This window comes from Oncorhynchus nerka, linkage group LG9a (assembly GCF_034236695.1).
Source record: "Oncorhynchus nerka isolate Pitt River linkage group LG9a, Oner_Uvic_2.0, whole genome shotgun sequence".
Classification (NCBI taxonomy): domain Eukaryota; kingdom Metazoa; phylum Chordata; class Actinopteri; order Salmoniformes; family Salmonidae; genus Oncorhynchus; species Oncorhynchus nerka.
In genome coordinates, this window is record NC_088404.1 from 18493024 (window position 1) to 18738304 (window position 245281).

At 44.0% G+C, this 245281-nt stretch overlaps 8 protein-coding genes across 9 annotated transcripts; 6 read left to right on the forward strand and 2 right to left on the reverse strand.

Moving 5' to 3' along the window:
* The first annotated feature begins 61609 nt into the window (after positions 1–61609).
* Positions 61610–64279, forward strand: irx5b (iroquois homeobox 5b). The gene is made up of 3 exons (XM_029667488.2): positions 61610–62156; positions 62642–63047; positions 63279–64279. The coding sequence occupies exons 1-3, from the start codon at positions 61917–61919 to the stop codon at positions 63974–63976; spliced, it is 1344 nt and encodes a 447-aa protein (XP_029523348.1). The 5' UTR covers positions 61610–61916; the 3' UTR covers positions 63977–64279.
* A 3047-nt stretch (positions 64280–67326) lies between these two features.
* On the reverse strand, positions 67327–90897 carry LOC115133995 (ankyrin repeat domain-containing protein 27-like). Its single transcript, XM_029667491.2, is given in 29 exon segments — positions 67327–68855; positions 68858–68947; positions 68949–69318; positions 69591–69672; positions 69871–69964; positions 70041–70214; positions 73018–73137; positions 73239–73436; positions 73680–73844; positions 74106–74222; positions 74624–74680; positions 76171–76368; positions 76659–76751; positions 76953–77068; positions 77228–77310; positions 77490–77608; positions 77820–77912; positions 78192–78330; positions 78495–78573; positions 79300–79421; positions 79737–79813; positions 79922–79987; positions 80121–80174; positions 80293–80352; positions 80652–80806; positions 80949–81105; positions 81442–81552; positions 82413–82528; positions 90753–90897. Coding segments are annotated over 28 exon segments (3471 nt in total). The 5' UTR covers positions 82515–82528; positions 90753–90897; the 3' UTR covers positions 67327–68675.
* Positions 90898–94950: 4053 nt separating this feature from the next.
* On the reverse strand, positions 94951–137916 carry tdrd12 (tudor domain containing 12). Its single transcript, XM_065022385.1, has 34 exons — positions 137866–137916; positions 137557–137724; positions 137158–137294; positions 136866–136988; positions 136671–136726; positions 136454–136539; positions 136134–136356; positions 135907–135980; positions 135686–135798; positions 135494–135565; positions 135345–135399; positions 135021–135145; positions 133764–133908; positions 133482–133589; positions 132894–133079; positions 132367–132520; positions 132143–132270; positions 131448–131639; positions 130669–130797; positions 130308–130425; positions 129969–130108; positions 129505–129725; positions 129149–129230; positions 128782–128963; positions 128347–128554; positions 118249–118341; positions 117816–117991; positions 116986–117507; positions 116553–116620; positions 113656–113749; positions 113358–113471; positions 112949–113102; positions 112632–112692; positions 94951–98809 (listed from the first exon to the last, which is right to left on the reverse strand). Exons 1-34 carry the CDS (start codon positions 137887–137889, stop codon positions 98742–98744), a joined length of 4599 nt encoding a protein of 1532 aa, XP_064878457.1. The 5' UTR covers positions 137890–137916; the 3' UTR covers positions 94951–98741.
* A 9795-nt stretch (positions 137917–147711) lies between these two features.
* Positions 147712–149871, forward strand: faap24 (FA core complex associated protein 24). The gene is made up of 4 exons (XM_029668889.2): positions 147712–147931; positions 148371–148516; positions 148682–148837; positions 149133–149871. Exons 1-4 carry the CDS (start codon positions 147829–147831, stop codon positions 149373–149375), a joined length of 648 nt encoding a protein of 215 aa, XP_029524749.1. The 5' UTR covers positions 147712–147828; the 3' UTR covers positions 149376–149871.
* An 89-nt stretch (positions 149872–149960) lies between these two features.
* Positions 149961–179437, forward strand: slc7a10b (solute carrier family 7 member 10b). The gene is made up of 11 exons (XM_029667495.2): positions 149961–152314; positions 156768–156972; positions 157215–157366; positions 173524–173649; positions 173935–174088; positions 174564–174687; positions 174898–175001; positions 175204–175300; positions 175471–175620; positions 177336–177513; positions 177777–179437. The coding sequence occupies exons 1-11, from the start codon at positions 152143–152145 to the stop codon at positions 177899–177901; spliced, it is 1587 nt and encodes a 528-aa protein (XP_029523355.1). The 5' UTR covers positions 149961–152142; the 3' UTR covers positions 177902–179437.
* A 319-nt stretch (positions 179438–179756) lies between these two features.
* dus2 (dihydrouridine synthase 2) lies at positions 179757–186231 on the forward strand. The gene is made up of 16 exons (XM_029667496.2): positions 179757–179864; positions 180190–180333; positions 180461–180506; positions 180660–180751; positions 180917–180960; positions 181175–181235; positions 181364–181411; positions 181506–181571; positions 181739–181809; positions 183041–183127; positions 183231–183399; positions 183690–183811; positions 184004–184147; positions 184699–184786; positions 184893–184966; positions 185197–186231. Exons 1-16 carry the CDS (start codon positions 179859–179861, stop codon positions 185429–185431), a joined length of 1497 nt encoding a protein of 498 aa, XP_029523356.1. The 5' UTR covers positions 179757–179858; the 3' UTR covers positions 185432–186231.
* Positions 186232–186317: 86 nt separating this feature from the next.
* LOC115133996 (nuclear factor of activated T-cells, cytoplasmic 3-like) lies at positions 186318–208890 on the forward strand. Its single transcript, XM_029667494.2, has 9 exons — positions 186318–186836; positions 191680–192865; positions 193289–193451; positions 196055–196254; positions 198190–198362; positions 199167–199307; positions 199385–199440; positions 199550–200612; positions 207328–208890. Exons 1-9 carry the CDS (start codon positions 186749–186751, stop codon positions 207435–207437), a joined length of 3180 nt encoding a protein of 1059 aa, XP_029523354.2. The 5' UTR covers positions 186318–186748; the 3' UTR covers positions 207438–208890.
* Positions 208891–220160: 11270 nt separating this feature from the next.
* amfra (autocrine motility factor receptor a) lies at positions 220161–240022 on the forward strand. Of its 2 annotated transcripts, XM_065022386.1 has the most exons (14): positions 221082–221169; positions 230009–230161; positions 231950–232042; positions 232454–232618; positions 232842–232994; positions 233278–233318; positions 233985–234117; positions 234332–234465; positions 234666–234776; positions 234954–235153; positions 237969–238075; positions 238258–238392; positions 238629–238819; positions 239620–240022. In XM_065022386.1, exons 3-14 carry the CDS (start codon positions 231953–231955, stop codon positions 239798–239800), a joined length of 1641 nt encoding a protein of 546 aa, XP_064878458.1. In that variant the 5' UTR covers positions 221082–221169; positions 230009–230161; positions 231950–231952; the 3' UTR covers positions 239801–240022. The 2 variants fall into 2 exon arrangements, with proteins under 2 accessions (XP_029523357.2, XP_064878458.1); XM_029667497.2 differs by lacking the exon at positions 230009–230161 and having other exon boundaries at positions 220161–221169.
* The last annotated feature ends 5259 nt before the right edge of the window (positions 240023–245281 follow it).

Consider the following 245281-nt stretch of genomic DNA (forward strand, 5'->3'; position numbering starts at 1 on the left):
CATAGAAGAAGCCCATTTTTATTCTTAGCTTCTTAACTAACTCCTCAGTATGCCTTTTAAAAGACAGCTTTTCACGATCAGTATGGACACCATCCAAAGTACATACAATGCATTCGGAAAGTATTCAGACCCTTTGACTTTTTTAACATTTTGTTACGTTACAGCCTTATTGTAAAAAAAAAAAAAAAAAAAAAATTCCTCATCAATCTACACACAATACACCATAATAACAAAGCAAAAACTGTTTTATTTTTTATTTTAGCAAATGTATTACAAATAACAAACAGAAATACCTTATTTACATAAGTATTCAGACCCTTCACTATGAGACTCAATATTGAGCTCAGGTGCATCCTGTTTCCATTAATCATCATAAAGCTGTTTCTACAACTTGATTGGAGAATCAGGCTTTTATGGTAGAGTGGCAAGACAGAAGCCACTCCTCAGTAAAATGCACATGACAGCCTGCTTGGAGTTTGCCAAAAGACTCTCAGACCATGAGAAACAAGATTCTCTTGTCTGATAAAACCAAGACTGAACTCTTTGGCCTGAATGCCAAATGTCAAGTCTGGAGGAAACCTGGCACCATCCCTACGGTGAAACATGGTGGTGACAGCATCATGCTGTGGGGATGTTTTTCAGTGGCGGGGACTGGAAGACTAGTCAGGCTCGAGGGGAAGACTAATGGAGCAAAGTACAGAGTGATCCTTGATGAAAACCTGCCCAAGAGCGCTCAGGACCTCAGACTGGGGTGAAGGTTCACCTTCCAACAGGACAACAACCCTAAGCACACATTCAAGACAACACAGGAATGTCCTTGAATGGCCCAGCCAGAGCCTGGACTTGAACCCGATCAAACATCTCTGGAGAGACTTAAAAATAGCTGTGCAGCAACCCTCCACATCCAACCTGACAGAGCTTGAGAGGATCTACAGAGAAGAATGAGAGAAACTCCCCAAATACAGGTGCTAAGCTTGTAGCGTCATACCCAAGAAGACTTGAGGCTGTAATCACTGCCAAAGGTGCTTCAACAAAGTACAGCGTAAAGGGTCTGAATACTTATGTAAATGTGATATTTCAGTTTTGGGGGAAAATTATGAGAAACAAATGTTTAATCCATTTTAGAATAAGGCTGTAATGTAGCAAAATGTGGGAAAAGTCAAGGGGTCTGAATAAATTCCGAATGCACTGTATGTTTAAATCATCAGAAATATTTTTATGCGCTCTAGAGAACAACATATACTTAGTTTTACCTGCATTTAGTACTAATTCCAGGTCAATACAATGTTTCTTTTATACAATGAAAGCAGACGGTAGTTCTTATATAGCCTGGTCAGTAGCATACACAACAGTATCATCGGCATACTAGTGCATCTTCCATTTTTTTTACAGACAAGTCAATATTTTTAATATAACCAGTAAAAAGAACAGAAACCAGAACTGACCCCTGCGGGACACCTTTCGTTATGTCCAGAAAACCTGACGTAATACAATCAGTAGATACATATTGAGTTGTATCTGTCAAGTAATTTTTAAACCACTTACATGCAGCCTGGTCTAGGCCAATTGAGGAAAGCCTCTGAATTAGCAATACGTGATCAACAGTATTGAAGGCCTTTGACAGGTCAATGAAGAGGGCAGCACAATATTGCATTTGGTCTAAATTCAGAATGATGTACATTTAGAATACATTTCAAAGATAAGCTCAGAATTAATCAAGGATTCTAATATTTTACCTATACAAGACAGTTTAGAAATAATGATTTAGGTCACAAGGGTCAACACCTTTGTGAAGGGGGAGTACATGGTCCGTTTTCCAAACTTTGGAGATAGTACCAGATATAATTGTCAGATTAAAAATATGGGTTAATGTTTCAGCAATCAGGGGGGCAGAGAGCTGCAGCAAAAATACATTAAGCATATCAGCCCCAGCAGATTTGTTTTTACATCAATCTTAAGCAAAGCATATAGCACATCAGAGGTAGTAAATTGTTGAAATGAAAACAAAGATTCACTAGCTTGATTTAGCTTTCTTAATCAAGATAGTACATCTGTTTCTCAGTTGTCTGAAAGATTGCCAGTCCACTACAGAGCCACTTCAGACTTCCTTACTTTGGCCCAGGCTTGATTTCTCATCTGAATGAGCTCCGATAGTTCCAAAGAAAACCAAAGGTTAGATCTATCGTTGACTCTGAATTATTTAAAAGGGGCATGTTTTTCTGCCAGAGGAATAAATATGGAGGAGACATTTTCAAAAACCAATTCTGGGTCAGGAATACAGGAGACAGTGGCTAAATCAGAGTAGAATATGTCATGTAAAAACCTTTGAGGAGAGAACTTTTAAAAATGTATTTTCTTAATTAAATGAGGATAAGTATTTTTCTGTTTTGTATCGCTAATACATACTGCGGGACAATAATAATTGAGATCATATGCAAATACTCCACTAGACAATTATTTATGGGAGTTATTAGTAAGAATGAAATCAATCAATGAAGTGTTAACAGGGTTTTTCACATTTAGCCATGTGGGTTTTGAGATAAATTGAGTCAGATTCAAATAACTGCATATACTCTTAAATTGATCCGAGGCCAGGGATAGCCAATTCAGATTCAAATAACTGCATATACTCTTAAATTGATCCGAGGCCAGGGATAGCCAATTCAGATTCAAATAACTGCATATACTCTTAAATTGATCTGAGGCCAGGGATAGCCAATCCAGATTAAAATAACTGCATATACTCTTAAATTGATCCGAGGCCAGGGATAGCCAATTCAGATTCAAATCAATGCATATACTCTTAAATTGATCCGAGGCCAGGGATAGCCAATTCAGATTCAAATCAATGCATATACTCTTAAATTGATCCGAGGCCAGGGATAGCCAATTCAGATTCAAATAACTGCATATACTCTTAAATTGATCCGAGGCCAGGGATAGCCAATTCAGATTCAAATCAATGCATATACTCTTAAATTGATCCGAGGCCAGGGATAGCCAATTCAGATTCAAATAACTGCATATACTCTTAAATTGATCCGAGGCCAGGGATAGCCAATTCAGATTCAAATCAATGCATATACTCTTAAATTGATCCGAGGCCAGGGATAGCCAATTCAGATTCAAATCAATGCATATACTCTTAAATTGATCCGAGGCCAGGGATAGCCAATTCAGATTCAAATCAATGCATATACTCTTAAATTGATCCGAGGCCAGGGATAGCCAATTCAGATTCAAATCAATGCATATACTCTTAAATTGATCCGAGGCCAGGGATAGCCAATTCAGATTCAAATCAATGCATATACTCTTAAATTGATCCGAGGCCAGGGATAGCCAATTCAGATTCAAATAACTGCATATACTCTTAAATTGATCCGAGGCCAGGGATAGCCAATTCAGTATTTTGTATTTTGGTTTATGTACACATCTATAACCAGGAGCTCAAATTTCTTGGGAACAGAAATATTTAAAGATTGTGATGACATAAAATTAGATTTGTCATATATGGTCACTCCTCCCTCTTCATGTAATCTGTCACATTATAATCATTTAATTCAATGTCTTTATCAGAGACAGAACCATTTAACCATGTTTCTGAGAGGACCAGAATGTCAGGACACGAGTCCTGTACTCAAATGTCAATTGTGTCCATTTTTTAAAATCAAAAGCCCCCTACAAGATTTAAAGTCAGAGGGGGTATTCAGCTCATGCATATGGTCATCTGAACTGAGACTTTGCCAAGGTCCCTGGCCAACCACGTGAGAGCAGAGCAGATTGAGCATTCGACAGACTCCCTCAAGTTGTTGGATGCAGGGTCTGGGGTGGGAAATGGGTGATTCCTGGGGATGGGAGTAGGGAGGGCAACCAAAACTAGCCTGGGAGGTAGGATGTGGGAGGAATTGGGGAGGGTGGTGCAGAGGCAGTGTGGTGTGGAGGCAGTGTAGCTGGCAGAGCTCCAAACTCTCAGCATATAAGGGTTGATGATGTGAATGATACATGGCGTGGACTGCATCATGTGGTGCACTGTCCTCAACAGTGTTTTGCCAGACCCTAGGGAAGTGGTCGGTACTGTGTGTACCGAATGATGGGCTGAGTTGGGGTGGTCCTGGTCTAGTAGAGCTGTGCTGTGATGGGCCGGGTCTGGTTGTGCTGTGCTGAGGTGGGCCTGGTCTGGTAACATGGGATGGAGATTGTGAGGAGAATTGACTGTAGCGCATATAAAGCACACAACAGCTACCGGTGGTTACATGATGACTGAAAACACACTGTGGGATGAACGAGTGATGACTTTCTGGGCAAGGGCGGTCCATTTAAAATGAATTCATTATTATCATGCCTCTTGCCCTGCAAGTGTCAACTGATCATACGTCATGATGCTTAATCAGAAGTGTCCACTTAATTTGAGGGCTGAGGGGAGAGGGTGTGTTTTTTTCGTGTTTGGAATGCACCTATGGGCTTTGAAACAATGCTTAGAGAATGCATCCATCTTCTCCATGGTGGTCTCTTTGAACAATGCACTCTGCTCTAGAATGATGTGCATGTGCCTCTTGATGACAGCACTTATTTAAATAATTAATCTGTAGATAAATGCACTTTTTAAACAATACACTTTTATGATACAAATAAAGATATTAAATATGTTTTTTAATTAAACACAGTACATTTTCAGAATGCTCCTGTAATAGATCTGGATGTAGCTGGTGCAGAGGAGTCAGGCGCAGGACAACAGAGTAATTTTACTCAAGACTTACAAATACAAGTCGATAACACCTAGCCCACATTACGGACCGTAAATACAACAAACAAACACGCACAAGAACCATGGGAAAACAGAGGGTTAAATAATGAACAGGTGTGTAAAATAAAGACAAAACAAATGGAAAATGAAAAGTGGATCGGCGATGGCTAGAAGGCTGGCGACATTGATTGCCGAATGCCGCCCGAACAAGGAGAGGGACCGACTTCGGCGGAAGTCGTGACAGTAATCCCCTCCCCCCTCAACGAGCCGCGCGTCGACACCGACCTCGGGGACGACCCGGAGGATGAGGTGCAGGGCGATCCGGATGGAGACGGTGGAAATCCTGCAGCAACGAAGGGTCCAAAACGTCCTCCACCGGCACCCAACATCTCTCCTCCAGACCGTACCCCTCCCACTCCACGAGGTACTGAAGGCCCCTCGCCCGACACCTCGAGTCCATACGCCGGGGTCCCCTCAATGTCCAGAAGGGCGGAGGAACCTCCTTCACCTCAGACTCCTGGAGTGGACCAGCCACCACCGGCCTGAGGAGAGACACATGGAACGAGGGGTTAATACGGTAATCTGGGGGAAGCTGTAACCTATAACATACCTCGATCAGTTTCCTAAGGACTTTGAATGGCACCACAAACGGCAGGGCAGGAGGAGGGGCAGGTTTCGGGTTGAGAACCAGACCCGGTCTCCCGGTGCGAACACCGGGGCCTCACTGCGGTGGCGATCGGCGCTCGCCTTCTGACGCCTCACGGCCCATTGCAGGTGCACATGAGTGGCGTCCCAGGACTCCTCAGAGTGCTTAAACCATTCGTCCACCACAGGAGCCTCGATCTGGCTCTGATGCCAAGGTGCCAGAACCGGCTGATACCCTAGTTCGCACTGGAAGAGGGAGAGGTTAGTGGAGGAGTGGCGGAGCGAGTTTTGGGCCATCTCTCCCAAGGAGATGAACGCCGCACAATCCTCCAGCCTGTCCTGGCAATAAGGCCGCAGAAACCTACCCACATCCTGGTTCACTCTCTCCACCTGCCCGTTACTCTCGGGGTGAAAACCTGAGGTAAGGCTGACCGAGACCACCAGACATTCCATGAACGCCCTCCAGACCCTTGATGTGAACTGGGGACCTCGATCAGACACTATATCCTCAGGCACCCCATAGTGCCGGAAGATGTGTGTAAACAGGGCCTCCACAGTCTGTAGGGCCGTAGGGAGACCGGGCAAAGGAAGGAGACGGCAGGACTTGGAGAACCGATCCACAACGACCAGGATCGTGGTGTTTCCCTGCGAGGGAGGAAGATCCGTGAGGAAATCCACTGATAGGTGCGACCACGGCTGTTGTGGAACAGGTAAGGGCTGTAATTTCCCTCTGGGCAGGTGCCTAGGGGCCTTGTACTGGGCGCACACCAAGCAGGAGGAAACATACACCCTCACGTCCTTGGCCAAGGTGGACCACCAGTACTTCCCACTAAGATAATGCACCGTCCGACCGATGCCAGGATGACCAGAGGAGGGTGACGTGTGGGCCCAATAGATCAAACGGTCACGGACAGCAGACGGAACGTACAGACCCCCAACTGGACACTGGGCTCGGTACGTAACGCCCGGTCAATGTCCGCGTCCAGCTCCCACACCACTGGTGCCACCAGGCAAGAGGCCGGAAGTATGGGAGTGTGATCCATGGACCACTCCTCTGTGTCATACATCCGGGACAGTGCGTCTGCCTTAGCGTTCTGGGAACCTGGTCTGTGGGACAGGGTGAAAACAAAATGGGTAAAGAACATGGCCCACCTAGCCTGGCGAGGGTTCGGTCTCCTCGCCGCCCGGATGTACTCCAGATTGCGGTGGTCAGTCCAGATGAGAAAAGGGTGTTTAGCCCCCTCTGTTGTAACTTTAATGTGTTTGAGTTCATGTTTAAGTTTATTCTTTGAGCTGTATCTGTAAAGATATTTCTTTAGATTTATTTGCATATGTAATTGTATTGGGTTGTGTTGAATTACGCTTTTTGACTGCAAGTCCCAGAATGCCTTGCGAGAGGAATGAGTGATAACGCGCCAATTATGTGCAGGTGTTGGGTGATTGTGGCTGACTTTCCGACAGCATCTTACCTGCATTGCTCTGTACCAAAACCATTGTTGTTAAATGTAACGTAAACAAGTATTCTTACTAAAAGAAGCTTTCTTTTCAAAACCGACGTCCCGAGTCATTACTAAGAAGTTAGCAAATCTAAAACCCTCAAGCCAATGTCTTCACGCCTTCAGAGCCTTGACCACAGCCAACAGCTCCAGGTCCCCCACATCATAGTTTCGCTCCGCCGGGCTGAGCTTCTTCGAAAAGAAAGTACAGGGGCGGAGCTTTGGTGGTGTACCCGAGCGCTGAGAGAGCACGGCTCCTATTCCAGCCTCGGACGCGTCCACCTCCACTATGAACGCCAAAGAGGGATCCGGATGAGCCAGCACAGGAGCCGAGGTAAACAGAACCTTCAGATGACCAAAAGCCCTGTCCGCCTCAGCCAACCACTGCAGTCGCACCGGTCTCCCCTTCAGCAGTGAGGTAATGGGAGCCGCTACCTGACCAAAACCCCGGATAAACCTCCGGTAGTAGTTGACAAACCCTAGAAACCGCTGCACTTCCTTTACCGTGGTGGGAGTCGGCCAATTACACACGGTTGAAATGGGGTCACTCTCCATCTCCACCCCTGAAGTGGAAATGCGGTACCCTAGGAAGGAGATGGACTGTTGGAAGAACAGACATTTCTCAGCCTTGACGTACAGGTCATGCTCCAACAGTCGACCAAGCACCCTGCGCACCAGGGACACATGCTCGGTGCGTGTAGCGGAGTATATCAGAATGTCATGCATGACGAGGTACTCATAGTGCCCTGAGGTGGTACTAAATGCTGTTTTTCACTCGTCCCCCTCCCGGATACGCACCAGGTTGAAAGCGCTCCTGAGATCCAATTTTGTGAAGGAGCGCGCCCGTGCATTGACTCTATCGCACTGGCTATGAGAGGCAGCGGGTAGCTGTACCTCACAGTGATTCGGTTGATACCTCGATAGTCAACGCAAGGGCACAGACACCCATCCTTCTTCTTCACAAAAAAATAAACTTGAGGAGGCAGGTGAAGTGGAGAGCCGAATGTACCCCTGCCCCAGGGATTCGGAGACATATGTTTCCATAGCCGCCGTCTCTTCCTGTGACAGGGGGTACACGTGACTTCTGGGAAGTGCTGCGTCTACCAGGAGATTTATCGCACAATCCCCCGATGGGGTGGTAATTGAGTCGCCTTCTTCTTGCAGAAGGCGAGAGCCAAATCGGCATATTCAGAGGGGATGCGCACGGCGGAGACCTGGTGTGGACATTCCGCCGTAGTAGTACCGGAAACCCCTAAACACCTCCCCGAGCACTTTCGTGACCACCCCTTGAGAGCCCTTTGTTGCCACGAAATAGTGGGATCATGACAGGCCAACCAGGGTAGGCCTAGCACCACGGGAAAGGCAGAAGAATCAATAAGGAAAAAACAAATTCTCTCCTTGTGACCCTCCTGCGTAACCATGCCCAGTGGAGCGGTGGCCTCCCTAATTAGCCCTGACCCTAATGGTCGACTATCTAGGGCGTGCACAGGGAAGGGCATATACACAGGAACAATGGGGATCCCTAAACTATGGGCAAATGCTCTGTCAATAAAATTCCCAGCTGCGCCTGAATCTACGAGTGCCTTATGCTGGGAACGCGGGGAAAACTCAGGAAAATGTATAAACAAAAACATGTGAGCAACAGGGGGCTCTGAGTGAGTCTGGTGCAGACTCACCTGGGGTGACACGAGAGTGCCCTGCTTGCCGTCTCGCCCCCCAGAGGAACCTCCCCAGCACCTACCAGCAGTGTGCCCTCTGCGGCCACAGATGGTACAGGGAACGGCCCCTCCTCCGGTCGCCCTAAGTGCAGCACATCCCAGCTCCATGGGCGTTGGAGCGGTGGTGCTTGGGGATGGAATGGACAGGTCCCGATCCAGACATCCATGGGTAGTCAGCAGGTTATCGAGCCGGATGGACAGGTCCACCAGCTGGTCAAACGTCAGAGCGGAATCCCTGCAGGCCAACTCCCGATGGACATCCTCGCGCAGACTGTACCGGTAGTGATCGATCAGCCAGGGGCCGGAAGTCCAAAGCGAACTCCTGTGCGCTCCTTGTCCCCTGCCTCAAGGGGAACCCTCAGGCGGGTGGTCGAAAACTGCCCGAAAGCGAGGTGAACTCTGCTTAATGGTCCAACACCGCTTCTCCTTCCCCCCATACGGCGTTGGCCCACTCCAGGGCTTTTCCTCAGAGACAGGAGACTAGATCAAACTATTTCCACGAAAGAAAAGTATACTGCGATTCCTCTAGATGAGTAGAAAACAGCAATGCACAAAAATAACTAAACTGTTTCCATAATAAAATAATTTAACAAAAGAAATGTGAGGAGCTCATCTTAACGCTGCTTATATGTAACTTTTCGTTTGACCCAACCAAATTCACAAAGACATGTAAGTTATATATCTGTCATTCTCATTGAAAGCAAGTCTGCAGATCAGTTCTATTTGAGCCATTTCTACGCTTCCTGTTCCTAAATGTAGTTTTTGCATCTTTTACTTTCGGTTTTGTACACCAGCTTCAAACAGCTGAAAAATACAATATTTTTGGTTATAAAAAATGTGTCACAGCGGTTTAGATGGTACAATGATTCTCTACACAATAGATTGCTTTTTTTGTCACATAAACTGAAATTAGGCAAACTATTAGAATTTTTGCAATCAGGAAATGGTGGTGCTATTTCTGCATATTGCACCTTTAACTGATGCTGCTCATGGTATTAGTTGCTTGGATATATAGGTTGAAAGCTGCAGAACCATAGTTGCAGATATACAGTATTGCACATGAAATTTTGGGTACTGATACATCACATTACAGAGCTTAAACCAAACAACAGAAGTTACTGTATCTGAAAGGCTTTTCTATGTGCATTACCAACATAAGAGATAGCAGGCCAAGTAATAGAGGAAGGGAGGATGTTGGGAGAGAAAGAAGGGGTATCAACAAACTGTAGGCTACTTACAATGATGAAGTCCTGGTGAAAGCATCAAACATCTGAAAAAAAATAAATGGGTCTAATTTATTACCATACTATTTATGATATATATCATTACTTTTACATGTACTCTACATTAATTGTATTATATGCGGTTCCTTGAATATAAGTAGGCCTACCAGATTGCTTTCAGAGGGTTCTTATCTGAAGTTCTCATCTTAAAACAAGGTCAATGACATCAACCTTGCGATCTGACAGCTTTTGTGGAGGAGAAATGGTCCATGAAAGCTTTGTCTCAAGAGGGGGTGAGTCGGGGAACAAGACAGCAACTATGTGCCAGTTCAATTCATAACACTGTCTGACAAAGCTTGATGTGATTGACTGATAAGGGCTCAAGCTAACCTTTCCTGGTGTTGTTTTTTTGTCTTTCAATCTCAGTAGCCTCAGTAGATAGATGCCCATCAACCCCATCAACAGAATCCTCTTATCTGATCCGAGATGAGCAAAAGCAGCTCCCCAGTGTCATCATGTTGAATCCTACAGAAGGCCAGTGTGTGTGTGTGTGTGTGTGTGTGTGTGTGTGTGTGTGTGTGTGTGTGTGTGTGTGTGTGTGTGTGTGTGTGTGTGTGTGTGTGTGTGTGTGTGTGTGTGTGTGTGTGTGTCAATCCCAGTGGGAGATGGGTTTGAATAATGTGCCAGTCAAAATGATGGCTTTGGACAGACCAGATCAAGCAAGTTTACCCTAGTCCACAGCCTTGTATTTGGTATCTGAGGATGACGTAAAGGGGGGTGGTGAGGGTAAGGGTGAGGTAGTACCTTCTTGGAGACCAGGATGGAACTGAGGCTGAGGTAGAGGGTGAGAGGGAGGTAGCACCTTGTAGATGGCCAGGTTGGGGGTCCTGTGTGAGGACACAATCGTGTCAACTATTTCATGTCATTTTCCCTCAAATCTTCAGCTGTCTTCTTCCAGAGCACACATCCAGTCTGAAGTCTGCCCTGGGTTGTGTTCCAAAGGGTGCCGTATTTCCTATACAGTCCACTAGTTCACTAATTCAACTTACCAACATTATGACCAGGAATACGACTTTACCGAAGTGGATCCTCTATTTGGTCCACCACCCAGGACAATGGATCTGATCCCAGCAGGCGACCCAAAACAACGGCACTGCAGAAGGGGCAGACGGAGCGGTCTGCTGGTCAGGCTCCGTAGACGGGCACATCGCCCACCGCTCCCGAGTATACTACTCGCCAATGTCCAGTCTCTTGACAACAAGTAAGACGAAATCCGAGCAAGGGTTTCCTTCCAGAGAGACATCAGAGATTGTAACATTCTCTGTTTCACGGAAACATGGCTCACTCGAGATACGTTATCAGAGTCGAACAGCCACCTGGTTTCTTCACGCATCGCACCGACAGAAACAAACATATCTCTGGTAAGAAGAAAGGCGGGGGTGTATGCCTTATGATTAACGAGTTGTGGTGTGATAATAACAACATACAGGAACTCAAGTCCATTTGTTCACCTGACCAAGAATTCCTTACAATCAAATGCCGACCGCATTATCTACCAAGAGAATTCTCTTTGATTATAATTACAGTCGTGTATATCCCCCCCAAGCAGACACCTTGATGGCCCTGAAATAACTTCATTGGACTATGTAAACTGGAAACCACACATCCTGAGGCCGCATTTATTGTAGCAGGGGATTTTAACAAGACTATTCTGAAAACAAGACTCCCTAAATTTGATCAGCACATCGAATGCGCGACCTGGGCTAGAAAAATTCTGGACCGCAACGCATACAAAGCCCTCCATCGCACTCCTTTCGGCAAATCTGACGACGACTCCATTTTGTTACTCCCAACCTATAGACAGAAACTGAAACAGGAAACGCCTGTGCTCAGGTCTGTTCAAAGCTGGTCCAACCAATCTGATTACACACGTCAAGATTACTTCGATCACGTGGACTGGGATATGTTCCGGATAGCGTCGAACAACAATATTGATGTATACGCTGATTTGGTGAGCAAGTTTATTAGCAAGTGCATCGGTGATGTTGTACCCATGGCGACCATTAAAACTGACAATGCAGTTCCAACCAGAAACCATGGATTGATGGCAGCGCAAGGCAATCAAACAAGCTAAGCGTCAGTATAGAGACAAAGTGGAGTCGTAATTCAACAACTGAGACACGAGAGGTATGTGGCATGTTCTGCAGACAATCACGGACTACAAAAAGAAAACCAGCCCTGTCGCTGACCCCAATGTCGTGCTCACAGACAAACTAAACAACTTCTTTGCTCGCTTTGAGGACAATACAGTGCCACCAACACGGCCCGCTAACAGAACATGTAGGCTCTCCTTCACCTCAGCCAACGTGAGTAAAACATTTAAACGTGTTAACCCTCGCAAGGCTGCAGGCCCAGATGCCCTAGCTGCGGCTGGTGTGTTTACGGACATATTCAGTCGATCCTTATCCCAGTGTGCTGTTCCCACATGCTTCAAGAGGGCCACCATTGTTCCTATTCCCAAGAAAGCTAAGGTAACTGAGCTTAACGACTACCGCCCCGTAGCACTCACTTCCATCATCATGAAGTGCTTTGAGAGACTAGTCAATGACCATATCACCTCCACCCTACCTGACACCCTAGACACACTCCAATTTGCTTACTTCCCCAATAGGTCCACAGACGACGCAATCGCAATCACACTGCATACTGCCCTATCCCATCTGGACAAGAGGAATACCTATGTAAGTATGCAGTTCATCGACTACAGCTCAGCATTTAACACCATAGTACCCTCCAAACTGGTCATTAAGATCGAGACCCTGGGTCTCGAACCCCGCCCTGTGCAACTGGGTCATGGACTTTCTGACGGGACGCCCTCAGTTGGTGAGGGTAGGAAACAACATCTACACCCCTCTGATCCTAAACACTGGGGCCCCTCAAGGGTGCGTTCTCAGCCCTCTCATGTACTCCCTGTTCAGCCATGACTGCGTGGCCATGCACGCCTCCAACTCAATCATCAAGTTTGCAGACGACACTACAATGGTAGGCTTGATTACCAACAACGATGAGACGACCTACAGGGAGGAGGTGAGGGCCCTCAGAGTGTGGCTTCAGGAAAATAACTTCACACTCAACGTCAACAAAGCAAAAGAGATGACCGTGGACTTCAGGAAACAGCAGAGGGAGCACCCCCTATCCACATTGACGTTACAGTAGTGGAGAAGGTGGAATGTTTCAAGTTCTTTGGCGTACACATCACGGACAAACTGAAATGGTCCACCCACCTCAGGAGGCTGAAGAAATTTGGCTTGTCATCAAAAACACTCACAAACATTTACAGATGCACAATCGAGAGCATCCTGTCGGGCTGTATCACCGACTTCTACAGAATCTGCTCCGCCCCAAAACGTAAGGCTCTCCAGAGGGTAGTGAGGTCCGCACAAATCACCACCAGGGGCAAACTACCTGCCCTCCAGGACACCTACACCACCCAGTGTCACAGGAAGGCCAAAAAGATCATCAAGGACAACCACCCGAGCCACTGCCTGTTCACCCCGCTGACATCCAGAAGGCGAGGTCAGTACAGGTGCATCAAAGCTGGGACCGAGAGACTGAAAAACAGCTTCTATCTCAAGGCCAACAGACTGTTAAACAGCCACCACTAACATTGAGTGGCTGCTGCCAACATACTGACTCAAATCTCTAGCCACTTTAAAAAAAATAAACATAGGATGTATTAAATGTATCACAAGTCACTTTAAACAATGGCACATTATATAATGTTTACATACCCTACATTACTCATCTCATATGTATATACTCCATCGCTCATCGATATATTTATATGTACATATTCTTATTCATTCCTTTACACTTGTGTGTGAAAGGTAGTTGTTGTGAAATTGTTAGATATTACTGCATGGTCAGAACTAGAAGCACAAACATTTCGCTACACATTAACACATTAACATCTGCTAACCATGTGTATGTGACCAATACAATTTGATTTGATTTGGCCAAAAGGGGAATAGGGTGCCACTTGAGATTTTTATTTTTATTTTTTTTATTTCACCTTTATTTAACCAGGTAGGCTAGTTGAGAACAAGTTCTCATTTGCAACTGCGACCTGGCCAAGATAAAGCATAGCAGTGTGAACAGACAACACAGAGTTACACATGGAGTAAACAATTAACAAGTCAAAAACACAGTAGAAAAAATGGGCAGTCTATATACAATGTGTGCAAAAGGCATGAGGAGGTAGGCGAATAATACAATTTAGCAGATTAACACTGGAGTGATAAATGATCAGATGGCCATGTACAGGTAGAGATATTGGTGTGCAAAAGAGCAGAAAAGTAAATAAATAAAAAACAGTATAAAAACAGTATGGGAATGAGGTAGGTGAAAATGGGTGGGCTATTTACCAATAGACTATGTACAGCTGCAGCGATCGGTTAGCTGCTCGGATAGCTGATGTTTGAAGTTGGTGAGCTAGATAAAAGTCTCCAACTTCAGCGATTTTTGCAGTTCGTTCCAGTCACAGGCAGCAGAGTACTGGAACGAAAGGCGGCCAAATGAGGTGTTGGCTTTAGGGATGATCAGTGAGATACACCTGCTGGAGCGCGTGCTACGGATGGGTGTTGCCATCATGACCAGTGAACTGAGATAAGGCAGAGCTTTACCTAGCATGGACTTGTAGATGACCTGGAGCCAGTGGGTCTGGCGACGAATATGTAGTGGTGGGTGGTATAAGGTGCTTTAGTGACAAGCGGATGGCACTGTGATAGACTGCATCCAGTTTGCTGAGTAGAGTGTTGGAAGCCATTTTGTAGATGACATCGCCGAAGTCGAGGATCGGTAGGATAGTCAGTTTTACTAGGGTAAGCTTGGCGGCGTGAGTGAAGGAGGCTTTGTTGCGGAAAAGGCAGGCAGGGAATCTATGGTAGATGCAGCACGTCTTCCCTCCAGGGAAAAAGTGAAGCAACTCAAAGCTAGCAAATGAAGGATATTGATTCATTTGAGGGGAAATTGTGATTTTCAGCATTTAGGGCTGAGGCAAATACAAATTGTCAAACACTGCTACGCTGAATAGTAGTGCAAAAATCTAACAAACAGTGCCACACGCATCTTTGAGTGCAATCGCATGTGCAAACCATCTAAAAACATTTGTGTTTTCTTTAGGCTGTCGAATAATATTTAAACTTCTCTGAACATCGGTGTACTATAACTACTATATGACACCAGCCCACAGCCTCCCATCCCAGCAACCCTGTTAGGTCTGTCCTGTGGGCATGGCGGGGGGTCTGATGCCATTAGTGGGGGTTACTGACGAGTTGGACAGCTTGAATGAGACAGAACCACAGAGCAGCAGAGCCAAGCTTTAATCAGTGGCCTGCCAGGAAGGGTCTCTTCCTCACAGCTCACCTGTTTACACCGACCATGCAGGTGTCAGCTCCACGTTAATTATAAAACCCTCTCGACCTCTCACTCAGGGAGGCTGTCCCTCAGCCCTCAGTCTGACAACAACACCACCATGAGGGGAGTATTGGGAGCGGAGAGAAAAGTGAAAGGAGGGAGAAAGTGAGAGAACATACAGTCAGTGTAGAAAAGTATGTGAACCCCCTGCACAGTTTTAAAGTGCTGTTGTGTTAGAATCTTAAATACTCCACACTTACAAAGTGAAGAAATACTAGAAAATGATGGCTTCCATAATGATTGTGTAACTGGAGAGATCTCCACTACGTTTTTCCAAAGCCAATATACAGAAAAGACAATCATATGTAGTATAACGAAAGTTTAATTAGGAAGGATGGTCTGAATGCTTGTTTAACTTCATCCAGTAAGCATAACATAATTCACTTTTGTTTCCTATTCTACAGGCATAGCGTGAATGAACTCAAAGGTGTCATCATCAGCATAGCGTCTTGTTTCTCCTCCTGTTCTAGTCTACTGAGCCATTTACTTTACATTCGTATTCTCTACTTTATTATTTCTTATTGTTGTAGCATTGTCGAGAAGAAACCTGAAAGTAAGCATTGTATACACAGTTGAAGTCGGAAGTTTACATACACTTAGGTTGGAGTCATTAAAACTTGTTTTTCAACCACTCCACAAATTTCTTGCAATCAATCTGTCATATTCCAAACTCTCCACCATGGCCAAGACCAAAGAGCTCTCCAAGGATGTCAGGGACAAGATTGTAGACCTACACAAGAATGGAATGGGCTTCAAGACCATCGCCAAGCAGCTTGGTGCGATTATTCGCAAATGGAAGAAACACAAAATAACTGTCAATCTCCCTCGGCCTGGGGCTCCATGCAAGATCTCACCTTGTGAAGTTGCAATGATCATGAGAACGGTGAGGAATCATCCCAGAACTACACGGGAGGATCTTGTCAATGATCTCAAGGCAGCTGGGACCATAGTCACCAAGAAAACAATTGGTAACACACTACGCCATGATGGAGTGAAATCCTGTAGCGAAATGACCCTGGGTCTCGACCCCGCCCTGTGCAACTGGGTCCTGGACTTCCTGACGGGCCACCCCAGGTGGTGAGGGTAGGTAATAACATCTCCACCCCGCTGATCTTCAACACTAGGGCCCCACAAGGGCGCGTTCTAAGCCCTCTCCTGTTCTCCCTGTTCACCCACGACTGCGTGGCCATGCACGCCACCAACTCAATCATCAAGTTTGCAGACGACACTACAGTGGTAGGCTTGATTACCAACAACGACGAGACGGCCTACAGGGAGGAGGTGAGGGCCCTCGGAGTGTGGTGTCAACAAAACAAAGGAGATGATATTGGACTTCAGGAAACAGCAGATGGGACAGTATTTAAAAATATATATATAATATTTCACCTTTATTTAACCAGGTAGGCTAGTTGAGAACAAGTTCTCATTTGCAACTGCGACCTGGCCAAGATAAAGCATAGCAGTGTGAACAGACAACAATACAGAGTTACACATGGAGTAAACAATAAACAATAAACAAGTCAATAACATAGTAGAAAAAAATATCTATATGCAGTACATTGTGTGCAAAGGGCAATAAATAGGCCATAGGAATGAATAATTACAATTTAGCAGATTAACACTGGAGTGATAAATGATCAGATGAACATGTGCAGGTAGAGATACTGGTGTGCAAAGAGCAGAAAAGTAAATAAAATAAAAACAATATGGGGATGAGGTAGGTCAATTGGGTGGGCTATATACCGATGGACTATGTACAGCTGCAGCGATCGGTTAGCTGCTCAGATAGCAAATGTTTAAAGTTGGTGAGGGAGATAAAAGTCTCAAACTTCAGAGATTTTTGCAATTCGTTCCAGTCGCAGGCAGCAGAGAACTGGAAGGAAAGGAGGCCAAATGAGGTTTTGGCTTTAGGGATGACCAGTGAGATACACCTGCTGGAGCGCGTGCTACGGGTGGGTGTTGCCATCGTGACCAGTGAACTGAGATAAGGCGGAGCTGTTCATAGCATAGACTTGTAGATGACCTGGAGCCAGTGGGTCTGGCGACGAACATGTAGCGAGGGCCAGCCGACTAGAGCATACAGGTCGCAGTGGTGGGTGGTATAAGGTGCTTTAGTAACTAAACGGATGGCACTGTGATAAACTTCATCCAGTTTGCTGAGTAGAGTATTGGAAGCTATTTTGTAGATGGCATCGCAGAAGTCGAGGATCGGTAGGATAGTCAGTTTTACTAGGGTAAGTTTTGCGGCGTGAGTGAAGGAGGCTTTGTTGCGAAATAGAATGCCGACTCTAGATTTGATTTTAGATTGGAGATGTTTGATAGGAGTCTGGAAGGAGAGTTTGCAGTCTAGCCAGACACCTAGGTACTTATAGATGTCCACATATTCTAGGTCGGAACCATCCAGGGTGGTGATGCTAGTCGGGCGTGCGGGTGCAGGCAGCGAACGGTTGAAAAGCATGCATTTGGTTTTACTAGCGTTTAAGAGCAGTTGGAGGCCACGGAAGGAGTGTTGTATAGCATTGAAGCTCGTTTGGAGGTTAGATAGCACAGTGTCCAAGGAATGGCCAGAAGTATACAGAATGGTGTCGTCTGCTTAGAGGTGGATCAGGGAATCGCCCGCAACAAGAGCGACATCATATATATATCATGAGAAAAGAGTCGGCCCGAGAATTTAACCCTGTGGTACCCCCATAGAGACTGCCAGAGGAGAGGACATCATGCCCTCCGATTTGACACACTGAACTCTGTCTGCAAAGTAGTTGGTGAACCAGGCAAGGCAGTCATTAGAAAAACCGAGGCTACTGAGTCTGCCGATAAGAATATGGTGATTGACAGAGTCGAAAGCCTTGGCCAGGTCGATGAAGACGGCTGCTGTCACGGTTTTCTTGAGTTGAAGGAGAGGAGGACCAAAATGCAGCGTGGTTACTATTAATGTTTTTTAATAAGACAACTAAACATGAACATAATACAAAACAACAAACGTGGCAAACAGAAACAGCCTATTCTGGTGCAAACTAACACAGAGACAGGAACAATTACCCACAAACACACAGTGAAACCCAGGCTACCTAAGTATGATTCTCAATCAGAGACAACACCTGCCTTGAGAACCATACTAGGCCGAAACATAGAAATACCCAAATCATAGAAAAACAAACATAGACTGCCCACCCCAACTCACGCCCTGACCATACTAAATAATGACAAAACAAAGACCCCCCCCCCAAAAAAGTGCGGACTCCGGCCGCAATACCTTAACCTATAGGGGAGGGTCTGGGTGGGCGTCTGGCGCGGGACGCGGACCCCACTTCACCATCGTCTTAGTCCGCCTTGTCCGCCTCCGTGGCCTCCTAACCACGGCAACCCTTCTAAATGACTCCACTGGACTGAGGGGCAGCTCGGGACAGAGGGGCAGCTCGGGACAGAGGGGCGGAAGCTCTGGACAGAGAGGGGCAGGGGCTCATGGCTCTGGCGCCTCTGGGCTGAGGGGCACTGGCACCTCTGGGCTGAGGGGCACTGGCGGCCCCTGGCTGACTGGCGGCGCTGGGCAGACTGGTGGTTCAGGCGGCGCTGGGCAGACGGGCAGCTCAGATGGCGCTGGGCAGACAGTCGACTCTGATGGCGCTGGGCAGACTGGCGACTCTGATGGTGCAGGACAGGCGGGAGACTCCGGCGGCGCCGGACAGGCGGGAGACTCCGGCAGCGCCGGACAGGCGGGAGCAGCTGTAGGGATGAGACGGAGAGACAGCCTCGTGCGGGTGGCTGCCACCGGAGGGCTGGTGCGTGGAGGTGGTACCGGATAGACCGGACCGTGCAGGCGCACTGGAGCTCTTGAGCACCGAGCCTGGCCAACCTTACCTGGTTGAATGCTCCCGGTCGCCCTGCCAGTGCGGCGAGGTGGAATATCCCGCACTGGGCTATGCAGGCGAACCGGGGACACCATGCGCAAGGCTGGTGCCATGTAAGCCGGCCCAAGGAGACGCACTGGAGACCAGATGCGTAGAGCCGGCTTCATGGCACTTGGCTCGATGCCCACTCTAGCCCGGCCGATACGCGGAGCTGGTATGTACCGCACCGGGCTATGCACCCGCACTGGGGACACCGTGCGCTTCACAGCATAACACGGTGCCTGACCGGTCTCTCTCACCCCCCGGTAAGCACAGGAAGTTGGCGCAGGTCTCCTACCTGGCTTCACCACACTTCCTGTGTGCCACCCCCCAAGAAATTTTTGGGGCTTCCATCCACGCCGCCGTGCTGCCTCCTCATACCAGCGCCTCTCCGCCTTCGCCGCCTCCAGCTCTTCCTTGGGGCGGCGATATTCTCCTGGCTGTGCCCAGGGTCCTTTACCGTCCAACTCATCCTCCCATGTCCAGTCCTCCTTGCACTGCTCCTGCTGCCGCTGCCTGTCACCACGCCGCTTGGTCCTGTTGTGGTGGGTGATTCTGTCACGGTCGTCCTCCTCTTCATCTGAAGAGGAGAGGCGAGAAGGATCGGAGGACCAAAATGCGGCGTAGTATGTGTTCATCATGAATTTAAATAAAGTAAACACTGAACACTGAAACACTATACAAAAACAATAAACGAAATAACAACCGTGAAGCTAATGAGAACTGTGCTGAATCAAGCAATCAACATAGACAGAATCACCCACCAACCAAGGACCAAGCGGCGTGGTAAAGGACAGCGACGACAGCAGCGGCAGCAGCAACAACAGCAGCCAACATCACAGGACTCCTGGACATGGGAGGAGATATTGAACGGAGAGGGACCCTGGGCACAGGCTGGGGAATATCGCCGCCCCAAAGCAGAGCTGGAGGCAGCGAAAGCTGAGCGGCGGCGATATGAGGCAGCACGGCAGCGCGACAGGTACGAGAGGCAGCCCCCAACATTTTGTTTTGGGGGGGGGGCAGACGAGGTGTGGGCCTAAGCCAGGTAGCAGACCTGAGCTCACTCCTCGTGCTTATTATAAGCAGTGCGTTACTGGTCAGGCGCCGTGTTATGCGGTTAAGCGCACGGTGTCGCCAGTACGTGCCCATAGCCCGGTGCGCTATAGGGCAGCCCCCCGAAAGTGCCATGCGAGTGTGGGCATCGAGCCAGGGCGTATGGTGCCTGCTCAGCGTGTCTGGTCGCCGGTGCGCAGTTTTGGTGCAGGGTATCCTGCGCCGGCTCTGCGTACTGTGCCTCCGGGGCGCTGGGAGGGTGCAGTGCTTCCTATGCCTGCGCTCCGCTCGTGCCGGACAAATATGGGAGTGGAGCCTAAGGGAGAGGTGCACGTAGTAGGCACTAGATCTCCAGTGCCTACCCACAGCCCGGTTCAACCTGTGCCTGCACTCTGGAGGGTCCGGGCTAGAGTAGTGATCCAGCCTGGGGGAGTGGTGCCAAGGCTGTGCACCAGAGCTCCAGTGCTCCCCCACAGCCGGGTCCTTCAGGTGCCTCCTCCTAACACCAAGCCTCCTGGAGGTCTCCTCAGCCTGGTGGGTCCTGTGGCAGCCCCACGCACCAGGCTGTCTCTCTGTCTCCTCACTACAGGTGCTCCCGCCTGTCCGGCGCTGCCGGAGTCTCCCGCCTGTCTGGCGCTGCCGGAGTCTGCCCCGAGCTGCCCCTCTGCCCGAGCTGCCCCTCTGTCCAGTAGGGTCATTTAGAAGGGTTGCCATGGTTAGGAAGCCGGCGGACAATGAGGCGGACTAAGACGATGGTGAAGTGGGGTCCGCGTCCCGCGCCAGAGCCGCCACCGCGGACAGACGCCCACCCAGACCCTCCCCTATACGTTAAGGTTTTGCGGCCGGAGTCCGCACCTTTGGGGTGGGGTACTATCACGTTCTGACCTTTATTTCCTTTGTTTTGTATTCATTATTTAGTATGGTCAGGGCGTGAGTTGGGGTGGGCAGTCTGTTGATTTTCTATGATTTGGGGATTTCAGCCTAGTATGGTTCTCAATCAGAGGCAGGTGTCATTAGTTGTCTCTGATTGAGAATCATACTTAGGTAGCCTGGGTTGCACTATTTGTTTGTGGGTGATTGTCTATGTTGATTGCTTGATTCAGCACAGTTCTCATTAGCTTCACAGTAAGCATTTCACTGTAAGGTGCATTTCACTGTAAGGTGCATTTCACTGTAAGGTGTTGTATTCGGCGCAGGTGACAAATAAACTTAGATTAATTGACATCATTTGAGTCAATTGGAGGTGTACCTGTGGATGTATTTCAAGGCCTACCTTCAAACTCAGTGCCTCTTTACTTGACATCATGGGAAAATCAAAAGAAATCAGCCAAGACCTCAGAAAAAAAATTGTAGACCTCCACAAGTCTGGTTCATCCTTGGGAGCAATTTTCAAACGCCTGAAGATACCACATTCATCTGTACAAACAATAGTACGCAAGTATTAACACCATGGGACCATGCAGCCGTCATACCGCTCAGGAAGGTGACGCGTTCTGTCTCCTAGACATGAACGTACTTTGGTGCGAAAAGTGCAAATCAATCCCAGAACAACAGCAAAGGACCTTGTGAAGATGCTGGAGGAAACAGGTACAAAAGTATCTATATCCACAGTAAAATGAGTCCTATATAGACATAACCTGAAAGGCCACTCAGCAAGGAAGAAGCCACTGCTCCAAAACCGCCATAAAATGCGCCAGAGTACAGTTTGCTCGGCCTCTGACCAGGCACTACAGAGGGTAGTGTGTACGGCCCAGTACATCACATGGGGACAAAGGTCCTACTTTTTGGAGAAATGTCCTCTGGTCTGATGAAACAAAAATAGAACTGTTTGGCCATAATGACCATCGTAAAACATTACGGAGGAAAAAGGGGGAGGGCTTGCAAACCGAAGAACACCATCCCAACCGTGAAGCAAGGGGGTACTACCAAATACTAATTGCGTGTATGTAAACTTCTTGTCACACCCTGGCCGTAGAGAGGTTTTTATTCTCTATTTTGGTGAGGCCAGGTTGTGACTCGGGTGGGCATTCTAGTTTCTTTATTTCTATGTTTTCTGTTTCTATGTTTTGGCCGGGTATGGTTCTCAATCAGGGACAGCTGTCTATCGTTGTCTGATTGGGAATCATACTTAGGCAGCCTGTTTTGCCACCTTAGTTGTGGGTAGTTGTCTTTGTTAGTGACCTGTATAGCCCTAGTAAGCGTCATGGTCGTTTTTTGGGGTGTGGGGGTTGTGTCGTGTCTTGTTTTTGTTGGTGATGTTTTTAACAAAAAGAAATGTACACTCACAAAGCTGAAATAAATCATTCTCTCTACAATTATTCTGACGTGTCACATTCTTAAAATAAAGTGGTGATCTTAACTGACCTTAGACAGGAAATTTTTACTTGGATTAAATGTCAGGAATTGTGAAAAACGGAGTTTAAATGTATTTGGCTAAGGTGTACGTAAACTTCTGACTTCAACTGTACCATGTGTATCCCGTACATATGACTAATGAAACTTGAAACTTTCCTATTAGCCATGTGTGGAATGTCATTCGCCTCTTTCTTATCTAGCCGATAAGCACTGCATAATATTGCACGTTCCTCACGCTTGCTGTCCAACCCATGGGCTCACTTTTGCAATTATCACCTTCCCCTCGACCAACCAATGGGTGTAAATCTTGGGATGTATTTATTTGTCAACTTAATCTCGTTCTCTCACTTGCTGTTTTTCAGCAACAGTTTTTGACAACCATCCATCTCCCCAATACCACCAGCTACAGTATAATAACCTTAAGGCACAGCATTGGAACTCCTTGATGCTGGCTGACCCTCATAGGGCTACCTGCCATCACATCATCTGGCGCAGAGGATCTTCCCTCGGAGACCAGGCCATTCCCCAAAGTATTTCATCAAATGTCATGTTGATTTCCGTCTTTGTTGTTCAATTCAGTTAAGCCTGTACTCAGTTGAAATAAGCTGCACTACTGCTAGAACACATACTGGTGGTAAATAAGCTCTAATTATAGACACAGACCCCTAGTGTTATGATGGACATCACTGTGGGGTCCCAACTCTGTCCTACCCCCTCCTCGTGACTACCTTTCTCTAATTACCCCACTGTGGGGACATCTATCACTCATCCCCTCCTCTAAACCTCCACTCCTAATAATAGTGTGGGCATCTCTCTCCTTCCCCCTCTCTCTCCCACGCTCTCCACTCTCGCTATCTCCCTCTCCCCCCACGCTCTCCTCTCTCCCTTCTCTCTCCCTCTCTCCTTCCCTCTCTCTCCCCCTCTCCCTCTCTCTCTCCCCTGTTGTTCAGTTATAAGAGCTCCACTGCTATTTCTACCAATAGCTTCACTCAGGCCCCTGCTGGTTTCAGCCAGTGAGAGGTAGGAGGCTGTCACAGCCAATGAGCAAATGAGTCTGTGTCCCGCCAAGGAAGAGGACGGGAGTGATTATGGGATATCGCCATGGGAACGGTGTGGGGGAAAATAGTCTCCATTTCTTCCTGCTGGCAGCTCTGACACCCCCCATGCCTTACTAACACACTCTGACTGTTGGAATGCCGTCTTATCAACACACACACAGAAACACGCACGCAAGTACTAACACACACTTTTATATATACACACACAAACTTATGCACATACAAAAACACACACTTTCTCGCTCTCAAGCGCCTCTTTCTAATTTGTAAACACAAATACCGTTTTTGGGTAATGCATAGACAGTAGTTCCTCTCTTAGAATGCTGAGCACACCGTGACAGAGGAGGCAGCCACACTTCTGGTATCTTCTTCCTGGCCGTCTCCATCCCTCTACAACAGACAAATAATCAAAACATATCATTAGCATCAGATGCCGTCTCCATCACTCAACAACTGAAAAATAATCAAAACATATCATTAGCATCAGATGCCGTCTCCATCACTCAACAACTGAAAAATAATCCAAACGTAGCATTAGCATCAGATGTTTTCTGTGTTTGTTTTTGCAACATTTGTAGCAAATATCTGTACTATTTCCATATAGTTAATTATAGGATATTTGGATTTAAAGATAAAAAATAAAAATAAAATTCTAACCAAGAATTACAGAATACTGGGTATGAACCTCCCTTAGGGAAAAAGAAAAGGTGGAATATATAATGAATCAATTAAAATCCTAAAATGATTGTCTAAATTCTCAAAGGCTTCCCAAAACACACTTCAGAGATGAAACTGCTTTCATCTTCAAACTGACATCCTTATTTACAGTCTACAGTCAGAAGAGCAAAGACTAAGGTCAGCTCGCTACTGATTAATGAGGAAGCTTGATTTATGGTTTAATTCTTTCATTTTCTCTACCAGCTACAGTAGACGAGTAAAATCCTTTCATTGTTTAATTTCCACTAAACATCTCCCAATCTCTGCTTTCAAATTCTCTCTCTCTCTCTCTCTCTGTCTCTCTCACTCTTTCTCTCTCTTGATCTCTCTCTTGATCTGTCTCTATCTCTCTCTCTCTCTCTCTCTCTCTCTCTCTGCAATTACCAGGTTGTGTGATTTCCTTCAACCATCCAGAACACACCTTGCGTTGTTGGGGTAAGCTGTCAATGACGATTTTAATCATTGTATTTCAAGATGGAGGACTGTATTAATACACTTTTCTTCTTCTGGCTTAAGTGGGCACACAGGGAAGGATGAAAAATCATAAGGAGTTGTTTTCTCTGTTGGGTTGATATCAACATTAAAGGAATACTACACTAAAAGGAATATTACTAAATGTATAATCAAGGCAAGTTTTTTGCTCTTTACTGAAAGTGCTCTATCTTGAAAACTTGACTCCTGACATGCACATTTTTAGGAGGGTTGAATTAACAGACGACTAATGAACAAAATGCAAAAATATCGTTTTTGAGTGTATTATTCCTTTAACATGCCCACTCCTGCTCTATCCTATTGGATGTTAACTTATTCAGCATCCTGTCAATTCTAACCACTCTTTCCCAACTATATCTATATTCTTTCAGATGTGAAATGTACCACCTCAATTTGTTTATGTCACTTTTTGTAAACAGCAAAGGAAAAAAAACGTGGAAAAACCCCAAAGGGGACAGGGAAAAACCCCAAAGGGGATAGGGAAAAACCCCAAAGGGGATAGGGAAAAACCCCAAAGGGGACAGGGAAAACCCCCAAAGGGGATAGGGAAAAACCCCAAAGGGGATAGGGAAAAACCCCAAAGGGATAGGGAAAAACCCCAAAGGGGATAGGGAAAAACCCCAAAGGGGATAGGGAAAAACCCCAAAGGGGACAGGGAAAAACCCCAAAGGGGACAGGGAAAAACCCCAAAGGGGATAGGGAAAAACCCCAAAGGGGATAGGGAAAAACCCCAAAGGGGATAGGGAAAAACCCCAAAGGGGATAGGGAAAAACCCCAAAGGGGATAGGAAAAAACCCCAAAGGGGATAGGGAAAAACCCCAAAGGGGATAGGGAAAAACCCCAAAGGGGATAGGAAAAAACCCCAAAGGGGATAGGGAAAAACCCCAAAGGGGACAGGGAAAAACCCCAAAGGGGATAGGGAAAAACCCCAAAGGGGATAGGGAAAAACCCCAAAGGGGATAGGGAAAAACCCCAAAGGGGATAGGGAAAAACCCAAAAGGGGATAGGGAAAAACCCCAAAGGGGACAGGGAAAAACCCCAAAGGGGATAGGGAAAAACCCCAAAGGGGATAGGGAAAAAAACCCAAAGGGGATAGGGAAAAACCCCAAAGGGGATAGGGAAAAACCACAAAGGGGACAGGGAAAAAACCCCAAAGGGGATAGGGAAAAACCCCAAAGGGGATAGTGAAAAACCCCAAAGGGGACAGGGAAAAACCCCAAAGGGGATAGGGAAAAACCCCAAAGGGGACAGGGAAAAACCCCAAAGGGGACAGGGAAAAACCCCAAAGGGGATAGGGAAAAACCCCAAAGGGGACAGGGAAAAACTTCTGTAACCGTAATAGCCTTGGTTTCATGCATGTTAACATTAGAAGCCTCCTCCCTAAGTTTGTTCTTTTCACTGCTTTAGCACACTCTGCCAACCCGGATGTTCTAGCTGTGTCTGAATCCTGGCTTAGGAAGACCACCAAAAATTCAGAAATTTTAATTCCAAACTACAACATTTTCAGACAAGATAGAACTGCTAAAGGGGGCGGTGTTGCAATCTACTGCAAAGATAGCCTGCAGAGTTCTGTCCTACTATCCAGGTCTGTACCCAAACAATTTGAACTTCTACTTTTAAAAATCCACCTCTCTAAAAACAAGTCTCTCACCGTTGCCGCCTGCTATAGACCACCCTCTGCTCCCAGCTGTGCTCTGGACACCATATGTGAACTGATTGCCCCCATCTATCTTCAGAGCTCGTGCTGCTAGGCGACCTAAACTGGAACATGCTTAACACCCCAGCCATCCTACAATCTAAACTTGATGCCCTCAATCTCACACAAATTATCAATGAACCTACCAGGTACCCCCAAAGCCTTAAACACGGGCACCCTCATAGATATCATCCTAACCAACTTCCCCTCTAAATACACCTCTGCTGTCTTCAACCAAGATCTCAGCGATCACTGCCTCATTGCCTGCATCCGTAATGGGTCAGCGGTCAAAACCTCCACTCATCACTGTAAAACGCTCCCTGAAACACTTCAGCGAGCAGGCCTTTCTAATCGACCTGGCCGGGGTGTCCTGGAAGGATATTGATCTCATCCCGTCAGTAGAGGATGCCTGGATATTTTTAAAAATGCCTTCCTAACAATGTTAAATAAACATGCCCCATTCAAGAAAATTAGAACCAGGAACAGATATAGCCCTTGGTTCTCCCCAGACCTGACTGCCCTTAACCAACACAAAAACATCCTATGGCGTTCTGCATTAGCATCGAACAGCCCCCGTGATATGCAGCTGTTCAGGGAAGCTAGAAACCGTTATACACAGGCAGTTAGAAAAGCCAAGGCTAGCTTTTTCAAGCAGAAATTTGCTTCCTGCAACACTAACTCTAAAAAGTTCTGGGACACTGTAAAGTCCATGGAGAATAAGAACACCTCCTCCCAGCTGCCCACTGCACTGAAGATAGGAAACACTGTCACCACTGATAAATCCACCATAATTGAGAATTTCAATAAGCATTTTTCTACGGCTGGCCATGCTTTCCACCTGGCAACTCCTACCCCGGTCAACAGCACTGCACCCCCAACAGCAACTCGCCCAAGCCTTCCCCATTTCTCCTTCTCCCAAATCCATTCAGCTGAAGTTCTGAAAGAGCTGAAAAATCTGGACCCCTACAAATCAGCCGGGCTAGACAATCTGGACCCTTTCTTTCTAAAATTATCTGCCGAAATTGTTGCCACCCCTATTACTAGCCTGTTCAACCTCTCTTTCGTGTCATCTGAGATTCCCAAAGATTGGAAAGCAGCTGCGGTCATCCCCCTCTTCAAAGGGGGGACACTCTTGACCCAAACTGCTACAGACCTATATCTATCCTACCATGCCTTTCTAAGGTCTTCGAAAGCCAAGTCAACAAACAGATTACCGACCATTTCGAATCTCACCATACCTTCTCTGCTATGCAATCTGGTTTCAGAGCTGGTCATGGGTGCACCTCAGCCACGCTCAAGGTCCTAAACGATATCTTAACCGCCATCGATAAGAAACATTACTGTGCAGCCGTATTCATTGATCTGGCCAAGGCTTTCGACTCTGTCAACCACCACATCCTTATCGGCAGACTCGACAGCCTTGGTTTCTCAAATGATTGCCTCGCCTGGTTCACCAACTACTTCTCTGATAGAGTTCAGTGTGTCAAATCGGAGGGTCTGCTGTCCGGACCTCTGGCAGTCTCTATGGGGGTGCCACAGGGTTCAATTCTTGGACCGACTCTCTTCTCTGTATACATCAATGAGGTCGCTCTTGCTGCTGGTGAGTCTCTGATCCACCTCTACGCAGACGACACCATTCTGTATACTTCCGGCCCTTCTTTGGACACTGTGTTAACAACCCTCCAGGCAAGCTTCAATGCCATACAACTCTCCTTCCGTGGCCTCCAATTGCTCTTAAATACAAGTAAAACTAAATGCATGCTCTTCAACCGATCGCTACCTGCACCTACCCGCCTGTCCAACATCACTACTCTGGACGGCTCTGACTTAGAATACGTGGACAACTACAAATACTTAGGTGTCTGGTTAGACTGTAAACTCTCCTTCCAGACCCATATCAAACATCTCCAATCCAAAGTTAAATCTAGAATTGGCTTCCTATTTCGCAACAAAGCATCCTTCACTCATGCTGCCAAACATACCCTTGTAAAATTGACCATCCTACCAATCCTCGACTTTGGCGATGTCATTTACAAAATAGCCTCCAATACCCTACTCAACAAATTGGATGCAGTCTATCACAGTGCTATCCGTTTTGTCACCAAAGCCCCATATACTACCCACCATTGCGACCTGTACGCTCTCGTTGGCTGGCCCTCGCTTCATACTCGTCGCCAAACCCACTGGCTCCATGTCATCTACAAGACCCTGCTAGGTAAAGTCCCCCTTATCTCAGCTCGCTGGTCACCATAGCATCTCCCACCTGTAGCACACGCTCCAGCAGGTATATCTCTCTAGTCACCCCCAAAACCAATTCTTTCTTTGGCCGCCTCTCCTTCCAGTTCTCTGCTGCCAATGACTGGAACGAACTACAAAAATCTCTTAAATTGGAAACACTTATCTCCCTCACTAGCTTTAAGCACCAACTGTCAGAGCATCTTACAGATTACTGCACCTGTACATAGCCCACCTATAATTTAGCCCAAACAACTACCTCTTTCCCAACTGTATTTAATTTATTTATTTATTTTGCTCCTTTGCACCCCATTATTTTTATTTCTACTTTGCACATTCTTCCATTGCAATACTACCATTCCAGTGTTTTACTTGCTATATTGTATTTACTTTGCCACCATGGCCTTTTTTGCCTTTACCTCCCTTCTCACCTAATTTGCTCACATTGTATATAGACTTGTTTTTTTTTTTTTTTTTGTTTTTTTTTACTGTATTATTGACTGTATGTTTGTTTTACTCCATGTGTAACTCTGTGTCGTTGTATGTGTCGAACTGCTTTGCTTTATCTTGGCCAGGTCGCAATTGTAAATGAGAACTTGTTCTCAACTTGCTTACCTGGTTAAATAAAGGTGAAATAAAAATAAATAAATAAATAAAATAAAAACCCCAAAGGGGATAGGGAAAAACCCCAAAGGGGATAGGGAAAAACCCCAAAGGGGACAGGGAAAAACCCCAAAGGGGATAGGGAAAAACCCCAAAGGGGATAGGGAAAAACCCCAAAGGGGATAGGGAAAAACCCCAAAGGGGATAGGGAAAAACCCCAAAGGGGACAGGGAAAACCCCAAAGGGGACAGGGAAAAACCCCAAAGGGGATAGGGAAAAACCCCAAAGGGGATAGGGAAAAACCCCAAAGGGGACAGGGAAAAACCCCAAAGGGGACAGGAAAAACCCCAAAGGGGATAGGGAAAACCCCAAAGGGAAAAACCCCAAAGGGGATAGGGAAAAACCCCAAAGGGGATAGGGAAAAACCCCAAAGGGGACAGGGAAAAACCCCCAAAGGGGACAGGGAAAAACCCCAAAGGGGATAGGGAAAAACCCCAAAGGGGACAGGGAAAAACCCCAAAGGGGACAGGGAAAAACCCCAAAGGGGATAGGGAAAAACCCAAAGGGGATAGGGAAAAACCCCAAAGGGGATAGGGAAAAACCCCAAAGGGGACAGGGAAAAACCCCAAAGGGGACCCCCAAAGGGGATAGGGAAAAACCCCAAAGGGGATAGGGAAAAAACCCCAAAGGGGATAGGGGGAAAAAACCCCAAAGGGGATAGGGAAAAACCCCAAAGGGGACAGGGAAAAAAACCCCAAAGGGGATAGGGAAAAACCCCAAAGGGGATAGGGAAAAACCCCAAAGGGGATAGGGAAAAACCCCAAAGGGGATAGGGAAAAACCCCAAAGGGGATAGGGAAAAAAACCCCAAAGGGGAGGGGAAAAACCCCAAAGGGACAGGGAAAAACCCCAAAGGGGATAGGGAAAAACCCCAAAGGGGACAGGGAAAAACCCCAAAGGGGACAGGGAAAAACCCCAAAGGGGACAGGGAAAAACCCCAAAGGGGATAGGGAAAAACCCCAAAGGGGATAGGGAAAAACCCCAAAGGGGATAGGGAAAAACCCCAAAGGGGATAGGGAAAAACCCCAAAGGGGATAGGGAAAAACCCCAAAGGGGATAGGGAAAAACCCCAAAGGGGATAGGGAAAAACCCCAAAGGGGAAAACCCCAAAGGGGATAGGGAAAAACCCCAAAGGGGACAGGAAAAACCCCAAAGGGGATAGGGAAAAACCCCAAAGGGGATAGGGAAAAACCCCAAAGGGGATAGGGAAAAACCCCAAAGGGGATAGGGAAAAACCCCAAAGGGGATAGGGAAAAACCCCAAAGGGGATAGGGAAAAACCCCAAAGGGGACAAAAAACCCCAAAGGGGAAAAAAACCCCAAAGGGGATAGGGAAAACCCCAAAAGGGGGATAGGGAAAAACCCCAAAGGGGATAGGGAAAAGCCCCAAAGGGGATAGGGAAAAACCCCAAAGGGGATAGGGAAAAACCCCAAAGGGGATAGGAAAACCCCAAAGGGGATAGGGAAAAGCAAGAGTTCTTGAGTAGCTCTCCATAACATATGTGATAGTGGAGTGAGCGAACACACTAAATGTATTGTGTAAAGTGTTATGAAATGTAATGTCATGTAATATTTTAAACTGTATATAACTGTGTGTGGGGGGGGGTATACAGTATCCCAGGAGAGAGAGGGAAGGAGGATGCCTCCACTTTCCTCATTAGTCACCTAAGAACATATATAACTATGTACAGTGTGAACATTACTGGCGCAACGTGATATAATTTGCATTCATTAATTTTATAAAGTCTCAACGCAGACACACACACAGCAGAAAATATTTTATATATATATATAATGCTCTATGAATTTAAACTCTTTAGTGTGAATTTGGCTTTAATTTATGTTGATGGAGATGACCAGGAAATCATTAGTCAACCACAAACAAAAGGGAAATATTCACCAAACCAAGGAACGTGGAAATAGAAATACTTGAAATGACCTCTACTCCATTTCTCCATACAACATCACAATTCCTTCCTTTCACATTCACAGCCCTTAAATAAGGACCAATAACATAATAAAATAAACTTTCGTTTGACTGTGTTGAAGAGGAGTGATGAATGAATGGGGCTCCTGTACCTCGGCTGAACAATGTGGCCAGCTCTTAGCATAACAAAGCCATTTCCCAGCCTGCCCTGCACTTCCACTCCTCTATCTGTTCACACTGTCAAAACACTGGCGGCTCACTTTCCCTTCTTTTTCTCCTCTTTCTCCGCCCTCAAACACAATGAGAGCCTCATTCTGATGCACTGACAGCACGAGAGGCAGAGGGGGGCATTCGACCTCTCTTCCACTCAGGAGTAGAGGAGTAGCTAGTCCCCTTTTTTGTGTATCAATCGGCTGGCTAATTAGCCGTGTGTTTACGGGCCACTCGATTCCGTCAAGGACGGCAAGCAATGAAATTACATTCTGCTTGAGCAATTATGAGAAATGCGTCAGGACTTTGTAGAATACAAAAGAAAGAAGGATAGTTAAAGGACATACAGCTAAAAAACGAGAGAGATAGCAAGAAAAAGAGAGTCAGGGTGAGTACCATGCACATATTATACAACCGCAATCTAAACAGAAGAAGAGCCTGGTCCCCTTATGTGTAAAAGAGGTGTGTTATATATCAGTGCTCTGTGTCCCCTCACCAACCTAGACAACAACAAAAAACATTCACCCCAACCAATATTGATCCAAAGGAACCTGAGAGATCAACATCACTTTTCAATCATTAAAGCATCCAACAATGAAGACTTTCCTTGTTTATGTAGTAAATTATTTTGCAGTAACAAGAACGATAAAAGCAAGCCTTTGATCATTCAATTAAATGTGATAAGCTGTCTTATCCATCATAGGGTTTTCATCTGGTTTGATTAAGGTTATTAGCAACAGCATTAATTACAAATAATTCAGGGATAAAATAAAATAATAGATTGTTATACTAGAGAGAGAATTCCTTTCTAATCTATGAGCCTTTGTAGCCAATTTCCATTTATAAGGGATTTACATAAGGGACACCTGAGGCACTAAATGATTTACTATGGCTACGTGCCAAATGGCACCATATTCCCTACATAGTGCACTCCTTTTGACCAGAGCCCTATTGGAGAACAGGGTGCCATTTGGAACGCAACCCTATAACAACAGAAACCCATGAGGACACTACTTCCCTTTAATAACTCTTATTAAAATCTACTGTTGGCCCTGCAGTCATGATTCAATAATTCTGTCTGAAAATTAAATGTTCCTAAACAGTCTAGTGAGATGGAAAGGAACATGTGGGGGCTTATAGCCTCTTCTCTAATCACACGGTAGTTAGTGAAGTCAGTTTTTGCTGAGGCATGTCTAAGCTACAGTATGTCAATGGTACTAACGAGGATATCAATGATAGGCCTCTAACATTCATTTACATACAGTTTCTTTGGTATTATGTTCAATGTGATGGAACTGGCTTACAGTATTCACACCCCTTGACTTTTTACACATTTTGTTGTGTTACAGCCTGAAATTAAAATGGATTAAATTTATATTTTGTGTCACTGATCTACACACAATACCCCATAATGTCAAAGTCAAGTTTTGTTTGTAGAAATGTTTTTCATTAATCTTGAGTCAACCCCCTTGGCAAGCCTAAATAGGTTCAGGAGTACAAAATGTGCTTAACAAATCGCATAATAATTTGCATGGATTCCGTGTTCAATAATAGTGGTTAACATTGTTTTTTTTATGACTACCCCATCGTTGTACCCCACGAATACACTTATCTGTAAGGTCCCTCAATTGAGTAATGAATTTCAAACACAGATTCAACCACAAAGACCAGGGAGTTTTTTCAATGCCTCGCAAAGAAGGGCACCGGTTGGTAGATGTGTGTAAAAACATTTTTTTTTAAAGCAGTCGCTGAATATCCCTTTGAGCATGGTGAAGTTATTAGGCTTTGGATGGTGTATCAATACACCCAGTCACTACAAAGATACAGACGTCCTTCCTAACTCAATTGCCGGAGAGGAAGAAAACATTTACATTACATTACATTTACATTTAAGTCATTTAGCAGACGCTCTTATCCAGAGCGACTTACAAATTGGTGCTTTCACCTTATGACATCCAGTGGAACAGCCACTTTACAATAGTGCATCTAGGTCTTTTAAGGGGGGTGAGAAGGATTACTTTATCCTATCCTAGGTATTCCTTAAAGAGGTGGGGTTTCAGGTGTCTCCGGAAGGTGGTGATTGACTCCGCTGTCCTGGCGTCGTGAGGGAGTTTGTTCCACCATTGGGGGGCCAGAGCAGCGAACAGTTTTGACTGGGCTGAGCAGGAACTGTACTTCCTCAGTGGTAGGGAGGCGAGCAGGCCAGAGGTGGATGAACGCAGTGCCCTTGTTTGGGTGTAGGGCCTGATCAGAGCCTGGAGGTACTGAGGTGCCGTTCCCCTCACAGCTCCGTAGGCAAGCACCATGGTCTTGTAGCGGATGCGAGCTTCAACTGGAAGCCAGTGGAGAGAGCGGAGGAGCGGGGTGACGTGAGAGAACTTGGGAAGGTTGAACACCAGACGGGCTGCGGCGTTCTGGATGAGTTGTAGGGGTTTAATGGCACAGGCAGGGAGCCCAGCCAACAGCGAGTTGCAGTAATCCAGACGGGAGATGACAAGTGCCTGGATTAGGACCTGCGCCGCTTCCTGTGTGAGGCAGGGTCGTACTCTGCGGATGTTGTAGAGCATGAACCTACAGGAACGGGCCACCGCCTTGATGTTAGTTGAGAACGACAGGGTGTTGTCCAGGATCACGCCAAGGTTCTTAGCGCTCTGGGAGGAGGACACGATGGAGTTGTCAACCGTGATGGCGAGATCATGGAACGGGCAGTCCTTCCCGGGAGGAAGAGCAGCTCCGTCTTGCCGAGGTTCAGCTTGAGGTGGTGATCCGTCATCCACACTGATATGTCTGCCAGACATGCAGAGATGCGATTCGCCACCTGGTCATCAGAGGGGGAAAGGAGAAGATTAATTGTGTGTCGTCTGCATAGCAATGATAGGAGAGACCATGTGAGGTTATGACAGAGCCAAGTGACTTGGTGTATAGCGAGAATAGGAGAGGGCCTAGAACAGAGCCCTGGGGGACACCAGTGGTGAGAGCGCGTGGTGAGGAGACAGATTCTCGCCACGCCACCTGGTAGGAGCGACCTGTCAGGTAGGACGCAATCCAAGCATGGGCCGCGCCGGAGATGCCCAACTCGGAGAGGGTGGAGAGGAGGATCTGATGGTTCACAGTATCGAAGGCAGCCGATAGGTCTAGAAGGATGAGAGCAGGGAGAGAGAGTTAGCTTTAGCAGTGCGGAGTGCCTCCGTGATACAGAGAAGAGCAGTCTCAGTTGAATGACTAGTCTTGAAACCTGACTGATTTGGAAAACCACTCAGGGATTTCGCCATAAGGCCAATGGTGACTTTAAAAGAGTTACATAGGTTAATGGTTGTGATAGGAGAAAACTGTGGATGGATCAACAACATTGTAGTTACTCCACAATACTAACCTTAATGACAAAGTGAAAAGAAGGAAGCTTGTACAGAATACAAATATTCCAAAACATGCAAATCCAACACAACATACAGTGCCTTGCGAAAGTATTCGGCCCCCTTGAACTTTGCGACCTTTTGCCACATTTCAGGATTCAAACATAATGATATAAAACTGTATTTTTTTGTGAAGAAAGAATCAACAACAAGTGGGACACAATCATGAAGTGGAACGACATAAAAAGTGTCGTTTAAAGTTTGCCACAAGCCACCTGGGAGACACACCAAACATGTGGAAGAAGGTGCTCTGGTCAGATGAAACCAAAATTGAACTTTTTGGCAACAATGCAAAACGTTATGTTTGGCGTAAAAGCAACACAGCTCATCACCCTGAACACACCATCCCCACTGTCAAACATGGTGGTGGCAGCATCATGGTTTGGGCCTGCTTTTCTTCAGCAGGGACAGGGAAGATGGTTAAAATTGATGGGAAGATGGATGGAGCCAAATACAGGACCATTCTGGAAGAAAACCTGATGGAGTCTGCAAAAGACCTGAGACTGGGACGGAGATTTGTCTTCCAACAAGACAATGATCCAAAACATAAAGCAAAATCTACAATGGAATGGTTCAAAAATAAACATATCCAGGTGTTAGAATGGCCAAGTCAAAGTCCAGACCTGAATCCAATCGAGAATCTGTGGAAAGAACTGAAAACTGCTGTTCACAAATGCTCTCCATCCAACCTCACTGAGCTCGAGCTGTTTTGCAAGGAGGAATGGGAAAAAATGTCAGTCTCTCGATGTGCAAAACTGATAGAGACATACCCCAAGGGACTTACAGCTGTAATCGCAGCAAAAGGTGGCGCTACAAAGTATTAACTTAAGGGGGCTGAATAATTTTGCACGCCCAATTTTTCAATTTTTGATTTGATAAAAAAGTTTGAAATATCCAATAAATGTCGTTCCACTTCATGATTGTGTCCCACTTGTTGTTGATTCTTCACAAAAAAGTGTACAGTACAGTTTTATATCTTTATGTTTGAAGCCTGAAATGTGGCAAAAGGTCGCAAAGTTCAAGGGGGCCGAATACTTTCGCAAGGCACTGTATCACTGAGTACCACTCTATTTTCAAGCATGGTGGTGGCTGCATCATGCAATGGGTTTGCTTGTCATCGGCAAGGACTATGGAGTTGTTTTGGGTGGAAGTAGTGGTGGAAAAAGTACTCAATTGTCATACTTGAGTAAAAGTAAAGATACCTTAATAGAAAATGACTGAAGGAAAAGTGAAAGTCACCCAGTAAAATACTTCTTGAGTAAAAGTCTAAAAGTATTTGGTTTTAAATCTACTTAAGTATCAAAATTAAATGTAATTGCTCAAATATAATTAAGTATCAAAAGTAAAAGTATGAATCATTAAAAATTCCTTACATTAAGCAAACCAGACTGCACAATTGTCTTTTCTTTTAAATGTACGGCTAGTCAGGGGCACACTCCAACACTCAGCCATAATTTATAAACAAAGCATTTGTGTTTAGTGAGTCCGCCAGATCAGAGGCATTAGGGATGACTAGGGATGTTCTCTTGATAGGTGTGTGAATTGGACCATTTTCTGTCCCGCTAAGCATTTAAAATATAACGAGTACTTTTTGTTGTCAGGGAAAATGTATGGAGTAAAAAGTTCATAACTTTCTTTAGGAATGTAGTGAAGTAAAAGTAAAAGTTGTCAAAAATATAAATAGTAAAGTACAGATACCCCCATAAACGACTTAAGTAGTACTTTTATGTATTTTTACCTAAGAACTTTACAAGTGCAGGCAAGTCCTAGAGGAAAACCTGGTTCAGTCACAAGGTGACAAATTCAACTTTCAGCAGGACAATAATTAGCAAAAATGTCTAAAAACATGTTTTCACTTTGTCATTATGGGGTATTCCAAATAAATCAAATCAAATGTTATTAGTCACATGTGCTGAACACAACAGGTGTAGACCTCACAGTGAAATGCTTACTTATGAGCCCCTAACCCCTAACCAACAATGCAGCTTACGGATAAGAATTATAAATAAAAGTAACAAGTAATTAAAAAAGCAGCAGTAAAATAACAATGTCGAGACAATATACAGGGGGGTACCGGTACAATGTGCGGGGGCACCGGCTAGTTGAGCTAATATGTACTGTACATGTAGGTAGAGTTATTAAAGTGACATGCATAGATAACAACATAGAGTAGCAGAGGCGTAAAAGGGGGGAGGGGCAATGCAAATAGTCTGGGTAGCCATTTGATTAGGTGTTCAGGAGTCTTATGGCTAGACTTGGTGCTCCGGTACCGCTTGCTGTGCGGTAGCAGAGAGAACAGTCTATGACTAGGGTGGCTGGAGTCATTGACGATTTTTAGGGCCTTCCTCTGACACCGCCTGGTATAGAGGTCCTGGATGGCAGGGAGCTTGACCCCAGTGATGTACTGGGCCGTTCGCATTACCCTCTGTAGTGCCTTGCGGTTGGAGGCCTAGCAGGCGCCATACCAGGCAGTGATGCAACCAGTCAGGATGCTCTCGATGGTGCACCTGTAGAACCTTTTGAGGATCTGAGGACCCATGCCAAATCTTTTCAGTCTCTTGAGGTTTTGTTGTGCCATCTTCGCAACTGTCTTGGTGTGCTTGGACCATGTTAGTATGTTGGTGATGTGAACAATAAGGCACTTGAAGCTCTCAACTGCTCCATTGCAACCCCGTCGATAAGAATGTGGGCATGCTCGGTCCTCTTTTTCCTGTAGTCCACAATCATCTCCTTTGTCTTGATCACGTTGAGGGAGAGGTTGTTGTCCTGGCACCACACTGCCAGGTCTCTGACCTCCTCCCTATAGGCTGTCTCGTTGTTGTCGGTGATCAGGCCTACCACTGTTGTGTCATCAGCAAACTTTTTGATGCAGTCATGAGTGAACAGGTTGTACAGGAGGGGACTGAGAACGCACCCCTGAGGGGCCCCTGTGTTGAGGATCAGCGTGGCGGATGTGTTGTTACCTACCCTTACCACCTGGAGGCGACCCATCAGGAAGTTCAGGATCCAGTTGCAGAGGGAGGTGTTGAGTCCCAGGGTCCTTAGCTTAGTGATGAGCTTTGAGGGCACTATGGTGTTGAACGCTGAGCTGTAGTCAATGAATAGTATTCTCACATAGGTGTTCCTTTTGTCCAGGTGGGAAAGGGCAGTGTTGAGTGCAATAGATATTGCATCATCTGTGGATCTATTGGGGCGGTATGCAAAATAAGTAAAAAACTAAGTTACAAAAAATGCAAATAAACGAACATAAAACACATTCGGTTGGGCACACGTAAAACATCTGCCTTCTTCTCCGGCGCCATTTTTCCCTTTTGTGTGTAGATGGGTTAAAAATATATAATGTAATCTATTTTGAATTCAGACTGTTACACAACAAAATGTCAACGGGGACAGGGGCAGGGAGGAGATGTTTTTGCCAGCGCTGCAGATGGCTTTATCGGGCCGCTAATACAGGACTATTAAAGGCCCAGGGCACTACTTTTGCAAGAAGAAAAATATATATATATATATATTTTTTTTTTGTTGTTGTTATTATTCAGATTTTTCAGGGGGTGCTGCAGAACTCTCAGAACCCTTACTTCCCATGGTGTTGTATAACTACAAAATGCATCATGAAGACACTATCCTCCAAGTTATACATTGAAGATGTATCAACATAAAATATGTTATGAAGCAAGTGTATCAACAGTAGGGATTTCTTCTTTGTTGAGGATTCCAGTTTATGATTCCACCCTGAAAAAAACACTAATATCTCTTTTGGTAACTGATGAAAGATCTTTGAGACATGAAGACATTAATTGAGATTTCGACAACAGGGCTGCAGCAGTGATGAGCATATTCAAATGGGGCTTAAATGAGATGCAAAGAAGAAAATAACATATGTCAGAACATACACTAGGGTCAGACCCCACACTTCTGGAGTTAAGAATAAAGCACTTATCTCAAACCAGACAGGCTTATGTCATCTGCCCTTACATTCAGAGGCTCTAGCATATGATTGTTTGAGGAATGAAAGAGCCATTTTGGCATCGGCGGTGGCGGCCGTGAAAGAGAGCTTCTGTTCTGTACCATGGCCCCATGTTGTCAAAGCCTCCGACAGTCACCAAGGTCAGAGGAATTATGATTAGACGAGCGCTCTGCCTGATGTTTGAAACAACGATATGGCCTGGATGCTCATTGGAGAGGTGCCATGGTTCCATATTCCTGCCTGACCTCCGACCTCTGGATAAAGCGCTCCTTCTTTCTGCGATAATGAAACTGGATAGCTCTGAGGTGAGACATGAATGTTTTGTTAACAGGGGAATATCTGTGTTGTTTTCTTAGAGGTACATCTTGGCTAGATGGAGGTCTTGGTGTGTGAAAGTCTGACCTAGGCCAATCTCTTACAGCTTCACGTGGCTTCATCAGGCCGGGCCCAGGTGCCATAAATGGAATAGGCTATCAACAAAATGGATGCTGTCAAGAAGAAAGGAAATCAATGACAGAGGAAACATCACCAAAAGTCTCAAATTCTCAATGGCGAGTGCAGCATTCAGAATTTTACCAAGGTATTTGCCTATGGTCACCAGGAGTGTGTGTGTGTGTGTGTGTGTGTGTGTGTGTGTGTGTGTGTGTGTGTGTGTGTGTGTGTGTGTGTGTGTGTGTGTGTGTGTGTGTGTGTGTGTGTGTGTGTGTGTGTGTGTGTGTGTGTGTGTGTGTGTAAGAACTCACCCTCCCTGTGATGTGTGTGTATGGGAGAACTCACCCTCCCTGTGATGTGTGTGTATGGGAGAACTCACACCCTCCCTGTAATGTGTGTATATGATGCAAGTCACTCACCGTGGACAGAGGCACAGTGTCACTATTCAGGGACAGCAGATCACAGCAGGCCAGTAGGTCTCCCCATCGCTGAGACTGGGACTGGGGATAGTACTAGGAATGAGATCTTCTATTCAAATCCTGCTCAGATATCTTTAACTCTTTTATCCAAAGCGACTAACATTGGTTCATATCATATGAACTTCAATTCAAGATGCTAGGCTATGCAAATCTGAAACATCTCTTACACAAGTCCACACAATTGTGTTTGTCTTGAATGAATGCATAACTCAATTACCAAAATGAAACAATAGAGTGGGCCACCGTCGGCACTCAACATTATACAACCTACCACTATCAATTCCAATAAGATCCCTGTGTTTCAAATGTGCTTTAGTGAGCCACTGAATCATCATATAAGAGAGTTTTTACAATTCAACAAAATATCAGTCGGTCTGCTTGTGTGAGAGTCAGTTATTCCTGTAGAAAACAATTAGGCTGCAGTAAAAGACAGAGGCAGCAGGCAGCAGTTAAACATCTCATAGTGGTGTGATTGTCCTTTAGCTGTTCAGACTGCCGTCCCACGAGAACTAATTATCCAGACGAGGCTGTAGCACACACACACATGCACAAACACACACACACACACACATTTACACTTTGCACAGAACCATTGTTCAAACACAGAGTAAAAATGCACTAAACATTTTTGAGGCTAAACACACAGAGGCTATCATCACTCCAATCAGTTTGATTTCAGTTAATCATGTCTATGTGCTCAAGTGTCACTGTGTTCCATAATTATGACACCATTTGAAAAGAGACACCATGTCTGCCTTTTCATTCAGATCTAATAATCTGATTTAAAGTAATGAAAAACACAAGTATTTGCCAAGCGGCTAGTAGGGATCTGAGTAGCATACACCAAAGACTGGTTTAAAAGCTTGGCCCTTCAGAGTTTGAACTAGGCATAAATAGGGATATGGCACAATACAGTGATATAAAATCCACATTTGGTGAATGAGTGAAAAAGATGTATAGTACTTGTCATTTGCTCATTCAGTTTTCATGATGATCAGGCACACAAACAGAATGTTTGTCCTAATGCTAAAATATTGTACTGCAGTGGACTAAATCTGGGTTACACAGAGGGTTTCTGAGTAGTGTTTTTATTTTAAATTATTTTTGTGCTTTATACTTTTCCACAATTTTGTGATATCCAATTGGTAGTTACAGTCTTGTTCTATCGCTGCAAATCCCATACGGACTCGGGAGATGCGAAGGTGGAGAGCCCTGAGTCCTCCGAAACACGACCGTGCCAAGCCGCACTCCTTCTTGACACACTGCTCGCTTAATCCGGAAGCCAGCCGCACCAATGTGTCGGAGGAAACACCAGACAACTGGCAACCGAAGTCAGCGTGAATTTGCCCGGCCCACCACAGGAGTCCCCAGAGAACGATGGGACAAGGACATCCCGGTCGGCCAAACCCTTCCCTAACTCGGACAACGCTGGGCCACTGCGATGCAGTGCCTTAGACCGCAATTCTGGGTAGTCCTAGACAAATCTACTTTGAAACAAAAGTATACAACTCACACACAAGGTTATGGGCTTAAAAAATAGAAGACAACTGTATCATGTCAAATGTAGAGTTGAAATGTATTCAATTTTGAGTTTGCATCCCAATATTACACTTTATATGCATCAAAGAAGACTAAAATATAACAAAATCGTTTGACATGGAAACACTAGATTTTCGGCGTAAAAAAAAGAAAATGTTTATTAATTATGAAATTATGAAAAATATGACTAACATTCCACCCATGAGACCACTAGAGGGCGAGTTGGTCATTTGACTGCAGGAAAGCTACAGAGCAAGTTTCGTGAAATGTTCTGTTTAAATCTGCGGTTACGATATGAGTTGCAGTCATGTACGTCAATTCTATTTAATACACAACTGAGATTATGTAAATTATCCACTGGGTTTATATTGGGAAGATAAATGCCACTAGAAAACAAGATGGAAGACATTCCTACATATATGACACAGGGGGACTCTAATTGGTAACAGTGACTGACAAATGCTGTACATCAAAATTTCCCAATTACTCAAATACCACCACATAGACCATTAACAAGGACACACAAATGAAGTGTGAATGCAGTATGATACCCGAGATGTGAAGGGCACTTAGCGCAGTATGGGGATGAAGAAGGAGGGGAAGGAGATGATTATGCCAGCTGAGTTGAAAACATACAGGATGTCACCCAATCATTGGCAATGGAAGGAGAACAGTGATTTGCAATGCCTTGGCAGCCAGGTAGCACAAAAAGGGAAGAGAACTCTGACAAGCAAATGTACACCTCGGGGCTATTGCTAAGCTCCTCTGTTGTTGAAATTTGTGTTGACATTGTTTTGTCTGGCTTTCACTTTTACTATTTATTTTACTATTTATTCACTTTTACTATCTGTTCATCTCCATCTTGAGTCTTAAAAAGTTAAATGGAGAATTTTTGCAATGGTTGCTTTACAAACTTATCACACACATCATCAAGCATACAATTGAAGTCGGAAGTTAACATACACGTTAGCCAAATACATTTAAACTCAGTTTTTCACAATTCCTGACATTTAATCCCAGTAAAGGATCACCACTTTATTTTAAGAATGTGAAATGAACAATAGTAGAGAGAAGGATTTATTTCAGCTTTTATTTCTTTCATCACATTCCCAGTGGGTCAGAAGTTTATATACACTCAATTCGAATATGGTAGCATTGTCTTTAAACTATTTAACTTGGGTCAATCGTTTCGGGGAGCCTTCCACAAGCTTCCCACAATAAGCTGGGTGAATTTTGGCCCATTCCTCCTGACAGAGCTGGTGTAACTGAGTCAGGTTTGTAGGCCTCCTTGCTCGCACACACTTTTTCAGTTCTGCTCACAAATTTTCTATAGGATTGAGGTCAGGGCTTTGTGATGGCCACTCCAATACCTTGACTTTGTTGTCCTTAAGCCATTTTGCCACAACTTTGGAAGGATGCTTGGGGTCATTGTCCATTTGGAAGATTAATTTGCGACCAAGCATTAACATCCTGACTGATGTCTTGAGATGTTGCTTCAATATATCCACATAATTTTCCATCCTCATGATGCCATCTATTTTGTGAAGTGCACCAGTCCCTCCTGCAGCAAAGCACCCCCACAACATGATGCCCCCGTGCTTCACAGTTGGAATGGTGTTCTTCGGCTTACAAGCCTCCCCATTTTCCTCCAAACATAACGATGGTCATTATTCCCAAACAGTTTTATTTTTATTTCATCAGACCAGAGGACATTGCTCCAAAAAGTAGGATCTTTGTCCCCATGTGCAGTTGCAAACTGACTTTTTTTATGGCGGTTTTGGAGCAGTGGCTTCTTCCTTGCTGAGCAGCATTTCAGGTTATGTCGATATAGGACTCGTTTTATTGTGGATATAGATACTTTTGTCCCTTTTTACTCCAGCATCTTCACAAGGTCCTTTGCTGTTTTTCTGGGATTGACATGCGCTTTTCGCACCAAAGTACGTTCATCTCTAGGAGACAGAATGCGTCTCCTTCCTGAGTGGCATGATGGCTGTGTGGTCCCATGGTGTTTATACTTGCGTACTATTGTTTGTACAGATGAACGTGCTACCTTCAGGCATTTGGAAATTGCTCCCAAAGATGAACCAGACTTGTAGAGGTCTTGGCTGATTTCTTCATGATTTTCCCATGATGTCAAGCAAAGAGGCACTAAGTTTGACTCAAATTATGTCAATTAGCCTATCAGAAGCTTCTAAAGCCATGACATCATTTTCGGGAATTTTCCTAGCTGTTTAAAGGGCACAGTCAACTTAGGGTGTGTAAACGGCAGGGTAGCCTAGTGGTTAGAGCGTTGGACTAGTAACCGGAAGGATGCAAGTTCAAATCCCCGAGCTGACAAGGTACAAACCTGTCATTCTGCCCCTGAACAGGCAGTTAACCCACTCTTCCTAGGCAGTCATTGAAAATAAGAATTTGTTCTTAACTGACTTTCCTTGTTAAATAAAGGTAAAATAAATAAACTTCTGACCCATTGTGATTTATAAGTGAAATAATCTGCCTGTAAACAATTGTTGGAAATATTACATGGACAAAGTTGATGTCCTTAACCGACTTATCAAAACTATAGTTTGTAACAAGAAATGTGTGGAGTGGTTGAAAAAACGAGTTTTAATGACTCCAACGTAAGTGTATGTAAACTTCCGACTTCAACTGTATGTTGAACATTATGGCATTCCAAACTCAATTTTAAAGCAAACCTTACAGAAGTCAATGAGTTGAAAATTTGGGGGGGGACTTTGTAAGCAGAAGGAAGGAAGTAGCTTTATGAAAAAATGACTTTATTCGGACAACAACAAAAAACAGCACTAAAATATCATGGGAAATATCAGAATACCTATGCCAAAAAAGGGCAACCAAAAGACATTGCAATTTTTAGATAGTGTATTTCATGCTAGAATTATATTTCATGCTAGATTGTTTATCATGCTAGAATGTAACAGCATGGTCTGACCTAGTTCTAATGATGCTGGGGTCTCAAGGGGTTAATGGAGATAAGGAGGTCTAAAGAGAGGAATAGCTAGAACGGACCCTCTCTCTTTTCGGATTGTCATCTCCCCATTCCCTCCTGTGCAGCCAGGAGTGTGTGTGTGTGTGTGTGTGTGTGTGTGTGTGTGTGTGTGTGTGTGTGTGTGTGTGTGTGTGTGTGTGTGTGTGTGTGTGTGTGTGTGTGTGTGTGTGTGTGTGTGTGTGTGTGTGTGTGTGTGTGTGTGTGTGTGTGTGTGTGTGTGTGTGTGTGTGTGTGTGTGTGTGTGTGTGTGTGTGTGTGTGTGTGTGTGTGTGTGTGTGTGTGTGTGTGTGTGTGTGTGTGTGTGTGTGGAGTTTGTGTATTCCCCAGCGAACACTGAGGCCTGTAAATTGTTTATCAGACACTAATGCAGTCTCTAATCCTATTTGCATTCATATTAGTTCCCCGTATCGCCATCTGAGGAAATTACTTATTCCAATTCTTCAGAGGGGTAAATAACTTTATGCATGATATCGGTATCTTCATAATTCAGATCGGTAAAGTCAATTTGGTTTAAGCTTGCCGTGTGTGAGGGAGAGGTTGTGAGGGAAACTTATTTGGAGACGGTTTGGATCACTGAACATGTACACATGAGAGCGGGTAATGGATTCTATCATAGGAGCGCTGGCTGCAAGAGAGTTAAATTCTCACATTTACCCCCTCTGATTCCTCCGGCTTGGCTTAAAGAGATAGTTCACCCAAATTACAAAATGATATTGGTTTCTTTACCCTGTAAGCAGTCTATGGACAAGGTATGACAACAATCCATGCTTCGGTTTAGTTTGTGTATTTGTGGCACAAATCCCATTCAAGTCATGAGACCAATATTAGCATTTTCCAAGTGTTATGTTCAAAATGAACCAATATGGAAGGTTTAGTGATTGGATTAGAGAAAATCAACCAAATTGTATGTCCTTACCTAAATGTCCCTTGTTATGAACTCAGTCTATTCACTAAAAGGGGGCTTTGTGATTCAGAAAGAAGGATCATTGTCTTAATAAGAGAACCATCTGCAAATATTATTGAAGACATTCAGATCATCTCTAATCAACATTGTGATGAGTGGAAGCAGGACATGAATGCCTAATTACCAACCCAAACCTATAAAAACAGGTAATATATGAACAATGCAGAAACTCTATTGAATAGAAAAAATCAAAATGGTTTGATGAAAGAATAAAGAGAGAGTGGGTGAGAGAAAGAAAAGCTGTCAGAAAAGCTGGGCTTTGAACATGATCAGAGACATAGTTTAAACAAAGAACAAAGCAGGCAACTACGGAGAAGAAAGGGCTACCTGCGAGTTGGGAAAACAAAGGGTTTGAGGAAGAGAAGACATTTTGGCAGTGTGAGCAGTATAGCTAGAGAGTGGTGTGGAACTACAGATGAAACCCATGAATATCAATGAGTGTTAGAGATATTATTTCCCATCAGGTATTGTAGCTTTACTCACCTCCTCTGCCTGGGTGATCACCACTGCTGGGATGCAGCCCCCTTTCTCCCCCTACGCATCATCTGTGGTCAGGTCCAGGTCTAGGTTGAGTGGCCCATTTGGGACGACCTTCTGCTGGTCTTGGTGTGATCCCAGTAGTTGCTCTTGATCCTGGTTTGGGTTTGGGGATTAATCACTGCAGTACGTTACATGCTTATCTCCAGCAAGATCATGGTTAGAGTCCTGTGCCTGCTTCTGGTTCTCATCTGATAGCAGGCTGGGAATGGTGACTTCATGCAGCCTGTCGTGGTCCTGTCCAGGGAGTGGTAATGGATCCTGTTTCACACTACTCAGCCTGCCTAGATCTACCTCGAGCCTTTCTAGGTTTGAGCTGTGCATTGCTTCGGGGCTACATTACACTGATAGTCCTGGTTCCCCAGTGGATCCTCATCCTGGTCCTGGGCATTTCCTGGAGAATCATGTTCTTCTGTAGAGAATTTCTCTGAGCCCAGTGAACCATTTTGATCCTGGACTTGATGTGAGTCATTTTGATTCAGACTGTCCTGGTCTTGTGCTGGAGCTGTACCCTGATCTAGACTATATGGTCTCACCTGGCCTTGCGCTAAACCCTTGTCAAGACACTACAGTGTATTCCTGGATTTGTGCTGGACCCCGGTCTAGACCTTGCAATGTTTCCTGGTCTGGTGCTGAACTCTTACCTTGACTATTCCGCCAGTCTTGGAACTGTCTCGCTGTCATTGGCTGTTGGCGATGTTCTGGAGGCCTTGACTCTCCCTCCAAACCCTGCTGGGACTCCTGAAGACCTGAAGAAGACGCTGTCATAGGGCACGGAGTCGCCTGCCAAAGGAGAGCAAGACGCAGAGGTTAAAACATACACAGATACAAACGTGTGCATATACGGATTACAGGCAAACACACACACTCACACACACATGCAAGCACACGCTCACACACATTTTGAATTCTAGGCTAAAAGCCTTGTTCTTGAATACAGTTTATAACACTATAGTATATCCCAGTTCTCTTTCCCTGGCAGTGCTGTCATAGTAACCATTAGCCCTTACAGTGAAGTCCTTTCATTAACACAGACAATGCCCCGACATTTCCCATGCTTAATACACAAATCCCATGGGTAGTAATTACAGTTGAGTCCAGCTAACAAGGATTACAGTTTATACTTCAACAACTATTTTTAAAAGGGATGTATTTTTCGAATTAATTAAACACACTGTCTTACAAGTAACCTCTTGTCATTTGCCCTCCAGGCTAAGCAAATTAATAAAGAATGGGGAAAAAAGAGAGGAGATTTTGCTTTCATCTGCAGAATTATCTTCACAAAAGAACCAGTACCACAGAGACTGTGGGGGAATTAGATGATGAATTGGAACTGTGCATCTTCAACTTTGTTGTTTACATACAGGTAACTGCCGAAATAAAGGAAACACTTGAGTAAATGAGAGATACAAAGTATATTGACAGCAGGTGCTTCTGCACATGTGTGGTTCCTGAGCAATTCCTAAGCAATTAACATCCCATCATGCTTAGGGTCATGTATAAAAATGCTGAGATTCTGGAGCGGCGTCCACCATCATCAGCAAAACACCAAATTATTGAATTTCTTGTAGAAGAAGGGTGTCACATCCCTACAATAGAGTTCCAGACACTTGTAGAATCTATGCCAATGCACAGTGAAGCTGTTCTGGCTTGTGGTGGCCCAATGCCCTATTAAGATGTTTTATGTTGGTGTTTCCTTTATTTTGGCAATTACAGTACCTGTACCTTTAAGACATAAAAAGTACATTTGAATTATATTGCGTTTCCAGGTAATTAAAATGGTCATACAAAAAAACACATGTTGGGTCACCAGCTGGTGTCAAGCTACTGGATAAAGAAAACCAGAATGAATGCATATAATAGGCTATCATATTATATAACTGCTGTTTAGAAATGGATCACCACCATACCACATGCATTTATGGCCTAACTAATATGATTCTCATTCCATCCAACAGTGCTTATAAGATGCAAGCCTACATCATACTCCTCCCCAACTGTAACCTAACAGTACATTGCAGTGCATTAGTAAGGGATGCTTAAAAGTGTGAAAATACCATCACTAATCTACTCAACCCATCTGTAGTTTATAAGCTGAGAAACTGCATATGAGCCACAAATGATCATGCCCATCAACCGCACCATTTCCCCCTGCACACACTCCGACACACACACCGACACACACACACACACATACCGACACCACACACATACACATCATCAACAGCACCATTTCCCCCGGCAGCAATAAGGAGTGTGGTCATGCTTATGATGTACTTAGAGAGACTCCTTAAGGAGAAGAGTTTTCACATTGCTCAGGCTTCATTATGCTCAATCAATATGTGTTTAGTGTCTCCAGGTTACTGACTTATTTTCAAATGAAAAGTACTCTCTCTTTCTTCAGGCACATTCTGGTCATGTATTGTGTAATTGAAATGGGAATATTATCCCAATCTCTTTCCCAGGTGTATTAAAAGTCTAGCTGTCAATCATATGGTTGCTGTTTTGTAATACTGTATATTAAATATTGTCAACAACAAATTCCTAGTATCTGGCACAGATAAATTAATGGGAGAACAGACTAATTTCAGAATATCAACACAGCATTCGTATCATAACACTTCACTGTATAAGAGAAGGATTTCCATTCAGACAGAGACACAGAGAAGAGAAGGCTAGAGGGACATACAGTAGCCAGGTTCAACAAGGGCTTCTATATTCTACACATCTAGGTTTGCGATCATCACTCATGCTCCAGCTATTACACTCTGTCTATCAATGGGACGGCTTACCTGTGGATTCACGTCACAGTCACTTCTCCTGGGTGGTAGGTTGTGGTGTGGCTGTTATCTAAAGAAAACCAGACACACAGAGCTTATCAAGATCACCCCATACAGTTTGTAGATTTTTCTTTTAAGACAACGATGATGACAGAGACTGACCACACACCATGGGCCAGTGTGAAAGTGATGTCTGTTAAGCTATCCACTCTAGTTATAGTAACCACAAATAAGACGAACTCTATCCATGCACACAGGTCTGACTAAACAGAGCTGTTGAGCGTTGTGTTTACAGTAGAAGCTTACAATAACCATGGGCCATCGCAATTTAAACTCGTTAAGGCTTTTAGGCAAATAGAACTTTAAATAGAGGAGGGGGGCAGGTAACTGCCTATTCAGCATCCTGATGATCTGGGGGTAGAAGCTATTGGCCAGTTCTACAGTTTTTGCCATGACACTCATACAGTATACTGCCCGCATCTGAGAGATGGAAGCGGGGAGAACAGGCCATGTCTTCCCGCAACACCTGGTGTTGTAGGTTTTCTGAAAGGCACCCAATGGTGCACCCAATGGTGCATTCAGCTGAGCATACCACCCTCTGTACTGCCTTGTGGTCCGCAGCGGTAGAGTTGCCGTTCCAGGCTGTGATGCAGCCCAACACTAAGCTCTCAATGGTGCTCCTGTATAACACTATGAGGGCCAGCGTGGACAGGCCTAATTTCTTCAGATTGAAGAGTCGCTGTAGTGCCTTCTTCACGACTGCGTCCAAAGCGGTTTGACCATTTCAGCTCCACGGAGATGTGTCCGCCCCGTTGATGAGGATGGGGGTGTGACCAGCCAGGATTCTCCTGAAGTCCACAATCAGCTACTTTGTTTTGCTGATGTTGAGGGACAGGTTGTTTACCTGGCACCACGCCGTCAGAGTGCCTACCTCCTCCCTGTGGGCCATCTTGTCGTTGTTGGTAATTAAATCAAATCAAACTTTATTTGTCACTTGCACTGAATACAACCTGTGTAGACCTTACCGTGAAATGCATACTTACAAGTCCTTGACCAACAGTGCAGTTCAAGAAAGAGTTAAGAAAATATTTACCAAGTTAACTAAGGTAAAAACTTATGAGGGGGGGGGGTAAATATGTAAATAATCTGGTGGCCATTTGATGAATTATTTAGCAGTCTTATGGCTTGGAGGTCGAAGCTGTTAAGGGGCCTTTTGGTCCAAGACTTGGCGCACCGCTTTCCGTGCAGTAGCAGACCGGGCAGTGATGCAAAGGTGTTGTTGTGCCCTCTTCACGACTGTTTTGGTGTGTTTGGACGATGATAGTTGTGGACACCAAGGAACTTGAAACTCTCGACCCGCGCGGTAATCATTTTGGCAGGCTACCTTCGCTTCCTTGGGCACAAGGACTATGGTGGTCTGCTTGAAACATGTAGGTATTACAGACTCAGTCAGGGAGAGGTTGAAAATATCAGTGAAGACACTTTCCAGTTGGTCCACGCATGCTTTGAGTACACATCCTGGTAATCCATCTGGCCCTGCACCTGTTTTATCAGGCTTACTACTGTCAAGTCGTGCGCAACTTGATGATGGAGTTGGAACTTTGTGAGGCCACGCAGTCGTGGGAGTACAGGGAGTACAGCAGGGGACTGAGGACACACCCTTGTGGGGCCCCCATGTTGAGAATCAGTGTAGAGGAGGAGATGTTGCCTACCTTCACCACCTGGGGGCAGCTATCAGGGCGGTAACGGAATTGGAGCGTGTCGAGTGTGTCGGGGAGAGAGGAGTTGATCTGGTCTTTGACTAGCCCCTCAAAGCACTTCATGATGACGGAAGTGAGTAAACTCATAAAGGTCATGTTAACAACTGACTGATATTATCTCATATAACAAAATGTATAAGATCTCCTAAACCTTGGACTTTATTGTCAGCATTTATCCCAAAACTCCATCAAAGACAGTACAGTATGAACAGACTTCCGGGTTGGAGCAAGCGGTCGCATCCGCACTTCGGTCCGCAGGTAGTATAACTTTTCATTACATTTCATTATAGTACAACGGTTTGATTTGTCTAATCTTAGCAATTTCTTCTTAGCTAGCTACATAGCCGTCATTGTATCAAAGATAATTGCGTAATTATCGTATTTCGTCGTCCTAACGTAGTCTACACTGCTATCTGCCCAGCAGCTAGCCAGCTAGCAAACGTCCACCGTCTACCGAATAGCAGCACTGTAGAAACTATTACACTCAACTGAACGACTTGATTAGTGTAGTGTTAGCTAGCTACATAGTTGTCTTTGCTGTCTTCGTGTCCAAGATAATTGTGTAGTTTAGAGTGTGTAGTTTTAGAGTGATTATCTTAATTTACCGAGGTTAGCTAGCCAGCTATTTGTCGTCCTTAACGTAGGAGACACTGCTAGCTAGCCAACGTCTACCGAATAGAACTTCCGCACTCAACAACCCGGTCGCATTCCGCTTCGCTCCACAGGTAGTATCACATTTTCATTTCATTTCATTACAGTACAACGGTTTGATTTGTTTGATCGTAGCTAGCTACATAGCTAGCTACATAGCCGTCTTTGTATCAAAGATAATTGTGTAGTCTAGAGCGATTTTCTAGGTTAGCTAGCCAGCTATTGTCGTTCTTTTAACGCAACGTAACGTAATCAACACTGCTAGCTAGCCAGCTAGCCCCCGAATAGCAGCACTGTAGAAACTATTACACTCAACGGAACGACTTGATTAGTGTAGTGTCAACAACGCAGCCACTGCCAGCTAGCCTACAAAGTCAACAACGCAGCCACTGCCAGCTAGCCTACTTCAGCAGTACTGTATCATTTTAATCATTTTAGTCAATAAGATTCTTGCTACGTAAGCTTAACTTTCTGAACATTCGAGACGTGTAGTCCACTTGCCATTCCAATCTCCTTTGCATTAGCGTAGCCTCTTCTGTAGCCTGTCAACTATGTGTCTGTCTATCCCTGTTCTCTCCTCTCTGCACAGACCATACAAACGCTCCACAACGCGTGGCCGCGGCCACCCTAATCTGGTGGTCCCAGCGCGCACGACCCACGTGGAGTTCCAGGTCTCCGGTAGCCTCTGGAACTGCCGATCTGCGGCCAACAAGGCAGAGTTCATCTCAGCCTATGCCTCCCTCCAGTCCCTCGACTTCTTGGCACTGACGGAAACATGGATCACCACAGATAACACTGCTACTCCTACTGCTCTCTCTTCGTCCGCCCACGTGTTCTCGCACACCCGAGAGCTTCTGGTCAGCGGGGTGGTGGCACCGGGATCCTCATCTCTCCCAAGTGGTCATTCTCTCTTTCTCCCCTTACCCATCTGTCTATCGCCTCCTTTGAATTCCATGCTGTCACAGTTACCAGCCCTTTCAAGCTTAACATCCTTATCATTTATCGCCCTCCAGGTTCCCTCGGAGAGTTCATCTATGAGCTTGATGCCTTGATAAGCTCCTTTCCTGAGGACGGCTCACCTCTCACAGTTCTGGGCGACTTTAACCTCCCCACGTCTACCTTTGACTCATTCCTCTCTGCCTCCTTCTTTCCACTCCTCTCCTCTTTTGACCTCACCCTCTCACCTTCCCCCTACTCACAAGGCAGGAAATACGCTCGACCTCATCTTTACTAGATGCTGTTCTTCCACTAACCTCATTGCAACTCCCCTCCAAGTCTCCAACCACTACCTTGTATCCTTTTCCCTCTCGCTCTCATCCAACACTTCCCACACTGCCCCTACTCGGATGGTATCGCGCCGTCCCAACCTTCGCTCTCTCTCCCCCGCTACTCTCTCCTCTTCCATCCTATCATCTCTTCCCTCTGCTCAAACCTTCTCCAACCTATCTCCTGATTCTGCCTCCTCAACCCTCCTCTCCTCCCTTTCTGCATCCTTTGACTCTCTATGTCCCCTATCCTCCAGGCCGGCTCGGTCCTCCCCTCCCGCTCCGTGGCTCGACGACTCATTGCGAGCTCACAAAACAGGGCTCCGGGCAGCCGAGCGGAAATGGAGGAAAACTCGCCTCCCTGCGGACCTGGCATCCTTTCACTCCCTCCTCTCTACATTTTCCTCTTCTGTCTCTGCTGCTAAAGCCACTTTCTACCACTCTAAATTCCAAGCATCTGCCTCTAACCCTAGGAAGCTCTTTGCCACCTTCTCCTCCCTCCTGAATCCTCCTCCCCCTCCCCCCTCTGCAGATGACTTCGTCAACCATTTTGAAAAGAAGGTCGACGACATCCGATCCTCGTTTGCTAAGTCAAACGACACCGCTGGTTCTGCTCACACTGCCCTACCCTGTGCTCTGACCTCTTTCTCCCCTCTCTCTCCAGATGAAATCTCGCGTCTTGTGACGGCCGGCCGCCCAACAACCTGCCCACTTGACCCTATCCCCTCCTCTCTTCTCCAGACCATTTCCGGAGACCTTCTCCCTTACCTCACCTCGCTCATCCCTGACCGCTGGCTACGTCCCTTCCGTCTTCAAGAGAGCGAGAGTTGCACCCCTTCTGAAAAAACCTACACTCAATCCCTCCGATGTCAACAACTACAGACCAGTATCCCTTCTTTCTTTTCTCTCCAAAACTCTTGAACGTGCCGTCCTTGGCCAGCTCTCCTGCTATCTCTCTCAGAATGACCTTCTTGATTCAAATCAGTCAGGTTTCAAGACTAGTCATTCAACTGAGACTGCTCTTCTCTGTATCACGGAGGCGCTCCGCACTGCTAAAGCTAACTCTCTCTCCTCTGCTCTCATCCTTCTAGACCTATCGGCTGCCTTCGATACTGTGAACCATCAGATCCTCCTCTCCACCCTCTCCGAGTTGGGCATCTCCGGCGCGGCCCACGCTTGGATTGCGTCCTACCTGACAGGTCGCTCCTACCAGGTGGCGTGGCGAGAATCTGTCTCCTCACCACGTGCTCTCACCACTGGTGTCCCCCAGGGCTCTGTTCTAGGCCCTCTCCTATTCTCGCTATACACCAAGTCACTTGGCTCTGTCATAACCTCACATGGTCTCTCCTATCATTGCTATGCAGACGACACACAATTCATCTTCTCCTTTCCCCCTTCTGATGACCAGGTGGCGAATCGCATCTCTGCATGTCTGGCAGACATATCAGTGTGGATGACGGATCACCACCTCAAGCTGAACCTCGGCAAGACGGAGCTGCTCTTCCTCCCGGGGAAGGACTGCCCGTTCCATGATCTTGCCATCACGGTTGACAACTCCATCGTGTCCTCCTCCCAGAGCGCTAAGAACCTTGGCGTGATCCTGGACAACACCCTGTCGTTCTCAACTAACATCAAGGCGGTGGCCCGTTCCTGTAGGTTCATGCTCTACAACATCCGCAGAGTACGACCCTGCCTCACACAGGAAGCGGCGCAGGTCCTAATCCAGGCACTTGTCATCTCCCGTCTGGATTACTGCAACTCGCTGTTGGCTGGGCTCCCTGCCTGTGCCATTAAACCCCTACAACTCATCCAGAACGCCGCAGCCCGTCTGGTGTTCAACCTTCCCAAGTTCTCTCACGTCACCCCGCTCCTCCGCTCTCTCCACTGGCTTCCAGTTGAAGCTCGCATCCGCTACAAGACCATGGTGCTTGCCTACGTAGCTGTGAGCGGAACGGCACCTCAGTACCTCCAGGCTCTGATCAGGCCCTACACCCAAACAAGGGCACTGCGTTCATCCACCTCTGGCCTGCTCGCCTCCCTACCACTGAGGAAGTACAGTTCCCGCTCAGCCCAGTCAAAACTGTTCGCTGCTCTGGCCCCCCAATGGTGGAACAAACTCCCTCACGACGCCAGGACAGCGGAGTCAATCACCACCTTCCGGAGACACCTGAAACCCCACCTCTTTAAGGAATACCTAGGATAGGATAAAGTAATCCTTCTCATCCCCACCCCCCCCTTAAAAGACCTAGATGCACTATTGTAAAGTGGCTGTTCCACTGGATGTCATAAGGTGAATGCACCAATTTGTAAGTCGCTCTGGATAAGAGCGTCTGCTAAATGACTTAAATGTAAATGTAAATGTAAGATAGGCCGAAAATCCTTCTCCAATAGAAATCTCCGCTCATCCTTGTAGGCAATGTCATGGCGCCGTTTGCTAGCTAAGCTCATGCGCAGAAACACGGCATTGGATCCTGGTCATCACTAGTTACCACAAAGTCATAAACCCCTCCTACAGTGCCTTCAGAAAATATTCACCCCTTAACTGTTGTAACTACCCATCCCGTGTCCGGGATCGTTGTCATCATCTGACACTAATTAGCATAACGCAACGGACATAAATATTACTAGAAAATATTCCTATTCATGAAATCACAAGTGAAATATATTGAAACACAGCTTAGCCTTTTGTTAATCACCCTGTCATCTCAGATTTTGAAAATATGCTTTACAGCCAAAGCAAGACAAGCATTTGTGTAACTTCATCGATAGCCTAACATAGCATTATGTCCAGCTAACAGTAGGCAACTCGGTCACGAAAATCGGGGATAGTGGTTAACATTATCTTTTTATGACTACCTCATCTCGGTACCACCCACATACAAATATCTGTAAGGTCCCTCAGTGAAATGTCGAACACAGATTCAACCACAAAGACCAGGGAGGTTTTCCAATGCCTTGCAAACAGCACCTATTGGTAGATGGTTAAAAATAAAAATAAATGTAATCGCTTTGAGCATGGTGAAGTTATTCATTACATTCATTACAAAGATACAGGCATCCTTCCTAACTCAGTTGCTGGAGAGGAAGGAAACTGCTCAGGAACTTCACCATGAGGAGAATGGTGACTTTAAAACAGTTACAGAGGTTAATGGCTGTGATAGGAGAACACTGAGGATAGATCAACAACATTGTAGTTACTCCACAATACAAACCTAAATGGAAAAGTGAAAAGAAGGAAGTCTGAACAGAATAAAAAATAATCTAAAACATGAATCCTTTTTGCAAAATGGCCCTAAAGTAATACTGCAGAAAATGTGCCAAAGCATTTAACTTTTTGTCCTGATACAAAGTGTTGTACAAAGTGTGATGCGTTTTCAAGTTTGAAGATTTCACATTTTCTGGATTGTTCCATCTGTTTTCTGACTTGTTCCATCTGTTTTCTGACTTGTTCCATCTGTTTTCTGACTTGTTCCATCTGTTTTCTGGCTTGTTCCATCTGTTTTCTGGCTTGTTCCATCTGTTTTCTGACTTGTTCCATCTGTTTTCTGACTTGTTCCATCTGTTTTCTGACTTGTTCCATCCATCTCTGCTTCTTCTTCTCCTCTTTCATCTCTTCCTCCTCTTTGTCCTGATCTTTCTTCTTCCACTCTTGCTCTTCTCTCTTATTTTCATCTCTGCCGTCAAATCAAATCTAATTTTATTTGTCACATACACATGGTTAGCAGATGTTAATGCGAGTGTAGCGAAATGCTTGTGCTTCTAGTTCCGACAATGGAGTAATCTATCCTAACAATTCACAACAACTACCTTTTACACACAAGTGTAAAGGGATGAAGAATATGTACGTAAAAATATATGAATGAGTGTTGGTACAGAACGGCATAGGCAAGATGCAGTAGATGGTATCGAGTACAGTATATACATATGAGATGAGTAATGTAGGGAATGTAAACATTATAATTAGTGGCATTGTTTAAAGTGGCTAGTGATACATTTTTTACATCAATTTTTCCATTATGAAAGTGGCTGGAGTTGAGTCAGTATGTGGCAGCAGCCACTCAATGTTATGGTTGGCAGCAGCCACTCAATGTTAATGGTGGCTATTTAACAGTCTGATGGCCTTGAGATAGAAGCTGTTTTTCAGTCTCTCGATCTCTGCTTTGATGCACCTGTACTGACCTCGCCTTCTGGATGATAGCGGGGTGAACAGGCAGTGGCTCAGGTGGTTGTTGTCCTTGATGATCTTTATGGCCTTCCTGTGACATCGGGTGGTGTAGGTGTCCTGGAGGGCAGGTAGTATGCCCCAGTGATGCGTTGTGCAGACCTCACTACCCTCTGGAGAGCTTTACGGTTGTGGGAGGAGCAGTTGCCGTACCAGGCGGTGATACAGCCCGACAGGATGCTCTCGATTGTGCACCTGTAAAAGTTTGTGAGTGCTTTTGGTGACAAGCCAAATTTCTTCAGCCTCCTGAGGTTGAAGAGGCGCTGCTGCGCTCTATTCACCACACTGTCTGTGTGGGTGGACCAATTCAGTTTGTCCTTGATGTGTAGGCAGAGGAACTTAAAACTTACTACCCTCTCCACTACTGTCCCGTCGATGTGGATAGGGGGGTGGTCCCTCTGCTGTTTCCTGAAGTCCACGATCTTCTCTTTTGTTTTGTTGAAGTTTAGTGTGAGGTTATTTTCCTGACACCACACTTCGAGGGTCCTCAAGCCTACCACTGTAGTGTCGTCTGCAAACTTGATGATTGAGTTGGAGAAGTGCAGGAGAGGGCTCAGAACGCACCCTTGTGGGGCCCCAGTGTTAAGGATCAGCGGGGTGGAGATATTTTTACCTACCCTCACCACCTGGGGGCGGCCTGTCAGGAAGTCCAGTACCCAGTTGCACCGGGCGGGGTCGAGACCCAGGGTCTCGAGCGTGATGACGAGTTTGGAGGGTACTATGGTGTTAAATGCTGAGCTGTAGTCGATGAACAGCATTCTCACATAGGTATTCCTCTTGTTCAGATGGGTTAGGGCAGTGTGCAGTGTGGTTGCGATTGCGTCGTCTGTGGACCTATTGGGGCGGTAAGCAAATTGGAGTGGGTCTAGGGTGTCAGGTAGGGTGGAGGGGATATGGTCCTTGACTAGTCTCTCAAAGCACTTCATGATGACGGAAGTGAGTGCTAAGGGGCGGTAGTCGGTTAGCTCAGTTACCTTAGCTTTCTTGGGAACAGGAACAATGGTGGTCCTCTTGAAGCATGTGGGAACAGCAGACTGGGAAAAGGATTGATTGAATATGTCCGTAAACACACCAGCCAACTGGTCTACACATGGTCTGAGGATGCGGCTGGGGATGCCGTCTGCGCCTGCAGCCTTGCGAGGGTTAACACGTTGAAATGTTTTACTCATGTCAGCTGCAGTGAAGGAGAGTCCGCAGGTTTTGGTAGCGGGCTGTGTCAGTGGCACTGTATTGTCCTCAAAGCGAGCAAAGAAGTTGTTTAGTCTGTCTGGGAGCAAGACATCCTGGTCCGCGACGGGGCTGGTTTTCTTTTTGTAGTCCGTGATTGACTGTAGACCCTGCCACATACCTCTTGTGTCTGAGCCATTGAATTGTGACTCTACTTTGTCTCTATACTGACACTTAGCTTGTTTGATTGCCTTGCGGAGGGAATAGCTACACTGTTTGTATTCGGTCATGTTTCCGGTCACCTTGCCCTGGTTAAAAGCAGTGGTTAAAGCCAGGGCTTTAAAGCCGTGGTTAAAAAGCAGTGGTTAAAGCCGGGTCTTAAAGCCGGGGCTGACAGAGATGATCGCCTCCCTTCGCGTTCCTAGGAAACTATGCAGTATTATGTTTTTTTACGTGTTATTTCTTACATTGGTACCCCAGGTAATCTTAGGTTTTATTACAAACAGTGGGGAGGAACTAATGGATATAAGAGCAACGTCAACTCACCATCATTACGACCAGGAATACGACTTTCCAGAAGCGGATCCTGTGTTTTGCCCACCACCCAGGACAATGGATCGGATCCCAGCCGGCGAACCAAAACAACAACACCGTAAAAGGGGCAGACGAAGCAGTCTTCTGGTCAGGCTCCGGAGACGCGCACATCGTGCACCGCTCCCGAGCATACTACTCGCTAATGTCCAGTCTCTTGACAACAAGGTTGATGAATACCGAGCATGGGTTGCATTCCAGAGAGACATACAAGAATGTAACGTACTTTGTTTCACGGAAACATGGCTCACTCGAGACATGCTATTGGAGTCGGTAAAGCCAGCTGGTTTCTTCACGCATTGCGCCGACAGAAACAAGCATCTCTCTGGTAAGAACAGGGGCGGGGGGGCATGTGTCACAATCAAATGTCGACCGCTTTATCTACCAAGAGAATTCTCTTCGATTATAATCACAGCCGCATATATCCCCCCCCCAAGCAGACACATCGATGGCCCTGAACAAACTTTATTTGACTCTATGTAAACTGGAAACCACATATCCTGAGGCTGCATTCATTGTAGCTGGGGACTTTAACAAGGGTAATCTGAAAACAAGACTCCCTAAATTCTATCAGTATATCGATTGTGCCACCGGGGCCTGTAAAACCCTGGATCATTGTTATTCTAACTTCCGCGACGCATATAAGGCCTTCCCCCGCCCTCCTTTCGGAAAAGCTGACCACGGCTCCCTTTTTTTGCTCCCAGCCTATAGACAGAGACTAAAACAGGAAGCTCCCGCACTCAGGTCTGTTCAACGCTGGTCCGACCAATCTGATTCCACGCTTCAAGATTGCTTCGATCACGTGGATTGGGATATGTTCCACATTGCGTCAAACAACAACATTGATGAATACGCTGATTCGGTGAGCGAGTTTATTAGCAAGTGCATCGGGGATGTCGTACCCACAGCAACTATTAAAACATTCTCAATATTGCCTCCTCCATTTCCCCCGTTGCAAGTTCCAGTTTCTCTCTTTTTGTTCCCACTTTCTCTTTTTCTCTTTCTTTTTCTCCCTATTTCTTCTCTTGTTTTCAATCGTTTTATATACGTTCCTTCTCTTCACTTTTCACCTGCTCCTCTTTTAATCTCTTTTCTTTCTTTACGCTCCTTTTATCTTCATCTACAAATCTGTCGTTCTGCCCTGAACAAGGCAGAACTCCCCCTCTTCTTTTCTTCCTCCTTTCATTGAAAATAAGAATTTGTTCTTTCTTTTCTGATTTGCTTCTAGTTAAATAAAGATTTGAAATAAAATCCTTTTCTGTCACAGTGGGATTTTGTTTATAAAAATGTTTACAGAATGAAATAAAGGATAAATAAAGAATGAAAAGCTGAAACATCTTGAGTCAATAAGTATATTGTTATGGCAGGCCTAAATAAATGTTGCTTATCAAGTCACATAATAAGTTGCACGGATTCACTCTGTATGCAATAATAGTGGTTAACATGATTTCTAAATGACTACTACATCTCTGTACCCCACACATACAATTATCTGTAAGGTCCCTCAATCGAGTAGTGAATTTCAAACACAGATTAAACCACAAAGACCAGGCAGAGTTTCCAATACCTCGCGAAGAAGGGCACCTATTGATAGATCGGTCGGAAAAATGTAAGTTATCAATTACCCTTTGGATGGTGTATCAGTACACCCAGGCACTAAAAATATACAGGAAATCCTTCATAACTCAGCTGCCGGAGAGGGAAAAAAACACTCAGGAATTTCAACATAAGGTCTTCCCTACCACCCACCTGATTTTTCATGCTCTCCCTCCTCTCCTCCATTTTTTTCCAAAAACCTGGTTCCCTGTGCAAGGAGGCTGAAACTTGGCCCGCCAGTGGATCTTCCAGCAAGCAAAGCAATGACCCCAAGCACCCCAAGATCAAAATCCACAAATAAATGGCTATTTGACCACAAAATCAAAATCTTGCAATGGCCATCTCAGTCTCCAGAACACATTAAACACCTGTGGTTTGAATTGAAGAGGGCAGTCCATAAGTGCAGACCAAAGGATATCAAGGATCTGGAAAGATTGTGTATGGAGGAATGGTGTAGGTGTATATTCCTCCCAGTGCATTCTCCAATCTCATACAACATTTGTTATCCTCGCAAGGTGAGGGTGCCTCAGGGGTGTTATCCTTGAAAATGAGGGTTGTTCTTAACAGGGTGTTATCCTAAAGAAAAATAAAAATCCTCAGGTGACAGTCATTTTGTTTATAAAATCTTTCTGAGAATTTGTTTTAATAGTCGTTAAACAAAAATATACTTATCTGAGCAATTGTTTTTGCATAAAATAGTCCAATTTTCCTATTTTGTTTTTGCATACAATATAGCTCAGTATTTGTATTATTGATTTTAAACAGTCTTTTTTTCTCATCTTTATCAAGGGTGCCAATAATTTTGGAGGTGACTGTATATCTGCAATTGTTACAACTGAAGAACAGTACAAGCAACGATCCTTCACAGTTAAAGGGACAATCTGCGAATGGTAGGCTGCATCCATTTTTTGAATAAATGAATGATATATACTGTAGGCCTGCACATTGATTCCTGAAGAATATGACTTATACATTCCTCATGAGCTTATTCAACTGTTTGATTTCTACCCCACCAGAACCTAAAATACAGTGTAGGCTAAACTGGCCCGCCAGTGGATCTTCAGCAAGCAAAGCAATGTTTCTAAACAATGGAAATCAACAAATAAACTGTTTGACCAAAACTTTTGAAATCTTGCATGGCCATCTCAGTCTTGAATCCATTAAACACCTGTCTATGAATATGAGAGTGGTTACATTTCTCTGGCCCCATTCCTCAGTTGTTTACCAAATCAGTGGTGGGGTTAATGCTTTGTTGTTGTTTGAACTGCAGTCTGCCTCCTTAACAGGAGTGCTTCTAATAAGATCACTAATCGATAGTTGACCCTAGATTAATATCATTTTTTGTCTTAGGCTACAGGTGATACATTATATTGATTCGATAATAGGCTATCTGAATAATAGCTTAGTGTTTGTGTTTGTTTGTTTGTTTGTTTGTTTGTTTGTGTGTGTGTGTGTGTGTGTGTGTGTGTGTGTGTGTGTGTGTGTGTGTGTGTGTGTGTGTGTGTGTGTGTGTGTGTGTGTGTGTGTGTGTGTGTGTGTGTGTGTGTGTGTGTGTGTGTACGCGCGCGCATTCACGGGGGTGGAGCTGACAATTATAGAATGAGGTTGCCTTTTTCCTCTGCTGACTCCCACTTGCAGGAGGAGCACTTGCCTCAGAATACTCAATTACCAGAGCCTGGCAGGTAGTGAGCATCGACAAAGTGTTCCGCTGGAAGGCTGCATGCAGACTACTTTTCCAGACAACTTGCTGCAGCAAACAACAACAAACCCAACCGACGCAACAGTTCGTAATGTTATTGAATGGAATACGTATTTCACAAATGCGAACATTGAGGGAAAGGGCCTGTTTTCAGATGTGTTTCCATGCGCTAGTCTTGTGAGTGAACAACTAACCAGGTGAAAGCTCAAAAGTGGCCCTAAGTGGCTGACTTTAGGAGGTCACTCAGTCATCATGGCGTATCCTCAAGGCTTTCTCTTCCAACCGTCGGTTTCTCTGGCTCTCCATTCCTGTCCCCCGTTCAGTTCCAGTGTGATTTTAGGAAGACCGAGGACAGATGAAATGGGCCGGCCGTCTACAGGCTCAGCCTTCGCGCCGTACGCGGGATCACCGGCGTTCAATGGCACGTCGCCAGGCTTCAACTCTTACCTTCAGTACAGCGGAGAGCAGAGGGCGGCAATGAACTCGTTTGTGGTGAGTGAATACTGTACAGTTTAATAATTAATTAGGCACTTTGTAAAAACAAAAATGCCGTTCGTTTCCTTGAAAAGGCCTATTTGTATCCAGATTTTGGAACGAGTAGGCTGAAGTGTAGCCTTCTGATGCAAGGAGTAGACTATGTTTAATAAATATTTACAAAAGCTTCCTAATAAAAGCTTTAAGTAATTTATAATAAGTTCTGCAATGATTAGTCACAATTATTTGCTAAACGTTGCAAAAGAAAATATAGAATTTTGAGTTAAAATAGTGTCCAATATTTAATCTGTCATAAATTGTGAATATACTGTGCCTAAATGTAAAGGCCTATAATATGCATCCATTTGTATCTCTAAATGTATCTCTAAATCAATAGAATTCTATTTCCAATAGATTTGGAAATGTAAGATCTGGAAATGACGAATATCTTATTTTAGGCTTGAAATAGATGATTATACATTGTCTGTCTATTGACTTTCTAGGGTTCCGCGTATGATCCTTCAGCCGGCATCACTGGCTCTTTAGAATATCACCCGTTTGGTGGTGCATTGGGCCCCTATCCATATGGCGACCCTGCATACAGGAAAAATGCTACACGGGATGCGACTTCCACTCTCAAAGCGTGGCTCAATGAACATCGCAAAAACCCTTACCCCACCAAGGGCGAGAAGATCATGCTGGCAATCATCACCAAGATGACCCTTACCCAAGTGTCCACCTGGTTCGCTAACGCCAGAAGACGTTTGAAGAAAGAGAACAAAATGACGTGGAACCCGAGGAATAGAAGTGAGGATGAGGAAGAGGATGACAACATTGACCTGGAAAAGAATGACGACGACGACGAGCTACTCAAGCCCACAGCAGAAATTGGGTTGAAAAATGAAGGAGGTTAGTTTAATATTTTTTTTCAATAACGTTTATAAGTTGCAATAGGCCTAAAATGTATTTTATTTCAGGCATTTAATTGTTTTCAAAAGTTGTAAAAACAAAAATGTTGTCCTATTTCCATTTAATTCATTGCATAGGCTTACAACATGCTGTTGCTTTCGTTAGACCTTGAACGGGTGATTACGGTAATCCTTTGAACGATTTGGTCTAATTTATTCTATCTTCTTGCAGATGGACATCATCCACATCCAGTGGGAATCTCCCGTGAGAAAGAGGACAATAGCAGCAATGATATGGAACCTGTCTTAACTGATCCGGATTTAAAGGACCACGGGGACAGGAGAGTGCCCGAGATGCTGGGACCCACTACCACAACATCTCCTCAAAACGTGCACCTTGGAGCGGAGAGGGATTCAGACTCGGCGGACACGACAAGTCCACCTGCACCGAGGCGTAATGACACAGGCAACTCCAGCAATGCCACGTCAGTGATTGACTCGCCCCTTCCAGCCCCAAAACCTAAACTGTGGTCGCTGGCGGAGATTGCAACTTCTTCGGACAAATGTAAAGGATGTAGCGATGGTGCCCAGAACTTGTCCCGACAATTGCGCACAGAGATTCCGGCCAGTGTGTCATCTCCACCGCGAGCCGCTCCTCAGAATCATTTCCCTCACAGCGCAGCCCTTTCAAGACATGTCTATTATACATCTCCCTTTTTCCAGGGTTACTCAAACTATCATGGCGCTTTTGGACAGCTGCACAGCCCCGGATCCAACGTGGGGTCAGCGACACATTTAAATGGATTACATCAAACTATGTTACACAGAGCCGAGGCACTGGCAAGAGATAGCAAAGCCAGGAGCCAAACACAGATAGATCTTTGTAAAGACTTGAGATATGAACTTAAGAAAGGTATGACACATGTTTAGTAGCCTGTGTGTTATTTGGTAAGCTATAGGCTCTATATAAACATTTATTTATTATCGAACTGGGAAAATAAAGGATATTTTCAGTGTGGAAAAGGAAACATTGAAAATGAGTATTCTTGTGAGTCCCTAAAAAGGCAACAAACGATTATTTAAGGAATATGAATATTGAATTATTACATTTTGCATTTTTTAAAGGATAATGTTTAATATCTGAAGAAAGTAAAGTGCATTCCTTTGTCAAAACGCGTGGTGAATATTTAATCATTAAAGAAGAGTTTTATTGAAGTCTTTCTGAGAAGAAAATCGTGTTACTCTGTCATTTATATTTAACTTTGGTCGTTCATTATGCAAACAATATCTTATTTTTTATCAAGTTAATTTCATATAGCATGGCTGCAATGTTTGACATCTGTGCCTTGTGAAATAACCATGGGTTACTCTGTCATTTATATTTAACTTTGGTCGTTCATTATGCAAACAATATCTTATTTTTTATCAAGTTAATTTCATATAGCATGGCTGCAATGTTTGACATCTGTGCCTTGTGAAATAACCACAGCCATGTTATGCACACAACTCCACACAGAAAGTTGCCAATGCGGCAAAAGTATTGGATTAAAAAACAATGCATTATTGTATTAACTGCATTATCACAGAACCATTCCAATAAGTAATAGATATGTATTTCAATAAGGATAAATCATTCTCAAAATTCCATTCCCCCTGCATGTAGCCAGGCTAGATTTTAGTAGCAATTACATGAAGCAACTGCGGAAAATGTAGGCCTAATCCCCATATATCTGTTTTTATTTTTGATTTATTTTAAAGTTGAGCAGGGAGGAAATTAAATATGATCACAGCACAAAAATATTCATCGTAAACCAGGCCTATCTGCGTTTCAAAAATATTAACAGTTAAGAAGCTTACATTTTCCAAGGCCATCTTGAAGGAATTGAGTGTGTACGTTCGAAAATGTTATCCTGAAGGAGGGGATTACTCTTGATCCTGGAATTCGAGGAGCCAAACAGCAACAAAACATGCAGAGAAGAGTAAGAAAAGCGTATCACAGTGTACTAAACTCAGCGCACTTAGTGCACAATGACTTAAAAGGGTATGTAAAAATCCCTAAGGTATTTAAAGCAATTCCATGTTTTCTGTGTTGCAGTGATTTTTCGTGGCTTTCTGCATAGGCTATTTTTCTCAATTCTCTTGATATTGAAGTCCTTTTTTAAACGGATAACTAGCAGAGAAAGTGTGTATGAAACATCAATACATTGTGTCAATGGACGTTTAAACGTTTCCTGAGACGTTCTATAGTCTAAGACACACCATCATCTTACTCAAAACGTTAAAAGATTATAAAAACATTTGTCGTCTTGGATTCAGTAAAAGCTCAGGTTACACAAAGGTCATAAGAAATATAAATGGTGTTTGTTTAAACTCAAATTGACAGTGTATGGATACATTTTTCATGATGGCAAAATATGACCTTTTTTTAATAGTGCAGGATATCTACCCATTTAGTTTTATAGAATTACTTCTAGGTCCCAGCTACATACACAAATGGAAGCCAATGGGCCAAATCCAATCCACCACAGTCTCAAAAAGGAGTTCAAATACTATCAATAACAACAAAATCATCAAATGATCAAGCAGTAATTTATGGATTATATTAGTATAATATTACTGCTGACTTGGTCCATATCACCCATTCAAACTATTGGCCTGTGACCTCTTTTTCTTCTTTAAAAAAAAACCTTATTTATAAAATCTAAAGAATATCTGTGCTGTAACTTTATCATACCAAAGACACAACCTTATCAATTATTATTTAGGAGCAGTCCTCTGTATGAATTTGCCAAAGTTGCATTCAGTAGATTAACTCAAACATTGACATTTGCAGTGAAGTAATTGTTTGATTGGCTTTAGGGCCCATATGTCTCTCTTTCCCAACTGTGTTGTGCATTGAGGCTAAACACCACCAGACATCAATCAAATTTGTATTCGTAACATGCGTCGTAAACAACAGGTGTAGACGCTGCTGGGGCATTCTCAACCAGTGTGAGGTCCACTCTGCATGGGATAACCCCTGTTAGGATCTGATATCACCTAGCCCCCTGCCATGCAGTCCCTTCACCCTCTTCTCCCCTTCTCTACTCCCTCGCTCCAGGACCTCTATAAAAGCAGCTGGTCTCACAGTGTTGGTTTTCAGACGCAGATCATTGTGTTGAACGGCCCAGTCTCTGGTCTTTGAGGGCTGAGGTAATGTTGTGCCTCGATACAAGCAGTCTCTTCCCACATTAGGCACATACAGTACCTTTCATATGAAAAATAAAATAAATACAATCCATGTGTAAGGCTTGCATTTCAATAGAACGTTTCAAAGTGCTTTACATTTAATGACCTCGTGAGTCATCCTCACATTTTACATTGTTTAACCCAATCGAGTGTGTTAGAGTAAGGTTGGAACCAAAGCCTGCACACCCAGTAGATTTCCAGGAGGGTAGACTGAGACATATATATATATATATATATATATGATATGTCTATGCATATGTTCCCCAAACTTGGTCCTCGGTCCTCCATGGTTTGGGAAACCCTGGTATAACGACTGTAGCCGTAACTTTGCCTGAAGTGCCCTCTAGTGCCACTAAAAAGATGCAGCAGCCACAGACACCCAAGCAAAACCCACTTACTGCATTCCTCACAGAATATGGTCTAGGTAAAGTAGCTGCACACGAGCAACATTTTGTAGTAGTCCAGCAGTATTCTCCCACTCTGTGGAAGACACATTGCACTCATAACTGTCCCCTGGTGTGAGCCGGGAGGCTGGAGCTCATAATGGCACCTGCCCCAAAGTAGTGTACTTCCTGACTCCCATATGTCCCCTAAGCAGACGGCCACGGAGTACGCTTCTGTGAGGACCATGCAGAGAGAACGCCCAGGGTCTGCCTGGAAGACATGAACACCATGTTGACAGTGACATACATGACCTATCAGGGCAGTATGGACTCCCTGGTGCCACAGCAGAAAGCAACATTATTAGACAGAGGCTCAGCTGTTGTCTCTGCTTGCTCACTCTCCTGGTGGCACCTAGGGCCCTCGTCTCACTGGATCGCTGTTGGATCACATGTGGAGGAAGGCCAATCTCATTGAAGGACAAACACCGCCATCTAGTGGTGGATACCATAACATTCAAATGAGTAGAATGGGCATCCTTAAAGCGCAATCAGCAGTTGAAACATTAACAAAGCGTCCTCCGCGCCCCTATATACTGTAGTGTATAGTGTTCGTTTATAACCTTGTTTAACGACAATATTTTTACTTTGGGTTCTGATGGGGCAACACAATTGAAGCTCATGAGGCATTTTATTGAAGAATCAAATGGGTACATATAATGTATCACTGAAAAATGTACGTACCAAGTCTAGAATGACCCTTTAAAATATTTTAACAGTATAAAAGTCATAACATTAGAAACTTACCAAGCATATAGATCCTAAAGAACAAATTTATTTTTTTAATAACTGGCCAACACCTGCATGACCAAATGACAATAGATCATGGGTTTATTTATTGTTCACTGCCTCAACATTCAAAATAAAACACTTTAGTACATAAATTAATATTGAAATTGGAGTGGATAACTACTAATGCATATACCAAAACGGTCACCTTGAAATAAAAATACATCCGTACGCTGATTGATGCTAGTCGTTTGTGTTAAATATACTGTATGTGCTGGAAAACGATCATTTAAAATAATGTCAATTCAAAAAGAGCTACAGACATTTCAGAGTGTTGTTGACAGAAAGAAAAAAATGATAGGAGCAAAGTGCAAACTCCCGATAGCGTCGGTTGGGTCCTATATGGCCTTGCTTGACAGGATCAACTGCCATAGAAGTGAAACAGAATTTTCTGCTGAATGATAAATAAGCACTTTTTGCAATATATATATATATATATATATATATTTTTTACATATGTACCCATTTCCATGGTATGTGTTACATCAGAATATAGTAAATATGATAGTTAATGTCTATGGCAGTTGTACTGCGTTTGAGAATATAGTAACACAACTACAGTACAATTTCTGGAGTCAACAAATTGAGCTACTCACTGTATATAGATGTATATACATTGCTCCCTCTACCTACAGAGCAACCAATAAAACTGTGTGTGACATTCAGTGAGATACAAGTGTGGCCTTACTGTGCATAGTCATTCAGATGTCACACCAGGGAGGTCATGTGTTATAGATGGGTTGAAAAGGGGAATTGATGGTTTTTCTAAAAAAGTGAATAACTAACGCAGTCAATTAAAAATGATATCCAAACCTGAGAAGTGTAATAAAAAAACTAAATTGTTAGGAATAAAAACAGAGCCCTGATTGTACATGTTGAAATAAAACCCTGTCAGATGCAAGAGGAACATAGATGCAGATGATCCTATCAAGTAAACCAACTTTCTTCATCGTGATATGCTATAATGTCACAACATTCTATCTACTCTCTTTTAGAAGAGTGAGCAACCAAATAAAAAATGTAACTAAAACAGAAATGACATTCGCATGAAGTTGAATTCACATGATTTGTTACCCTTTTTCCTGAAGGCAAAAGGTGAAAAAGTGCTTTCAATAACAGTCAGTATAGAAGCCCTCTTTCTGTAACTAGAACTAGGCTCCACTCATCTCTGGTTAACCCACTTGGTGCAAGTTCTCCCGTCTGGGGTCTGCCTCAACCATCCGTTCCTTAAAGGATCTCCATTTATCCACCAGGTCTTCTACCAGCTCTTTGGATCGGCTCCCAGCCTCTGGACAGTATCCTTTCCACTGTAAATCTGTATCTGGTGAGGACATCTTTTTCATGTCCTTCTCGGTCTGTCTCCTTCATTGACTTGGCTAGGTGTGTGTGACGGGTCGCTGCTGGTTGTTTGTAGGGTATTAGAGGGGTCGTTGGCTGTGCGTGTGTATTTGAACGGCCATCAGCTGTGTACTTGATACGTCAGGTGTGTGTATGTCAGGCTCACCGGGAGTGTCTGTGTGTGAAGGGTCTTCGGCTACATGTGTGTCCACCTTAACCTCTCCTGTGTGTCTCAGGTCCCGGGCCCACTGAGGGAATGGGGGGTGTTTTGTGTCCACGGTGTGACAGTGGCTCAGGACCCTCTCGCTGTCCCTGTGGTACCCAGGCGGGGGGCTTCCCTCTGGGCTGGAGCAGATGCTGAAAGGCCCACTGCTCTCCAGGGTCACCCCCCGCCTCAGCTTCCTCCTCTGGGCAGTGGGCGAGTTGATGGAAGGTACACTGGGGTCCCTGGCAAGACCTTTCTTCATCTGCTGAACTCTGCAAACATCATCCCTTTTAATAAACTTACATTTTAAAAAAGGAACTGCTATGTTTCAGTGCAGTTCCTTAAAAAATGTAAGTTTCTGACAAAAGTTGTATTGTAGCCCTCTTTGTTGACTCTGCTTAAAACATTTCTCTATACTTTCTAGAAAACATTTGACATCTAACTCAACTACAAACAAACTCCACATGGTCATCTAATACGTTTAGCAAACTCAAGTTAAAATATTCCACTAGGAGACACAAGTCATCCTTTCCATGAGACCAACCTGTTGATTGACTGGGCCAGCTTCTGACATCTTCCATTGGTATTATGCTGATGGAGCTTGAACCTCTGGACAAATGAATGGGCTGTGGTTGGGAGAAAAGAGTTAGACACTAGCATACCACGGGAATGCATTCTGTGGCATAGGATAGAGACATCGTAAGATAGCCACAGTTTGAAGATGGTGACGAAGACTTGTCATTGTGTTGGTTGTGGCACATCTCTACTGTCACCCTCTAGCAGGTCAAGGAAAAAGTGGCTGGTGTCAATACTGGCTCTCTTACCCAAAGCCCCCTTGGGCACAGAGAGCAGTTTGATTGGTTCAGCATCAGGGGAGAGTCCAGAAGCCTTCTGAAGAATCCTCAGGATCTCAGTGTTCTGTAGATACATTTAATCAATTATTCTCTCCCTCTCGGATCTGCTACTGAACATACAGTAGCTGTTCTATTCTCACCTTGCCCCCAGTCTCCTTGCCACAGTCCAGTGCTGTCCTCTGTCTCCGGTTCCTCATGTGGACCAGGGCTCCAGCCTGCAGTAACAGCTCCACCAGAGCCAGGTGACCTCCCCTCACAGCCTCATGCAGGGCCGTGTTCCCCTGGTTATTGGACAGGTTCACTGACGCATTGCTCTGGAGGCCCATAGAACACACATTGTAAAGAGTAACAGTTGGCCTCTGTCTTCACCTGCAGCAGGATGGTGTGTGTGTGTGTGTGTGTGTGTAGCTGGATGGTGTGGTGTGTGTGTGTGTGTGTAGCTGGATGGTGTGTGTGTGTGTGTGTGTAGCTGGATGGTGTGTGTGTGTGTGCGTGTGTAGCTGGATGGTGTGTGTGTGTGTGTGTGTGTGTGTGTGTAGCTGGATGGTGTGTGTGTGTGTGTGTGTGTGTGTGTAGCTGGATGGTGTGTGTGTGTGTACCTGCAGCAGGATGGTGTGTGTGTGTGTGTGTGTGTACCTGCAGCCGGATGGTGTGTGTGTGTGTGTGTGTACCTGCAGCCGGATGGTGTGTGTGTGTGTGTGTGTGTGTGTGTGTGTACCTGCAGCCGGATGGTGTGTGTGTGTGTGTGTGTGTGTGTGTGTACCTGCAGCCGGATGGTGTGTGTGTGTGTGTGTGTGTGTGTGTGTGTACTGCAGCCGGATGGTGTGTGTGTGTGTGTGTGTGTGTGTGTGTCTGCAGCCGGATGGTGTGTGTGTGTGTGTGTGTGTGTCTGCAGCCGGATGGTGTGTGTGTGTGTGTGTGTGTGCAGTGGTGTGTGTCTGCAGTGGATGGTGTGTGTGTGTGTCTGCAGCCGGATGGTGTGTGTGTGTGCACCTGCAGCAGGATTAGTGTGTGTGTGCAACTGCAGCAGGATTGGTGTGTGTGTGCGCAACTGCAGCAGGATTGGTGTGTGTGTGTGTACCTGCAAATCAAATAGTATTTGTCACATAAACATGGTTAGCGGATGTTAATGCGAGTGTAGCGAAATGCTTGTGCTTCTAGTTCCGACAATGCAGTAATAACCAACGAGTAATCTAACCTAACAATTTCACAACAACTACCTTATATATACACACACACACACACACACGTGTAAAGGGATGAAGAATATGAGCAGAACGAGAGGGAACAGAAAAAAATAGAGAAAAGGATATAATTCAAATCTTAGAGGAAGAGAACAAACATACAGAAGAGGCAAAAAAGAAAGAAACTGAGAAAGGAGGAAGAAAAGCAGAGGGAGATGGAGAAGGTGCTAGAAAAGCAGAGGAAAGAAAGAGAAAGAGGAAAAGGAAGAGATTGGGCAGATGAAGAGAAAAGGAGCGTAAAGAAAAGAGATTAAAAGAGCAGTTGAAAAGTGAAGAAAAGGAACGTACATAAAACGATTGAAAACAAGAGAAGAAATAGGGAGAAGAGAAAAAGAAAGTGGGAACAAAAAGAGAGAAACGAACTTGCAACTGGGGAAATGGAGGAGGCAATGTTTTAATAGTTGCTGTGGGTACGACATCACCGATGCACTTGCTAATAAACTCGCTCACCGAATAAGCGTTTTCATCAATTTGTTGTTTGACCCAATGCGGAACATATCCCAATCCACGTGATCGAAGCAATCTTGAAGCGTGGAATCAGATTGGTCGGACCAGCGTTGAACAGACCTGAGCACGGGAGCTTCCTGTTTTAGTCTCGGTCTATAGGCTGGGAGCAACAAAATGGAGTCGTGGTCAGCTTTTCCGAAAGGAGGGCGGGGGAGGGCCTTATATGCGTCGCGGAAGTTAGAATAATAATGATCCAGGGCTTTACCAGCCCTGGTGGCACAATCGATATGCTGATAGAATTTAGGGAGTCTTGTTTTCAGATTAGCCTTGTTAAAGTCCCCAGCTACAATGAATGCAGCCTCAGGATGTGGTTTCCAGTTTACATAGAGTCAAATAAAGTTTGTTCAGGGCCATCGATGTGTCTGCTTGGGGGGGGGGATATATGCGGCTGTGATTATAATCGAAGAGAATTCTCTTGGTAGATAAAGCGGTCGACATTTGATTGTGAGGAATTCTAAGTCAGGTGAACAGAAGGACTTGAGTTCCTGTATGTTGTTATGATCACACCACGTCTCGTTAATCATAAGGCATAACCCCCGTCCCTCTTCTTACCAGAGAGATGCGGCGTGAAGAAACCAGCTGGCTGTACCGACTCCGATAGCGTGTCTCGAGTGAGCCATGTTTCCGTGAAACAAAGTACGTTACATTCTCTTATGTCTCTCTGGAATGCAACCCATGCTCGGATTTCATCAACCTTGTTGTCAAGAGACTGGACATTGGCGAGTAGTATGCTCGGGAGCGGTGCGCGATGTGTCCGTCTCCGGAGCCTGACCAGAAGACCGCTTCGTCTGCCCCTATACTGAGACGTTGTTTTGGTTTGCCGGCTGGGATCCCATCCATTGTCTTGGGTGGTGGGCAAAACACAGGATCCGCTTCGGGAAAGTCATAATGATGGTGAGTTGACGTTGCTCTTATATCTAGTAGTTCTTCCCGACTGTATGGAATAAAACCTAAGATTACCTGGGGTACCAATGTAAGACATAACACGTAAAAAAACGAAATACTGCATCGTTTCCTAGGAACGCGAAGCGAGGCGGCCATCTCTGTCGACGCCGGAATCATGTGTGCACCCGCGGCAGGACCATGTGTGTGTGGGTACCCGCGGCAGGACGGTGGGTGTGTGGGTACCTGCGGCAGGACGGTGTGTGTGTGTGGGTACCCGCGGCAGGAAGGTGTGTGTGTGTGTGTGTGTGTACCCGCGGCAGGAAGGTGTGTGTGTGTGTGTGGGTACCCGCGGCAGGACGGTGTGTGTGTGTGTGGTGGGTACCCGCGGCAGGACGGTGTGTGTGTGTGTGTGTGTGTTTACCTGCGGCAGGACGGTGTGTGTTTACCTGCGGCAGGACGGTGTGTGTATGTGTGTGTTTACCTGTAGCAGGATGGTGGCTGTGTCCAGGTGACCTCTGAGGCAGGCGTGGATCAGAGGGGTGTTGCCATAGTGATCCTTCTTATTCAGCTTGGCGTTGCACTCCAGCAGTGATGTCACTACCTGAACATGATTAATGAGATGGGTGGGGTTTGAGCTTTTGGCACTATTCCATTTGTTCAGATGTGCCATGCAAGCTCAATCAAACACAGTAGAGTGCCCACCTGTACGTGGTTGTTCTGGCTGGCCAGGTGCAGTGGCGTGGCACTCTGGCTGTTGCGTGCGTCAACATTGGCCTCGTGGCGGCTGAACAGGGACACCAGGGCCGTGTGACCATGGAGCGCTGCCACGTGGAGGGGAGTGAAGCCATCCACACTACTGCTGTTCACACTCAGACCACTGGCCTGCAGGCACGCCAACTTCTGGTGTCAAACACACACACACAGAGGAAAATACAAAGAATAACATCATCAAGTTAACTAGGCAGCACTGCAGGAACATCATAAATCATCTCCTTTCAACATCTAACTTCCCATTCAACATAGCTTCAGTGCTTCCAGCCATGTGTCAAGTTTGCCGTGTGCTCACTGATATCGTCTATATATCAGAAAGGGGCTTGGCCAAGGAGTTGTAGTAGGAATGAAAGGCCATGGTTGCTCCCTGACCTTCTGTGTTGGTCCACAGTGTGGACACTGGCACAGTGGGTGGCACAGTTCTGTCCAGGACGGCAGCCCTGCATGCTGCTCCTCTGGTTCCTCGTCCAACCACTCCAACAGGTACCGCACCATCTCTATGTCTCCATCTGCCACCGCACGAAGCAACTTCTCCACCTGTCAGTCGAGAGAGTGAGACTACATATTGGAACACCAGCCAGACCTTTACAAACTGGATTACAGATGACAAAGAGTCATCCCACAAAAGAATGTTGGGTGAAAGCACCAAATATTAGCTTCCCTCAATATATAGAAAAATAGTGCATTTAATTTCTACTACATCCCTATTCCTTTTCCCCTTAAATTAAGATGATACTACTCCTCTCAGGCATTGCCAGGGTCAGTCCTGCCCAGGGGTCCTCAGTGCTCCCTTCTAACCTCTTTGTGTCGGAACCGGTCTCTGTCGGGTCTGGCCTCGGAGCTCTGGGAGGTGGTGCTGGAAACAGAGGAGCGGCGGCTGCTGCAGTCAGAGGCCTGGGGGGAACGGTTTGGGGACTGAGAGCGAGAGAGCAGTCACTCAGCTGACCACACACACACACAGTACAGCACGTTTCATAAACTAATCCCACGGAGGCTCAAGTGTCTGCGGGTTTTGGCTCTTCCATTGTCCTTAAATAATGAATTAAGGTCACTGATTAGTAAGGAACTCCCCTCACCTGGTTGTCTATGTCTTAACCAAAAACGGTGGAATGAGTTTGACACCCATGCAGTACAGGCTGCTCCTAGCAGAGCAAGTGAAGACATATATTTGGAAGAGTCTAGAGTAGAACTACAGTATGTTGGTTAATGGTGTTCTAACAGGCTGGCTTCCTGGAGTAGAGCCATCATTGTATCTAATGAAATACTGTAGTTGCATCTCTTCTCTGTCACTTCCTAAGTGATGAAATCTGACTTACATCATTGTTCTCTCTTCTATGAGAGCCGTTGTGGGACAACTCCAATAGTGTTAGAATCTGCAAGACGCATAGACAAGTACACTTCAGTTACACACGCGCTATTTCTTATACAACCTTTTCACATTTCATTCTTGTTCAAAAATCACAATAATACTGAATGACAAGGCAAATATATCAAGCCAATCCTGTTGCTAGGCCATCCAGAAAGATTTTCTTCCTTAGAACAATTCCCACCCTTCTGTTAATACTTTTTCTGAATAGATATATTTATCTAACTAAAATGTTTAGTATGCCAAGCCTTATCTTTAACAGTAGAAAAGCCTGGCCGAGAGGGGACCCCCCTTCGAGCCAATGACAAGTCTTTTGGATGTCAACATTCTAAAGAAATACATGTCATATATACTACCGTCCAAAAGTTTGGGGTCACTTAGAAATGTCCTTGTTTTCCATGAAAACATACATGAAATTAGTTGCAAAATGAATAGGAAATATAGTCAATATGTTGACAAGGTTATAAATAATGATTTTTAACTGAAATAATAATTGTGTCCTTCAAACTTTGCTTTCATCAAAGAATCCTCCATTTGCAGCAATTACAGCCTTGTAGACCTTTGGCATTCTAGTGGTCAATTTGTTGAAGTAATCTGAAGAGATTTCAACCCGTGCTTCCTGAAGCACCTCCCACATGTTGGATAGGCTTGATGGGCACTTCTTATGTACCATACGGTCAAGCTGCTCTCACAACAGCTTAATAAAGTTGAGAGCCGGTGACTGTGCTGGCCACTCCATTATAGACAGAATACCAGCTGACTGCTTCTTCCCTAAATAGTTCTTGCATAGTTTGGAGCTGTGCTTTGGGTCATTGTCCGGTTGTAGGAGGAAATTGGCTCTAATTAAGCACCGTCCACAGGGTATGGCATGGTGTAGCCTTCCTTCTTCAAGATCCCTTTTATCCTGCACAAATCTCCCATTTTACCACCACCAAAGCACCGCCAGACCATCACATTGCCTCCACCATGCTTCACAGATGGCGTCAAGCACTCCTCCAGCATCTTTATTTTTTTTTTCTGCGTCTCACGAATGTTCTTCTTTGTGATCTGAACACCTCAAACTTAGATTAGTCTATCCATAACACCAATTTCCAATCTCCACAGAAGGGTGGAGGCTGTTATAGCAGGAAAGAGGGGAACCAACTCCATATTAATGCACATGATTTAGGAATGAGATTTTCGATAAGCAGGTGTCCATTTACTTTTGGTCATGTAGTGTAGTTTCAATGGGACATCATCAGCTGTGCTGGATGACTGCCAGTGAATGACGGGCAGTGTGGGGGGGGGGAATAAGATCCTCTTGAAACTGCTTAGAACACAAATAAGTGTTATATAGACTTATTCAGGAAAAGGACCCGACTTTAAAAAATGGCAGAGTAATAAAAAAAGAATAATGTTTTTGTCAATGACACGCTCTGCTTTCCTAGTGTTAAAGTACCCATGTAGGAAGTGTGTTTCAGGCAGAGGCAGCTGTGACCAGGGGTCTCTACTCCTTACCTTAGAGTTGAGGGCACATTGTAGTGGAGAGTCGTTGACCTTGTTGTTGATGGTGGTGCTGGCTCCGTTCTGCAGCAGCACCTCAATGATGCCCTCGTAGCCCCACCGGGCTGCGATGTGCAGGGGAGTGTCGCCTTTGTCATTCTGGATGTTCAGACGGCACACGTGCAGGTCGTAGTACACCAGGGCTTTAACACACTGAGACACGGATAGGATAACACTGTTAGACTGAGAACAATCTCCTCTGAACTACCATAGAGAAGACTGTCAATGCAGGGTGTCATCACCTGTAATCATCATCCAAATACTTATTTAGGGCAGTATCAATACAGATACTGTGACTGCTATCCCATGTACTGTGAGTTGTTACATTTCTTCAGCTTTATCACTCAGGTTACCACACAAACCGGCAGAGTCAAGGCTGTTGGAATAAACAGTGCGTTTAAATCCAGTTTTTAAATGGAGAGTGACTCCCCAAACTGACGTACATCCTCGTGTCCGTACATACAGGCCAGGTGCAGAGGAGTGTTGCCATTGTTATCCTGGGCACCGGAGTAAGCCTTATAGTGCAAGAGCAGCAGCTGGAGTACAGAGAGAGACAAACAGAATATGAGAAAAATATAAATATGTCAGAGACAATATACAGTTTGTAACAGAAGTATTCTTTTTGCATCTTTAGTGTAGCTCTCCTAGCCTGGTTCAAGATCTGTTTAGGAGTAGGCAAGGCAGCACAAACAGATCTGGGACCAGGCTATAGCCGTCCTGCTAGTGTCCTTGCTCACCGTGACACGCTGGTAGCCCTTCTGGCAGGAGAGGTGAAGGGGTGAGAGGGCATGGTAGTCTGTGGCATTCACCAGAGCTCCCTTAGACACTAGCAGGTCGATCAACAGGGACTGACCTGCCACGGCAAAGACAGGCTTTTTATTTGATTTAGACAGACAGATGGAAAGGGATGAACAGTACAGAATGTGGCAGACCAGGAATCCCCTGTTGTGTGGCCTGGTGGCAGTTTTCTGGACAACTTTATGTACCTCTGAAACCTGTTGGTATCTCTTACCGCAGATAGCAGCGACGTGAAGTGGTGTGTATCCCCTGTCGTCTCGAGAGAAGGGCGTTATGATGGAGGGGTCATTCAGGCTCCTGTAAGCAGACAGAGTTGAAGAATAATCACATTTTCAGTTCCTAAGCCATTAAATGGGCAGAAAGGGGAAATGATTGTTTCAAGTGAGAACCCGAGATGTAGTGAAAGAAATAACTTTTCCTACTGAGAATATCATTTTTTTATGATAGAGTTGTGTGTGTGTGGGAGCGGTACTCACCCAGAGAGACGGAGCTCACAGTGGTCACAGGAGCAGAGGGGGTGGCACCCCTTTACACCGTCACTCTGGTTCTCACTCAACACACGCTGGACCTCTACCTCGTTACCATTGGCTATGTGCTGCAGGATCCATCAATCCACACACAATCAGCAAAGATAAATAAAATGGATCAACACACACAATTGACTTTTTTTAAATAAAAAAGTGAATCAAACGTTTTCATATTAAAATGAAATGCTGAATGAAATTAGATGTCCATCTGATGAATGAAGCATAACGTTATGCACAGTATAGCTTTCTCCCCTTAAGGTCGGGGGACAGGGTTCTCACCTGAAACAGACAGTCTATGGGGGTAGCAGAGTTCTGGGAGAGCAGGTTTATCTTCTGGGTGATATGCACTTTGTTGTTCAGGTCCCCTAAGCCCTGCAAACCTCACACACAGCCATAGTCACTCACTCTGCACAGGGGAGTGTTTTTCTCAATATCATTTTTCAGTCATTATTGTGGCCTGCTATCACAGGAATTGCAGTGATAAGTTGGTGTATCTAAGTCAACAATGTGATTGGATAGGATATCAGCTACAACAACGTATGTGCTTGTGGTGTATAAAGCCCCCTTCACAATACTGAGCCAAGCCAAGCAGGCCAGGACTAATGCCATGTAAAAGAGACCCTGTGTACTACTGTACTGCACTGTGCTCACCACACGGCCCTGGCTCAGGCTGAAGTTTCCCTGTCTGATGAACTCCACGGCGGCCTCGAACGACGTCAGGCAGTAGCTCAGCTCCTCCTTGGTGGAATTACAGAAATGGAAGTTCTTGATGTAGCTCAGGTTGGCCATCCTGGAAGAGCATGCTTGTTAGTTTAACATGGCTGTTAGTCATTAATTAATGACTATATTTCATTACTAGGTCCAAGTTATTCACTTATTCATTAAATGAGTAGTTAGTAGTCACCAGGCTATTTAATGGTCAGTGGTATTACTAGGTTATAACTCCTTACTCACCAATTGGGGATTTCCGTCTTCACCAGTAAGTACAGAATCACAGACAGAAGGTCGTCTGCACACAGGGCCTCTAAGCTAACTGCATATGGAGAAAAGGGAAATGAAAGATGTTATTAAATGACTGTGGTTGCGTCTAAGGTTCAGTGACTGTGTGAGGTTTACAACTAGAGCATACAGCAGGGAGAAATGGCTCTTCCAAATGAAGACATAAAACAGCGTCATCCTACAAAACAGGAAAGTGTCCACACAGTCAGTGTAACCACTCAGACACTGTCCTCATTTAGGCTTTAAATTGGTCAATTGGTTGTTTGGCCATCAGAAATTAGGAGCGGATTGCAGCACTCTGCAGAGACAGGGTCTGGTTGTTATGTGGCAAACAAGGTTGGATTTGCAAAACAAACTGGACATACACATTAGGGCCCTACAGTTTCTGTTCTGTGGACCGTGTGTACACACCAAGTTATTATATTACCAGGGAGGGAGTGAATAGAACAGACAACAAATCCTCATCTGGGTTACAATGACCAGCCTTGAAAGACTTGTAGGCTGCTTATAATAATGTCATGCCTACATAAAACATTGGTAAATCAGCTTTTTATGCATTTCTGGATGAAAGCAAACATTTTATTTGATGATACAACAATCAGCCCATTGACAGTGGAATGCAAATGTGCCTTTAAAATGGAATCCGTCCCATTTGTGATGGTTCCATGCAAGTCTGTAACACTGTGTAAACTGCTGCCGATGTGACATGAAATGGCATAGGTAGGATGGACAGAGACAGACATAAAAAACAGACACATACCCGAGTGGCTGGGGGACTGCATGATTGTGAGAGACACCTTCCTGAGGCAGAGCAGCTTGTGTAGAGGAGAGGTGCAGCGGTTCAACTGGCTCAGCTCCCTTTTGGCCCGAGGGATATTTATACTGTAGGAGGAGACATAACATGGAAGTACAACAGGATAAGTTAATATTGATACTGTACGAGAGTGGAAAGACAAACATACTCCTATAGTCTATAGACACAACAACAGTAGTGGTGAAATGACCTGATGGGGATCTACTGCTATAAACCTGCTTGACATTATGGAGATCAATATGGTGTCTGTTCATTTTTGTTTGTGTTGTATGCAGACTTGTTTTTTGGCCAGCACAGAATTATAATGTGATGTGCATCACGTTATTGAGTTGTCATCATAAAAAGCTGAAATTAAAAGAGACCACGTGGAAAAAAAAAACAACCTAAATTCAGATTTGACCCCAAAGTCTTTCTGCTGCAGGTCCTGCAGGCCTCTGGTGGTTTTGTTGAAGGCAGAATCCTGTTGGAACAGTGATAATAAAACATAGATATTAACCTTCACTGCATGGGAATTCTGGGCCTATAAATGACAGCATTATCAAATACTGTATAGTATTTATTTACATACCTGGCTGGCTTCAAGAGTCCCCACAAAATTAAAGATGAAATCATGGATACCATGATGTATATAAATCTAAAAGAGAAAAAATATTTACTGACAACTTTGCATAAAAATATATTACATCATTATAGCATCACACAACAGAATTTCACTGAGGACCAGAATGAAGAAACAGTCCAAAAAGCAGCGACTAGGATAGAACTACCTCAACCGCCTGTTTGAGGAGAGTCATCTGGAGCTCCTGTTTGACCAGCAATTTCTGAAAAAAGGTTTAACAAATCAGCTTTACTTCTCAGGATTGTGTCCAATACGCATGAAACAGTAGAAAATTATTTGAAAATGGGTTTTGTTTTTCCGTAGCAAAACATGCTACTCACCAGGCGAGAGTCTCTCAACAGGCACTGAAGACATTTAGTATAAAGAGAATTCACAGAGTCCTGAGGGGAGAGCACAGTTACATGTTAAAGCAGTACGTCACAGCAGAAGTCATAACATCTTATTATACATCTATAGCATACAATACATTAGTGTACATTACTATAGTATAGCCATTTCATATTATACATTAGTGTGTCATTACTGTACACCGAGTGTACAAAACATTATGAACGCATTCCTAATATTGAGTTGTACCCCTTTTGCCCTCAGAACAGCCTCAATTGGTCGGGGCATAGACTCTACATGGTGTCGAAAGCAGTCTAGCGTCAGATAGGTGTTGTTTAGGGTCAGTACTTACGATGTGGTGTCGCAGTCCCTTCTTTTCCTGCTCCTTAAATGAGTGGCAAAAGCTGCTGATGAACTTGTCCAATTTCTCAACATGGCGGCCCAGGAACTCCCTGACATCCTCCACATTCTTCAGATAGTATGGGGCTGGGCTGGGGGCCACCTCCACTGTGAGAGAAAATAGGGAGAGAAGAAAGGTGAGGGAGAGAAGAAAGGTGAGAGTGAGATGGTGGCTGTATCTGATTCAATATGGACTAAACCATACACTAAGTTAATCAACTTTTGTCACTTTGGAGGATAGCAGTACTACCTGGGCTTTGGTTGGTGTCAATGGGCCTGGCAATACACAGGATACTGTAGCTCTGCTCCTTCTCATTGTAGAAGGTCTCCTCAAACAGGATGGGCACATTGGCTGGGGCCTGGAACCCTAAGCCCAGTCTCACTAAGCTGTCCTGGATGGTCAGCTCCTATCAGACAGGACAAAAACACAGGTAGTATCGTTAACCAAGAACGGTCTGCTTTATAGCGGCTGTTTACAATCAACTAGATTGGTATATAGCAGTGAAGGCTGCTGAGAGGAGGACTGCTCATTGTAATGGCTGGAACAGAGCTAATGGAATGTAATGAAACATGTGTTTAATGCATTTGGACACCATTCCACTCTAGCCTTTACCACAAGCCTGTCCTCCCCAATTAAGGTGCCACCAACCTCCTGTGGTATAGAGAAAATGAAACTGCATGATATTTTGTATAGTTGCACCAATGATACAACAGGAACTGTAGCGTTGGCAGATGGATCTTACCTTCCCATCTACAGTCTGATACCCTTCTCCAGATGGGTGTAAAACGTAGGTTTCAAACTGGGATGCTGTGTATGCACTAAGGGTTATGCTTCCACAGCACGGCACCAAAACCTGGGGCACAACCACACCATCATCAACAAGGGTAATCAACAATGCTTCTCGTGACTGACAGAATGGATTCATCAAAAGGTTTATTGGTGGAGTACCCACAATAAAAAGCACCTGAGCCGACTGTAAAAAATGCTACTTCACATTTAAGACAGTAGCATTTATTTCTCTGGTACGGCCTACCACCCACATGCGATTCAACACCTATGACAGTAGTGTCTGCATGAGCTTTCTCTCACCCCCGCTCCTTCTCTCACTGTAGGAGGTGGTTACTAGACAGAGCTCTCCTTTGAGAACTTCCCAGAACACTAACAGTGGTGAGTCATGGTAATGGTCCAGATATTATCCTCTTGATATTCCTTTGCTAACCACCAAGTAGGCTGAGAACCTTCTAAGTGGCCATTTTCTACAAATGGCAAGATAAAAACATTTTCCAAAGCAATAACATGGCCTCCCTCCCTGAAAAATTGACTATTTTCCTTTATGTTCTTATCTCTGCATAAATGGATGCGCTCGTGACCTACATCTCAACCTAGCAGCTGACTTGCCATAAAGAGAATCTTCAGCCTGTGTGGTACCAAATTGTCCTGCATTTTCTGGACAGTCGCGCTGGCCTAGCCCCATATGTTGAACCTTTACATTGTTTGATTCTACAAACAGCTCACAAAAAATAAATGTCACTCTCTTAAATCCTGCATTTTCAGACAGAGGGGAGTAGTGCATTATAGCTGGAATATTTACTGTATATGATCATGCAAGCCTGAACACAATAGTTTTATTCTGCGGAGCTTGGTAACATATACAATATAAAAAGGGCTGAGTACTATAGTATGGCCCCACAGCCACAGCTGTCAGTCACTCACAATGCCATGTAGCTCTGCCACTCTGCTGCACAGGTCGGGTCTCTGCTTCTCCAGTGCCAGGTAAAAAGGGTTCTTCAGGAGGTTCTCATCATACACAGCCATAAGGATCTGGATCTCTGGCTCCAGGGGGGAGGAAAAGAGGTGGACAGTTAACAGTAAATATGTGGTAGGAGGGAAGGATTCCATATTAGGTGACTTTGTCTGGCTGACAATTACAACAACAACAAAAATGCTTCCATGTTGCTCCAAAAGGACGAAGACTCAGCCCAGGCTGGACAGAGAACATGTTAGAGTTGTTGACATGAAGTAGCCTAGGTAAGAGCTAAGTGGCTAGCGGTTTAGTCCACCAGCCAAATTTCTGTCGAACATGCAGTATGTTGGCTATTTATGGCAGCAATTAGCCTGGGGACGAGGTTAAGGGTTTGCCAAAGAAGACAAACAGACAGAAGCAGCTAGGTCCAGAGAGAGTAGTCTTTCCTGAAACATCTGAAACCACAACAGGAACAACAAGAATATTGTTCCTGTCTCCAGGGTTGCTCTCCTCCTCCCTCTCCCTAGCCAGCTGCCTCTCAGCTGAGCTCGTTAACATTCTCGGAAATTACATTACAAAAGCTGGTTCCCCACATAAGTGCATCTCCAGGGCCAGAGATTCTGTATGCGTATATGACATGTTTAGAAGAACTTAATGAAACATCAACCTTTATTAAAGCAGTCAGTCTCTCAGAGACACACAGCAGGAAGGATATCTCTCTCTCTCTCTTAAGTAACTTACTTTATTATAAATAAATAGCTTCTTAGCAAGAGCACTTTCGAGCAAGAATTTAGCTATGACTGTCTTGAAGTGGTCTGAGTGGGGAGGGAAAACATTTAAAAAGTCATTATTGGCAGAGAGGTTGTGTCTATTGACTAATTTACTGAAAAGTGATGTCACCAGGCAGGGCAAAACTCCATCCCACCAAAAAAGGTTGGCCTGAAATCTCGATTTTCAAACAGCTCTAACACTAAAAGGGCATCATCATCTTCACAAATTCACAGTATTCCAACCTCAATGTAGAAATAAATAAATACAAAATCACAGTTGACTGCACCGAGCCTTTACAAAATGTTCCCCAAGCCTCAAATGTTCATTGTTGAAACTATTTTAAAAAAGATGAGATTTAGCCAGGTCATATGATGCCGTGGCATCACATCTTCCCTTATGTCTCCTTCTGATATAAAACTCCAAACATTCCATTGGAACATCATAAATACATCATGTGAGCATCATCCCCAAAATGGAGAATACCAGAATATGAAATCCATTTAATGTCTCATCATCTGATAGAATAGATCAGGCTACTCACTTGTTTGCGCAGAGTAAAGCGGACTTGAGATGCTGAGCTCAACATCATCTTTACGAATCGCAGGAAAGATAACGCCATTGGGGGGAGGGGGGTCATTCACAACAGCAGAGTGGGACTGGGAGGACTCATCTTAAACTAAACCAGCCTCTTTCGGAGTCGGACAAGGCTTCATAGTAGATCAGCAGTAGCTCAGGCTCAGAGTGAAGACAGGAGCACTATCAACTTCCACCCTCATCTCCCTGTGTGCTCCCTGCCTGGTAGGCTAGCAGATAGATGCTGCCTGATAGCCTGAAACCCTGAAGAATGTGCCGTGTGACCTGTCTGCAGGGTCTGAACCAGCCTGGTTTGTGGAAAACTTCCTTCACACTTGTGACCAGTGAACTGTAAGCATAAAGACGCATCTGTTTTCTTCAAGATAATGGACAAAGTATATTTCTTCATCTGACCTTTCATGCTGTTTGGTCAAGCTATACTGTATATCTATATTACATTGCGACATCTTCTGATGGAAGTCCTTTTGTCTACTATATACACACTATACCGTGTATTCGGAAAGTCAAAACTGCTCCAGCTCCTTCAAGTTGGATGGGTTCCGCTGGTGTACAGCATTCTAAGTCATACCACAGATTCTCAATTGGATTGAGGTCTGGGCTTTGGTTAGGCCATTCCAAGACATGTAAATGTTTCCCCTTAAACAACGCGAGTGTTGCTTTAGCAGTATGCTTAGGTTCATTGTCCTGCTGGAAGGTGAACCTCTGTCCCAGTCTCAAATCTCTCGACAAACAGGTTTCCCTCAAGAATTTCCCTGTATTTAGCACCATCCATCATTCCTTAAATTCTGACCAGTTTCCCAGTCCCTGCCAATGAAAAACGTCTCCACGGCATGATGCTGCCACCACGCTTCACTGTGGGGATGGTTTTCTCAGGGTGATGAACGGTATTGGGTTTGCGCCGAACATAGCATTTTCCTTGAAGGCCAAAAAGCGACATTTTAGTCTCATCTGACCAGAGTACCTTCTTCCATATGTTTGGGGAGTCTTCCACATGCCTTTTGGCCAACACCAAACATGTTTCCTTATTTTTTTCTTTAAGCAATGGCTTTTTTCTGACACTCTTCCATAAAGCCCAGCTCTGTGGCGTGTACGGCTTAAAGTGGTCCTATAGACAGATGCTCCACAGCGGAGATCAAAGCTTTGCAGCTCCTTCAAGGTTATCTTTGGTCTCTTTGTTGCCTCTCTGATGAATGCCCTCCTTGCCTGGTCCATGCGTTTGTGGGCGGCCTTCTCCTGGCAGGTTTGTTGTGGTGCCATATTCTTTCCATTTTTTAATAATGGATTTAAAAATTGGTGCTCCGTGGAATGTTCAAAGTTTTATTTTTTATAACCAAACCCTGATCTGTACTTCTCCAAAACGTTGTCCCTGACCTGTTTGGAGAGGTCCTTGGTATTCATGGTGCCACTTGCAGACTGAGGCCTTTCAGAATAGGTAGGTAGGTAGGTGTGTATATATATATATATATATATATATCATGTGACACTTAAAGTCAATCTGTGTGCAATCTAATTATGTGACAGAAAGGTAATTTGGTTGCACCAGATCTTATTTAGGGGCTTCATAGCAAAGGGGGTGAATACACATGCATACCACTTTTCCGTTTTTTCTTTTAAAAACAAGTTATTTTATTCAGTTCACTTCACCAGTTTGGACTATTTTGTGTATGTCCATTACATGAAATCCAGATAAATTTAAAATTACAGGTTGTAATGCAACAAAATAGGAAAAAACATAAAGGGGGTGAATACCTTTGCAAGGCACTGTACCGATCTATATAAAAAAGGTCCCAAAGTTGACAGTGCATGTCAGAGAAAATAGCAATCCATGAGGTCGAAGGAATTGTCCGTAGCGCTCCGAGATAGGATTGTGTCGAGGCACAGATCTGGGGAAGGGTTCCAAAATATTTCTGCAGCATTGAAGGTCCCCAAGAACACAATGGCCTCCATCATTCTTAAAATGGAAGAATTTTGGAACCACCTAGACTCTTCCTAGAGCTGGCCACCAGGCCAAACTGAGGGGAGAATCAGGGGAGAAGGGCCTTGGTCAGGGAAGTGACCAAGAACCCGATGGTCACTCTGACAGAGCTCCAGAGCTCTTCTGTGGAGAACCTTCCAGAAGGACACCCATCTCTGTAGCACCAATCAGGCCTTTATGGTAGAGTGGCCAGACTGAAGCCACTCCTCAGTAAAAGGCACAACAGCACGCTTAGATTTTTCCAAAAGACTCTCAGACCATGAGAAACAAGATTCAGGACCTCAGACTGAAGGTTCACCTTCCAACAGGACAACGACCATAAGCACACAGCAAAGACAACGCAGGAGTGGCTTCGGGACAAGTCTCTGAATGTCCTTGAGTGGCCCAGCCAGATCCCAGACTTGAACCCAATGGAACATCTCTGGACAGACCTGACATTAGCTGTATAAAAAATAAAAAATAACTTTTTGCTTTATCATTATAGGGCATGGTGTGTAGATGGATGAAGGAAAAAACGCAAGGCTGTAACATAACAAAATGTGGAAAAAGTCAAGGGATCTGAATATTTTTCAAATGCACAGTTTATACAAAGGTATGTGGACAACCCTTCAAAATAAGGGCATTCAGCTATTTCAGCCACACTGTTGCTGACAGGTGTATACAATCGAGTACAGCCATGAAGTCTCCATAGACAAACATTTACAGTAGAATGGCCTCACTGAACTGTCATAGGATGCCACCTTTCCAACAAGTCAGTTTGTCAAATTTCTTCCCCATTAGAGTTTCCCCAGTCAACTGTAAGTGCAGTTATTGTGAAGTGGAAACATCTAGGCGCAACAGCGGCTCAGCCGCGAAGTGGTAGGCCACCCAAGCTCACAGAACCGTACCGCTGAAGAGTGTAAAAAAAGAATTTGTCCAACACTCACTACTGAGTTCCAAACTGCCTCTGGAAGCAATGTCAGCACAATAACTGTTCGTTGAGAGCGTCATGAAATGGGTTTCCATGGCCGAGCATCCGCACGCACGCACACAAGCCTAAGATCACCACGCGCAATGCCAAGCGTCAGCTGGTGTGGTGTAAAGCTTGCCGCCATTGTACTCTGGAGCAGTGGAAAAGTGTTCTCAGGAGTGATGAATCACGCTTCACCATCTGGCAGTGCGATGGACAAATCTGGGTTTGTCGGATGCCAGGAGAACACTACCGGCCAGAATGCAGTGCCAACTGTAAGGTTTGGTGGAGGAGGAATAATGGTCTGCGGCGGTTTTTCATGGTTCAGTCTAGGCACCTTACATCCAGTGAAGGGAAGTCAACACTACAGCATACACTGACATGCTATACGATTCTGTGCTTCCAACTTTGTGGCATTTTGGGGAAGGGCCTTTACAGTTTCAGCATAACAATTCCCCTGCGCACAAAGCGAGGGCCATATACAAAATGGTTTGTCAAGATGGGTGTGGAAGAACTTGAAAGCCCACACAGAGCCCTGACCTCAACCACCTTAAGGATGAATTGGAACGCTAACTGCGAGCCAGGCCTAATAGCCCAACCTCACTAATGCTCGTGGCTGAATGGAATCAAGTCCCCAAAGCATGTTCCAACATCTAGTGGAAAGCCTTCCTAGAGCAGAGGAGGCTTTTATACAATAGCAGCAACAGAGGGACCAACTCCATATTAATGCCCATAATTTAGGAATGAGATGTTAGACGAGCATGTGTCCACCTACTTTGTCATGTAGTGTCAGCGTATAGTACTTCTCTGTTAAAAACAGACAGACCTCTAGCCAGTAAAGAACAATTGGATCACCTAATTTGAAGAGGCACCCTGAACACTTTCCTGAAGACAACACTTGTCTAACTTTCTTGCCTTTGTTTTTACTAGCTCTAGAATAAACAAAGTTAAAAATAGCAACATCCTGTCTAAGGCCTGTTTTAGGTTAGTAGTCTATTGGATTAGACTTATCGTGCCAGATCTCATCTTGATAACAAGTGCCTTCAACCTGTTTTATCTATAATGAAAAGACACTTGTGAGAACGGTCAAGTACACTTTACAAATAGACTGGAGGCAATCCCATGCCTAGCTACCAGAAATGACGAATGTTGGAGACAAAACATAGGCCAGCCTAAACAATCAAATCCTAGGGAAATGATACCAAGTGGAGCACATAACCAGGTTGGTCCACTACCTAAGGCGACATGTTACAATAGAAGGTCCCATGTTGTAACACACTGATCAATAGACTCCTTCAAGACAAGCAGTAACAATGAATGCAAATTCAAACAAGAAAGTTTTAAAAACGTACTGATTCAATTGCACTTGAAATGAATAGGCCCATCATTTCCTCTGCCAAAGCCATGGCAATGTTTGCAGAGTTGGACCCTGGTTTTAATTCCCCAACACAGCTAACATCAATCCTGTTGTTTCCATGGAAAGAAGTGTACCCAGGCGAAAGCACAAGCACATACGTCGACAACATAGGCCCATCATAGATTACTGGAGTAAATTTGAAACAGTGTCAGCCCCAAAGTCAACTGAAATGGACACTGCATCGTATGATCATGTGCTTGACCAACAGAAAAAAATAAATGCAATTGATTTAATGTACTAGGCTAATTTAGAGTTCGCTAATTTAGTATCCCATGGATAACAAGCCAAAACTGTATACAATTTGATGTCCCCACAAATCAGATTTCACGGACAACAGTCTTAAAATGTGCTCATCAAAGGCACTGTAAAACCATGGCGTCTTGAATGCATAGGCTTGCCGGTATGATGCATGACTGACCTCATGGTCAGGAATAGAGCTTACCAGCTTATAGTTAAAAAAAACGGAAATTAGTTACCTATGGTTTGTAAGGCCATTTCATTCAGCCAGCGGAGTTCGCCGTCCATCACGTAGACAGGAAGAAACTCTCCGGAATAGAAAGGTGGAGGTGTATGGTTCATGATGCTGTGATTGTGGTAACATACAGGAACTCAAGTCCTTCGGTTTTCCCAATCTGGAATACCTCACCATCAAATGCAGACTGCATTACCTCCAAAAATTATTTTATTCGGTCATCGTCACTGCCATGTATATTCCCCAACAAGCAGACACCCAGACAGCTCAAGAAACTACACTAGACTTTGTACAAACTGGAAAACACATATCTTGAGGCTGCATTTATAGTAGCTGGGGACTTTAATCAAATAAACATGAGGAAAACGCTAACGAAATTTTATCAAACACATCTCCTGTACTACACGCAAATCAAAGACTCTGGATCATTGCTACTCTACCTTCCGGGATGACAAGTCCCTCCTTGGGCCAGTAACTGAAAAGTTTGCAGGTTTGAATACCTGAGCCAACACGGTGAAAAATATGTCGATGTGCCCTTGAGCGAGGTACTTAACCCCAATTTGCTCCAGGGTGGCCATACTACTATGGCTGACCCTGTACAACAATACATTTCACTGTATCTATCTGGTATATGTGACAAAGCATTGTTTATTTTTGCTCCTCCCCACCTATAGGCAGAAACTTAAGCAGGAAGCACCCATGGTAAGCACTGTTCAATGTTAGTCTGACCAATCGGAATCTATGCTTCAAGATTGTTTTGATCACGAGGACTGGGAAATGTTCGGGTAGTTCATCAGGACGTGCATGGAGGATGTTGTTTCCACTGTATCATAATCATGAAATGCTTTGAGAGGTTAAGGATCATATCATCTCCACCTTACCCGACACCCTAAACCCACTACAATTTGCATACTAATCCACAACTAATGCAATCGCACCCCCAGGGGTACAATAGTGCACAGGTTGAAAAATTCCAGGAATAGGTTATATTATATATATTGCAAAATTACACTTGATATATTGCAGGTAAGGGGTGTCATGTGTTTGCAATTTTCAGGTTGTAAGAGACAGTCAAAGTTCAATATCATACAAATACTTGCTTTGGAAGTGGACAAAAATATGGCCTGGAACAATGCTCACAAGACAGCATTGAAATCCATAATAGCTGGCCAGATCAAGGGGCACAAATTACTCTAGCAATGTAAGCAATGTTCTGTCAATTGGACATCGATCATTCCCTGCAAATAGAGACTAAGTAAGTGGACTGCACAAGCTACATGGGTCATATACATATATCAGTGCCAGGTTTTTGTATTCTTAACTACATTAACACGTTAGCTAGCCCAAGATGTACTCTTAAAAGGAGCCTACCGTTACTCCTTAATTTAACGTGTTATTTACAAAGGTAGACTGGCAGCCAAAACAGACAAATAAAATAAAATGTTATTGGCCACATACACATATTTAGTAGATGTAATTGCGTGTGTAACGAAATGCTTGTATACTCCATCTAAAACGTGAATAGATTCTCAATTGTGAAACTTTTCTACAAAAATAAATTAAAAAGCAATTTATTTTCAGATGACATCAAAATAACTTCACAAATGCAAAATGAAACACTTAAAACACTGTTTTAACGGGTTTATCACAGTTGCAGCTGACATTTTTCAGTGACAAATTTCTGGCGGCCTTCTTCCGTTACACAGGTGTTCGGGGGCACGCTAGATATCACAGGTGGTCTCTCTTTCGTAAACACAACCCATAACATGGCGATATGACTGTGTGGCAACACTAACCATATAAAAGGTGTATCAATTTAACCTTTAGTTTTCATAAAATTATTTATTGGTGATTTGAAATATCCTTATTCTTCCAAATCCGTACCGCAAGGAAATGCTTGTACATGTTCAGACCGAGCATCAGGGCTTTAAACAAAACTCCCCCGTACAGAAGACGCATTCGTCCAATGATTTATGGTGTTAATGGAACTGAGTCATGATCAAGGGATAACACGCTGCTTATCTTTCAGCTATCTAGCTGTAGTAGTTAGCTAGCTAGCTCACAGCAACAACGACGTCGGCTTGCATTTAACATTACATTCATACAAACACAATATGTCCATCTAACTTACCTCTATTTGCTAAACCCCGAGGAATCGCATTCCAAAATGCTCTTCTTCAAAAGACTTGCAGTAAACAGAAGTCACCATCTGATCCACCGATGTCTGTCAAAACTAACACCAGTCTCCATAATTTACTACTATTCTGAAAGCAGCAATAAAGGTGACGTCACTATCGTAATGAGGAACCCTTCCAAATTAAAGCCCATATTTCAATTCATTGCATGGTTAACTCATTCAAAATATATATTTTAATCAACATCGATATGCACTGTGTTTGTAAGCAAATGCAAGAAGGATTTTTTTAAAATTATTAAGCCCACTCCTGAAAAATAAAATGTTAAAACTGGTATGTTGATAATTTGGGATTATAAGGAAAAAATATATTGTGCTGATGTAAAAGTGCGGTTTGGAGTACTCGGTATGGTCTGTAGATATGTTGTAATTTCATGGGGCAGTGAAAAATACGTGTTGTTGACCTTTTACTACACCCAAATTCAGCATGTCTTTGTAAGGGGACTCTTATTTTGAGATAAAAACAAATCCGCGATCGTGATGCCAGCATCATATCCTGCTGCATGGAGAACGGTAAATCCCTCATTTGATGAGGGAAATAAACGCGAGTTCGGTTTTGTCAACCAATCAGGTGAAGGTTCGCCGATTTACAGCAAACCAATCCCGCTACTCCGGGACAAATTGTTCAACCGCCTGCCTCAAATCATCAACCGAAAGGATGACACTCCACTGCGCATAATGAAGCCAAGTTACACTGTATACATACAGTATAATACTAAAGAAGCCTCTACTGCTCTCTAACACGTTCTTGAACTTGATTTGCAGAATAACATAGGTTTAAGTGTTTTTTTCACAGTGTAATGTAATAAAATGTTGCAATGTCAGTGTGCAATCGGGATACTTAAATGTGTACGTGACCTTTTACTCTTTTCTTATCCATCACTTATTCAAAAAGGGCTGTGATTTGTATTTTATATTCTAACATGAAACAGGACTTTAAATCAGCAACACGGTGAAAGTTTAGGCCTCAATTGCATAGGCGCTGGGAACCACTGGGAGCAAATGTCGCAGGTCCCCTACCTACCCGTGGTAAACAATTAGTTTGTAATAGAGGGCCCTTTCAATATATTTAAAATGGGCCCAAATTAGGCATGTACAGTACCTTCAGAAAGTATTCACATCCCTTCACTATTTGCACATTTTGGAGTGACAGCCTGAATTTCAAATATATTTCATTTAGATTGTGTCACTGGCCTACACACAATACCCCAAAATGTCAGTGGAATTGTTATTTATTTTTTTACAAATGAATACAAATCTGAAATGTTTTGAGTCAATAAGTATTCAGCCCTTTTGTTCTTGCAAGCATAAATAAATTCAGGTGTAACATTTTTGCTTAACTTACAAATTGCATGGGCTCATTCTGCGCAATAAGTTTAACATGATTTTTGAATTACTCCCTCATCTCTGTACCCCACATATACAGATAATTGTAAGGTCCCTCAGACGAGCAGTGAATTTCGAACAGAGGTTTTCCAATGCCTCGCAAAGGTCACCTATTGGTAATGGGTAAATATTTTAAAAAGCAGACATTGAATAGCTCTTTGAGCATGGTAAAGTAATTAATTACACTTTGGATGGTGTATCAATACACCCAGTCAATACAAAGATACAGAGAGGAAGGAAACCACTCAGTGACTAAAACAGTTAAGAGTTTATTGGCTGTGATAGGAGAAAACTGAGGATGGACCAACTACATTGTAGTTACACCACAATACTAACCTAATTGACAAAGTGAAAAGAAGGAAGTCGGCACATGTTTGGGGCATATCCAACACATCACTGGGTACCACTTCATATTTTCAAGCATGGTGGTGGCTGCATCATATTATAGGTAGGGAGTGTTTTAGGATAAAAGGAAACAAAATAAAGCTAAGCACAGGCAAAAATCGTAGAGGAAAACCTGGTTCAGTCTGCTTTCCAACAGACACTGGGAAACAAATTCACCTTTCAGCAAGACAACAACCTAAAACGGAAGACTGGGTATACACTGGAATTGCTTACCAAGACGACATTGAATGTGCCGGAGTGGCCTAGTTACAGTTGACTAAAATAGTCTTGAAATTCTAACATGTATTCACACCCCTGAGTCAATACTTATGTAAATAAGATATCTGTATTTCATTTTCAATAAATTAACAAAACATAAAAAATAAAGTGTTTTAACTTTGTCATTATGATTTTTTTGTTGTTGATTTAATACATTTTTAATTCAGGCTGTTACAACAAAATGCAAAATAAGTCAAGGGATAAGAACACTATATCAGACTTACACTGCCACCTGCTGATAAAGGTACAATGTTGAAATGTGTGTTAGTGAAAAGAGGAAGTAGGAAAGCAGCTATTAGATTTTGAAGCATGTCCATTCATGAGAGCACACCAATGTTTACCGACCATACCCCATTCACCTCTTTACAGGTATTGTAATGAGTAGAAATGTTACATGTTTGGTGTTCCAGTAGTTACTAGGGTGATCCAGTTCTAAGTGTAATAAACAAATTATAACAGGGAAATTCAAGAAACAAAGAACTTTAATTTAACCCAAAAACAAAGCTTTTACATGGATTTTGAGACAACAAAAAAATACAATATAATATGATACATGTTAATTAACAAGATCACACAAGCTACATGGGTATAGGTTTCCGTGATAGATTTTTGTCAGAACATCAGCGCCCTCTTCAAAATTTAACAAATGCCTCTTCAGTAATCAACAAACGCAAGTTTGGACTACACACAAATATGACCATTCTGTGAAAAGGTGAGACTCTCACGAACACAGGCCTCACAAGACTCATCTGAAGGTCCCCCCAGAACCAGTTTAAAAAAATGAAAGGAAGTATATACAGTCGTAGCCAAGGGTTTTGAGAATGACACAAATATACATTTTAGAAGTCTGCTGCATCAGTTTGCATGATGGCAATTTGCATATACTCCAGAATGCTATGAAGAGTGATCAGATTAATTGCAAAGTCCCTCTTTGCCATGCAAATTAACTGAATCCCCCAAAAACATTTCCACTGCATTTCAGCCCTGCCACAAAACGACCAGCTGACATGTCAGTGATTCTCTGATCAACACAGGTGTGAGTGTTGACGAGGACAAGGCTGGAGATCCCTCTGTCATGCTGGTTGAGTTCATACTGGAAGCTTCAAAAGGAGGGTGGTGCTTGGAATCATTGTTCTTCCTCTGTCAACCATGGTTACCTGCAAGGAAACACGTGCCGTCATCATAGCTTTGCACAAAAAGGGCTTCACAGGCAAGGATATTGCTGCCAGTAAGATTGCACCTAAATAAACCATTTATCGCATCATCAAGAACTTCAAGGAGAGCGGTTCAATTGTTGTGAAGGCTTCAGGGCGCAAAAGAATTCCAGCAAGCTCCAGGACCGTGTCCTAAAGTCGATTCAGCTGCGGGATCGGCGTACCACCAGTACAGAGCTTGCTCAGGAATGGCAACAGGCAGGTGTGAGTGCATCTGCATGCACAGTGAGGCAAAGACTTTGAGGATGGCCTGGTGTCAAGAAGGGCAGCAAAGAAGCCACTTCTCTCCAGGAAGAACATTGGGGACAGACTGATATTCTGCAAAAGGTACAGGGATTGGACTGCTGAGGACTGGGGTAAAGTCATTTACTCTGATGAATCCCCTTTACGATTGTTTGGGGCATCCGGAAAAAAGCTTGTCTGGAGAAGACAAGGTGAGCGCTACCATCAGTCCTGTGTCATGCCAACAGTAAAGCATCCTGAGACCATTCATGTGTGGGGTTGCTTCTCAGTCTAGGGAGTGGGCTCACTCACAATTTTGCGTAAGAACAGCCATGAATAAAGAATGGTACCAACACATCCTCCGAGAGCAACTTCTCCAAACGATCCAGGAACAGTTTGGTGACGAACAACGCCTTTTCCAGCATGATGGAGCACTTTGCCATAAGGCAAAAGTGATAACTAAGTAGTTCGGGGAACAAAACATCGATATTTTGGGTCCATGGCCAGGAAACTCCCCAGACCTTCATCCCATTGAGAACTTGTGGTCGATCCTCAACAGGCGAGTGGACAAACAAACAACCCACAAATTCTGACAAACTCCAAGCATTGATTATGCAAGAATGGGCTGCCATCAGTCAGGATGTGGCAGAGGTCTTGAAAAAGAAGGGTCAACACTGCAAATATTGACTCTTTGCATCAACTTCATGTAATTGTCAATAAAAGCCTTTGACACTTATGAAATGCTTGTAATTATACTTCATAGTAACATCTGACAAAAATATCTAAAGACACTGAAGCAGCAAACTTTGTGAAAATTAATGTGTCATTCAAAACGTTTGGCCACGACTATGTTAACAGTTTAGTGCCAGAAATAAGGGGTTAAATACATGGACAAATAAATATGTTTCCTGATCTTTCTTATACTGTAGCTCTCAGATATAGGACAGACACTTCAGAACAATCTTCCTTTAGATTTCTTTGGGGGGATATCCATTGTTCCATGTGGTTGACCTGTTATTCAATTTGTTTGTATGGGCTAATAGCAGCAAAGCCAAATAAATCATTTTTTAATGTTTTTTTTTTTATACTTCAAGGGCTCTTAAAATTCTAAATCAAATTGCAAAATGATTCTTGGTATGACCTTCTTTAAATATTTCTATATAGTTTAGCAGAACCCCCCCCCCCCCTTACACAGGGCTTAGACTAACAGGTGAAACTGAGTTTGACCAACAAAAACAGAATCCATATAAAGGAAATCCGTCGCAAGTCCACAGTGACACCGTCTAATCCTCCAAAGAACAAGCAGAAGCACAGAGGCAAGGAAAAACGCCCAGATGGAAGAAACCTTGAGAGGAATCAAACTATGGCAAAAACACTAACAGAACCATCTTTTAAAGCTGCCATCAGCAGTTGAAACAAAATGTAAGCCTCACCAGTTTCGGTAAAAAGCTGGAGGAATGGGCATGGAAAAATGCAACCACTCAAATTCATAGAGCTATTGATGCAAGGACTGACCAGCCATGATATTAAAATTATATTTTAACCATGTTTTGAGGTTATATAAATGTTTACATTTACTTTGTGAACAAACATTGGAGGAAAACAAGCTTATATTTTGGGTTCTGATGGGGTACAACAGTTGAACTAAGCTCATAAGGGATTTATAAGTTATATTCTTCAATCAATGGGTACATATATTTAAGTCTAAAAATGGATGTAGCAACTGCAGATTGGATGAACTAACCCTTTAAATGGTCAATCTACATGCTTGGGTGAAATTAATCCACAATGGCTGCGTTTATACAGGCAGACCAATTTAGTTTAATGCACAATTACAGTGCATTCAGAAAGTATTCAGACCCCTTGACTTTTTCCACATTTTGTTACGTTACAGCCTTATTCTAAAATTGTATAGACCTTTTTCTTTTTTTTCTTTTTTTTCTTCAGCCACTCAGTTAAAAGGCACATGACAGCCCGCTTGGAGTTTACCAAAAGGCACCTAAAGACTCTCAGACCATGAGAAACTAGATTGAACTCTTTGGCCTGAATGCCAAGCATCGCGTCTGGAGGAAACCTGGCACCAACCCTACGGTGAAGCATGGTGGTGGCTTCATCTTACTGTGGGGATGTTTTTCAGCGGCAGGGACAGGGAGACTAGTCAGGATCGAGGGAAAGAGGAACGGAGCAAAGTACAGAGAGATCCTTGATGAAAACCTGCTCCAGAGCACTTCAGACTGGGGCGAAGGTTCACCTTCCAACAGGACAATGACCCTAAGCACACAGCCAAGACAACGCAGGAGTGGCTTTGGGAGAAGTCTGAATGTCCTTGAGTTGCCCAGCCAGAGCCTGGACTTGAACACGATCTAACATCTCTGGAGAGACCTGAAAATAGCTGTGCAGCGACGCTCCCCATCTAATCTGACAGAGCTTGAGATGATTTGCAGACAAGAATGGGAACACCCCCCCCCCCAAAAAAAAAATCTGTTATTTTACCAGGTAAGTTGACTGAGAACACATTCTCATTTACAGCAACAACTGGGGAATAGTTACAGGGGAGAGGAGGATGAATGAGCTCAAGAAAACCTTGAGTATAATATAACGTCAATCGTTCTATACCTCTCTGAAGTGACAGCATCCACGATAATCCATTGTTTACTTTTGCTACAGCTAGCTTGATTAGATAAACTATCCATTTAATTTAGAGAAATTCCAAGTGTTTACATTTTTTTACTACACAACCCACTCCACACTTCGTACGGGTGTTTTCATATTTAGCTTGGAACTTCATTGTTAATTGTTAAGGTTAATTTCAAGCATAGAAGACTACTGATAGTGTAGCTGTTGTTTTGTTAACTTTTATTTTGAAGGCTTTATTAAGGCCGAAGTTAATCTTTCGGTTCTTCTGGCGGGATTTGGGTCATACCGAATTAGTCCATGTATTGAAAGTAAAATCATTTATATTAGTTTACAAAGCAACTATTCCAAAACCATTGCACTTTAATTGAAAAATCACAGCAAAAATCCAGGTAGTCTGGAAGAACGTTCGTCTGAAAGTTGATTAATGGTCATTAAGATTCTTGAAAAAAAAAATTAAGTTCCATAATGGAGCTTTAAACACCTCATGAGCAAAGCACAACCATCGGTCTTTATCATAACCCAAAATGTTTGGTTTTTATTACACCATTTGTTTACAAATGACAATAATGTAAACAAACCATGTGTAGCTTGGATGTCATGGACTGGTCCTCTCAGTTGGTAGAGCATGTCTCTTACAACACCAGGATAGTTGGTTCAATTCCTAGGACCACTCATATGTAAAATAATGACGCACGAAGCATGCATGACAACGTCGCTGTGGAGAAGAGCGTCTGGTAAATGGCATATATACTGTTAGTCCTTGCACCTTGAACGCAGTCTATGAATTTGAGGGGTTACATTTTACTAGCCCCATCCCTCAGCTGTATGCCAAAACAAGTGACATGGCAGCAGTTTTTCGAATCCCAGAATGTAGCTTCGATTTGTACATTTATGTCAAGTAGATACATGCTTGAAAACAAGGACTGGTTCACAAATTTTAGTTTTCTTGAAATTGAACGCAACTTAAACCTATAATAAAACTGATTTGCGTTTTAGCTAACAACTATGTGTGAAAACGCTTATTGTAATTGTCCAGTCAAAATCTCACTTAAAAGTTCAGTTAACTCTTACCCAAATAATTTTGTTAACTCATCCTATACTCATGTAGCCAAAGCATAAATTGGAGGGGGGGACACTTCAGACAGTTTCAGAAATGCCTTCCATTTCTTCATAGAGGATGATGAGCTGGCCAATCAGCAGTCTACTTGCTTGAATATTTTTTATGACGGGTAAACGCCCACACCATTCTGTTGTTGAGGTACGCCCACATCATTCTAACACAGGAAAGCTGCTTTTTAACATACTTTTTTTTTTTTTTTTACTTCAGGATTTTGTCAATGGGGCCCTTTATCTACTTCCCCAGAGTCATATGAACTGGAGGATATCATTGTTATATCTGTGTCCAGTATGAAGGAAGTTAAAGGGTGTTTCGCAAGCCAATTCTAACTAGCGTTAACACAATGACTGGACGTCATGGGTATCTGCTAGTTTGTCAATTCCTAAGTAGTAAGTACTTTGATGTACTATTGTCGTAACAGATTTGAATACTCCATCATTATTCTCAATTCACTTGTGTTGAGTCTGATAGCATAACATCAAAAAATCTTTAAACAATAAACCTGAAAACATGGAATTGTTATATGAAATGTGCTAAAATAGCCAAAGAGATGTGTCCTTCAAGCAGACATGAACGAAAAGTGTATAATAATTAACTGGCTGAATTGATGTATTTTTGGGGGATTGGCACTAGATTCTTCTCAGTTGGTGATTGGAGGGAGGATCGATGAGGGCCGTCTGTCTGCAGTCAGTCACTGCTACTGTCTGAGCTCACGTAGCAGCCTTCCTCCCCAGTGTGCCCCACAAAGCAGAGACCTGGGGAACACCAGCAACAGAACAAGGTGGTCAGTCAGAACTACACTGTATATGCAAAAGTATGTGGACACCCCTTCAAATGAGTGAATTTTGATATTTCAGCCACACCGTTGCTGACAGGTGTATACAATTGAGCACACAGCCATGCAATTGCTATAGTCAAACATTGGCAGTAGAATGGCCTTACTGAAGAGCTAAGTGACTTTCACCATGGCACCGTCATAGGATGCCACCTTTCCAACAAGTCAGTTCATCAAATTTCTACCTTGCTAGAGCTTCCCCAGTCAACTGTAACTGCAGTTATTGTGAAGTGGAAACATCTAACATCTACGCTACCTGCCCAAATGGCGTCTTTCTTTTACCCCAACAGAGTTAATCCTAAACCACGCCCCGTTAATCAGAGGGGCGTTCTACTACGCTTCCATTGGCTAGCTAGAGTTCTCTCACTCACAGGCGATCAGAGCAGAGACAGTGACCTTCCAAGGTAAGGATGGAAACACCATAGTACCCTCCAAGCTCGTCATCAAGCTCGAGACCCTGGGTCTCGACCCCGCCCTGTGCAACTGGGTACTGGACTTCCTGACGGGCCGCCCCCAGGTGGTGAGGGTAGGCAACAACATCTCCTCCCCGCTGATCCTCAACACGGGGGCCCCACAAGGGTGCGTTCTGAGCCCTCTCCTGTACTCCCTGTTCACCCACGACTGCGTGGCCACGCACGCCTACAACTCAATCATCACGTTTGCGGACGACACAACAGTGGTAGGCTTGATTACCAACAACGACGAGACGGCCTACAGGGAGGAGGTGAGGGCCCTCGGAGTGTGGTGTCAGGAAAATAACCTCACACTCAACGTCAACAAAACTAAGGAGATGATTGTGGACTTCAGGAAACAGCGGGAGGGAACACCCCCCTATCCACATCGATGGAACAGTAGTGGAGAGGGTAGCAAGTATTAAGTTCCTCGGCATACACATCACAGACAAACTGAATTGGTCCACTCACACTGACAGCGTCGTGAAGAAGGCGCAGCAGCGCCTCTTCAACCTCAGGAGGCTGAAGAAATTTGGCTTGTCACCAAAAGCACTCACAAACTTCTACAGATGCACAATCGAGAGCATCCTGGCGGGCTGTATCACCGCCTGGTACGGCAACTGCTCCGCCCACAACCGTAAGGCTCTCCAGAGGGTAGTGAGGTCTGCACAACGCATCACCGGGGGCAAACTACCTGCCCTCCAGGACACCTACACCACCCGATGTTACAGGAAGGCCATAAAGATCATCAAGGACATCAACCACCCGAACCACTGCCTGTTCACCCCGCTATCATCCAGAAGGCGAGGTCAGTACAGGTGCATCAAAGCTGGGACCGAGAGACTGAAAAACAGCTTCTATCTCAAGGCCATCAGACTGTTAAACAGCCACCACTAACATTGAGTGGCTGTTGCCAACACACTGTCATTGACACTGACCCAACTCCAGCCACTTTAATAATGGGAATTGATGGGAAATGATGTAAATATATCACTAGCCACTTTAAACAATGCTACCTTATATAATGTTACTTACCCTACATTATTAATCTCATATGCATATGTATATACTGTACTCTACATCATCGACTGCATCCTTATGTAATACATGTATCACTAGCCACTTTAACTATGCCACTTTGTTTACTTTGTCTACATACTCATCTCATACGTATATACTGTACTCGATACCATCTACTGTATGCTGCTCTGTACCATCACTCATTCATATATCCTTAGGTACATATTCTTTATCCCCTTACACTGTGTATAAGACAGTAGTTTTGGAATTGTTAGTTAGATTACTTGTTGGTTATCACTGCATTGTCGGAACTAGAAGCACAAGCATTTTGCTACACTCGCATTAACATCTGCTAACCATGTGTATGTGACAAATAAAAGTTGATTTGATTTGATTTGAAAGTGTAATTTAACAAATAAGCTGCCTACCATAATGCAGGCCTATTATCATCATCATGTTTGGTAACATTTGCCCATGTATTTATTTTCAGAGTTTGAATGAGTTGTAAAAATGTCAGAGAACTCTTGTGAATTCCCTCTATTGAAGGTCAGCTAAGTTAACGTAGGCTACTTAACGTTACTAGCTCTGTATTTGAAGTTATAATATCATTAGTAGACTATTATCAGGTAAAAACATTCTAATTATTCATAATTTCTCAAATATTTATTCGCTAATCATTCAGTCAAACACTATGCTACAGCCATTGAATCTGTCTTTGAGCGTTAAGTTTTCAATCTTGAAATACAAGGGAAAATGTTATTAATCAGTGACAAATTTCGTGCCGCGATATTCACTTCCGAACTTGGAGACCTCTCATAGAATTGTAGGATGCCCCTCTGAATAACTGGGAGTGGTTTTGGCTTAACTGCGTTAGGAAAAAGACGCACCCAAATGCAGTGCCAACTGTATAGTTTGGTGGAGGAGGAATAATGGTCTGGTGATGTTTTTCATGGATCGAGCAAAGTCCCTTAGTTCCAGTGAAGGGAAATCTTAACGCTACAGCATACAATGACATTCTAGACAATTCTTTGGCAACAGTTTGGGGAAGGCTCTTTCCTGTTTAAGCATTACAATGCCCCAATGCACAAACCGAGGTCAATACAAAAATGGTTTGTCGAGATAGGTGTGGAAGAACTTAACTGGCCAGCACAAAGCCCTGACCTCAACACCATTGAGATTAATTGGAACGCTGACTGCGAGCCAGGACTAATCGCCCAACATCAGTGCCTGACCTCACCTATGCTCTTGTGGCTGAATGGAAGCAAGTCCCTGGAGCAATGTTCCAACATCTAGTGGAAAGCCTTCCCAGAAAAGTGGAGGCTGTTATAGCAGCAAAGGGGGGGAACCAACTCCATATTAATGCCCATGAGTTTGGAATGCGATGTTTGACGTGTCCACCTACTTTGAAAATGTAGACTATTTTGTTCTCTCTATGGCGAATTTTTATTTCACCTTTATTTAACCAGGAACAAGTTCTCATTTAAAACTGCGACCTGGCCAAGATAAAGCAAAGCGACAAAAACAACAGAGTAACACAAACAAATGTATAGTTAATAACACAATAGAAAAATATATGTACAGTGTGTGCAAATGTAGAAGAGTAGGGAGGTAAGGCAATAGGCCATAGAGGCGAAACAATTACAATTTAGCTTTAACACTTGAGAACTAGATGTGCAAATGATGATGATGATGTCAAAGTAGAGATTTTGGGTTGCAAAATAGCAAGAGGGTAAGTAATAATATGGGGATGAGGAAGTTGGGTGTGCTATTTACAGATTGGTTGTGTACAGGTAAACTGCTCTGACAGCTGTTGCTTAAAGTTAGAGAGGGAGATATAAGACTCCAGCATCAGTGATTGTTGCAATTCGTTCCAGTCATTGGCAGCAGAGAACTGGAAGGAAAGGCGGCCAAAGGAAGTGTTGACTTTGGGGATGACCAGTGAAATATATAGTTGAAGTCGGAAGATAACATAACCTTTAGCCAAATACATTTAAACTCAGTTTCACAATTCCTGACATTTAATCCTAGTAAAAAATCCCTGTCTTAGGATCACCACTTTATTTTAAGAATGTGAAATGTCTGAATAATAGCAGAGAGAAGGATTTATTTCAACTTTTATTTCTTACATCACATTCCCAGTGGGTCAGAAGTTTACATACACTCAACTAGTATTTGGTAGCAATGCCTTTAAAATTGCTTAACATGGGTCAAACGTTTCGGGTAGCCTTCCACAAGCTTCCCACAATAAGTTGGGTGAATTTTGGCCCATTCCTCCTGACAGAGCTGGTGTAACTGAGTCAGGTTTGTAGGCCTCCTTGCTCGCACACACTTTTTCAGTTCTGCCCACAAATGTTCTACATGATTGAGGTCAGGGCTTTGTGATGGCCACTCCAATACCGTGACTTTGCTGTCCTTAAGCCATTTTGCCACAACTTTGGAAGGATGCTTTGGGTCATTGTCCATTTGGAAGACCCATTTGCGACCAAGCTTTAACTTCCTGACTGATGTCTTGAGATGTTGCTTCAATATATCCACATAATTTTCCAACCTCATGATGCCATCTATTTTGTGAAGTGCACCAGTCCCTCCTGCAGCAAAGCACCCCCACAACAAGATGCTGCCACCCCCGTGCTTCACGGTTGGGATGGTGTTCTTCAGCTTGCAAGCCTCCCCTTTTTCCTCTTAACATAACAATGGTCATTATGACCAAACAGTTCTATTTTTTGGTTCATCAGACCAGAGGACATTTCTCTAAAAAGTACGATCTTTGTACCCATGTGGAGTTGCAAACCGTTGTCTGGCACATTTTATGGCGGTTTTGGAGCAGGGACTTCTCCCGTGCTGAATGGCCTTTCAGGTTATGTCGATATAGGACTGTGGATACAGATATTGTTGTACCGGTTTCCTCCAGCATCTTCACAAGGTAATCACAAGGTAATTTTGTTGTTCTGGGATTGATTTGCACTTTTCGCACCAGAGGAACATTCATCTCTAGGAGACAGAACGAGTCTCATTCCTGAGCAGTATGACAGCTGCGTGGCCTCATGGTGTTTATACTTCCGTGCTATTGTTTGTACAGATGAACATGGTACGTTCAAGTGTTTGGAAACTGCTCCCAAGGATGAGCAAGACTTGTGGAGGTCTACAATTTATTTTCTGAGGTCAAAGAGGAGCAAAAAGGCAAGCAAAGAGGCACTGAGTTTGAAGGTAGGCCTTGAAATACATCCACAGGTACACCTCCAATTGACTCAAATTATGTCAATTAGCCTATCAGAAGCTTCTAATGCCATGACATTATTTTCTGGAATTTTCCAAGCTCTTTAAAAGGCAGTCAACTTAGCGAATGTAAACTTCTGACCCACTGGAATTATGATACAGTGAATTATAAGTGAAATAATCTGTCTGTAAATAATTGTTGGGAAAATTACTTGTGTCATGCACAAAGTAGATGTCCTAACCGACTTGCCAAAACTATGTTTTGTTAACAAGAAATTTGTGCAGTGGTTGAAAAACAAGTTAATGACTGCCACCTAAGTGTATGTAAACTTCAACTGCACCTGCTGGAGCGTGTGCTACGGGTGGGTGTTGCTATGACCAGTGAGCTGAGATAAGGTGAGGCTTTACCTAGCAAAGACTTATAGTTGACCTGGAGCAAGTGGATTTGGCGACGAATATGTAGTGAGGGCCAGCCAACGAGAGCATAAAGGTCACAGTGGTGGGTAGTATATGGGGCTTTGGTGACAAAATAGATGGCACTGTGATAGACTACGTCCAGTTTGCTGAGAAGAGTGTTGGAGGCTATTTTGTAAATGACATCGCCGAAATCAAGGATCGGTAGGATAGTCAGTTTTACGAGGGTATGTTTTGGCAGCATGAGTGAAGGAGGCTTTGTTGATAAATAGGAAGCCGATTCTAGATTTAATTTTGGATTGGAGATGCTTAATGTGAGTCTGGAAGGAGAGTTTACAGTCTAACCAGACACCTACCGTAATTGCTGGACTATTAAGCGCACCTGAATATAAACCGCACCCACTGAATTATTTAAAAAATATGTATTTTGTACATAAATAAGCCGCACATGTCTATAAGCCGCAGGTGCCTACCGTTACATTGAAACAAATTAACTATACACAGCTTTTAAATGAAACACGGCTTGTAACAAAAATTAAACAGTGGCCTACCAAGAAAGTCATTGGTCACTATCTTCCTCCTCCTGTGCACTGAAACCACCTCCTTCGGTGTCGGAGTTGAATAGCCTAAGAATTGCTTGATCCGATGTTGGATCGTTTTCATTGTCGCTCTCGTCACTTTCATCCGGAGGCAAATACCCCGCTGAGCTCATGCTGCCCCTTCAACACGCAGGAGTCCAGCCTTTCGAAACCCGTTGATGATAGTAGATCTTTTGACAATGCTCCATGCTGTCAGGACCCACTGGCAGACTTGACCATAAGTTGCTCTTCGCATGTGGCCCGTTTTAGTGAAGGATTTCTCCCCACTTGTCATCCAAGCCTCCCACTGAACAAGGAGCGCCACCTTAAATGCACGATTTACACTGATGTCGAGTGGCTGCAAATACTTTGGGCCATCTGCTTTTCTTCCCTCTGAAAGCTTTTGTTGTCTTTTTGCACTGAGTCAGTTCCTCACGCTGCTGTTTCCAACGTCCTATCATCGACTCATTAAGGCCAAGCTCCCGTGCAGCAGCTCTATTTCCTTTACAACAGCCAGATCGATCGCCTTCAACTTGAAAGCTGCATCATATGAATTTCTCCGTGTCTTTACCATGATGAGGGTGACAAAATTACTACCGTAATCAGAATGATGGGAAGTTTGAGCGCGCTCGATTTACGTCACATTATGTGACGGTGCTCAGTTTTTTGGCGGCATGAATCTTGTGAAAGCGGGAAAAATCCATAAATTAGCCGCGTCATTGTATAAACCGCGAGGTTCAAAGCGTGGGAATAAAGTAGCGGCTTATAGTCCGGAAATTACGGTAGTTATTTGAAGCTGTCCACATATTCTAAGTCAGAACTGTCCAGTAGTGATGCTAGTTGGGCAGCAATCGGTTGAAGAGCACGCACTTAGTTTTATTTATGCATTTAAAAGCAGTTGGAGGCCACGGAAGGAGTGTTGTATGGCATCAAAGCTCATCTGGAGGTTTGTTAACAGTGTCCAAAGAAGGGCCAGATGTAAACAGAATGGTGTCATCTGCGTAGAGATGGATCAGAGAATCACCAGCAGCAAGAGCGACATCATTTATATATTCACCAACTACTTTGCAGACAGAGTTCAGTGTGTCAAATCGGAGGGCAGGCTGTCCGGTCCTCTGGCAGTCTCTATGGGGGTGCCACAGGGTTCAATTCTCAGGCCGACTCTTTTCTCTGTATATATCAATGATGTTGCTCTTGCTGCGGGCGATTCCCTGAACCACCTCTACGCAGACGACACCATTCTGTATACTTCCGGCCCGTCCTTGGACACTGTGCTATCTAACCTCCAAACGAGCTTCAATGCCAGACAACACTCCCTCCGTGGCCTCCAACTGCAATTAAACGCTAGTAAAACCAAACGCATGCTTTTCAACCGTTCGCTGCCTGCACCCGCAAGCCCGACTAGCATCACCACCCTGGATGGTTCCGACCTAGAATATGTGGACATCTATAAGTACCTAGGTGTCTGGCTAGACTGTAAACTCTCCTTCCAGACTCATATCAAACATCTCCAATCTAAAATCAAATCTAGAGTCGGCTTTCTATTCCGCAACAAAGCCTCCTTCACTCACGCCGCCAAACTTACCCTAGTAAAACTGACTATCCTACCGATCCTCGACTTCGGCGATGTCATCTACAAAATAGCTTCCAACACTCTACTCAGCAAACTGGATGCAGTTTATCACAGTGCCATCCGTTTTGTTACTAAAGCACGTTATACCACCCACCACTGCGACCTGTATGCTCTAGTCGGCTGGCCCTCGCTACATATTCGTCGCCAGACCCACTGGCTCCAGGTCATCTACAAGTCCATGCTAGGTAAAGCTCCGCCTTATCTCAGTTCACTGGTCACGATGGCAACACCCACCCGTAGAACGCGCTCCAGCAGATGTATCTCACTGATCATCCCTAAAGCCAAAACCTCATATGGCCGCCTTTCGTTCCAGTTCTCTGCTGCCTGTGACTGGAACGAATAGCAAAAATCGCTGAAGTTGGAGACTTTTATCTCCCTCACCAACTTCAAACATCTGCTATCTGAGCAGCTAACCGATCACTGCAGCTGTACATAGTCCATCGGTAAATAGCCCACCCAATTTTACCTACCTCTTCCCCATACTGTTTATATTTATTTACTTTTCTGCTCTTTTGCACACCAATATCTCTACCTGTACATGACCATCTGATCATTTATCACTCCAGTGTTAATCTGCAAAATTGTAATTATTCGCCTACCTCCTCATGCCTTTTGCACACAATGTATATAGACTTTTTTTTCTACTGTGTTATTGACTTGTTAATTGTTTACTCCATGTGTAACTGTGTTGTTGTCTGTTCACACTGCTATGCTTTATCTTCGCCAGGTCGCAGTTGCAAATGAGAACTTGTTCTCAACTAGCCTACCTGGTTAAATAAAGGTGAAATAAAAATTTTAAAAATACTTTGGGGATCTCAGACGATACGAAAGAGAGGTTGAACAGGCTAGTAATAGGGGTTGCAACAATTTTGGCATATAATTTTAGAAAGAGAGAGTCCAGATTGTGTAGGCCAGCTGATTTGTAGGGATCCAGATTTTTCAGCTCTTTCAAAACATCAGCTGTCTGGATTTGTGTGAAGGAGAAGCTGCTGCAGGGGGTGAAGAGCTGTTGGCCGGGGTAGGGGTAGCCAGGTGGAAAGCATGGCCAGCTGTAGAAAAATGCTTATTGAAACTATCGATTATCGTAGATTTATCGGTGGTGACACTGTTTCCTATCCTCAGTGCAGTGGGCAGCTGGGAGGAGGCGATCTTATTCTCCATGGACTTTACAGTGTCACAAAACTTTTCGGAATAAGTGCAACAGGATACAAATTTCTGTTTGAAAAAGCTAGCCTCTGCTTTCCTAACTGACTGAGTACATTTGTTCCGGTCTTCCCTGAGACGTTGCATATCGTGGGGGCGTGAAAGCATTACTGGAGCCTCCTTGTCATTTTAAGAGGCTTGATACAATGATAGAAAGCGAATGAAACTAGTTAAAGGTTAAATAAATACAATTTAAAAAGTGTTTTGGGGCGGTAGCTACAGCGGGGAGAACAAGTATTTGATATCCTGCAAAATCGGCAGTGTTTCCTACTTTCAAAGCATGTACAGGTCTGTACATTTTTATCATAGGTACACTTCAACTGTGAAAAACGGAATCTAAAACAAAAATCCAGAAAATCACATTGTATGATTTTTAAGTAATTCATTTGCATTATATTGCATGACATAAGTATTTGATACATCAGAAAAGCAGAACTTAATATTTGGTACAGAAACCTTTGTTTGCAATTACAGAGATCATACGTTTCCTGTAGTTCTTGACCAGGTTTGTACACACTGCAGCAGAGATTTTGGCCCACTCCTCCATACAGACCTTCTCCAGATCCTTCAGGTTTCGGGGCTGTTGCTGAGCAATACGGACTTTCAGCTCCCTCCAAAGATTTTCTATTGGTTTCAGGCCTGGAGACTGGCTAGGCCACTCCAGGACCTTGAGATGCTTCTTACGGAGCCACTCAGTTGCCCTGGCTGTGTGTTTCGGGTCATAAATCAACACTGCTAGCTAGCCAGCTAGCCCCGAATAGCAGCACAGTAGAAACCATTACACTCAACGGAACGACTTGAGTAGTGTAGTGTCAACAACGCAGACACTGCCAGCTAGCCTACATAGTCAACAACGCAGCCTCTGCCAGCTAGCCTACTTCAGCAGTACTGTATCATTTTAATCATTTTAGTCAATAAGATTCTTGCTACGTAAGCTTAACTTTCTGAACACTCGAGACGTGTAGTCCACTTGTCATTCCAATCTCCTTTGCATTAGCGTAGCCTCTTGTGTAGCCTGTCAACTATGTGTCTGTCTATCCCTGTTCTCTCCTCTCTGCACAGACCATACAAACGCTCCACACCGCGTGGCCGCGGCCACCCTAATCTGATGGTCCCAGCGCGCACGACCCACGTGGAGTTCCAGGTCTCCGGTAGCCTCTGGAACTGCCGATCTGCGGCCAACAAGGCAGAGTTCATCTCAGCCTATGCATCCCTCTAGTCCCTCGACTTCTTGGCACTGACGGAAACATGGATCACCACAGACAACACTGCTACTCCTACTGCTCTCTCTTCGTCTGCCCACGTGTTCTCGCACACCCCGAGAGCTTCTGGTCAGCGGGGTGGTGGCACCGGGATCCTCATCTCTCCCAAGTGGTCATTCTCTCTTTCTCCCCTTACCCATCTGTCTATCGCCTCCTTTGAATTCCATGCTGTCACAGTTACCAGCCCTTTCAAGCTTAACATCCTTATCATTTATCGCCCTCCAGGTTCCCTCGGAGAGTTCATCAATGAGCTTGATGCCTTGATAAGCTCCTTTCCTGAGGACGGCTCACCTCTCACAGTTCTGGGCGACTTTAACCTCCCCACGTCTACCTTTGACTCATTCCTCTCTGCCTCCTTCTTTCCACTCCTCTCCTCTTTTGACCTCACCCTCTCACCTTCCCCCCCCACTCACAAGGCAGGAAATACGCTCGACCTCATCTTTACTAGATGCTGTTCTTCCACTAACCTCATTGCAACTCCCCTCCAAGTCTCCGACCACTACCTTGTATCCTTCTCCCTCTCGCTCTCATCCAACACTTCCCACACTGCCCCTACTCGGATGGTATCGCGCCGTCCCAACCTTCGCTCTCTCTCCCCCGCTACTCTCTCCTCTTCCATCCTATCATCTCTTCCCTCTGCTCAAACCTTCTCCAACCTATCTCCTGATTCTGCCTCCTCAACCCTCCTCTCCTCCCTTTCTGCATCCTTTGACTCTCTATGTCCCCTATCCTCCAGGCCGGCTCGGTCCTCCCCTCCCGCTCCGTGGCTCAACGACTCATTGCGAGCTCACAGAACAGGGCTCCGGGCAGCCGAGCGGAAATGGAGGAAAACTCGCCTCCCTGCGGACCTGACATCCTTTCACTCCCTCCTCTCTACATTTTCCTCCTCTGTCTCTGCTGCTAAAGCCACTTTCTACCACTCTAAATTCCAAGCATCTGCCTCTAACCCTAGGAAGCTCTTTGCAACCTTCTCCTCCCTCCTGAATCCTCCTCCCCCTCCCCCTCCTCCCTCTCTGCAGATGACTTCGTCAACCATTTTGAAAAGAAGGTCGACGACATCCGATCCTCGTTTGCTAAGTCAAACGACACCGCTGGTTCTGCTCACACTGCCCTACCCTGTGCTCTGACCTCTTTCTCCCCCTCTCTCCAGATGAAATCTCGCGTCTTGTGACGGCCGGCCGCCCAACAACCTGCCCGCTTGACCCTATCCCCTCCTCTCTTCTCCAGACCATTTCCGGAGACCTTCTCCCTTACCTCACCTCGCTCATCAACTCATCCCTGACCGCTGGCTACGTCCCTTCCGTCTTCAAGAGAGCGAGAGTTGCACCCCTTCTGAAAAAACCTACACTCGATCCCTCCGATGTCAACAACTACAGACCAGTATCCCTTCTTTCTTTTCTCTCCAAAACTCTTGAACGTGCCGTCCTTGGCCAGCTCTCCCGCTATCTCTCTCAGAATGACCTTCTTGATCCAAATCAGTCAGGTTTCAAGACTAGTCATTCAACTGAGACTGCTCTTCTCTGTATCACGGAGGCGCTCCGCACTGCTAAAAGCTAACTCTCTCTCCTCTGCTCTCATCCTTCTAGACCTATCGGCTGCCTTCGATACTGTGAACCATCAGATCCTCCTCTCCACCCTCTCCAAGTTGGGCATCTCCGGCGCGGCCCACGCTTGGATTGCGTCCTACCTGACAGGTCGCTCCTACCAGGTGGCGTGGCGAGAATCCGTCTCCACACCACGTGCTCTCACCACTGGTGTCCCCAGGGCTCTGTTCTAGGCCCTCTCCTATTCTCGCTATACACCAAGTCACTTGGCTCTGTCATAACCTCACATGGTCTCTCCTATCATTGCTATGCAGACGACACACAATTAATCTTCTCCTTTCCCCCTTCTGATGATCAGGTGGCGAATCGCATCTCTGCATGTCTGGCAGACATATCAGTGTGGATGACGGATCACCACCTCAAGCTGAACCTCGGCAAGACGGAGCTGCTCTTCCTCCCGGGGAAGGACTGCCCGTTCCATGATCTCGCCATCACGGTTGACAACTCCATTGTGTCCTCCTCCCAGAGCGCTAAGAACCTTGGCGTGATCCTGGACAACACCCTGTCGTTCTCAACTAACATCAAGGCGGTGGCCCGTTCCTGTAGGTTCATGCTCTACAACATCCGCAGAGTACGACCCTGCCTCACACAGGAAGCGGCGCAGGTCCTAATCCAGGCACTCGTCATCTCCCGTCTGGATTACTGCAACTCGCTGTTGGCTGGGCTCCCTGCCTGTGCCATTAAACCCCTACAACTCATCCAGAACGCCGCAGCCCGTCTGGTGTTCAACCTTCCCAAGTTCTCTCACGTCACCCCGCTCCTCCGCTCTCTCCACTGGCTTCCAGTTGAAGCTCGCATCCGCTACAAGACCATGGTGCTTGCCTACGGAGCTGTGAGGGGAACGGCACCTCAGTACCTCCAGGCTCTGATCAGGCCCTACACCCAAACAAGGGCACTGCGTTCATCCACCTCTGGCCTGCTCGCCTCCCTACCACTGAGGAAGTACAGTTCCCGCTCAGCCCAGTCAAAACTGTTCGCTGCTCTGGCCCCCCAATGGTGGAACAAACTCCCTCACGACGCCAGGACAGCGGAGTCAATCACCACCTTCCGGAGACACCTGAAACCCCACCTCTTTAAGGAATACCTAGGATAGGATAAAGTAATCCCTCTCACCCCCCCCCTTAAAAGATTTAGATGCACTACTGTTCCACTGGATGTCATAAGGTGAATGCACCAATTTGTAAGTCGCTCTGGATAAGAGCGTCTGCTAAATGACTTAAATGTAAATGTAAATTGTCATGCTGGAAGACCCAGCCACGACCCATCTTCAATGCTCTTACTGAGGGAAGGAGGTTGTTAGCCAAGATCTCACGACACATAGCCCCATCCATCCTCCCCTCAATAAGGTGCAGTCGTCCTGATCCCTTTGCATAAAAGCATCCCCAAAGAATGTTGTTTCCACCTCCATGCTTCACGGTTGGGATGGTGTTCTTTGGGCTGTACTCAAACATGGCGAGTGTAGTTTAGACCAAAAAGCTCTATTTTTTTCTCAGCAGACCACATGACCTTCTCCCATTCCTCCTCTGGATCATCCAGATGGTCATTGGCAAACTTCAGACGGGCCTGGACAAGCGCTGGCTTGAGCAGGGGGACCTTGCGTGCGCTGCAGGATTTTAATCCATGACGGCGTAGTGTGTTTCTAATGATTTTCTTTGAGACTGTGGTCCCAGCTCTCTTCAGGTCATTGACTAGGTTCTGCCGTGTAGTTCTGGGCTGATCCCTCACCTTCCTCATGATCATTGATGCCCCACAAGGTGAGATCTTGCATGGAGCCACAGACCGAGGGTGATTGACCGTCATCTTGAACTTCTTCAATTTTCTAATAATTGCACCAACAGTTGTTTCCTTCTCACCAAGCTGCTTGCCTAGTGTCCTGTAGCCCATCCCAGCTTTGTGCAGGTCTACAATTTTATCCCTGATGTCCTTACACAGCTCTCTGGTCTTGGCCATTGTGGAGAGGTTGGAGTCTGTTTGATTGAGTGTGTGGACAGGTGTCTTTTATACAGGTAACGAGTTCAAACAGGTGCAGTTAATACAGGTAATGAATGGAGAACAGGAGGGATTCTTAAAGAAAAACTAACAGGTCTGTGAGAGCCCGAATTCTTACTGGTTGGTAGGTGATCAAATACTTATGTCATTCAATAAAATGCTAATTAATTACTTAAAAATCATACAATGTGACAGATTCTGTCTCTCACAGTTGAAGTGTACCTATGATAAAAATGACAGACCTCTACATGCTTTGTAAGTAGGAAAACCTGCAAAACCGGCAGTGTATCAAATACTTGTTCTCCCCACTGTAACTGACTGCAAATAACTCTAGCTTCTGGAATTTAGTGCAAATGATTCTAAAATCTTACCATTTGAAGTCTTCTTTTCATCTTCCTCAAATCGGTCGAAATCCAAACTAACAAAAGCACTCTGAGGACATCACAATTCACCTTAATCAATATTCATTATGAATAAACAACGAGGCATGACATCGCTAGAACATTCTGTTACTGTAAGCAAAACTCTGACAACTCCTCATCTGGAAGGCCATGTCTTGTATTTTTTAGTTCTCAAATGCCAAAAGGACAAAATATCCAAAGTATGTTTACCTACAGGTATTGCTAGCTGTACAAAGGAGGTTAGGAGATAGACATACTATATTTTTGCCTTTAATGAAAAGCACTACCTTTTGCTTGAGGAGCATCTTCCAGTCTCCCCTCTCGTGTTTGACGAGCCGGATGACTGGCTCATTGCACTTCATCTCCCAGGAGGACCTCTCTGCAGTGATGTTACTGTGGAGCTCCAGGTCAGCACGATAAGGCCTGTCATTCACACATGCACTATAGGCAATAGTTAGAGATGTAATATCAAATTAAATGCTTCTCTCATTTGTGATGCAGGGAATTCAGCCCCAATGTTGACTTCATCCTGCACACACAATGTTACCTTGCACGGGGAGTTATTTAAAAAAAAAATTTTTATTTTTTACATAGACTAGAAACATTAACAGCTCAGCACTTGCCTCAAGCTACTTAAGATTATTTAATTTTTAATTTTTATATATGTTCAGGTGGTTGAAAGGACACATGACAGACCTGTACACCACTCTGTCAGGGAAGAATTCACATCTCTGATCCACTGGTTCTCTGAGCTTTATGTTCAGTGTGACTGTGTCATCTCTCTGGAACCACTTGATCTGTGGATGGAAACTGAAAAAGACTAAATGTAAATCTGCGATGGATTAGAGTCAGTTCAGTCAATTCATATATTTATTAAGTAAACTGATTTTAAAAATGGAATTGACCCCATGCAACACTGATGTGCAATACGTAAATAGAAAATCAGCTTAATTTGACTATTCAGAAATATAAGGGATACGTGTACCTCAAATACCTTTTTGGTGCATCCACATCAACCTTGACAACACTGATGACTTTCTCACCGTTGACTTGCTGGCCGTTGACTTGCTTCTCATCGATCAAATTACCTGAATAAGACAAATCAAACTTTGTCACATGCGCCGAATACAACAAGTGTAGACCTTCCCGTGAAATGCTTAATTACAAGCCCTTAACCAACAGTGCAGTTCAAGAAGAGTTAAGAAAATATTTACCTTTTTTTTATAAAAACACAATAACAAGGCTATATACAGAGGGTACCTGTACAGAGTCAGTGTGCGGGGGTACAGCTTAGAGGTAATTTGTACATGTAGGTAGGGGTGAAGTGACAATGCATAGATAATAAACAGCGGGTTGCAACAAATGGGGGGGGGGAGTCAATGTAGTAGTCTGGTGGCCATTTGATTAATTGTTCAGCAGTCTTATGGCTTGAGGGTAGAAGCTGTTAAGGAGCTTTTTGGTCCTAGACTTGGCGCTCTGGTACCGCTTGTCGTGCAGTAGCAGAGAAAACAGTCTATGACCTGGGTAACTGGTGTCTCTGAAAATGTTATGGGCTTTCCTCTAACACGCCTATTATATAGGTCCTGGATTGCAGGAAGCTTGGCCCCAGTGATGTACTGGGTCGTCCGCACTACCCTCTGTAGCGCCTTACGGTCAGATGCTGAGCAGTTGCCATACCAGGTAGTGATGCAACCGGTCAGGATGCTCTCGATGGTGCAGCTGTAGAACTATGAAGATGTGGGGACCCTTTACATTTTTTTCATTCTCCTGATGGGGAAAAGGTTTTGTTGTGCCCTCTTCACGACTGCATTGGACCATGATAGATTGTTGGTGATGTGGACACCGTTAATAGGGGCCTGTTCGGCCCACCTTTTCCTGTAGTCCACGATCAGTTCCTTTGTCTTGCTCACATTGAGGGAGAGGTTGTTATGCTGAGGGAGAGGTGGTTGTCTGACCTCCTCCCTATAGGCTGCCTCATCGTTGTCGGTGATCAGGCCTACCACTTGAGTCATCAGCAAACTTAATGATGGTGTTGGAGTCACGTTTGGCCACCCAGTTGTGGGTGAACAGGGAGTACAGGAGGGGACCAAGTACACACCCCTGAGGGGCCCCAGTGTTGAGGATCAGCATGGCAGACGTGTCGTTGCCTACCCTTACCACCTGGGGGCTGACTGTCAGGAAGTCCAAGATCCAGTTGCAGAGGGAGGTGTTTAGCTCCAGGGTCCTTCGTTTAGTGATGAGCTTTGTGGGTGTAACCGGAGTGAAATGGCTAGCTAGTTAGCAGGGTGCGCGCTAATAGTGTTTCGGTGACTTCACTCGCTCTGAGACCTTGAAGTAGTTGTTCCCCTTGCTCTGCAAGGGCCCCGGCTTTTGTGGAGCGATGGGTAACGATGCGTCGAGGGTGGCTGTTGTCAATGTGTGCAGAGGGTCCCTGGTTCAAGTCCAGGTAGGGGCGAGGAGAGGGACAGCTATACTGTTACATGGGCACTGTGGTGTTGAACACTGAGCTGTAGTCAATGAACAGCATTCTCACATAAGTGTTCCTTTTGTCCTGGTGGGAAAGGTCAGTGTGGATTGAGATTGCCTCATCTGTGGACCTGTTGGGGTGGTATACAAATTGGAGTGGGTCTAGGGTATCCGGGAGGATGCTGTTGATGTAAGCCATGACCAGACTTTAAAAGCACTTCATGGCTACCGACGTGAGTGCTACGGGGTGGTAATCATTTTGGCAGGTTACCTTCGCTTCCTTGGGCACAGGGACTATGGTGGTCTGCTTGAAACATGTAGCTATTACAGAGTCAGTCAGGAAGAGGTTGACAATGTCAGTGAAGACACTTGCCAGTTGGTCTGTGCATGATTTGAGTACACGTCCTGGTAATCCATCTGGTTCCGTGGCTTTGTGAATGTTGACCTGTCTAAAAGTCTTGCTCACAGGCTACCGAGAGCGTTATTACCCAGAACAGCTGGTGCTCTCGTGCATGCTTCAGTGTTGCTTGCCTCGAATCGAGCATAAAAGGCATTTAGCTCGTTTGGTTGGCTCACGTTATTGGGCAGCTCGCGTCTGGGCTTCCCTTTATAGTCCACAATAGTTTTCGGTGCGGATGTTGCCTGTAATCCATGGCTTCTGGTTGGGATATGTACGCACGGTCACTGTGGGGACGACGTCGTAAATGCACTTATTGATGAATTTTAATATTTTTTTAATTTAAATTTTACCTTTATTTAACTAGGCAAGTCAGTTAAGAACAAATTCTTATTTTCAATGACGGCCTAGGAACAGTGGGTTAACTGCCTGTTCAGGGGCAGAACGACAGATTTGTACCTTGTCAGCTCGGGGGTTTGAACTTGCAACCTTCCGGTTACTAGTCCAACGCTCTAACCACTAGGCTACCCTGCCGACAACTGAGGTGGAAAATTCCTCAATGCCATTGGATGAATCCCAGAACATATTCCAGTCTGTGCAATCAAAACAGTCCTGTAGCGTAGCATCCCCGTCATCTGACCACTTCCGTATTGAGCGAGTCACTGGTACTTCCAGCTTTAGTTTTTGCTTGTAAGCAGGAGGATATAATTATAGTCAGATTTGCCAAATGGAAGGTGGGGGAGAGCTTTGTATCCATCTCTGTGTGTGGAGTAAAGGTGGTCTAGAGTTGTTTTCCTCTGGTTGCACATGTGACATGCTTGGAGTAGTATGAAGAGCCAGCCTTATGAGGTACAACAATGGTGAATGGCATATTAGACTACTCAAAATATTTGAGTCTTTATACATATTTGTTGATCATTATCAACTTCTGTTTTCAACAATAGTGAATGTCATGGTTCAGACAGACATACAGTCAATGTACTTTTTGTACATTGTTGATCACTATCAAACTAAAATAGTTTTCATACCATTTTCAATGGGGCAGGGAACTGCAGAAATCCAGTCTTTGGGGGTGAATCCTTGTAGAGCTGTATGCCTGCATGACAACACAAGTCTTGTGAACATCACATGTTGAAGTGAGATCAATGCAACACTAGCCATTGATCCCATTTAGAGCACTCAGCACAGTTGTAAACCTAAGAACACTAGCTAAATCAACATTTTTTCCACATCATGTCAATGAAATTATGTTGAACCAATGTGTAATAGACGTTAAATTGACGTCTGTGGCCAGTGGGATATCACGGGTCGGGTGCAGAGCTGCACTGTATAGTGAAAGAATCAAACATCAGAAAATGTATTTTTATTGACCGACTGCATCAAAGAAAAACAATACTAAGAACAGTAAGCGAGTAGCAAGGAAGAAGCCCCTGTTTCCCAGTGAAAATGAAGAACACCAACCTCCGTGTTTGTGTGGCGCCTTGGAGGTTAGCTATGAGGCTCCTCCACTGCTCCATTTTGGGGTCGTTGTGCTCAGTTGTTGGGGCAGGTAACTGTGGCTCGCTAGTTGATGGGAGTGGGGCAGATATCTGGGCTTCGCTAGGTGTTGGGAGAGGGGAAGGTATCTGGGTCCTGTCCATGAGTGTTGGTAGTTGAGCCTCGCTCGGATCAGGAACTGCTGCTAATGTGGCCTCCTGTGGCTTGGGCGAGAGCTGGGACGGGTATATAAAGACATCGTTCATCCGAGGCTGGGGTGCATGAGCAAAGACTTTCTGGTCCATCTGGTGCAGATCTGCTGAGGCCTTCATATGGCACTGGAACAAGTCTGTCTGGGCATGAAGCACAGACGTTTGGGTCTGGGGCTGGTCTACAGAAACCTCTTGGCCACAGTGTAAGCGCTCGACAGCTGCCCTCATCCTGTAGACCAGGGCCTCCTCTGCAGCCTGCACCTTGTCCTCCAAGGTCACCCCAGAGCCATCCGGCCTAACAAACAAACAGACCAAGCAGACGAGTCACGACACACAATCGTAATAAGTTGGTAATGCAGTGCTCTCATTAAGTACTGAGGATTAAAAAAAATGTAGGATTGACCGCCATGTCCTATGTGACTTAACTCCCATATCTGCACACAGCCCCTGGTGTAGCAGCATCCATTTTAACATGCTGTATTACATTGTGCCGTATTAGAAGTGGAGAATGCTGTTGGATGTCAGTGTACAGTGTCTTGTGTTATGGAGGTCCCATGGTGCACGAAAGCCTGGTTACCCATGGGCATAGAGGACTGAACTCACACCGTGGTGAGCGGGGCATCCCCAGCACTGGCTCCAGGCCCAGCCCCCTGGCAGAGCTCATTCAGCAGGTCCAGGTGCTGAGGGTTGCTGGTGCCCATCCCCGTGCTCAGGATCTCAGCGTGGACGTTGTATTCATTTATGAAGGTCTTCAGGCCTGGTAGTCGTGTCATCCGCACCTGAGAACAAAGCACATTTTTAAATTTTAGAAATTTTGCAGACACTCTTATCCAGAGCCATTTACTGGAGCAATTAGGGTTAAATGCCTTGCACAAACAGATTTTACACCTAGTCGGCTCTAGGATTCGAACCACCAACCTTTCGTTTACTGGCCTAACGCTCTTAACCGCTAGGCTACCTGCAGCACAAGGATTAAGTGTTTGTGTTGAAGATTTGTTGAAATTCAGCTGTCTGTAGTTGTAGTAGAAGAACCTACCATGGGATCTACGAAGACCGTGTTTCCCAAACACAGAACAACCTTGGCTTGGTGCTGCAAGCCTTTGATCTTCTGACTGATGGCCCTGGTGACCTGAAACCACACCATTAGAATAATGTCATTGTAACTTGTTGTTCTAGAGTCATTAGTTATACACTTTGAAAAGGTAAAGGTCCAACAATAGCAATTGGCATTCACAATATGAGTCTCAGCAATCACATTTCACCACGCCAAGAAATCTGTTCCTTTTATTCTCTGTTCCCAACGCACTAGACGACCAGTTCTTATAGCCTTCAGCCATAACCTTTTCCTACTTCTCCTCTGGTGATGTAGAGGTTAACCCAGGCCCTGTTCCACTCCTATTCCCCAGGCGCCATCATTTGTTGACTTCTGTAACTGTAAAAGCCTTGGTTTCATGCATGTTAACAACAGAAGCCTCCTCTCTAAGTTTGTTTTATTCACTGCTTTAGCACACTCCACCAACCCTGATGTCCTAGCAGTGTCTGAATCCTGGCTTAGGAAGGCCACCAAAAATTCAGAAATTTCCATCCAAACTACAACATTTTTCCAACAAGATAGAACTGCCAAAAGGGGTGGAGTTGCAATCTACTACAGAGATAGTCTGCAGAGTTCTGTCATGCTATCCAGATCTGTGCCCAAACAGTTCGAGATTCTACTTTTAAAAATCCACCTTTCGGGGGGACAAAATGGCGACGTAGAGAGAACACGGTGTTTCAGCGAGCTCTCGTGGCATTCGTAAATTTATATTCTTACATTAATCTCCTAGCTTGAAAAAGTGGTAGAATTGGCTAAATAAGTTACCATATAATGAGTCTTGACGACTATTTCGCAAAAATCTCCGACAACATGCCCAATAGAAATACTAAGAAGTCGACCAAAACCACCACCCCTGTGGATGTGCATGAGGAGCTAGCTAACGTTAGCGAAGCTAACACCATTGCGGACCCAGGCACAATGGACCTGATGATTCAAAAGATGACTGATAACATTACTAAAGTGATCGATGCTAAGATAAGAACGGTCTTGGAAGCAATAGCAGGCCATTCAGCTGAAATACAGAGCGTTGTGAAACGTGTTGTTGAGGCGGAAGGAAGAATTGCTGCAGTGGAAACTTCAACTACATCTATGGACGCTAAGATAAAAGCACTTGAGAAACAGGTGCGCGAAATGGCGGAGCACATTGACGACTTGGATAATCGAGGACGCAGATGCAATATTCGTGTTGTGGGACTCCCGGAAAATTCTGAAGGGACACGTTCAGTAAAATTCTTTGAGGAATGGATCCCTGGCTACCTACAAATGGACACTAAGGCTGGTCGTGTGAAGCTGGACAGAGCCCATCGCTCTCAAGCACCGATACCGGGCCCCAATCAACGCCCACGGCCGGTGGTTATAAAGTTCCACAACTTCACCGACAAGCAGCGCGTCATGGATGCGGCTAGAAACATCGGCTCTGATGGTAGTCAACATAAAGGTCCAAAGGTCTCATTCTTCAATGATTATTCCACAGCGGTTGTACGAAGACACAAAGCGTTTGATGAGGCGAAGGCTCGACTCAGGAGAATGAAGATGGACTACGCACTGATGTACCCGGCCACATTGAAGATTATGGTCAACGGATCACCTAAAAAGCTCTACACACCTGAAGAGGCTGCTGCGTTTATTGACTCTCTCGGGTAAATAACTTTAAGCTGCACCTCCACAGCATTGAATAACTTTGCTTATTTTTGGTTGAATCTGATCACGAAACAGTGGTGTGAGTCCTCACGTACTCCGGCTCAGTAATATTCGTAACTTTATTATTTTTCTTGCTAAATTAATAGCCGCTATAGCTCAGGCTGAGATATGTGTGAATCCATATTGGTGCCCAGGCTTGGTTTTAGGTGGAAGAGCCTCAATCTTCTTCTATTGATTTTCTTTTCCATATATATAAAGGATGAGGCTATTGAGCGGCAATGCGGACTTAAGAGTCTACATTGGAGAGTTGAAATCCCCTGCATGTTAGCTAGTGGGAAAACCCCTTTTGGAATTTTACATGTTTAATTTTTGGGTTTAGTATAGTTCGAGTTCAGGGTTCATATTTTTTGTTTATGCTCAGTGAGATAGAGGAGAGTTCAACACATGGAAAAAGGTACCACCCCACTTTTACAGTAGGATCCAGTCTGAATATTGAATGGTCAAGATACAATGGCAGATAACAGACTGCGTGTATGTACGTGGAACATTAGAGGGAGCCATAACCCCATTAAGAGGAAGAAAGTATTGTCTTTTTGAAAAAGAAAATATTGATATTGCACTGTTGCAAGAAACCCATTTGGATGATAAGGAGCACCTGAAATTACAACAAGGAGGGTTTGGTCAAGTGTTTTTCTCATCATTTACATCCAGAAGTAGAGGTGTAGCAATTCTGGTGAAAAAGAACTTACCACTTAAGGTCTTGAATTGTGTGAAAGATAAATTTGGTCGCTTCGTTATAATTAATGGTACTTTACAAGGGCAGAACATTTCCATGATGAACATTTACTTCCCCCCTGCTCACCCCCCTGATTTCCTCACTAAGGCATTTCTAGACTTTTCAGAATTAAACTCAAGACACTGCAGTGGTTGGAGGAGATTTTAACTGCTTGTTGAACCCCCTTATTGATAAGTTTCCCAGTGGTATAGCTTCACTCTCTCCTCAAGCTAAGTCACTTAAAGCTATTTGTGATGATCTGGGGTATGCGGATGTCTGGAGAGCTTTCCATCCCTCCAACAGAGAGTTCACTTTTTTCTCTGCACCTCATGGATGTCAGACTAGAATAGATTATTTTTTTATGCCCAAGACGTCTTTGCAGTCTGTTTTATCTGCTAGGATAGGAAGCATAGTCATATCTGATCATGCTGAGGTGATCCTGGACATAAAACTCAACGGGGCATTCAATCGGTCAAGACATTGGAGGTTGAACACAACCATTCTTAAAGACCATACATTCACATCATACTTTATAACAGAGTTTAAAGCATTTTTCTCTATTAACTCTCAATCAACAGATAACCCCTCGCTCCTTTGGGAGACCTGTAAAGCGTATGCCAGGGGTCTGATTATGTCATACACAGCTACTAAGAGACGGAAAAAGCGGGAAAAGCAAAAAATGTTAGAGGGTGAATTAGGAACTAAAGAGAAGGACTACATTAAAACGCCCACTCCTGCCCTATTAAAGGAAATATCAGTCATTAGATCAACGCTAGACTCTCTCCTAACACAGGACGCTGAAAAGAAAATGAGATTTGTCAGGCAAAAGCTATATGAACATGGCGATAAGCCAGGAAAGTACTTGGCATACCTAGCTAAAAAGAGGGCTGACTCTCAGTCAATTGCTACTATTACTGATTCTGATGGTAATCATTTATATGAAAATAAATTGATAAGTGACTCATTTAAGAAATTTTATACAAACCTTTATGCCTCAGAACTGCCAAAGGATGCACCCAAATTAATGGAGAACTTCTTTGGTAAGATTGAGCTCCCTACTATCTCCGAAGAACAGAGGTCCCTCCTTAATGCCCCTATTACCAAGGAAGAGATAATGTTCGCAATTAAGAGTCTGCAAAATGGTAAGGCCCCAGGACCAGACGGGTTTTGTAGTGAGTTCTATAAAGAGTTCCATGGCCTGATCCTTGAGCCATTGCGTGAGATGTTTAACCACTCATTTTCAAATGACCAACTCCCTCAAACGCTGAGAGAAGCCAACATTTCACTTATTCTCAAAAAGGGAAAATGTCCAGAGTCTTGTTCCTCGTACAGACCAATTTCCCTTCTGAATGTGGATAGAAAATTGCTTTCTAAAATTCTAGCCACAAGATTAGAGGACTCATTGCCACTAATTGTGAAAGGAGACCAAACTGGCTTCATTAGGGGCCGTAAGTCATGCAACAACGTCAGGCGGCTTCTTAATGTAATTCAAGCCTACCAACAAAGTGCTGTAGATGGTCTTGTGCTCTCCCTAGATGCTGAGAAAGCATTTGATCGTGTGGAGTGGTCTTACCTATTATTTGCTCTAAATAAATTTGGTCTGGGGGACAACTTTATAAAATGGGTGAAAGTTTTGTATGATGATCCTCAGGCTGCTGTCCTAACTAATGGGCTCCGGTCAAATAGCTCCTCTATACACAGAGGTACCAGACAGGGCTGTCCTTTATCCCCCCTCCTCTTTGCACTCGTTATGGAACCACTGGCCGAGGCCATCAGGGTAACGCCTGCTATACAGGGGCTGCTCATTGGTGATGTTCACCATAAAATAAGCTTGTATGCTGATGATGTCCTGATATTCATCTCTAGTCCCGAGACTTCAATTACATCTCTTATTAATATAATTGAATTATTCAGTGAATTCTCAGGCTACAAGATTAACCTAACTAAGTCAGAGGCTATGCCACTTGGTAGCCTACACTCTGTACCTAATACTTCTCCCCCCTTCCCTTTTAAATGGTCTCCCTCAGGTTTCATGTATCTGGGTATATTTGTAACTCCTAAATTCCAGCTAATGTACAAAGCCAATTTTGTTCCCTTGTTTGATACAATAAGACAGGATCTGGAGCGCTGGAACTCTCTCCCCATTTCTTGGTTGGGTAGAATATCCCTCCTGAAAATGAACGTTTTACCTAGACTACTTTACCCAATTCAAATGATCCCAGTATTACTCCCCAATAAGGTAATAAAGGATGTAAATGGATGGCTAAGTTCCTTTATATGGAGTAAACGCAAGCCAAGACTTAAGATGGCAATATTGCAGCTGCCAAGTTCTATGGGCGGCTTGGACCTGCCCAATATCAAGTTCTATCAATGGTGTGCCCACCTTTGTTATATTTCTGACTGGATCACAAAGGATGACTCCTCTATTTGGTTAGACATTGAGACTTCTCTTTCAAAATACCCCTTACAGGATCTTTTATTTTTCAGAAGTTTCAAGTCTGTAGAAGAACACTGCAATAATCCAGTTACACTTAACACACTCAAAGTATGGAGGTCAGTTCAACGCTTCCTGGGAAGGTCCAAACTAACCTCTGCTCTTACCCCAATTCTTAACAACCCAGATTTCAGTCCAGGATTGCTGGATGCTGGCTTTAACTTATGGCTTAATAAGGGCATACGCAGGCTAAACGACTTATTTGCTGACAAGATTTTGTTGTCATTTGAGCAGATGGTCGAGAAATATCGACTCCCAAAGCAGGACTTTTTCCGCTTCCTACAAGTAAGACATTATATTCTGGAGAGCACCACCTTAATTGGTAACCCTGATATGTCTGTCATTGAAAGAATGCTTTTTTTTCCCACAAAGGAAAATGTCTGTAAGTCTGTTTTATGATACTTTAAGGTCCTTTTCTGCTGTCAACACACAGAGGGTGAAACAAGTGTGGGAGAAAGAATTGTCTGTTACTATTGACGAAGAGATGTGGGAGGACATTTGGAGATATGCAAAAACAATATCTATATGTAACCGTACTAGAGCAATCCAATTAAGAATAATACACAGATTGCATATATCCCCAAATCGCAGACATGCTTTTAGCCCCACTTCCTCTTCCCCTCAGTGTCTTAAATGCAAAACTGATACAGGCACCCTAACACATTGTTTATGGTCATGTACCAAAATACAAAGATACTGGTCTGGTGTCCTGCAAGAAATTGAAAAGATCCTAGGGGTTGATCTAGAATTGGACCCAGTTTCTTTACTGTTAGGTCTCCCTAGTAGGCATGTTACTTCTGTCTGTAAAAGAAGGCTTTACAACATCCTTACCTTCGCAGCGAGGAAAAACATCCTTTTACAGTGGATTAGTGATAAGGTTCCTTCTATTAAAGACTGGCATAAGATACTATTTGAATGGGTGCCTCTGGAATATCTGACATGTACATTGCATTCTAAAACAGACCAGTTCTACAAAGTATGGGAACCTTATCTAAATTACCTAGAACCTGAGGTATCAGCTATTATGCTGCAAGGATTCTCTTAGAATGGCGGGGATCTATGTATTTCAGAACTACACTGTACGTTCCATGTGTGGAACCTAACCTCTTGGTTTAAACCAAGCTTTTTTGTTTAATTTCTGTTTGTAAGTTTGTTTAAAATGTATGTATTGAGGGACGCAATGATGGTGATGGGGTGAGAGAAGCACAGAGCGGGGAGAGGAAAATGGTGTACGTATGTATGGGTGTGTATATGTGTGTGCGTGCGTGCGTGTATGTATGCATATGTGTGGGTATATGTATATGTGTGTATGTATGGGTATGTATGTATGTGTATGTATATGCACGTAGATATGGGTAAGTGGGGGCTGTTTTTCTTTTTGTTCTGTGTGCTTTGTCTCTGTTGTTGTATCTCTTAATATGGGTGAAAATTGTGAAATTTCAATAAAAATACTGTTACAAAAAAAAAAAAAATCCACCTTTCCAGAAATAAGTCTCTCACTGTTGTCGCTTGTTATAAAACACTTCAGCGAGCAGGCCTTTCTGATCTAAGTGGCCCGGGTATCCTGGAAGGATATTGACCTCATCCCATCAGTAGAGGATGCCTGGTTATTCTTTAAAAGTGCTTTCCTCACCACCTTAAAAAAGCATGCCCCGTTCAAAAAATGTTGAACGGGGCAAAATGTTGAACTAAGAACAGTTATAGCCCTTGGTTCACTCCAGACTTGACCAGAACAAAAACATCCTGTTGCGTACTGTATTAGCATCGAATAGCCCCCGCGATATGCAATTTTTAAGGGAAGACAGGAACCAATATCAACAGGCAGTTAGGAAAGCAAAGGCTAGCTTTTTCAAACAAAAATGTGCATCCTGTAACAAACTCCAAAACGTTCTGAGACACTGTAAAGTCCATGGAGAATAAGAGCACACCCTCACAGCTGCCCACTGCACTGAGGATAGGAAACACTGTCATCACCGACAAATCCACTATAATTGAGAATTTCAATAAGCATTTTTCTACGGCTGGCCATGCATTCCACCTGGCTACCTCTACCCCAGGCAACAGCTCTGCACCCCCCACAAGCAACTTGCCCAAGCCTCCTACACTTCTCCTTCACCCAAATCCAGATAGCTGATGTTCTGAAAGAGCTGCAAAATCTGGACCCCTACAAATCAGCTGGGCTAGACAATCTGGACCCTCTCTAAATTGTTGCAACCCCTATTACTAGCCTGTTCAACCTCTCATTCGTATTGTCACAGATCCCTAAAGATTGGAAAGACGTGCGGTCATCCCCCTCTTCAAAGGGGAAGACACTCTAGATTAGAGGTGAACGGATTATGATTTTTCAACGATGATACAGATTATTGGAGGACCAAAAAAGCCGATACCGATTAAAACGGACGATTTCTTTTTCAATTTATTTGTAATAATAATACTGAATGAACACTTATTTTACCTTAATATAATCCATCAATAAAATCAATTTAGCCTCAAGTAAATAATGGAACATGTTCAATTTGGTTTAAATAATGCAAAAACAAAGTGCTGGAGAAGAAAATAAAAGCGCAATATGTGCATTGTAAGAAAGCTAACGTTTCAGTTCCTTGCTCAGAACATGAGAACATATGAAAGCTGGTGGTTCCTTTTAACATGAGTCTTCAATATTCCCAGGTAAGAAGTTTTAGGTTGTAGTTATTATAGGACTCTCTCTCTCTATACCATTTGTATTTCATTAACCTTTGACTATTGGATGTTCTTATAGGCACTTCAGTATTGCCAGTGTAACAGTATAGCTTCCGTCCCTCTCCTCGCAACAGTCACCATCAAAGCAGCGTTGCAGAGGAAGGGGAACAACTACTAGAAGGTTCAGAGCGAGTGACGTTTGAAACGCTATTAGCGTGCGCTAACTAGCTAGCCATTTCACTTCGGTTATACCAGCCTCATCTCGGGAGTTGATAGGCTTGAAGTCATAAACAGCGCAATGCTTGACGCACAACGAAGAGCTGCTGTAAAAACGCACTAAAGTGCTGTTTGTATGAATGTTTACGTGCCTGCTTCTGCCTACCACCGCTCAGTCAGATACTTAGATACTTGTATGCTCAGTCAGATTAGATAATATCTAGTAATATCAACCATGTGTAGCTAACTAGTGATTATGACTGATTGTTTTTATATATGATAAGTTTAATGCTAGCTAGCAACTTACCTTGGCTTACTGCATTCGCGTAACAGGCAGTTTCCTTGTGAAGTACAACGAGAGAGAGAGGCAGGTCGTTATTGCGTTGGACTAGTTAACTGTAAAGTTGCAAGATTGGATCCCCCGAGCTGACAGGGTGAAAATCTGTCGTTCTGCCCCTGAACAAGGCAGTTAACCCACTGTTCCTAGGCCGTCATTAAAAATAAGAATGTGTTCTTAACTGACTTGCCTAGTTAAATAAAGGTATACATTTTTTTTTTAAATTGGCGCCAAAAAATACCGAATTCCGATTGTTATGAAAACTTGAAATCGTCCCTAATTAAATCGTCCATTCCGATTAATCGGTCGACCTCTACTCTAGACCCAAACTGTTACAGACCTATATCCATCTTACCCTGCCTTTCTAAAGTCTTTGAAAGCTAAGTTAACAAACAGATGACCTACCATTTAGAATCCCACCGTACCTTCTCTGCTAGGCTATCTGGTTTCCGAGCTGGTCATGGGTGCACCTCAGCCACGCTCAAGGTACTAAAAGATATCATAACCGCCATCGATAAAAGACAGTGCTGTGCAGCCATATTCGGTCAACCTGGTCAAGGCTTTCGACTCTGTCAATCACCGCATTCTTATCGGCAGACTCAACAGCCTTGGTTTCTCAAATGACTGCCATGCCTGGTTCACCAACTACTTCTCAGATAGAATTCCGTGTCAAATCGGAGGGCCTGTTGTCCAAACCTCTGGCAGTCTCTGGGGGTTCTACAGGGTTCAATTCTCGGGCCGACTCTCTTCTCTGTATATATCTATGATGTCGCTCTTGCTGCTGTTGATTCTCTGATCCACCTCTGTATACATCTGGCCCTTTGGACATTGTGTTAACAAACCTCCAGACAAGCTTTGATGCCATACAACACTCCTTCCGTGGCCTCCAACTGCTCTTAAATGCAAGTAAAACTAAATGCATGCTCTTCAACGGATCGCTGCTCGCACCCACCCGCCTGTCTAGCATCACTACTCTGGACTGTTCGGACTTGGGGAACACTATAAATACCTAGGTGTCTGGCTAGACTGTAAACTCTCCTTCCAGACTCACATCAAGCATCTCCAATCCAAAATCAAATCTATAAATCGGCTTCCTATTTCTCAACACAGCCTCCTTCACTTATGCTGCTAAACATACCCTCGTAAAACTGATCCTTGACTTCGGCGATGTCATATGCAAAATAGCCTCCAACACACTACACTGTCTTTGCTAGGTAAAGCCCCGCCTTATCTCAACTCACTGGTCACAATAGCAACACCCACTATTTCACTGGTCATCCCCAAAGCCAACTCCTCCTATGGCTGCCTTTCCTTCCAGTTCTCTGCTGCCAATGATTGGAACGAATTGCAAAAATCACTGAAGCTGGAGACATATCTCCCTCACTTACTTTAAGCATCAGCTGTCAGAGCAGGCTACCAATCAATGCACCTGTACACAGCCCACCCACCTCATCCCCATAGTGCTATTTACTTTTTTGCTCCTTTGCACCCCAGTATCTCTACTTTCACATATTTTGCCACTATGGCCTATTTATTGCCTTACCTCTCTAATCTTACTACATTTGCACACTTTATATAGGTTTATCTATTGTGTTATTTGACTGTACATTTGTTCATCCCATGTGTAACTCTGTGTTGTTTGTGTCGCAAGGGCTTTGCATTATCTTGGCTAGGTCGCAGTTGTAAATGAGAACTTGTTCTCAACTGGCCTACCTGGTTAACTAATAGTGAAACATATATATTTTTTTAATTTAAAAAATCTCAACACATAATTTTAGCTTCTGTAACATAGTTCATGGTCATTGGTTCTAATCACTTAAAGTTTCTATCGCTAAAGATGAGCTCCCAAAAAGTGAGTGAGAAAGAGTCCAGTGAGTGTAGCCTGGTGTAAGAGACCTTGGGGTTCCATTTGACCTCAGCGTCGATGGGCATGGCCCTGCAGACGATGATTTCCAAAGCCTGGGGCGGCAGTGTGTGGAACTGGGCCGGCAGCTGCAGCAGCTGGTGGGATTTCACCTCCTGCTCACGCCCCTCATCCAGGAAAAGAGCCCTCACGCTGCAGAACATCCACTCACCCTTGTCCGGCACCGAAGTCACCCGCACCCTGCAAGACAGGTAGGAGAGGAGCAGTGGGAGGAGTTGTTAAGGAACGTGAGGTAGAGTGGCATTGGGTTGATATGTGACAAAAGCATTTGACCCACCCAGAGGATTTGGACTACACATCACTGCATGTAACCATTACTTGGCATGTTGTTTAAACCTGCAACATGGCCATATAACATACATCATCAGTTATAAAAGTGACTGAATTAATGTTGTTTGTTTTCTGACCTGTGGTAGACCTCATCCTCTTGTACTCCGTACAGCCCTCCCTCCAGTACCTCCTTAGCACCCAGCTTCTCAGCGGCGTAGTATGTAGTCATTGCTGCTGCCAGGCTCTCATAACGGTCCTCCTTCTTACTCACAATGCGTCCGTAGTAGACGGAAGCAGTCTTGATGAACAAGGGCAGAACCTTTCAAACGTAAGAGTGAAACAAATATATATATTCATTTGAATACATTCAGATCGCATATTAAGTTATATTACACCTGTGATCTCATTGGAAAAGCTTGAGAGGATATGTCCAACTTTGGCATCTGTTCTTGCCTGATATCTACACCCCCGAAACAAGTGCTATCATATAATATGCTGACTCACCACAATAGTTCCAGAGTCTGGTTGCAGTGGCTGGTCTGTTATGGGGCTGATGCTGTGTCGATAAGAACAAACACTGCTGTCCCTGCAATACAGCAAGAGTCACATTAAGCACTACATAAAGAATATCAGGTTCCACCTATTGCTGCTGTGCCCTTGAGCAAAGCAATGAATTACAAAACTATAAAGTTCTATTCTTAAGTGCATAGAACAAGTACGAATCTTTCAAAGTACCCACATTCAAGGTTCAGCTCATGTCTGAGTATTGTGACATGCATAACAGCAAATCAAATCTAGCTTTATTGTCCCATGGAGAAATGCTCTTGACAGAGTATTGTCTGCATCTCAGCTGCACTGACCTGCAGAAGCCAAAGCTCTTGAGGTATCTGCACAGAGGCATGTCTGACTTCTGTTCCTCCTTGGCCCGCAGGACTCCCTGGGCGAAGTGCAGCAGCTCTGGAGGCAGCGAGGCCTCAGTACGCTTTAGGTAGCGCAGGACCCCGATTACGTGACGGGCATTCCTCTCAGATAGCAGCAGCACTGACTTGGCAGGGTGAGACGTGCTCTCTGCAGCACGCTCCTGTCAATCACAGAATCCAATATGAAAAGGAATTCACAAAGTAGACTATCCTCATACAGTCAAAGAAGATACACAGGTGCCATCTGAATAAATTATGTAAAAGGAGACCACTCAGGGCCATCTTCTGACTTGAGATCTGCCCGCTAAACTAGACGTCTCCCAGAAAAAGTCAGAGCTGTGCACGCTTATCTCAGCTCTGAATCCAGGACTGAGCAAGAACATATTAGTTTGTCCTAACGTTACCTTGTCGGAAAGGTTCTGGAAGTTCTGGGACATGCAAAACAGACGGCTGCCAAACAGCTTAGGTGAGCTTGGGAAGCCGTAGTGCACAACACACGTAGCATCACAGATACCCAAAGACTTCATACACTCATTGGTGGTGACTGGTAGACAGAAAGACAAGGAAAGAAAAACAGGTCAGATTGGACAAAGGGCAAATTGGAGAAAAAAAATAGAGACAAGCTTACTTCAAGCAAACTGAGCTGACCTGGCAGACTATGCCATAAAATGGAAAGATGTATGATATTTTTTATTCATTGCAACTGTCAACTCCTAAGAAAATGCAATTGTGCATCAGTTCACCCAGAATGACATGAGTGCCAGGTCCAATGGGCTTCTTCCACTGCTCAGTCACAAAGTCAAACTGGTAGGTTAACTCCTCGTGGACCTTCAGGGAGAAGGCTGATGTGTTTGAAACAGCCTGAATGACAGATACAAGAAACAAACATTTAGTTGACTAAATATACATGAACAATGTATTTTTTGTTTTTCTAGTGCTGTACACTTGTGGCAAGATGCCCAAAAATAAGGTTGCAAAATGCAAATCGTACAAGTTTTGAAATGTAGCAATGTCTTTTTCTTTCTATAGTACCCCGTACCAGCAGGGGACAGGACGTCCAAAAATAAGGTTGCCAAAATAAGAGATATAGATTGCTGTAGTTACCTTGAAGACATTTTCAGCCTCCTCAGCAGAGTTGGTGATGACGAGGGTCTTCTGGGCCACGTCGGGGGTGAAGTCCAGCGCCCCGAGCAGGACAGAGATCTTAGTGCAGTCCAGACACAACAGGATAATCTTGGGGAGGCAGAAGAGAGATGAGAAGGCTTTCTATTTTTTATTGAAGAACATATACATGAGTGAAACTTTGCTTTGAGAGACTTTTAGACCTTGTTTGACTCTTGGACCCTTCTTCCCTTACTAAAAGTAATGACTAGTCTAAATGAGATACGATGAAAGCAGGTTTACTGCCCCATTACATAGTTTTAATCAATCACAAATCCAACCAACAGGCCCTTCAAATCAGAGACAGCTACACACTTAAAGGGATAGTTCAGACAAAATCTATATTTGAGTGGAATTACCCTGAACTTGAGTTGTGTCTGAAGGCACAAAGTGGCAGAATCCACAATAATCCATTACTTTAGTTTAAAGTGTTTTTGAGGAAGTTTCTGCTTGTGATGCAGCTTTGCTAACATCGGTCCGGCTGTTTACATTCATGAATTTGGACGAGGCTAATTATGCTTAATCCTGGCTGCGGCAGAAGTAAACAATGGATTATTGTGGATTCTGTCACTATGGGCCTTCAGACAACTCAAAGTAAGGGTAATTCCACTTAAATATAGATTTTGCCTGAACTATCCCTTTAACCAGCTCTCTGATGGTGGAGACCCTCCAACCTTTGTAGGTTTTCAGATTATTTTGTGTTCAGTCCTCTCAAAACTGACCTGGTGCACATTGCCGTAGAGTGCGGCCTCCTCCATCACCGTGACGACAACGGTGGGGTTGCTCATGTGGTTGAGGAGCAGGCCCTCCAGGGGGCGGCTCCAGCGCTTTCCCACTGCGATGATCTGTCTGGGGCACGACACACGCTCCTCGCTGGCTGTCACCCTCTGGAAGTGCTGCAGGATGATGGTCATCTGAGGAAAGGGGGAGAACAGTCAGACAAACTGCTGAGGAGACAGTGGCAAGGGAGGAAAACAGACGAGACAGGGGTATTTTATTAGGACCCCCATTAGCTATTGCGAAAGCCACAACTACTCTTCCTGGGGTCCACAGAACATGAAACATGACATAATACAGAACATTAATAGACAAGAACAGCTCAAGGACAGAACAACATATATTTAAAAAACAGCACACACAACCTACATATCAGTACATACACACAAAATATCAAGGTCAAATAGGGGAGAGGCGGTGTACCGTGAGGTGTTGCCTTTGAAGCGCAGATGACCGGGATTACTGCTTTAAGCAGTTGAAAGCACTGGAGTCTGGTCTAGTTGTAATACCCCCTGGTGACGGGGGTTTGAGTCCCATCTTGGCTATTTTCCGGTCTGTGCCCCTTTACCATGTGTATCTCCCGTTCTCTCCTTTTGTACAGTCTTATCACTACAGTTGAAGAACAGTCAGTGTCTCTCACCTCGTCCGGGGCTCTAGAAAAGAGCAGGTCCACTTCGTCCAGCGCCAGGTGACACAGCCGCAGGAACAGGAAACAGTGCAAACGCAGCAGACGCACAAGGCTGAACGGAGTGGTCACCACCACCTGGCCTGGAGAGACACACACAAAACACAGCAGGAGAGGAATGTAGTAATACTCCTGTCTGTCAAACCGAACTGTCCCGATCCTGTGAATAATGGTCTTACAGTTGTTCTGGATCTTAACAGTCTTTGCCTCATCCTTTCCCAGTCCCAACAGTATGACCATGGGGTGGAGGACTTGGAAGGTCTGGCTCTCCTCCAGCAGGTCAATCACAGTCTGGGCTTTCTCCCACCCCGGGCACAGGATCACCGCTATGGGCTGAAGGAGACCGCACAGAATGTGGTATTAGATCAAACGGAATAAACACAAATGGATCCTTTAAACGCAGATGTCAGCAGAAAACCATGCCTGACTTACTGAACATCGTTAGGTAGGTTACTGCTGTTTGCCATTGAACCCTAACAAACCAATTAAACACCCAGATTTCTACATACTACTTTGTCTACATAGAGTGGTATCACCATGAACGGAGCTGAAGAGGCCTGTACCAAAACTAAGATTTTCAACTGTCTAATTGAAGCCAGACAATTTTATTAGGGGGCAAACAGAGATAGTTATCCACCACAATAATAGCAGGGGAAACACTGGAAATCCCACCATTCCTGTCTAGTGCTCTACTTGCTCAACTCACCCCGGTGCGAGAAGAGAGGGCGCTGAAGACGGAGGAGAGCTGCATGTGGGCCAGGAACGGGGGAATGTAGGTGAGGGGCTGGTCTCCGCTGTGGGAGATGAGGACCGTGTCACAGCCCCTGGCCACTGCCGGCCAGCAGTAACTCTCAGCCACAGACGGGCCGGCATACTTATTCCTCATCAAGATCTGAAAAGAAACACAATGCACATTACCAATCTTCATGACATACTAGTCTAGACATTTACAGATTTTTCACCTAGTCAGCTTGGGGATTAGAACCAGCGACCTTCAGTTATTGGCCCAATGCTCTTAACCTAGGCTACCTGCTGCCCATGCGACAGGACATTATTATTGCCTAAGATCTTCAGGGTAAAATGTTGAACAGTCATTTCAAATGTTCAACTAATTACATTTATACTGAACAATCTCAACTAACATTATCATATTCCTAACATTACATTTTCACAGTAGTAAATACATTGACTATAGTCATTTAGCAAGAGCTCTTATCCAGAGCAATATACAGCGCTCAGTGCATTCAAAATACGTTCCATTCAAAAGTTAGAACATAGTTGAAAGCAAACCAACCCTCCGGAAGGTGTCAGTGATTGGAGCATTGGCCAGACTGGTGCAGGGGTCCAGAGTAAAGGCAGAATGCACCATTATCCCACTCCTGCTTGGATCAGTATGGACGATCTGACATGAGGAACACTTAAGTCAGTCATGGACAGTAGATATTATTGTATGTGCACAAAACACGTCAATACATTTGGTGACAGCTACCCAAGGAAGTGAAGAGTATATCTGCATCCAGTCCATTGATGATTATTTTAACTTTTTTGTATAAATTAAGATTGATTCGATACTTACAGTGACTTCTGATGAGCCTACATCTGTGTTCAGAGGGTCAGGGTTTAGCAACTGCAACAACCGAGCGCAGACAAGCTCCTCCTCAATGGTTGGCTGCTCTGTGAAGACAAACTCTTGTGTCCGGTCTACTAGGTCACTAGGAGTACTGGAAACACAGATTACACTTTAGTACAGACATTCACATTAATAACAAAAATATAAATGAAACATGTAAAAGTGTTGGTTCCATGTTTCATGACCTGAAATAAAAAATCCCAGACTCTTTCCATACGCTCAAAAAGCTTACTACTCTCAAATTTTGTGCACAAATGTGTTTACATCCCTGTTAGTGAGCATTTCTCCTTTGTCAAGATAATCCATCCACCTTACAGGTGTGGCATATCAAGAAGCTGATTAAACGGCACGGTCATTACACAGGTGCACCTCGTGCTGGGGGACAATAAAAGGCTACTCTAAAATGTGCAGTTGTGTCAGACAATGGCCTCACAACCGCAGACCACGTGCATGGCGTCATGTGGCTGAGCAGTTTGCTGATGTCAACGGTGTGAACAGAGTGCCCCATGGTGGTGGTGGGGTTATAGTATGGGCAGGCATAAACTATGGACGGACAACGAGCACAATTGCATTTTATCAATGGCAATTTGAATGCACAGAAATTCTGTGACAAGATCATGAGGCTCATTATTTAAAGTTCTGTGACAGACAGATACATGTCTGTATTCTGTAGTCATGTGAAATCCATAGATTAGGGCCTAATGAATTTCATTTCAAATTGACTGATTTCCTCATATGAACTGTTAACTCAGAAAAATCTTTGAAAATTGTTGCATGTTCCGATTATGTTCAGTATTTAAATCTAGAAAAACTTTCACCCAAGAAATTCAACAAAGTTTAATTGTGAGAAAACACACACATATCACTTGTCTTAGCTTTTAATGTGATATACTTTTGTTCACTGCATTTTTGATCCACAGGTTGACTTTCACCGTTACTATGAAAGCATTCAGCAGATGGCGCTTTAAAACAACTCTTGACAAATTCACTAACTTACATATGGGCAAAGTCATGGTTGAAAGGGAGGTAGCATTAGAATGGTTGAAAGGATGGCAGCAGTTTATTTGACCATTTAAAATACACATTGCAAAGATACACATGCCAAAATTGTTGAGGATTAAAGTCACAATACTTTTTTTCCATTAGGTCCTCTAATTAGAACAGAGAAAGTGAGTGGTAGTGGCAGGAGGGTTGTGTTCATACCATACAGCCGTTTCAGTCTGTTGTCCGATCTGTTGAGGTGCAGTGACCGGCTCTTCCTCTGCTTTCTCCGTGACCGCAGAGATCCTCTGAACACCACGTTCCTCCTTCTGTTCAATAAGCTCAGTCTGACAATTAAACAAAAGGTGCTTTACAGCATTAGTCCACGTCTCTTTTTGACCCAAGATTCACTGCGGAGATTCCATTTTGGTTCACACAGTGCAAAAGTTTGGAATCGCCGACTTAGAAACATGTAGAAGCCGAGTTCTTGTGCAAGTGAATTTTTACAAAAACAAGAACGGCTATCGAGATCATCCAGAAACTCACATTGGGAATAGCAGCCCTTTGAGTGCTCGAAGTAGGATTCAGAAACTTCTTGAATCTGTTGAGATCCAGAACAAGTAAGAATTTTATTAAATGTCATTCAAAGCAGATTAGAACCTTAGCATGAAAGTAGAAGACTAAAGCATTCTCACCTTAACAGATTCAGATTTCTGAACAGTTCTGAATCAAGAGACCTGTCGGTTTCCTCTCCGGGCTCGTCGTCCCTGAAAGAAGAACGCTATGATTAAAAACAACAATGTGACATTATCGTGCTACGAAAGGCAGCCCCACTGCCAAATGACCTGTTGAGCAATAAAAACAATAACTAAAGCTATATAACAAACCTCTCGACTTCGTCGCCATCAATCTCTGAAAATGTCTTGAATTTCTTGTTCTGCGGCTGCGCTGCCTTCTTTTTCCCTCCCTCTAAGGGATTTCTTCCATTTTCTGGGCTTTTCTGTAAAACAACAAGTAAATAACATAAGTGTTGATTTCACAGGATATAACTTTTTGTTTGTGCCATGATTCCAACTGCTGCACCTTAGAGGGTAAAATAGTCAGTCACCTTTGGATTTGATATCTCATTGGAAGTCTTCGATGCCTCTTTCACAGATGTCGTTAGCTGGCACTGATCAGACACTAAAGAGATCAATAAAGAAGGTTCAATTAAGAAAATCTTACTAAGAGTTTTCCCCTCAAGATCATGCAGTGATATTTTACAATGGGAACTTTTTGAAAGACATAATAAACTGTTCTTAATGAAGACGTCAAAATAACTGAAGGTGCATTCACCTTGATTATGAGCGTTTGGGTCCTGCTGCCGGAGCCGGAAATCTGAAAGTGATCGTGCGGTACAGCCGTCAGTAGCCAGGAAGTTCTGAGTTTCAGAAAAGATGTCACAAGCCAAGACGGCTGGGGATCTATCAACAACACCATTTTTTCCACTGGTTTGATGGGCCTTCTGGCTTGTGAAGTACGCAAACTTCTTTGAGACCAGATCGTCGTTCACACAGATCTAGAGAGATAACCATCTTTTAGCTTCAAAGTTGTATAGAAAAACTGTGATCGCTAGTTATGGGAGGCATCACCACTGATTGTATGTTGTACAATACCTTAACATTTTTGACGGTCAAGTAGAGCTCAATGGCAGTGCAATCTAACTGTGTTTCACACAACACTGCCTCCATCTCAGTAGAAGCTTCAGATCAGAGAATTGAACAGAGCACAGTTAGGACTGATATAAATCAATGAGACTCCAGCACTACGAACTGTGCTTTCTCAATTCAGTGATCTCTATTGAAACTGACCTTGCAGGAGAGGATTACGTACCTTGTAAGAGATTGTGCAAATAGCGTGTGGCAGAGCTGTCCCATTGCATTGATGGTCTAAAATTAAAACAAGAGCTCTATAGGGTGAGTAGTAATAACTACTAACAAAGGTGATTTTAATAGTACAAAATAATTACAGTAATTTTGATGCATATTTTAGTACATCAATTTATTCGGCACTGCAGTCCACCCTTACATGAGCTCAGCTTTCTCCAGGCAGTCTCCAGACACGTGCAGCGTCATGGGATGAACACCAGCGAGCTGAAACTTCCTCACCCAGAAGGGCAGCTGCAAAAACGTATCTAACAGAGCCCGAATCCTGGGGAAGAATGGAAGGGCTCCATGATCAGCCAATTACATTTCATGACATACATTAATCAAGTGCCAAACCAAGAAGATGGCCAAAGACTGTCAGAAGTCAAGAGCCTTTTTGGTTGCCCTTTGCATCAGCTGGCACAATGGGGATGTGTGAGTGAATTAGGACATACTCATCTGAGCTGACGATGACGCGCTCTCCGTGGTCAACTAGGAAACACATGGCCTGGGTTCCAACGGTGCCCAGGAAAAGAGACTCAACGATGGCTCGGCACCAGCTCCTTAGGGCAGACCAGTACACCACACACACCTGGGGAACACTACAATGATGATGCTCAATTTTTTCATATAGCAGTGTAGTAACTAGTCAGTCAACTAATAGATTAATTTATCATTCATGAGCTATGCCAGTCAGGCAGAGCTGTAAATGCACATTCACTTTCAAAAACGAGAAATGTCTTTAATCATGTGCCATATACTCAAGTTGATTACCCTAAACTCAAGATACTAAAACAAACATTCCACAGATTACATTGAGCTCTAATCACCCTTCACTCTCTCCAGATTATTACCTGTCCCGACTCTATAGTTGAGAGTTTGATCTTCTGCACATGTAAGTTGACCTCATGGTAAAAAAGGTTCATTTTCATTTGCAGATCATCATATTCTTTTTTATTCTCGACTGCTTCTATCCCTGGACCCTTCACAAACCGACCCCACAGACAGGACGGGTTCTCCACCTGTCAAAGAAAACATGGTGGTGAAACCGTTTTCAATTTGTAAAGCAACAACACACATTTGCAAGGTAACAAAGACAGCCCATTGGCAATCTAGATTGGAATCTATGTTGTGTGGAATAGCACGCATAGATAGCTACTTACTTTCAAAACATTTATTTCAAGCATGATTTCAACCGTCACTGACAGTTTGGTCACCTGCAAGACATGGGGTTCAAATTCAGAAAACTACTGTAGCTAGCAAATGTACATCATTTATCTGCTACACGCATATAGTTACTTTTTAATTTGTTTTATTATGATCAACAAATACAAAAAAAACTGAAATATACAAACAAGAGTACATAAACCTAACAGACAGGGGTATTACACATCAAGATTCATTTTCTATTTGTTAAATACTTTCATGGTGCGTATTACTTTTACTGATCATTACAAAATAATATATCAATTCTATCTTAAATAATGTGAAGAGGGGTTTGTTCTCTGCCCACTTCATTTTATTGACAAAGAATCTTCCATGAAAGATAAACAAATTAACAATGAAAGTTAAATCAGGGTCCATAGCATTTGGTTCAAAATAAAACATAATATCAGTCTCTCAGATTAACATTAATAGTCTTTAAAAAAAAATTTTTATTAAATCTTCTAACTCACTCCAAAATCTTCTGACAAGTCTCTGGGTCACAATCACAAAATACACATTTGTTATCAATAGCTATTTTAAATCTGTGTATAATAAAAATGTCTTTCCAGGGTAGATTCTATGAATGAGTTTGTATGATACTTCTTTCACCTTAGATATACAATATTTACCAGATAACAACGAAACTTTGTTCCAGTTCACTTGTCTTAGGGCTGCATTCCAGTACATTTTAGCAGAGGGAATAGTAACATATTGACAGTTTCGTTATATACATGTTATTACACTTATAGTTTAAAATGTAAATTCCTTCTAATTGTATTGAGGCTACAAAATCCTCAACAGTTGCACTTGGAGTGTTGTTATATTCTCCTAAAAGAAGAATAGCACCTTTAGGGATAGCTCTAACAATTTGATACTCCTCAGGAGTGAATGTAACATTGTGTGTTCTAATAAGTTCTGGATAATCATATAGTTGTCCATCACTATTCAATAATTGTTTAACCCAAATAATGTTGTTGTCAAACCTATGAGGGGAAAAATTGTGTTTGTACATGAGGTTCCAAGTTAGAGGTAAAGTTTGCAAGCTTAATAGGGATTTTACCCATATCAAAGTTGCATTTGAGTAAGAATTCTAGACCACCAATTTGTTGGATTATTAAATTAGGGATGATATTCCAGATGCAATCCTTATTTCTTAAATAGTTTTCTATCCATTTAATCTTAATATTATATTAGAGGTTTTAAAACCCAGAGCATTCAACCCTCCCTCACCTTGGGTGCTACATATTACCGCTTTTCTTAAATAATGAGGTTTATTCCTCCATATGAAGTTAAATAATTTAGTATCAACCATTTTAGTTACTGACAGAGGAACATCCAAGGCAAGGGAGGTATAAACTAATCTGAACCTTCAGATTGTGACAAAAGTACACGTCCAGATAAAGAAAGATCTCTTAATAACCAGGAGTTAAATCTCTTTCCAATGTTCTCTACAATAGGAGAGACATTTAAGTTGTCCCTTTCTTTCTGATCTTTGCCAGCTGTAATACCAAGATATGTGATCACATCTTTTACAAGGATATTACATACTGAGTTTAAGTCACATCTTTTCAACGCAAATAATTCACATTTCCTAATATTCAGAGATAAACCTGATACATGTGTGAAGGCATTAATACACTCAATAGCTTTCTTGACTTCATTATGATCTTTCAAAAAATGGTGGTGTCGTCAGCCAATTGTGAACATTCTCTCTCTTTGTCTTGTATATGAATACCCCTAAAACTATTCTTATTTATGTGAAGTGCCATAACTTGTGTGACCAATAAAAATAAGAAAGGAGAAATTGGGCATCTTTGTTTAATTCCACGTCTAATGTCGAATCTTTGTGAAGTTCCATGGGATAATTTAACAGAGCTGTTACTATTATTCTAAAGTGTCTTAATTACACTTTGAAAATATTGACAAAAAAAAAAGTCTCAAAAAGAAAATAATGTTTAACTGTATCAAATGCCTTGTAAAAGTCAACAAATAAAATAAAGCTATCTTCCATAATGTCCTCATAGTAGTCTATCAAGTCCAATACTAGTCAAATATTATTACATATGTCTGCCCTTCATAAAACCTGACTGGGTATCGTCAATGATTTGGTCAAGACATTTAAGTCTTTCTGCAAAGATGGATGCAAGTAGCTTTCCATCATTGTGATTGGTCTCCAATTTTCTATCATCATAGAATCTTTGTTTGGTTTGGGTATTACAGAAATTAGGCCCTGTGTCATAGAAATAGGCAGGACCCCTAAATCAATTGCTTCCTTAAAAACATTCAATATAAATTCAATAATATCCTCCTGAACATATTTATAGATTTTACTGATAATGCCATCATTCCCTGGAGATTTGTTATCTTTTAACTTGCTGATACATTTTTTTTTTTCATTCATACAAATAATTTAATCACAAGACTTTTGGAAGTCTTCATTTATGAATTTTGCACAAGCTTTGACAGAGTCAAGAAAGGCAGAGATATCACTAGTAGAACAGGCATTACTGGTATAAAGGTTACCATAGAATTCTGAAACATCTTTGGGGTTTTCATTTTCTTTGCCATCTATATTGAGCTTATGAATAAGTTCATCTTCCCTCAATCTTTTAAGTTCAGCAATTTCTTTACCTCTCTTCATGGCTGTTTGTCTTATTTCATACTTCATTAGTTTCCAATATTTTCCATAAGACTAAAATAGTTGGGCTTTCCTCCAATTGTCTTGTATAATATATTTGGCATCCATCTTGAAATTATCATCTTCCAACAGTCTACTATTGAGTTTCCAATAACTTCGATTCGGTTTAACTTCAAATCCATTCATATTTAAAAGATAAGAATATAACTTCATGATCAGTAAGAATTTATGGTTCAATTGAAATTTACTGTTAAAATTAACCAACGTACAGAGTGGTGAGTCTTACTACTGATGACCTTCCCTTTAAATGCACCTCTTAACTGCTACACCTGCAGAGTGGTTGTTGCCATATGATAACCAGATATCGGCCCATTGATTTTTCCAAAAAGATAGAGCGGAAGAATAAGCATGAGTCTCTTGTAAAAGTCTGCATTAAACCATTTGCAATACAGGAAAATAGCCTTACCCTTGAGTAAATTACAAATACCCCTGACATTAATTGAACAAAGCGATAGACAAACTTCAACCAACAACCTTGTTATGCTAATACAAGCTTTTCCGAAGGATATGTAACTCAAAAGGATTTCCATCCCATTATTAACCTCTCCAACAAAAAAACTAACAAATATAGGTCATGCAGTTTAAGTATTCTTACTCCCACAAGGGGGAGAAATTGTAGACTTTACAATAAGCAGTTATTCATCTATAGTTAGTGTTTAGTTGACCAGTTCTCAGGTCAGCCTTTTCTCATTCAAGTGTTTGTGTACATTTTTATAATAAAAGGCTGCTTTTCACCTGGTAATCAGTTTTTTGGCCTGACAGTTGTCTGAGTTAGACTCTGGCTTTCACTCAAATGTTCTGATTTGGCCGCATTTCTTTCCCATCGATGATCACTCTTGTACCGATAAAAAAAAATGCAATTGTCCCTGCCTTTCGAGCTGCAGCCACAGTTTCTCTCGTCACTTTGTCTGCTGAGGTCAGATCCTCCGTGAACCTCAATTTTTGCTTGATGAGGAATTCACAATTCTTAGCTCGCCTCCAAAGATCCTGTGTAGAGCTGTCCTCGGTCTCTTGTCTTGATCCATAAGTCTTCCCAAACGATGTCTACATTTTCCTGAAGTTTGGCTTTTGAGTCGGGAATGACAGCTCCACAGATGTCAACTATGCATTTGATGTCCTCCGCCTGCTCTGGAATTCCATGGAGCCTCAGGTTCCACCTGCGCTGGTATCTATCCGCCTCATTCCCCTTTTGCTTGAGTTCAGCAGCTTCTTTTCATTTTCCTGGCTGATAACTTCCACTTTCTTCATGTCACTTTTGAGGGTTTTCACTTCTCCAAAGATAGTCAGATTTTTTAAATGGCCTCAATTTTCATTGTATTCTCCCTAACCATGACCTCCAAGACATTTTCCCTTTCATCTATCTTTGCTGTCAAAAGCATTGCGATATGGTTTTGCATCTCAAGAAGTGACATACCCTCTTGGCCTCTCATCTTTTCCCCCTGGGGCTTGACTGAAGTTCCAGGGTCATAAGGTAAAGGCCTGAGCTGGGGACTGGAGGGGAGCAAGTTGTGAGCAATGTTGTCTGTGCTCACCACATTTTCATCACCCATTGCAGTATTTCCCCCCACAGTTACATTCTGAAGAAGAGTACCCAAAATCACTCTCTTTTGTGGTCAATTGTCCATCTGAAGATCTCTCCATTTCTTTCAAATCGTGGCAGTTTCCATGTACGTTTGACAAGCTCGTTTTTGAGCTAGCTAGTGTTGTCCTAAACTTAATTTTTAAAGGTGAATAGCTTGCAGAAAGTAATCAATTACTTTGGTAAATAAACTAAACCATATTAATACAGGGTTTTATGACCGTAGAACTAATCCAATGGTCATAATTGGGTAAGGAAATCCAATAATTAATTCAGCTACCAAAACACATTATCAGCACTGATCGCCATCTTGCGCGCCATCCAATGACACGCATATATTTACTACAAGGTAGCTAGCTAGCTCACCTTGTTAGTTTAGCTAGCTAAGTTATAGTAGCAACTTTACTTACACTAGCAACTTAAATTGACATTTTACTTCACATTTAAAAGTCTGCTTTTGGTTGTTAGTTGTGCATTTCTCTGATTAAGCTAACTTAGCTAGAAAGCTGAATGATTTGAAAGTGAATCGGGAAATGCAGTCTGAGTAGTTACAAAAAGGTAATTGTTAATAATGATCAACTTTGCAGTGCCAAAGACCACTGTAATGATCTAAAAAGGTATTTGAATGATGCTTACAAATATTTAGTGACATGGTGGCTGTCGTGCATGACAAACAATTGGTATTAGCTGCTACCTTGTTTTGAAACTGAATGAACGTATCAGCTGAAAGTCATTACTACATAAATTCATGGTCGGTCAAATCAATGAGGTTCAGGTTCAAACATATCGAGCTCACACTATTTTGCCCAACATCACTGTCATGGGGAAGAGTGAAGCATAGACAATAATATATATAGTATTTGGTACAGTATCGCATTCCGTCCGAGGTTTTGGGTAGCTATGTTTCTTACCTGTTTCAACTGATTCCGAGCGCGAGCGTGTAATTGTCGAGACTGCGCATCATCACGACCGCAACGTGGTGATGGATCGAGAAAAAAAAGTATACAGTTCAATGTACTTGCTAGTCCACAGGATGGCGCTATTTATTGTATTTATTTAACTTTTATTTAACTAGGCACGTCAGTTAAGAACAATTTCTTATTTACAATGACGGCCTACCAAAAGTCAAAAGGTCTCATGCTGGGACGGGGGCTGGGATACAACTATTTTATATATTTTTTAATAAATATAGGACAAAACACACATCATGACAAGACAGACAACACTACATAAATAGAGACCAAAGGCAACAACACAGCATGGTAGCTCACAGCTGCCCTTGTCCCTTAAAGTTCATGATATGGTTGTTACTGACAAGAAGCACATGGCTGAGCTTTTTAATCACCACTTTATTAAGTCAGGATTCCTATTTGGCTCAGCCAGGCCTCCTTGCCCATCAAACATTTCCTAATCTCCCACACCTTCTAATACAACTAACCTCGATGCTCCTCCCTCTTTTTCCCCTGCCCTGATATAAAGTTTCTCCCTGAGTCACTGAGTCTAAGGTGCTAAAAGAGCTCATTAAACTTGACCCCAAAAAAACATCTGGGTCAAATGGTTTAGACCCTTTCTTCTTTAAGGTTGCTGCCCCTATAATCGCCAAGCCTATCTTTCCTCTCTGGGGAGGTTCACATTGCTTAGAAGGTAGCCAAGGTTAGTCCTTGAATTAAACTGTTATAGGCTTAATTCTATTTTGCCCTGTTTATCAAAAGTGTTGGAAAACTTGTCAATAATCAACTGACTGGCTTTCTTGATGTCTATAGTATTCTCTCTTGTATGCAATCTGGTTTCCGCTCAGGTTACGGATGTGTCACTGCAACCTTAAAGGTCCTCAAGATGTCACCATTGCCCATGATTCTAAGAAATGTTGTGCTGCTATTTTTATTGACTTGGCCGAAGCTTTTGATATGGTAGACCATATCCAGCTCAGCGAACATTCTTGTGGGCCAGCTAAGTAGAATTGGTGTCTGAGGGCCTGATTTGCTAACTTCCTCTCTCAAAGAGTGCAGCGTATAAAGTCAGAACATCTGCTGTATCAGCCACTGCCTGTCACCAAGGCTCGATCCTAGGCCCCACGTTCTTCACAATTTACATCAACAACATAGCTCAGGCGGTAGGAAGTTCTCTTATCCATTTATACGCAGATGATACAGTCTTATCCTCAGCTGGCCCCTCCCTGGATTTTGTGTTAAAAGCTCTACAACAAAGCTTTCTTAGTGTCCAACAAGCTTTCTCTGCCCTTAACCTTGTTCTGAACACCTCCAAAACAAAGGTCATGTGGTTTGGTAAGAAGAATGCCACTCTCCCCACAGGTGTGATTACGACCTCGGAGAGTTTAGAGCTTGAGGTAGTCACCTCATACAAGTACTTGGGAGTATGGCTACATTTACATTTACATTTAAGTCATTTAGCAGACGCTCTTATCCAGAGCGACTTACAAATGGGTGCGTTCACCTTAAGATATCCAGTGGAACAGCCACTTTACAATAGTGCATCTAAATCTTTTAAGGGGGGGTGAGAAGGATTACTTTATCCTATCCTAGGTATTCCTGAAAGAGGTGGGGTTTCAGGTGTCTCCGGAAGGTGGTGATTGACTCCGCTGTCCTGGCGTCGTGAGGGAGTTTGTTCCACCATTGGGGGGCCAGAGCAGCGAACAGTTTTGACTGGGCTGCGCGGGAACTGTACTTCCTCAGTGGTAGGGAGGCGAGCAGGCCAGAGGTGGATGAACGCAGTGCCCTTGTTTGGGTGTAGGGCCTGATCAGAGCCTGGAGGTACTGAGGTGCCGTTCCCCTCACAGCTCCGTAGGCAAGCACCATGGTCTTGTAGCGGATGCGAGCTTCAACTGGAAGCCAGTGGAGAGAGCGGAGGAGCGGGGTGACGTGAGAGAACTTGGGAAGGTTGAACACCAGACGGGCTGCGGCGTTCTGGATGAGTTGTAGGGGTTTAATGGCACAGGCAGGGAGCCCAGCCAACAGCGAGTTGCAGTAATCCAGACGGGAGATGACAAGTGCCTGGATTAGGACCTGCGCTGCTTCCTGTGTGAGGCAGGGTCGTACTCTGCGGATGTTGTAGAGCATGAACCTACAAGAACGGGCCACCGCCTTGATGTTAGTTGAGAACGACAGGGTGTTGTCCAGGATCACGCCAAGGTTCTTAGCGCTCTGGGAGGAGGACACAATGGAGTTGTCAACCGTGATGGCGAGATCATGGAACGGGCAGTCCTTCCCGGGAGGAAGAGCAGCTCTGTCTTGCCGAGGTTCAGCTTGAGGTGGTGATCCGTCATCCACACTGATATGTCTGCCAGACATGCAGAGATGCGATTCGCCACCTGGTCATCAGAAGGGGGAAAGGAGAAGATTAATTGTGTGTCGTCTGCATAGCAATGATAGGAGAGACCATGTGAGGTTATGACAGAGCCAAGTGACTTGGTGTATAGCGAGAATAGGAGAGGGCCTAGAACAGAGCCCTGGGGACGCCAGTGGTGAGAGCGCGTGGTGAGGAGACAGATTCTCGCCACGCCACCTGGTAGGAGCGACCTGTCAGGTAGGACGCAATCCAAGCGTGGGCCGCGCCGGAGATGCCCAACTCGGAGAGGGTGGAGAGGAGGATCTGATGGTTCACAGTATCGAAGGCAGCCGATAGGTCTAGAAGGATGAGAGCAGAGGAGAGAGAGTTAGCTTTAGCAGTGCGGAGGGCCTCCGTGATACAGAGAAGAGCAGTCTCAGTTGAATGACTAGTCTTGAAACCTGACTGATTTGGATCAAGAAGGTCATTCTGAGAGAGATAGCGGGAGAGCTGGCCAAGGACGGCACGTTCAAGAGTTTTGGAGAGAAAAGAAAGAAGGGATACTGGTCTGTAGTTGTTGACATCGGAGGGATCGAGTGTAGGTTTTTTCAGAAGGGGTGCAACTCTCGCTCTCTTGAAGACAGAAGGGACGTAGCCAGCGGTCAGGGATGAGTTGATGAGCGAGGTGAGGTAAGGGAGAAGGTCTCCGGAAATGGTCTGGAGAAGAGAGGAGGGAATAGGGTCAAGCGGGCAGGTTGTTGGGCGGCCGGCCGTCACAAGACGCGAGATTTCATCTGGAGAGAGAGGGAGAAAGAGGTCAGAGCACAGGGTAGGGCAGTGTGAGCAGAACCAGCGGTGTCGTTTGACTTAGCAAACGAGGATCGGATGTCGTCGACCTTCTTTTCAAAATGGTTGACGAAGTCATCTGCAGAGAGGGAGGAGGGGGGGGAGGGGGAGGAGGATTCAGGAGGGAGGAGAAGGTGGCAAAGAGCTTCCTAGGGTTAGAGGCAGATGCTTGGACTTTAGAGTGGTAGAAAGTGGCTTTAGCAGCAGAGACAGAAGAGGAAAATGTAGAGAGGAGGGAGTGAAAGGATGCCAGGTCCGCAGGGAGGCGAGTTTTCCTCCATTTCCGCTCGGCTAGACGGAACACTGTCCTTTTCTCAGCACATATCAAAGATGCGGACTGAAGTTAAATCTAAACTTGGTTTCCTCAAGCTTCCAAACTAACCCTGATTCAGATAACCATTCTACCAATGCTAGATTACAGAGACGTAATTTATAGATCGGCAGAAAAGGGTGCTCTCGAGTGGCTAGATGTTTTTTACCATTCGGCCATCAGATTTGCCACCAATGCTCCTTATAGGACTCATCACTGCACTCCTCTGTAAACTGGTCATCTCTGTATACCTGTCACAAGACCCACTGGTTGATGCTGATTTATAAAACCCTTAGGCCTCACTCCCCCCTATCTGAGAGATCTACTGCAGCCCTCATCCTCCACATACAACACCCGTTCTTTTGCCTTTTGGTACCAATGCTCCTCATAGGACTCATCACTGCACTCTATACTCCTCTGTAAACTGGTCATCTCTGTATACCTGTCGCAAGACCCACTGGTTGATGCTGATTTATAAAACCCTTAGGCCTCACTCCCCTCTATCTGAGAGATCTACTGCAGCCCTCATCCTCCACATACAACACCCGTTCTTTTGCCTTTTGGTAGGCTGTCATTGTAAATAATAATTTGTTCTTAACTGATTTGCCTAGATAAATAAAGGTTTTATTTTTTATTTTATTTTTTTATTTCACCTTTATTTAACCAGCTAGGCTAGTTGAGAACAAGTTCTCATTTGCAACTGCGACCTGGCCAAGATAAAGCATAGCAGTGTGAGCAGACAACACAGAGTTACACATGGAGTAAACAATTAACAAGTCAATAACACAAAAGGAAGAAAAAAAAGGGGAGTCTATATACATTGTGTGCAAAAGGCATGAGGTAGGCGAATAATTACAATTTTGCAGATTAACACTGGAGTGATAAATGATCAGATGGTCATGTACAGGTAGAGATATTTGTGTGCAAAAGAGCAGAAAAGTAAATAAATAAAAACAGTATGGGGATGAGGTAGGTAAAAATGGGTGGGCTATTTGCCGATAGACTATGTACAGCTGCAGCGATCGGTTAGCTGCTCAGATAGCATATATAAGGGAGTTGTACTCCAGTCTAGTAGGTGGCGGTAATGCAACATTTATTGGATGCCAACCGCCGTTAAACCTCATCGAAGAAGAGTTAGATATTGAAAATTTGGAGGAAAGCTAACTTTGCTTTGAATGAAGAGCTGACATATCGTTGTCAAAATGGCGATAAAACCTCCCGTTCTTATGAACGCCGTTCCCCCGTATGGGCATGTTATTGCCAACGAGAAGTGGAGAAGCTCAGTCCTCGTGCAAAGTTTGAAAGGTAACAGTAGCTAAGTCTCTTGCCAGAGAGTAGCTACAGTGGCTAAGGCAACTAAAGTTATTATATTAACTAACCTGTGGCTAAGGGTTGGCTAGCTAACGTTAGATAACATTGTAAACAAACAACTTAGCCAGCCCAACTTCAGTCAGTCTGTATTTACTTTATTAGTTACACATGTCATTGAAGTTACGTTACATTTCAACTGAAATACATTTTACAGACAAGTTTAAACAAACAATCGATACACTAGCTACTAGTAGGAACAAACAATCGATATTATCAGCGGACACTCCATTGTCAGTGCTAGCGCACAATGTCGCTTCATGTCTGTTTTAATATAAGACATGACGATTAGATAGTAAATACTGAGTGATTGTAAATCAAGTCTCTTTTCGTTTGTTACATTCTGAACATGGTGGCGTTGAATTCCTGGTTTCAGGAACTGGAAGTGTGAAAACAATATTTGAAGAAGAACTTGGCGTGGTGGACTTTCATCTATCTAACAAGAGCTGCATCTTGTATGTCTCTGAAACTGACATTGTGGCTGGAAACAACTACAAAAGAAAACTTGTTAGGTTTAGAAATGTAAGTCTACTTTTGGTGTTCGGCACTACACTATTACACTACTACACACTTGATTATGCTGCTACATTCTAATGTATAGAATGACTGATATAATATTTTAATGTACATGATACGTCTTACATTTTTCCTTGGTGATGTTCTAATCTTCTCCCATCTCTGTTGCAGGCCAACAGCAGCATCCAGGGCATAGTGCTGGTGGAGAAGACCCAGCTCAGCGAACAGTACTTTTCTGCCATGCAGAAGTTTGTGGTGTTTGAGCTTGGTCTGACACTGCTACCTGTTGCCAGCCAGCTTGAAGCCTCCCAGCTACTCACACAAATAGTAAGTCATACTTTCACACGAGAGAAAACGAGTGAAGAGTTTTGTTTAGAATTGTCAAGTGTTTACAAGTGTTTTCCTGGTTACATAAATGTGCATTAAACTCAAACTGGCATACAGCCATTTAGAACTCAATAAATCAAATTTGATTTGTCACATGTGCCAAATAATACACCTGTTGTAGACTTCACAGTGAAATGTTTGGTTATGAGCCCTTCCCAACGATGCAGTTTAAAAATGATAATAGTCTAACCATGTATGATGACAGTTGACTAATGAGTTGTCCTCTCCTCTGCAGGTGCACGGAGAAAGTAAAGACAACCCGTTCCGCAGGAGGAGTGTGTCTTGGCTGCTAGACCCCTTGATCATGTCCCTGGTTCAGCAGATCCCTGGGGTAGGGAAGGTCAAAGCCATGGCCCTGCTCCAGCGCTACTCCAGTATCCACCAGCTGTGCAACGCAGGACCGCACGAACTGGAACACATTGTGGGCCAGGCCACGGCTCAGCACATACGCAACTTCTTCCACGACCCATTGGTCTGACTCTGACCAAACGCCACAGCTCATTGACAAATCAATACTTGTTTTATGTTCAAGTGTGTAAGGAGGGCAACAGTGAACCTGACACAATGCTGTAAAGCTAGAGAGACTTCCTTAGTTGGAAATCTAGTGGAATTTATATTTTGTTTTTTCTTCACATCTCTATGATACAAGTTTATACAAACAGAATGCTTTGGTGCCTCTCTGTGTAATGAAAAAATGTATTGCAGTTCTTGTGACCCATGGGCCTATAATATGGGTCAGTGCTATTAGGGATCCTTGGGATATCCCTACCCTTAACCCTAACCCTTACCTAACCATTGTAAATTGAAACTTCAATGAAGGGGTCCCAAGGATCCTCTATCATGTGTTGCACAAGACATCACAGAGCTACATTGAAAGTGTGTGTGTAACTGACCACAAGATGGAGTAGAAGATGCTCTTTCCTCATCCAGAACAATTCATAAACTTCCTTTGGAATAAATCAACCTTAACCAGGGACTGTTTTACTTGAACTGATTGCAGGTGCAAATGGTAATACAATATGGATACCTTTTCCAACCGACGTTAGAGCCTACAGGGAAACCTTATAACTTCAATGAAATGGCAGATCCCCTGGCTTAGTTCAATCCATTTGCACTAAAGCATTCCGCCTCAATGAAGGCACACTTTCTTGGCACAGCTGTCAAAGGCCTTCTTTCCCAACCACAGTCAGGACTGCCTTTTTATACCATTCTGACCATGTGACCTGGGTTGGCTGTGTGGAGCTTTCCCTGGCCAGTGACTTCTCTCTGTGATGCCATTCCATCCCTTCCAAATCCAACAGGAACTAACACTGGCATGCTGGCCAAAGCATGAATTGACTGAATGAATTGACTCCTACCTCAGCTCCCCCATTCTTAAGAACTGGAACTACATTTCTTCCCCAAAAAATTAACTTTACTCATTTTGGGATCTTATGAGTGTTAATGCATTTGGACAGGACAGACTTTGTTTGCTTGTTTATTGATATGGGCTCCTGAGTGGTGCAGCGGTCTAAGGCACTGCATCCTTAGTGCTAGAGGCGTCACTACAGACCCTGGTTCGATTCCAGGCTGTATCACAACCGGCTGTGATTGGGAGTCCCATAGCGCGGCACACAATTGACCCAGCGTCGTTAGGGTTTGGCAGGGGTAGGCCGTCACTGTAAATAAGAATTTGTTCTTAACTGACTTGCCTATTTAAAGGTTAAATAAAATTTATATTTCAATTTTGTGCTTCATCTAAACTTTTGACCCAGTGTGATGCTGTGAACGTTTGCGTTTCACAATGAGATAATACCCTGCTGGCAGTTAAAAGGCAGTTTAACCTACTGGCAGTTAAAAAGCATTTGGTTGAAGAAGTCTTTGTTTTTATCACTCCTTCCCTCTGTCCACCATCCAGTTACCCAGAGTGGCTCCTGTGACGTATTGGTTTTCTGCTCGGCTTCCTCCTTTAAGCGTCGCAGCACACTGCTGGCAGTGTTCGTCTTTCCTCCCTCCCTGCCTGCACACAAAGCAGCTGGCTGTTTTATTGGCCTTCTAACAGGATCAGCTGAATCCAGGCCCTTTATTGTGCAGTCTGTGGTGTTAGCGAGAGAGGCAGAGAAAAGACCTGGTACGACTGCACAACTTGACTTCCTAAATTCCACTAGGGTCCTTTAGAGAGGAAGGGAAGCATGAAGAAGGCCGCCTTTGGGATGCGTGCGCTGGTGGAGCAGAGGCGTGAGCCCTCCTCTTTGGGTTTCCTCTCCCAAACAGTTCAAATGTGGGCTCTCTCATCAGGAGGCTGTTCAGAGTTGCATCAATGTAACATGACAGGCTAATTTTAGAAACAAGACAACAGAGGGGCAGAGTTGTGTGAATGGGAGTGTATCTGGCATGAAATGTACACAGAGGAGAGTATTTGCTAAAATATGTTCACAAGTAAATTATAAAGCTGGTACATGATTTTAATGATTTTTTTTTGGGGGGGGGGGGTCCCTGTCATCCATATGTTTTGTAATCTATTTATGCTATTTTTTTCCCTAGAATTGAAAATAGTAATTTTGTTGAGGATGAATAGGCTACTTTTATTTGGAGTACTGTAGTAGTAGATAAGGCATAGTAGGTGGTGTGTATGCTTGTTAAATTCATTATTGCATTTGCTCTTTCATCCCCTATAAAATATTGATCATTTGGTCAATAATTTAGTATACTCTATTACTCCATAATGGAGTGCTTATGTTCATTGTGGTCACAGTTGTATAGTTTTATTTAACATGTATTTTCTATGACTGTTTGCAATTCACAAGATGTAATACTCTGATAGTTGAGGACATTGATGAAGAGAATGTGTGTACTCTGAAAGGAGGGCATGAACACTGAGCAGTCGAGATTATGCACACACAGTTGTGTTCAAGATGGGGGGTTTACTCAAATTGGAAAGTTCACCAAACTATGATGTTTGCAAGCCTCAGCTAAAAAGCATGCCATCCTATCATGTCCGGTATTGAAACAGAACATTTGGTATAACCAAATATTTATGGTGAAACTATGGACTTCGAAGTTCGAGGGGATCTTCGAGTGAGGTTGAGTGATTGTACGAAAAATCCTGCGCAGCGACGCTCAAGTACTTGATGGGCCATGGCACGAGAGTGGGGTAGTTAGCATTCTACCCTGGACAGCGGCAGATTATTGCGCAAGCGCACCCTATTCAGTGTGCATCAATACCGTGTGTGAGTTCAAGAGAGGGATTCGAGAAAGCCTTTGATATGGTTGCAGACATGGATGGAGGAAAGCGGAAAAGAAGTATCTGCTCACGGCAAGAGCCGTTGGCTGCCCTGAAGATCTTGAAAGATGGGAACAACAAGCGTGACGAAATCCCCGATAGAGTGACTCTGAAAAAAGAAATAGGACTTTTAAGCGCCTGTACAATAATCATAGGTAAGGTTGGTAAAAATGTATTGCATTTTAGAGACTTAGGGGGTGTTTGTTCATTGTTTTATTTGAATGCGCACTTTATAAAATAACGTTGTAAATTTGCTATTGACAACATTTGCCCTTACTGAATGAAACATTAGTTTTCCAACGATGGATTATGTAGGCCTATTATTCAAGTTAATATCCTATATTTAGTCACAAGTTTAATGTTTAGAAATAGGCCCATCTTCTCACCTGTGATGCTAAGAATATGGTACTATTTGATCTGATCGTGTGGTAACATGACAAATAAATATGTGCATTAAATATCTACCTCAATGCTTACGTGGCCAAAATATATTAAGTCAGTCAAGTAGCACATTGGTTGTCAAGCAGAAGCAAATTTTCTGCTGAAGCAGAAGAAATGGCAGGGACTGCTTTAATAAATCTAATCTGCTTGTTGAAGGGTGCAAATTAAGATATAAACCCAAGTGTCACCTACACAGGGTTGGAGAGTAAAATAAATGACATGTAATCTGATTACAAAAAAACGAACTAACCAGTTACATTACCAGGAATAAATATTGTAATCAGATTACAGATACTTTTGAAAAACTAGATGGATTACTTTTAAATTCAGAAATGTTCAAGGTGTTTGCAAAAAATACATTACGACACCTTTCTGTTTTCGCAATGACATTCAATTCAGCATTGGAAAAAAAATAGCATATTCAAATTTGTTCCACCTGAGGGAGTCCACAAGTCAGAGGCCACTACAATGACACACAACATGTGTTAGATGGATCCTCATCAGGCCAAAGTAATCAGGTTACATGACTGATTTGGGGTAATCCCAAAATATCGCTACTGATTTACAGTAAAGTAAATCCCACTATACAGTCTGGAAGATGCATATGTATCATGACTAATAAAGTGAATTTTAGGTGGTTTTGGTTTTCAGACGAATGATAAATATGCTGAAGATTTCAGCATGCTCTGTTGCCATTATTACATATGTTCTGACTTGACTGTTTACATTTGTTTTAGAGTTACTGTAAAATGGTTATTAAACTGAAAGTCTAAAGTGTAAAGAATAGGCCTATGCTCTATGCCATTTCTACTGACAGTTATGTTTTTCAATTACATTTCCTCACAGCAGGCCCCAACCTACTCTCGTGGCTTTTGATAAGTCACATTAATGAAACTTTTTTTCATCAAGATCGGTCCTGGAGAAAAAAGTGAAAATCCCTTTGACTCCTGGAAGGTCTGTTCCACCACAGAATGCAGATATTTTTTATTTAACCTTTATTTTGACAGGGAGTCATGCTGAGACCACGGTCTCTTTCACAGATGAGCCCTGTATACACATCAATATACACTACACACATCACTATACACCATATTACGCACATCAAAACACGAAAAGCAAAACACAATCATAGAAAATAGTACACAAATTGATGCACCAATGCGTGTGTGGAAGAGAAACCCAGTACAGACCACCAACTGTGATTGGACAAATTGAGCAATCCAGACCAGGAAGTCTATGCTGGCATCCACCCTGTTGTTTAAAAGTTATACATCCCAGTATTAGCATTTCTGACAGGGGCAGAAACCTAAATGAAAGCCGGCCGTGTAGAGTCTAGAAATAATGCAGGAGATGAGTTGAATTCAATTTTTGCGGATGGCTCATGCCTGAGCTCGACAGTTAAGAGTAAATAATTTATGTCCAGTTATGTAATGGAGGTCTGTGCCACTTGGCTGCCTTCTGCTGTGCTACTCTGAGTGCTCTACCCTGAATGTGTTGGTTGGGATACATTTGGTCTGCGTCTAAAATGGCACCCAATTCCATAATGGCACTACTTTTCAACGGGGCCATTTCCCTTGGACATGGTACAGCCATATTGGAACCCAGCTCATTTTATTACTTCAATGAGTGTGGTTGATGTTGAAGCAAGCCTCTTGAGTCAGATGGTAGCACATCCTACTTTGACTGCTTGATCTCCTGTCTAAAGCTCTGTTCACTCACATCAACAGTATAATTGTTCCATTTCTGAGGTCCGCTGTGGACGATGTGTTAACTTGTAATGATCATCGGGGAGGATATTTTTCTCAAGTATATCTGAAGAGAGAGAGAGCCATATCATTTCAGGGTTGATGTGAGGATAAATCAGTGAGTACCCTTTAGCTAGCTCAAGGGGAAGTGTATAGACCAGATTATATAATATCCCCACTTTTTACACACTGCAATATATCTGTTGTTTAGATCTCAATGTATTGTTTAATGTTTTTCTTTGTTTCCAAACACATGATACAGTTTTATCAGATGTTATAATAGTCATATAAATATATACAGTACCAGTTAAAGGTTTGGACACACCTACTCATTCAAGGGTTTGTATTTATTTTTACTATTTTCTACATTGCAGAATATTTTTGAAGACATCAAAACTATGAAATAACACATTGAGTCATGTAGTAACCAAAAAAGTGTTAAACAAATCAAAATATATTTTATATTTGAGATTCTTCAAAGTAGTCACCCTTTGCTTTGATGACAGCTTTGAACACTCTTGGCATTCTCTCAACCAGCTTCATGGGGTAGTGACCTGGAATGCATTTCAATTAACAGGTGTGCTTTGTTAGAAGTTAATTTGTGGAATTTATGTCCTTCTTAATGCAAAGAGAAACAACAGTCCATCATTAATTTAAGACATGAAGGTCAGTCAATACGGAACATGAAAGTTTCTTCACGTTCTTCAAGTGCAGTCGCAAAAATCATCAAGTGCTATGATGAAACTGGCTCGCCACAGGAAAGGAAGACCCAGAGTTAACTGCACCTCAGACTACAGCCCAAATAAAAGCTTAAAAGCGTTCAAGTATCAGACACATCTCAACATCAACTGGTCAGTGGAGACTGCGTGAATCAGGCCTTCATGGTAAAAATGCTGCAAAGAAACCACTACTAAAGGACACCAATAATAAGAAGAGACTTGCTTGGGCCAAGAAACACAAGCAATGGACATTAGACCGGTGGAAATCTGTCCTTTGGTCTGATGAGTCCAAATTTGCGATTTTTGGTTCCAACCGCCGTGTCTTTGTGAGACGCCAAGTAGGTGAACATATGATCTCCGCATGTGTGGTTCCCACTGTGAAGCATGGAGGAGGAGGTGTGATGGTGTGGGGGTGCTTTGCTGGTGACACTGTCTGGGATTTATTTAGAATTCAAGGCACACTTAACCAGCATGACTACCACAGCATTTTGCAGCGATACGCCATCCCTTCTGGTTTGCACTTAGTGGGACTATCATTTGTTTTTCAACAGGACAATGACCAAAAACACACCTCCAGGCTGTGTAAGGGCTATTTGACCAAGAAGGAGAGTGATGGAGAGTGATGGAGTGCTGCATCAGATGACCCGGTGTTCTTTTGCCCATCTTAATCTCTTCTTTTTATTGGCCAGTCGGAGACATTACTTTTTCTTTGCAGCTCTGCCTAGAAGGCCAGCATTCCGGAGTTGCCTCTTCACTGCTGACGTTGAGACTGGTGTTTTGCGGGTACTATTTATTGAAACTGCCAGTTGAGGACTTGGAGGCATCTGTTTCTTAAACTAGAGACTCTAATGTACTTATCTTCTTGCTCAGTTGTGCACCGGGGCCTCCCACGCCTCTTTCTATTCTGGATAGGGCCAGTTTGTGCTGTCCTGTGAAGGGAGTAGTACACAGCGTTGCAAGAGATCTTCAGTTTCTTGGCAATTTCTTGCATGGAATAGCCTTCATTTCTCAGAACAAGAATAGACTGACGAGTTTCAGAAGAAAGTTCTTTGCTTCTGGCCATTTTGAGCCTGTAATCGAACCCACAAATGCTGATACTCCAGATACACAACTAGTCTAAAGAAGGCCAGTTTTATTGCTTCTTAAATCAGAATACCAGTTTTCTACTGTGCTAACATAATTGCAAAAGGGTTTTCTAATGTTCAATTAGCCTTTTAAAATGCCAGACTTGGATTATCTAACACAACTTGCCATTGGTGATGGTTGCTGATAATAGGCCTCTATACGCATATGTTGATATTCCATAAAAATCTGCCGTTTTCAGCTACAATAGTCATTTACAACATTAACAATGTCTGCACTGTATTTCTGATCAATTTGATGTTATTTTAAGGGACAAAAAAATGTGATTTTCTTTAAAAAAATAAGGAAATTCTAAGCGACACCAAACTTTTGAACGGTAGTGTATATTTTTAAACAATTTTTTTTTTTAAATTTTACCTTTATTTAACCAGGCAAGTCAGTTAAGAACATATTCTTATTTTCAATGACGGCCTGGGAACAGTGGGTTAACTGCCTGTTCAGGGACAGAACGACAGATTTGTACCTTGTCAGCTCGGGGGTTTGAACTCGCAACCTTCCGGTATTTACATTGCTTGTTTTTGTGGGTATGCATTCTAGTAATACCTTCTCCCTCTCCACAGGGAACATCATAGGTTCTGGAATCTTCATCTCTCCTAAAGGGGTTCTAGAGCACTCGGGTTCAGTGGGTCTAGCCCTGATTGTGTGGATACTAGGGGGATGTATAGCTGCCCTGGGCTCCCTCTGCTATGCTGAGCTGGGGGTCACCATCCCCAAGTCAGGGGGGGACTACTCCTACGTCACAGAAATATTTGGAGGCCTTGTTGGGTAGGTACCTCTGTCTCCCACACCTACAGTTTATTTCACACCCAATGTGTAGAGTTTGCAAGCTGATTATGAAATATGTAACATTAGGTTGGATCAATGCAGACTACTTTGGGAATACATTTTTAATTGATACTTTCATGTGCTTTTCTCTGTGATGAAATTCACATGTTGTTGATGTAGCCTATGCATTACTTTTTACCCCAAATACAATTCTGTTCAATTCTGTTTCTTTCCCATCCTAGGTTCCTTCTGCTGTGGAGTGCAGTGCTCATCATGTACCCTACCACCCTGGCTGTCATCGCCCTGACCTTTTCTAACTATGTCCTACAGCCTGTCTTCCCAGACTGTGTCCCTCCCTACATGGCCACACGCTTGCTGTCAACAGTCTGTCTATGTGAGTACTGCACCGTGTGTCTGACTGTGTGTGTGCATGCATGCTTGTGTTATGTTTTATGGGAAGTTTATCTGGTGCAACAGAGTAAAATATATATTATGTAACAATTGCCTCTAAGCCATTTAAAACTCTCAGAGATGAGGCAGGAATATTAACATGCATGGTGTGTCAAATAGAAAATGGAAGGGGGAGACAGGGATATTAACATGCATGGTGTATCAAATAGAAAATGGAAGGGGGAGACAGGGATATTAACATGCATGGTGTATCAAATAGAAAATGGAAGGGAGAGACAGGGATATTAACATGCATGGTGTATCAAATAGAAAATGGAAGGGAGAGACAGGGATATTAACATGCATGGTGTATCAAATAGAAAATGGAAGGGGGAGACAGGGATATTAACATGCATGGTGTATCATTTAGAGAATGGAAGGGGGAGACAGGGATATTAACATGCATGGTGTATCAAATAGAAAATGGAAGGGAGAGACAGGGATATTAACATGCATGGTGTATCATTTAGAGAATGGAAGGGGGAGACAGGGATATTAACATGCATGGTGTATCAAATAGAAAATGGAAGGGGGAGACGAATATTAACATGCATGGTGTATCAAATAGAAAATGGAAGGGGGAGACAGGGATATTAACATGCATGGTGTATCAAATAGAAAATGGAAGGGGGAGACGAATATTAACATGCATGGTGTATCATTTAGAGAATGGAAGGGGGAGACAGGGATATTAACATGCATGGTGTATCAAATAGAAAATGGAAGGGGGAGACAGGGATATTAACATGCATGGTGTATCAAATAGAAAATGGAAGGGGGAGACAGGGATATTAACATGCATGGTGTATCATTTAGAGAATGGAAGGGGGAGACATGGATATTAACATGCATGGTGTATCAAATAGAAAATGGAAGGGGGAGACGAATATTAACATGCATGGTGTATCAAATAGAAAATGGAAGGGAGAGACAGGAATATTAACATGCATGGTGTATCAAATAGAAAATGGAAGGGGGAGACAGGGATATTAACATGCATGGTGTATCAAATAGAAAATGGAAGGGGGAGACAGGGATATTAACATGCATGGTGTATCAAATAGAAAATGGAAGGGGGAGACAGGGATATTAACATGCATGGTGTATCAAATAGAAAATGGAAGGGGGAGACGAATATTAACATGCATGGTGTATCAAATAGAAAATGGAAGGGGGAGACAGGGATATCAACATGCATGGTGTATCAAATAGAAAATGGAAGGGGGAGACAGGGATATTAACATGCATGGTGTATCAAATAGAAAATGGAAGGGGGAGACAGGGATATTAACATGCATGGTGTATCAAATAGAAAATGGAAGGGAGAGACAGGGATATTAACATGCATGGTGTATCAAATAGAAAATGGAAGGGAGAGACAGGGATATTAACATGCATGGTGTATCAAATAGAAAATGGAAGGGGGAGACAGGGATATTAACATGCATGGTGTATCATTTAGAGAATGGAAGGGGAGACAGGGATATTAACATGCATGGTGTATCAAATAGAAAATGGAAGGGAGAGACAGGGATATTAACATGCATGGTGTATCATTTAGAGAATGGAAGGGGGAGACAGGGATATTAACATGCATGGTGTATCAAATAGAAAATGGAAGGGGGAGACGAATATTAACATGCATGGTGTATCAAATAGAAAATGGAAGGGGAGACAGGGATATTAACATGCATGGTGTATCAAATAGAAAATGGAAGGGGAGACGAATATTAACATGCATGGTGTATCATTTAGAGAATGGAAGGGGGAGACAGGGATATTAACATGCATGGTGTATCAAATAGAAAATGGAAGGGGGAGACAGGGATATTAACATGCATGGTGTATCAAATAGAAAATGGAAGGGGGAGACAGGGATATTAACATGCATGGTGTATCATTTAGAGAATGGAAGGGGGAGACATGGATATTAACATGCATGGTGTATCAAATAGAAAATGGAAGGGGGAGACGAATATTAACATGCATGGTGTATCAAATAGAAAATGGAAGGGAGAGACAGGAATATTAACATGCATGGTGTATCAAATAGAAAATGGAAGGGGAGACAGGGATATTAACATGCATGGTGTATCAAATAGAAAATGGAAGGGGAGACAGGGATATTAACATGCATGGTGTATCAAATAGAAAATGGAAGGGGAGACAGGGATATTAACATGCATGGTGTATCAAATAGAAAATGGAAGGGGGAGACGAATATTAACATGCATGGTGTATCAAATAGAAAATGGAAGGGGGAGACAGGGATATCAACATGCATGGTGTATCAAATAGAAAATGGAAGGGGGAGACAGGGATATTAACATGCATGGTGTATCAAATAGAAAATGGAAGGGGGAGACGAATATTAACATGCATGGTGTATCAAATAGAAAATGGAAGGGAGAGACAGGAATATTAACATGCATGGTGTATCAAATAGAAAATGGAAGGGGGAGACAGGGATATTAACATGCATGGTGTATCAAATAGAAAATGGAAGGGGGAGACAGGGATATTAACATGCATGGTGTATCAAATAGAAAATGGAAGGGGGAGACAGGGATATTAACATGCATGGTGTATCAAATAGAAAATGGAAGGGAGAGACAGGGATATTAACATGCATGGTGTATCATTTAGAGAATGGAAGGGGGAGACAGGGATATTAACATGCATGGTGTATCAAATAGAAAATGGAAGGGGGAGACAGGGATATTAACATGCATGGTGTATCAAATAGAAAATGGAAGGGGGAGACAGGGATATTAACATGCATGGTGTATCAAATAGAAAATGGAAGGGGGAGACAGGGATATTAACATGCATGGTGTATCAAATAGAAAATGGAAGGGAGAGACAGGGATATTAACATGCATGGTGTATCAAATAGAAAATGGAAGGGGGAGACGAATATTAACATGCATGGTGTATCATTTAGAGAATGGAAGGGGGAGACAGGGATATTAACATGCATGGTGTATCATTTAGAGAATGGAAGGGGGAGACAGGGATATTAACATGCATGGTGTATCAAATATAAAATGGAAGGGAGAGACAGGGATATTAACATGCATGGTGTATCAAATAGAACATGGAAGGGGGAGACAGGGATATTAACATGCATGGTGTATCAAATAGAAAATGGAAGGGAGAGACAGGGATATTAACATGCATGGTGTATCATTTAGAGAATGGAAGGGGGAGACAGGGATATTAACATGCATGGTGTATCAAATAGAAAATGGAAGGGGGAGACAGGGATATTAACATGCATGGTGTATCAAATAGAAAATGGAAGGGGGAGACAGGGATATTAACATGCATGGTGTATCAAATAGAAAATGGAAGGGGGAGACGAATATTAACATGCATGGTGTATCAAATAGAAAATGGAAGGGGGAGACAGGGATATCAACATGCATGGTGTATCAAATAGAAAATGGAAGGGGGAGACAGGGATATTAACATGCATGGTGTATCAAATAGAAAATGGAAGGGGAGACGAATATTAACATGCATGGTGTATCAAATAGAAAATGGAAGGAGAGACAGGAATATTAACATGCATGGTGTATCAAATAGAAAATGGAAGGGGAGACAGGGATATTAACATGCATGGTGTATCAAATAGAAAATGGAAGGGGGAGACAGGGATATTAACATGCATGGTGTATCAAATAGAAAATGGAAGGGGAGACAGGGATATTAACATGCATGGTGTATCAAATAGAAAATGGAAGGGGGAGACAGGGATATTAACATGCATGGTGTATCAAATAGAAAATGGAAGGGGGAGACAGGGATATTAACATGCATGGTGTATCAAATAGAAAATGGAAGGGGGAGACAGGGATATTAACATGCATGGTGTATCAAATAGAAAATGGGAGGGGGAGACAGGGATATTAACATGCATGGTGTATCAAATAGAAAATGGAAGGGGGAGACGAATATTAACATGCATGGTGTATCATTTAGAGAATGGAAGGGGGAGACAGGGATATTAACATGCATGGTGTATCATTTAGAGAATGGAAGGGGGAGACAGGGATATTAACATGCATGGTGTATCAAATAGAAAATGGAAGGGGGAGACAGGGATATTAACATGCATGGTGTATCAAATAGAAAATGGAAGGGAGAGACAGGGATATTAACATGCATGGTGTATCACATAGAAAATGGAAGGGAGAGACGAATATTAACATGCATGGTGTATCAAATAGAAAATGGAAGGGGGAGACAGGGATATTAACATGCATGGTGTATCAAATAGAAAATGGAAGGGGGAGACGAATATTAACATGCATGGTGTATCAAATAGAAAATGGAAGGGAGAGACAGGGATATTAACATGCATGGTGTATCAAATAGAAAATGGAAGGGGGAGACGAATATTAACATGCATGGTGTATCAAATAGAAAATGGAAGGGGGAGACAGGAATATTAACATGCATGGTGTATCAAATAGAAAATGGAAGGGGGAGACAGGAATATTAACATGCATGGTGTATCAAATAGAAAATGGAAGGGAGAGACAGGGATATTAACATGCATGGTGTATCATTTAGAGAATGGAAGGGGGAGACAGGGATATTAACATGCATGGTGTATCAAATAGAAAATGGAAGGGGGAGACAGTGATATTAACATGCATGGTGTATCATTTAGAGAATGGAAGGGAGAGACAGGAATATTAACATGCATGGTGTATCAAATAGAAAATGGAAGGGGGAGACAGGGATATTAACATGCATGGTGTATCAAATAGAAAATGGAAGGGGGAGACAGGGATATTAACATGCATGGTGTATCATTTAGAGAATGGAAGGGGGAGACAGGGATATTAACATGCATGGTGTATCAAATATAAAATGGAAGTGGGAGACAGGGATATTAACATGCATGGTGTATCAAATAGAAAATGGAAGGGAGAGACAGGAATATTAACATGCATGGTGTATCAAATAGAAAATGGAAGGGGGAGACAGGGATATTAACATGCATGGTGTATCAAATAGAAAATGGAAGGGGGAGACAGGGGGGGGAAGAGTGAGCCGGAAAGTTAGGGAAACAAAGACTGATGAAGAGTACAGTTTCTAAAGTATGTATAAAATCATCCCAATGGTCAAAATATGCCATGGGATGTCCTAGTGGCCTAATTCTCTGGTTGTAAATTAGTTTTAAGTTCTGTATCAAGGAGACATTTGGTTTTTAGGTGGTTATAGACATCCTTTTATTGGTCGCTAAAAATACATCTAAAAACATCCTTTTACAACGAAGTTGACTGTGACGCCACAAAAGACATTCGAATGACGTCACTGCAACCATTTTTGTGAACCTGAAGGAACTTGGACTTAAATTCAATGTCATGTACAGTGTCTGTCCCATTCGCTAAAATTAGAGCCAATTTTGTCGCCTGTGATTTGTGTATTGCTTTTCACAGGGTTGCACCCCTCACTCTGTCTACAATTTGGACATGCTAGTGTTACTAATTACTTGGCAACAAGCCTGAGGGGACCTCCACTGTACCTCCACTGAACCCCATGAAGTAGAGAAAAAAAAAAAAAATCCCCATTGTACCATGATTGAGCTGCGGAAAAGCCAACAAGCCAACAGCATTGTGGCCCATGTTTTTTTTTTATTGTGTTCCTTGCTTTTAGGGGCCATTATTCTCACTTGTTTTTGGGGGGACTGGATGCCAAGGATCTGGAGAAAACGTGAGCTTTCTCTCAGCCTCTTCAGGAACCTGCCCGCCTGTCCTCTCTGGGTTTTGTTCTGTTGCATCGGAAGCGGTTTGTTTTGGGGGCCTTGACACCTAGCCTTTGTTTGTGAGAGCCAGGCCACCATGAGAAAGAGAGGCAAGCCAATGACAGTGATGGACGAGGTGAAACAATCGTGTCCACCCCTTTGCCTTACCATTTCCCACATTCCGGTCTGCCATGGCAACTGCTAGGCCGCTGCCGCCCGACCAACACCATGTGCCCAGGCGTGAGCCCTGACTGACTGGGAGAGAACATGTCACATTACTGTGCACCTCACGGCTTGCCTGGCATCCCTAATGCCACATTCCGATTGGGCGAGAGCTCCCCTATGTGAGGACAAACATGACTTTTGACTAATCATTGTTGGTAACATTCTTAGGCTCCCATATTCTATACCTGGGTTTAAATAGTATTTTGTTTTCTCAATAAATGCTTGCCTTAAAGTAACTGTCCAGTGTTTCCAGATTTCTATGAAATATGACCTATAATTAATTATAATATGAGTGAAATAGTTTTCTTTACAATTTTTTTATTATTTAAGTATGCTAAAAAGCAGCTTTTCTGTGTTAGAATGGTGTGGGCATACCCCAACAACAGAATGGTGTGGGCATACCCCAACAACAGAATGGTGTGGGCATACCCCAACAACAGAATGGTGTGGGCTTACCCCAACAACAGAATGGTGTGGGCATACCCCAACAACAGAATGGTGTGGGCTTACCCCAACAACAGAATGGTGTGGGCGTACCCCAACAACAGAATGGTGTGGGCATACCCCAACAACAGAATGGTGTGGGCGTACCCCAACAACAGAATGGTGTGGGCTTACCCAGAATGGTGTGGGCAACAACAGAATGGTGTGGGCATACCCCAACAACAGAATGGTGTGGGCATACCCCAACAACAGAATGGTGTGGGCGTACCCCAACAGAATGGTGTGGGCAGAATGGTGTGGGCATACCCCAACAACAGAATGGTGTGGGCATACCCCAACAACAGAATGGTGTGGGCTACCCCAACAACAGAATGGTGTGGGCATACCCCAACAACAGAATGGTGTGGGCATACCCCAACAACAGAATGGTGTGGGCATACCCCAACAACAGAATGGTGTGGGCAACAGAATGGTGTGGGCATACCCCAACAACAGAATGGTGTGGGCGTACCCCAACAACAGAATGGTGTGGGCGTACCCCAACAACAGAATGGTGTGGGCAACAACAGAATGGTGTGGGCACCCCAACAACAGAATGGTGTGGGCATACCCCAACAACAGAATGGTGTGGGCATAACAACAGAATGGTGTGGGCATACCCCAACAACAGAATGGTGTGGGCAATGGTGTGGGCGTACCCCAACAACAGAATGGTGTGGGCGTACCCCAACAACAGAATGGTGTGGGCGTACCCCAACAACAGAATGGTGTGGGCATACCCCAACAACAGAATGGTGTGGGCGTACCCCAACAACAGACTGGTGTGGGCATACCTCAACAACAGAATGGTGTGGGCGTACCTCAACAACAGAATGGTGTGGGCGTACCTCAACAACAGAATGGTGTGGGCGTACCCCAACAACAGAATGGTGTGGGCGTACCCCAACAACAGAATGGTGTGGGCGTACCCCAACAACAGAATGGTGTGGGCATACCCCAACAACAGAATGGTGTGGGCATACCCCAACAACAGAATGGTGTGGGCGTACCCCAACAACAGAATGGTGTGGGCGTACCCCAACAACAGAATGGTGTGGCGTACCCCAACAACAGAATGGTGTGGGCTTACCAACAGAATGGTGTGGGCATACCCCAACAACAGAATGGTGTGGGCATACCCCAACAACAGAATGGTGTGGGCATACCTCAACAACAGAATGGTGTGGGCGTACCTCAACAACAGAATGGTGTGGGCGTACCTCAACAACAGAATGGTGTGGGCGTACCCCAACAACAGAATGGTGTGGGCATACCCCAACAACAGAATGGTGTGGGCATACCCCAACAACAGAATGGTGTGGGCGTACCCCAACAACAGAATGGTGTGGGCGTACCCCAACAACAGACTGGTGTGGGCGTACCTCAACAACAGAATGGTGTGGGCGTACCTCAACAACAGAATGGTGTGGGCGTACCTCAACAACAGAATGGTGTGGGCGTACCCCAACAACAGAATGGTGTGGGCATACCCCAACAACAGAATGGTGTGGGCATACCCCAACAACAGAATGGTGTGGGCGTACAACAACAGAATGGTGTGGGCGTACCCCAACAACAGAATGGTGTGGGCGTACCCCAACAACAGAATGGTGTGGGCGTACCCCAACAACAGAATGGTGTGGGCGTACCCCAACAACAGAATGGTGTGGGCATACCCCAACAACAGAATGGTGTGGGCATACCCCAACAACAGAATGGTGTGGGCATACCCCAACAACAGAATGGTGTGGGCGTACCCCAACAACAGAATGGTGTGGGCTTACCCCAACAACAGAATGGTGTGGGCATACCCCAACAACAGAATGGTGTGGGCTTACCCCAACAACAGAATGGTGTGGGCATACCCCAACAACAGAATGGTGTGGGCGTGAATGGTGTGGGCGTACCCCAACAACAGAATGGTGTGGGCAACCCCAACAACAGAATGGTGTGGGCGTACCCCAACAACAGAATGGTGTGGGCATACCCCAACAACAGAATGGTGTGGGCGTACCCCAACAACAGAATGGTGTGGCGCACCCCAACAACAGAATGGTGTGGGCGTACCCCAACAACAGAATGGTGTGGGCATACCCCAACAACAGAATGGTGTGGGCATACCCCAACAACAGAATGGTGTGGGCGTACCCCAACAACAGAATGGTGTGGGCGTACCCCAACAACAGAATGGTGTGGGCGTACCCCAACAACAGAATGGTGTGGGCGTACCCCAACAACAGAATGGTGTGGGCGTACCCCAACAACAGACTGGTGTGGGCATACCTCAACAACAGAATGGTGTGGGCGTACCTCAACAACAGAATGGTGTGGGCGTACCCCAACAACAGACTGGTGTGGGCGTACCTCAACAACAGAATGGTGTGGGCATACCTCAACAACAGAATGGTGTGGGCGTACCTCAACAACAGAATGGTGTGGGCGTACCCCAACAACAGAATGGTGTGGGCGTACCTCAACAACAGAATGGTGTGGGCGTACCTCAACAACAGAATGGTGTGGGCGTACCCCAACAACAGAATGGTGTGGGCGTACCTCAACAACAGAATGGTGTGGGCGTACCCCAACAACAGAATGGTGTGGGCGTACCCCAACAACAGAATGGTGTGGGCGTACCCCAACAACAGAATGGTGTGGGCGTTCCCCAACAACAGAATGGTGTGGGCGTACCCCAACAACAGAATGGTGTGGGAATGGTGTGGGCGTACCCAACAACAGAATGGTGTGGCGTACCCCAACAACAGAATGGTGTGGGCGTACCCCAACAACAGAATGGTGTGGGCGTACCCCAACAACAGAATGGTGTGGGCGTACCCCAACAACAGAATGGTGTGGGCGTACCCCAACAACAGAATGGTGTGGGCGTACCCCAACAACAGAATGGTGTGGGCGTACCCCAACAACAGAATGGTGTGGGCGTACCCCAACAACAGAATGGTGTGGGCGTACCCCAACAACAGAATGGTGTGGGCGTACCTCAACAACAGAATGGTGTGGGCGTACCTCAACAACAGAATGGTGTGGGCGTACCCAACAACAGAATGGTGTGGGCGTACCCCAACAACAGAATGGTGTGGGCGTACCCCAACAACAGAATGGTGTGGCGTACCCCAACAACAGAATGGTGTGGCGTACCCCAACAACAGAATGGTGTGGGCGTTCCCCAACAACAGAATGGTGTGGGCCAACAACAGAATGGTGTGGGCGTACCCCAACAACAGAATGGTGTGGGGCGTACTAACAACAGAATGGTGTGTACCCCAACAACAGAATGGTGTGGGCGTACCCCAACAACAGAATGGTGTGGGCGTACCCCAACAACAGAATGGTGTGGGCGTACTAACAACAGAATGGTGTGGGCGTACCCCAACAACAGAATGGTGTGGGCGTACCCCAACAACAGAATGGTGTGGGCGTACCCCAACAACAGAATGGTGTGGGCGTACCCCAACAACAGAATGGTGTGGGCGTACCCCAACAACAGAATGGTGTGGGCGTACCCCAACAACAGAATGGTGTGGGCGTACCAACAACAGAATGGTGTGGGCGTACCCCAACAACAGAATGGTGTGGGCAGAATGGTGTGGGCGTACCCCAACAACAGACTGGTGTGGCGTACTAACAACAGAATGGTGTGGGCGTACCCCAACAACAGAATGGTGTGGGCGTACCCCAACAACAGAATGGTGTGGGCGTACCCCAACAACAGAATGGTGTGGCGTACCCCAACAACAGAATGGGGGCATACCCCAACAACAGAATGGTGTGGGCATACCCCAACAACAGAATGGTGTGGGCGTACCCCAACAACAGAATGGTGTGGGCATACCCCAACAACAGAATGGTGTGGGCGTACCCCAACAACAGAATGGTGTGGGCGTACCCCAACAACAGAATGGTGTGGGCGTACCCCAACAACAGAATGGTGTGGGCGTACCCAACAACAGAATGGTGTGGGCGTACCCCAACAACAGAATGGTGTGGGCGTACCCCAACAACAGAATGGTGTGGGCGTACCCCAACAACAGAATGGTGTGGGCGTACCCCAACAACAGAATGGTGTGGGCGTACCTCAACAACAGAATGGTGTGGGCGTACCTCAACAACAGAATGGTGTGGGCGTACCCCAACAACAGAATGGTGTGGGCGTACCCCAACAACAGAATGGTGTGGGCGTACCCAACAACAGAATGGTGTGGGCGTACCCCAACAACAGAATGGTGTGGGCGTACCCCAACAACAGAATGGTGTGGGCGTACCCCAACAACAGAATGGTGTGGGCGTACCCCAACAACAGAATGGTGTGGGCGTACCCCAACAACAGAATGGTGTGGGCGTACCCCAACAACAGAATGGTGTGGGCGTACCCCAACAACAGAATGGTGTGGGCGTTCCCCAACAACAGAATGGTGTGGGCGTACCCCAACAACAGAATGGTGTGGGCGTACCCAACAACAGAATGGTGTGGGCGTACCCCAACAACAGAATGGTGTGGGCATACCCCAACAACAGAATGGTGTGGGCGTACCCCAACAACAGAATGGTGTGGGCATACCCCAACAACAGAATGGTGTGGGCGTACCCCAACAACAGAATGGTGTGGGCGTACCCCAACAACAGAATGGTGTGGGCGTACTAACAACAGAATGGTGTGGGCGTACCCCAACAACAGAATGGTGTGGGCGTACCCCAACAACAGAATGGTGTGGGCGTACCCCAACAACAGAATGGTGTGGGCGTACCCCAACAACAGAATGGTGTGGGCGTACCCCAACAACAGACTGGTGTGGGCATACCTCAACAACAGAATGGTGTGGGCGTACCTCAACAACAGAATGGTGTGGGCGTACCTCAACAACAGAATGGTGTGGGCGTACCCCAACAACAGACTGGTGTGGGCGTACCCCAACAACAGAATGGTGTGGGCGTACCTCAACAACAGAATGGTGTGGGCGTACCCCAACAACAGAATGGTGTGGGCGTACCCCAACAACAGAATGGTGTGGGCGTACCCCAACAACAGAATGGTGTGGGCGTACCCCAACAACAGAATGGTGTGGGCGTACCCCAACAACAGAATGGTGTGGGCGTACCCCAACAACAGAATGGTGTGGGCGTACCTCAACAACAGAATGGTGTGGGCGTACCTCAACAACAGAATGGTGTGGGCGTACCCCAACAACAGAATGGTGTGGGCGTACCCCAACAACAGAATGGTGTGGGCGTACCCCAACAACAGAATGGTGTGGGCGTACCCAACAACAGAATGGTGTGGGCGTACCCCAACAACAGAATGGTGTGGGCGTACCCCAACAACAGAATGGTGTGGGCGTAAACAACAGAATGGTGTGGGCGTTCCCAACAACAGAATGGTGTGGGCGTACCCCAACAACAGAATGGTGTGGGCGTACCCCAACAACAGAATGGTGTGGGCGTACCCCAACAACAGAATGGTGTGGGCGTACCCCAACAACAGAATGGTGTGGGCGTACCCCAACAACAGAATGGTGTGGGCGTACCCCAACAACAGAATGGTGTGGGCGTACCCCAACAACAGAATGGTGTGGGCGTACCCCAACAACAGAATGGTGTGGGCGTACCCCAACAACAGAATGGTGTGGCGTACCCCAACAACAGAATGGTGTGGGCGTACTAACAACAGAATGGTGTGGGCGTACCCCAACAACAGAATGGTGTGGGCGTACCCCAACAACAGAATGGTGTGGGCGTACCCCAACAACAGAATGGTGTGGGCGTGAATGGTGTGGGCGTACCCCAACAACAGAATGGTGTGGGCGTACCCAACAACAGAATGGTGTGGGCGTACCCCAACAACAGAATGGTGTGGGCGTACCCCAACAACAGAATGGTGTGGGCGTACCCAACAACAGAATGGTGTGGGCAACAACAGAATGGTGTGGGCGTACCCCAACAACAGAATGGTGTGGGCATACCCCAACAACAGAATGGTGTGGGCGTACCCCAACAACAGAATGGTGTGGGCGTACCCCAACAACAGAATGGTGTGGGCAACAACAGAATGGTGTGGGCGTAAATGGTGTGGGCGTACCCCAACAACAGAATGGTGTGGGCGTACCCCAACAACAGAATGGTGTGGGCGTACCCCAACAACAGAATGGTGTGGGCGTACCCCAACAACAGAATGGTGTGGGCGTACCAGACTGGTGTGGGCAACAGAACAACAGAATGGTGGGGCGTACCTCAACAACAGAATGGTGTGGGCGTACCTCAACAACAGAATGGTGTGGGCGTACCCCAACAACAGAATGGTGTGGGCGTACCCCAACAACAGAATGGTGTGGGCGTACCCCAACAACAGAATGGTGTGGGCGTACCCCAACAACAGAATGGTGTGGGCGAATGGTGTGGGCGTACCCCAACAACAGAATGGTGTGGGCGTACCCCAACAACAGAATGGTGTGGGCGTACCCCAACAACAGACTGGTGTGGCGTACCCCAACAACAGAATGGTGTGGGCGTGAATGGTGTGGCGTACCCCAACAACAGAATGGTGTGGGCGTACCCCAACAACAGAATGGTGTGGGCGTACCCAACAACAGAATGGTGTGGGCATACCTCAACAACAGAATGGTGTGGCGTACCTGGAATGGTGTGGCGTACCCAACAACAGAATGGTGTGGGCGTACCTCCAACAACAGAATGGTGTGGGCATACCTCAACAACAGAATGGTGTGGGCGTACCTCAACAACAGAATGGTGTGGGCGTACCTCAACAACAGAATGGTGTGGGCGTACCTCAACAACAGAATGGTGTGGGCGTACCCAACAACAGAATGGTGTGGGCGTTCAACAACAGAATGGTGTGGGCGTACCTCAACAACAGAATGGTGTGGGCGTACCTCAACAACAGAATGGTGTGGGCGTACCCCAACAGAATGGTGTGGCACCCCAACAACAGAATGGTGTGGCGTACCCCAACAACAGAATGGTGTGGGCGTTCCCCAACAACAGAATGGTGTGGCGTACCCCAACAACAGAATGGTGTGGGCGTACCCCAACAACAGAATGGTGTGGGCGTACCCCAACAACAGAATGGTGTGGGCGTACCCCAACAATGGTGTGGGCGTGGTGTGGGCCCCCAACAACAGAATGGTGTGGGCGTACCTCAACAACAGAATGGTGTGGGCGTACCTCAACAACAGAATGGTGTGGGCGTACCCCAACAACAGAATGGTGTGGGCGTACCTCAACAACAGAATGGTGTGGGCAAACAACAGATGGTGTGGGCGTACCCCAACAACAGAATGGTGTGGGCGTACCCCAACAACAGAATGGTGTGGGCGTACCCCAACAACAGAATGGTGTGGGCGTACCCCAACAACAGAATGGTGTGGGCGTACCCCAACAGAAATGGTGTGGGCGTACCCACAACAGAATGGTGTGGGCGTACCCCAACAACAGAATGGTGTGGGCGTAATGGTGTGGGCGTACCCCAACAACAGAATGGTGTGGGCATGGTGTGGGCGTACCCCAACAACAGAATGGTGTGGGCGTACATACCCCAACAACAGAATGGTGTGGGCGTAAACAACAGAATGGTGTGGCGTAGAATGGTGTGGGCGTATGGTGTGGGCGTACCCCAACAACAGACTGGTGTGGGCGTACCAACAACAGAATGGTGTGGGCGTACCCCAACAACAGACTGGTGTGAATGGTGTGGGCGTACCCCAACAACAGACTGGTGGGCAAACAGAATGGTGTGGGCGTACCCCAACAACAGAATGGTGTGGGCGTACCCCAACAACAGAATGGTGTGGGTACACCCAACAACAGAATGGTGTGGGCCAACAACAGAATGGTGTGGGCGTACCCCAACAACAGAATGGTGTGGGCATACCCCAACAACAGAATGGTGTGGGCATACCCCAACAACAGAATGGTGTGGCAACAACAGAATGGTGTGGGCTTACCCCAACAACAGAATGGTGTGGGCATACCCCAACAACAGAATGGTGTGGGCGTACCCCAACAACAGAATGGTGTGGGCTTACCCCAACAACAGAATGGTGTGGGCATACCCCAACAACAGAATGGTGTGGGCGTACCCCAACAACAGAATGGTGTGGGCGTACCCCAACAACAGAATGGTGTGGGCATACCCCAACAACAGAATGGTGTGGGCGTACCTCAACAACAGAATGGTGTGGGCATACCCCAACAACAGAATGGTGTGGGCGTACCCCAACAACAGAATGGTGTGGGCATACCCCAACAACAGAATGGTGTGGGCGTACCCCAACAACAGAATGGTGTGGGCATACCCCAACAACAGAATGGTGTGGGCATACCCCAACAACAGAATGGTGTGGGCGTACCCCAACAACAGAATGGTGTGGGCGTACCCCAACAACAGAATGGTGTGGGCGTACCCCAACAACAGAATGGTGTGGGCGTACCCCAACAACAGAATGGTGTGGGCGTACCCCAACAACAGACTGGTGTGGGCATACCTCAACAACAGAATGGTGTGGGCGTACCTCAACAACAGAATGGTGTGGGCGTACCCCAACAACAGACTGGTGTGGGCGTACCTCAACAACAGAATGGTGTGGGCATACCTCAACAACAGAATGGTGTGGGCGTACCTCAACAACAGAATGGTGTGGGCGTACCCCAACAACAGAATGGTGTGGGCGTACCCCAACAACAGAATGGTGTGGGCGTACCCCAACAACAGAATGGTGTGGGCGTTCCCCAACAACAGAATGGTGTGGGCATACCCCAACAACAGAATGGTGTGGGCGTACCCCAACAACAGAATGGTGTGGGCATACCTCTACAACAGAATGGTGTGGGCATACCCCAACAACAGAATGGTGTGGGCATACCCCAACAACAGACTGGTGTGGGCGTACCCCAACAACAGAATGGTGTGGGCGTACCCCAACAACAGAATGGTGTGGGCTTACCCCAACAACAGAATGGTGTGGGCATACCCCAACAACAGAATGGTGTGGGCATACCCCAACAACAGAATGGTGTGGGCATACCCCAACAACAGAATGGTGTGGGCTTACCCCAACAACAGAATGGTGTGGGCTTACCCCAACAACAGAATGGTGTGGGCATACCCCAACAACAGAATGGTGTGGGCATACCCCAACAACAGAATGGTGTGGGCTTACCTCAACAACAGAATGGTGTGGGCATACCCCAACAACAGAATGGTGTGGGCGTTCCCCAACAACAGAATGGTGTGGGCATACCCCAACAACAGAATGGTGTGGGCTTACCTCAACAACAGAATGGTGTGGGCATACCCCAACAACAGAATGGTGTGGGCGTATACTGATCATAAAAAATATTAATGCAAGTCGACTGCTGATTGGCAAGCCTCTATGAGAAATAGCAAGCATTTTTAAACATTCTGTTTGAGATACAAGCTTGAGGTGTTTTTTTTAACTGTTTTTTTCTCTCCAATTTATGCTTTGGCCACAAATACAAGTTTCAAAAGTCTGATTTTCACTGGACAATTACATTAAAGTATTTGTGTGTGTGTGTGTGTGTGTGTGTGTGTGTGTGTGTGTGTGTGTGTGTGTGTGTGTGTGTGTGTGTGTGTGTGTGTGTGTCTGCAGTGTTCCTGACCTGGGTGAACTGTTCCAGTGTACGTCTGGCCACCAGGATCCAGGATGTGTTCACGGTGGGGAAGCTGGCGGCCCTGGGTCTCATCATAGTGGTCGGCCTGGTGCAGATCTGCAAGGGTGAGACACACACACACACACACACTCACCCTCTCTCTAGATTGGTTTTCATTATAGCAATCTTGGGACATGCAAGACGTTTTGCAACTGAAAATGAGTAGTAGGTTTCTTATTTAGCAAGTTCAGATAGTACCTCCCCGTTTCCGTTTGCTTTCTTCGGTTTTGTGTCTACTGAACATGACCCAGGTGCCGAAGGTCAATAGCACCTTTAAATGGTCAGAGACTATCAAGCTATTTCCCTAAAACAGCCCCCCAGACATTGATGGTGAATTTGTACTTCTCCAGGTAACTACGAGGGACTGACGCCTCAGGTGGCCTTTGAGTTCAGCACGACTCCCTCGGTTGGGCAGATCGCTCTGGCTTTCCTTCAGGCCTCATTCGCCTTCAGTGGATGGAACTTCCTGAACTATGTCACAGAGGAAGTGGTTGAACCGCGACGGTGAGCTTCTGGTTCACCAAACATTATTTTCCTTTGCATTTTATTCTATTCTGTTTATCAATCCAATGCTGTGTACTGAATATGCAGTCCGGCTGTGAATGCATGAAAGCAAGCATTGTGGAGTGATGCATAGTTGTATGTTGTGATGTTATATCAATGAACATATTGCTGAGGAAAACATTCTATAGAGTTATATTTTGCATATCAGCTGCCTTCTTATTCCTCTAACAGTGCATGATATATGAGACTGTGTGTTGATTGCATGGTTTGTATACAGTGTAGATTACCTCATCAATGGTTTGTCTACCGTGAGGATGACCTCATCTGTAGTTTGTGTACCGTGTGGATGACCTCATCGGTAGTTTGTGTACCGTGTGGATGACCTCATCGGTAGTTTGTGTACCGTGTGGATAGTTTGTGTACCGTGTGGATGACCTCATCGGTAGTTTGTGTACCGTGTGGATTACCTCATCAGGAACCTACCTCGTGCCATTTACATCTCTATCCCATTGGTGACCTTTGTGTACACGCTCACCAACATCGCCTACTTCTCCGCCATGTCACCCGAGGAGCTGCTGTCATCCAATGCTGTGGCTGTTGTGAGTAACGCTGTTCGCTTTGCTTTGCAAAATGACAAAAACTGCATCGCGTACTGTACTTTAATGGTGCCCTTATTTGATTTATTGACCTTTAATGAATGTTCAACACAATGCATGTTTACATAGAGATTACCTTTAATTTGCTGTACATCAAGAGTTATCCCTGGCTTGAATTGTGTCTTAAATGTAAACCTTCTTGTTCTGCTGCAGACATTTGGAGAGAAGCTGCTGGGGATGTTCTCTGTCATTATGCCCATCTCTGTAGCCTTGTCTACGTTTGGAGGCATCAACGGCTACCTCTTCACATCTTCTAGGTGAGGGGTCAAGACAGAGGGAGAGGGAGAGAAGGGAGAGAGACAGAGGGATGGTGGATGGTGTCCTCTAGACTGGCTTTGTCTCAATCCACAAGGATGCAGCCTTTGGAATGAGACACAGCCATAGAAACGGAGGCGTGTGTGTGTTTTTTAAGTAAATTAAATGTTTATAAGCCCTCTAGGTTTTTATTTGTCTTTCTAGATTGTGTTTCTCTGGGGCCAGAGAGGGACATCTACCCAGCCTGCTGGCTATGATCCACTTTAAGAACTGCACCCCTATCCCTGCTCTCCTCTGCTGCGTAAGACTACTTAACACTACTACGTCTCTACTGTATGTTTTGTTTCTCAAACGACACTCAGTGGCCAAGATGCAGGTCCTATATCCCTCTACCTTATGTCTTCAATAACGCTCTCTCTCTCTCTCTCTCTCTCTCTCTCTCCCTTCTCTCCCTCTCTCTCTGTCTTGCAGTGTACTGCCACCATTGTAATCCTGTGTATAGGAGAGACACACAACCTGATCAACTATGTGTCCTTCATCAACTACCTCTCCTATGGAGTCACCATCGCAGGCCTGCTCTATTACCGATGGAAGAAGCCCAAACTTTACAGACCAATTAAGGTATTATTAATACAGGCATGGTTCAATCATGGCCCCTCAGATAAATGATTGACACAGTAATTGACAAAAAATAACAAACTACAGCAACACAGTGAACCTGTCCTCATCACCTGTTAAAACAGAGTAGAAGCAGCTGTTTTCCTCTGTCCTCTTCACTCGGGTGATTCATTGGAAGGTGAGACGTCATGTTGACTCTCTCTTCATTATAAAAACACAATCTGTTCTCATCGACCTGGCCAAGGCTTTCGACTCTGTCAATCAGCCTTGGTTTTTCTATTAGGCTCAATAGCCTTGGTTTTTCTAATGACTGCCTCTCCTGGTTCACCAACTACTTTGCAGACAGAGTTCAGTGTGTCAAATCGGAGGGCATGTTGTCCGGACCTCTGGCAGTCTCTATGGGTGTACCACAGGGTTCAATTCTCAGGCCGACTCTTTTCTCTGTATATATCAATGATGTCGCTCTTGCTGTGGGCGATTCTCTGATCCACATCTATGCAGACGACACAATTCTGTATACTTCTGGCCCTTCCTTGGACACTGTCCTAACTAACCTCCAAACGAGCTTCAATGCTATACACCACTACTTCCGTGGCCTCCAACGGTTCCGACCTAGAATATGTGGACAACTTCCGTGGCCTCCAACGGTTCCGACCTAGAATATGTGGACAACTATAAATACCTAGGTGTCTGGCTAGACTGTAAACTCTCCTTCCAGACTCATATTAAATATCTCCAATCCAAAATCAAATCTAGAATCTGCTTTCTATTTCGCAACAAAGCCTCCTTCACTCACGCCGCCAAACTTACCCTAGTAAAACTGACTATCCTACCGATCCTCGGCGATGTCATCTACAAAATAGCTTCCAATACTCTACTCAGCAAACTGGATGGAGTTTATCACAGTGCCATCCGTTTTGTTGCTAAAGCACCTTATACCACCCACCACTGCAACCTGTATGCTCTAGTCGGCTGGCCCTTGCTACATATTCGTCGCCAAACCCACTGGCTCCAGGTCATCTATAAGTCTATGCTAGGTAAAGCTCCGCCTTATCTCAGCTCACTGGTCACGATAACAACACCCAACCGTAGCACACATTCCAGCAGGTATATCTCACTGATCATCCCCAAAGCCAACACCTCATTTGGCCGCTTTTCCTTCCAGTTCTCTGCTGCCAGTGACTGGAACGAATTGCAAAAATCGCTGAAGTTGGAGACTTTTATTTCCCTCACCAACTTTAAACATCAACTATCTGAGCAGCTAACCAATTGCTGCAGCTGTACATAGTCCCTCTGTAAATAGCCCATCCAATCTACCTACCTCATCCCCATACTGTTTTTATTTTATTTATTTTTCTGCTCTTTTGCACACCAGTATCTCTACTTGCACATCATCATCTGCTCATTTATCACTCCAGTGTTAATCTGCTAAATTGTAATTATTCGCTCCTATGGCCTATTTATTGCCTACCTCCTCAAGCCTTTTGCACACACCGTATATAGACTTTCTTTTTTCTACTGTGTCATTGACTTGTTTATTGTGTTATTGGCTTGTTTATTGTTTACTCCATGTGTAACTCTGTGTTGTTGTCTGTGTAACACTGCTTTGCTTTATCTTGGTCAGGTCGCAGTTGCAAATGACAACTTGTTCTCAACTAGCCTACCTGGTTAAATAAAGGTGAAATAAAATAAAATTAAAATAAATCCCTTCTCATCAGGTAAACCTACTTGTTCCTATCACCTACCTGATGTTCTGGGCCCTGTTACTGGGCTTCAGCCTGTACTCTGAGCCTGTAGTGTGTGGTGTTGGGCTGGTCATCATGCTCACTGGTGTACCAGTCTACTTCCTGGGGGTGCACTGGAAAGCCAAGCCAAAGTGTATCTATGACTTCATCGGTGAGTGTCCTCTTGAGTCCTGCAAATACATGCTTGTTTTAGTAATCCTGGCCTCTTTATTTTCCCCCAAAAATATCTGAATTTCTGAATTCAACCACATATTTTTAATGGTATTCAAACTCCCTAAACCCTATATATAACAAGTATCAACCCATTCTTTATTTAAGGAGACCCAGATATATGGCATTTAAAAGGAATACTACGTTAGTGGTCTGGTCAGACACTTTTTTGTGATGCTAAACATGGGACCTGTTTTCTCACAGAGTCAGCGACCTACGTGGCACAGAGGCTGTGTTTCGTGGTCTTCCCTCAGTTCGACCCCATCGAGATCAGTCCAATCGAAGAATGGCCCGACAAATCTTCTGACACTCTATCTAGGAAGTCTTAAACTCTTTTTGCCTTCTGAAGTATTTTTCTTTTTGTATATTCTGTCACTGTATGAGTACAGACACGGCCCGTTCCTTATAGTGGAGCCCCTTGTCTGGTCTCTGGTAACCTCAGACTCATATCCATGTCTTTACAGCTAGGTGGAATTTCCTGTGTTTTGATGCATGGGCCACTTGCAAAAAAAATGTCTTCTCTTTTTGTACTATGTCGTCAAGGACAACAAGCTAATGGCAACAGTATCACATTTTGAAACAGACTTCATATGCCCTAAGAAAGTATTTGAGCCTTTGGGTTTTAATTGACCTAAGATTTACTGTGCATCATTGTGCCTTTTAGGGGAAATTGTGTACCTTGTTAACAAAAATGTACCTTACCTATTATTTGAATTTGGAATTTGCTTTGCTTTGTGTGTTCCTTATGAGAATTTGAAAAGCACTGTGGTCTTCCATGTTCTGCTTCTTGACAGTTGTTAATTTGCCACATGTCATGACTTCCTCAGATTTGTGAACATATTCAAAACTATCTGAACAAAGACCTTAGAGCCTTTGACTGGAATCCTTTGGAAATTAATCTCTTTAGCCAGCAACAGCCAACAACATAGATGTGTTCTGATTGTATACTGCTGAATGATAGATGGTTGTAGTTGATAGTTGAGTGCCACTATGTTTTTACAGTAATTAGTTTGTTTAACTTTTGCCATTGCCTTTAACACTACTGATTCTATTTCATATACTGTAAATACACGACAACTGTAATGTTCACAGCTGACATAATGACCCAAACACCAATTTATACCAGTGTTATGTGGAAGTAAAACTGCTCACAAAATGCTTGCTGGACTTTTCTAATGCTTGTTTCTAAACTAAGATTCTAATATCAAGTTAACTTATTTTATTTTCTATTCTCTACCACACTTAAAACTAAATGCTGTGCTGGTAACCTGACAAAAACATACAAAAGGCCTTTGCTTTTCCTGTGGTGCACTGTACTGCCATTCCATTTATTTTCCCTAAACAGAGCTCTTTAACTGAAGATCATATGACCAGGCCCTTGACTGTTACTGTAAAAAAAAAAGATGATATGTTGCATTTCTTTTGAAATTAACATACATTTTAAGTAGCCTAGATTTATAGATATATACTGTATTGTAGTAGATATATGGATACTGTACTTGATACCACACATTACTCAAGGAACATATTTAATGCCAATAACCAGATAATGATGTAGGTTTAGGATATCATTATGTAGTTTGATAGTACTACGTGAGTCTGAGTTGTCTCTCCAACAGCTGCCATGATCATTAAGCCAGTCAGGTAAAACACAGTGCTTATGCAAGATTTATTACTACTTTATATCCATTTTAGTTCAGATTTCTAGAGCAGTCTTGATATGAAGAGCTTTTACACTGTAAATTATTTGTAAAGCATCAGGTGTTTACAATGGGTTCAGTACTTGGAATGTTAACTGGAATGTATTTTAGTGCACTTTTTTGTAAATGAGAAAATGACAATAATACCACAATAAATCAAATACCTATCGGAAATGAATGACTTCATGCTTTGTCTGCTTTGTTTCATTGCCATCATCATTTATCATAATGTTGCACTCACTATAAAGTATTCAACTGTTTAAATTTGCCAGTAATGTACCAGTAACTGCCAGCCAGAGAGAATTTTTTTTTTTTTTTAAGTATTTATATGTGGCTTTAAAATATTGTAGCTTATAGTGTGTTTTACGTTCATCAGGTTTACACCGCCGGTACAGTTAGGTATGCAGCACACAACACACAAAGGACCACTTTAGAACAACGTTACTCGTAGTGAATTTGTCTGTTCTATGCAGTAATTTCTATTCCAAATCGGCGAGGTTTGATGATGCAAGATTTCAAACAGGAAGTAGAGTCAACACGCGTTCCGGGGGATCAAATGAAGACCACTATAATGTACTTTCTGTAAATGACGGTGAGTTATTTTGATTATGGAGTAAAAACAGGATATCGTAAGTGCCAGATGTGTGTCCTCCAATTATATTACCAGCAATACGTTATATCTGCCACGTTTCTCTGGTTGTACGCAAGCGAACAGCGACACCAAACATGTTTGTCAACGCAGCTAAAACTGTCTTTGGCTAAAGCAATGCTGTTATTAACCCTGATTCGTATAGAATTACACCCACCATTCGTTGTTGATTACTTCACATAACCTAACCTCTTCACCAAGAAGAGACTCAGGACATGGACAGCTTGTTGTAATAGCTTTGCCTGTTTTCTGTTTCCATTCGAACCAGGCGAATAAAGAAAATATGACGGCCAATACAGTGGGTAGACTGTGTTTCCGCAATGTAAATGCACTGGCACCTATGGTGCGTGTTGGCACCTTACCAACGAGACTGCTGTCCCTGGATTATGGTGCTGATATTGTGTACTCTGAGGTAAGTCTGTCAGTGGAGAAGGTGGTGTGCTTCATTTTATGGCTTTGGGGCAATTGACTGTCAATCTATCTTTTGAAACTTGTCTTTGATTACTGTGTTCAATCCATTTTTTTTGTATGTTTTGTAGGAGTTGATTGACATCAAAATGGCACAGTGTCAGAGAGTTGTCAATGGTAAGTTTGTCTCACCTACCCTAATACAGTCCTTTGATTACTGTTGTTGTAACAACTGTCACTGTGAGATGCTAGTGTGTGTGTGTGTGTGTGTGTGTGTGTGTGTGTGTGTGTGTGTGTGTGTGTGTGCACGCGCTGTGATTTGATTTGCAGAGGTCTTGGAGACGGTGGATTTCGTGGCTCCTGATGAGAGAGTGATGTTCAGGACCTGCGAAAAGGAGAAAGACCGTGTTGTCTTCCAGATGGTAGGCTATACACGAGAGCCTTCACTGTCTGTAATGTTTCATTAGAGGAATTGGATGGGGTGGGCTATTGAAGTCAATATTTGACATAGACAGGACTCATGTCCTTATTTATTCAACATGTCAAAGATGGGACCAACATGACTATGCCTCTTACTGTTTCTGCAGGGAACTGCGGACCCAGACAGAGCACTGATTGTGGCGCGACTAGTGTGAGTCTTGAACATTGTATTTCTGTTGTCCATCTATTCTTTCTGTTCCATTTCTACTGGTATATAGGAAGAACATGTAAGCATATTTTGTCAGCAACTGAGGTGTAGGTTGAGAGGCACTACAGTCTGTTCTATGGTCTACCTCACAAGTGAAAAGAAAAGCCTTATTGCCCCTTGGCACCTGTTCTTATATATTCCTCTTTGTAATGTGTAGGGAGAATGATGTGGCTGCCATCGATGTGAACATGGGCTGTCCTAAGGAATACTCTACTAAGGTGGGCTATGAGTGACACAGTCAGCAGCCAACAAATAGTCAATGAATGGTCAGTCAGTTCAGACCTAATATAATGTTCACACTAAGGTGACTGTCTGCTGACCCTTCACTTCTCTGTATCTCCTGTAGGGTGGGATGGGAGCTGCTCTGCTCTCAGACCCCGACAAAATCGAAGCGGTGAGTCGTCAATCTTCTCCCCCATCAGAAAGCTAATTGAATAGAGCACTGTTGAGAAATAATATCTATATTTTTGTCATCTCTCTTTTTCTAGATTCTTAGAACACTTGTGAAAGGAGTGTCCAAACCAGTGACATGTAAAATCAGAATATTGCCCACAGTAAGTTTTAAAAGGACAATGCCTTTTCTACAGCAATTAGATGGGTGTCGTGTGTTTTGAGCCAAATTCATTAGTCTTTTGACCTCACTTGTTAAAGATTACATTCGCCATTAAAATTGTACTTGTGTGGCAGACTGACTGACCCCTGTGTTTATGTGTGTGTTCAGCTGGAAGATACTCTTAGTCTGGTAAAGAGAATTGAGAACACGGGTGTGGCAGCTATTGCCGTTCACGGCAGGTAAAGTCCTGTTCTTATCATACCCTTTGTTACACTACATGATCAAAAGTTTGTGGACACCTGCTCGTCGAACATCTCATTTCAAAATCATGGGCATTAATATGGATTTGGTCCCCCCTTTGCTTCTATAACAGCCTCTACTCTTCTGGGAAGGCTTTTCCACTAGATGTTGGAACGTTGCTGCGGGGACTTGCTTCCATTCAGCCACAAGCATTAGTGAGGTCGGGCACTGATGTTGGGTGATTAGGCCAGGCTCACAGTCGGCGTTCATCCCAAAGGTGTTCGATGGGGTTGAGGTCAGGACTCTGTGCAGGCCAGTCAAGTTCTTCCACGCTGATCTCAACAAACCATTTCTGTATGGACCTTTCTTTGTGCATGGGGGCATTGTAATGCTGAAACAGGAAACTGAAACAAAGGGGCCCCAGACCATTATTCCTCCTCCACAAAACTTTACAGTTGGCACTATGCATTGGGGCAGGTAGCGTTCTCCTAGCATCCGCCAAACCCAGATTTGTCCGTCAGACTGCCAGATGGTGAAGCGTGATTCATCACTCCAGAGAACGCTTTGCCACGGCTCCAGAGCCGACGCTTGGCATTGCTCATGGTGATCTTAGGCTTGTGTGCGGCTGCTTGGCCATGATGCTCCCGGCGAACAATTATTGTGCCGATGTTGCTTCCAGAGTCAGATTGGAACTTGGTAGTGAGTGTTACAACCGATGACAGATGATTTTTACATGCTTCAGCAATCAGCGGTCCAGTTCTGTGAGCTTGTGTAGCCTACCACTTTGAGGCTGAGCCGTTGTTGCTCCTAGACGTATTCACTTCACAATAACAGAACTTATAGTTGATCAGGGCAGCTCTAGCAGGGCAGAAATTTGACGAACTGACTTGCTAGAAAGGTGGCATTCTATGACGGTGCCACGTTGAAAGTCACTGAGCTCTATAGTAAGGCCATTTTACTGCCAATAATTATCTGTGGAGATTGCATGGCTGTGTGCTCGATTTCATACACCTGTCAGCAACGGGTGTGGCTGAAATAGCCAAATCCACTCATTTGAAGGGGTGTCCACATACTTTTGTATATATATTGTATTTTACATTCATCTGATTTTAGATGCTTGATTTTGTGTAAAGCTAGTGATTTATAGAGACCCAAACCTTTTTCTGGCTCATTTTCTTTTTTGCCGTTTTGCATATCCAAATTGATTTGTGACTGCCTCTACTTCCTCAGGTTAAAAGATGAAAGACCAAGACACCCTGTTCACTGTGACTTCATCCAGGCTATAGCTGAGGCGGTGTCCATTCCTGTCATCGCTAAGTGAGTCGCTCTGTCTCTCTCAAAGGTGTTGTGAACACGGAGATAAATCAATTATTATGTGACTGACTGTCCTTGCCTTCGACACTTACTGTATTTTGTGTAGCGGAGGTTCTCTGGACCGGGTCAAAGCCCACGCTGACATCGAGGAGTTCCGGAAGGCCACCGGGGCGTCCTCTGTGATGGTTGCCAGGGCGGCTATGTGGAACCCCTCAGTGTTCCGCAGTCAGGGACTGCTGTCTGTGGAGGAGGTCATGGAGGAATACCTCAAATACGTGAGTCTACCGCCCTCCGTCCACTTTACCTCACTCTGCAGGAGACCCACTGTGTTAAAATGCTAAACTCAACTATCACTTTCATATTGTAGATTGACATATTGTGGTATGACATAGGAAAGTTACCTAGGTAATCCAAGGCTTGTTTTTTGATCTGATAATGACGCAATCACAAACTACAGGGAAGTTAATCAAAGATGACTTGCTATATGCCAACTTTACCAAGCATAAAATACATTGTGTCATGTTAGAGGCCAATTAAGAAACATTTGTGCTTTTTTTATTTGTAGGCCATCCGCTACGACAACCATGCCTTCAACACCAAGTACTGCCTCTGTCAGATGCTGAGGGATAAGGTGGAGTCTCCACTGGGGAAGCAACTCAAATCTGCCCAAACCAACAAAGAGATCTGGTACATGTCTTTTGAATCATGATGTCAGAGAACTTCAGAATTCCAGTATTCTATTTAATTTCCTAGTAAATTTAGTTCTATTTCATATATTATTCTATTGGTGAACCTTTTTGGTAATAAGTACTCAAAAATGGTAGTATTGGTACTCAAGTTTGATGTTTGGGTATTTAACTCTACACCTGTGTTTTCCAGTGAGGGCTATGGGCTGCAGGAGTACTATAAGAAGACCCAGGCAGAACTACAAGCCAGAAGGGAAGCCATCCAAACCAACCACAATCACCCCAACCTGCCTGTTCTAGATGGTGATGTCACCACAATGCATGTCAAATTTGAACGGTTTGTTCTAAGGCCATTTGGAACTCCTCTTACACATCTCTCTCATCGGGTTACAGCAGCTCTACTCTGTCTGGTGGATAATGTTTAAGGGATGACCTGACCAAATTTGCATAGAAATTTTATTTACAGATTGTTACTCTAATTGAAAGCAATTCTAAGAAGCTGTAGATCTGTTCTATGTGCATTATTTCTATGCTCCCTGTTCTTAAGTTTAGTTTTTGCATCTTGTACTGTTAGTTTTGTACACCAGCTACTATATTTTTGGTTATGGAAAATATATGTCACAGCGGTTTAGATGGTACAATGATTCTCTACACAATGACTGGTGGTTTTGTCACAATCTGAAATTAGGCGAACTCTTAGAATTTCAGCAACCAGGAAACGGCGGAGCGATTTCTGCATAGTGCACCTTGGTTTATGTCTAGTAAGTCACTAGTTGAGTTGTGTAGGCAGGTAGTGGGAAGTCCTGTAATATATTACTGTGTATTACATATTGCACATATTATTATGACTGTACATAGTATGATGGACGTGTGATGTTGGTGTGTCAGGAGGGAGTACCCTGGAGAATTCAGCCCTAAGATGTTCCTGCTGGAGTGGAGCCGCAAGGAGAACTTAGACCAACCACGATATGAGACAGTAAGATGACCACTTTAGATTAGCCATGGTCTTTCAACATACATGTCAAAAACAAGATGGCATTTATGTGTAGTGTGCCGAAGTGCATTATGTATGATGTTTTCAGGTACAGCGCTCTCAAGACCGGGCCTTCCAATCCATGGTAACGATGACAGGGAAAAAGTACAGATCCACTCTGTGGTGAGTTAATAGTGAAAGTGTTATAGACATTTTAAATGTTAGTCATTTAGCAGATGCCAGTGTTAGTTCACAAAAGGCTTAATTCATTTTATTTCTATTTATGACCAAGTTAAACCCTGGGAAGTTAAAGCTTGATATCACTGTTATAACACACAATGCTTATTTACTCATACAAATGCTAAAGTACACTATTCACACATAAAAACACATTCTCTTTTATAACCATGCAGGGAGAAGTCAAAGAAATATGCAGAGCAGGCTTCTGCTATAGTATGTCTACGTGTTTTGGGGCTACCAGAGGGGCGGGCTGGTGAAGAGTACTCTGGGTTGGTGGGCAAGAGGAAGAGGGAGGAGAAGAGCAACGAGACGCCAGATGAGGAGGACACCACTACATACTTTGGAGCCAGGAAAAGACGCCCGTCTGAAAACCCAGAAGAGCAACGGGTCACCAACCATTCCAAATAGTGTACAGCACATGACATGCACAGCCTGACTACTACACTGTGTAACAACTGTGTAAAATTATTGCTATAAGACAGCATGTACCTTTTATATTAAATGGTGACTGTTTTGCAGCAGGGGTCAGCTCTTACCATGGGGAGTGATTGATACAGTAGCGGCCATATTATTGTGAGATTGAGACATGGCAACGAGTAGTGTACAGTGTCTGAGATATTCTGTCAGCTCCCCTCCAAATAGTCAAACAGACATCAGCATGAGGTGTTCAATGCTATTTATTTTTTCTCCTGGATTATTTTGTTTAGTGACAAAAAGCTTGTTTGGTGTTGGTTTGCAGAAAACATGCTCTGCATGGGATTATTAAATGGCCCTATTATTTTAGTTTTTGATAAACCAAACTGGTAATCGGATTAGTTTACAAAGAAATGTCCAAATGTGTAACAAGACAGTTTGTCAGGCTACTTGAAATCATGCATTCTGCTTACTCTTGCAATATTCAAATGTTTCTTCTGTAAAGTCACAATAGAAAACCACTTATCAACTTTCTGCACTACTCATATTGACCAGAAGCAAGTTTTTATTTTATAATTCTTGACAGGAGTGTATGTACAGTGTAATGAAATCTGCCAGAGGAGGGCGGCACAGGAGCTGTACAAAGAGAGTTAATTTTCTCAGGCAGTATTTATTGCACCATTGTCTCACATGGGACCTTACAAAATTAGGAAAACTTGCTTTTTATGTTTTCATCCTAAATTAATTGGTTGTTGCTCTTTCACGTTAAACAATAAACGTTTTTGTTGATTGTATACATTGACAGTTGGCTGCTATTGAATCAATTGTTTTTAATTAAACAGTTTGATTCTAATTATCTTTATTCGTATCCAGAGACACTGCCGTGTCAGGTGATTTGATACTCTAATAATCTCTCACCAGCTACTGTACTTGTACGCAGGCTGATGATGCCTGTGGTGGATTTAGCTGACGTCATGAACGGAGCTGTCTGTCAATGCTTTGTTTGTAATATGGAAGTTTAGTGAGTAGACTGACTGCTTCTTCAAGGGTAATCGAGAATAACTACGGACAAACTATTGTTTATGCGTCTTTTTTATTTGCATAACTGAACTGGTAAAGTATCGAGAGATTATAACGTCGTTATAAATGTCGTCTGGAGGGAACACGCATTTTGGAGTCGTTTTAACTATTTACAACTTCGGATAGGCTTCTTGCTGTAAATAGTAAAAACAAAAAGTATTTCCTCCTTACATCGTTAAAATCTTGAATGCAGTTCTGAAACAACGGCAAAAAAACGACTCGTCAGACCGAATGAGTACTGTAAATTTTAGCGGCAATGAGGAGCTGGACTTCAGACTTATTTTCGGGGAGGAGGCGCAACAACAGCTAGGCCCCGTAGGTGAGTTCTCTTCTTTTTTTGATGCAACAATGTATTCGCCAAAGCCGTAATAGAATGTTTTAAAGTTAACCATTCGATGCCAATTTGCCTTAGCTACCTGGTCCTGGAGCCAAAGTAGAAGAACTACGAATGTAGGCTGCAGTCATTGACCTATATGTGTCGCTACTGTCTTGTAGGGCAGGGTTCACCAACTGACGGCCCACGGACCGAATTTGGCTCGCGGGTGATTTGATTTGGCCCCAAAATTTTCTGGAACAAAAAACCCCAAATGTTTTTATTTTTATTTGTTGAACATAAAATACTGTAAAAACAACAGCAAATCATCTCCCAAGTGATTTAAATGTTTGAAATCTGTTCCAAAGTACGCATAATAAAGAGATATGTGATTGTACACAAATGTAAACAAGGTTTGAAATTGTGTTTTAACCAAATATATCTGGTCTACAAATGATTTGTAATTATGTTCTGGCCCCCTAAACCACCCGCTGAAGAAAAAATGGTCCCGCTGCTGAATCTAGTTAAAAATCCCCGTTGTAAGGTATCAATTGTAGCCTAATAAACCTAGACTGTCAGATTCAGTTGAATAAGCATTTACTTGTTATATCTTTAAATGTGTAGCTTACGTAGGCAACATGAATATTTTGAAAGTTCTAAAACGTATAACACACATGTAAAATACTAGACCAGTGTTTTACGATCACACTGCATAATTCACCAGCCATTCTGAATGATGTGGAGTTTATTCAGTGGTGTAAAGTACTTAAGGAAAAATACTTGACTGTACTACTTAAGTCGTTTTTTGGGGTATCTGTACCAGACAATTTATTTAACTAGGCAAGTCAGTTAAGAACAAATTATTATTTACAATGACAGCCTACCAGGGATCAGTGGGTTAACTGCCTTGTTCAGGGGCACAATGACAGATTGGGGATTCGATCCAGCAAACTTTAGGTTACTGGCCCAACCCTCCAACCACTAGGCTTCCTGCCGTCCCAATGGGACTCATCTCGTCCAAAAAGTTGACTCAAGTTTGCCAATAATCACCTGGATGATCATCAAAACTCTTGGAGGAATGTTCTATGGACAGATGAGTCAAAAGTATAACTTTTTGGACAACATGGGTCCCATTATGCCTGGCGAAAACCAAGCTCTGTATTCCACAGTAAGAACCTTATACCAACAGTCAAGCATGGTGGTGGTAGTGTGATGGTTTGGGGATGACTTTCTTATTTTCCTCAGGACCTGGATTACTTCCCTTAATAGAAGGAACCATGAATTCTCCATCTGTGCGCTGAAGCTGAAATGCAGCAAGACAATGATCCAAAACACACGATCAAGTCTACATGAAAATGTCAAAAAAGCAACACATTTGAAGTTTGGAAGGGCCTAGTCAAAGTCCAGACCTAATCCCAATTGAGATGTTTTGGCGGGACTTGAAATGAGCAGTTCATTCTTGAAAACCTCTGAGTTAAAGCAGTTCTGCATGCAAGAGTGGGCCAAAATTCCTCCACAGCGATGTGAGACTGATCAACGACTACAGGAAGCATTTGCAATGTATTGAGTCGTAACGGAGGCAATTGCTTTTTCACACAGGGGAATTGGGTGTTGCGTAACTTCGTTAATTAAATATAGTAAGTATCCATTTTTTTATTTTCACTTTTTATTATTTATTTGTAAACTCAGGTTCCCTTTATCTAATATTAAGTTTTGGTTGAAGATCTGATAACATTCAGTATAAAAAATATGCAACATTTTAGGGAAGGGAAGGGGGGCAAATACTTTTTCACGGCACTGTACCTTAAAAAAAGAGGTAGGGGTGTGGATCAGAAAACCAGCCAGTATCTGGTGTGACCACCATTTGCCTCATGCAGCGCGACACATCTCCTTCGCATAGAGTTGACCAGGCTGTTGATTATTGCCCCACTCCTCTTCAATGACTGTGCGAAGTTGCTGGATTTGGCGGGAACTGAAACACGCTGTAGTACATGTCGATCCAGAGAATCCCAAACATGCCCAATGGGTGACATGTCTGGTGAGTATGCAAGCCATGGAAGAACTGGGACATTTTCAGCTTCCAGGAATTGTGTACAGATCCTTGCGACATATGTTGTCATGCTGAAACATGAGGTGATAGCGGGTCAATGGCACGATAATGGGCCTCAGGATCTCGTAACGGTATCTCTGTGCTTTCAAATTGCCATCAATAAAATGCAATTGTGTTTGTTGTCTGTAGCTTATCCCTGCCCATACCATAACCCCACCTCCACCATGGGGCACTCTGTTCACAACGTTGACATCAGCAAACTGCTCACCAACACGTTGCCATACACACTGTTTGCCACCTGCCCGGTACAGTTGAAATCGGGATTTATCCATGAAGAGCACACTTCTCCAGCGTGCCAGTGGCCATCGAAGGTGAGCATTTGCCCACTGATGTCGGTTAATACGACAAACTGCAGTCAGGTCAAGACCCTGGAGAGGACGACGAGCACACAGATAAGCTTCCCTGAGACGTTTTATGACAGTTTGTGCAGAAATTCTTTGATTGTGCAAACCCACAGTTTCATCAGCTGTCCGGATGGCTGATCTCAGACAATCCTGCAGGTGAAGCTGGATGTGGAGATCCTGGGCTAGCATGGTTACACGTGGTCTGTGGTTGTGAGGCCGGTTGGACGTACTGCTTTTTGTGCATGTGGCAAATTTCTGGGATGTTTTATTTCAGCTCATGAAACATGGGACCAACACTTTACATGTTGTGTTTATATTTTAGGTCAGTATAATTTTTACTCCAAACATTTTCCCCGACACCCAAATGTACTCATTAGCAGTACAGGAAAATGGTCCAATTCATGCACTTATCAAGAGAACATCCCATTGTCATCCCTACTGCCTCTGTTCTGGCCTACCTCACTAAACACAAATGCTTTATTGTAAATTATGTCTGAGTGTTGGAGCGTGCCCCTGGCTATCTGTAAAAATAAAACAAGACAATTTTGCCATCTGGTTTGCTTTAATATAAGGAATTACATACCTCATTATATTTAAAACCAAATACTTTTTAGACTCTTACTCAAGTAGTATTTTACTGGGAGACTTTCACTTTTACTTGAGTCATTTTCTATTACGGTATCTTTATTTATACTCAAGTATGACAATTGGGCAATTTTCCACCACTGAGTTTATTACACAGTTATAAATTGCACTGATACATTGGATTATATCTAATCAGATCCTGGTCCAGTTGAAATTTGGACAGCACTGACATGCAAAATCCCAGTGGCTCAATATACGCTGAGTGCACAACACATTATGAACACCTGCTCTTTCCATGACATAGACTGACCAGGTGAATCCAGGTGAAAGCTATGATCCCTTATTGATGTCACTTGTTAAAATGGCAATATGTAACTTTTTGGGCAACCTGACCAAATTCACAGAAATGTGAGTTATAGATCTATCATTCTACTTGAAAGTAAGTCTAAGAAGTTGTAGATCTGTTCTATGTGCGCTATTTCTATGCTTCCTGTTCTTAAGTTGTGTTTTTGCTCTTTTACTTTTGGTTTTGTCACCAGCTTCATACAGCTGAAAATACAATATTTTTGATTATCGAAAATATATTTCACAGAGGTTTAGATGGTACAAGGATTCTTTACACTATACCAGCTTATTTAGTTACAAAAACTGAAAATATGCGAACTAGAGTTATAGCAACCAGGAAATGGTGTAGCGAGTTCTGCATAGTGCAACTTTAAATCCACTTCAATCAGTGTAGATGAAGGGGAGGAGAAAGGTAGAGAAGGATTTTTAAGCCTAGAGACAATTGAGACATGGATTGTGTATGTGTGCCATTCAGGGGGGGGATGCAACTCAATATTACGAAGGTGTTCTTAAGGTTTGGTGTACTCAGTGTATAACTATGTACTTTGTAGGATAAAATACTATTTTACTGACAACTGCCCATTTTGCCATTTTAGATAAAGATTTCAGCAGCAGTTTTCAGTAGAAAGGTACTCATAAGGGGTCAAATGCCAGCGACATTGGGGTATGAAAAGTGAAAGGTGATGTCTACTGTAATATAAGAGCATAAATCATAATAACAGCCGCCCACTCGCCCTTCTCTTGTCTGTTTCCTTCCTTATTTCTAACGGTTGTAAATGGCACCCGCAGCTCATTCAGGCGCCACACTCTACCACTCAGCCAGAGGGGTTGCTGAGCCCATGTTGCATCAGATAATATTTATATTCATTACATTCATTGCATTTGCAAATAAGTCAAGGCCAAAGGCAATTATTTTATGTGCTCCATATCAAGGCACAATCAGCCATTTGACCTTTCACCCTCTTTGCATTTTGCATGCAGACCAGACCGGGCCAGAGAGAAACAGTGTGTGTGGGCGTGTGTCCTGTGTGAAACTGTTTATTAGTAGTAGGCCACTTCTAATGCTGCTGCTTCTGCTCTGTTGACAGCTGTGAGCACATACAGTTATGCGAATTAGCCTGGCGAGTGCTGCTGTTAATCTATATATCGCCATTCCACAGTGGCCCCTGCTAAACAGGTCAGTCTCTAGTCTTCCCCACATTTTGTAGAGACTGCAATGGCATTTATGACAAACCTTTCCCAGTGGGTTGACCTATAGATGACTAGTCTAAGCTGTTGTCGGATAGATGCAAATAGAGAGTAATAGATCAGAGAATTATAATTTGTTTGTCTGTTCCTTTGTCTGGACTCCGGATTAATACAGGGCGCAGTGGCACTGTTTTTATCTGCTACGCTCTAAAGAGTAGACACTTTTCATTGCAAATGAACAACCCTCTCAATTGGCCTACTTTCTTTCTATACCCAGCTGGTCCAGACCCTGATGACAGCACGCAATACTACACCACCCAGCCTATTGGCCAGGCCCAGGACCTACAACAGAGTCACCAGCGCCATCAAGCTGTCTCTAACCAGGCGCCTCTGCAGGCCCATGGTAACTACCACCCTAGCTCCAGCTATGAAGATCACGGTTCCAGATACAGTGCCACTGGACACATCCCCAAGGCATTTGACTGCCCAAGCATCCAAATCACATCCATTAGTCACCAAGAGCTGGTCTCCAGCCAGGATGCCGTGCTCATCAGCGGGGCAGATGGCGGGGGGGTGTGCAGCCACGAGCGTTCCTTGTCCACGGACCACCTCTACCTGTCCCTGGACCCCTGTTACAGGGACTCATCCTCCCTGAACCCCAGCCCCTGCAGCAGCCTGTCCTCCAGGAGCTGGCTGTCTGACATGTCTTCCTGCGAGTCCTTCTCCCACGTGTATGACGACGTGGAGGCTGAGCTAAACGAGGCGGCCGCCCGCTTCACCCTGGGCTCCCCGCTGGCCTCTCCCCTGGCCTCCCCTGTCTGCTCGCCACAGGGCCAGGCCGCAGGGGGATTTGGGGTAGAGCTGTGGCAGCAGCAGTACTTCATGAGCACCTACTCACTCTCGCCCCGACAGTCCCCTCGCGGGTCCCCCCACCAGTCCCCTCGCCAATCGCCCCGCCAGTCCCCCTGTCACTCCCCGCGCAACAGCGTCACAGATGAGAACTGGCTGAACCTGCATCCCACCTCCAGGTCTGGCTCAAGACCCACATCCCCTTGTGGGAAAAGAAGGCACTCCAGTGCCGACGTCCACTTAGCCTCCCCCTCCCCCTCGCCACACCACTCCCCCAGCCCCACACCGGGCCACTCTCCCAGGGGCAGTGTGACAGAGGATACCTGGGTGGTTGGAAGCCCTGGTGCCATGGGGGCCCTCCTGTACAGCTTCCCTGAGGTAGACGTTCCGTCCAAGACCAGGAGGACCTCTCATCACATGGGTCTATTGCAAGCACAGGGAGATTCCGGGCAGAGGCTGGAAGACCACAGAGCGGCTTTGCCTAACCTGGATTCACCTGCAGAGGAGTCTGGGTCTACTCTAAAACAGGATGGTCTTTTTGAAGAACTTTTTCTCTCGGTTCCCTCACACTTCACCTGGAGCAAACCCAAACTTGGCAACACACCCCTTTTCAGGTTTGTTATTCATAATCACATCGGCATCAATACTCACATGCGTGCTTCATAATGCCAACCACTGGTTGAAAACGTGCTCTCATTTCCCCGATCACTCAGCATGGTGCAGACATTGTACTACCATAGAACCCTAGCAAGGCAAAGGGTCAGCAAAGCTTAACTAAAGGTGAAGAACAAAACACAGACCCCCATGGTATTTTTAACACCAAATCTGAATGACTGTATGTTTATGAGAAAGAACTGCTGGGTCATATTCATTAGCGCACACACTGTATCAAAATTTACCAAAACGTAACAAAAAAAAATCAATTTAAAATGAGCATTGCTTATTGGACAAGTTCAGGTAGTTCCCTCCCTGTTTCAGTCTGTTTTCTTCCATTTGCTGCCTAATTAATACAGCCCTGTGTTGCCTCCCCCACCCAGAACCTCGTCCCTGCCCCCTCTGGACTGGCCCCTGCCCAGCCAGTTTGGCCAGTGTGAGCTGAAGGTGGATGTGCAGCCGCGGGGCCACCACAGGGCCCACTATGAGACAGAGGGCAGTCGGGGGGCCATCAAGGCTGCCTCAGGTGGACACCCTTTAGTCAAGGTAAAAAGCAAGACTTTCACAAAATCATGACACCAGACCTGGATTCAATTAGTATTTTAACTTGGCAAGCTCAATCTAGCACAGCTAAAGTATTTAGACACATTCTTATGTAAATCCAAGTCAACATGACAAATGTATCTATAGAGGGTCAGTGTCAGGCTCTCACCTAGAATATCAATATGATTGTGCTATTGATACAATGCAAACTTTGAGGGTCTCTAAGAGATCAAAGCAAAACAGAAAATGGTTAAAACTTTATGCCTGGTTCGCATTAATTGTGTTTTGATTAGCTGCTGTTTGCAGTTCAGTTGTAGCCTTGAAGTGTCAATCAACTTGTTATATCCTGAGATATCAAAGGAAGTGTTACATTGAATTGACTCTGGTGCTAAAGCCACACAGCTTCACCCTCTAGTCCTCTGTAATGCCACTAACAGTGTTTCCCCGTACATTACATCACATAGGCGGGTTCAACATTCCTCAATCTCATGCTCCTTTATGGCACAACAAATTTGTGGTGACCTCAATTGGTTTCAATTTGGACATTTCATTGTGGGCAATTCTGGACATTCCTTACAGGACTCCTGTAGGGAAAGTGCACTACAAACCCTCCATAAGTAAACTAAATAGTGCTCATCCTTCAGGTCACATTTTACACGTTCTCTGGGTGTAATGCTATCTATACAGAGCTTTGGTATTGTTTTGGCATACTGTTTATAAATAGACATGATGAACACAGTTATGCATATGTAGTGAAATATACATTATTCATTTCATGTTGTCATTATAATCACATTATAATCATGTCTTCTTAGAAAACAGCTCAGAAAAAGAGTGCTCATAATTGACTATGTATGATAAATTGAGTTGGTGTTTTGTGCAATTACTCACTGCTGTTGCTTGAATCAGACATTTATATAACAATCAGGTTTATCAGAGGTTTGTGAAGCTTGTTGATATACAGTATATTAGGTTCAGTAAATATGGGGGTAGCGTATTCAAATTCTACCAACCACAAAAGCACTAATCTCATACTGTATGATAGCCAAGTCCCCAACAGCAAAAATATACAGAGCTCCCCCCCTCTGCCCTCTCTCTCTCTCTCTCTCTCTCTCTCTCTCCCCCTCTCTCTTTCTCTCCCCCCTTTCTTTCTCTCTCTCTGTCTCTCTCAATTCAATTCAAGGGGCTTTATTGGTATGGGAAACATATGTTAACATTGCCAAAGCAAGTGAAGTAGATAATATACAAAAGTGAAATAAACAATAAAAATGGACTAGACTCTCTCTCTCTGTCTCACTCTCGCTCCCACTATCTCTCTCCCTCTCCCTCTCTCTCTGTCTCTGTCTCTGTCTCTCTCTCTTTGTCTCTCCCTCTCCCCCCTATATCCCCCTCTCTCTCTGTCTCTCTCTGTCTCCCTCTCTCTCCCTCTATCTCTCTCTCCCCCTCTGTCTCTCAGTCGCTCTCTATCTTTGTCTCTCCCTCTTGCTCTATCTCCCCTCTCTCTTCCTCTATATCTCTCCCCCTCTCTCTCTGTCTATCTTTCTCTCTCTCTCTCTCTCTCTCTCTCTCTCTCTCTCTCTCTCTCTCTCGCTCTCTCTCTCTCTCTCTCTCCCCCTCTCTCTCTGTCTCTCTCTATCTCTCTTTGTTTCTCTCTCCTCCCTCTCTCTCCCTCCCCACTATATCTCTCTCCCCCATCTCTCTCTGTCTGTCTCTCTCTCTGTCTCTCTCTCCACCCTCTCTCTCTGTCTCTCTCTGTCTCTCCCCCCTCTCAGTTTATTGACATTGCATTATGTAAATGATTGATACATGGTAACCCTCAGACAGACAGCCTTTTTGCCAGTGGGCTGCAGTGGGACTGTATCACCTAACGTCTAGCAGAGCACTTTTTGCCAGTGGGCTGCAGTGGGACTGGACTACTACTCTGGATCAGGGTGCAGCCATTCTGGAACAGATGAAAGCTGAGATAAACAAAGCTTTACCAAGGCCCTCATGTAATGTACACCAGCTGGTTTATTTTGGGGAGGGGGGCTTCATTACTCTGGTGTTAAAGCCACACAGCTTCACTCTCTAGTCCTCTGTAATGCCACTAACAGTGTTTCCCCGTACATTACATCACATAGGCGGGTTCAACATTCCTCAATCTCATGCTCCTTTATGGCACAACAAATTTGTGGTGACCTCAATTGGTTTCAATTTGGACATTTCATTGCGGGAAATTCTGGACATTCCTTACAGGACTCCTGTAGGGAAAGCGCACTACAAACCCTCCATAAGTAAACTAAATAGTGCTCATCCTTCAGGTCACATTTTAGGCGTTCTCTGAGTGTAATGCTATCTATACAGAGCTTTGGTATTGTTTTGGCATACTGTTTATAAATAGACCCAAACATGATGAACACAGTTATGCATATGTAGTGAAATATACATTATTCAGTTCATGTTGTCATTACAATCACATTATAATCAGGTCTTAGAAAACAGCGCTCAAAAAAATAGTGCTCATAAGAAGAAGTGAAACAGTGTATTTATAGCTTTGTAAATCAAATGCTCTAGTATGCTTCAATAGTATGCTTATTAATATCTCTATGGATTGGTTTCATTTTCAGCTCATTGGATACAACGAGAAGCCAGTCAACCTGCAGATTTTCATTGGAACGGCAGACGATCGCTACTTGAGACCGCATGCCTTCTACCAGGTGCACAGAGTAACAGGGAAAACGGTGGCTACTGCTTGCCAGGAAAGTGTAATAAGCAGTACAAAGGTTCTGGAAATACCTCTGCTCCCCGAAAACAATATGTCCAGCAGGTACTGGTCATAACCATGCAAGATTTATGTTTTCAAATGCTAAAAATATAACATTTGTGCTTCTGATTTATTGGTTTTATGATCTAAAATGTAAAATGGTTTCCACTGTGAATTCTATTCCTTTTTTAAGATTTAGAACAGATCATAGCATGTAAAAATGGGAACGGATTGTCATCTGAAGAATAAGCATATTTCTACATAGTGAAAAACACATTTTAACAGACCATAGCTTTGCTAAACTCAGCAAAAAAATAAATGTCCTCTCACTGTCAACTGCATTTATTTTCAGCAAACTTAACATGTGTAAATATTTGTATGAACATAACAAGATTCAACAACTGTGACATAAACTGGACCAGTTCCACAGACATGTGACTTACAGAAATGGAATAATGTGTCCCTGAACAAAGGGGGGTCAAAATCAAAAGTAACAGTCAGTATCTGGTGTGGCCACCAGCTGCATTAAGTACTGCAGTGCATCTCATCCTCATGGACTGCACCAGATTTGCCAGTTCTTGCTGTGAGTTGTTACCCCACTCTTCCACCAAGGCACCTGCAAGTTTCCAGACATTTCTGGGGGGAATGGCCCAAGCCCTCATCCTCCGATCCAACAGGTCCCAGATGTGCTCAATGGGATTGAGATCTGGGCTCTTCGCTGGCCATGGCAGAACACTGACATTCCTGTCTTTCAGGAAATCACGCACAGAACGAGCAGTGTGGCTGATGGCATTGTCATGCTGGAGGGTCATGTCAGGAGGAGCCTGCAGGAAGGGTACCACATGAGGGAGGAGGACGTCTTCCCTGTAACGCACAGCATTGAGATTGCCTGCAATGACAACAAGCTCAGTCCGATGATGCTGTGACACACCGCCCCAGACCATGACGGACCCTACACCTCCAAATAGATCCCACTCCAGAGTACAGGCCTGGGTGTAACGCTCATTCTTTCGACGATAAACTCGAATCTGACCATCACCCCCAGTGAGACAAAACCGCGACTCAGCAGTGAAGAGCACTTTTTGCCAGTCCTGTCTGGTCCAGCGACGGTGGGTTTGTGCCCGTTGTTGCCGGTCAGTCCAGCTTCTCTCAGCCTATTGCGGACAATCTGAGCACTGATGGAGGGATTGTGCATTCCTGGTGTAACTCGGAGAGTTGTTGTTGCCATCCTGTACCTGTCCCGCAGGTGTGATGTTCGGATGTACCGATCCTGTAAAGGTGTTGTTATACGTGGTCTGCCACTGCGAGGACGATCAGCTGTCCGTCCTGTCTCCCTGTATTGCTGTCTTAGGCGTCTCACAGTACGGACATTGCAATTTTATGCCCTCGCCACATCTGCAGTCCTCATTTCTCCTTGCAGCATGCCTATGGCACGTTCACGCAGATAAGCAGGGATCCTGGGCATCTTTCTTTTGGTGTTTTTCAGAGTCAGTAGAAAGGCCTCTTTAGTGTCCTAAGACTTTCATTGCCTACCGTCTGTAAGCTGTTAGTGTCTTAACGACCATTCCATAGATGCAGTTCATTAATTGGTTATGGTTCATTGAACAAGCATGGGAAACCGTGTTTAAACCCTTTACAATGAAGATCTGTGAAGTTATTTGGATTTTTACGAATTATCTTTGGAAGACAGGGTCCTGAAAAAGGGAGGTTTCCTTTTTTGCTGAGTTTATTTTGTCATGGAAATGTGGCTGCCTTCCATAGTAGAAAAATCCAGGTATTATTTTGTCTCAAGACTAGATCTCTCTCACACTATCTGATACATGTTGTGACTAATCAACAAACTGCATTACACCATCAAATTACACATGAAAAACTTGAACTATTCATAGCATTATGGGCCTATTTTATTAGCTTACTACAGTATATTCAATTATTAGCTTTTATATTCAAATGGCCTTTATATAAAGTTGTCTTGTACTTGTATGTCCCCCTCTATAGTATTGACTGTGCAGGCATCTTGAAGCTGAGGAACTCTGACATTGAGCTCAGGAAGGGGGAGACAGACATCGGGAGGAAGAACACGCGTGTGCGAGTGGCATTCCGTGTGTATATCCCTCAGCCTAGTGGAAAGGTCATGTGTCTGCAAGCTGCCTCTATTCCTGTGGAGTGCTGTGAGTATCTTCAGTAGGGCTAGATATTGTATATGGCAGGGTTCCCCAACTGGCGGCCCACAGGCCAAATTTGGCCCGCGCGGGATTTTATTTTTCTGAGCAAAAAAAAAAAATATATATATATATATTTTTTAAGATATATTTTTTATAGATTGTTGGACATAAAAGACTAAAAACACCAGCATATCATAATTTTGGAAATCTGTTCCGAAGTATTCCCATGCATAATAGAGAAATATATATGATCGTATACAAATGTAGCAAGGTTTTAAATTCTTATGTTTTAGTTAAATATATCTGGTCCACAAATTATCTGTAATTATGTACCGGCCCCCTGACCATCCTCTAGTTGATGGTCCCTGGTATATGGTATGTACATACATTCAAAGATACATGTACATGATTCATAGAGTCTTTCTCCATTATGGGACTTAAACATTTTTTTTTACCTTCATTTAACAAGTCAGTTAAGAACAAATTCTTATTTTCAATGACAGCTTAGGAACAGTGGGTTAACTACCTTGTTCGGGGGCAGAACAACACATTTTTACCTTGTCAGCTCAGGGATTTGATCTTGCAACCTTTCGGTTACTAGTCCAACGCTCTAACCACTAGGCTACCCTGCCGACTTCACCAGGAATACTCTTTATTTATGTAACCTGTATTAAGTTATTGGCTATAATAATTAGGCAAGGCTATAACTAGAAGTCAGAGGTTTCCCCTTGAATGTATTTTATCCAGTAGCTTACATAATGTTGTTTTACTGTATAGTATATTTAGTAGTTAAATGTAATTGGCTTGCAGCTCAGCGCTCGGCCACAGACCTTCCCCAGATGGAGAGCTGCAGTCCCGTCAGCTGCTTGGTCAGTGGGGGGGAGGAGATGGTCATCACCGGCTCCAACATATCCCCAGAGTCAAAGGTCATCTTCCTGGAGAAAAGCCCTGGTAAGAGATGGTGATGCTGCCCAACTTTAGCAGAGGTTTATTAACGTGTTATTAATTGTGATGTTTTATCTCTCCAGATGGACACACACAATGGGAAGTTGATGGAAAAGTTATTGGTGAAAAGAGTAAAATAGTAAGTAGTAATGTACATTACGTTAATAAAAGTTACATGAAATGGACCTCACAGAAACCGTGAATCCCTTGAATAGATAATAAATCATTTTGAAACATTCTCTTTGCAGTCCAGAATCGTGGTTGAGATTCCTACCTACCACAACACAACTGTGAGCTCTGCAGTCCAGGTGCAGTTCTATGTGTGTAACGGGAAGAGGAGAAGAAGCCAGACACAAAACTTCACATACTTGGCTGGTGCTTCTCCACACCATTATCCCACTGCCATTGACTGTGCAGTTGTGGCTACTCGGGTGAAGCAAGAGCACGGAGACTCAGCCTATCTGTCTACCTGCACCAATCCCCCTGGCCTATATCCAACCAGCAGCCAGCTGACTTCTCCTGACGGGGCCTTCTCTCAGGACAAGCCCTTGTATGGTTCCTCTGGTGGTCACCCAGTGCCTTGTGATCCACCCTCCCAGGCAGCATACACTCCCTCTGGTTCCTCGCCTCTTCAGCAGTCCCCTCACCTCCACAGCTACAGCCCCCGTATGGGATACCAGCAGATAAGCCTTGTGCATACACATGACCACATGCCACCCATTCGGACAAGGCCTGTCTATCAGGTCACACAACACAATGTGCCTTACAGTGGCCAGGCCAGCTCTCCCATGAGACCTGGCCCTGCCGCACCCCAGGTCAATCGACCTCAGTCTGCCCAGACCAGACCAGCTGCCTCCAGCCCTCACAGGGAAATGTACCAGAGCCTCATTGGACCTGATCTCTCTGGCACCACTCTCCAGTCTGTGGGAAACCACACCCAGAATACAACCCAACTGCACTCTCTAAGCTACCACTGCTCCCAATCAGACTCTGATCTGGCAGCCCTACAGGCTGAGTATAATCTGAGCTATCACTCTGCAAGAAACTTGCCTGCTTCGTATTCCCCCACCCCTGGAGCACAAGCAACCTGCTCCACCTCCCCGTCAGCATCAGCCTCCTCTGGGGGTCCTCTGAGGCAACTGTCCCCCAGCAGAGCCCAGGGCCTGGCCTCTAGTAGTGACCCCCAGGAGTGTCCCCCGGCCCCCCATTTCCATTTCTCAAACGACCAAGGGAAAGTGAACATCAAGCAGGAACCAGAGGAGAAGCTGCCTCTCGGCAACATGGGGCTCCAGGAGATCACACTGGATGATGGTAAGAGGCTCAGATGATAAATGTTCTCTAGGGCAGGTATTCCAAATCTGGGGTACGGGGGTATGCGCAATGCTGTTGAGGGTACGGCAAATAAAAATTTGATTAATATAAAAATATGTATTTTTTATTATTAAAAACATTTATATAAAACATTTAAATATTCTAACATTTTCAAACAGTATATTTTTCAACGGCGCTATACATTTGTGTGAGGTTTTTTTCTCGCCTGAGTATCCTCGTTTTACTGCCAAAGATAAAAATTAAACAATCTGGTGTTCAGCAAAATAACAACACAATGTCAAATACAGGTAGCCTAGTCAAATAATTAACATCCAATTACATTAACCGTTACTCTTTCGGGAATTCCACTAACGGTCCGTGTGTAGTCAAACGTAGCTGCTGCTCATTCCGTTTGCTCAAAAATAGTTAAATGGTAAAAAAAAGACACAAGTTGTTCTGCTTCCTCAAGCACATCAGTAATTCTACATTTGTTGTTAGCCCAGCGCGCATGGACACTGACAGTTGTGAATCTGATGCAGCCGAAGAGCTACTGCCCCCTTACCCAGGAAGCACCTAAAAACAGACAGGGACGTTGGACCATCGAAGAGACACAAATATGATGAGAACTACATTGATTTGGGGTTCACTTATATTGGGAATAGTGCCTTTCCTCATCCACAAAAGTACTATCTCACAACTTGATGAGACCATCACTCTTGCGCAGACATTTAGAAACAAAACACGGCAATTTGAAAAATAAGCTGCGGGAGTTTTTTGAGCGAGAATTAAGACTACTTTTATGTATAAAAGCAGATACCATTAATAAGAAGGGGCTGGAAGAGTCTTATATGGTGAGCTACCGAGTGACGAGGACAGGCAAGCCCCATACTATTGTGGAGGACTTCATTCTTCTTGCTGCTGCAGATATCGGCGGCAGGGTAGCCTAGTGGTTTGAACATTGGACTAGTAACTGGAACGTTGCAAGTTCAAACCCCTGAGCTGACAAGGTACAAATCTGTCGTTCTGCCCCTAAACAGGCAGTTAACCCACTGTTCCTAGGCCGTCATTGAAAATAATAATTTGTTCTTAACTGACTTGCCTAGTTAAATGAAGGTTAAAAAATATATATATGGCTGGGACAATGCTGGGGGAAAAGACCAAAAAAGCTATACAGACAATGGCTTTATCAAACAACACTGTTTCAGGACGCATCAGTGACATGGCAGGAGATGTTTTGAAACAATTACTTCTTCGCATACAAGCCAGTGAATTCTATGCGTTACAGCTGGATGAGTCAACAGACATGGTGGACCTGACACAGCTCCTGGTATACAGTGCCTTGCGAAAGTATTCGGCCCCCTTGAACTTTGCGACCTTTTGCCACATTTCAGGCTTCAAACATAAAGATATAAAACTGTATTTTTTTGTGAAGAATCAACAACAAGTGGGACACAATCATGAAGTGGAACGACATTTATTGGATATTTCAAACTTTTTTAACAAATCAAAAACTGAAAAATTGGGCGTGCAAAATTATTCAGCCCCCTTAAGTTAATACTTTGTAGCGCCACCTTTTGCTGTGATTACAGCTGTAAGTCGCTTGGGGTATGTCTCTATCAGTTTTGCACATCGAGAGACTGAATTTTTTTCCCATTCCTCCTTGCAAAACAGCTCGAGCTCAGTGAGGTTGGATGGAGAGCATTTGTGAACAGCAGTTTTCAGTTCTTTCCACAGATTCTCGATTGGATTCAGGTCTGGACTTTGACTTGGCCATTCTAACACCTGGATATGTTTATTTTTGAACCATTCCATTGTATATTTTGCTTTATGTTTTGGATCATTGTCTTGTTGGAAGACAAATCTCCGTCTCAGTCTCAGGTCTTTTGCAGACTCCATCAGGTTTTCTTCCAGAATGGTCCTGTATTTGGCTCCATCCATCATCCCATCCATTTTAACCATCTTCTCTGTCCCTGCTGAAGAAAAGCAGGCCCAAACCATGATGCTGCCACCACCATGTTTGACAGTGGGGATGGTGTGTTCAGGGTGATGAGCTGTGTTGCTTTTACGCCAAGCATAACGTTTTGCATTGTTGCCAAAAAGTTCAATTTTGGTTTCATCTGATCAGAGCACCTTCTTACACATGTTTGGTGTGTCTCCCAGGTGGCTTGTGGCAAACTTTAAACAACACTTTTTATGGATATCTTTAAGAAATGGCTTTCTTCTTGCCACTCTTCCATAAAGGCCAGATTTGTGCAATATACGACTGATTGTTGTCCTATTGGCAGAGTCTCCCACCTCAGCTGTAGATCTCTGCAGTTCATCCAGAGTGATCATGGGCCTCTTGGCTGCATCTCTGATCAGTCTTGTCCTTGTATGAGCTGAAAGTTTAGAGGGACGGCCAGGTCTTGGTAGATTTGCAGTGGTCTGATACTCCTTCCATTTCAATATTATCGCTTGCACAGTGCTCCTTGGGATGTTTAAAGCTTGGGAAATCTTTTTGTATCCAAATCCGGCTTTAAACTTCTTCACAACAGTATCTCGGACCTGCCTGGTGTGTTCCTTGTTCTTCATGATGCTCTCTGCGCTTTTAACGGACCTCTGAGATTATCACAGGGCAGGTGCATTTATACGGAGACTTGATTACACACAGGTGGATTGTATTTATCATCATTAGTCATTTAGGTCAACATTGGATCATTCAGAGATCCTCACTGAACTTCTGGAGAGAGTTTGCTCCACTGAAAGTAAAGGGGCTGAATAATTTTGCACGCCCAATTTTTCAGTTTTTGATTTGTTAAAAAAGTTTGAAATATCCAATAAATGTCGTTCCACTTCATGATTGTCCCACTTGTTGTTGATTCTTCACAAAAAAATACAGTTTTATATCTTTATGTTTGAAGCCTGAAATGTGGCAAAAGGTCGCAAAGTTCAAGGGGGCCGAATACTTTCGCAAGGCACTGTATGTCTGTTACATTTATGGGGGGGTCAATTAAGGAAGAAATCCTCATCTGCAAACCACTGGAAACCAGGACAACAGGAGAGGATATTTTTTAAGTACTGGACAGCTTTGTGACATCAAATGGACTTTGGTGGTCAAGATGTGTTGGTATCTGTACTGATGCCGCAAAATGACAGGGAGACATAACGGAGTGGTAACGAGCGTGCAAGCAGTTGCTCCAGACGCCACTTGGGTACACTGCAGCATCCACCGAGAGGCTCTTGCTGCCAAAGGAATGCATGACAGCTTGAAAGACGTTTTGGACACTACAGTGAAAATGGTTAACTTTGTTAAAGCAAGGCCCCTGAACTCTCGAGTGTTTTCTGCACTATGCAATGATATGGGCAGCGACCATGTAACACTTTTACAACTTACCGAAGCTGGTTTTATCAAGGGGCGATGTATTGACACGTTTTTTGAATTGATAGACAAGCTTAAAGTTTTCTTTACTGACCATAATAGTCACTTGTCTGACCACTTGCATGATGATGGGTTTCTCACACGACTGGCCTATCTGGGGGATGTTTTTTCTCACCTGAATGATCTGAATCTAGGATTACAGGAACTATATTCAATGGACTGTCTGCAACTATATTCAATGTGCGGGACAAAATTGAGGCTATGATTAAGAAGTTGGAGCTCTTCTCGGTCTGCATTAACAAGGACAACACACAGGTCTTTCCATCATTGTATGATTTTTTTGTGTGCAAATGGACAACATCAAATGTGATATAGCGAAGCACCTGAGTGAGTTGGGTGTGCAATTACGCAGTAACATTCCCGAAACAGATGACACAAACAACTGGATTCGTTATCCCTTTCATGCCCTGCCTCCAGTCCACTTACCGATATCTGAACAAGAGAGCCTCATCAAAATTGAAACAAGCGGTTCTGTGAAAATGTAATTTAATCAGAAGCCACGGGCAGATTTCTATCCTGCATTGGAAAATCGCACTGTTAAGACACTGATGTCCTTTGCAACCACGTACCTATGTGAGAGTGGATTCTAGGCCCTCACTAGCATGAAAAAATAAATACAGGAACAGACTGTGTGTGGAAAATGATTTAAGACTGAGACTCTGTCCAATACAAAACAAAATTGCAGAGTTATGTGCATCCTTTTAAGCACACCCTTCTCATTAACCTGTGGTGAGTTATTCACAATTTTCAATGAACAAATAAAGTTTTATATGTAAGATGGCAAAATAAAGAGCAAAATTATTGATTATTATTATTCTGGTCCTATAAGAGCTCTTTGTCACTTCCCACGACCTGCCATGTGACAAAAACTCACACTTATTCTTATGTTTAATAAATGTATCGTATAGTGTGTGTGTGGCAGGCTTACAATGATGACAAAAAACAACATTTGAGAGTGCGCTGACCCTTGTGCTAGAGGGGGTATGTAGCTGGAGGTTGAATGTTTAAAGGGGTACGGGACTATAAAATGTTTGATCTTGGGTATTTAGAGCACAGTTATTACTGGGCCATTAGTTATGAATGAAGGGGTAGAATAGGTGATTTTTCCCTATCTGATCGGTCTTATTTATTTTATTCTCAGGGGAGTTACTTTAAAGAAATCGGTTAGAAAGCAAAAATAAAGAACATTACAGTGCAGGAATCAATGGATGCCATTGCACTGTGGGCTAGGTGATAGGCAGCAGTAGGGCTGGCTGTAATTACAAGCCTTCAGGGGCCAGGCAATGAACCATTAAGCTCTCAGACTCTCACCATGCCGACCAGATATTTTAATGAATCACCTCTCGCTGGACGGACTGTGTTTGTCCCAACCACACAGTCAGTCACTGTTGCCCAGTTTTCTTGTCACCATAGGCATATGCCCACTGGGTCTTTGTTTGCTGTCCTACAGGGCTGCATGGCTGCCTGCCCATGTATGTGTGTGTGCACGCTTGTGCACATATGTCTATGTGTGTTTGCGTACAATATGATCTAGGTCAGGGCTCTCCAACCCTGTTCCTGGAGAGCTACTGTCCCGTAGGTTATCTAGCATACCTGATTCTAATAATTAGCTGGTTGATCAGCTGCATCAGGTTAGTCACAACTGGGGTTGGAGTGAAAACCTACCTACCAGGTAGCTCTCCAGGAACAGAGTTGAAGAATGCTGATCTAGGTTAATTATAGGCAGGGGCCCTGGTTGCTAGTTGAGGAGATAACACTTTTAACTGTGATTGGTATAGCATAGACACTATAATCACACAGAAGAGACTAAAGGTACTTTGCATGCTAATCTTCTTCAGTTACCGTCTGTGGCACAGCTGTCACAGTGCAGTGATGACAGGTATTCATAACAACCCCACAACCCCCTCACTACATATGGCTTGGAAATAAGACCCCTGGTCTGAGTTTGGTAGAGGGGTCCTCTTTGAACTTGGACTTTCACCCTACAGGGTTTCTGCGACTCTGATACATAAATTAGGGTACAGCAAGCTTATGCCACATTAGGTGATAATGATTTAATTCAAATGATTTAATCCATTTTAATTTCAAATGACAGTGATTTCATTGATTTACAGTGCTGGGATCTTTTAGGTTTAGTAATTTTGTTTTGCTTAAAGCATAAAATAGTTTAAGGCCCTTACAGTGTCTTGTAACTGGTCTTGGAGGAAGGGAGCTGGTGCAGTTCCCATCAGTCTGTTGGTTGGGAAAGCCAGGGACTTGTTATTTCGGTCCCAACAGTGCTAGCCTGGTGCTGTGTGTTTGTTTACATATGTTTGTTTGGGCGGCAGGTAAGCAGTTAGAGCGTTGGGCCAGTAACCAAAAGGCCTGATAATTTGAATACCCGAGCCGACAAGGTGAAACATGTCGCTGTGCCCTTCAGCAAGGGATTTAACCCCAATTTGCTTCATGGGTGCCGTACTACTATGGCTGACCCTGTAAAACAACACATTTCACTGCACCTGTCCAGTGTATGTGACAATTAAACATGTTTTTTTCCTTGCTTTTTTACATGTGGTCTTTCATCTACCCTCATACACAGCTCGGGTTTCATACACATCACATTTTCATGGGCAGGCTATGAATAGACAGTGTATATGTGGCCTTATAATCCATGTGTTTTTGTTGCACTGTGGGTAATATAAATAGACATCACAAATACAGACTGGAGCCTCAGCCATCGACATGGATCACACCATTTGATAAAGCTCCAGAATATGTTTCACCATACAGCTAATTCTAACCTTTAGACCAGGCCTCAATGCTTGGTCGTTTTTCATAACGCGTGACATCTGTAGATGGAGAGTGTCATTAAAATAATACAATGTACAGATGTAGGATCATAATTTGATCAGTCTTTTGTTGATGAGAGTTTTCCTGCACAGCAGGAAATGCGAATACTTCTAAAGTTTGTAATTCCCACTTTAAACCTGATTTGCCCTAACGTAATGTGTATCATCCCTTACAAAAAATATTAATGAATTATAATCAACATAATAATTCACATTTCCTGTTGCTGCAGGATTATTTTCCAGCTGTAGCAAACTGGCTCAAATTAAGATCCTACATCTGTATCAACAATGCACTGCATTGTATGTGTCAGTGTTGTATTGCTTGATGTATCATTTACTTACTTTTACATTTGTGATTCGGTTTATATTTAGGAGATGGACAATGCTGCCCTCAGATGGCTGAATCAACTATAAAGATACCAACAACAATAGACTTGAAACTAAACCCCTGTGTGTCTCTCTTTTGCAGTGAATGAGATCATCGACAGAGACATATCTCAGCTCATTGGTGGTAGTGCAGCAGAGTCCAGCCAACCAGGACAGGATCCTTATGAATGGGATTCTGTGATTCTCCAGTGATAATGTTCTTCCATTCTTTGTCTTTCATTCATTTTCTAATCATCATTACTCAGGACATGAGTTGACTGGTGCTATCAATGCATTTGGCAGTTCTATTATTAACTGATCACAATTTTGATGGCAAAACTGTGGTGGCTTAAAGAGATTCTCCTGTCCTTTTGTATACTTTTTAGCCAGTAGTTTTGAAAGTAGCGCTTACAAGCCAAAAGTTGTCCCTGAAAATGGCAAACTATGTCACATATGTGCACCAAGTCATTGCTCTCTCTGTCGCTCTGCTGTGTGTGCATCTTGCTAGCTGTCAAATGGCGAGGGGCTGAAGCTCATTGGCTAGAACTTGAATTGCTAGGGGGCTGGCCCATGTGGGGGAAAATGTGGCAAAAATGGCACAGCACAGCTTCACAAAAAACAGTTGCTTTCAAACTAGGGATTTCGTGACTAATTGAGATAAGACAGTAATTCTGCTCATAGATGATGCATTGTATGAACTACACATTGACACATCCATCCCAAAGCGGGAGGTTGAACAAATAATTAGTAGTCACCAAAGTTCCCAAGCATGTCTTTAACTGGTGCAATTACCAACCCAGTCACTGGTAATTCATACAGGTGGTTAGGTTGTAGAGAAGTTATGCCTGTTTAACAGATCACGATTTTCAAGTCAAACTAAAGTATCTTTCAGGAAAAAAATGGCTATGTCTCTCATACCAAAGATTTTACTGCTGCCTTTTGAAAAAGAGCAGATGGAGGCACAGCTAAAATGTCTATAAATGCATAAAAATGACTAATTTGCTGTTGAAAGAACATTGATGTCAATGAAGAGGCTGAAGAAGGCCAAATAGTAAATGCTGTATTAATGTAATATTTATTGGCAAAATACATTAGATTTTAATCTATTTTTTTATACTGTAGCTCTTGCAGTTGTATGATTCTTTAGAATACTGATTGATTTTCATAGCCTTGTATTGCCGGACTGATATTGTATGCCCATTTTCTATTTTAAGATTTTACTTTCCAAAGAATGTACAACATTATAAAGAATTATATGACACTCTTTGGCAATATGTCAGGTGTGAAGCAGCTATTTCAAAGTCAAAGTTTCTTCATCAGGTGGTTTTGTTCAATTAAAAGAAAACAAATTTTAAAAATCTTGTTAGCTGTATCTATGAGTGGTATCAAAATGATATAGGCCTACAACAGGTGGGTCGTGGGTGTAGGTGGTTACACTTTCTCCTTTTTTTCCACTCAGTCAACACATGCATGATGTTGCGACCACAGGAATGGGACAACATGTACAGTGTTTTCAGAAAGTATTCACACCCCTTGACTTTTTTTAAATTGATTAAATTCAGATGTTGTGTCACTGGCCTACACAATAGCCCATAATGTCAAAGTGGAATTATGTTTTTAGACATTTTTGTAAATTATTTTCAAATTAAAATCTGAAATATCTTGAGTCAATAAGTATTCAACCCCTTTGTTATGGAAAGCTTAACAAGTCACATAATAAGTTGCATGGACACTGTGTGCAACAATTGTGTTTAACATGATTTTGGAATGACTATCTCATCTCTGTACCCCACACATACAATTATATGTAAGATCCCACAGTCGAGCAGTGAATTTCAAACATAGACTCAAACAGAAATACCATGGAGGTTTTCGAATGACATGCAAAGAAGGGCACCTAATGGTAGATGGGTAAAAAAAATCCCATTCACCACGAAGATACAGGCATCCTTCTTAAGGTACTTCAGTCCGTGTTAAATACGACGACTGCTAGAATCTTGACGAGAACCAAAAAATGTGATAATTTTACTCCAGTGGTAGCCTGCCATCCTGTTAAGGCTCGGGCTGATTTCAAGGTTTTACTGCTAACCTACAAAGCATTTCATGTACTTGCTCCTACATATCTCTCCGATTTGGAGACTATGCTATGGTCACAAGATGCAGGCCTCCTTAGTGTCCCTATAATTTCTACACAAGCAGCTGGAGGCAGGGCTTTCTCCTATAGAGCTTAATTTTTATGGAATGGTTTGCCGATCCATGTGAGAGACTCGAGACTCAGTCTCGACCTTTAAGTCTTTACTGAGGACACATCTCTTCAGTAGGTCCTATGATTGAGTGTAGGTTGGCCCATGGCAGCGAAGGTGGACGGCAAGGAGTGATGAACTGCCCTTCCTGTCTCTGCCTGGCCGGCTCCCCTCTCAATTCAATTCAAGGGGCTTTATTGGCATGGGAAACATGTGTTAACATTGCCAAAGCAAGTGAGGTAGATAACATACAAAAGTGAAATAAACAATCAAAATTAACAGTAAACATTACACTCACAGAAGTTCCAAAAGAATAAAGACATTACAAATGTCATATAATGTATATATACAGTGTTGCAACAATGTACAAATGGTTAAAGTACAAAAGGGAAAATAAATAAGCATAAATATCAGTTGTATTTATAATAGTGTTTGTTCTTCACTGGTGGACCTTTTCTTGAGGCAATAGGTCACACATCTTGCTGCTGTGATGGCACACTGGTATTTCACCCAGTAGATATGGGAGTTTATCAAAATCGGGTTTGTTTTTGAATTCTTTGTGGATCTGTGTAATCTGAGGGAAATATGTGTCTCTAATATGGTCATACATTGGGCAGGAGGTTAGGAAGGGCAGCACTTCTGTGAAATCAAACTGTCCACTGTTACGTTCCCCAGTTTATGTGTTGTAGTTTGTGTATTTGCATGTGTTTATTTCAGGAAATGGCTTCCTGAAATCCCTCAAGCAGCTGATTGGTCGACTTCATGGCTAATTGGAGAGCTGACCCCGCCCCCTCGTCAAGACGCAGCTGTCTCCAATTACCTATTCCTTCTGAAGCTATATATAAAGCCAGTGTTCTGTTCAGGAGAGATTTTGCAGAGAGTCATTACTGGGAGATAGAATGTGAGGGAGATCATTGCTGAGAGAGGAGGCTGATGGCTGTGGATAATTTACTATGTTAGTTGTTGGTAGCAGTTGGTATGTTCTGTGAGTTTGTTGCTTAGATAGAGCTTATTTGATGTCCTTTGTTTCTTAGTTTGTTTGAGAAATTATTTGTTCTCATGTTTCATTTGTTCCCAGGGGGGAAGGGGAAGGCACCTAGGGAGTGCTTAGGCAAGAGGCCCGCGGGCATACATATATCCGTAGTATATTCACTGTCTAGGCACACTAGGTAAGACCTGGGCGGACCACCCCCTGTATTTTGGTTAGGGCACCAGGTGGTGCTAAATTAGGTAAGTATTGGTTAGGCAGGTAAGATAGGAGAGGGGGGGGGCTTTGAGATTTACTTTATTTGCTTTGGTTCCGTCCAGCCCCTTTTCCCCATATTACCGTGTAAAGGAATAAAGTCCTTGTAAACGGGACCACATTCTGCCTGTTGTCATCCTTGCTTACGCCTACAGTCCATACCTTTTTCACTTCACGGAGAGTTTAGTTGTAGCAGGGTGTTGCGTTCCCTCTTCATAGAGGCGTGCGTAACATAATGGGGGCTCATCCGGGATATTTCCATTAAACCCACCGGACCCTGCTGCTCTGAGCTCTCTGTGGTTAGTGATTGAGGTGTGATGGTAGGTTGTGAGTTTGGATGACTTGTTTAGTTAGTGTGTTCAGGAGACTGCATTGTATAAGATGGCTGCAACAGCCATCTCCAAGTTTTTTGAAGCGCCCTCTATTGATTGTTTGGTGAGGTTTCGTAAACTAGACCTTATAGCTATAGCTGACCATTATGGATTTGTTTTCCCTGAGAAAGCCCTAAAGGCTGAGCTTTTGGTGCTAGTCAGGGAGGGTTTAGTGAGAGAACGGATTCTCTCATTGCAAGGAGAGGAGAAGGGTAGACCTTCCGATGCCAAGTCAGAGGACAGGGCGGAGGAAGGGGTTCCTCGTACCCCCTTTACATTGCCCCGATTCGATCCTTTATCTTCTGCTTCGGGTCGTTCAGATGGGACTGCTAGGCTGAAGGTGAGGCTGGCTCGGTTAGAAATGGAGCAAAAAGATAAAGAGAGACAGAAGAATTTTGAACTTGAAATTAGGAAAATAGAAGCTGACAAGGAGGTGAGGATCCGACAATTGGAGCTAGACGCTGGCTCCAGTGCGACTCCACAAGCTGCTCAACATCAAACCCACTTCGATGTGAGTAAAAACATAGCTTTAGTCCCTCCATTCCGAGAGTCTGAAGTTGATTCTTATTTCTCTGCGTTTGAGCGCGTGGCCGCTGCGCTGCATTGGCCACTCGAGGTTTGGCCGCTCCTGTTACAATGTAAATTTTCTGAGAAAGCCCAGGAAGTAGTAGCTGCTCTCTCCCTGGAAGACTGTTTACACTACAATACAGTTAAAACTACCATGTTGCGGGCTTATGAGTTGGTGCCTGAAGCTTATAGGCAGCGCTTCAGGAACCACAAGAAACTCTCTTTGTTGAATTTGCAAGGGACAAAGAGTCTCTGTTTAGTCGCTGGTGTTCAGCCAGCAAAGCTAACACCTTTGCTGATATTCGGGAGTTGATGCTGTTGGAGGACTTTAAAAGCAACCTCCCTGATAGAATTGTAGTTCATTTAAATGAACAGAAGGTGGCAACATTGGCCCAAGCAGCAGTGTTGGCAGATGAGTACGCTTTGACACACAAGACTGTCTTTGGTGCACCACGTTTTGAAGGCCGGACGATTACGTCATCAGTTCCTCATTCAGGTCGCTTTTCCTCTGACAACCCTAAGCCTTTTCATGAAATCCGTGAATGTTTTTACTGTCACCAAAAGGGTCACGTGAAACCGCAACAGTCCCAGTCACCGTCCCCAAAAATGAAAAGTTTGGGTTTAGTCAAGTCTTTGGCTCATCCCTTGGATCGAGTTATTCATTCAGCATTTGAGAAACCGGATCCTGTCTATGCTCCTTTTATCTCTGCCGGTTGTGTTTCCTAAACAGGAGAACAAGCTGATCAAAAGCCTATCCAAATCCTACGAGACACCGGGGCGGCGCAGTCAGTAATCGTTACTGATGCTTTACCCTGGTCTCCTGAAACATATTGTGGCTCGCATGTCATATTACAGGGGATAGAGACAAAAACAGTACCTGTACCATTAGGAAGCAACACTGATTGACAATAAATTTCAAATGCTGTTGTGCAAATGGAATAGACAACAGGTGGAAATTATAGGCATTTAGCAAGACACCCCCAATAAAGGAGTGGTTCTGCAGGTGGGGACCACAGACCCCTTCTCAGTTCCTATGCTTCCTGGCAGATGTTTTGGTCACTTTTGAATGCTGGCGGTGCTTTCACTCTAGTGGCGGTGCTTTCACTCTATTATTCAACCATGCTGGTCATTTATGAACATTTGAACATCTTGGCCACGTTCTGTTATAATCTCCACCCGGCACAGCCAGAAGAGGACTGGCCACCCCACATATGCTCTCTCTAATTCTCTCTTTCTTTCTCTCTCTCGGAGGACCTGAGCCCTAGGACCGTGCCCCAGGACTACCTGACATGATGACTCCTTGCTGTCCCCAGTCCACCTGACTGTGCTGCTGCTCCAGTTTCAACTGTTCTGCCTTATTATTATTCGACCATGCTGGTCATTTATGAACATTTGAACATCTTGGTCATGTTCTGTTATAATCTCTACCCGGCACAGCCAGAAGAGGACTGGCCACCCCACATAGCCTGGTTCCTCTCTAGGTTTCTTCCTAGGTTTTGGCCTTTCTAGGGAGTTTTTCCTAGCCACCGTGCTTTTACACCTGCATTGTTTGCTGTTTGGGGTTTTAGGCTGGGTTTCTGTACAGCACTTTGAGATATCAGCTGATGTACGAAGGGCTATATAAATAAATTTGATTTGATTTGATTAGTGGGAGCATGAGACGGAGTCTACAACCCACACAAGTGGCTCAGGTAGTGCAGCTCTTCCAGGATGGCACATCAATGCGAGATGTGGCAAGAAGGTTTGCTGTTTCTGTCAGCGTAGTGTCCAGAGCATGGAGGCGCTACCAGGAGACAGGCCAGTACATCAGGAGACGTGGAGGAGGCCGTAGGAGGGCAACAACCCAGCAGCAGGACCGCTACCTCCGCCTTTGTGCAAGGAGGAGCAGGAGGAGCACTGCCAGAGCCCTGCAAAATGACCTCCAGCAGGCCACAAATGTGCATGTGTCTGCTCAAACGGTCAGAAACAGACTCCATGAGGGTGGAATGAGGGCCCAACGTCCACAGGTGGGGGTTGTGCTTACAGCCCAACACCGTGCAGGACGTTTGGCATATGCCAGAAAACACCAAGATTGGCAAATTCGCCACTGGCGCCCTGTGCTCTTCGCAGATGAAAGCAGGTTCACACTGAGCACGTGACAGACGTGACAGTCTGGAGACGCCGTGGAGAACGTTCTGCTGCCTGCAACATCCTCCAGCATGACCGGTTTGGCGGTGGGTCAGTCATGATGTGGGGTGGCATTTCTTTGGGGGGCCGCACAGCCCTCCATGTGCTCGCCAGAGGTAGCCTGACTGCCATTAGGTACCGAGATGAGATCATCAGACCCCTTGTGAGACCATATGCTGGTGCGGTTGGCCCTGGGTTCCTCCTAATGCAAGACAATACTAGACCTTATGTGGCTGGAGTGTGTCAGCAGTTCCTGCAAGAGGAAGGCATTGATGCTATGAACTGGCCCGCCCGTTCCCCAGACCTGAATCCAAATGAGCACATCTGGGACATCATGTCTCGCTCCATCCACCAACGCCACGTTGCACCACAGACTGTCCAGGAGTTGGCGGATGCTTTAGTCCAGGTCTGGGAGGAGATCCCTCAGGAGACCATCCGCCACCTCATCAGAAGCATGCCCAGGCGTTGTAGGGAGGTCATACAGGCAAGTGGAGGCCACACACACTACTGAGACTAATTTTTGACTTGTTTTAAGGACATTGCATCAAAGTTGGATCAGCCTGTAGTGTGGTTTTCCACTTTAATTGTGAGTGTGACCCCAAATCCAGACCCCCCATGGGTTGATAAATTTGATTCCCATTGATAATTTTTGTGTGATTCTGTTGTCAGCACATCAACTATGTAAAGAAAAAAGTGTTTAATAAGAATATTTCATTCATTCAGATCTAGGATGTGTTATTTTAGTGTTCCCTTTATTTTTGAGCAGTGTATGTAAACTTGTATGTTGTATGTAAACTCTTCAGCTGTATTTGTAGTTGTCCACAAGTCAGAACCGTCCAGAGTAGTGATGTTAGTCAGCCGAGCGGGTGCAGGCAGCAATCGGTTGAAGAGCATGCATATAGTTTAACTAGCATTTAAAAGCAGTTGGAGGCCACGGAAGGAGAGTTGTGTGGCACTGAAGCTCGTTTGGAGATTTGTTAACACAGTGGCCAAAGAAGGGCCAGATGTATACAGAATGGTGTCGTATGCGTAGAGGTGGATCAGAGAATCACCAGCAACAAGAGCGACATCATTAATATATACAGAGAAAAGAGTCGGCCCAAGAATTGAACCCTGTGGCACCCCCATAGAGACTGACAGAGGTCCGGACAACAGGCCCTCCGATTTGACACACTGAACTCTATCTGAGAAGTAGTTGGTGAACCAGGCGAGGCAGTCATTTGAGAAACCAAGGCTATTGAGTCTGCCAATAAGAATACGGTGATTGACAGAGTCGAAAGCCTTGGCCAGGTCAATGAAGACGGCTGCACAGTACTTTCTTTTATCGATGGCAGTTATGATATCGTTTAGGACCTTGAGCGTGACTTAGGTGCACCCATGACCAGCTCGGATACCAGATTGCATAGTGGAGAAGGTACGTTGGCATTCGAAATGGTCGATGATCTGTTTGTTAACTTGGCTTTTGAAGATTTTAGAAAGGCAGGGCAGGATGGATATAGGTCTACAGCAGTTTGGGTCGAGAGTGTCTCCCCCTTTGAAGAGGGGTATGACCACGGCAGCTTTCCAATCTTTGGGGATCTCAGACGATACGAAAGAGAGGTTGAACAGGCTAGTAATAGGGGTTACAACAATTTTGGCTGAGCATTTTAGAAAGAGAGGGTCCAGATTGTCTAGCCCAACTGATTTGTAGGGATCCAGATTTTTGAGCTCTTTCAGTACATGAGCTGTCTGGATTTGGGTGAAGGAGAAACGGGGAGGGGGGCTTGGGAAAGTTGCTGCAGGGGTGCAGATGTATGGCCGGGGTAGGGGTAGCCAGGTGGAAAGCATGGCCAGCCGTAGAAAAATGCTTATTGAAATGATCGATTATCGTAGATTTATCGGTTTTGACAGTGTTTCCTAGCCTCAGTGCAGTGGGCAGTTGGGAGGCGGTGCTCTTATTCTCCATGGACTTTACAGTGTCCCAGAACTTTTTGGAGTTTGTGTTACAGGATGCAAATTTCTGTTTGAAAAAGCTAGCCTTAGCTTTCTTAACTGACTGTGTATATTGGTTCCTGACTTCCCTGAAAAGTTGCATATCGCGGGGGCTATTCAATGCTAATGCAGAATGCCACAGGATGTTTTTGTGCCGGTCAAGGTTAGTGAAGTCTGGGGTGAACCAAGGGCTATATCGGTTCATAGTTCTACATTTTTTGAATGGGGCATGCTTATGTAAGATGGTGAGGAAAGCACTTCTAAAAGAGCAACCAGGCATCCTCTACTGACGGGATGATGTCCTTCCTTCCAGGATATCAAGGCCAGGTCGATTAGAAAGGCCTGCTCACTGAAGTGTTTTAGGGAGCTTTTGACATTGATGAGGGGTGGTCGTTTGACTGCGGACCCGTTACAGACGCAGGCAATGAGGCAGTGATCCCTGAGATCCTGGTTGAAGACAGCAGAGGTGTATTTAGAGGGCAAGTTGGTCAGGATGATTTCTAAGAGGGTGCCTATGGTTACGGATTTAGGGTTGTACCTGGTAGGTTCCTTGATCATTTGTGTGAGATTGAGGGCATCTAGCTTAGATTGTAGGACAGTCGGAGTGTTAAGCAAATCCCAGTTTAGGTCACCTAACAGTACAAACTCTGAAGATAGATGGGGGGCAATCAATTCACATATGGTGTTACGAATCCCTTTTGGCCCGACAGTCTAGGGGGGATGGTAATGAGACCCGTAACATAACTCATGCAAATTATTATTGTGACAAAGTAAAAGTGTGAACGAAATAACCACGACAACAGAAATCTACCGTCAAACTCTAGGTTTATTTATAAACACACGGTAATGGGGGGAGCAGGAAAAGGGGCTGAGCTGGACCCAAGAAAAGAAACAATAAGTATTCAAAAACACCCCTAAGCTAGACTAGCCTACTTTAACAACAGCTAACTAACTAACCAAAAATACAGTTGGTGGTCCGCCCAGTTCTAACTAGTGTATTTAACAAAGTTCACCTACGGGTAGTGTATGCCCATGGGCGACTTGTCTTGGTTTCCCCTTTTCCCACCAGCAAACAAACACAAACACCATAACCAAAAACAATACTCACAGGTGATGACAAAGTGCTATGGAGGTGCTTAAACAAAAGAGGTTAAGACAAAAAGCGAGAGTGAACCACAGAGACCTACAGACATGGCATTTACAGAGAGATTGAGCTCTAGAACAAACAAATGATGGGGGTTTTTAAACCATGGGGAAGGAACTGTGATAGGATAGGAAGTAGGAGGTGTGTCTTCTGATTGATGATTGATTGGGGAGTGATGGTTTTCACCTGTGAGGGGAGAAGGAGAGAAAAGAAACACAGGATACACACACACACAGGATAACTGTATCCGTAACATATGGTGTCCAGGGCACAGCTGGGGGCTGAGGGGGCTCTATAACAAGTGGCAACGGTTGTTTCTGGAAAGGTGGATTTTTAAAAGTAGAAGCTTGAATTGTTTAGGCACAGACCTGGGTAGTATGACAGAACTCTGCAGGCTATCTCTGCAGTAGATTGCAACTCCGCCCCCTTTGACAGTTATATCTTGTTGGAAAATGTTGTAGTTGGGGATGGAAATTTCAGAATTTTTGGTGGCCTTCCTAAGCCAGGATTCAGACACGGCTAGGACATCAGGGTTGGCGGAGTGTGCTAAAGCAGTGAATAAAACAAGCTTAGGGAGGAGGCTTCTGATGTTAACATGCATTAACACAAAGGCTTTTACAGTTACAGAAGTCAACAAATGAGAACACCTGGGGAATAGGAGTGATGCTGGGGGCTGCAGGGCCTGGATTAACCTCTACATCACCAGAGGAACATATGAGGAGTAGGATAAAGGTACGCCTAAAGGCTGTAAGAAAAGGATGTCTAGTGCATTTGGAACAGAGAGTAAAAGGAGAAGATTTCTGGGCTTAGAAGAATAGAGTCAAGTAGGATCTGAGTACAGTGGAGGTAAACCTATGCATTGAGTGATGATGAGCGAGGTTTTGTCTAGAGGCACCAGTTAAGCCAGGTGAGGTCACCGCATGTGTGGGGGGTGGAACAAATTAGCTATCTAAGGCATGTAGGGCAGGGGGGCTCTACAGTGAAATAAGACAATAATAACTAACCAAAACAGTAATAGACAAGGCATATTGATATTAGGGAGAGGCATGTGTAGCCAAGTGATCATAGGGTCCAATGAGCAGCAATAGGTGAGTCAGGGAGCCATTCGGTAGTCGCTACTACGGTAGGCAAGCTGGAGACATGACGATTCAGACAGCTAGCGGGCCGGGGCCTAGCAGATGGTCCTTCGGCGACGTCGCAACGGAAGAGCCTTTTGAAACCACCTCGGATGATTACATCGGCAGACCAGTCGTGATGGATCGACGGGGCTCCGTGTCGACAATAAAGAGTCCAGGCAAATTGGCAAAAGAGCTATTGGAGCCCAAGAATTAGCTGGTGGACCTCTTCGGCTAGCCGGGAGATGGTCCTAGCTTGAGGCTAGCTCAAGGCTAACTGGTGCTTGCTTCGGGACAGAGGCGTTAGCCAGCAGTAGCGATTCGAATGCAGCTTGCAAGCTGCTGTCCCTAAGAGTGTGTCACGACGTGCCAGACTTCAGTTGTTTGAGTCACTGACGTGATCTTCCTGTCCGGTTTTGCCCCCCTTCGGGCTTGTGCGGTGGAGGACATCTTTGTGGGCTATACTCAGCCCTGTCCCAGGGTGGTTAGTTGGTGGACTCTTGATATCCCTCTACTGGTGTGGGGGCTGTGCTTTGGCAAAGTGGATGGGGTTATATCCTGCCTGGTTAGCCCTGTCCGGGGGTATCGTCAGACAGGGCCACAGTGTCCCCCGACCCCCCCCATTCTCAGCATCCAGTATCTATGCTGCAATAGTCTATGTGCTGGTGGGCTAGGGTCAGTCTGTCCTATCTGGTGTAATTATCCTGTCTTATCTGATGTCCTGTGTAAACTTAAGTATGCACCCATCTCTCTCTCCCCTCCCAGAGAACCTGAGCCTTAGGACCATGACTCAGGACTACCTGACCTGATGACTCCTGGCTGTGTCTGTCCCCAGTCCACCTGGTCGTGCTGCTGATCCAGTTTCTGCTGTTTTGCCTGTGGCTATTTAATCCTGAGGTGCTGACCTGTTGCACCCTCTACAACCACTGTGATTATTATTTGACCCTGCTGGTCATCTATGAACGTTTGAACATCTTGAAGTAAGATCTGGCCTTAATGGCCATGTACGCTTATAATCTCCACCCTGCACATCCAGAAGAGGAATGGCCACCCCTCAGGGTCTGGTTCCTCTCTAGGTTTCTTCCTAGGTTCCTGCCTTTCTAGGGAGTTTTTCCTAGCCACCATGCTTCTAGATCTGCATTGCTTGCTGTTTGGGGTTTCAGGCTGGGTTTCTGTATAAGCACTTTGGGACATCTGCTGTTGTAAAAAAACAAAAAAAAGCTTCATAAATACATTTGATTTGATTGAATATAAAGTGTTATGTTTGGTGCAAATCCAACACACTCTTCATATTTTCAAGCGTGGTGGTGGCTGCATCATGTTATGGGTATACTTGTCATTGGCAAGGACTAGGGAGTTTTTTAGGATAAAAATAAACAGAATAGAGCTAAGCAGAGGCAAAATCTTAAAGCAAAACCTGGTTCAGTCTTTTTTCCATAGACACTGGGAGATAAATTCACCTTTCAGCAGGACAATAACCTAAAACACAAGGCCAACTTTACTGCTGCTTACCAAGAGGACGTTGAAGGTTCCTGAGTGGCCAAGTTACAGTTTTGAGTCAAATCTGCCTGAAAATCTATGGCAAGACTTGAAAATGACTGTCTAGAAATGATCAACAACCAATTTGACAGAGCTTCAACATTTTTAAAAATAATAATGTGAAAATATTGTACAATTCATGTGTGCCAAGCTCTTAGTGAAGTACCCAGAAACATCCACAGCTGTAATCACTGTCAAAGGTGATTCTAACATGTATTGACTCAGGGGTGTGAGAACTTATGCAAATGAGATATTTCTGTATTTAATTTTCAATAAATGTGTTAAAAGTTCTAAAAACATGTTTTCACTTTGTCATTATAGGCGTATTGTGTGTAGATGGGTGAGAAGAACATATATTTAATACATTTTGAATTCAGGCTGTAACATAACAAAATGTGGAATAAGTAAAGGGGTATGAATACTTTCTGAGGGCACTGTAGGTATGATGCCTTACTCTGAATGAGGTCCCTTGCTGAGACAACATTGCTGCGTTCACACAGGCAGACAAATTCTGATATGTTTTATGTAACTAGAGCACTCTCTGATCCAACCAATCCAGAGAGGAATCCAGATGCTCCAAAACCGGAAGTACACCGCAATAAAGTGGAAACTCAGAGATATTGCTACAGCAACATGCAATAGGAGGGTCGACACAGTTAAGCCTTTGACGGTTTTTTCAGAGAGACGCCGATATACAGTTGGTATTTGGCGACATCGTACATAGTTATCAGCGTGGGCGAAATGTCAAGAGTTTTTAATCCTGGTTACTAGCTAGCTAAACTGTTGTTGTTGATTTACCAGTCGTCCATATACCTAGCTAGCTAGCTAGCTAGCCAAGGAGGATACATATCAAATGTTACCACGGTATTAGCTACAAGCGAGATAATTAAGTTAACGTTTTCTAAATAACGCTACGTGCACTACGCATAAATCGCTGCACCATTTCCTGCTTACTTGCTAAAATTCTAATAGTTCGCCTAATTTCAGTTTGTGATAAAAACATATCATTGTACCATATAAACCGTCGATAAATATATTTTCAATAACCAAAAAATATAGTATTTTCATCTGTTTGAAGCTGGTGTATTGATCTGAAAGTAAAAGAGAAAATTTAAAACAGGAAGGAAAGATATAGCGCACACAACATATCTACCGCTTCTTGGACTTGCGAATTACATATCTATTACTTAAATTTCTATGTGTATTTGGTGGGGTCTTCCAAAAAGTGACATTTCATCTTTAAATCACTAGTTGATAAAAGAATCTCTCGAAATAGGTGTTAACTCAATACGTATTTATCTGAACTTTCCAAAGTGGCAAACCTTGCACCAGTCAATATGCCTTTGCTGTTTTTGGAGAGATGTCCATGGCCCAGTTTGCAGACATACACAGCTCTGAGTGCTGTATTTCTCGCTGGGTCAATATTGAGTGGCTACTGTACTGTCCCAGAACCAGTAGAGTACACACAGACACAGAGCAGTTCTCCTGTAGAAAGTGATGATGTTGATGAGGATCCAATCACCAGCCTTAGCGATGTGGCAGCCACTGTCCGGTTGTACCTGGTCTCAGACACTGTTTTTGTTTGGGTAAGTTCATGAACTCTGCTCCTGTGGTTTGTTGATAATTCAGTACAATTCAAAGCATGACTATCTGAATATTGTGTAGCGGACTAAACTCCACTCCATGGTAAAGGATGTTTAAGGATGTACTTCACCAACGGCGTGGAGCTGAGAACAGGCTTTGCGGAATCTAGCTCCGACCACATCGATTTGCCTAAGGTCAATACTTCAAAAAATATAAATTATGAAACGGCCAACTTGTACCTATGTTTATCCTCTGTAGTTGCGTGCCTTTCTTTGTTTGCTGAAATCCATACTTTTTCAATAAAGGGTTAATCACATACAACTACCGACTGTTTGCTCATCGGTGTTGCTCTAAGATGGCAACTCAGTGTAAATCCGCATGTGCCTATTGAATTTCAACAATTAAATAATCAGTGGTGGTATTTGATTAATGTTTATTGAAAAAGTATAGATTTCAGTAAACAAAGGCAACCATCTACAGAGGACAAACATAGGTACAAGGTGGGTGTTTTAATATTTTTTGAAGTATTAACCTTGGGTGAATCGATATAGTCCGAGCTACAGTACCAGTCAAACGTTTGGACACCTACTTATTCACACCTACTTATTTAAGGGTTTTTCTTTCTTTCTTTTTTACTATTTTCTACATTGTAGAATAATAATGAAGACATCAAAGCTATGAAATACCACACCATGGAATCATGTAGTAACCAAAAAAGTGTTAAACAAATATATTTGAGATTCTTCAATGTAGCCACCCTTTGCCTTGGTGACAGCTTTGTACACTCTTGGCATTCTCTGAAACCAGCTTCATGAGGTAGTCACCTGGAATGCTTTTCAAACTGTCTTGAATGAGTTCCCACATGCTGAGCACTTGTTGTCTGCTTTTCCTTCATTCTGCGGTCCAACTCATCCCATACCATCTCAATTGGCTTGAGGTTGGGTGATTTTGGAGGCCAAGTAATCTGATGCAGCACTCCATCACTCTCCTTGGTCAAATAGCCCTTACACATCCAGGAGGTGTGTTTTGGGTCAATGTTCTGTTGAAAAACAAATCATAGTCCCACTAAGCGCAACCCAGATGGGATGGTGTATCGCTGCAAAATGCTGTGGTAGCTATGCTGGTTAAGTGTGCATTGAATTCTAAATAAATCACAGACCATCACACCTCCATGCTTCACGGTGGGAACCACACATGCGGAGATCATCCATTCACGTACTTTGCGTCTCACAAAGACAAGGCGGTTGGAACCAAAAATCTCAAATTTGTACTCATCAGACCAAAGGACAGATTTCTACCGGTCTAATGTCCATTGCTCATGTTTCTTGGCCCAAGCAAGTTTCTTATTATTATTGTTGTCCTTTAGTAGTGGTTTCTTTCCAGGAATTCAACCATGATGGCCTGATTCACGCAGTCTCCTCTGAACAGTTGATGTCTGTTACTTGAACTCTGTAGCATTTATTTGGGCTGCATTCTGAGGTCCAGTTAATTGCTTATTTCTGAGGCTGGTAACTCTAATGAACTTATCCTTTGCAGCAGAAGTATCTATGGATCTTCCTTTCCTGTGACGGTTCTCATGAGAGCCAGTTTCATTTATAGCCCTTGATGGTTTTTGCAACTGCACTTGAAGAAACTTTCAAGTTCTTGACATTTTCCAGATTGACTGACCTTCATGTCTTAAAGTAATGATGGACAGTCGTTTCTCTTTGCTTATTTGAGCTGTTCTTGCTAAAATATGGACTTTGTCTTTTACCAAATAGGGCTATCTTCTGTATACCAACCCTACCTTGTCACAACACAACTGATTGGCTCAAACACATTAAGAAGGAAAGAAATTCCACAACATATCTTTAACAATGCACACCTTTTTAATTGAAATGCATTCAAGGTGACTACCTAATGAAGCTGGTTGAGAGAATGGCAGGAGTGTACAAAGCTGTCATCAAGGTAAAGGGTGGCTACTTTGAAGAATCTCAAATATAAAATATATTTTGAGTTGTTTAACACTTTTTTGTTGTTGTTTGTTACTACATGATTCCATATGTGTTATTTCATAGTTTTGATGTCTTCACTATTATTCTACAATGTAGAAAATAGTAAAAAAATAAATAAAGAAAAACCTAGAGGAACCAGGCTATGAGGGGTGGCCAGTCCTCTTCTTGCTGTGCCGAGTGGAGATTATAACAGAACATGGCCAAGATGTTCAAATGTTCATAAATGACCAGCATGGTCAAATAATAATAATCACAGTAGTTGTCGAGGGTGCAGCAAGTCAGCACCTCAGGAGTAAATGTCAGTTGGCTTTTCATAGCCGATCATTAAGAGTATCTCTACCACTCCTGCTGTCTCTAGAGAGTTGAAAACAGCATGTCCGGTGAACAGGTCAGGATTCCATAGCCGCAGGCAGAACAGTTGAAACTGGAGCAGCAGCACGGCCAGGTGGACTGGGGACAGCAAGGAGTCCTCATGCCAGGTAGTCCTGAGGTATGGTCCTAGGGCTCAGGTCCTCTGAGAGAGAGAAAGACAGAATTAGAGAGAGCATACTTAAATTGACACAGGACACCGGATAAGACATGAGAAGTACTCCAGATATAACAAACTGAACCTAGCCCCCCGACACAAACTACTGCAGCATAAATACTGGAGGCTGAGACAGGAGGGGTCAGGAGACACTGTGGCCCCATCTGATGATACCCCACGGACAGGGCCAAACAGGAAGGATATAACCCCACCCACTTGGCCAAAGCACAGCCCCCACACCACCAGAGTGATATCTTCAACCACCAACTTACCATCCTGAGACAAGGCCGGAGTATAGCCCACAAAGATCTCCTCCGCGGCCCAACCCAGACAGGAAGATCACATCAGTGACCCAACCCACTCAAGTGACGCACCCCTCCTAGGGATGGCATGAAAGAGCACCAGTAAGCCAGTGACTCAACCCCTGTAATAGGGTTAGAGGCAGAGAATCCCAGTGGAAAGAGGGGAACCGGCCAGGCAGAGACAGCAAGGGCGGTTCGTTGCTCCAGATCCTTTCCGTTCACCTTCACACTCCTGGGCCAGACTACACTCAATCATATGACCCACTGAAGAGATGAGTCTTCAGTAAAGACTTAAAGGTTGAGACCGAGTTTGCGTCTCTGACATGGGTAGGCAGACCATTCCATAAAAATGGAGCTCTATAGGAGAAAGCCCTGCCTCCAGCTGTTTGCTTAGAAATTCTAGGGACAATTAGGAGGCCTGCGTCTTGTGACCGTAGCGTACGTGTAGGTATGTACGGCAGGACCAAATCAGAGAGATAGGTAGGAGCAAGCCCATGTAATGCTTTGTAGGTTAGCAGTAAAACCTTGAAATCAGCCCTTGCCTTAACAGGAAGCCAGTGTAGGGAGGCTAGCACTGGAGTAATATGATCACATATTTTGGTTCTAGTCAGGATTCTAGCAGCCGTATTTAGCACTAACTGAAGTTTATTTAGTGCTTTATCCAGGTAGCCGGAAAGTAGAGCATTTCAGTAGTCTAACCTAGAAGTAGCAAAAGCATGGATACATTTTTCTGCATCATTTTTGGACAGAAAGTTTCAGATTTTTGCAATGTTACGTAGATGGAAAAAAGCTGTCCTTGAAACAGTCTTGATATGTTCGTCAAAAGAGAGATCAGGGTCCAGAGTAACACCAAGGTCCTTCACAGTTTTATTTGAGACGACTGTACAACCATTAAGATTAATTGTCAGATTCAACAGAAGATCTCTTTGTTTCTTGGGACCTAGAACAAGCATCTCTGTTTTGTCCGAGTTTAAAAGTAGAAAGTTTGCAGCCGTCCACTTCCTTATGTCTTTTGCCAAGATGGCATAGCAGTTCAGACGTCTTTTGTCCTCGTCTTGTCGTGTCGTGTATATATATATATTTACAACTTTTTTTTCACATACATTTTATTTTTATTTTCCATCAACTCATCTTCAATACACTCTCCTGCAACCTGCCTCACCAATTGATATGTATAAATACGTATTATTTACCTCAAATCTGCAATCAAATCTGCAATCCTCCAAGAAGCTAGCCAGAAGCTAGCCAGAAACTCCAAGAAGCTAGCCAGAAGCTAGCCAGAAGCTAATCAGAAGCTTGTTAGCTTCTTTACTGGCAACTCGTTCGTATTCAGCTAACCACGGTTTGTGGTCATTAGCTATCCTTTAACTCGAAAATCTATCGCCAGTTTTGTACGCGCAGCGCGGCTCGGAACGGAACATACCGGACCGATTTTTTCTCTCCATGTCCCTGGATTTCAACTGCTCTCTGGACATTCACTCCCGGATCTCACAGCTAGCTGGCTGCTATCCGTGTGTCTATCTGCTTTCGTCGATTCCGGAGCAAACATCAATTACTCCGGAGCTAGCGAGCTCCGTCAACCACTCCTGAGCTCCGTCAATCACTCCTGGGCTGCAGTCACCTATCCGGACCCGTTTTACTGCCTACACGGAGCCCCTCCGGGCCTTCACAACTGGACTGCCGACGTTATCTACCCGAAGGAGATCCGGCTGGCTCCTCCGTCGCGACGTTACCTGAATGCCCATCTGCGGCCTGCTAACCGTTAGCTGTCTTACCGGATGCTCTCAGAATAGACAATCGGACAATTTATTTATTTTTATTATTAACATGTTTCTTCTTGGGCCTCTATAACTATATCTATTGTTTTTATTTTTTTGTTGTTGTGTGATTTGGACTAATCCCCTCTACAACACGGAACTCCACTAATCTACTGACGGAACGCAAGAGGTGGCTAACAACAGACCTCCATCCTATGCTAGCTTGCTACCGATGTCCTGGCTAGCTGTCTAAATCGCCGTGACCCCCAAACCAACCTCTCCACTCCCTGGACCCTTTTGATCACTCGACTAAGGATGCCTCTCCTTAATGTCAATATGTCTTGTCCATTGCTGTTCTGGTTAGTGTTTATTGGCTTATTTCACTGTAGAGCCTCTAGTCCTGCTCACTATACCTTATCCAACTTATTAGTTCCACCACCCACACATGCAATGACATCTCCTGGTTTCAATGATGTTTCTAGAGACAATATCTCTCTCTTCATCACTCAATACCTAGGTTTACCTCCACTGTATTCACATCCTACCATACCTTTGTCTGTACATTATACCTTGATGCTATTTTATCGCCCCCAGAAACCTCCTTTTACTCTCTGTTCCAGACGTTCTAGACGACCAATTCTTATTGCTTTTAGCCGTACCCTTATTCTTCTCCTCCTATGTTCCTCTGGCGATGTAGAGGTGAATCCAGGCCCTGCAGTGCCTAGCTCCACTCCTATTCCCCAGGCGCTCTCTTTTGATGACTTCTGTAACCGTAATAGCCTTGGTTTCATGCATGTTAACATTAGAAGCCTCCTCCCTAAGTTTGTTCTTTTCACTGCTTTAGCACACTCTGCCAACCCGGATGTTCTAGCTGTGTCTGAATCCTGGCTTAGGAAGACCACCAAAAATTCAGAAATTTTAATTCCAAACTACAACATTTTCAGACAAGATAGAACTGCTAAAGGGGGCGGTGTTGCAATCTACTGCAAAGATAGCCTGCAGAGTTCTGTCCTACTATCCAGGTCTGTACCCAAACAATTTGAACTTCTACTTTTAAAAATCCACCTCTCTAAAAACAAGTCTCTCACCGTTGCCGCCTGCTATAGACCACCCTCTGCTCCCAGCTGTGCTCTGGACACCATATGTGAACTGATTGCCCCCCATCTATCTTCAGAGCTCGTGCTGCTAGGCGACCTAAACTGGAACATGCTTAACACCCCAGCCAAACTTGATGCCCTCAATCTCACACAAATTATCAATGAACCTACCAGGTACCCCCCCAAAGCCTTAAACACGGGCACCCTCATAGATATCATCCTAACCAACTTCCCCTCTAAATACACCTCTGCTGTCTTCAACCAAGATCTCAGCGATCACTGCCTCATTGCCTGCATCCGTAATGGGTCAGCGGTCAAACGACCTCCACTCATCACTGTAAAACGCTCCCTGAAACACTTCAGCGAGCAGGCCTTTCTAATCGACCTGGCCGGGGTGTCCTGGAAGGATATTGATCTCATCCCGTCAGTAGAGGATGCCTGGATATTTTTAAAAATGCCTTCCTAACAATGTTAAATAAACATGCCCCATTCAAGAAAATTAGAACCAGGAACAGATATAGCCCTTGGTTCTCCCCAGACCTGACTGCCCTTAACCAACACAAAAACATCCTATGGCGTTCTGCATTAGCATCGAACAGCCCCGTGATATGCAGCTGTTCAGGGAAGCTAGAAACCGTTATACACAGGCAGTTAGAAAAGCCAAGGCTAGCTTTTTCAAGCAGAAATTTGCTTCCTGCAACACTAACTCTAAAAGTTCTGGGACACTGTAAAGTCCATGGAGAATAAGAACACCTCCTCCCAGCTGCCCACTGCACTGAAGATAGGAAACACTGTCACCACTGATAAATCCACCATAATTGAGAATTTCAATAAGCATTTTTCTACGGCTGGCCATGCTTTCCACCTGGCAACTCCTACCCCGGTCAACAGCACTGCACCCCCAACAGCAACTCGCCCAAGCCTTCCCCATTTCTCCTTCTCCCAAATCCATTCAGCTGAAGTTCTGAAAGAGCTGAAAAATCTGGACCCCTACAAATCAGCCGGGCTAGACAATCTGGACCCTTTCTTTCTAAAATTATCTGCCGAAATTGTTGCCACCCCTATTACTAGCCTGTTCAACCTCTCTTTCGTGTCATCTGAGATTCCCAAAGATTGGAAAGCAGCTGCGGTCATCCCCCTCTTCAAAGGGGGACACTCTTGACCCAAACTGCTACAGACCTATATCTATCCTACCATGCCTTTCTAAGGTCTTCGAAAGCCAAGTCAACAAACAGATTACCGACCATTTCGAATCTCACCATACCTTCTCTGCTATGCAATCTGGTTTCAGAGCTGGTCATGGGTGCACCTCAGCCACGCTCAAGGTCCTAAACGATATCTTAACCGCCATCGATAAGAAACATTACTGTGCAGCCGTATTCATTGATCTGGCCAAGGCTTTCGACTCTGTCAACCACCACATCCTCATCGGCAGACTCGACAGCCTTGGTTTCTCAAATGATTGCCTCGCCTGGTTCACCAACTACTTCTCTGATAGAGTTCAGTGTGTCAAATCGGAGGGTCTGCTGTCCGGACCTCTGGCAGTCTCTATGGGGGTGCCACAGGGTTCAATTCTTGGACCGACTCTCTTCTCTGTATACATCGATGAGGTCGCTCTTGCTGCTGGTGAGTCTCTGATCCACCTCTACGCAGACGACACCATTCTGTATACTTCCGGCCCTTCTTTGGACACTGTGTTAACAACCCTCCAGGCAAGCTTCAATGCTATACAACTCTCCTTCCGTGGCCTCCAATTGCTCTTAAATACAAGTAAAACTAAATGCATGCTCTTCAACCGATCGCTACCTGCACCTACCCGCCTGTCCAACATCACTACTCTGGACGGCTCTGACTTAGAATACGTGGACAACTACAAATACTTAGGTGTCTGGTTAGACTGTAAACTCTCCTTCCAGACCCATATCAAACATCTCCAATCCAAAGTTAAATCTAGAATTGGCTTCCTATTTCGCAACAAAGCATCCTTCACTCATGCTGCCAAACATACCCTTGTAAAATTGACCATCCTACCAATCCTCGACTTTGGCGATGTCATTTACAAAATAGCCTCCAATACCCTACTCAACAAATTGGATGCAGTCTATCACAGTGCTATCCGTTTTGTCACCAAAGCCCCATATACTACCCACCATTGCGACCTGTACGCTCTCGTTGGCTGGCCCTCGCTTCATACTCGTCGCCAAACCCACTGGCTCCATGTCATCTACAAGACCCTGCTAGGTAAAGTCCCCCTTATCTCAGCTCGCTGGTCACCATAGCATCTCCCACCTGTAGCACACGCTCCAGCAGGTATATCTCTCTAGTCACCCCCAAAACCAATTCTTTCTTTGGCCGCCTCTCCTTCCAGTTCTCTGCTGCCAATGACTGGAACGAACTACAAAAATCTCTTAAATTGGAAACACTTATCTCCCTCACTAGCTTTAAGCACCAACTGTCAGAGCATCTTACAGATTACTGCACCTGTACATAGCCCACCTATAATTTAGCCCAAACAACTACCTCTTTCCCAACTGTATTTAATTTATTTATTTATTTTGCTCCTTTGCACCCCATTATTTTTTTATTTCTACTTTGCACATTCTTCCATTGCAATACTACCATTCCAGTGTTTTACTTGCTATATTGTATTTACTTTGCCACCATGTCCTTTTTTGCCTTTACCTCCCTTCTCACCTAATTTGCTCACATTGTATATAGACTTGTTTTTTTTGTTGTTTTTTTTACTGTATTATTGACTGTATGTTTGTTTTACTCCATGTGTAACTCTGTGTCGTTGTATGTGTCGAACTGCTTTGCTTTATCTTGGCCAGGTCGCAATTGTAAATGAGAACTTGTTCTCAACTTGCTTACCTGGTTAAATAAAGGTGAAATAAAATAAAAAAAATAAATAAAAAAATGTCTGAAACACAGACTTCTAGGGAGGGCAATTTTGGGGCTTCACTATGTTTCATTGAAATGTACAGCTGTGTGTCATCCGCATAGCAGTGAAAGTTAACATTATGTTTTCGAATGACATCCCCAAGAGGTAAAATATATAGTGAAAACAATAGTGGTCCTAAAACGGAACCTTGAGGAACACAAATTTACAGTTGATTTGTCAGAGGACAAACCATTCACAGAGACAAACTGATATCTTTCCAACAGATAAGATCTAAACCAGGCCAGAACTTGTTCGTGTAGAACAATTTGGGTTTCCAATCTCTCCAAAAGAATGTGGTGATCGATGGTATCAAAAGCAGCACTAAGGTCTAGGAGCACGAGGACAGATGCAGAGCCTCGGTCTGATGCCATTAAAAGGTAATTTACCACCTTCACAAGTGCAGTCTCAGTGCTATGATGGTGTCTAAAACCAGACTGAAGCATTTCGTATTCATTGTTTGTCATCAGGAAGGCAGTGAGTTGCTGCGCAACAGCCTTTTTAACATTTTTGAGAGGAATGGAGATTCGATATAGGCCGATAGTTTTTATATTTTCTGGGTCAAGGTTTGGCTTTTTCAAGAGAGGCTTTATTACTGCCACTTTTAGTGAGTTTGGTACACATCCGGTGGATATAGATCCGTTTATTATGTTCAACATAGGAGGGCTAATCACAGGAAGCAGCTCTTTCAGTAGTTTAGTTGGAATAGGGTCCAGTATGCAGCTTGACGGTTTAGAGGCCATGATTATTTTCATTGTTGTGTCAAGAGATATAGTACTAAAACACTTGAGTGTCTCTCTTGATCCTAGGTCCTGGCAGAGTTGTGCAGACTCAGGACAACTGAGCTTTGAAGGAATACGCAGATTTAAAGAGGAGTCCGTAATTTGCTTTCTAATAATCATGATCTTTTCTTCAAAGAAGTTCATGAATTTATAACTGCTGAAGTGAAAGCCATCCTCACTTGGGGAAAGCTGCTTTTTAGTTAGCTTTGCGACAGTATCAAAAATACATTTTGGATTGTTCTTATTTTCCTCAATTAAGTTGGAAACATAGGATGATCGAGCAGCAGTGAGGGCTCTTCGATACTGCACTGTACTGTCTTTCCAAGCTAGTCGGAAGACTTCCAGTTTGGTGTGGCGCCATTTCCGTTCCAATTTTCTGGAAGCTTGCTTCAGAGCTCAGGTATTTTCTGTATACCAGGGAGCTAGTTTCTTATGAGAAATGCTTTTAGTTTTTAGGGGTGCAACTGCATCTAGGGTATTGTGCAAGGTTAAATTTAGTTCCTCAGTTAGGTGGTTAACGGATTTTTGTCCTCTGACGTACTTGGGTAGGCAGAGGGAGTCTGGAAGGGCATCAAGGAATCTTTGTGTTGTCTGTGAATTTATAGCACGACTTTTGATGCTCCTTGGTTGGGGTCTGAGCAGATTATTTGTTGCAAATGTCATAAAATGGTGGTCCGATAGTCCAGGATTATGAGGAAAAACATTAAGATCCACAACATTTATTCAATGGGACAAAACTAGGTCCAGCGTATGACAGTGAGTAGGTCCAGAGACATGTTGGACAAAACCCACTGAGTCGATGATGGCTCCGAAAAGCCTTTTGGACTGGGTCTGTGGACTTTTCCATGTGAATATTAAAGTCACCAAAAATGTGAATATTATCTGCTATGACTACAAGGTCCGATAGGAATTCAGGGAACTCAATGAGGAACGCTGTATATGACCCAGGAGGCCTGTAAACAGTAGCTATAAAAAGTGATTGAGTAGGCTGCATAGATTTCTATATTGAAATTTGCTATCTTAAATGTTAGCAACACCCCCGCCTTTGCGGGATGCACGGGGGATATGGTCACTAGTGTAACCAGGAGGTGAGGCCTCATTTAACACAGTAAATTCATCAGGATTGTCCAAACTTTTGACTTTGTACAGTATATTCCAGAAAGCTTGGTCTTGGCTCCACACTGTTGGTGAAGTTCATCAGAAACTTCCTGTACCGTGGAGATTAGTCCGATAGATATTGTGCTGATATGGCAATTGAGACTTTCGTAACCCGGGACAAAGTTTTACCTTGATATTGAAATAATGGATTTGGGATAGTGTCAATTTGCTGTTTCATTTGATGGCTGATTTAACGTTCAATTCAATTCAATATGTCATGTTGATCAGGTGATGGTGAATACAGCCTGCTGTGTCCTGATGCTGATTGCAAAGGTGATCCAGTGCATTGTCTTTGGGCCGCTCCGTGTCAGTGAAAAACAGGTAAGTAGGAATGTGTTTGGTGTTTTTCTAGGTAATGTCATTCATTAACCAGGTAGCCTAATGTTTTTCTTTGAAACACTTACTGCAAACTGCCAGGTCCCCTGTAACTGGGGTATAATGGGAATGTAATTTCATTAGTAGTCATTGAGATATGCATGCTAAGATCGAGGCCACTATCATAAACATTTTATTATGCAGCTGAATTAAATCCTCACGAAACCCAGATGAGATGCCTGGATCAGGCCAAAATGTAATAAATATGCCAATCTTTGATAAATCATTGCTCAATTATGCTTTTAGATACAACTGTAAAATATGTCAACAATCCTTCCTCAAAACAAGAAATCTATTGCGACTAAATCAAATGTTGTAATGCCCTATCTGCCCTGGCTGCTTTCTCTGTCGAAACAGCACCTAAAGGACAAGTTCTGGAACTTTGTCTTCTACAAGTTTATCTTCATCTTCGGGGTGCTCAACGTTCAGACGGTGGAGGAGGTGGTGATGTGGTGTCTGTGGTTTGCTGTCCTCGTCTTCATGCACCTCATGGTCCAGCTCTGCAAGGACCGCTTTGAATATGTTCGTTTCCAATAGTCCTATATAGGAGTTATCCTCTTCTCACAATATTGTTTCATCATTTGTATTTAGCCAATATCTGTAAGGCTAATCAATAGTGTCTTTGTTTTGTAAAACAAACTCTAATTTCCCCGGTTCATGAATAGGGTTTTTAATGTTATGATATTCTATTATCATCCACGGCAGTATCGTACTTTATCATTGAGTCTTGTGTGTGTTGTTACAGCTGTCATTCTCACCCACCACTCCTATGGACAGCCATGTGAGGGTTCTGACCCTGCTGGTGGGTATGCTGCTGACCTGCTGTGGCTTGGCTCTGCTTTGTGGGCTCCTGGGAAATCCCCACGGCGTACACACCGTCACCTTCATGGCCGCTGAGGTAGGATGCCTGGAGCCCGCTCCCCAGGTGGATCTCAACTGTTTTTCCTTGATTCATCGTGTCTCCTCGCCTCAGGAGAGGAATGTTTCTCCAATGCATTTTGAGATGGAGGCGACATTTAAAAAGTATTTTGGGTCCTCTTGCCTTTGCTTCTCTATTCTATATGGATAAACATTTGCGGTGTAGTGCTTATCTGCCTGTTTTTAATGTATACATCATGGTCTTATCTGATGATGCTCCCCATTATCTAACCAGACCATTGTTCTCTTATGTTTTCTTTCAGTGTATGCTGGTGTCCGTTAGAACTGGACATGTCATTATCCGGTAAGTGATTGTGCAGGCAATTGCCAAAATATTGTATATCTTGTATAAACCATTACCAACTGGTGGTACATCTTGTTAAGGTTCCCCAGCATGAAAACCAAACATGGCACTCAAACAGAAGGGGGATCTAACAAATAGTCACTGACATCAAACAAAATGAAACAGGTGGGGTTTTAGGGAGGGTTCTGAAAGATACTCTTGGGGCTGTCCACTGAAAGTTGCATAGCAACAACAACTGGAACCTAAAAGACACCCACCATGAGCACCCACTAAATGTGCCCACTAAGAGACAAATAAAATAACCCACACCAAACTCAAAGACAGGAAGCAAACCAAAATGTTGGAGCAAAACAAAAACGGGGAAGATCAGATGAAGGATTGTTTTTCTAGAAATCTAATAGGGAGTTGACCTTCCACATCTCTCCAGACAACTGGGGCACTGGGCCAGCCACTCTTAAAAATCACCTGGGCCAGCACAGGTGAAACACCTTCCCACTAACAAGATGACAAACCAGCACAGGTGTAACACAAGCTGACTAACGAAGTGACACCAGTCTGTGCGCCCCACGTGCTAACGTCAAACCTCTAAATATAAATGGAAAATCCAAAGCCTGTAACAATCTGAAAAGGCCGCAGGCACTGAACACCTGTTTCTGCTTCCTCCAGGTACTTTATCCACCTGTGGGACTTGAACCATGAGGGCACCTGGGAGAGTAAAGGATCCTACGTTTACTACACTGACTTTGTGATGGAGCTGGCTCTGCTGGGGCTGGACCTTATGCACCACATCCACATGCTGGTGAGTTCAACACCCATCCTCACATCCACTCACTTTCACACAAAACAACTGCACAAGAGCGGCATGTTCCTATTTGACTTGTTACTAGTGTCTATTTATCTATAGGTCCCTTCATGTTGTAACCAGAATGTCTTCTTTCTACCAACTCTTTCTCCTATCCTCTCCTCTGCTCTTTTCTCCTCTTTCTCTCCCTCTTCTCCCCTTCTCCTCTCAGCTGTTTGGTAACATCTGGCTCTCTATGGCCAGCCTGGTGATCTTCATGCAGCTGCGTTACCTGTTCCATGAGGTGCAGAAGAGAATCCGTCGCCACAAGAACTACCTCCGTGTCATCAACAACATGGAGGCCAGGTTTGTTGCTCAGTCAAGCTTTATCTTTCTACATACTGAACAGTACCTGTATTTATTTACATTACATTGTGTTATAGCTGTATTCATCTATGCTCTGAGGGATTTTTGAAGGCAAAAGGTTGAAAGCAAAAGATTAATTTCCATGATCTGAAAAGAAAATGGGCAAAGTATTGTTCTTCTAAGTATATTGTTGATTGCAGGTTTGCTGTGGCCACCTCTGATGAGCTGGTAGCGAACAATGATGACTGTGCTATCTGCTGGGACTCCATGTTGACAGCACGCAAGCTGCCCTGTGGACATCTCTTCCACAAGTGAGCAGATATGCAAAAACACTTAACCCCCATGCAGTGTGCATTTCAGCAACCACAACTATCTATTCTGCTATACATAACTCCAGTCCATTATCATGATTTAACATTGTGCCTAGTGCTACATAAAATCAAAGCATTATTATGGTCACTATTAACAGTGTGTTTTTGTGTGCCCAGCTCTTGCCTGCGTTCCTGGTTGGAGCAGGACACGTCGTGTCCCACGTGCCGTATGTCTCTGAACATCAGCGAGGGGGCTGGAGGAGAGAGAGAGGAGAGGCAAAGGGAGCCCATGCTAGAAGACAACATGGGCCCTGGAGGCCCTGGGCCAGATGCAAGGCAACACCTCAACCAACACAACCACTTCTTCCACTTTGATGGTGAGGCCCCAACACTCACCCAGTATACTCACTTTTCTACTTTTTTACTAGCACCCAGAATCAGAACCAATTTATTTCACAGGGACAGGAGACATTAATCAACATTTAGGCTTAAGTGTAAATCATAGTCCCGCATCTCATTGTGACATAGCTATGCGTTTCTGAGACCACCGTCTGCGGGGGACGCACTAAATTCCCAACCAACGTATCTCCGGTATGTGTCCTCTATATTCATTTGAGTGTGTTGACAGTTGGAGAAATTGCTTGAGCCGTGCTGAGAATTCGAAAAGTATCAAAGCCAACGGTCCAATATTCTAGAACATTGCTTTGCTTACATGTTTTGGTGCTTTAAAAGTATGTAAATAAGTAGTAGGTTTTATTGGTTTCTCTCAGTCAGACTGAATTGTACACCAATTTTTTATTTTATTTTTTTTATTTCACCTTTATTTAACCAGGTAGGCTAGTTGAGAACAAGTTATCATTTACAATTGCGACCTGGCCAAGATAAAGCAAATCAGTTTGACACATACAACGACACAGAGTTACACATGGAGTAAAACAAACATACAGTCAATAATACAGTATAAACAAGTATATACAATGTGAGCAAATGAGGTGAGAAGGGAGGTAAAAGGCAAAAAAGGCCATGGTGGCAAAGTAAATACAATATAGCAAGTAAAACACTGGAATGGTAGTTTTGCAATGGAAGAATGTGCAAAGTAGAAATACAAATAATGGGGTGCAAAGGAGCAAAATAAATAAATAAAATACAGTTGGGAAAGAGGTAGTTGTTTGGGCTAAATTATAGGTGGGCTATGTACAGGTGCAGTAATCTGTGAGCTGCTCTGACAGTTGGTGCTTAAACTGTTGGTGCTTACATTCAACATGAATAATTAAATAATTATCAAATAATAAAATCCTAAACCAGTAAAACACTTTTAATATAATACAATGTTAAAATATGCAATATACGCTGAGTGTACAAAACATTAAGAGCGCATTCCTAATATTGAGTTGCACCCCACCTTTGCCCTCAGAACAGCCTCAATTCATCAGGGAGTGGACTCTACAAGGTGTCGAAAGCATTGCACAGGGATGCTGGTCCATGTTGACTCCAATGCTTCCCACAGTTGTGTCAAGTTGGCTGGATGTAATTTGGATGGTGGACCATTCTTGATACACAGGATACTGTTGAGTGTGAAAACCTGGCAGTGTTGCAGTTCTTGTCACAAACCGGGGTGCCTGCCACCTACTACCATACCCCATACTCAAAAACACTTAAATATTTTGTCTTGCCAATTCACTCTCTGAATGGCACACATACACCATCCATCTCTCAATTGTCTCAAGGCTTAAAAATCCTTCTTTAACCTGTCTCCTCCCCATCATCTACACTGATTGAAAAGTATATTAAACAAGTGACATCAAATGTTATTTATCACATGCGCCAAATACAACCTTACCGTGAACAAAAATCTAAATAAACTAAAGGAAAAATAGTAACGCACAATAAAATAGCAATAACTAGGCTATATAGTCAATATGCGGGGGTACGAGGTAGAGGTAATATGTACATGTAGGTTGGGGTAAAGTGACTAGGCATAGATAATAACAGAGTACTTTGTGTGTGTGTGGATTCCTCTGAGTGTACATCAAGCCTGTGCAAGAGTCAGTGCAACAAATAATAATAAAATAAGGGAGTCAATGTAAATAGTCTGTGTAGCCATTTGATTAACTGTTCAGCAGTCTTATGGCTTGGGGGTTGAAGCTGTTCAGCCTTTTGGTACCAGACTGGGCTTTCCGGTACTGCTTGCCGTGCGGTAACCGAGAGAACCGTCTACGACTTGCGTGGCTGGAGTCTTTGACAATTTTTAGGGCCTTCCTCTGACACCACCTGGTATAGAGTTCCTGGATGGCAGGGATCTCAGCCCCAGTGATGTAATGGGCCATACACATTACCCTCTGTAGCATGTTGCGGTCGGATGCCGAGCAGTTGCCATAGCAGGCGGCGATGCAGCTAGTCGGGATGCTCTCAATGGTGCAGCCATTGGTCAGTTTATGTCATGGAAAGAGCAGGTGTTCTTAATGTTTTGTATACAAACAACAATACTATAAAGACATGGTGTGGGTGGCAGCTTTGTATTTGTATTTATTAAGGATCCCCATTAGTTCCTGCAAAGGCAGCAGTTACTCTTCCTGGGGTCCAGCAACATTAAGGCCCTTATATACAACTTCAAATATTACATTACATTTCATAACACTTTACACAACACATTAAGTGTGTTTCCTCAGGCCACTACTCTACTACCACATATCTAGAAAATACATATTTCCACACAGGGTTGGCAGCTTCATGTTCAGCGTCATTGAGGGCAAGGAAAAGGACCGGGCCAAGGAGGGTCCCCTGGGCCACCCCACATGAGGGACTCTCATTCAGATGGGGCACCATAATGACCTGTTGTCTCCTGTCAGAGAGAAAGTCCCAACCCCATTGACAGGATATTTTTGAATACAGTAGTTAACCCTGTCAAATTCTTTACTCATCAATGTAAATGTCAGTGTTGGCTATGAAACTAAATGACATCTGTAGTCCCTACTAGTTTTGTTGTTTCCTGGATCAGGCCTCAGTATCTTTAGGGCCAAGAGTAACACCCATAAAATATGCAGATAGACATCCTCTCAGTGGTTAATCTGACACAGTTGGTGACTATTCAGGCTTTTCTCTCACCACTCTAAATCCATATACAGATTAGAGAGGACACCTCTCCGTGAATATCTAACGAGCTTGACCGTGCATGTATTTCACCCCTACTAGGTTCTCGCATTGCCAGCTGGCTGCCCAGTTTCTCTGTGGAAGTGATGCACACAACCAACATCCTGGGAATCGTACAACAGGCCAACAACTCCCAGCTCAATGCCATGGTCAGTGTTTGTGGGGTCCATCCATTACTTGTTTTTCTTTTTACCAGTGTCTCATTATATTCTTGTTAACTTTCACCTGTGCTATTCTCTCATGTCAGTAACAATGAAGATAAGGAGGTAAAGAAAGGAGGCTACATTAGATGTTTTAAATAATGCTACATCTTCTCTCTCGCTATCTTTAGGCCCATCAAATCGGGGAGATGTTTCCGGAGGTTCCCTACCATCTTGTGCTGCAGGATCTGCAGCTGACCCGCTCTGTAGAGGTCACCACTGACAACATCCTGGACGGACGCATCGCGGTTCCTTTCCCCATACAGGTCAGTCCCACACTGCTACAGGGAACTCCACACGCTGGTTGTGTGGGTGCTTATGTGGTCTCCTTGGATGTGACATTAACATAAGGAAGGGCTAAAATAGAGTTCAGGGTCAATTCATCCCATGAGCCGATACCCAAAATGACTTGAGAAAAGCCTTCTTGGGACACTTCCAAAGTAAGTTTAGAGCATACCTGACTTCCAGGTCTGCTTAAAATGTCTGCTGTCTCCCTCTCCAGCCTGTGGATCACTCCGCCTCCCAGGTCAACCCCTCCCCACAAGATGTGGGTGGGGCCAGCGGGAGTTCAGAGTTCGTGACCCCCGAGGTGGAGGACTTTGAGGTCAGAGGCAGCCGCTTCTCCAAGTCAGCCGAGGAGAGACAGAAGATACTGCTACAGAGGAAAGATGAGCTACTGCTACGAGCACAGAGGTACTGGATCTGCTTATTTAAAGTTAAAAAGAAAGCACTGACTTCAATGGAACACTTCCAGTTCCTAACCTGCTAGCCTGGATTTCAAATTGATCTATTATGGATGTTGCAAATGACGCAAATGGTCTATTTTATCATATTTACTACCTTTCTATGCTCTGTTTGTGCCCACTTGTCTATTGGTGTTTTTGTTCGAATATTTGGTATTGTATGCTAAAGGGGTCGTACCCTGTGCTTTTCACCTTTTCATGCTGCTCTATTCCATTCAGCTCATTGTGTTTCTCATGCTCCTGTTTAATGGTACTGATCACTATTGTCAGCGATGGCTAATAATACGACCTGGTCATGAGGCTCTGAGCAGCACTGACCCCATTAGCTCACCGATAGACATGTCCCCCGGCACCAGGACATTAACATGCCTGGCTTTAAATAGTACTTGTCTTCTTTCAAATACAGTTTGTTAGATGGGCAGGGTCTGCAGTTGCACTTTTGGGACTATTCTATTGGTTCCATTGCACCAGGCAAGCTAAATCAAGCTGAGCCAAAGTATATATATATTTTTTTTAATAAGCCAATATTAAATACCACCCTAGCTTCATGTCCACATCCCGGCTCAACCTTAACCCTAGCCTCAACCCTAACTCTAGCCTCAACCCTAACCTTAGCTTCATGTCCACGTCCCGGCTCAACCTCAACCCTAACCCTAGCTTCATGTCCACATCCTGGCTCAACCGTAACCCTAAGAACCCAGCAGAGGTCTTACACTAAAACCTGCTCCTCTCTTCCTGCGCCCCTCTCAGGAGATATCTGAGCAAGAGCCCAGAGGAAAATGCTGCTGCTATGAACAACGATGATGAGTACGATGAAGGTCTGCCCTCTCTTGAGGATGACATCCCAGCAGGCTCAGTTTTAGACTCTATGACCCTGCGACGCAGAAAGTTAGCGGCAGCTGCTGAGCGCCGCATGCACACTTACCAGTGAAGAGGCTGGACTGGGAACTAGGGCCGGGATGATACCAGTATTACCATACTCGTTAGTATCATGGCAAGGAAACCAAACACAAAGCGGAATTAACTTTAGGAAAACATCCTTAATGTTGGAATCAAATGAAATTATGTTTTCATCCAGAGTCACATGTATTTATTTTCCAAGCTGTAGCAAACAATATCTTGCATACAGCAGGTTATTAAAGGACCAAAGTTAGATCTGCTTCGTGTTTTAATTTTGGTCATGGACATTATTTTGTGATACGGGTATTGTTACAGCCCTAGTGGGAACCAGTAAGATTTATACTGGTTACGACAGGTCTCACTGTACCACCAAACCTGCCCCTCTACAGTCCATCTAGGGCCGGAGTAAATAACCTACTACTGAATGGACTGTCTATCTGTTAAATTAACCTGAGAAATGTGCATGATTACATTTTTTTCCCACGCTGTGTTTTAAACATGAGATCCCAGGCTTTGTCACAATGGACTGTGACCGGGAGCCCCATAGGAGGGCACACAATTGGCCCAGCACTGTCTGGGGTAGGGGAGGGTTTGGCCGGTGGGGCTTTTCTTGGCTCATCATGCTCTAGCAACTCCTTGTGATAGGGCCGGGCACCTGCAAGCTGAATCCCGTCGTCAATTGAACATATTGGTGCGGCTGACATCCAGCTCAAGCAGGCGGTGTGGTAAGAATGCAGCCAGCCAGGCGGGTCATGTTTCGGAGGACCCATGACTTGGCCTTTGCCTCTCCCGAGCCCATTGAGGAGTTGCAGAGATGCCAAGGGACCTAATTCGGGGAGAAAACTATGTTTAAAAAAAACTGCTTGTGGCCATAACCCCCAGAACACGCCTGTTCAGGGTCAGGCCTGGTTAGTACTGAGACGGGAGACTGCCTGCCAATACATTATTAGACAGAAATCTGTACTGTCCACATTTCTGCTCTTATCTCTACCATGAAGAAACATTGAACAGACAGTCTCCATCTACTTTCTGATACTGCAGAGTCTAGTACAGTTTGATGTAGGAAAGATCTATTTTCTGTCCTGAATACATATATAGGCGCACGTACTCTTCACTTTTCAAGAAAAACCTTCAGTTCCATTGCCTTGTGTATTGATAGTGTACCACTATGATTCATAGCTAAAAGCCACATTTGAATTTGTATTATAAGGAGTTGAAATATGAATTGATTCTTTATTTGTGTACATGCGTAGATGGCATAAGTAGCATTTAGATTGTCTACATGATTCTTCAAAACCTTGGGTAAAGGCTTTAGCTGGATCACACTTTATTTGAATGGTACTGACCTACAGTGCCTTCGGAAAGTATTCACACCCTTTGACTTTTTCCACATTTTGTTAGGTTACAGCCTTATTATAAAATTGATTCAATTGTTTTTTTCCCTCGTCAATTTATACACAATACCCCAAATAAAAAACAGATATCACCTTTACATAAGTATCCAGACACTTTACTAAGTACTTTGTTGAAGCACTTTTGGCAGCAATTACAGCCTTGAGTCTTCTTGGGTTGGACGCTAAAAGCTTGACCCACCTGCATTTGGGGAGTTTCTCCCATTCCTCTCAAGCTCTGTCAGGTTGGATGAAGTGTTGCCGCACGGCTATTTTCAGGTCTCTTCCAGAGATGTTCAACTGGGTTCAAATCCGGGCTCTTTTTGGGCCACTCATGGATATTCAGAGACTTGTTCTGAAGTCACTCCTGCATTGTCTTGGCTGTGTGCTTATGGGTCGTTGTCCTGTTGGAAGGTGAACCCTCGCCCCAGTCTGAGGTCCTTAGCGCTCTGGAGCAGGTTTTCATCAAGGATCTCTCTGTACCTTGATCTGTTCTTCTTTGCCTCGATCCTGACTAGTCTCCCAGTCCCAACCGCTGAAAAATATCCCCACAACATGATGCTGCCACCACCATGCTGCCAGGTTTCCTCCAGGTTTCTTCCAGACTAATCTTGTTTCTCATGGTCTGAGAGTCTTTTAGGTGCCTTTTGACAAACTCTAAGCGAGCTGTCATGTGCCTTTTACTGAGCAGTGGCTTCCATCTGGCCGCTCTACCATAAAGGCCTGATTGGTGGAGTGCTGCAGAGATGGTTGTCCTTCTGGAAGGTTCTCCCATCTCCACAAAGGAACTCTGTCAGAGTGACCATCGGGTAACAGTCTTGTTAGTTCCAAACTTCTTCCATTTAAGAATGATGGAGGCCGCTGTGTTCTTAGGGACCTTCAATGCTGCAGAAATATTTTGGTACCTTTCCCCAGATCTGTGCCTCGACACAATTCTTTCGACCTCAAGACTTGGTTTTTGCTCTGATATGCACTGTCAACTACAGGTCCTTATATAGACAGGTGTGACTTTCCAAATCATGTCCAATCAATTGAATTTACCATAGGTGGACTCCAAGTTCTAGAAACATCTCAAGGATTATCATTGGAAACAGGATGCACCTGAGCTAAATTTTGAGTCTCATAGCAAAGGGTCTGAATACTTAAGTAAATAAGGTATTTGTTTTTTAAATTTGCAAACATTTCTAAAAACCTGTTTTTTTTGCGTCGTTATTATGGGGTATTGTGTGTAGATAGCTGATGATGTGTTTATTTAATCCATTTTAAAAAGTCAAGGGGTTTGAATACTTTCCAAAGGCACTGTATGTAAGGATTTCATAATACAGGGTTTCCCAAACTCGGTCCTCGGGGCCCCAAGTGGTGCCCATTTTGGTTTTTACCCTAGTACTTCACAGCTGATTCAACTAATCATAAAGATTTGATATTTTGAATAAGCTGTATAGTGTTACGGCAAAACAAATCTTGCACTCCATGGGGTCCCGAGGAATGAGTTTAGGAAACGTTGCCATAACACCTTCATACCTGTACATAGACATCTACGTCTTGCTCATTTTATTTTGCATTGCGAGAAGTATTTGTAGTGGTATTTTATTGAATTCATGCGGTGTTGTTGTTTTTAAAAATGTCTCTCTATGCATACATCTGGATCATCATGATCTTCCAGAAGCTTCTCTTCCTAGTATTCCCTAGTAAAGTTGCAAAGTTCCAGAAATCCTTGTTGAAAGATTCCCAGAATCACATTTTTTCTGGAAAACCAGGGAAGTTTGGGACTTGTGTTTTTGTAGTTATAACTCTCCTGAAATGAACAGCTTTTTACGTGTCACAAAATGTTAGGCTTGGTCTTTGTAGACCTTGACTATACTATGACCTTAGTGTTTTGTTTTGGTTGCACATTTGCACCTTGAAACAGTATTTCTTGATATATATATATTAATATAATATAGATGGCACGGTATCCTTTGGACTACCAACTGGATGATGGAACTGTTTACAGAATTGATTGTAAAATTATTTTGCAAAAATGCGTACGTAACTAAATCATAGGAATGCATTTTGTTCACTTAATTTGTGCCTAAATTCAACAGTGGATCAATAATGTATTTATATATATATATATATATACACTGTGTGTGTATATATATATATTTTTTGTAAATATTTTTGTAATGACTTTATTTTACATGTGAAATGACCCTCTACAAATACAATGCATAGCTACTATAGATGCTGTAACCCTGTTTGGTCTTTGCCTTGTTTTAGAAACAGTAGTGTTTTCTTTACAACTGCACTTCGTTGGAGAAATGGGTGGTTTTAAACCTTAAATGGGTCATCCAGTTGAAATCCTGCATAGGTCTATACTACACATCACGCTAGTTTCCACCTTCTCACCTTCTTTGCCCCCCACCAGTTTGGGTCCCTATACAGTATTACTATGGTACTCTGTGACTGTAATTTTTCACTAGAGGGCAGTAAGAGTACACTAGTCTCCAAGGGATTGTTCACTGTCTCAATCATTGAGGTTCAAATTCTCCCTCTTCATGATACACTATGCCCAGGTTAAACAGAACAACAATATTTTACAGTAGAGACTGTTGTATAGAGCACATCCCTGGTATGACCCGTTTTAAAGCCTATTACTGGCTGTTAAGCTTCTAGCAACAACGTATGTAACTGGTTTATGAACTTTCAGATTCAATATGATCGCTCTTTTTCAGCTATGCACCTTTTTAAAGGAAATTGTTTTTTTTCCCGCATTCCCGGAGACCTCATTAACGGTAAACACTACATATGTCGGCTCAATCGGAAATTACCTTTTAAATGTCAATTGCACTATAATGCGAATCTCCTGCGGTCTAGCCTAATTTTGTGTTTTGTATGAGGAATGTTACAGCTCCTGACCTCTCACCGTTACAATGGCCTTCATCCAGTGAGACTGATTGATGGTTTTGTCTATGTCGAACCAGGTCAACCAAGGTCATGGGAAGTCTAGGCATGTGTATGTCACCATCCGTCTGTAACTGTCAGCCATGCATGCCACCTCTGTAGCTTCTCTGAAGACTGGCAGCAAGGCCTTTTGAATTGTTTTAGGACTTTAGGTAAGAGAGCGAAAGGAGAGGCGTATTCAGAGGGAGGTAGAGGTTTACAGAACAAAAATATAAACGCTACATGCAACAATTTCAAAGATTTTATTGAGTTAGTTCGAATAAGGAAATCAGTCAATTGAAATAAATGAAGTAGGTCTTAATCTATAGATTTCAATGACTGAGAATACAGATATGCATCTGTTGGTCACAGACCTTGAAAAAGAAAAGTAGGGGTGTGGATCAGAAAACCAGTCCAGTATCTGGTGTGACCACCATTTGCCTCATGCAATGCGACACATCCTTTGCATAGAGTTGACCAGGCTGTTGATTGTGGAATGTTGTCCCACTATGCAAAGTTGCTGGATATTGGCGGGAACTGGAACACGCTGTCGTACACATTGATCCAGAGAATCCCAAACATGCTCAGTGGGTGACATGTTTGGTGAGTATTCACGCCATGGAAGAACTGGGACATTTTCAGCTTCCAGGAATTGTGTACAGATCCTTGTGACATGGGGCCGTGCATTATCATGCTGGAACGTGAGGTGATGGCGGCAGATGAATGTTATGACAATGGGCCTCAGGATGTCGTCACAGTATCTGTGCATTCAAATTGAATAGATAAAATGCAATTATGTTCATTGTCCGTAGCTTATGCCTGCCCATACCATAACCCCACCACCACCATGGGGCACACTGTTCACAATGTTGACATCAGCAAACCGGTTGGCCACATGCCGCCATACATGTGGTCTGGTTGTGAGGCCGGTTGGACGTAATGTCAAATTCTCTAAAATGACGTTGAAGGTGGCTTATGGTAGAGAAATTAACATGCAACAGCTTTGGTGGACAAAGAGAGTCCACTGGGTCTCCGGCTGCATTAGGAGTTCTGGTGAATTCACACACTGAGAAAAGTGCCAAGAAGAAGAGATAAAAATATTTGCTTGTTTTCTCATTGTGTACCGAGACTGGGAATCGGAGCCAATCAACAGCTTATTAATAGTTTAACGCTGGATATCTGACCGCTGTGTTAAGCAT

What these genes read in the sequence shown, in the direction of transcription:
- tdrd12 (XM_065022385.1), bottom strand. Translation starts at nt 137,889, where the DNA reads ATGCTTGAAATAAATGTTTTGAAA. An exon ending in AGGTCAAATGGAACCCCAAG is followed by an intron (nt 118,342 to 128,346) that starts GTCTCTTACACC and finishes GTGTGGTTTCAG; the next exon opens with GTCACCAGGGCCATCAGTCA. An exon ending in GATGTGGATGCACCAAAAAG is followed by an intron (nt 113,472 to 113,655) that starts GTATTTGAGGTA and finishes AGTCTTTTTCAG; the next exon opens with TTTCCATCCACAGATCAAGT.
- irx5b (XM_029667488.2), top strand. Translation starts at nt 61,917, where the DNA reads ATGGCGTATCCTCAAGGCTTTCTCTTCCAACCGTCGGTTTCTCTGGCT. An exon ending in CGGCAATGAACTCGTTTGTG is followed by an intron (nt 62,157 to 62,641) that starts GTGAGTGAATAC and finishes TTGACTTTCTAG; the next exon opens with GGTTCCGCGTATGATCCTTC. An exon ending in TGGGTTGAAAAATGAAGGAG is followed by an intron (nt 63,048 to 63,278) that starts GTTAGTTTAATA and finishes ATCTTCTTGCAG; the next exon opens with ATGGACATCATCCACATCCA.
- faap24 (XM_029668889.2), top strand. Translation starts at nt 147,829, where the DNA reads ATGGCGATAAAACCTCCCGTTCTTATGAACGCCGTTCCCCCGTATGGG. An exon ending in AACTTGTTAGGTTTAGAAAT is followed by an intron (nt 148,517 to 148,681) that starts GTAAGTCTACTT and finishes TCTCTGTTGCAG; the next exon opens with GCCAACAGCAGCATCCAGGG. An exon ending in CCCAGCTACTCACACAAATA is followed by an intron (nt 148,838 to 149,132) that starts GTAAGTCATACT and finishes TCTCCTCTGCAG; the next exon opens with GTGCACGGAGAAAGTAAAGA.
- dus2 (XM_029667496.2), top strand. An exon ending in TCCATTCCTGTCATCGCTAA is followed by an intron (nt 183,128 to 183,230) that starts GTGAGTCGCTCT and finishes TATTTTGTGTAG; the next exon opens with CGGAGGTTCTCTGGACCGGG. An exon ending in CAAACCAACAAAGAGATCTG is followed by an intron (nt 183,812 to 184,003) that starts GTACATGTCTTT and finishes TGTGTTTTCCAG; the next exon opens with TGAGGGCTATGGGCTGCAGG.
- amfra (XM_029667497.2), top strand. Translation starts at nt 220,921, where the DNA reads ATGCCTTTGCTGTTTTTGGAGAGATGTCCATGGCCCAGTTTGCAGACA. An exon ending in TGCACCACATCCACATGCTG is followed by an intron (nt 234,118 to 234,331) that starts GTGAGTTCAACA and finishes TTCTCCTCTCAG; the next exon opens with CTGTTTGGTAACATCTGGCT. An exon ending in CTACTGCTACGAGCACAGAG is followed by an intron (nt 238,820 to 239,619) that starts GTACTGGATCTG and finishes CGCCCCTCTCAG; the next exon opens with GAGATATCTGAGCAAGAGCC.
- LOC115133996 (XM_029667494.2), top strand. Translation starts at nt 186,749, where the DNA reads ATGAGTACTGTAAATTTTAGCGGCAATGAGGAGCTGGACTTCAGACTT. An exon ending in GAAAACAATATGTCCAGCAG is followed by an intron (nt 196,255 to 198,189) that starts GTACTGGTCATA and finishes CCCCCTCTATAG; the next exon opens with TATTGACTGTGCAGGCATCT. An exon ending in CTTCCTGGAGAAAAGCCCTG is followed by an intron (nt 199,308 to 199,384) that starts GTAAGAGATGGT and finishes TTATCTCTCCAG; the next exon opens with ATGGACACACACAATGGGAA.
- slc7a10b (XM_029667495.2), top strand. Translation starts at nt 152,143, where the DNA reads ATGGTTGCAGACATGGATGGAGGAAAGCGGAAAAGAAGTATCTGCTCA. An exon ending in ATATTTGGAGGCCTTGTTGG is followed by an intron (nt 156,973 to 157,214) that starts GTAGGTACCTCT and finishes TTCCCATCCTAG; the next exon opens with GTTCCTTCTGCTGTGGAGTG. An exon ending in CCTGGTGCAGATCTGCAAGG is followed by an intron (nt 173,650 to 173,934) that starts GTGAGACACACA and finishes GTACTTCTCCAG; the next exon opens with GTAACTACGAGGGACTGACG.